This window comes from Paramisgurnus dabryanus, chromosome 23 (assembly GCF_030506205.2).
Source record: "Paramisgurnus dabryanus chromosome 23, PD_genome_1.1, whole genome shotgun sequence".
NCBI classification, from domain to species: domain Eukaryota; kingdom Metazoa; phylum Chordata; class Actinopteri; order Cypriniformes; family Cobitidae; genus Paramisgurnus; species Paramisgurnus dabryanus.
The window spans coordinates 15,940,672-16,149,443 of record NC_133359.1 but is presented as its reverse complement, the minus strand read 5'-3'; the positions used below and the strand labels follow the sequence as shown (position 1 = coordinate 16,149,443).

General features: G+C 38.7%; 5 protein-coding genes and 1 long non-coding RNA gene across 6 annotated transcripts; 2 read left to right on the top strand and 4 right to left on the bottom strand.

Annotated features, from left to right (window-relative positions):
- Nucleotides 1–2,234: 2,234 nt before the first annotated feature.
- On the bottom strand, nucleotides 2,235–29,795 carry LOC141281472 (uncharacterized). Its single transcript, XR_012335805.1, has 3 exons — nucleotides 29,705–29,795; nucleotides 16,614–16,883; nucleotides 2,235–3,767 (listed from the first exon to the last, which is right to left on the bottom strand). It is a non-coding gene; the product is annotated as an uncharacterized lncRNA (long non-coding RNA).
- map1lc3b (microtubule-associated protein 1 light chain 3 beta) lies at nucleotides 29,784–35,465 on the top strand. The gene is made up of 4 exons (XM_065271515.2): nucleotides 29,784–29,990; nucleotides 32,541–32,596; nucleotides 33,262–33,368; nucleotides 33,913–35,465. The coding sequence occupies exons 1-4, from the start codon at nucleotides 29,951–29,953 to the stop codon at nucleotides 34,076–34,078; spliced, it is 369 nt and encodes a 122-aa protein (XP_065127587.1). The 5' UTR covers nucleotides 29,784–29,950; the 3' UTR covers nucleotides 34,079–35,465.
- A 3,146-nt stretch (nucleotides 35,466–38,611) lies between these two features.
- Nucleotides 38,612–89,193, bottom strand: zcchc14 (zinc finger, CCHC domain containing 14). Its single transcript, XM_065271497.2, has 13 exons — nucleotides 87,804–89,193; nucleotides 79,612–79,738; nucleotides 57,110–57,177; nucleotides 56,869–56,940; nucleotides 56,504–56,589; nucleotides 56,152–56,246; nucleotides 54,313–54,349; nucleotides 53,301–53,592; nucleotides 51,658–51,746; nucleotides 43,631–43,749; nucleotides 41,675–41,818; nucleotides 40,477–41,601; nucleotides 38,612–40,220 (listed from the first exon to the last, which is right to left on the bottom strand). The coding sequence occupies exons 1-13, from the start codon at nucleotides 88,422–88,424 to the stop codon at nucleotides 40,165–40,167; spliced, it is 2,931 nt and encodes a 976-aa protein (XP_065127569.2). The 5' UTR covers nucleotides 88,425–89,193; the 3' UTR covers nucleotides 38,612–40,164.
- A 3,783-nt stretch (nucleotides 89,194–92,976) lies between these two features.
- Nucleotides 92,977–147,938, top strand: jph3b (junctophilin 3b). The gene is made up of 5 exons (XM_065291589.2): nucleotides 92,977–94,431; nucleotides 111,241–112,048; nucleotides 135,569–135,693; nucleotides 139,024–139,964; nucleotides 145,539–147,938. Exons 1-5 carry the CDS (start codon nucleotides 94,050–94,052, stop codon nucleotides 145,617–145,619), a joined length of 2,337 nt encoding a protein of 778 aa, XP_065147661.1. The 5' UTR covers nucleotides 92,977–94,049; the 3' UTR covers nucleotides 145,620–147,938.
- Nucleotides 147,939–171,682: 23,744 nt separating this feature from the next.
- Nucleotides 171,683–178,556, bottom strand: klhdc4 (kelch domain containing 4). The gene is made up of 12 exons (XM_065271507.2): nucleotides 178,357–178,556; nucleotides 178,157–178,248; nucleotides 178,011–178,089; nucleotides 177,833–177,931; nucleotides 177,493–177,629; nucleotides 176,914–177,006; nucleotides 175,683–175,845; nucleotides 175,263–175,341; nucleotides 174,795–175,003; nucleotides 174,155–174,563; nucleotides 173,811–173,933; nucleotides 171,683–172,295 (listed from the first exon to the last, which is right to left on the bottom strand). Exons 1-12 carry the CDS (start codon nucleotides 178,453–178,455, stop codon nucleotides 172,123–172,125), a joined length of 1,755 nt encoding a protein of 584 aa, XP_065127579.2. The 5' UTR covers nucleotides 178,456–178,556; the 3' UTR covers nucleotides 171,683–172,122.
- Nucleotides 178,557–185,525: 6,969 nt separating this feature from the next.
- On the bottom strand, nucleotides 185,526–204,234 carry slc7a5 (solute carrier family 7 member 5). The gene is made up of 10 exons (XM_065291591.2): nucleotides 203,432–204,234; nucleotides 197,914–198,039; nucleotides 193,751–193,856; nucleotides 192,069–192,113; nucleotides 191,840–191,963; nucleotides 191,651–191,754; nucleotides 191,387–191,483; nucleotides 191,146–191,295; nucleotides 188,233–188,410; nucleotides 185,526–188,084 (listed from the first exon to the last, which is right to left on the bottom strand). Exons 1-10 carry the CDS (start codon nucleotides 203,994–203,996, stop codon nucleotides 188,029–188,031), a joined length of 1,551 nt encoding a protein of 516 aa, XP_065147663.1. The 5' UTR covers nucleotides 203,997–204,234; the 3' UTR covers nucleotides 185,526–188,028.
- Between the last annotated feature and the right edge of the window lie 4,538 nt (nucleotides 204,235–208,772).

The window sequence follows — 208,772 nt, the reverse complement described above, 5'->3', positions numbered from 1 at the left end:
AAACAGTCCTGAGCCCCAGGTGACCCTTTAAAGTGGGAGACTTCCTCCGTAAATTGATTGTGAAAGTCTATTAAAGGGATAGTTCACCCAAAAATAAAAGTTCTGTCATCATTTACTCACATTCATATTGTTAAACACCTGTATACATTTATTTGTTCTGAAGAACACAAAGGAAGATATTTTGAGAAATGTTTGTAACAAATCCGTTCATGGACCCCATTTACTTACATAGGGCCATATTTTAACGATCTGAAACGCAAGTGCGAAGCGCAACGCGCAAGTGAGTTTGTGGGCGGATCTTGGGCGCTGTTTCTATTTTCCCGGCATGAGAAATAACTCATGCGCCGGGCGCAAATCAATAGGGGGTTGGTCTGAAGTAGGTTCATTATTCATAGGTGTGGTTTGTGCGTAACGTCAAATAAACCAATCAGAACGCTATCCAACATTCCCTTTAAACGCAAGGGCGCAAGTTCCATGGCGGGTTGCTATTATTATGACGGATTTACCAGGCGCACGCCAGGAGCGGTTCACAGCCGAGGAGACCGACGTTCTTGTAAATCCCAAGCTTGCCAGCATAAATCGGGCACGCCGTGTAACGGGAGGTGGATCTGCCTACACATGACCTGACGCCAGCAGAGGACATCGCTACATCCACCCTCACCGCTGAAAGGGTTTGGGGGCTTTGAAATCGGACCCAAGAAACGCAAGCAAGGTCCAACCCCAAAGTACTCTTACAAATCAAGTTCACATACATTAAGGTTTCTTGTGAAAACATTTTAATTATTATTTACATAAAATAAACGTAATACAGCCACACAATAAACTTATGAAAATATTTTAATTGTTATTTGCATGATAATTTTTTAACGCAGCCACACAATAAATAAAAACTATCACCACAATGCTCACCACTATGATTCCCCTTATCTCGTGAATTAATATTTTTAAGTGTAACAATTTATGATTTGTAAAAATAACTGTTGCATCTGTGTAGATTAGATGCAAAGTGTATGCGCGTTGTGCACGCTATACATTATGGTCAAGCATGCGCCCTTAAAATAGCATAATGAACAACGCGCAACGCGCCACTGACTTTAGACTAGTTTTTTTTGTTAGTAGCGCAATTGTTTTTTGAAACTGCAAAATAGCATAAGAGATGGTTTGCGCCGCAACACGCCTCCTTTTTGCGCTGAACCGCCCAGGGAGCGCAAGTTCATTCCCTAGTTTGCTGACGTGCGTCTGTGGAGGAAAAAACCCCGCTGTGCGCCGGTGCAAAATACGAATGATACATGCGTCACTGACAAAGTCAATTGCGCTGGGTGCAAGATAGAGCCCATAGTATTCTTTTGTCCTACTATGGAAGTGAATGAGGTCCACAAATTATTTGGTTACTCAAAATATACTTTGTGTTCTTTAGAACAAAGAAATTTATACAGGTTTGTAACAATATGAGGGTGAGTAAATTCAATTTTGGGTGAACTATCCCTTTAAGTAAAGTCTATTAAGTTGCTTAAAGGGATAGTTCACCCAAAAATGAAATTCTGTCATCATTATTTTTTTTTTTTGTCGTATGTTGTTACAAACATGTACACATTTCTTTGTTCACGAACATATTTTAAGGAATATTTGTAACCAAAATTAAACATTGTAACCCCACTCACTTCTATAGTTAGAAATAAGAATACCATGAAAGTGAATGGGGCCTCAAATCGGTTTGGTTACAAACATTCCTCAAAATATCTTCCTTCGTGTTCATCAAAACAAAGAAATTTATACAGGTTTGTAACAACATGAGAGTGTGTAAATAATGACAGAATTTTTATTTTTGGGTGAACTATCCCTTTAATAGGTCTTTCTCAGGTTGTATGCAATAACTGTTTTGTAAGCATTTTTTTTAAGGAATGCAGCTATTGTATGGATGTATCAAGACGCAAAGGTTTATTACCACTAAACTGGTAAAGAAAAGAAAAGTAATAACATTTAAATCTTCTTATAATGTCTTTTTATTATTAGAGAAAATTGTCAAAACATTTTAAAATGATAAAAGTTGGTTCATCTTCAAATATTTTTTCAAATGGTAACACCTAAAAAAATTAATTTTATTCAACTTAAATTTTTCTCCCAATGTGAAATTTTAAGTTGAATAAACGTATTTTTTTTAAGTTGTTACCAATTGAAGTAATTTTATCAATTGATCCAATTTTTCACATTTTACAGTGTAGATGTCACCGGGTGGTACTCTTTCAAAAAGTACACTTTTGCCGCTATATAGAGTGCATATAAGTACCTCAGGGGTACATATTGAAATGTATACAAGTAGGACCTTTTTAAAGGGCACAGCCCCAGTGACAACTTGGGACCATGTACTCCGCATTATTACATTACAACAGACTTTAAGGCCTTCACTGTGATATTTTTGCTTTACTGTATTGTTTAACATGTAAAGCAGCTGAGATGGCATTGTCATTTTTAAGAGGCAACTGTCATCCCACCAACAAATTGGATGTCAAATTGGCTGTTTTCCATGCATGCATTTTGACAATTACATTGTATACCAAACGCCAATTTGCGTGTATTGAGATTATTGGTTTTAATTAATTGATTGCAATCTCCATGATAAATACCCTCTTAATTTGGGCTTTATTACCCACATGTCATTTGTGTGTTGTACCAGCAAATATACAAATTAGTATTAATTACAAAGGACACAATTCATAAGGGAGTCTCCAAACACTTGTGCCTTCAGACATGCTCTTTGTTGCCATCTCAAATTGAATCCGAGCATTAAATTGTGTAGCTACAGTATTGATTACAAACCATCTCATGCATGTGTTTGTCATTGCAAATCCACGATCAGCAAAAAAGCACGCGGCTCTAAAATCTACCCCTGCCGAATGAAATAAACAATATTACAGTTTCTGTACGGTAACCTCTGTCATACAACCAGCCCTATTCCCTAAAAAGAAAAATTAAACAGTGCTGAAATACAAAGACAATCATGCAAATGTACAGTAGGATGGCACAAATGCACAAAAGGCCCCACAAAACAACATGACAAACCAAACATTTTAGTCCCAGAATATTGCACTGAACATAATAGACGGGACAAATAGCACATTTGCTCCTGAAAATACACCTCTTGTGGCTTTTTGCAAGCAAATTATGGAAATTTAAAATGGCTGTCTGCGCTTCCTTCCAGCTGGCATCTCCTAAGTGGATAAAATTCATGCTAAGATAAAAACATAATTTCCCAATTTCTTTGTTGAGCAAAGACAGCATTTTAATCCCATTTATTATTGTGAAGGAGATTCTGGCATTTAAAAGGGGTCCATCTTATGAAGCACACAAAAAGGTGCAGACTAAAACAGGAATGTGTTAAATTTAACAGGAAAAGAGCTTCATTTCCTTAGGTGGGGAAATATTATAAATGACAAGTGAAATGTTGCTTAAATAGCCAGAGAGGAAGTGCACAGCAGCATCTGTTTGGACCTATGCAATGTAACACATTTGATCAATAAGCCCTTTAGATGAACTTCCCTTGCACTTACTAGACTATAAAGTACTCAGATGTTTGTAAATAAGTATAGACCGCATTCAAATAAAGTCAAAGCAAGAACAGGGCATCTCCTCTGCGACTTATCAGTGTCCTTTCCAATTGCATAACATCTTCACTTCCTCAGCACAGATTGAGGACTCGCATCGATCTCACTTACCGTTAGGTGTCCATTTAATGAGCTCGGAAATCAGCAGCCTGGATTTATCACGACCTAAAGGAGACGAAATGTTGTGCATGATTTAAAAAATCAAAGATTCGTCTTTTTGAAAAGGAACTGAATGCTAGTTTGATCAAGGTTTTCGTTTTCATTCACATAGAAACGCATAGTTTGCGCGTGGCCTGAGGTTGAGCGATGAACCAGATTTATACTGATTTATCAAAAGCATATTTAATTGTGAGTAAAAAAAATATTACATTTTATAATTTTATTAAGTAGGCTAAAAAGTTAAGCAGATGTTATTTGCGTATCTTTTAACATCACGTGCACATTGCACAGCCCGTTTATTTTCTTGAACTTGCAATTGTATAAAAATGTCAAAATTATTTTTGTAGACTTTTTATTTTGTAAGGGTCCGATTAAACAAATATTTATATGTGTGCAAAAAGCGTATGATAAATGTTGTAAAAGCAGCAGAAAACTGAAATTAAATATTAATGACGAAATAAAAAGCACATTGCAATAAATTATTCTGGATTTTATTTCTGCATAATTGTAAACAACTAGTTGCACAAAAATCCCCTGAGGATGCTTCATATTTTCGTTGCTGTTAAATGTTTTCACAATGTGCAGCGTATTTACTTCTTCAAACATGCAAAAGAGACAAGATGAAATCATTGTGTCCTGCTGCACTGCCTATAATGAAATCGAATGGCAAACATTATTTAGGCTATATATACACAGACTATGTGCGTGCGCGCGAGAGAGAGAGCGAGCAAGAGAGAGATTGTTATAGGCCTAGCCTACAATTAATTCTATCAATTGTTTATTGTAACACTGTGGTCATGCCAAGCCCCCAAATGAAACAAACCATTAGCTTCATGCAAATTGACTAAAGTTAAAGCATTTCATATAAAACCTTAAATGCCTTTATTTTCCATCCACCATTAATTATGAGTTTCGTAACAATTCACATATGTTGTGAACATGTATATGTTCTCCTGCAATACCTCCAAACTATATGATAGCTAATCAACGACAGTGTAAATATTGATTTAAAGTGTATGTACAGAAAAAACATCACACTGTTTTTTATTCATCACAAGCCGAAGTATCCTCTGAGGTTGTGACTAGACAAATCTACAGATGCAAAAGAAAATCACGATGCCAATTAACACGCCGCGTGCATCCAAATCATGTTGTGCGTGGGTGCGCGCTTTACATTTTTAACATTAATTACATGTTTTTAATCTTCTCAGTCTTTTTCTATGTGATGATGAAGATATCATGATTAATTATTTTTTTTTTTGTGATAATCGAATCAACAAACAAACAAATAAACAGATTTATCCTACTATTTCTAATATATAAAATAATTGGATTTTTTTCTTTCTGATTTTTATTTTACAATGACTTTTATTATGAAGGTCGACGTTCTGGGTTTTCTAGCATGCGGTGACGTCATAGCGATCCAGAAAATTGACAGGCCACCTGCAGGGACGCAGCAAGGCTTTAAAGGGACAGGCATTGGATGCATGGGATGCTTTTGTTACGGCACATGGCAAGAAGACAGGCTGTCATCTTTAGAGAAGCGCTCTCCGCATCTTCACGAAAGCGCATCGGCAAAGACACGTAAGGCATTTTCATTTGACATGTTTTATGTTACGGTCGAAATAGGTTTTCGTGAGATTTAGGTGGGTGGATGATGTCAGCCAAAGATGAGGTGGTGAGAATAGAGTTATCGTATGCTTTTTTGTGTCGTATAAAAACATCTAACCGCCCTAGAAAATCAAAGCTGAGGTATAATCATCGTTAAATAATCTTTATGGGAAATTATTACAAAAACATCTTCATTCTATAGTAGCTATATACGGGTGGTAAACAATTATGAGTTAGAAATGGTTTGTATGTGTATATCAAATTCAACCTCGATGATTTCAATGTCAATGTGTATTTTTTATACCAAATTGCGCGTAAAATATATTTCGTGAAAGTTAGTGAGAGAATAAAGAGGTGTTGGTCCCGATCAACAGGTAGCGGCGTAGTCCGCGTCACTTGTATTATTTTTGATCAAATATGCATGTCAAATCTCGTTGTATGCTTTATGAAACGATTTTATTTCTTTAAAGATTTTAAACCTAAAGGTCAAGAACAGCGACGATTATTCATTCTTAACAATTCTCCTCTATGCTCTGTTCAATCCAAATAATCGCTTTGTACCGCTCAATATGCTTTTGCAAAACTTCTATTGATTATAGAAGAGACGCCCCTGCTAGATACACGAATCCCCATCTGGTGTGTTGACCGAATGACTACAATTAGATTTGAAGAGCTGTTTATTATAGTTATACTTGGCAAATCCAATATCAGAGCAGTCCTCAACATCCTCATCTGTCTGGCGTGGCTAATCATATAGAAGGGTCCTGGTGGCCTTCCCTCAACGTTTAGCTCAAATGTATTCCGATGGCAATTTAATGCAATGAAGTGACATGCTGCTTTGGCAGTACTCCAACCCCTCAGGGTGAGTTCGTGGTCGGATTCGTGCATTCAGCCTATAAGTGGGGAATATGAGAATTCACACATCTCCAGCTGGGCTTGCACAGACAGACAAGATACATTCAACACGCAAGAAAAAAAAGGGAGGTTATTTCTCACACACAAAAAAATTAACTCGCACTGTTTCTTGGTTATGGAGTATGCTGTATTTCTCGGGAAAGCTGTATGTATTGCGCATTCTTTGCACAAGTGTGCAAATCCGTGATTATATTCACATTTTAATGCATTTGGCAGACGGTTTAATCCAGTGGCGGTCCTGGCTAGATTTACGCCCTGGGCGAACCATCCCTTCGCCGCCCCCAGAAAAAAAAATTACCCCCAAATCCCGCCACCAATATGTATTATTTTATTATATATAATCTTAAATACAAAAAGGTAACAAGAACAGAGAAAAACAAGATAAATAAATGTAATACAGTATATAAACACACACACACACACACACACACACACACACACACACACACACACACACACACACACACACACACACACACACACACACACACACACACACACACACACACACACACACACACACACACACACACACACTCCTCATCAGACTACACAACCATGTCTGTTGGCCATGGCTGCTGTGGAAGTATCTGACTCCTCATTTTTGCCAGTGGGTGCTCTAACTCCAAAATATTTCAGAAGTGCCCCTGAATTTACAATTAGTATACAATATGTAAGTTAGATACACTTACATCACACATGCATCATTAAAATGACCATAACACATATTTTATAAGTTTATAGGATGTTAACAAATGCTAAGCATACACTACAAATTATTAAAAAAGTTATATCACTGTGTAGCTTACAAAATGGCATGTCAATTTATATTAGAAGTTATTTAAGTTCACATATAGCGTATATAGCAATAAAAAAGGACACAGTCAGGAAGTCTGTGTGAGTTTGCACTTGTTGTGTTGCAAACACAAACTAGACTGTGTGTTGCCTATGGGTGAATTTAGTTGCATGACATGGTGCCTCAATTCTAATAGTTGCTAGTTCAGAAAAACTAAAACCAAAAAAAACAGTCGTGTTCTGTGGCTAATAGCAACATATTAGCAAGAGGGCGAGGAGCTAATATAAATAACGTTAGCCCAGTGGCGGCGTTTCACGAAAACCTAGGGTATGGCAAAAATTCTCCATTCAAATTACGAATCTATGAAACCACATTATATCCATATGTGTACATACTCCACCAACCTGTATAAAATCATACTATGATTGCACGGATGTACACTTACTGACAACAATACGGAAGCAATACAAATGAAAAACAAAAATAGAAATCATGGTTGTTTAAAATGATTTTCAAATGTTGTCATTCTTAACTAAGTGCAACTCCAGCAACAGATCAACTAAAACAAGATAATATCAAAACATACTGTAACATCCCTTCACAAATCTTGTCATTACAGCCGCCAATAAACACTTATAAAAACACAATAAAGACTTTTAATGATGTGATAGAACACACGTAGTTAACCCAGCCAACCAACTAAGACTAAAACACTAAATAAAACTTAGTAAAACAGGGCTAAATGCAAAAACAAGTCTTACCTTTTGTCGTCGTGCAGTTTTTATTCCACAAGTCGCCATATTCAAAAACGCGCGCAAATAATTAATACAATTCACTTCGACTGCGATACAATTTCCCAGTGTAAGATAACATGTTTATTTATCCACAGAGAACAAATCATTTTACTTCTGGAATAATGTATGCAATATGCATTGCGCGAGTGTGGGGGAGAACCATGAGTCTGTTTGAATGTTAAAAAAAAGGAGTTTACTTGCGAAAATAAAGATTATAACAACAGCGGTCATTATGAGACCTCCTGCACAATTCAAGCTGCGCTGCAAGAACGACAGGTTGATGACATCAAAGTACCGCGAGGGTGAGGCGAGAAATCATCGGAAGAGTTTGCTTTCAAACCGCTCTCGCGGCACGTTGATGTCATCCACATGTCGGTTCCTATATTATAGCATGAAGTCGAGCACACGCGTAAATTATCCATATTAGTGATGTACCAATGTTCAGATATGTTCTACTGAAAATATTTAACATTATTTTTAATAAGCTTCATTATAGCCTGTTGATTTCTGGTGTTTTGTCTGAATGCGTAGATGACTCTACAGATTTTTTTTTTCACAAAATCCAATTGATAACATGTTCGTAGGTATATGGGTCTATGTTCATTTTAGGAATGAAAAATACAATTTATTTGGAAGCAGACGCAGCAGTTTGTGTTGTGTGGCCTCTGGCCTGGGATCAGTCTATACCTCGCTCGCCCCCTATAAGGCGAGCGAGCGATTTGCAGTCGCAAGTTGGCCCGCCCCTTTCTCCTGTGCCTTTTCTGACACACACACAACCTGTGTATATGACTCTCAGCACTAACTTGACATGGAAATGAGCGTTAGTCTAAAAAAACGCTTTGATGTTTTTTTTTTTTTTTTTGAATGCGCTCGTGCGCCCTCACATAGATTGCGCCCTGGGCGTTCGCCCACATTGCCCATAGCAAAAACCGGCCCTGGTTTAATCCAAATTGACTACATTTTTTGTAAATGACAATTCAGCTACATACGAATATAATGTTTTTCCTGCAAACATGCTGAAAAGTAGAGTGAAAAACAACAAGAAAGATGAATGAACTCCTAACACCCTGAAAACAACATGCCTAAAATACATACATAAAATAATATGCGAGGAAAGGGCGCGTGTAATTAGCTTCCGCCGGATATGCGCCAGGCGTTTGCGCTTCGATCAATTTTCAGCACCACGGTGGTGGACAGCACCCGACCTCGCGCACAGAAAGAGCGAGTCAATGGAAATCATTTTCAACACCACGGGATCAGCACCCGGGACCATTTAACAAATGAATGATTTATTCAGAACAAGACACATTCATTTTAAAACCTCCCTCACATCCATAAAAAATAAGTTTGCCCCCCTTGATTTCATTAGTTTAATTGGTTTAGTGCTCCTGCAGCTAAAACGGTGGAGCATTACGTTAGCAACGAGTTCACTATAAAAAAAAAATGCTGGGTTGTTTTTAACCCAAGAATTGGTGAAATATGAACAAACCCAGCTGTTGGGTTTGAATTAACCTTTGCTGGGTTCTTTCCATACAAAATGCTGGTTTATTTTAACCATCCCAGTCTTTTTAAAGTGTAGGATACTAAAGAATCACACAAAGTGATAAAATGTATATGCACTGTAAATCAGTTTTGTATAGTTATTTTACAATCATTTAGAACTTATAAGAATATGGTTAAGAGCTCTTAGTTGCTACTTTTTTCCACAAACAAACAGACGAACAAATGAAACTAAAAACACGAATTTTGTATGTATTTGTCAGCTGAACGATAAATCTTGAACAGACTGAGGTGTAGGCTGCTAAATCCAGTCATAATTAAACATTTCTTGCGTGGGGCTCAGTGACGAACCACCGAAGCGCGGAGCAGATGTTCAGAACCACCTGTTACATGCTGACCCGTTCACATTGCATATCCTGAAATCCTTAAAAAACATTGCACTGTTTTATCTCTGAGGACATGGAGAAAGCAGAAGCAAGTGGCTTTAATTGTAACTTTTTTATTTTGATTTTGGCAAGCCCATCGCATTTTCACTCTGGGCAATGTCGATAAGCACTTTTCATTAAAAACTATGTAAAGCAATCATCTGTCAGGATATTTAATTAAGTAGGCTGCAGGTACAGACCACAGACTAGAAAACATTATATATAATTTTAAATATTAAACTTTTGTATAGCTGTACTCTAATAGCCATGTTAATAAAGCGCATTGGACTTAATTTAATTAAATCGGAGTCTCTCATACATCAAATTAATAGGACTTGCACAATAACACACAATCAAAAAAAAAGAAAAAGCTTAGTTTAGAGCAGCAAGCTGCAAAATTATCGACGACTCCTCGCTGCGTCATGCACGAGTAATAATTCGTCGATCACGTGCTGTGGATGCGCTCGCGCGAGCAGGCGGAGGTGACAGGTTGTCTGTGAGCGTCGTGATGACACGTTTACACAGAAAAACACTTCCAGAAATGGCAGCCCAAATGGTCCGGTGGTCTGTACTTGCAATGAAGGGGAGGGGGACATTAAGAGCAGGTGTTCAAACAAGTGGATATGCGCGTGTGCGCAATTAATGCAATTACGCGCAGCCTGGTAACGTCAAAATGCCTCAAATACGACGTGTTGGCTTTTCACGCGAAGGTAAACAAGCCTTGTCAACGCTAAACAAAACGTAAAACCACGGTTTTGTGTCTTTATCGTTTTCAACAGATGCTTTTTAGTCGCCAGTGCTTTTATTGCTACAAAAAAGGCAAACATTATGAAATAACACCTGTGTAAAGATATAAATCTTAAGAGAGCCTGTGTTTGCTTAGTTGCCCAGGGGCATCAGGCTCCTCATAGATGGTGTTCGAGATCACTGCACGCTTCTCTGAATTGGATTTTCGGCTTCAGTGACCTTGGACGTTTCCCTTGTTAATAGATTGCATGTCATTCGTATACTGTTGATCTTTCAGAGTGATATTAGATATTAGGTTTGCCTTCTGTAATATGTGGAATCTACCCAAGCATCATCCAGACTTGAAGGGCCTTTTAACACTCACTCTCCTCCTCCCTAACCTTGAGATCTTGGCATCTGATGTATAGATGAGCATCTGATGAATGCATCAGAGCCAGAACGCACATGCGTTGCGCTGCAAATGTAGCGATGTCAAAACATGACAGAATGTGCATAAAAGCAAAGGCCATTTGGGATTGTGTTGGAAGTGTGAATAGAATCAGGCAACACCAGTGACAGACTAACAGCGAAAGATGCAGGAGATGATGTACTGTAGAGTCTTGGAGCAAGGTTTGATCTAGCCCAGCTGTCCGCTGGAGGACGGGAGAAGCTGGGAATGTTGGTAGGTCGCCAGGGAAGACAGAGTAAGGCTTCAGTCTGCATCCATTACAGAATTAATTCAGTAACTGCAGTTGCTTTTGAAAATACTTATTTTTTTATTAAAAGAAAAACAGACCAGTTTTTCTTACCCGTCCAGCCTCAGCCTGAAATGAAATATCTGAAATCCAGGTTTATGAGATAAATTTGATTTAACTGATTGATATTGCATTGATTTCAATCTTTGACATGATCAGTTAATATTGAAGATATCAAGGTTATATTTTTACAGAATGCTCTTTACGTTATGTAGAATGAGTTAAATAATGTTATCTGGGTTTTTTAAATTTCTAAATAACAATAATAATCACATCAGTAAGCATGTTTTGTATCATCTAGATTACGATGTAAATGCTTTCTGTCTAAGGTAAAATAGTTATTCATGGTCCAGCATTTCCCTCCACGGAGAACTAAGCACACGGATCCCAAGGGGCTAAGAAGCTCGGTTTTCCTCCCAGTGACAGAGTGTCTGTTAGGCCGTGCAATTGAATTACAAAGCAGGAAGTGCACAGGACTAAGATCATCCACATCGAAGAGATTGTGCATGCATGTCGTGCAAATCAGGGCATGCAGGCAGAGAAACCATGTAGAGTTATTGCTGTTTATTGCAATAGGTTTTAAACGCAAAAGAGACTAAAATGAATGTGAATCGATATGTGCGTTTATGCATTATGTAACCATTTTATTTTTTCATTTCAGGTCTTGGGTACACAATAGTTGGGCAGAACAGGTTGTGCGTAAGTATGAATTTCATTATCTTAACATCACATTTCAAAATACTTATTTTTATTTGCACTGCAGTATTAAAATCCTGACCTATGCGCCTACCTAAGCCCCACCTATTGAAACAATGCATTCAACCTTTTAGTCCCGGTTGCCCTGGTTACGGCCACTTATCAAGGAGAGGTCTTAAAGATCAAACAGGTGTGGTATCCAGTTGCCGCGATCCTCCCGTTGCTATGGACCTTTGTTCGGCGCCGTGCACAGGTGCACGCCAAAGGCACGGAGCGCCGTGAGTGTACACAAAAACAAGATGCGGGGACAAAAAGCATTTTACCTCACCGCTGGTGCTATGAACTGCCCAGCGACCTATCTGTGCCTCAGGAATCGGAATGGGGGTGGGGGGCAGGTGGATGAAGGGCAGAATAGGAGGGGGTGGGCGCAGCAAGAGGTCTTTACTCTATCTACTTCTTTCCTACCGATACGAACCACTCTGAGATACACCCAGCCAGCGGGGGTCCGACACACACTCCCCCACGCACTCCCTCCGTTCATTCGCACACAATAACACAGAGTCACATGACATGGCAACTAAATATTGTCTGATCCATCTGAAGCGTTGACAGTAGCACAGAATTGAGCGATTTTTGACAATCACTCAATTTGCATGACTGTCTCAACCAACCTTTTCTTTGTAGTGTTAGGAACCAAGTGTTTGATAACTTTAGCAAACATGACGCTGCCAGGAAAGCCATACCATGCCTCCGTGTTACATTTTTACCATTTGATTAACAGGAGATGTGGCTTAACGCTAAACACACCGCTGTGTTGTATTTAGGGCGCTGACCAAAACAGACAATCGGATTTGAGCTCAATTTGTATGAGGTCATCTGACATCATTGCGACATTGTGCTGTTTAGAAAATGGCAGAATTGATTTTTGCAGCCATAAAAACAGGCTTGGACGGTTTGCCGTGGACGTACAATAGATGTAATATGATTGTAGCAAGGGAAAACATTGCCTGAATTGCAGCTTCAAGAAGGAGGTTTCGCAACGCTGTAGCACTTTCATGAATGAGGCGTCTTTAAATAGACCAGGCAATTTTCGGTGAAGTTCTGTGAAATTTGTAAACCCATCCAGCACCGTTCGTAATTACAGCGAATGAGAACAACCGTGAGTAGAATTATGTAGAGAATTATGATAGACAAATGAAGAAACGCTACCGTAGATACCTGCACTTTTACGACTGCCAGTCAACTACAATTTTATTTTTGTCAACACACCTCGGAGAAGCAGATTGGGGGGTGCAGAACAAACACGCCACCTCCACATCTCTCTAATTTCACTGTAAAATAAAAGGGAAAAACGGTAAAAGGCCGTTCGACTGGGCTCCTGGGAGAGAACATGTTCAGGTAATTAAATGTAGCTTCACTCAGCCCCCTTGTCAAGGCAATTACCTTAAATCATATGCTCTTACCCACGTTAATTACCGGGAAATCGGTCTGTACACCACCGACTGACAACCACACTCGGGCTCGAACATATTTACAACAATAACAATTATCCTATGTACCGTTACATCATTGTTCAAAACAGATGTTGCCTGTGAATTGTAACTAAAGCTATTAAAATTGAAATTTGGGGGGTATAAAGAGCTCTGTTCCTTTAAACCATGATGTCAGATGTACAGATGTTTCTTATTTTTAAATGTAGAAATATCATCCCAAGTAATCCGGCTATTTTAGATAAAATTGATAAAATTGTTAGAGGATATTGTAATTAAAATGAAATATAGAGACAGAAGACTGTGTAAAGACTGTGTATAGAGACTGTGTAAAAATTGCAGATTTGTATTAAATTAAAGCCGCAGGTGACACTTTTTGGGTTATTGTAAGTGTAAGAAATGACCGTTATATAATTATAAATCTTATTGTCAGTGTCAAAGTCGAAGAACTGTGTAGAAATGCAATGGAGATAGATAGATAGGTTTAGTACTTAGGTTAGACAGGTTTAGACAGAAAGACAGATAGATAGATACTAATAAGTACTAAAGCAACGCTATGTTAACCTAATAGGTAGGTAGGTTAGGTGGGTGGATAGACAGATAGACGGATAGACAGATAGACGGAAAGACAGATAGATAGACAAACAGACAGACACATAGGTACTAACCAGTACTAAACCTATATTAACCGAATAGATAGGTAGGTGATGGACAGACAGATAGATAGATACTAACCAGTACTAAACCTATATTAACCTAATAGATAGGTAAGTGATGGACGGACAGATAGATAGATGTATACTAACAAGTACTAAACCAACGCTATATTAACCTAATAGGTAGGTAGGTTGATGGATAGACAGATAGACAGATCGACAGAAAGACAAATAGATAGACAGACAGACACATAGGTACTAACCAGTACTAAACCTATATTAACCTAATAGATAGGTAGGTGATGGACAGACAGATATATAGATACTAACCAGTACTAAACCTATATTAACCTAACAGATAGGTAAGTGATGGACGGACTGACAGATACATAGGCACTAACCAGTACTAAACCTATATTAACCTAATAGATAGGTAGGTGATGGACAGACAGATAGATAGATACTAACCAGTACTAAACCTATATTAACCTAATAGATAGGTAAGTGATGGACGGACAGATAGATAGATGTATACTAACAAGTACTAAACCAACGCTATATTAACCTAATAGGTAGGTAGGTAGGTTGGTGGATAGACAGATAGATGGATAGAAAGATCGACGGAAAGACAGATAGATAGACAAACAGACAGACATATAGGTACTAACCAGTACTAAACCTATATTAACTTAATAGATAGGTAGGTGATGGACAGACAGATAGATACATAGGTACTAACCAGTACTAAACCTATATTAACCTAATAGATAGGTAGGTGATGGACGGACAGATGGACGGACAGATAGATAGATATATACTAACAGGTACTAAACCAACGCTATATTAACCTAATAGGTAGGTAAGTCGGTGGAGAGATGAAAAGATAGATAGACAGATAGATAGACAGACAGACAGATACATAGGTACTAACCAGTACTAAACCTATATTAACCTAATAGGTAGGTGATGGATGGACAGATAGATAGATAGATAGATAGATAGATAGATAGATAGATAGATAGATAGATAGATAGATAGATAGATAGATAGATAGATAGATAGATAGATAGATAGATACTAACCGGTACTAAACCAACGCTATATTAACCAAATAGGTAGGTTGGTGGATAGACAGATAGACGGATAGACAGATAGATGGAAAGACAGATAGATAGACAGATAGACAGACAGACACATAGGTACTAACCAGTACTAAACCTATATTAACCTACTAGATAGGTAGGTGATGGATGGACAGACAGACAGACAGACAGACAGACAGACAGACAGACAGATAGATAGATACTAACCAGTACTAAACAAACGCTATATTACCCTAATAGGCAGGTAAGTAGGTTGATGGATAGATGGATAGAAGGAAAGATGGATAGACAGATAGATTGACAGACAGACAGACAGACAGACAGACAGACAGACAGACACATAGGTACTTACCAGGACTACACCTATATTAACCTAATAGATAGATATGTGATGGGCAGACAGATAGATAGATACTAACCAGTACTAAACCAATGCTATATTAACCTAATTGGTAGGTAGGTAGGTAGGTTGGTGGATAGACAGATAGACGGAAAGATGGATAGACAGATAGATAGATAGATAGATAGATAGATAGATAGATAGATAGATAGATAGATAGATAGATAGATAGATAGATAGATAGATAGATAGATAGATAGATAGATAGATAGATAGATAGATAGATAGATAGATAGATAGATAGAAAGACAGACAGATACATAGGTACTACTTACCAGTACTAAACCTATATTAATCTAATAGCTAGGTGATGGACGGACAGATAGATACTAACCAGTACTAAACCTATATTAACCTAATAGATAGGTAAGTAGGTGGATAGACAGACGGACGTACAGACAGATAGATACTAACCAGTACTAAACCAACGCTATATTAACCTAATAGCTAGGTGGATAGACAGACAGACAGAAAGACATATAGATAGATAGACATATACTAACTAGTACTAAACCTATATTAACCTAATGGATAATTAGGTAGGTGTATAGATAGACAGACGGACGGACAGGCAGATAGATACTAACCATTACTAAACCAACGCTATATTAACCTAATAGGTAGGTAAGTAGGTTGGTGGATAGATGGATAGACAGATAGATAGAAAGACAGACAGATACATAGGTACTACTTACCAGTACTAAACCTATATTAACCTAATAGGTAGGCGATGGACGGACAAATAGATACTAACCAGTACTAAACCTATATTAACCTAATAGATGGGTAAGTAGGTGGATAGACAGACTGACGGACGGAAGGACAGAGAGATAGATACTAACCAGTACTAAACCAATATTAACCTAATAGGTAGGTGAATAGATAGACAGAAAGACAGATAGAAAGCCAGTACTAAACAAATCTATATTAAAATCATTAAGATTTGCCACTTTACATGGAAAATGAGGCTTACTGAGTGACTCACAGTATGTCAGAATCCAGGTTATAGGAGTGTTTCTATAGGGGCTTTGTACTGTAATAGAAGAACTGTGCTGTAAAACCACAGGCACACACAGTTTGCTATCCGCACAGCAGCTTTCTCAACCCCGCCCAGCAGCGCTCAGAGAAACTCAGCGAGAGAGGGCTTCAAGCATCTCTGCTTCCTTCAATAATAGAGAGAGATGGGGAGCAAACAGGAAGTGGGAAGTCACCTTTGTCCCTGTAAGTCACCCGCCTAATCAGCTCAGATCAGGGCCTGCAGATAGAGGAAAAGAGTGAGAACGGTAATAATTTTAAGGGGTGAATGAACAGACACTTAAGGTGTTTCTGCTATGTACTGTTCACTGGATGTGAAGGGAATCAAATTAGGAGGAGGGTGACGGGGGCTGTGTGGCACGGTTAGTGTGCTTCTTTAAAGAAACATATCGATCATTGATTGCCTTTGGAGAAGATTAAAGCCGTTTTGATGTACCGTAGTCACAGATAGTCATTTTGTAACATGAAAGGTCTTTTTGTCTCGAGAATGGGAATTAATGCAATAAAATAAATTATTTATTGCACATTTCTGCAGCTCTTGGCATACTCTATAAAAACAGAAACTAATTTTAATAAACTAAGAAACAAGAACAGATATCAAATTATAAAAAGCCTGTTTTGTATTGTGTGCTTACCTACGGTATATACCTGCAAACATTATCTGAATTAATTAAAATCATTGGGATTTGTGACTTTACATGGAAAATGACGTATTCGTAGTTAATGCCTGAATAATTGCATTTATTTATTTCTTAGCAGTTAGTCATTACCGACGTAGTGCATCTGCTGTGGAACATTTCCATTTAAACATCTCAATCTGACTCAAACCCTCCCCTGACAACATTTCTCTTCACTAACCAACGTCATTATCTACCTCCTTAGCTCCATAATCGTCCGCCCTAATGCATATTTTAATTGTTTTCTTCAATACCTTTCTTAACACATGAGTTGAGAAGGATAAAAGTACCATTAAACGCAAACCTCTTCATCTGCCTGACCAGCTATTCGAGGTCTCCATTAGCGAAATACGATAAATCCGTCTGACGTCTAAACTGTCATGTTCCGGTGCCTATAAAAACCTTGCTCAACAATCCAAAAAACGAAGACAATTGATTTTCCTCTGCCAAGAATGACTGTAATAAAGTTTTACAAGCATGACGAATCTCTGAGGTTATGATCTATGCACACGCTCAAAAGAAAAGGATTTTTCTCTCTCCGTTGAATCGGCTTTAGACAAATGGCTACGACAGAATAATTGGACATTAGTCTTAATTCAGATGTTATAGAAGCTGAATTGAATGCTTGCTCCTCTTGGCTGGACACCGAGCTTTTTCTCTCCACGCGCCACATTTCATTTTTCTAATTGTACTCGGTGAAAAGCGGACATGCTAAAGTGAAAAGCATAATTTAACGGGCCCTAATAAAAGATTACTATTCAACATAGGGCCCATTATTTTCCAGCTGGACTCCCGACCGCAGACAAATAGGAATGGTACTTTCACCTTTTCCCTTTTTTCTCACTTGCTCCCACTTCTCCGGTATCTTAAGTAAACGTATAAGTGCATGCGAAAACCGGTTCGTCTACTTAAGGAAAATTGGAGGAAACCAAGAATAAAAGAAGGCTGGATTTTATTCATATGAACCGAGGAGCCTATTATAGCTAATATGGTTTTTTTTAATGGGAAAAACCATAGTTGATCCGAGCTAATTTCCCGTGTGCGGCTTGGGCTCTGAAAGTAATCCATCACCTCAGTATGAGGCAGTGCCGGAGAGTGGCCACGTCTCTAATGAAGCTCTCCTTCAGAGATCTAGAGAATCGCGCTGTCAGTCTCCGCTCAATGCCATATCAAACACAATGGTCCGCCGATTGTTGCTTTCTCTTTGTACGTGCTAACCCAAGCAGGGCCTTATACAAAATGAATGGGCCGATGTAACCCTAGATTCGCAATCCCCTCCCGTCCCAAAACACCTGTCAGTCACGCTTTTGTTGTCGGGTACAGGTGAGTTTGACTGAGTACGGTGTACATGCTATATGTATTTTTGTCCGAGCTCAGCAGAGATGGATGAGAAAAAAAACGTGCTGTTTGCTTTACGCCGCGTGTGCCGTGTCACCGGTTGAAGTGTTCCTCTGATCAAATGAGCACCTTCTTTTGGACTCCATGTCTAAGGAGGGTTTTCTACCGGATTTTTGTTGCTTTGTTGGAGCCCTCCACCCTCCGGCCTGAAAGAAAAGAGAGTGTTTCTTTGGCAGAGAGGGGGTCACACTTCACTCGCCTGTGTCGGGCGAGGAAGGTAGAACTAAATGCACTCAGGCATCCTTCTTGAAATGTCACTATCAAAGGTCTAGGATGCGCGTGCACACGTGGAGAGGTTTTTTGCTAAATTACGTGCGAGCTATAAGACAGCTTCCTTGCTGTTTCTTTATAGTGCATCGATCTGTCATCTCAAACTGATGACTTCATTATTTCCCAAAAGGCTGGCGTTAGGTGGGATTAGGTTGTGGGCTTGCTTAACCGAGTGCCGTGCAGTTTATGGCTGGCTTTTATACCCAAGGCCGTTAATGTTAATTCAGCGAATGCAAACAGATCTGGCTGGAAATATATTGCTGCTTTGTTGACCGTAATTTTAAGTCTTGACACCAAGACAAGCTATTTGTCTGTCAACGCCGAATGAGAAATTGATGCGCAGCGTGACGCAATCACAGCCTATCAGGAGATATTTGATGATGTATGATATAGTGACTTGTAAGGAGGTGCAGGATTTCCGACCAATACATTTTGGTGTGATGCTGCAGATTAAGAAACCAAGTGGTTTCTTTAATATTTACAATCATATACTTTAAATTTTAACTAACATTGTGTGCTAGTTTTTGAAGAATGCAATACGGTCTGCACATCCAGACCAGCCAAAATTGGGTTCAATGAATAATAAATCGTGCTGGGCAAAGATTAATCACGATTAATCGCATACAAAATATAGGTAAATTTTTGCATATTATGTGTGTGTGTGCTGTGTGTAATTATTATGTATATTTAAACACACTCACATACATATATACATTTCAGAATATTTTTATTTATATAAATTTTATTTATTTATTTATTTATATATAATATATAAAAATATAAATAAATATATATACACATGTAAATGTTTCTTAAATACATACATGAATGTGTGTGTATTTATATACACATAATAATTACAAACAGCACACACTTGTATATTACACTAAAAATCACTTTTATTTTGTATGCGATTAATCACGATTAATCTTTGCCCAGCACTAAAATCACAGAAAAAGCAACAAAAAAGAACGCAAACTGATTAAAATGCTCCAAATATAATTTAATAGTGAAACGTTTTGACCTACAGGTCTTCATCAGTCACATAGTTTTTTGTGCTAGTCATAAATTTAATTTAATTTACCCACCAAAGTGTGATGCTGCAGATTAAGAAACCAAGTGGTATCTTAAATATTTACAATCGTATACTTTACATTTTAACAAAAATTGTAGTTTTTGAAGAATGCGAAAAGGTCTGCACATCCAAACCAGCCAGAATTGGGTTTAATGAATAATAAATAGTGCTCGGAAAAGATTAATCGCGATTAATCGCATACAAAATAAAAGTACATTTTTGAATAATATGTGTGTGTGTGTGTGTGCGGTGTGTAATTATTATGTATATTTAAACACACTCACATACATATATACATTTCAGAACATATTTATTTATATATAATTTTTTTAAATCTATATATAATTTAGAATATATAAAAATATAAATAAATATATAAATATATACACACACACACACACACACACACACATGTAAATGTTTCTTAAATACATACATGAAAATGTGTGCATTTATATATACACATAATAATCACACAGCACACAATTGTATATTATGTTAAAAATCACTTTTATTTTGTATGCGATTAATCGCGATGAATCTTTGCCCAGCACTAAATCACAGAAAAAGCAGCAAAAAATCACGCAAACTGATTAAAATGCTCCAAATATAATTTAATTGAGCAACGTTTTGACCTACAGGTCTTCATCAGTCACAATGTTTTTTCTGTGCTAGTCATAAATTTAATTTAGCATAGTTTATGTTTTTTAATATAGGCTAGGTTAAAGTCACAATGAGAGTGAAGTAGCGATTGTCTTATTATGCCCGTCATGACGTATATGTCCGAGTGAAAAGGCTTGTAGGGCGGGACTTGAATTCGTACATCGAGAATTGATTGGATTGTTGGAAATTGGATAATTTTGCTATTTGCTAATCGCTGCAATCTTTTCCCGGGCCTCGCCCACCCAGCATACCCCATGACTTGAACTAAAGAGAGATCGTTTCGAGGAGGGGAGGAGATTAGCGTTTTTGATTAAAGACAATGAAGCTCACAGATAAGTCTAATTTAGATAATTTATTAAACATACCACAAGTTTTAATTTAAATTTCATTGTGGCTATAAAACCTAATATGCAGCTTTCATAAAATCATGTAAAGAAAAAATATATTGATGTGCATCATAAAGGCATTCACAGCCAACAGCACTATACAATAATTCCTCACAAATACATTTATTTCTACCTTTATCCATAAATCTACATTTAAAGGTTTTTCATCTTGGTCCATTCTTTATTATTCACACCCAACCAGAACCCTCCAGGCACACCTGTTATTAAAACTAGAGACTTGATGGCTGAATCATCTTTCATTTTGAGCCTCATCGCACCGGGCACGAGGACATGAGGTTGCCACAGTAGCCTTCAGACACGGGCGACATTTTGCAAGGTGTGTGAAGTCTTTTCGGTGGAAAGGGCAGGTGCGCTTCAGGTAATACCACATTATGAGCTTGCGGAGTCTGGATTTTTCTGGATTCAGCAAGCTTTGGTTTAGGTTTCTTGTGAAGCTAAAAGCACACATATGGAAGGAGAGCATCGGGTTATTCAATTCAGTCTGAGCTCCTGTGAATTATGTGCAAGACATGCTGATGGTTTTATCCCAGCAGCCCCATAGGACATATATTGGGAAAGATTATAGAAAGCCTCAAGTAAATCTTGTCTCATTCCAATAAAATGACTTTATTTAGGAGTTGCCTCTGTTTATCTCCTCAGAGTAACCACACATCACAGAGAAGATGTTTGGTCGTGGTTTGGGACGCTGTGGAAGACTAGTGATTTTGTTGTTGTTCCTTTTACTTTCTGACAACAAGTCACAGTCTACCTCAGTGCCCAGGTCGCTTGACTAATGGTCTGGTTAAGCGGAGGTCACGTGACCAGATAAGAGGCTCGTCTCCGACCAGATGCGTTTGTTTTCACCTTCATTAAACCAAGCAGGTAAGTCTAAGCAAACGCTGATAATGAACTGTGTTGCGGACACGCGGCTTTTAACAATGCATCTGATTAACTGGCTTCGGTTCAGGAATTTATCAGAAAATGTTTAATAAATTGAGTGTTAATTTTATTTCTGCTGCATGTAGCAAATATCCCTGTAGGACCAGATTGCACGAGGCTGTTTTTTCTCGACGAAGCAACTTAAGGCTGATGTGGTCTTGTGTAGGAGGGCGATATGTTTCAAGGCCTCGAGCTCTGAGCTGATCTTTTATTCATGTAAACCTTGTACAGTTCTGATGAATCAATTATCTCCGATGCAATTCGCTTTTGTGTCGTCTGTTACATGATATGCATTGAGTATTTTTTTTTTCATTTCAAACAGATTAAAAGCATCGTACACTAAAGCTTGTCTGAACTGACTCTTTTTTTATTCTTTTATTTAACAAGGCGCATGTTGCTTGCACACAAATCGAAATAACTCCTGTTGCTTTATTAATCAAATCACCCGAGGTTATTAATCTAGTCCCTCTTAATTAACAGGCCATAGATAGGTGAATTGCAGCATTTGTAATGGCATTGTGCACATGATGGATACACACAGACCAATAAAAGCCTTTGGTAATGGCTTCGCTGTGACTATGAATATGCATTAGCCCGGCGAATGATGAACAATGAGAGTGGGTGTTACCTTCAACTCTCACCAAACGGTGTAGGATGTTGCCGTGGCAACTACCATGGCAACCCCGCGCTGAATTACTAGCCTCGGCCTTGAGAGGGGCTGTTGTCGACAATACTCCCTGCCTGCTTTTATCATGCTAAAACTATGGAGTGCAGTAGGTTATTACCACTCTATTACTTTAAGAGTAATTCATTTAATAAGATATCAGTCCTCCTCCCCGAATAAACAGCCCATTCAGGGTCAGGACGAACCGCGGATTGATCCACGTGAACTAGTTCACTGTTATTCAAAGGAAAATGGTTTGGAAATTGAGAGAGACCATTTTCATTTCCAATGATGCTTCACATTATGATCAAATCTTTCCTGGGATTCGACCCTGGTGATGGGTCAAAGGATTTCAATTACTGCTGCATAAGCTCTCAACATCCAGTGGCTGGTTTAGATGAACAGAGTTCAACAGGTTCCTCGTGGCATAATTTCCAATTGCACCCATAAGACCTCAGACAAATATTTTAGAGTAAACACAGTTTTCATTTTGAAACACAAAATAAGGTTTTAACCCTTTGATTCATGAATTATTCAATTAGTATTAGAAAAATAAGAGTAATATTATTTGTTACTAATTCAGTATCCTTTATGATTTTTAACAGACTTACACTTTAGCCAATGTAAATATTACTCCGATAAATAGTGCATGGAATATGAACATGTCAGACATACCGAACTATATATATATATATATATATATATATATATATATATATATATATATATATATATATATATATATACCCATTTAAGGTAATACGATCTCGATTTATTTTGTTCAATCTTGCACAATTAAACCTTTTATAGTTTCATAGCATAATAATCAAAAATCCCAACTGCTACCAGGAAAGAAATCCTTAAGATCTGGTAGCTGTTTTTAACTGTTTCTGAAAAAAAAATGTTCAGAAACAGCCCTCATATGCTATGTTTATATGCACAAAATTGTGTCAATCCGACTGAATTTAATACGATTGAAGTTTACGACAATACAGCTTACATGCAACCTAAATATTTCAATCTGATTTACATGTTCGTTTACCAGGGGCGTGTCTAGAGGGGGGGCATGGGGTGGCACCGCCCCCCCTTGGAATATGATTGGCCCCCCCTGGTGCCCCCCCTCCAATCTCATTGGGCCAGCTAGATTTACTGTCAACCTGAAAATGCCCACCGCACCATTGGACCAGAGAGCTGTCAATCACTGTTTGATTTGAGACTCGCGCGAAGACGAAGCGAGCAGAGTAGTTGCGCGTTTTTAAAACAGGAGGAAAGAGACACCATGACACCCACCACACCATTGGACCAGTTGTCAGACACCCACCACACCATTGGACCAGTTGTCAATCACTGTTTGATTTGAGACTCGCTCGAACGCGAAGGCGAAGCGAGCACAGTAGTTGCGCGTTTTTAAAACAGGAGGAAAAAGACACCACGACACCCACCGCACAATTGGACCAGTTGTCAATCACTGTTTGATTTGAGACTCGTGCAAACGAGAAGGAGGGCGCCCCGCCACAGACTCAACAGCCGCCACAGACTCAACACTGGCACAAATCAAAAAGATTTTCCATGATTACCATTTACATTTTATTTTACTATTTAAAACGGCTTCATGTGCTTTTGCAAGCGCTCAGCAGCGCCTCTCTCTCTCTCTCTCGCGTGCACGCTTTCTCACTGCTGCGTGCGGAACCTCGACAGTGCCTCTCTGACACTGAGTGAGGGAGTTAAAAGTTGGCGGTGTTTCCACCTGGGTTCCTCTGTTGTCTTTTCACGTAAAAGTTAACAGCCAACAGATGTTACTGACAGAGAATACGGTTGATCGAGTATTATGACTTAACGAAAGGTTAGTGTTTTCCCCCCCACACACACACACACCAGTTCTCTGTGTACGAGCTCTCTCTCTCCCTCCCTATGGTGCGGTATGCGCGGGCACGCTTAACAGTATTCTCTGATATTTTTGAATTTGCGCTGAATTGCTATGCGCGATCTACAATAAAACTATCACTCGCATTTAAAATTAAAAGCGCTCATAAACACAATCAGATGAGAAGAGCAACCTTGCATGAGACACACAGGTAATCCGAAATCACCTCGTATCAGCTCTTCAATGTAAATTGTATCAGACAATGTCACATTTAAATTAGGATTTTAGCAGTATAAAGTAACAGCTGGTTGGATTAAACACGAGGTGTTATTGGGTCGTGTTAGTCACTAGCTTAAACTCTTTCTTGTTGTCTGACAACAGAACAGATAATATGTAAAAAATAGCATTCAGTTGTGTTAAAATACAATGTAGGCTAATAAACAATGAAAGTCAGATCAGACAGAGTAGAAAAACAAAATCCTGATATGTCAGAATGTTAACTAATACCAGCTACACGCAATGTACTTAAAGGAACAGTTCACTTAATTTAAATGGTCATATACATAAACTTGTTTCAAACCTGTATGAGTTTCTTTCTTCTGCTGAACACAAAAAAGAAAAGAGTTAAGAATGTCTGTAACCAAACTCAGTTGATGGATCCCATTGACTTCATAGGAACAAAATAACATGCAGTCAATGGGGTTCATCAACTTTCTGGCTACTAAGATTCTTCAAAATATTTTATTTTGTGTTCAGCAGAAGAAAAACTCATACATGTTTGAAATAAGTTTAGGATGAGTAAATTATGACAATTTATTTAAAGTGAACTATTCTGGAACAGAACTGTTGTTTAATCCATGCAAAATACAAAAAATTAATACCATCTATATTAGAGCACGTGGCATTGCACAAGAACCATGCTTAATATTTTCTAAACCAGTATTTATTTTCATTTGAATTTTTTGATTGGCCCCCCCTGACTGGTTCTTGGTCCCCCCTGTGCCCCCCCATTTATAAAATCCTGGAATCGCCCCTGTCGTTTACATGTACATTTTACATATTCCGAACCGAACGTCTGCGCAAGCGCACAGACAGGGTTGCCAGCTTCGCCTATCAAACCCATCCCCATGGACATTCAAAACTAGCCCAAAAGAATCCCAATGACTATTCACAGTTCAAATACCAATAACTAATGAACAAAATCCTTTCATCTTTAACCCGCAGGAAAAAACAACAACCCATAGAAACAGTTTAAACCCAAATCTGAACTGAAAAAAGCAGAGGACTTGCAACGTCACCCAGCGCACAGCAACTCTCGTCGAGTTTAGACTTCATTTCTGGATAAATGTACAAAGCTTGAAGAAAGCTGTTCTTAAGAAGTTTTCAGATATAGGCAATGAAAACACAATTTTCAACAGGCACGACGCTATTTTATTGCTTTATATTGCCTGATGTTATGAAAGTACACATGGACGCCGTATAACGTTCAGCGCGTGACCCCAATACCGTTGCATGTTTCTGTGACGAGAATTATGTGAGACGTAAGTTAAAGACGTGAACATGAGCACAAATGTTCTGCGCATGTGCACAAGGTATGTTTGCATCCGATTGAGAAAATACTACGATTACATTTCTCCTGATGATCGGATAACAGATGGGCGTACAACAACCCTTTCAATACGATAGAAATTTGCATCCGATCGACCTCAATGGTTTTTCATGAATGCTTTTCGATACGATTGAGCCATCAATACGTTTACAGACGTATTATTTGGTTGCATGTAAACGTACAGTCTCTTCAGTAGAATGACTGGAATCGGGCTGTGGTTGTGCAACAGCGCCCCCTGCTGCACAAAGACAGACGGTGTCTTTGGGTCAGACGGCTTCTTAAAACAAACCTGATCTTACAGTAACACTAAAAGCATTCTGTAATGACAGTTGGGATTTTTGATTATTATGCTATGAAACTATAAAAGGTTTAATTGTGCAAGATTGAACAAAATAAATCGAGATCGTATTACCTTAAAGGGGTTTATTTTTCATTTAATACTTGCCACGTGGTTAAACAACTGGACAAGAAAGGTTAATCTGAAATATTTTATTAGCCTATATGTGCAACAATTGCGAACCTTACGTAAGACGGAGCACGCGAAAAACGGCCAAGTAAGTTACCAGGATAAGCGATGTTCCATTCATTTTAACGGATTGTAATTTTAAACTCTAAATACTGTCCTATAAAGTGTTCATCCGAAGCGCTAAATATTTATTCCATGTCACAACGCCAATGCGATGTAAGGGAGAGAGATCACAGATTAACCCGAGCCAACTGCACTTCCTACAGGACAGCTGCCACGCGCGAGTGAGCGTGCCCACCATCTGATGCTGAGGACGATTACAGGAACACGGAGTGTCACCCGTACCATGCACATGCACAGATCACTCTTTACATCAGTGTCATGAGACTGACAGTCATAATTATCAATCAAATTAAGTTTGTATCTATATAAAACAATGCACGTGTAACATTTAGCCTATTACGTAGTTACAACAACTTCAACAAGCATCAAACGACATCAATCGTGCCATTTTGCATTGTTGCAAAGCAGCTTCATAGAAAATGCACTAGACAAAATTTGTAGAAATAAGGTAAATAAATTAAAGAACACAAGAAAATTATAAAATACATAGAATACAACTATGAATGCAACAAAAATGCTTATATGAATGCAACAGCTGCAAGCTATAATTAGAGCATTGAATCCAACAGCACAACAATGAATGCAAATATATGAAATCATCACTTATTAGCTAAAGGTCGCTTTTTGTTATCACTCATAATATTCTCTGAATCTATAAAAAATTGTATACAATGGCAGAGGAAAAGTAAAATCAGTTTTACACATACGCTGGAAGATTTTGAAATCTGGAGGGCTAAACGTGGAATGTGGTACATCTGGCTTTGTTGTTAATTTGAGTTTTGAGCTCCAAGAGGAATTTACTGCTGAAATACTCATGGAATATGTATGACAATGTGGTAGCCGGAATTTGTTCCATGCATGAGCATCTGCTGTTCAAATAATGGAAATATGGTGATGATAAAACGTTTATGTACTGTATGAATCTGTGGAAGTAACTACTGTATGATCATGAGTCCTATAACTTTAAAATGCACAACCGTAAGGGTTTAGAAAGCCAGAATCTATATAAATAATAAATATATGAATATTGTGTTAAAAAAACTGAACAAAGCTTTTGAAGATAATAATTTGGTTAAAGAAATGTATAGATTGTAAGACAAATGTTTCAGAGAAAAGTGATAACATTTCCTATAATGAATAAATATTTAAAAGCCCTTCATTATTCGCTATAATAACAAAATCTTGCCTCGAGTCTGCCAAATTCATCTGGCAATGCATTTCCACAAAATTCACCTATGGAGCGGAGCTCTGGAATTTATGTTCTATTCAAAGTGTTCATTGATTTCACTAATTTAGCATTGATCATTTGACAGCATGGTTTGAAAGCCTAACAATACTGCTAAAATTGCATATTAAAATTTCAGCTTTCAGTTTTTTCTTTCATCTATAGATGGTCCCTGTTAGCAAGGACACTCACTGAGTTAGCCAACAGATGAATAAGCTAATGCTTGCCAAAACCCGCCTTCCCATATTCAGTATACTGCTGGAAAAACATATGCAAATATAACGGAGTAACATGTTTACATGTCTAAGGTTTATCTTACATGATTTACATAATAGACATTTGTAGGGCACTGTGTTAGCAGTACAAAAGGTCATGGTTTGAATCCAGGAAATACACATACTGATAAAAAATTAATCCAAAGTGGCTTTGGATAAAAGCATCTGTCAAATGCATAAATGTAAATAAATGTAAATAAAAATGTATACATTTATATCTATATTTCTTCTTCTTTTAAAGGTTAAAAGTTTGTTTCTGCAAATTTCAACTCCAAAAATTCTAAAGACTAAATTATAAGGGTGGGCTCCTGTACATCAGTGGGCCCTAGTGGGCCCTTACATTGTATATGACAACAATATAGGAGCGGTTTCCCGGACAGGGATTAGCTTAAGCCAGGACTAGGCCTTGGTTAAATAAGAAAATACAACTAGTTTTAACAAACATGCATTACTAAAAACATTACTTGTCTCTTTATTAGAATACAATCAGACAATACAGGAAATGTGTATGTAGTATTAAAAACTGTATAAAGGTATAAACTGAAGTGTCAAGAATTTAGGGTAAACTCCCCTTCCACTTGAGCAATAGCAGGCAGCTGCAGGATCTCTTAAACCTAAATAAAATTCAATCCTAATTTCCATTTCTAATCAAATGACTTTAGGACTTCAGTCTCCTCAAAAAAGCTCAAGATGTGTTTCGTCTCAAGAGAGGTCACACTAACTACTGACTGATGCCTGAAGAAGACATTTATTTCTGAAAATTATTTGTTTTTAATTTTGTGTAAATATTTCCTGTATTTTTTGTTTCTATCTTAAAAAGAGTGAAAAATAAATATGGATGGACATTAAAACTTTGCTAAAACAACAAAGCTGGTGATGGTGGCCTTTTGCACAGTACTGTATATTTACTGTACCAACAACAATGTATATATATTTATTTATAAAGCAGTAAAATACAGACATGGTCTATAGTGAGTCACCTCAGATGCAACAAAGCACCAAAATACAGTATGGTATTTAAAATAGTCAGTGTCATTTATTTATTATTACTCAGACAACCAGCGCGACCATATGACTCAGTATCATCTCACCACATCTAAAACTAAACAACAGTATTATTTAACCTAAGAGTCACGTGCAGCATTAAAGCATCTGCCTGACTGTATATTTGTACTATATAAATATATCTCTCCCTATCTCTAAAAATAATTTACTAAGACATTACAAATAAGTTAGTTTCGTTTCTTGAAAACATAACAAACTGCCACAGTGAGGGGTCAGCGTGTGACTAACCAATTATGTATGTTACCTGAATTAGTAAGATCTGTTATGTGTATCCGCCTTTTATGTTTAATGTTTTTGTATTGTTTATTAAGCGTTAAATATTAATAAAAAAGGGTGACTAACCGCAACCTTCTCCCCCATGCACACGGCACATGCCCAGTGACGTCACTGGTCAGCTGACTGGTTTGTTTTGCTGGCGAAGACTAGAGGCAAACCAACGACAGGAAGCAGACATAACGCATTAGAAATAATACGATTTCGACATTTGTAAAAATACATAACAGACCAGCATCCGTCCGAAGAGAGAAAGAGGATTAGCGGATTAGGCAAATTTGCCTAAACATACGGCATCTAACTACACATTTAAACATGCCTTCGGAAAAGACCTTTAAACAAAGGAGGACATTTGGTAAGTGCATTGAGTTCATATTAAGGCGGCGCGCGACTAATATTAAAAACAGCTTAGATGGCGTTTATTTTACAACATGACACTCTTTACATTAGACGGCTTTCTTAGAAAGTTTGTCCTTTTGTGTATTTGTGCTAACTAGTGTTTACAGCAATACTCCGCACATATACCGTCAAATATGTAAAATTAAATGTATTATTTGTCATGTATTACAAAAACCGTTTGGTATCATATAAAACAGGTCGTGTCTTGTTGCTCGCAGATAAACTGGGTTAACGTTACAAGGGTGTCGCCGTCTAAAGTCGTTATCTAAACGTAAAAATAGTACATGATCTCAATGCAGAAGTAAACTGACAATATAAATAACATGAAGAATTGGTATGACGTTATTTTCGACTTACCAAAAACCCAAATATTGTGTGTGTGTGGTCTTTGTTTAAGGCAGATGTTTGTGAAAACGCAACGCTGCAGGATTGGGGGATGGGACGCGTCGTTTAAGGTTATTTCAAAGGACTCGCGTAAACAAAACAATACCGCGAAAATAGTTTGCTTATTATTTTTTAAAACTGCGACTTTTTATATAAATTGAGTCTTTTATCATTGACGTGCGCTGTTACAGGCCCACTAAAGGCCGAGCAACGTCGTTACGAGTTGCTTTCGTTTTTCTTGTATATTGTTAATTTTCTTATGATCCCTCTGTTTATAAAAGATTAGTAAAATTGGGCAAAATAACGAACATGATTGATATTCATAACATGTTTAATAATAATAAAGTCATATTTAAGATTTATTAAAGGTACTGTACGTATACTGTACACAACATTTAAAACAACAACAACAACAAACGTTTATCGGCTTATAACAAGTAGACCCGAACAAGGCAACAACATAACAAATAGGGGTAGTTTTTTTTTTTTTACAAATAGGGGTAGTAATGTTTAGCACACAAAAACTTGCCACAATTGCTCAATCTCTTCACGTGTGCTTATACGTCACCAACACGTTCTTAACCTCAGAAAGTTTACGAAACAAACATCCAAAAGATATTATGACCTATTATTCAAATACAGAACATCCATACTACTAGTGATGTTGTGTTTCGACATCTGTCTTTAGATGTTGTCTTAGGATTTTATGGTTTCTGTACATGATGTCCTGATGTCTTTGTTCAGCTGTCACGGTACACAAAACATTTCCCTGTTTCGCTTTTACCTTCTACTTTTTAACCCATTAAGTGAAGTTTATGCGAAGCAAATCTTTTATAACCAAAAAGCAGTCTATAAACGCCTATTGCTCTATTTAGCCTAAATGAAGACGTAACTTTGTTGAAAGCTTTCTTAACTTTACCAGAAAATGGCTAAATTGCAAATATATGTCAGTTTATTTTTACTACCTTTAGCTCAATTGGGGCTCATGGGTTCGAATCCCAAACAATTGTGAGGCTAGAATGCACTTTAAGATGCATTGGATTAAACTAAACGTCTGCCAAATTCATAAATGTAAATGTACAAGAGTTGCATCTGCAATAGAGCCTTCACAGTATTAGTGACCCTGGACCACAAGACCAGTCAATAAGGGTCAGGTTTTTTTTAAATTGGGATTTATTTATCATCTGAAAGCTGATTACATTCACTTTCTATTGATGTATGGTTTGTTAGGATAGGACAATATTTGCTTGATATACAACTATTTGAAAATTTGGAGCAAATCAAAGTGCAAAAATCAAAATATTGCAGAAAACACCTTTAAAGTTGTCCAAATGAAGTCCTTGGCAACATATTACTAATAATAAATAATTTCTTTATATATATTTACGGTAGGAAAGTTACTAAACATCTTCATGGAACATGACCATCACTTAATATCATAATGTTTTTTATATAAAAATTGATAATCTTGACCCATACAATCTATTTTTGGCTATTGCTACAAATATACCCATGGTCCAGGGTCACATATTTGTTTGTATTTGTTCAGTTCCCACTGGACTATAAACAAAGGTCTTAGTTAAACACGATTAAACCTGGGCATTTATATAATTTATTGATACTAGAGACTAGTATCGATTCAGATGTTCCAGATCGATTCGATTTCGATTCACAAGCTATCAAAACGATTCGATTCCGATTCTCGATAAAGTTTTCGATTCTGGTTCTCAGGTAGGTTTTTATACTTGATTCTCGATTCAACTCAATGAATATAGATTTAATACACATACTGTATTAATAAAAAAGAACAGTGAACAGCAGTTTACAAGTGGGTAATTAAAAAAAGAAATTAAAAGCCACAACACGTCTTGCTTGCGAAATCTAAAATGCTTCCATTCCTCCGTTCAATGTTTGCGAAAATAAATATGAAAAAAAAAAATCGATTCTGCTCTTTGAGAATCGATTTTTAATCGACCACGTTTTAAAAAACGATTAATCGAAAAATTGATTTTTTTGCCCAGCCCTACTAGAGACCCATATCCAATAAAATATCTGTGCTTTAATGCGTTTGTCTATTTTGATCTGTCTGTATCTAATATCCGTTTCTACTTCCTGTCTACAGAGCAGCGGGTGGAGGATGTCAGGCTGATCCGAGAACAGCATCCCAACAAGATCCCGGTAAGCAGATTATATGCGCTTGCAGAGCTGAATAAAAAGGCTAAAATTGATAAACGGCAGTAAATGCCTCCATCCTTAATGTGGGAGGTTTGTGGGTTGTAATGTTTCCGCCAGTATGGATTCATAAGACCACAGTTTTACTTTAAGCCCCAGTGTCATTCTGGTAATGGGATATTTTCAGTGGACTTCCCATTACAATATCTCAGGAAGTTACTGTGCATTGCTAATTCATCTACTGCACATTTACCATAAAACAAGAGGAAATTAAGCCGTCAAATGTGTTTCTTTCAAAGGGAAATCAGGATAATCTCATGTAAATGCAGACATTCAAGTCTATTTACATGTTTATAGCATCTTTAAGACCTGTCTTTGGTATTAGGGCCAAGGATCTCCTTTATTGACCGCCTTCCAGGGTTATCAGTATTCATTGTTATTCAAGCTGACGGATAAATTGGCAGTCAGCTTACTGTCTGCTGAATAGACACAAACCCCCACCTAAAGTATCTTCTCTCTATTGTCGATTCATCAGTGCACATTATTTCAGAGAAAAATGTAGTCATTCATCATAAAGCATTTTTTGCATCGTTTTTGGCTGACGTCATCGAGGATTTTTTTAGCTGTTCATAAAGAAACGATTTTCAAAATGTAATCAATTTTTGTTTCAGGTGATCATTGAGAGATACAAGGGAGAGAAGCAGTTGCCAATTCTGGACAAAACAAAGTTTTTAGTCCCTGACCACGTAAACATGAGCGAACTAATTAAGATAATCAGGTAAAGTTTATTTGTTTTTATCTATATTTAATTTATGCCATATTTTGCATATGAATGTATTTATCTTTAAGGTTGCCATCTTTTCTGCAATGATCTCTGTGAACAATTGTCTCCCAATTTTCTCATTTCGAAAACTTAATCTTGAATTGAGGTTATGTTTACATGACAATGATGCAGTGAAAAACCAAAAATTTACGTACACACGACAACAGTCAAAAAATCTGGGGACTTAAACATGGAAATATTTTCATGATATGTCCCCCTTTAACACATGCACATGACATCACCGTTATCACAGATTCGTCTTACGTAGTTTACACAAAGATGGGATGAGGTTTTATTATCAAAAACTTTGTAATCCGTCTTTAAGAGTTGGCATTTGCAAGACCCCAAAACACCTTTGTCGTGTAAACGAACAGCTAAACTGCACAAAAACTAATTGTAATATAAACGACCCCTTAATCTTACGTAATTTGCTTGTTACCCCATCTTGTATTATTTGACCGTTAATATATATTTGTTTTCTGGGTGTGTGTGCCAATAGGAGACGCCTCCAGCTGAACTCAAACCAGGCTTTCTTTCTGCTTGTTAACGGTCACAGCATGGTATCTGTGTCCACGGCCATTTCTGAGGTCTACGAGCGAGAGAAAGATGAAGATGGCTTCCTGTACATGGTCTACGCCTCCCAGGAGACATTCGGAAGTGTGTAAAACGGCATACGACTTGGCTTTCGTTCAAGGACAATGATACAACTAAACCCTGAGCCCTTATGACCTCTCCTGTACATTTAGCCCTGCCTCTTTACTCCCCTCCTCCCAATAGGACTATAGGAACCAGCTGAACTTTAAGTCCTTTTGGCTTGAATCCCCATCTCAACCTTTATCCAAAGCTAAATCCTAAATGTCCGTAAAATCATAAACGTCTCAGATCTTAACATTTGTGTTGAGGAGTAACGTGCTTGTCTTTTGGTTTGTAGACCAGGTTACGGTTATCCGGATAACAATCCACTTTCCGAAAATGTACTTAACATAAACGCAAGACTAGAAGGAGAGACACGACTGGGTATAGAGATGGAGTCATGTTTTCTTCTTAGTGGTTCAATTCATACACGTCTACATGAGGTATCTAGTGTAGTGTGAAGAAGTCAGACAGTTTCAGGTTACTGAACAAGTCCATTTTAGTTTGAAGGGGTCACGTTGCTGCGAGTACGCTTTCTGGTGAAGTGCAACCCCATCGTTGCTTTAAAAAGTTTTTTTTTGGAAAGCTTATGCTCTTTATGTCGACAAGCTGTGTTTTCTGCCGATAACCATGTTTCTTTTTCTGTTGGAAGCCATGTCGCCCTCTTGAGGTTTTGCTATGTGTGTACTTGGATTCACAACATGGCTAAGACTAAGCTTGATGTATTGGCCTTGTTGACGTTTTAACACAGCCCACATAAAGTAGATGTGGTCAAAGGACAAACAAAAATGTAATTAATAACAAAAAAACCCTGCTTTGATTGTAGTGTAAGCTAAATAATGCAAGTTTAAGGAGGACAATAAAAATGTCCTAGACAATGGTACATTTTAACGCTGCCTGAGCAAATGAATGTGATTTTACTGTAACGTCATACAGTAAGACGACTGTGCCCAAGGTAGTCAGGGCAGACATCACCGCAATACAGGTGGGTCTGTAGGAAACTGTACCCAATCCAAGCGCAGTTCTGAGTTTTGCTCATGAAAGCCCTGCTTCTTTATCTGCACGCTTTTAAACTTGGTAAATTTATTAGAGAATTCTTTACGCCTTTATAAATACATAAATAACCATGAGTCTGTATGTCTTATTAATTGTACAGATCTGCTTAAATGCCTTTTATCCTGAGCGTTTGTTTCCTATTTTATTCACTTGTTCTTATTTAAAGAGATGTCTTTTTGTGATACTTAGAAATTGTGCAATTTACAAAGCAACTGTTTGAACGAGGGTTTACATCACTTGATCAACCTGTTATCAAACTTAAGCTAATTTTTGCATTTGTCCTGCTCTCAGATTTATTCACAGCAATATCACACTTCTATTTCTGTTAATATTTTAAAAAATAAAAGAGAAATATGCACCCTGTTTGCCTCATTTCAAACATTCATTCGATATACTTTTTGCTGCACATATGCATTGTCTTAAATAAAAGTACTGTAAAAATTCCTTCTTGCAATTAAATTTTTAAGTTGAAACAAAAATTACAATTAATTTTTACTTTTTTGGAAACAAAGTTTAAATAACATAAGCTAATTTAACTTTATTTTTATAAAGTATAGCAACTTTTTACTAGTTGCCTTGTCAAGAAAGTTGAAATAAATTGAAAAATCTTAGGTTGATTAAACTTTAAAAAATTAATTGCATCAAGGAAATTCAAGTTGATTAAACTTAAGTCTCTGTAAAGTCAATCGTAAAAATTGTTTCTAAACAGTAACACCGCATAAATGATAGAAATGTACTGCTGAAACACGCCAAAAAGATTTAAACTATGTAGTACTAGGGGCGTGCACACCAAAGCTTTTTTACGCGGCTGAAAATGCCCAGCGGACAGCTTTATTTCAACTTTATTTTTGCTTTGTTTATCAGTCGTTGTATAATGCGCCGGTTGGTTGTTGTGATAATTGTCCCACCCCTCCTCCACTGTGATTGGACGGCAATGTGACAGCTGACATTAACTCTCAGCGCTGTCCGCGGCAAAAACAGAGCACTGGCTTTCAGCGCAGAAACAATGCCAGCTGCCGGCTTTTTTCACAAATGCCGCACTTCTATTGGAAACAACTGAAAACATGCTGGCCACTGGCATAAAAGCTGTTATGTCCATGCCCCCCTTAGATTGTTGAACAGTTTTTCACCATGTTTGTGTTCAGGATTATTTGGGCGGGGCTAAAACGGTGGCTCGCCACCGCGCATGGCCCCACCCCTAACAGAAACGCAAGCATCCATTCAGGTTGTAGCGGTATTTGAAAGTTGAGAGAGATGGCAGCTTTCCTACAAGTGGGTGTGGTTTCAGCTGTGACAGTGGACACGCCCCACTGCTTGAGAGCAGATAATGCTGCCTATTTTTCCAAGACTTTAATAACTTATTTACTTGCCATTTTTTCCAGCCTTCAAATTTGGTTGGGTGGTTAATAACACATTTTTCTGTGGTGTGACAAACTCCAAATACATTTAATATTGCACTTCACAGAGACTAAGAGGCAGATCACACCAAATTCGCTTATGGAAGTTGCCTTTTTTAATTATTTTCTATGGGCAGTGAGCGTTATGCGCGCTGTTAAAGCGCTCCGAACGCTTTGCAGTTTTTGTCGCCTGCCGCAGGTGGGCCTTCCGTTGAGGTGATTGAAGTTTACAGTTTTTACCTTAAAATAACGTTTCCAAAAAGGTCATAACTCGAAACAGGGTGAACGGCACTTTCACATTCGCTTTGCAGCCCTCTATCGGCCAAAACCGCACTAAAGAAGTTTCCAACCATCGGGTCGCAGTCCTGTAGTTTGAGTGAAAACTACCAAAACTTGCTTCACGGCAGTGGAGCATACTTCATTTTGGAGGAATGCGAAGAAAAGAAAACTAAAGAACACGATAGAGAAAGAGCTCGAACTAGAGTGAACAAAGGGCAGGCTTATACTCGTTGGCGAGAGCTGAAGGAGGCTAGGAGTTGCAAGACCGATGTTGACCTGGTTTTGCTGCTACTAGACTTGTGAGTAATAGTGGTTTACAGATACTAAACATGCAGACTTGATCTCTTTTTTTGTACAATGCATTGTAAAATTATTTACGACAGTGGTAATGGACAATTCCGCTTCCGACCTGTAGGGAAACAAAGAGCAAAAACTTTTTAGTGTTGCTTTAACAGCGAAAGAGCGCTCACCCTTCAATATTTGATTGACAGAACGGCTGCCTTGGTGGTTGCCTAGCAATATAAAAAGTTGTGTGCACTGCTCTTTTTTTTTAAGTGATAAAAAGGCAGAATGATGCGCCTTGCGTTTCCAAGTGTTAAAAACGAGTTTGGTGTTTGGCCCCTTAAAGTGCAACAATGATTTTTTTACAGTGTAAAACTTGAGACAAACAAAACAAACTGGCTTCACAGGAACTTTCTTAACAAATGTTTCTTTTAAAAGTGTCAAAGTGATACATTATACAAAAATGTAACAATCAAAAATCTTTAAAACATTCACTTCTGAATACAAAATGGCTGCTTCAGCATTGTCATTGTAGGTTTTTGTTTAACATGAGAGTACATACAGCACAAAGCCAGATAATAATAGACTCCTAGGCAGATCTGCTCCAGATTCGCCAACTTCGGTGTGGATCCACCCCGCAGTCTATTGCTATCTGGGTAGTTGTTTATAAGGCAACATGCATAGCCAGCGACTGCAAGTACAGTACAGAAACAGTCTGTATAAGGCAGCTATAGCCAAACACCTTCATGAATACTTTGAATTTTTCTATTAGTGTAGAATGACAGTACGGAATGAAATCTGTCAGGGAAATGGATGGGCCTTTGAACATTTGGTTAAGTCTTATACAGTGGCAAGAAAAAGTATGTGAACCTTTTGGATTTTCATAGTTTTCTGAATAAATTTGTCATAAAATCTTCATTGTAGACTCATGAACAGAGATGTTAGCAAGTTTCAATGATGACTTCAAATCTTTGGCTGTCATTCAGGGTTGTTTCTCTACCGTACTGATGAGTCTTCGTAGTGCTCTTGGTGTCACTTGGCAGAGTAGCAACAGTTTCAAAGCGTCTCCATTTGTAGATTGTTTGCCTAACTGTAGACTGAAATAACTTTGTAACCATTTCCAGCTTTATGTAAAGCAACAATTCTTGATCGTAGCTCCTCTGAAAGCTCTTTTTGGTGAGACATGGCTCGCATAAGCGTGGTCTTCTTGTGTAGAGCAAACTCCAAAAGTTTTAGGAGTTTTATCAGTCAAAGTAGCTGTAGTCCACACATCCAAATGTATTATCTTAACCAGACTCCAGGGGGGCTAAAACCTGACTCCAATTAACTTTTTTGACGTCATTAAAGGGACACTCCACTTTAAAAAAAATATGCTCGTTTTCCAGCTCCCCTAGAGTTAAACATTTGATTCTTACAGTTTTGGAATCCATCCAGCTGATCTCCGGGTCTGGCGCTAAAACTTTCAGCATAGCTTAGCATAATCCATAGAATCTGATTAGACCATTAGCATCGCGCTAAAAAATGCTATGATACTACGCAGCAGCCGAAAATAGTCCCTTTGGTAACTTTCAATGGCAGGGGACTATTTTCGGCTGCGTAATATCATTACACCTCCTGCAGCCATGTTACGGCAGCAAAGTCCTTGATTATTACACCAGAATAAGAGTATAGTTCCTAGCCATATCTGCCTAGAAAATCACAACTTTAAATTTTCTGTCGGTCTTAGTACACGATGTAACTACAGAAGAGTCAAGTTTTAAATAGGAAAAATATCAAAACTCTCTGGTTATTTTTTTAGGTGCGATGCTAAATGGACAAACCAGTTTTAATGGATTATGCTAAGCTATGCTAAAAGTGCTAGCGCCAGACCCGGAGATCAGCTGAATGGATTCCAAAACGGTAAAAATCAAATGTTTAACTCTAGGGGAGCTAGAAAATGAGTATATTTTCAAAAAAGTGGAGTGTCCTTTTAACTCAAGGGTTCACATACTTTTTCCACAAGCACTATGAGGTTTTTTGGTTCCCAATAGAGACCTAAGATAGTTTTTTGTGTTATTTTTAGACACATTATGCTTGTCAATACCCTTGACTTAAATGAAGATCAGATCACATTTTATGACAAATTTATTCAGAAAACCATCAAATTCCAAAAGGTTCACATACTTTTTTCCACTGTACATCTGCTGTTCGTGTTGTATAGAAGTTGTGACCTTCTTAAGGTGGCAAAAATGATTTGTTTCTTTGTGCGTTCAGTTCTCAATTCAGAATCCATAAATCTCCTGACAATGTCATTCTTTTAAGCGATTGTTTCTTCCCAGACAGCAGATGGAGCTGCTGACTTCAGCGTGAATCCAGTGCGGATCCGGCCCAGAGTCTTCTGCTGTCTGGATTGTTTGTTTTTTTTTCGGTTCAATAATTCTAGAGAAGCATAAGGTTTTACTTGGCTGTTTTGAGTATCGATATCACAATATCGATAACACAATATTTACAAAAAATAACAAAAAAGTACAAAACTTGTTTGCAAAAACGTTGACATTAAAAATATACCTTGATTACAACAAAAAAGTCACATACAGCTAACACATGATGTCTTCAAGAGAAATGTCCCTCAAGGTAGTCAAAAGTGCTAAATGTGATCTTTCGACATAAAGTTGACGGCAAAGTTGAAAGCCGTTGGTTTTGAATCTCAAGTATGCCGATATCAGTACCTCTTTCCCCAAGGCTGACTTATATCAACCAATAGAGAAAAGAGGTGGCCATCATTGCCCATTATTTGCAAGCTTGGTTTATTTCGCTTCCAAGAATCACATGTGCGCCAACATTGACCGAATCCACGGCTCTGCTTTGACTTGCCCTGACAAGTTTGAAGTGCAATGAAACGCACAGATGAACACAAAGAGAAAGTTTTTGACTTCTTTGAACATCTGTGCCTAGCGAAACATCTTGCCTCTATTATTTGGCACAAAGGTTCTGTGACAGAGCCGTAACTGATCAAATCTGATCCTTAGGCAAAGCCTTTTAATGTCTTTGCTCAGTGAAGTTTTACGTTACGTTTCTTCGAACACTGAGGAAGGTGCAGGTCCAAACCAGATCTTACATAAGATTTAATCCCCTGAGTCTTGGTTGTCAGACTGTGGAGAATATTTCAGACGAAACGTCCCTAAAAAGAAATATATATAACACTTGATTTATATATGTATACATTTTATGTAAATTAATTTGTATGAATGTAATATTAATAGTAATGCTTTCCTTAGCTAGGGTGACCACATGTGCCATTTTTCCCAGACAAATTCGGGTGCGTCTCCTGGAAGTCCCATTGGGACAAATGCACCAAAAATCCTGATTTGTCCGGGAAAACTGGCACGTATCGTCACCCTACCTTAGCAAACACTGTTATTAAACAACAGTGTTACCTTGCTGTGCAGAGTCCATTGCTGGCTGCTTACAGTCCTGTGCGCGATGCCCACTCAACCCGCAGTTATAGCAGGACACGTTCCCTGTTTTCTTATGCCCGTTTCCCATCATTCCATGGGGTTGGTATACACCGCCTCCTCCCCCGAGGAAACCCTGAACCGGGGGCAGCACGATATTCTGTTGCGAGTCATGTGATAGGCTGCTGTTGTAAATGGGCGGAGCCACCAGAGGATACGAGAAAGGGGAGCCGGTACCGCTTCCCGTAAGGAGCGGGCTAAAATGAAGCAAAGGCCCTAACGTGAACACAGACGTTCCTGAAAACGGGTGTGGGAAGTATCCGGCGTAGCTTACCGGCAACGGCCCGTACGAGCCGCAGTTACCGCTACAACCACAAGAGCTACAAACACACAATGACGAACTGGAGTTAGAGCTGTTTGCTTGCACTGAGGCATAGGCGCTGGTTTCTGTGGATGCTGGGCTGGAAGTGGGCGTGGACGCGGGCGTATTGTTCACGCAGTAGGTGTTGCCGGGTACGGCAGCCATGGGAACGCTGCTAGCTGCTGCTATGGGTACTCCGCTTACAGGTGAATAAGAGGGTCTGGTGGAGGAGTTTGATGATGGGCAGGAGGACGTGGTGGAGAAAGGGTAAGATCCTGTGCGGGGAGACGAGAAAGACACCTGTAGGTGTAAGGGGGGTTGGGAGATGTGGTGAAGGGTGTTCGATGTGGAGGTTAGAGCAGTGCTGGTCTCCACCATGAGGCCTGGAGGGGAACGAAGCACCGTGAGGGGCACCCGCGAGCCCGACACTTCTTGGTGCCCGGGAGATCCGTCTATACTCAACCCAGCGAAGACGCTCTCAAGCCGAACGCCCATGGCGACCCCGGACCCCATCGGTTTGGGCCGTTCTTCTGAACACAGTGGGGGTGGGTGGGGTTTGCGAGGAGAGTTAAGGATTCGGCCCGGGGAAAGGAGTGGCAGGGAGGGTGAGGGTAAGCTCATGTGGGAGGGGTCATTTTGGACCGGTAGGACTTGAGCGGTGGGACGGCTTGGACCAGTGGATACCGCAGGATTGAGAAGAAAACAGGAACGCTCTTTCTCGACAGTGTCCAAACCAGATTCCAAACCTAAAAGTCAAAAATATTTTGTAGGTTTTTTTGTATAAAAACCGTTTGCAATAAAATAAAATAAAATTCTTACGTCTAAGAGGGTCTTTGACCCTGTCAAAGGAAGCGTCACGTGACAGGGGAGTCATTGGACTGGTAGGTGCACTGGAATAACCTGAGGAGGAACTGCTGTCTCGTGGTATGGGCAGTGAGCTGTTCTCCACGTCTACACGTAACTCTGAACGTACATTTACAGACATGAACACAACATGTTACCACATGCACCTGATCGTAACCTTTAGATAAAGACAAATAGGTTGCAAAATAGGAACATTAGCCCATTCATTAATATGAGAAGCTTTGTTTTTGCCATTTTCACCAAAATTAAATGTCTGAAACAACTATTTGTTTCAAAAAATTTGATTTTGTAATTTGCAATTTTCTAATAGAGTGCTAGAGAGACGACGTATTTTTGTAGGTCACTCCAGAAGTTAGCGGGAGAGTGGTTAAACAGTAGGGCTGCACGATATATGAAAGATTATCATTATCGTGATAACAGTATATGCGATATCCATATATCCGGCACAACCCCTATGGCAGGAGTAGAGACAAGCAAGGAAAACTACAGTAACAAACTTGTGCCAAAAAAAGAATGATACGTCTAAAATAGTTTTTCTTACCTGAATTATATTTAATTTCATCAGAAGAATATTTCCTGGTTATTACAGTATAATAATTACATATCTAAAGAATAAAAAAAGGCTTATAAAATTAGCATTTCTCAAGGGAAATGATATACCGCAAGAAATATCTCCATGCGTAGAACCACATATCGCATATTTTCTCAATTTGTGCAGCCATATTAAAAAGCCCATTCATTTTTCCCATAGACTTTTGGATTATTGCAAAAATTAAGCTCTGTGTTTAACAACAGTTAAATACACTTACACATTTGGTCCAAGATAATCTTCACAAATAAATACAAAATTTATGAATTTAGTGTAAATGCGTTAACTAGAAATATAAAAAGCCCAATTTTTACTTTAAAATTCATAAAAGCTGTGTTCATCTGTGAAGACTAAATTGTTGGATTAAACAGGTGTCATAAACACATATCTTAATTTTTGCGATAATCAAAAAGTCTATGGGAAAAAAAATAATGGGCTTTTTTGCAAAGAAACAAGTGTCCCATTAACTTCCGGGGTTAGCCTACAAAATATGTCATCCCTGCGGCACTAATAAGCATCTATGAAATAAAAATGTACAGCTATTAAGTTTAAAACACAGTAAAATAGTTCAATCTATAATCAAAATGGCTTTACAAGTCGTTTGAACTTCTATTTACTTTTATTAACTTCTATTTTATCTTTGGACTAGTAATAGCTGGCTTATAATGCTAAGACAAAAGCCAAAAAATAGCTTTACTTAATGAATTAATATAAAAACATGAATAGCTCAAATGCAAAATCCGCTAAATTTCTACTTTCAGCCAACTACTTTCAGCACGTATTATATGTTCATCAAATTCTTTTCGCTTCAAATCCACTTAATGCTTTATGCTTCAGGCCATTCAGAAAAACCAGTTTGTTGGCAAAATTCGTTAAACACAACAATCATTTTTCAACAAAGTCCTCTAAGTGCCTGAAAGATAAATCTGATTAACAATGGCACGCGTATGTCACAGTGGAGAGTTTATTACCGGTTAAAGTATGTTTACACAGTACATCTAATTTTTGAGCCTTTTACCTTTTTTTTTTTTTTTACCAATTACAGGAAAATTTTGTTTAATACCAATGAAATGGCTAAAGTGACATTTGTGAAAAAAGACATTTTAGTTACTGACTAATAACCTTTTCATTGCTTTTAAGGTGACATTACTCAACATTAGAGCCTGAGAAAAAAAATGCTTATTTACAAGAAAACATGTCAGACGTACTTGACATTTTGATCACATTATTTCTTAAAGTGTCGTATTACATAATGTATTAATAAGTGAAATGCAGAAGCCCTTTGTGTTTTTGTGAGTGTGAAGTTTCAAACGTGGGTGTACCTGTACCAGTGCTGCCGGTGTGTGTCAGGGGTCCCATGTGACTTGAGGGGGTCACTCTGGCAACCCCTCCGCAGGAAACAGGAAACTGAGAGACAACGTATCTCTTCTCCAGCTTCTCTCTGACAACAAGACACAAAATATGACTTATTATGTATATTTATAATAAGATATCACAACTATTTACTACTCTTAAGGTAAAAATCTAGATATTTTATGTCATATTGGATTAAAGCATTTGCTAAATTAATAAATGTTATGTACTGTATGAATTATACTAAAGGTTGTTTGTCCCAGAACATTTCCCAGCAATGACCCCTAGATGGCAGTGTGCAAAAAAACATCCCAGCATTCACTGGAGCAGCTGTGCATTTTTTAGGAGCTGATGATTTTCAATTAAAACTGGATACTGAAAGCTTTGCATTAAAATTTAGACAAGAAAGACATTTACATTGAAAAGGGTAGACATTAAAGGAATTTAAATGAATTTTTTTAGCAAATTAATATGATCCAGTTTGTGAAAAGCCAGCTAAGGTCATTATTTTTATTTACTGTTTACTACATAAAATCATACTACGTAATGTAAAAGACATTCTGTAAAAATATAACCTTGATATCTTTAATATTGACTGAGTAACGTCATGTCAAAAATTGAAAAAAAGGGAAAGAACTAAATCAAACATTGAGACTTTCGCCTGGATTTCACAGACAGGGTCACAGATGTTTGTGTCGAAAAGATGATTTCAGTAAAAAAAAAAAAATGCTCTCTGGATTTCAGCTTGTGTCAAAAGTTGTGTCTAATAAAAATGAGATCAATAAACCTTTCCAGGCATGGAAAACCTCTCAAATATATATCCTGTTATCTATTTGATATCTCAGTTCCCACAGCTCCAACCTGTGCAATGGAAACTTGTCGATGTGAGAAATGGAAAAGGTACACTGTGTATTTACCAAGGCGTGAAAAGCTGCTCTACTTCCGCCCGGTTCAAACTCATTACACCAAATTCGAAGCTTATCCATTATAAAAAAACGTCTCGGTTACGTATGTAACCCTCGTTCCCTGAAGGAAGGGAACGGAGACGTCACGTCGTGACCGACGAATTGGGAACCGCTCCGCGGGTGACCTATCTACTTCGAGAAACTATAAAAACGCCAATGAACTTGGCATGCAGGTATTTGCATAATGCCGGCGCCACCCCGCCAGGTGCGTATATAAGCCGCAGGTGCACAATACCAAATTAGCTATATTATTGCTGAGAAGCCGAGCAACAGTGCCCGGCCTAAAAAACAGCAATGGAACAGCAAACTGTGGCGACGGGACGTGACGTCTCCGTTCCCTTCCTTCAGGGAACGAGGGTTACATACGTAACCGAGACGTTCCCTTTCAGTCGGTCACTACGACGTCACGTCGTGACCGACGAATTGGGAATCCCTACCAAAACGCCACTGCAGCTGAACCCTTCCAGTGTCTGTAAAAGCCCTCCGCCCTCCACGTAAGGGGCGGAACCTAAGGCGAAATGCAGAAGGCCGGTCACTACCTGTTCCTTAACCCACGATAGTGAAGCAGCGAACTGGGGAAGCGTCTAAACTGAGCGGAGCTAGAATACTGCGGAAGCCATCCCCTAAGAAGGTTGAATGGATGACATAAAATATGAAACAACCGATAGGTTGCTCATAAAAAGTCTCTGAACAAAACATAGTATGCAGAGAGATGCAGAGCAGGCTCTGCTAAGGAAAACGTGGAGGATTAGTACCCCACGGAGTATACACACAAATGAACCCCACGTAGGGGACAAATGTGGACGCCTAGCCTACACAGGTTTACAGAGAATACATCAGTGATAGGTTGACAGCGGATGCTCCGCAACACCAGCTATCAGGGCGGTGGAGGAGAGGCAAAAACAGTTTTTTAGACGTTTTTGCCCCGATGGCCTTCCATATTGGTGCAGATGTGCAGCACCAAAATAGAGGCTCCAAGCCGACACACGAGCCGACCCTCGGCATTCTTAACTAGTTAGTAGAAAGAACCCGAGTGGAAACCGGTTCGACACGAACACTATAGAATCTTGTGAACGTATTAGGTGTCGCCCAGCCTGCAGCTCTACAAATATCTGTTAGCGAGGATCCGCGAGCCAGTGCCCAAGATGATGCCACACTGCGTGTAGAGTGAGCACGTAAATTAAATGGACAAAGCACATTCTGCTTTTGATATGCAAGGGCTATAGTATCCACAATCCAATGGGACATCCTCTGCTTGGTGACAGCTTTTCCTTTCTGCTGACCACCGTAACAAACAAAGAGCTGATCTGAGGTCCTAAAACTTTGCGTCCTGTCTATATACACACGTAGTGCACGAACAGGGCATAACAAAGCCATGGCTGGGTCTGCCTCCTCCAAAGGCAGCGCTTGGAGGTTCACCACTTGATCTCTGAAAGGAGTGGTGGGAACTTTGGGCACAAAGCCGGGCCGGGGTCTCAGTGTTACGCTGGATGCAGCCGGCCCGAACTGAAGGCACGATTCGTCGACCGAAAATGCATGAATATCCCCTATCCTCTTAACAGAAGCCAAAGCAAGGAGAGTTAATGTTTTCATAGTAAGAAATTTAACACTCACACTATGCAGAGGCTCAAATGGGGCTTCCTGGAGTGATTTCAGCACCAAGGACAGGTCCCAAGGAGGAATAGAGGGAGGACGCGAAGGATTCAGTCTTCGAGCGCCTCTGAGAAATCTAATGACCAGGTCGTGCTGACCCACTGTTCTACCGTTTACGGGTGAATGGTGAGCTGATATCGCAGCGATATCGACTTTAATAGTGGATGGTGACAGCCTATTCTCCAAACGGCGCTGGAGATATAAAAGCACAACACTAATCGGGCATTCTCGGGGGTTTTCACTTTGGGAAGAACACCAGTCGACAAACAGGTTCCATTTAAGCGCGTAAGCCTGTCTCGTAGACGGCGCTCGCGCTGCAGCAATAGTGTTAGATACCTCTTGCGGTAAATCACTCAAATCCTCCGTGCCCCGTCCAGAGACCACACATGGAGGTTCCACAGGTCGGGGCGCGGGTGCCATAATGTGCCCTCTTGTTGAGAAAGAAGGTCCTTCCTCAGGGGAATCTTCCAAGGAGGGGCTGTCGCGAGGAGAGAGAGTTCTGGAAACCAACTCCTGGTTGTCCAATACGGTGCCACCAACAGCACGCTCTCCTCGTCCTCCCGGATTTTGCATAGGGTTTGCGCAATGAGGCTCACCGGAGGGAACGCGTATTTGCGCATGTTTCGCGGCCAGCTGTGTGCCAATGCATCCACGCCGAGCGAGTCGTCGGCTAGTGAATAGAACAGGCGACAATGGGTCGTCTCTGGGGAAGCAAACAGATCTATCTGCGCTTTGCCGAAACGTCTCCAAATCTGCTGAACCGCAATGGGGTGGAGTCGCCATTCGCCGGGACGCGCAGCCCGAGAGAGCGCATCCGCCTCTACATTGAGCGTGCCCGGGATGTAAATGGCACGAAGAGACCTCAAATTCTTCTGACTCCAAGTGAGGAGATGACGGGCGAGATGCGACAGGTGACGCGAGCGTAAACCGCCTTGACGATTGATGTACGCCACGGTCGCAGTGTTGTCTGTGCGAACTAATACATCTTTGCCCTGTAACTCGTTGCTGAAACGGACGAGCGCAAGATATACAGCCCACATTTCTCGGCAATTTATGTGCCAATGCAGCTGGGGTGCCGTCCAGACCCCCGAAGCCGCAAGCCCATCGTATGTGGCCCCCCACCCCGTGTCCGAAGCATCTGTGCATACTATTGCATGCCTGGAGACCTGTCTCAGAGGCACACCGGCTCGGAGAAACGCACGGTCTGACCACGGAGTGAAAGTGCGACGACACGCAGGTGTAATGATAACACGGTGAATGCCGCGCAGCCACGCTCTCCTCGGGACTCGATCGTGAAGCCAATGCTGAAGCGGTCGCATATGGAGCAGTCCGAGCGGAGTTACAGCTGCGGCTGCTGCCATATGCCCCAAAAGCTTCTGAAATTGTTTCAGCGGGACCGCGCTCTTGCTCTTGAATGTATTCAGGCAAGTCAGAATCGACTGTACACGCGCTTCTGTTAGACGAGCTGTCAAATCGATCGAGTCCAGTTCCATACCGAGAAAAGAGATTCTCTGCACGGGGCAAAGCTTGCTCTTTTCCCAGTTGACCCGAAGACCCAAACGAGCGAGGTGTTTCAGAGTTAAATCTCTGTGATCGCACAGCGTCTGACGTGTTTGAGCTATTATGAGCCAATCGTCTAAATACGCGAGAATGCGCACACCTTTCTCTCTCAGGGGTTTTAAAGCCCCCTCCACTACTTTGGTGAATACACGGGGAGACAGAGAGAGCCCGAATGGGAGGACTTTGTACTGGTATGCTCGCCCCTCGAACGCAAAGCGGAGAAACGGCCTGTGCCGGGGGAGAATCGATACGTGGAAGTACGCGTCCTTCAGGTCGATGGATGCGAACCAATCGTTTGGACGAATGCATGGAAATATGCGCTTGGGCGTCAGCATCTTGAACGGCATTCTGTGAAGTGCACGGTTCAGCGAACGCAGGTCCAGGATCGGTCGCAAGCCGCCGCTTTTCTTGGGTACAATAAAGTAAGGGCTGTAAAACCCCGACCTCATCTCGGCTGGAGGGACCGGCTCGATCGCGTCCTTCGCCAGTAGGACAGCGATCTCCGCACGGAGGACGTGCGCATCGGCAGCTCTCACCGCAGTGAAACGAACGCCGGAGAATTTGGGGGGACGCCGGGCAAATTGGATCGCGTAGCCGAGACGAATCGTGCGTAAAAGCCAACGCGACGGGCTGGGAAGCTGTTCCCACGCCCCCAGACACCGTGCGAGAGGGACTAAAGGCACGATCGGTGTACCCGCGGCGGGCGCAACGGAGGTGATCGCCGGTGTGTGCGTATTGGCCGCACCGACAGCAGTGTTGTGCATGATAACACTCACCTGAGTCCGCTGCTGGGTGGGTGAGTAAGGGAGGCTCTGCTGAAGACACCTCACGCCACTCGATGCACCCTCTGGCGAAGGGGGAGGAAGACGATGGGTTATGAGCCCGTGATTGTCTTCTTTCCCCTGAGAAGTCAGAGAGCGCGATGGGGTTATGAGCCCGTGCGTTGCTCTCGTACTCCTCTGATGAGTCGGAGAACGAGGGGGGGTTATGAGCCCGCTCGTGTCTCCGGCGCTCATCTGAAGACCTAGAGATGGAAGTGGAATTCGCTCTTTTTGTGGAATTGTGGGTGCCGACTGAAAAGTCGGCGGAACAGAAAATTGAAACAAAGGATTCCCCAACCGGCCCTCCTCCGGTGGGGGGAGTGGTGCTTTCACCATCTCCCGAAGAGCGATCCCCTCCATCTCTAGGTCGCCCGTCTCAGGGCCGCTTCGATTTTCTTTTTCCACCCTTTGAAGCGGGCTGAGCGGGCGGGGCGGGCTGCTGACGACCGGTTCCTCGCTTCTTAGAAGAGCCCCGGGGAGGAACGGAGGCGGCCGCCGCAGGACGCCCTCGGCGAGGAGCAGGCTGAGGTGCCGACGTGGACGGAGCAGGCGCAGGACGCTTCCGACGTGGCATGATCTGAGCGATGGCCTCAGTCTGCTTCTTGGCCGCGGAGAATTGCTGGGCAAACTCCTCGACCGTCTCGCCGAACAGGCCGGTCTGGGAAACCGGAGCATTCAGGAGCCGGGTCTTATCAGCATCCTTCATGTCCGCCAGACACAGCCAGAGATGGCGTTCCTGGACTACCAGGGTAGACATCGCACGCCCGACGGCGCGTGCGGTGACCTTGGTCGCACGGAGCGCCAGATCCGTAGCCGCACGCAGTTCAGAGAACTCCGCCGAGTCGTGACCTCCCGCGTGCAGGTCCCTCAGAGCCTTAGCCTGGTGGACCTGCAGCAATGCCATGGCATGCAGGGCAGAGGCTGCCTCCCCACAAGCCTTGTAAGCAGCACCGGACAGCGCCGAAGACTGCTTACAGGCCCGTGAGGGGAGAGTAGGCTGGTCCCGCCAGGAGGAAGCGACACCGGCCGGACACAACTGCATCGCGACCGGCCGCTCCACTGACGGGATACCAGTGTACCCCTTGGCATCTCCACCCTCGAGAGAGGTGAGGGGTGAAGGCTGAAACGGTCGGTTCCGGGCGGAAAACGGGGTTTTCCACGACCGCGTCAGCTCTTCATGCACCTCGGGGAAGAAAGGCACCGGGGGCGAGGACTGAGAAGCCCTGGCACCCCCGAAGAACCAATCATCGAGGCGGGACGGTTCAGGTGGGGGAGGTTTAGTCCACTCCAAGCCGACCGCCTCCGCCGCCCGGGCGAGCATGGCTGCCATCTCGGGGTCGAACGCAGAAGCCGCAACCTGGCCCGAAGGCGGGAGCGGATCCGGATCGACGTCCGAGGCTGACAACCCCCCTTCCGATGTTACGGTGGACATCGCGTCGGGTGGAGGCTCGACAGAGCGCGAGGACACCGTAGAACACGGGCTGCTCGTCTCCATCGGGACCTCCGCTGGCAACGGATCAGGGCGCTGGGAGCTGCTGGACGAACCAGCAGACCGACCCAGCACCGTTATACGGAGATCATCCTTCGCAAGTCTGGTAGCTGCGCTCTTAACAGCACCAGACTTGGAAGGCGGGCGCCGTTCCCGGAGAAACGACACCGTCTCCGCAAATCCGCCATAGTCATGCCCTCACAGATGGAGCATGAACTATCACGCAACGCTGCCTCTGCGTGCTGGAGCCCCAGACACGAAAGACAACGCTGGTGGCCATCCCGGGGGGCGATGAACACACCGCATCCAGAAACCGAACACGGACGGAAATCCATCTTTAAAAAGACGACCCCGACCGTGACACGAATGAGTGGCTGTCTTTAAAAAGACACAAAGCTCAAACGTGCTGCTCTTTTAGGGAAATCACTCTTTTGTGCGAGCTGGTGAAACACACAGGGAGAGGCAACGCACTCACTCGAACTCAAGTCCTAAATTAAAGAGACAGAGAGAGAGAGAGAAAGGGTGGAGAAAAAACACTGCGAGCCTCCGCTGAGGTGTCTTTGCCCAACCAACTTCAGCAAGCTGAGATCTTATTTTCTTCCCTTCCAGAACAGGATCTACGAAGATCAGATAGAAAGCTTCTCGAGAGCAGATGTCTGCCGGCTTCGAAGCAATAAAAGCTAATTTGGTATTGTGCACCTGCGGCTTATATACGCACCTGGCGGGGTGGCGCCGGCATTATGCAAATACCTGCATGCCAAGTTCATTGGCGTTTTTATAGTTTCTCGAAGTAGATAGGTCACCCGCGGAGCGGTTCCCAATTCGTCGGTCACGACGTGACGTCGTAGTGACCGACTGAAAGGGAACAACTGTTCACAGATCAGTGGAAAAACGTAACTAAGCTACATTTGTAACACACAGATAAAACTGCCAAAGGAAGTCTCTTGTATTTAAGAACAGCTTATCTGAAGGAAGCGATCTGCCCTGCAGTTGTTCGAGTTGACCATTGACCAACCTGACTAATTATTTGTTCGTAATTGTACAAAAAGGTAAAACACAAACACATTAACTCATAAATTTGAATTTTTATATATTCAAACCTGCAGTGCATCGTAAACGGCATGAATATTAAAGCGTGTTGAGATCCGACCGTGTAAATTTTACCATATGGTACACTGTGACAGTGTCATACGAGTCAAGACACAAATCACATGACTATAGGTATATAGGGCCGACAGAGCAAGTCTGCTTGGCAAAAGCTAATTTACTTGCATGGATCACAAGGGTGGAGTGATGCTGTATAGTCCCAGTAAAGTGCATCAGATCATGGTGGCCTGTTGCATCCTCCATAACCTTGATCTAAAAGTCAAGTTTGGGAATCATAGAATGCAAACTGTGGTTAGCGCTAAATGTTTGGATGTGTTTTTTTTTTAATGCCAAGTAAATTTCTTCTTAAAGTGCCGATCAAAGCGCGTTAATGTCGTAGTGTGAACACAAAGCAAACTCACTTCTGGAGCTCCAGTTGAGTTTTCAGTTTCTTCTTGGCGCCCTGAGTGAGGTCGTACTTGTTGAGATCTTCCTCCGTGAGAGCGAGGAACTGCGATAAGAAATACAAATATCATAATTTGGAGGCTGTCATTTAAAATGCAAGTTTGGAAATTATAAACAAGTTTGGCGATCTCTTTGTAAAAAGGGGTTGGGTCTAAAGCTATTTCATGTATTCTGACTTATTAAAGGATTAGTCCATTTTCTTAAAAAAAAATCCAGATAATTTACTCACCACCATGCCATCCAAAATGTTGATGTCTCTCTTTGTTCAGTCGCGAAGAAATTATGTTTTTTGAGGAAAACATTGCAGGATTTTTCTCATTTTAATGGACTTTAATAGAGCCCAACAATTAATACTTAACTCAACACTTGACAGTTTTTTTCAAGGGAGTTTCAAAGGATTCTAAACGATCCCAAACGAGGCATAAGGGTCTTATCTAGCGAACGATTGTCATTTTTGAGAAGAAAAATAAAAAATATGCACTTTTAAACCACAACTTCTCGTCTATGGTCACGCAATACGTCATGACGTCAAGAGGTCACAGAGGACGAACGCGAAACTACGCCCCAGTGTTTACAAGTGTGGAGAAAGAGGACGTTGTTGTATGTCGAATGATACTAATTAATGTCTTTGTGTCAGTTTATTGTTTAAAGTGGTCCGCAAATGTGCGTTTCATATATGTAACACGTGACCTCTCTACGTCACTACGCATTTACGTGAGGTCGCGCTGGTGTTTTCAGGACCGGACCTAGATGAGAAGTTGTGGTTTAAAAGTGCATATTTTTTATTTTTCTTGTCAAAAATGACAATCGTTTCACTAGATAAGACCCTATGCCTCGTTTGGGATCGTTTAGAGTCCTTTGAAACTCAGTTGAAAAAAACTTTTAAGTGTTGAGTTAAGTATTAAGTGTTGGGCTCTATTAAAGTCCATTAAAATGAGATGAAAAATCCTCAAAAAACACAATTTCTTCTCGACTGAACAAAGAAAGACATCAACATTTTGGATGACATGGTGGTGAGTAAATTATCTGGATTTTTTTTTAAGAAAATTGACTTTAACACTGTTTAAGAGTTAGATTCGTCATGCAAAGTGTCAAAAAAAGCAGTTGGATGTGTGATTGATTATTTCTGTGCCGAACGCACTTCACCAGGATTTTTACAAGTTTCTGAAAGTTTATTCCAACATAAAAGATTCATATTTAATAAACTTGCTGCATGGCCAATTTCAGTGCAGGAAGTACAGTGGAAGTCCTTATATGGGCACTTTAATAGAGCAGACACACACCAACCAAGAGCTGACACGAAATCAACGTCACCAAACAAGTGTGTTGTTGTTGTGAGGGATTTAAGCTTGTTTAGCTTCCCAAAGAATCCAGCATTATGGACACAATGGATATAGTTTGCTTATCTGGGAGAGCAGAGGAGTTGTACGTGTGTGTTTGTCTAACAGTGGATTTTGTTGAATTGGGACGGTCCCAACCAGGTCATGAGTTGCAGGTGATAAGTAAAATGTCTGTGTTTTGCAATCGATCAAAATTAAGTCACAACCACGAACTTCGAATTAGAAAATGGAATGCTGCCAAAAATCGGAGTAATACCTACCTCCTCCATGGTCAGCTGTTTAAAGACAGGGTAGTACTTGTGCAACCTCAGTTTACGAAGCCAGTCCAAAATGCCGCTCTGCTCCGGGCTTGACTGGGACTGCTGATGTTGGGGTATGTGGTTTGGGAGATGTGACTGTGGAGGGCTGCCCTCCCCCATGGGTACAGCACTGTTGGGGAGGATGGCCACTGCTGTCTGAGGTGGAAGAGGAGGCAGGTGGGCCGGGGAGTTCTGAGGGAGGGAGGTGTGGATTCCTAGGACAGGCTGTATGCTGGCAACCCCGCAAATAGGCCTATATAGTAGACAGAAGGGATTTATAGATAGAAAGAAATAAACGCAGTTGTGAATTGTATGATATTAAAACTCATTTGGTGGAGTGAAAAGATCATGAGTTTGCTTCAAGAAGAACACACATAGGCTACTGATCAGTGGCGGCCAGTGACTTCTTTTTTCGAGGGCGCATGATGCAAAGTTCATCACAACATGTATGTAGCCCGTCATGTGTGTGGTTTTGTAATTTCAAAATATTTGTTTAGCGCGTTGAGTGAACCTATGTGCATTACGTGTCTTGTCAAAATAAGTGCCTGCTGCAGACGCATCTAAAGGGTTTATGATTAAAGAGACACTCGCGTTTGCCAGATACTTGCATAATCTTATGAATCAGAGTTTACTGTTAAGGGAGTGTCTTGCGTGTATTTTGTGAACGTGAGCCTCTCTTTTATCATAAACGGTTTTGACGCGTGTGCAGCAGGCACTTATTTTGACAAAACACGTGATGCACATGGTTCACATGACGCTACAAACACATATTTGGAAAACACGAGCAACACACATGACACTCCAAACACATATTTTGAATTTGCGTCCCTCAGAGGAGCAGACACGAGCCACCACTGCTACTGATAAAAGACATGTGTTGAATGCCCTGTGTGTTGCTTTGCATAAAAGCGTCTGTCAAATGCATACATGTAAAGAAATTAACAAGGTTTATGTAAGAGGTTGTTAAGCTCACCTGTTAGCTCCTCTATATTGAAGCAGACATCCAAGATCTGCAAAACACGTATGACGTAATGTGAAAAAATGCTTGACTTTATATAGTAAAAGCAAAAATGTTTCCAGTTTATATTTTGAAAAAAGTAAAAGAATAATTTATATATTACATTAATAATAATAATGTAATATTTTATATTTTATCTACAAACACAGCCAATCCCCTTACATAGAAATCGCCATTTTGCGCCATTGCTCTACAGAGCGTGTTTTGTAACTACTTTGGTTCTGTCCAAAATGGCATGCTTCATATGGACTTTCGGTCTTTTGGCCTTAAAATGCGCATGCTTGGTTAAAGGCCGGGTATATATTTTTTCTGCGTCCGTGTCCGGCTCACACGCGCATGCACACGTCAGCACAACTTTCAAGGCATGCTCACCATGGCTACGTGTGGATGGCCGTGTTCGATACGTACGCAATACAAATGATTTCATCCTTCTGATGATGAAAATGACGTCGTGCGGATGGCGCACGTACATGAACGTCCCTAGTATACCTTCGGCTATGCACCTTTGATGCAGTCTTCGGCAAAGCCCTCACTGCTGCAGGCTCCACAATCCCTGTCCCAAATGGCGCACTTCATATGGACTTTCGGTCTCGTGGCCTTAAATTTTGCGTACTTGCTTAGTCTACAAGTCCGTAGGGTTTCCCATCTGTCATTTTTATGCTTTGAAGTGTGCTCATCAGCGCCCCCTTTGCACCCGCGATGCGGTTTTCCGCTAAGCTCACACTGCTGCAGGCTTCACGCACTTTTCCAACCCAGAAGTCCTTGCGAAAGAGCAATCAAACGACAGATGGGAGGAGTTCACACTGATGGGCAACTTCTCTTTCTATTTCCGGTGTGACGCTCTGATTGCTCAGATTGATGTCTGTCCCAAAATACAACTTCGGTGCGCCCTCATGGACTCGTGTCAAGGGTCCCTAAAGTCTGTACTACAAGAGGTCATCAAAGTGTGGACTCTGAGGAAGTCCAGGGTGTGCCATTTGTGACAGGGCCACACACTTTACCAACCCAGAAGTCCTTGAGAAAGAGTAATCAGATGATGGATGGGAGAAGTTTACACCACTTCTCTTCCTATTTCACGAGTAACGCTCGAGTCCGTCCCAAAATACGACTCTGGTGTGCCCTCGGGGACTCGAGTAAAGGGTGCCATTTGGGGCAAGTTTGTCCTGTGGCTGCTACCGTAGCTTCTATGCATTTCGAAAAGAAGGGGTGAGCGGAGGATTGGGTAGTGGCTAGAAGGGATACAGCTATGGCCAAAATCTCAATGGATGAGCTTTGATTTCATCATAATCCTACCCCCTGCTCAAATCCCAACATCTCGCGAGATTTGGCCGTAGCTTTATCCTTTCTAGCCAGAACGGTGGACTGAGCTGTTGGTTGCAATTCACAATCTCACCATTAGATGCCGCTAAAATCTACACATGGCATGTTACATTTTATCGAAGTAAAAATTTTGATACATGTGTTTTGCTGTGCTAAGAAATAGCACACAAACTAACAAGAAATAAAATGTATGTCCATATCTATGAACTGGATTTTCCGTCCCTTCCCCCACCACTATAAATATCACCATACAGACACACATCCAGGTTTCAGTGCCCTTTCCTCCTATTAATAGTATCCCAAGATGAGGTCATCACTTTTGGGACTTCCCAGCTCAAGCAGGTCAAATCAAATTCCTCTTAACTGAAATAGAAGCTACCCCTCATTTCCCCAAGAGATGGTCTGGTCTACATACAAATCTTTATGTGGTGAGCAAGGGAAAGACCATTGTACGGGGGAAATGAAAAGCCTTACTTGTGCTCGCGGGGAGCTGAGGTGCGGATGAGGTGCTGAAAAACAAACAGACTTTGTCGTGTTTCAGGACATGAGGCGGGAGGGAGGTCAAGCACCTGTGTGGGGTTAAGCAAAAAAATAGGTTTAAGCATAAATATAGTTAACACCACAACTGCATAAAACAACCAAACAGCATATCAAATATCTTTATATGTTAACACTTTATAGTAAGGATGTATTTGTCAACATTAGTTAATGTATTAACTAACATGAACTAACAATGAACAAAACTTCTACATGATAATTTTCAGCATTTATTATATCAAACTAAAGCTCTATATGTATCCATTTGTGCATTAGGATTGAGAATTACAGAGGATCTAGCTCCTGTGCCGAATCAAGTCCAGGCATCGGTGGCAAGAGTTTCTCCAGACATTCATCAGGAAAGAGTTGAGCGAGCTGAAGATAGAAAACAAAGACACAATCACACTCTTTTACAACCAGTCGGTGTTAATCAGTGAACACATTCACTGTTTTACAAGTTAACTGTGCAAACTATGAGCATACACAGATTACATTTCAACCTAATTCAAACTTGACTGTGCAGGAAAAAACACATTACACTGCTCTGTATCTGCCAATTAGACTACTTTAAGACGAGTTGATTTGTTAGGAATTTTGGACTTGACACACCAGCTCTATATTTCTCACACATGTGACTAGCTCCCCATCACTCACCTGGGAAATAAACTCCAACACTTCCTGAGAGGTTTTGCTGACGGTCGACCGAGTAGAATCAGACCACAGAGCCTTTGAAACCAAAAACAAAGTATGATGTTCAATTGTCAAAACATACACATTTTTAACATTTGATTACGGTGTAAAATAAATGCCTTTTTGATGTGATATGTGATAGGAAATAAGGATAACATGAAAATGAAATTCATTACAGAACAGTTATATTACACTGAAAACTCACCTCTAGTATGTATTCGGTTGGTTTGTCTGGTTTGGGTGTGACTCTGAGATCAATTCTTTCAACATACACTAGAAAAAGAGAAGTGACTTATTACAAAAATATTCCAAGGAAAATTTCTAATATCACTGTTGGTGCTACTTTTAGATGTTAGTTAGAAATTGGTACAGTTTAAGTCTTAGGACTAGGTGAGTATAGCAAATCCGTATTCAGTAATATTTTTAAATTTGATAGCCTCAAGAAATTGTACCAGAAACAAGCTGAAATTATTGTAGAGGCAGTTTGTGCCTACATGGCAAAATGTAGTTTGTGCTGTTTCAATATGTTACTAAATTTAAGATTTATGCTAAAATGTTGATTCTGTATGATTAGCGCATGAAAAAAACTATTATTGATGTAATGAAGAGCTCAGTTTAATTTACTGTCCAATAACTAAATATAAATGAGTTGCACTCACTCTTCAGGGGTCTTATTTATAAAAGTACTAAAAGTCTATGTACGCACTAAAAGCCAAAAATGGCAAAACCCCCAAAATATTAAAGGATTCTTTATTTTTGATAATTTACTCACCACCATGTCATCCAAAATGTTGATGGCTTTCTTTGTTTGGTCGAAAAGAAAATATGTTTTTTTGAGGAAAACATTCCAGGATTTTTCTCATTTTAATGGACTTTAATGAACCCCAACACTTAACAGTTTTAATGCAGTTTAAAATTGCAAATTCAAAGGACTCTAAACGCTCTCAAACGAGGCATAAGGATCTTATCTAGCGAAAACGATTGTCATTTTTGGCAAGAAAAATAAAAAATATGCACTATTAAACCACAACTTCTCGTTTTCCTCTGGTCCTGTGATGCCCCAGCGCGACCTCACGTAATTGCGTCATCACGTCAAAAGGTCACGGATGACGTATGCGACACTACCCCCCAGTGTTTACAAGTGTGAAGAAAGAGGACCGTTCTGACGTTGTTGTATGTCGAATGATACTTATTTATGTCTTTGTGTCAGTTTATTGTGTAAAACGGTCTGCAAATGTGTGTTTCATATATGTAACGCATGACCTTTCGACGTGCTTACGCAATTACGTGAGGTCGCGCTGGGGCATCACAGGACCGGAGGAAGACGTGAAGTTGTGGTTTAAAAGTGCTTTTTTCTTGCCAAAAATGACAATCGTTTCGCTAAATAAGACCCTTATGCCTCGTTTGTAATTGTTCAGAGTCCTTTGAATCTGCAATTTTAAACTGCATTAAAACTGTTTAGTGTTGGGCTCTATTAAAGTCCATTAAAATAAGAAAAATCCTGGAATGTTTTCCTCAAAAAACATTATTTCTTCTCGAATGAACAAAGAAAGACATCAAATTTTGAATGACATGGTGGTAAGTAAATGATCTGGATTTTTTTAAGAAAATGGACTAATCCGTTAAGACTTATAAAACAAAGCAATGTTCCCTTTATAAATCACAGATCACCTGCAAGTGTATGTACATAAATCATCCTCAGATCCCTCCCTGCAAGCCCATTCTCTCATCAACTTTGTTTTTTATAGATCACAACCTTTGTTTGAGAATTGGCATACGCACGTTTCCAGGCATGTGCATACACACGCTTTATAAATGAGGCCCCAGATCTGTATATAAATTACAGACTTTTACTCTCCAAAGTGCAGAATGATAGATTAGAAATGACTAGTAAATTATCATATTATTTATCATGGACTGTTCAGGTTCTATTTAAAAAAAATAATAATATGAGAGGAAATCCTTTAGAATTGAATTCAAGAAGTGTCTGGCAGGTCAGAACATATTTCAGCATATTTAGCTATAAGGCAAGATTTTAAGCCTTCAGGCATTTGTTTCAAAACACATGCTTTTATTGGCAAACCTGCAAATGCACCTTAGTTTGAAATGAGAAATGGAAAGTAGAATGCATCATGAGCTATCCAAGATCAATACAGAGAGTTAAAACAATGAGAGACAAATAAAGCATGAAATTCTTAAATACACTCAGGTGACTCAGGGGACTTATAATGTCTGAATTTCATTGCATTTGATTCAGATATTGAAACAAAGTGGCATTTAAACCCAATGATGCTAAAACAAAAAAATAATAAAAATCAGTTTTGTCCCACTGTTGTTAAGGATATTTTTTGTAAATCTGAAGTTGGCTCAGGGTACACATGGGCGAGCAAGCATGTTAAATATACTTTGCAGACTCAGCACTTGCTGTATTGTGTGTTGAGAAAGAGAGAAAGAGAGAGAGAAAGAGAGAGAGATAGAGAGAGAGATAGAGAGAGAGAGAAAGAGAGAGAGAGAGAGAGAGAGAGAGAGAGAGAGAGAGAGAGAGGGATCTGAATGAGTTCAACATGTCATACGGAGTATGAGCAGTAAATAGCTTTCGTAGAGTTTCATTCACAGAAATCTTTGATCTTTCTTCATAGCAGATGCATTTCTGTCTCATACTTCCTACAACAACTTTTGCACTTAAAGGTGCAGTGTGTAAAATTTTAGGAGGATTTTATAGATTCGTTTAACTGTTTTTAATGATGTAAACTTACATGAACCATTATGTTTTTATTACCTGAGAATGAGCCTTTTTTATGTACATACCACGGGTACCCTTACATAGAAGTCATGACTTTGCACTGCATGTTTCTACAGTAGTCATAAACGGACAAACTGCTTTAAAGAGTGCGATTCATCACTATGTTGTCTAAGACAATGACTTGTTTGTCCTGTTAGCATCTACCGTAGCTCCTCTAAGTGTTTCGAAAGGGAGGGGAGCTCTGGTCTCACTGCTGTTAAAAATCTACACAGCAGACCTTTAAAGGACTATCTGACCCCCCCCAAAAAAAACTATCTTGACAAAGCGAATATAATAAAAAGAGTAAACTGCGACCTTGAGAGGCTGTTTACACTTAGCATTAACATGCGTTTTCGTCGATCGGATCACAAGTGGACGACGTTAATGCCAGGTGTAAACGGTGTTCAAAACGTTTTGAGCTCGTCCACTTTCGACCACTTTCAGCCACATCCAGAGGTAGTTGAAACCACTTTTGATCGGATCGCTTTGGAATTGCGGAACGCAATGTGGTTGAATGTGTTTGAACAGCCACACGCGACCGCCTTATCTCCGCCCATTTATCTAATCTAAGGTATTAAACACAAGTTTTACGTCTTTTTTTGACTTCTGGCGTGAACATACGGTGAACAGCGCTATTTTTAGCCTTTCATTGATAAAACTAAAGCGGCTGATCTCCGTAGTTTTGTTTTGAAAGCGTGTGAAAGTTGCGCGATCCTATTTCATCAATTGCGCTGAAAATTCAGAGAAAGCTCTTACATACACACGTACAAAACACTGTGTAGCATGTATACTTTATGACTCCGACATAATATTAGTTTGCGTCCATATAAACTCATAATTACTCCTGCTCGCGTTTGAATGACAGCAGAGAGACTCGCCCACCGTCTCACAGACCACCCCCTCACAGTATTCATGACAGATGCGTTCGAAAGTGGACAAAAGAGACGGATTTAAATACCAGGTGTAAACGTAATGTGTCTCTCTCGTCCACTTGTGATCTGATCGATGAAAACACATCTTAATACCAAGTGTAAACAGCCCCTGAGATTCTCTGACCATCACATTGTTTAGCTAAACTCACAAACGTACTACTCAGTTTCGTAAATGAATCATTCAGACTAGCGGAGCAGCAAATTAATCGAAATGATTCAAGAGAAAGACTTGTTCATGAATCATTTAATGATTCACAGTCATCGCTGCTTCTTTTATAAATGTTAAGACACTACACAACTTATACAAGTTTTTTGCAGTCAAGTTGAGAGTAGTTGCCTAAAGTCTGCGCCAATCTGTAGATTTGAGCAGTTGGAGTTTTGGAGATTTCACAGAAAACCACCTAATGTATAATACAACTAGGGATGCAGCGATTAACCGGTTTCACTATTAACCGCGCTTTAAAATGTCACGGTTAAGTAACCGTAAAGCCTTTGCTACACCGCGTGTTTTTGTTTCACGCACGCACAAACCAGATCCACGAACCACCAAGAGGCACATGCGTCATGATGCATTGTATGACAAAGCTCCGAGTTCAAAAGAATATGTGCACGTGACGCGTCTCTTGGTTGTTCGTGCATCTGGTTTGTGTGTGCGTGTGCGTGGATGTGTGCGCGCGCACCTGCATCTGTACGTGAAAGAGCCACAGTCCAATCGGTCTACTCTGTACAGCATTAAAAACCTCCTGCTCGCGGATCAAACCCGGGCGGGGCTCCTGGTGGTCTGACTGCATTTCATTACGTTGAATTATTTTAACGCGTTAATGATTAATTAATGAATAGCATTAGTTAACACGTTAATCTTGCCACCCCTAATATTTATATTTGACTTTTGTGTAATATTAAGCTTCACCTGTCAAAATGACTTGCAGTACCTGGTTCAGGATGACCCTGTGTAATTATTCATTTTGAGAGGCTCTTATCATTTTTACTTCATATATTTTACTTCAATACTTCAAACAAACCAAAATAATATAACTTTATTCAGTCCAAATGTAAAGTTACATTTATTCAAAAGATCATTAAAATGAATAGCCTACAGGTTTCAAAGGCACCTATACGTTTTAAGTCAAAGCCAGCCAAGTTATTATTATTATCATTTGTCCAAGAATTGTAGAGAAAATACACAAACTGAAAATACAGAAAAATTTAGCAATTGTTCAAAAAATTTATTCATGTGATTTTATACATTAATGTTGTAAAATAAATGAATCCTTAATAACCGTAATAACCGTACAACCGTGATTATTTATCAGACTATAACCGTACCATCAAAATCTATAATCGCTGCATCCCTAAATACAACACATCATAATATGTGGCATCTATACTGACCCCGTCTACCAACCTAAGACCGCCTAAATGTGCTTGACTCATTTTTTCCTTAATAAAAAACTACTGTTGTCATCTCCTACATAACCATGTGTGTTTAATCTGTCATGAGGCAGATGTTTCTGTATGAATTGCTGTGTTTGGAATGACAGGAAATGTCGCTTTGGATAAAGCATCTGCAAAATGAATAAATGTAAATGTTACCCTTACTTGTTTAGTGTATAATGCCCAGTTTTTCCTCTGTGACCATTTACAAAGTTGGCAATCTTTCACAATCTGTTCAATGGATGCTTAGATTCAATGCCTTACACAGATCTATTGTTGGAACACTTGGAATTTGAGGTATGAAGGGGAGTAAATAATGACAGAATTAAATTTTGGGGGAAACTAATCCTTTAACAGAACGACTGGCCGAGGCTTTAAAGCTCTTCTCCTTTCCCATTCACTCCAGGCGAGTGTGAGCTCATCTGGAATGTTCTGGAGCGGAGGAAGACTTTTCCTTTCGGCAAAAGAGAGAAGACTGTCTGCTCCTCCCAAACCACTCACCAAACCCTTCATTACACTGTGTGTTTGTATATGTGTGCATGTGTGTGTGTGTGTCAAGGGGTAAAAGTGAACCACAAACCCTGAGAGTGAAGAGGCACTGAAGAAAAGAGATTTGTGAGACGACAAGTATAGACAGGGTATAGACAGATGAAGATAAATAGGAGATATAGATGGAATGAGACAAGACCTAGACGTTTGTATGTGAGGGGCAACCAATAAAACAACCCAAGAGTCTAAACAATCCTGAATTTAAACTGCAGATTTATTTAAAAAAATTGTAGTAGACCATTTTTAAAGGGGCAGCCACACTAATCGACTACAGACGTGGGTAATCAGATGAATGTGCGTTGTCGCGGTTACGCAGCTGAACCGAAGTGAACTTTTCGGTCTGTATTTATTTATCGTCTGGCTAGTGGCTAAAAGATAAGGTTTGCTAAAGATAAGGGGAGACGACGAGCATTGATCACAACTGTGCAGAGATGTTTGACAGCCAGGCAAAAATTGAAGGATCTGTAGTTATAACAGTGCTTCATTGTAAACAAAGTAAACTATTTAAATAATAGGATACACACGCACACTGTTTACTGACCTCCCCTTAATCTTTACTCACTGCCCAAGGGCATTATGGGTAACCACCTGCCATTTCTTCTGTTCTTTCATGTGAGTTTTCAGCACTGGATCCCAATGAATCATGAATCTGCACAGGTGCAACTGACCTGAACCTTTGCTCTTATTTTTCATCTTTCATCTGCCACTTTTGTTTTCTTTATTTTAAACCCTCTTGTCTGAACCATCTTTACAATAAATACAATAATATTCACACAACTCAAAAAAATAACAGTGTACTAAATAAATAATAATAATATATTTATATAATAACATTTATTTTAGATATATTAAAGAATGTTTTTAAACCAAAAATAAAAAAGACTTTTTATGTTTCCTTTGAATTACAGGATGTTGTCGTAATATAAGATGGGCAATTCCATGCAAATGTCTACCTTATCCTGAATAGTAAAGTTTTTAACCATACTGATATCTCAAATGTACATTTTGTACCTGATATCTCCGGTTTGTGACGTCACGCTGAACAGATCGTGCATCGTAGCTCCGTCGAGTTCATCATCTAAAAGCTTTTTTTTTACCATCTTATTCCTATTTATATAATATAACTTATTAGTTTTACATAGGAATACTTTACCGTGACGATTATTGAGCAGTACTACCACGTGAAACTATTTATCACTAATAAACACCCAGTGTTGTTAGCATATAGCCCGCTAGCATCCACACGGTGGAGGCTGAAGCTAGCATTTTCCGATCTAATGGCGGATTCATCTGATATATGCTTTTCTGACCTATCCTCACCTGAGCGGGAAGCTGTGGAGGAGTTGTTTCCCGGTTTTAGCAGATCCAAGGCGAGGTACAGCGCCCACTTCACCCTGCCTTCCGACGTCCACAAGCGAGCAACAAACATGCATTCCACGCGATGCAGCTTCACGGACCGTGAACGACATGAAAGCGATCGGGAAGCTGTGGAGGAACCGCTGCCCGGCCTTCGCAGATTCGGCAAGCCAAACATCACCCTGGCCCCAGACGTTCGCAGGCGACCGAGGCGTGTCTCAACCGAACACCCCACGCGATGCAGCTCCGGGGACCGCGTTCGGGTAAACGAAGACGCCATCGCCCAGCATGAAAGCGGTAAGACTCCGCTTGTTATTGTAACATGTACTACTTGCCACATGTATAGTTTAGCTTCTGCTGTTAGCATAGAGGGGTTTACATGCACTAAGTGTATTGAAGTATTAAGGTTAACTGAGAAGGTTGCTGAACTAGAATCGCGCATCCGAACGCTAGTTGAGGATAGCAAAACCGCTAATGTTACTGTCGCAAATAATCTATCGAGCGAAAAGACTAATGGCTCGGTTCCGACATCAGATGCTAATATAAATATTACAAATACTGTATCGAGCGCGCATAGTGTTTATCAAAATACACATGGCTCGGTTCCGTCATCAGAGTCAAGTCGGCGGTCAAACTGGGTGACTGTTAGGCGGCATAGTCATAAACTGCGTCCTTCTAAGACCCATAACGTAACGACAATTTCTAACAGATTCGATCCCCTAAGGAGTATACCAGCTGAAACACCTTTTAAAAGTGCCCTGGTCATTGGAGATTCTATACTCAGGAACACTAACATTGAGGCTCCAAACACCATAGTCGACTGTATACCGGGAGCCAGAACGTCTGACATTAGATCCAAACTCAAAGTGCTGGCTAATGCTAAGCGGAAGTTTTCTAAGATTGTTATTCACGCCGGCACGAATGACACAAGGCTCCGCCAGTCGGAAATCACCAAAGATAATATCAAGGAGATGTGTGAAATTGCAAAAACAATGTCAGACAATGTAATATGCTCTGGTCCCCTCCCCGCCTACCGGGGAGATGAAACACATAGTAGATTAGTGTCTCTCAATGGATGGATGTCAAAGTGGTGCCCTCAGCATAACCTAGGGTTTATAGACAATTGGAAGCATTTCTGGGGAAGACCATCTCTCCTAACCCGAGATGGCCTTCATCCGTCATCGGAAGGAAGTGCTATACTCACTAAAAATCTGATCAATAGTCTTAATTCTGATATAGTATGACTATCCAGGGCCCAGGTCAGGAAACAGACGGATCGGCTTAACCGTCCATCTGTTAGCTGCCGTGATATGTCAAGATCACACATATCCCAGCACTTCGAGTCAATCTTACCGAAATATCAGCACATTTCAACTGTATCTGTTCCCCGAACAAATAAATACAGGGCACCGCTTGTTACATCTGGTACAAATCTGATTCAAATAAAATTAGAAAACAATACATTAACAGATGAATCTCGAATCTTAAAATTCGGCCTTCTTAACATTAGATCGCTTACCAATAAAGAACCTATTGTCAATGAAATAATTACAGACCAAAACTTAGATGTACTCTGTTTAACAGAAACCTGGCTTAAAGCAGACGACTACATTAGTTTAAATGAATCCACCCCACAAGACTATTATTATAAACACGAACCTCGATTAAAGGGGAGAGGGGGTGGTGTAGCTACAATATACAACACAATGTTTAAAGTAAACCAAAAATCTGAGCTAAAATTTAAATCATTTGAAGTAATGTTGTTAAATATGGAAATAACTGATCGTAACCACAAACAGCTTTCTATTGCTTTAGCGACAATCTATAGACCACCGGGCCACCATGCAGATTTCCTTAATGAAATAGCAGATTTCCTATCTGAGCTTGTAGTCACTGTAGATAAAGCTCTTATTGTTGGTGATTTTAATGTCCATGTGGACAACCCAAAAGACGCATTAGGACGTGCGTTTATAGATCTTCTAAATTCTCTCAATATTAGACAAAACGTGACCGGGCCAACACATACTCGTAAGCACACATTAGACTTAATTCTGTCACTCGGACTCAATATTAATGACGTCGAAATATCACCTCAGAGTGATGCAGTTTCTGACCATTACCTTGTGTCATACACTGTACTTCTAGATAGGATCACTCAATCTACAACATGCTACCGACTAGCCAGAACAATAATTTCCACCACTAAAGATAGCTTTATTAGCACTCTTCCAGACCTGTCCCAAATGAAACATGTAGCAGATAACTGTGACGATCTAGATATTGAAATAGAAAACCTAAATAATGTCTGTTCCAACACATTGGATGCCGTTGCTCCCATTCGAAAAAAGAGATTCAAAGAAAAACCGCCAGCTCCATGGTATGACCATCACACAGCAGCCCTTAAAAAGGCAGCTAGAAAAATGGAAAGAAATTATAGAAGCACAAAGTTAGAAGTATGGCGCGCAGCATGGAAACAGAGTGTTAAACACTACAGACAGGCTATTAAAACCGCCAGATCTACATATCTCAGTACGCTTATTAAAGAAAATCATAATAACCCTCGTTTCCTCTTTAGCACAGTTGCGAAACTGACTAGAAACAAAGAACAAACAGAAACCAATAGTAAACTTCAACACAATAGTAACGACTTCATGAACTTCTTTTCTAACAAAATTTCGGCTATTAGGGAAAACATCGTAGCTACCCAGGCAGCCACCACTCTACCCATTAGTTCACTTAACACTAGACTACCATACGAACATCTTGATTCATTTAAACCTACTACAATAGATGAGCTCTCTAAACTAGTCACATCATCCAAATCATCGTCCTGTATATTAGACCCCGTTCCCACAAAACTACTTAAAGAAGTATTCCCTGTAGTGTCAACCCCGGTTCTAAATATCTTTAACTCATCGCTAGAAATAGGATACGTTCCGACAGCTTTCAAACTAGCAGTTATTAAACCGCTGATTAAAAAACCACAGCTTGACCATGGAGAACTTAATAACTTTAGACCAATCTCAAATCTCCCTTTTCTTTCGAAAATATTAGAAAAGGTAGTGGCAAGCCAGTTACGCACATTCTTGACAAATAATAGTACATATGAAAAGTTCCAATCAGGATTCAGGCCCCACCATAGCACAGAGACAGCGTTGCTTAGAGTTACAAATGACCTCCTATTAACATCCGATCGTGGTGAAATCTCAATTCTTATATTACTAGACCTTAGTGCAGCATTTGACACAATAGACCACAGAATCCTACTCAATAGACTAGAAAACTATGTTGGTATCAGTGGTCAGGCGCTAGCCTGGTTTAGGTCATATCTAACCAATCGCTATCACTTTGTTTATGTAAATGAGGAAAAGTCATATCACTCCCTGGTTAAATACGGTGTACCGCAGGGATCAGTTTTAGGTCCTATCCTGTTCTCGTTATACATGTTACCCCTAGGAGACATTATCAGGAAACACAACATAAGTTTTCACTGCTATGCGGATGATACCCAGCTTTACATCTCCTCGCATCCCAGCGAAACACACACGTTTTCTAAGCTAAAAGACTGCATTAGCGATGTTAGTGACTGGATGGCACATAACTTTCTTAAGCTCAACTCCAATAAGACAGAGGTACTTATTATTGAACCAAATCGCTACAAACATAATATGTCAGATTACAAATTGCACATAGATGGCTGTACTGTGGTGCCATCTTCCACGGTTAGGAACTTAGGTGTGATGTTCGACAGCAACTTATCCTTTGATAGTCATATCGCCAACGTCTGCCGCACAGCATTCTTCCATCTTAGAAATATCTCAAAAATACGCCATATACTGTCTACATCTGACGCAGAGAAGCTTATTCATGCTTTTATGACCTCTAGAATAGACTATTGTAACTCGCTACTCGGGGGATGCCATTCAAATCAGGTCAACAAGCTTCAGCTAGTTCAAAACGCTTCTGCAAGGGTACTTACTCGATCTAAGAAGTATGACCACATAAGCCCAATTCTGGCATCTTTACACTGGCTACCAGTTAAATATCGCATCCAATTTAAAATATCACTAATCACCTACAAAGCTTTAAATGGCTTAGCACCCTCATATCTTAGAGAATTACTATCAGAATACAATCCATCACGCACACTACGGTCGCTAAATTCTGGCCTATTGATTATCCCTAGACTATCAAAAGTGTCTAAAAGTGGAAGATCCTTTTCCTACTTAGCCCCTAAGCTCTGGAATGATTTACCAACCGATGTCCGAGAATCAGACACAGTCGATCATTTTAAATCTAGACTTAAAACTTTTCTCTTCAACAAAGCATTCGCATAATTTGTCTAGTAAAGGTTCTTAACTCGCAATAGTTAGTTTCACGGAACAAAGCACTCACGGTCATAACACAGACCAACCAAATAAATAAATAAAAACCTTTTCTACATGAACACTTAAAATGAATTGCATTAAATAGTTTGCCACCGTTTGCCACTGAACCTGCATTAACGACGACAGTGGGGCTTCCGGCCTTAGTCAAACGGTTTGGCACGTATGGTCGGGTTGCGATTTTGGTGCTTTCGTGTGTCTTGTGAATAGTATGCCATACAGACCCGTTTGCCACTGAACCTGCATTAACGACGACAGTGGGGCCTCCAGCCTTAGTCAAACGGGTTGGTATGTATGGTCGGGTTGCGTTTTTTCGCGCTTTCGTGTGTCTTGTGAATAGTATGCCATACATACCCGTTTGCCACTGAACCTGCATTAACGACGACAGTGGGGCCTCCAGCCTTAGTCAAACGGGTTGGCACGTATGGTCGGGTTGCGATTTTGGCGCTATTGTAAGTCTTATGAATAGTATGCCATACATACCCGTTTGCCACTGAACCTGCATTAACGACGACAGTGGGGCCTCCAGCCTTAGTCAAACGGGTTGGCACGTATGGTCGGGTTGCGATTTTGGCACTATCGTAAGTCTTATGAATAGTATGCCATACATACCCGTTTGCCACTGAACCTGCATTAACGACGACAGTGGGGCCTCCAGCCTTAGTCAAACGGGTTGGTATGTATGGTCGGGTTGCGTCTTTCGCGCTTTCGTGTGTCTTGTGAATAGTATGCCATACATACCCGTTTGCCACTGAACCTGCATTAACGACGACAGTGGGGCCTCCAGCCTTAGTCAAACGGGTTGGCACGTATGGTCGGGTTGCGATTTTGGCGCTATTGTAAGTCTTATGAATAGTATGCCATACAGACCCGTTTGCCACTGAACCTGCATTAACGACGACAGTGGGGCCTCCAGCCTTAGTCAAACGGGTTGGTATGTATGGTCGGGTTACGTTTTTCGCGCTTTCGTGTGTCTTGTGAATAGTATGCCATACAGACCCGTTTGCCACTGAACCTGCATTAACGACGACAGTGGGGCCTCCAGCCTTAGTCAAACGGGTTGGCACGTATGGTCGGGTTGCGATTTTGGCGCTATCGTAAGTCTTATGAATAGTATGCCATACAGACCCGTTTGCCACTGAACCTGCATTAACGACGACAGTGGGGCTTTAGGCCTTAGTCAAACGGGTCGTCAGGTTTCATTTTCTCTTAAAAGATCGGAAGGTGACCCTTATTTACCATATATACCCTCGCATTGGGCCCCCAATTTGCTAAATCCTCAACTGTGGATAACATAATTATGCCGCAATATTTAGTCTGTCTGGAACTAAGCTGAGTTAAACCACATCACTGTGTGACACTTCAATACATATGAACGGCCGCTACGCTAATACGATTTTGTTTTTCTCTCCCTGTCTCGTCCTCGACCCGAGGACGAGACAAACAGACCCAGTCCCGGCAGATGTGAAAGTCGGCACACCTCTGATCTACTGGCTGTCCTTCAACGTTATGCCCAGCTGATACCTGACCAACGATCACCGGCAGAACCGCTTAATCTCCGCTAAATCTCCATTTCCGTTCTCCCAAGGGTTTTTCCCTCCTAGGACTTATTTTTCCTCGGATAAAAGCCCGGGGTTTTTTTTTCTCCTAGGGGGTTTTTCACCCCGGGGAGGCAGCCTTTTTGGGCTTTACCTAGCTTCCTCTTCTATACGTTGCTTTAGTAATACGTGCAATTATAATATTGAGTCATAGCCGCAGCAAATTTAACTGCTCATGCTATCATGTATTCTGTTGTGCTATCTGTCGTTTTCTGTGCTTTTCACTGCTTCTATTTATGTAAAGCTGCTTTGAAACAATTGACTTTTGTGAAAAGCGCTATATAAATAAAATTGAATTGAAAAAATTGAATTGAATTGAATTTTTTAGCGTTTAAATACCAATGCAATATCTTGGTTAATGTTTTCGAAAAAGTATTTTGTGCAAATTTCTGAATTGTGATGTTCATAACAGAGACATGTATCATCCATAACGTTGTTTTTTCTTCATGAATCCACATAAAAAATTAAAATATATATTTTTGTTCTTTCAAAAGAGCCATTCTTTCTCCATTTGGTATTTTTGCTTCTGATCTGTGACTTTTAATTCACAGAATTCCTACAAAGTATGTTACACATCCATAACGCATGCATGTTTCCCTCATTCTATCATCGGGGGTTTAGTAAAAACCATGCACATAGGGTTTCCATGCCAATGGGTACCGTTTGTTTTAGGGATGCACCGATACCACTTTTTTTGAATACGAGTACGAGTACTTGTACTTGCATTTCAGTACTTGCCGATACCAATACCGAGTACTTAATAAAAAAACATGATTTAAATTTACAGGTAATAGCTTTAGTCATATAATTTAACAAAAAAACAAAGGACTAGTTTTCCAGTTTGTTGTAAACTCAACCTCTTTGGACAACACAAGAGGCATTAACCCCTTACACGCCGCTCAAACATAGACATTTCTCAAACCGTGGTATCGATTCCAGGTATTGGGGGACTTTAAACGAGTACGAGTACTTTAGAAAATGTGGCATCGAGGCCGATACCCGATACCAGTATCGGTATCTGTGCATCCCTAGTTTGTTTTGTAGTTTTTCTCGCTCGTCTCTACTCATATTTATTTTTCGCTCACTGCTTTGAGCCACTAGGTTCACCTTTGCACCCGAGGTCTAGCCAATAGTATAAAAGGGGGGTATTTATTAAGGCCCCTTCTGATTGATCTAATTTTGGACAATCTAAGCATGCAACACACAAATGATAGACACGTAAAATAAATGTAAGTTATCGCAACTATCTTCAATATTGTTATCGAATATACTGTACTGATAACGATCCTATTTTGGTATACCATGAAGCCCTACTTAAAATACCGACAAATCTGTCCATGCTCATGCACACATATGCACAAATCACCTCTCACTTATTAACCTACACACAAAAAACGTCCCTCTCTCTCTTCTACACAACACTTTACTGTCTATGCTTTCTATGTTCTGTATGCTGTAGGGCTTGCAGTTGGCACATACCTGAAGCTAGGCCGGCTAATCCGGGGCATTCTCTCATTCTTACAGCTCTGGTTACTCACCCAACACTATTTTACACACAGATCATACCCACAATCGCTACACAGATATCACCACATGCACATCAATGTCAATGTGAACTTCAACAAACAGTGTTTGTGCAAGAACCACTCAACACACAGCAGAAATCTTGTGAATTTTCTGAAAATGCCAGTGAAATACAGCTATGAAGAACAGCTGTCCCGACCTTTGATCCAAGACAATTTGTACGTTTAAACCTCAGAGTCTATACAAAGTCAATGTCCAATCAGAGCAGAGAATGTTAGGAAAAACCCTCTCACATTTGCATGGGAGCAAATAAGGTCTTTTGTAAAACATCAGTGATTTGTTTTGGTAAAACAGCACGTGCACATATTTGTGTATCTGTGTGCAAGGGTGTTGACAGACTCTTGCTGAAGGCATGCAGTGAAGCCTATGAGGTAATGCTGTGGAGAAGCATTAAATTACCAGCCGACAAAACAACAAGAGTCTGTCTCTAACTGTGTCGGTCTAGTCGGACAGCACTCCATTAGTATGAGTAGTGACTCCAATACACTCACTGCATGTAAAACCCTTTATTTTTTTCATTATGTTATGAATAGAAATGCAATGGACAGGGTCCTATTCGACCTCTGTTACCAGGGCTGACCATGTCTTCGTTAAATATTATGTTAAATGCTGAGCCTTACAATGTGTCCAACCAGACATGATTCCATTGACAAGTAATTTACGTTTATATATGTCTTAAGTCGCACGGGTATATTTGGATCAATTGCCAATACTACATAATTTCACTCTCAAATTCCAGATTTTATTTTTTAAGTAGTTGTATCTTGGCCAAATATTGTCAATAAACATCAATGGAAAACTTATTTATTCAACTTTGAGATGATGCATAAATTTCAATTTCAACAAATTTAACCTTGTGACTGGTTTTGTGGTCGAGGGTCACATTTATGCATTTGGCAGATGCTTTAATCCACAGTGACTTAGGGCCCTATTTTAACGATCTAAGCGCATTGTCTAAAGCGCACAGCGCAACGTCTAAATGGGCGTGTCCGAATCCACTTTTGCTAATTTAACAACGGGAAAAATTGTTTGTGCGCCGAGCGCATGGTCGAAAAGGGTTGGTCCTATTTATTTTTTTTATGAGTAATGGGAGTATTTTGGGCGTAATGTGCAATAAACCAATGAGAGTCTCAGCTCTCATTGTGAGGACTCTGCCATAATCTGGTTTAGTATTATATCTAGTTGTGTATGGCAGGGTCCTGACAGTACAATGTTTTGTGTGGGAGAACGTGGTTTTGGTATTGTCATATCAGACCACGTTTTTCCCGTGTCTTGTGACTTTTCCCCGCTCCCTTGTATTCTCTTGTCATTGTGTGTTATTTTTCCCCGCTCCCTTGCATTTTCCAGTCTTTGTTTTTATGTCTTGTTTAGTCTAGTGTTCATGCATATATATATATTTATATATGTTTATATATATATAAATATATTTATGGTTTTGTCTTGTTGGTACTGTGGTTGTCTTGTGTTTGTATGTGTTTTACATGTTCACGTGTGCTTCCCTCACAGGTGTTCCTGTTCAGTGTGATTGCCTCCTCTCGTCTTCCTCACCTGTTGCTTGTTATCCTCTCGTCTGATCTGTGTATTTAATCCCTGTGTGTCTAGTGTGTCTTTGCAAGTTCGTTTGTCAATGTCAGTACTGTGTATGTACTCGCCAGCCACTAGCTTTGCTAGTTTCTAGTCCTGTCTTGTTGTGTGCTTTTGATACGTCTAGTTTGTTCATTTATTGTTTCCCTTATTCTGTGCTCTCTGCTGCCCAGGAGTCATTCTCTAGATCAGGGGTCGGCAACAGGCGGCCCGCGGGCCAAAAGTGGCCCGCCAGTAATATTTTCTGGCCCGTCGGATTAATTTGAAATCCGTTTTTTTTTTTTTTTAATCACACTTTTTTATTTTAAAATAACAGTCTACAAAAATGGCCCCGTGTATCATTCCTTCATTCGTTTTTTCAAATCAAAACCAAAAAAAGAAAGAAAGAAAAACGACTTGTTTTTCTATTATTTATTTCCTGAACTAAAATCAAACGACTCGTTTTCTGAATGTGCGCTCAGATCAAAAATAACAAAAATGAATGAAAACGGGTTCGGACAAATTTTAATTGAACACCTTAGCAGACATATACCAATGAAATAAATTTAAAAAGATCAGGTACTAACAGATTACATTTTAATAAGGGTTTTAATAAGGGTTTGAATAGAAACCTTTCCGGTAAGTCTCATTCGCTTACAGTCCGACTTTTGAACTTTTTTCATTATTATTTATTCGCGTATAACACACTGACAAATAATATGTATTACCTGATAAAAAAATATTTGCGTTGTGGACAAGTTGCCACCGGCTCGCAAGAATGTCCTGAAAAAAATGCGTATAATAGCTAGTTTAATCTTAACCGGCCGCTCTTTCTCGTTCTCTTTCTCTACCAGCGCATCCGCGATCATAACTGTCATTAGATTTTGAACATACTTCTAAAACACAATCAATCAAATAATTGCAGAGGTTTGACTTCATGAATCATTTGCAAGTTTACCTCGTAAATCATGTCAATGCGTCACGCGTGAAGACGTTAAACTCCGTGACATTGCAAATTACTGAAAAGTAATTGCAGGCATTTAGAAACCACTACACAAAAATATGATAAAATAAACTCTTTTACTCCAGTTATATTTTAACTATTACACTTTTAACGTAGGTTTTTAAGGAATCTACTGTTCTGTTCTGTTACTTGAACTTGGGGCTCGAGCCCGACCTTAGCTTCGACAGCAAGTCAAGTTATTTACCGTTAATTATTAAGACTAAATGGGCAGGTAAATTCGTTAAAAAATGAAAGTAATCAGCCAAAATATGGTTTTACATGTCTATTAAAATAAAGCCATTATTAATTTTCCTAACGCATAGTTCTTTGATCTTTACCTCCTTTTAAAAATAAATTTGGCAAAGGAGGATTTTCAGCAATTTGTTTGAACAGCAACTCTGCAACCAATGGTTTCGGTTTGAGTGAGAGGCTTTGTCCTATTTAATTTATTATTTATATTTCATTATTTTTTCTGTGACATTTTTTCTCTGCTAACAATACAATGTTAAAATAATATTTATATTGGCACGAACACAATTTTTGTATAACATTTATAATTGTTATAGGCTACTTCATCTCTCTTTTTTCGTTAGAGACATTGAATTTGAGATTCTGGGAACGAGATCTAACGTTAAGTTTTGCGGACCCGTCAGGTCGGGAAATAAAGCGGGTGAACACAACACAGAGTGTATTTTAAGCGGTTTACTGAATAGAACCTTGTCGGAGCTGGACAAAAAGCGGAGACCTCCTTAAACCTTAGGTGTGTATGTGTGTGTCCCGGATAAATATTAATAAAAAAAGGAATACAGTTCAAAAGTCGGACTGTAAGAGTCTTTCATGAGAGCATAAATGCCTGTAATGTTACCACTAATAGTACTTGATCTGTTTAAAATGATTTCATTTATATATTATGCCTATAAAGGTGTTAAATAAAAAAATTGTCTAATCCAGTAATTATTTTTTTATCTGAGCACACAATCAGAAAACCCGTGGTGGTTAATTTTTTCATTTTTGTTTTTAATTTAAAAAACGATTGAACGAATGATACACAGACCCATAACCATGTTTTTAGCCATTTTTAATGCCGTCTTTCGTATTTTAAATAGGAAATAAAGACAATGTTTCTTGACAAAAGATCAGATAGCCTATACTAGGCTAATTCAAAATAAGACGCAAGTGTGCCAACAGCAGTTGGCCCGCCATCTACTGGCTAAAAAAAATATTGGCCCGCGGCCAAAGTTACTTGCCGACCCCTGCTCTAGATACTGTTTCGGTGATCGCTGACTGTTATAGAGACTGTTTTCTCCATCTTCCTGTTTAAGGACTGCAGTGCTATCTGCCAAGTTGTCCACTGCTCTGCTCTCCTCCTCAGCTCCGACTGCCAGTTGGCTGGGCGTTGTCCAGCGTACCCATTCAGGGTCTGCAGCCGCGGTCCAGCTTGGCTGGTGTATGCACCGCGGCATGGGTTCATCTCAGAGGATCATTTACCCCGTCAGTAAGCAGTGGAACATTTTGTGGTGTAGTGGATTTAATTAACTGTTGTACTATACTCTCTCCCACCGTTCGTTTGTCTGGCCGGAGCCCGAACGTGTGTGGCTTGTCTCCCCAGTGTCTGTGTGTGCTCCTCGCCCCAGCCGTCTGCCTCGGAGTGGCCTTTGCGCCCAGACGTGCCATTGTCTGTTTACATTCATTATCTGTTAAATAAACATTTTCTGTTATCCGCACTGGGATCCATTTGCCTGTTTTCCCCCACCATAACACTCATCCCCTTTAAAAGCCAGTTGCGCTGGCGCTATGTCTAATCCCTATTTAGATGACGGACTTTGTAAACTGAAAAACTAAGCGGAGGAAGAAGATGCCCAGTTTAAAATTAATGTTAAATAATTGTGTTGTTTTTCACTTGTATTGAAATTTATATTTTTTATTAAAACCTTTAAAACCCGTTTTCTTTTAGTCATGGAAGTAAAAAAGCAGGCTTTTAATTGCTTTAAGTGTATGGCTATCCAATATCATCAAAAAATTATTTACAAGTATGTAAGAAAAGGTTTGTACTCTAAAAATATTTTATTTGTAACAAACAGGAGATAAAGAATTTACAAACGGCTCTCCGCACGTTTCAGCACTTGGACAGCGTCACAAGTTTTTTTTAAAGCATTACTTAAAATTTTCTCATCTCATCATATCCACAGAGTCATCATATACAATAAATCTGTGAGGTAGCATTTTAAAAAAAACATTTAAAAACAAATGCATTTGTTTAAAGCAAAGCATTTATTTACTTACCAGGCTTTTTATTTACGGTACGCCTTCTAACGTCTCATAATCGGTCCTCATTTATGTCCAAGAGACTCAATAATAATCTTTTACATTCAATCCTTTAATCTTTCATATTTAAAAGCGTTTTGTGCTGCTGTGCATTCATGTATGTGATAAGCAAACTCGCGTTGTCGTCCAGTTTATAGGCGCATATTACAAATGCGCTCTTTAAATAACAAAAAACATATTGCGCCATTGACTTTAGACTTTAGACCAGGTTTTAGTTGGTCAATGGCTTAGTCTATTTTAGTTGCCTATAAATAGCAACGCGCCAACAATGCACCTGAACACACCTCGTTTTCAGACCAGAACGCCCATGGGCACAAAAGGGGGCGCAAATGCATTTGCTATTTAAACAACATGGCGCTAAAAGTGAAAATGATAATTGCGCAGGGTGGAAACTAGCAAAATACACTTGCGTCGCGCATTGCGCAGGATGTAAGATAGAGCCCTTAGAGTGCATTACAAGCTTGTTATCAATACGTGTTTTCACTGGGATCTTCTTAGAGAAAATAGCTAAGTACATAACCAAATTAATAAATTAAACAATTGAACATTAATAAAAACACACTTAGTGACTCGTGCCCAATATTTAATATTTATTGTGAGTTGCATGTCATTATGTTTTGAGTTTGAAAGTTCTTGTTTTTTATAATTTAATGATCTGAGGTAAATTGATCATTATCGATTTCATTTTAGCTGTTAAAATGTATGATGTGCAGAGCTTTTATCAAATGAGATCTTAGGGTCTGTGGAGTTGTCGACCATGAGGTCACAGAAATAGGAAATCAGGAAATAAGAAATCGTTCTTAGGATTAGATCTCCTAAAAAACAATACTTGTTTAATGATGCAATAATTCTTTAAGTTAGTAAAATCCATGTAAAGCTGCGGTCTGCAAGATATTTTTGGATCATATTCACTGAAACCGACACTATGCTACCATTAAACAACATAAATTAGACTGTTTAAAAAAAATCTGCGCTTCTACCTTCACCTAGAGCCAGTCACCAGATCTCAACCTAATAGAGCATCTTTGGGATGTGGTGGAACGGGAGCCCTGGACGTGCATCCCACAAATCTCCATCAACTGCAAGATGCTATCCTATCAATATGGGCCAACATTTCTAAAGATTGCTTTCAGCACCTTGTTGAATCAATGCAGTAATAAAATAATAAAATAAAATAATCTTTTAGGTGAGTGTATATAGTTGTGCTTGGTTAGGCAATACGATCTCTCTTGATTTAGGACTTAAGTTACCATCTAACAACACCCCAGAACATTCTAGTAATGTAGATGTAGTGAGTGCGAAATGCATCAATAAATATATTAATATAATTTAAATATATTATGCATATGAATGTATAAATATTTGAATATTTATATATAAATTATTCAAATAATACCATTTTATTTGTACTGTACTCTGGCATGCACACATTTCCAAATAAAGGCCAAACTACTCCAAGTTTGTGGATTCCCTTGTGTGCGAACATGACATCTGGTATAATCGCTGACTGAGCCAACATCAATGCAAAACAGATCCAAAAATACACATTCTGCTACACACAGTGTGTGACTCAACAACACTTGTGTGAACATGCACACATGTGTATTGTTTCTGAAAATATAGCAGGCTGTGTCCCTAATATTCCCAGAATTAAAAATAGAAAACTACAATCAACAAATGAACTCTGGAAATGTGCCTGGTCAAGAGTTTTCCTCAAATGCAAACTCGCCTTTTCTCAAATTTCTCACCGGCAAGTTAAGAATGCAAACTTTACGCAATGTCTGGCTTTGATAAGACACTAAAACCAGCCTAAAGTTTATATAAAGTGCAGAGTCCACTACTGTTAAAAGAAGGAACTCATACATCTACATTCAAAGACCCCATCAAACCATAGAGGCATACTATAATGGTGCTTTTCCATTGCATGGTACCCCACGGGTCAGGTCGTGTCAGCTCCCCTTACTTTGGCTTGGTTCGCTTTTCCATTCAGTTTAGTATCACTTCAGAGTGGGAGGGATTATAGGTGTGTCGATATATGTGCGCTGCCTATTGCTGTGACATCATCCAATGGGAGCGAGCATCATTGGAATGCATGTTTCGCATACATTCATTTATTTATTAGTTCGCCACAAAATCAAAATTGACCACCACAAATAGATGGCGTCAGTCGCAAAAATGCAGTGCATAACGTTACATGCTAATGTGCTGCCACAAACTGCAGGGAAAACACAGGTATGTTGTTCTTGTTTCTCAGCATGTGGATGTTTTTCACCGCTAAAGGGGAGTTTGGGAACTTACAACAAAGCACAGATGGCAGATGCGCAAGCACGAAGATAAAGCTAATCTTGTGCTTAGCTTTGAGGCTGGTAGTGACGATTCTCTCAGACCAATCGGTGATCTACAGTATTTTCGCGTCACGTTTTAGTATCAGCTCAGCTTGCTTGGAAGCCCAATCGGGTTGGTACTAAAAAAGGTTTAGTGTACAATGTATTGTACCCAGTGGAAAAGCCCCCAAAAGCTGACCCGACCCAACACGTGGGGTACTATGCAATGGAAAAGCGCCGTATGTGTTCTTGTAGCTCAATTGGTAGAGCATTGCATTAGCAGCACAAAGTTTGTGTGTTCAAAAATATATGGCCTGAATGCCATATAAGTGGATAAATGTAAGTCTGATTCCTCTTACAAGGTTGATTTTTAACCAAATATGCAAAAACCTCCCTTGTGCTACTTTTAGATATCACAAATGTTTCTTTTGACTGCTCATTTAAAAACAACGTCACAATTTACCATTGAAAATGTTTAGGTCAAAATCTGGCTAGCTACATCGTTTTTAGATTACCAACTCTTTCTGTTGGCAAACATCTAGTTGACTGATCTAACTGTTGCTCTGATTACTTATAACTTATCCGGTCAGTTGGAAAAGACCTACTGTAAGGGTAGGCAATATTTTCCACCAGCTGTCTCACATGAATGACACTTTGCTCGCAAAGATTTCAGCGTGTGCGCTCTTGTTTCAGCTTATGTGTTTGCATGTTGCTTTCTAAAGCTGACATGCGGTGATCTCTATTGCTCTTGCATTTTCAGCATTGTTTTTAAAAATGCTTAGCTGAAAGACCTTTGACCCTGTCCTGCATACATCCTCATAGTGTGCATACAGGGCCTGGATTTATAGGAAGCCTAAAGTTCTGAAACTCACCTTTGCTGGGTTTTCCGGGGTGCGCTTTGAGTGGCATCTCCTGGCACAAGAGCGATGGACTAGGGGGAATGATCTCAGGACCCAAACCTTCATCTGTCCGACTTCCTGATACTTCCCGTTGCACGGTCTGGAAATGAGGTCAAAGGTCAAACACAGGTCAGGATTAAACATACATAGGCGGACTGTCAAAGCTGTCCCTTGGGCTATTGATTATGCCAGGATTTAGTGTTGGTTTATTCTGTATTTTGGTAGTTGGCACATCATGTGGTGTGATGCGCTATACTATAATCCATCTAAAAGTACTTTTAACAGCCTTTTATGATTTTTTCTGTAACTCAACTGGTAGTGTTAAGGTCATGGTTCAATCCCAGGGAACGCACATAATGAGTGTGTTTACATGCACAGTATGTAAACACATAAACCAGTTTTCTTTTATCAGGGAAAGTCTATAAATGCCTTTTTTTGAAAATAGGTAAATTTTCCAGCTCCCCTAAAGTTAAACATTTGATTTTTACCATTTTGGAATCCCTTCAGCTGATCTCCGGGTCTGGCGGTACCACTTTTAGCATAGCTTAGCATAATCCATTGAATCTGATTAGACCATTAGCATGAATACCAAAGAGTTTCGATATTTTTCCTATTTAAAACTTGACTTTTCTGTAGTTACAACATGAACTAAGACTGATTCCAGCGTAATAATCAAGGACTTTGCTGCTGTACCATGGCTGCAGCAGGCACAGTGATATTACAACGGAAGTGCCTGAAAATGGTCCCTTGGTAACTTTTAATAGCAGAGGAATATTTTCAGGCACTGCACAATATTATTAATAAAATATCAAAACTCTGGTCATTTTTTGCGCAATGCTAATGGTCGGATTCAATAGATTATGCTAAACTATGCTAAAAGTGGTCCCGCCAGACCCGGAGATTGGTTGAATAAATTCCAAAACGGTAAAATCAAATGTTTAACTCTAGGGGAGCTAAAGCAAAAAAAAAAAAAAGCACAGGTTCTTTTTTGCTCATTACCCCAAATTTGCCGTTCCACGTTACTGTCTCGCTATTTTGTTAATGTGTGTGCATGTCTTTTATGTAAAAGTTAAAACGTCACAAATGGAAGTAAGCATAAGGCAACACAAAAAGTCTGCACTCTACTTATGCAGTTGGCAATGAAACTGTGACATTGAAAGCTCATGTTACATTTACAGTTTCTGCAGACATGAGAAGATATACAACAGTATAGCTTAAGACAGATTTCCCGCCAGCTCTTTGAATGACTATACGTCCTATAGGCGGTGACATCACTGCCTGCGAGAAACCTGACAAATCTCCAAATCCCATGTAAATGCAGCTTTCTCAAAAAAAAAAAACAAAACAGTTAAGAGTTGGTGTTTCAGACCCTAAATGAAAACCAGTTGTGAGTCAGTGATTTTGATCCTACAGCAAAAGACCCTAAATCAAAACCAGTGGAAAACCAATGCTGTAGATCCTAAAGCAAAACCAGTTGAGAACCAGTGCTTTAGATCAGTGGTTCTCAAACTTTTTCAGCGTGCGGCCCCCCTTGTGTACGGTGCATTCCTTCGCGGCCCCCCAAAGAAAATTTATGAAGAAAAGCAGTTCTCAAACTTAAAGGAATAGTCTACTCATTTTCAATATTAAAATATTTTATTACCTTTACTAAGAAGAGTTGATACATCCCTCTATCATCTTAGTGCGTGCACGTAAGCGCTTGGTGGTACAAAATAAAACTTAGCGCTTTTCTAAGCGGATTTAAAAGAGGAATTATATTGTATGGCGGAACAGCACTTTTGGAAGTACTTCGACTCGGCGCAGTAACACTCGCCCTTTCCCATTAAGAGAGGGAGAAGGGGAGCGGATTTTTCAGGCGAGTTGAAGTACTCCCAAAAGTGCTGTTCCGCCATACAATATAGTTCCTCTTTTAAATCCGCTTAGAAAAGCGCTACGTTTTATTTTGTACCACCAAACTTGCTCGTATAACTACTTGTCTTAAATAGGAAAAACGTTGATGTGTTTGGTCACTTCTAACTTTATCTCTGAGTGGTACCATTGAATGAATGGGGCTAAGCTAAATGCTATTGAAGTGTCGCAGCGCGCTCCAGCGCTTACGTGCACGCACTAAGATGATAGAGGGATGTATCAACTCTTCTTAGTTAAGGTAATAACATAGTTTAATATTGAAAATGAGTAGACTATTCCTTTAACATTTTAATTAAACAAAACATAAAATTATACAAAGTAGTGCTGTTGGTTAGTAGCCTTATTTTTTTGTTTAATTACACAAAATTCATGATAAATTAATGTATTTTATAAAATGTCATAAAACTGGGGCCCCCCTAGCACCATCTCGCGGCCCCCCTGGGGGCCCCGGTCCCCAGTTTGAGAACCAATGCTTTACTGTCATGGTCCTGTCAGCCATGTATGTCTTTTATTTGTTTCATGTGACAGGGTCATGGCAGCCCTCACTGTTGTCTTGTTTTGTGTGGAGAGTCACGTGACGTGTGTTATGTGTAGCACGTGCTCTCCTGTCTTTAGTCTTAACCTTACCCTCCTGTTTCCTTGTTAAGTCTTGATTAGTTAATTCCCTTCACCTGTTTGTTATTGTTCCCTAGTTTAGTTCTCCCCTATTTAATGCCATTCTGTCTGCTGTCTTGTGCTGGATCATTGTGTGTCATCGTCAGGAGTCCTTGTCTTGTTTTTGCCCTGTCTTTTATTTAATTCTTGTCTTGTTTACCCCCTCGAGGGAGTTTTTGTTATATAATAAAAGTCTTTTGGTTGAGAGCTGTCTGCACTTGGGTTCTGTCTTCCCCATCCCTGACATTTAGATTCTAAAGCAAAACCAGTTGAGAACCAGTGCTTTAGATCCTAAAGTAAAACCAGTTGAGAACAAGTGCTTTAGATCCTATAGCAAAACCAATTGAGAACCAGTGCTTTAGATCCTAAAGTAAAACCAGTTGAGAACCAGTGCTTTAGATCCTAAAGCAAAACCAGTTGAGAACCAGTGCTTTAGATCCTAAAGCAAAACCAGTTGCGAACCAGTTCTTTAGATCCTATAGAAAAAAACAGTTAAAGAACCACTGAGACAGTTGCTTTAGACTCAAACAAAAAATATGAGTCATGGACTTCCTGGTAAGACAATGATGACTGTGCTATAATTAGTCATCTTGCTAATGAGGCCAACTTCAGCACATGTGCCGTTATGTCATTTTTTTAGTTCTGTATTTCCATGTTGTTTGTCACAAGAAAATTTATTTATTAATCAAAAAAATAATATATATATATATATACACATCAACAAAGGAAAGCAGTTTCACTATATATACTATATATATATATATAAATGTGAAACTGCTTTCCTTTGTTGATTTGATCATCTAATCTGATTGCAAATCACTAAATAATTCTGACTGGTAGTTAGAAAGGTTAATGATTTCAGCCCTGCCCCTTTAATCTCTCAGGCCACACCTCCAGCTCAACGAAGCAGTGCTCTTAAAAGTAGGCCAGTACCGCATATGCTAAGCACAGCAGTTAGTAAAGCCCGACTCTGAAACCAATTAAGAGCGCTGTACAGTCGATGCTGCCACATCCACATCCCACACTGCCAAATATCCTCACTTCCTCTCTTAAAAAGCTTCTGCTGGAGTCTCAGCTGAGGCACAGATCATAGCACAAATTATCCTTGAAAGTTATAGTCAAGCAAATCTGTTCCTTACAGAAAAACAAGACCTCAAAAAGTTTTTTGTTGTAACCATTTTGATTTTTATGTCACTTTACAGTCAACATGAAACTTTACATCACAGGAAACAAAATGTTTGCTCTTAAGTCGTGTAAACGCATGTATCACATTTGCCCCCATGGTCGGCTTTACTGCACTCACGATACATTCACAACAAAAGAGTGCTTGTTTTTGTTTACGTTTTTCGTCACGGGTCTCTTAAAAGTGTCTGAAGTCAGTTCCTCCGGATGAATCACATACGAGTTACACAGAGGGCTGATTTAAGCGTGAAGAAATGTGCTGAGCTATACTACATGAAAGCCAAAACCAACAAATCACTAAATAGAACCTCCTTCTGCCCTCAGTTGGTACTTTCCGCTTCCCCCCCAAACATACATTTCGACAGCATGTGTGTATTTCACGAGCCCAGGTCTGTGCAGTCTGATTTTTTGATCTGAGAACGCAATAACATTGGGTCAAACTACAGACTATCTGACTCTTTTATTCCACTAGAGAGAGGTTTTGCCGACTGCCTGATATTCAATGAGATTCAAGTTGAATTGGTGTCTAATCTACAGTAGACGGTTTCAGAAGAAAAAGTTTTATCTTATTCATTGTGTGTGTTTTGGACTGCGCACCAATATAAACCAATATAAACAATGACTAGTACTGCCTGGATTTACAGTCACATAGACCTACTGCAAAATGACTTTTCATGTTTGCAATTACAGTTATCACGCAAGCAAAAAAAAAAAAAGGCTGGGGTGTTTTGACCACTGGTTGGGTAAAATATGGACTAACCCAACTCTTAGGTTAATTTAACATGAAAAATTTCCAAATCTGACCCAACCATGCAGAGTTAAAATTGTATTCAAAGGTTGGGTTTGTCCACATTTTACCAAGGCTTAGATAGAAAGAAACAACCCAACATTTTTAGAGTGTAACATAGCAGGTAGGGTTGTGTATTGGCAAGAATCTAACATTATGGTGCGCATCACGGTACAGGGCTTCTGATACTATAGAGCGATGCGATACATCTGGGTAATTCCTATTTTAGGAATATAGTAGAATATTCTTTTAGGATAGCTGTTACTGAACAGCTGTCACTGTTTAAGTTCAGAGATAAGAAGAATGCTATCTAGTGGTCGGGATGTAAACTTCAAACAAAACAACTATTTTTAAAATATTTATTGATACAATATAGTCAAACAAAAATATCATGGTACTCACATGTATCTATATTTGTTTGCACCCCTAATAGCAAGTATTTTAATCAGGGATGCACCAATAAATTGGCCTAAAATTGAAATCAGCTGATAATAGCATTTTTTCCCACTATCAACCATTAAACTCATCAAAAATGCACCAACAATGACAACTGAATTGCAGTTCGTATGCTATGGATTTCTTAAATTTCATGACATAATAATTTGAAACAAGGAGTAAAAAACGAAACTGTGGGTATATATCGGTATTGGTAGATGTCCTTCTAAGTAATTGTATCTCGGAATCGGTGCATCCCTAATTTTAATACTAAACTATGGTTACAAAATAACTGAATGCACAAATGGCTAGCAAGGACACATTTCCTACAGACTAAGTACATTCGGATATAGTTTAGGCCCCAGTGGTGGCCGGTGAATTCTTTTTTTGAGGGCGCTCGATGCGAAGTTCGTCACAACATGTATCTAGCCCGTCATTTGTGTGGTTCGTAATTTCAAAATATGTGTTCTGCGAGTCAAGGGAACCTATGTGCCTCACATGTCTGCTGCAGACGCGTCTAAAGGGTTTATGATAAAAAAAGACGCTCGCGTTTGCCAGATACTTACCTAATCTTATGCGTAATCAGAGTTTACTGTTAAGGGAGTGTCTTGCGTGTATTTTGTGAACGTGAGCGTCTCTTTTATCTTAAACAGTTTTGACGCATGTGCAGCAGGCACTTATTTTGACAAAACACGTGATGCACATGGTTCACATGACGCAACAAACACATATTTTGAAAACAAGAGCAACACACATCACACACGAACACTTATTTTGAATTTGCGCCCCTCAGATGAGCAGTCACGAGCTGCCACTGTTAGGCCCCTTAATCAGGTTTCTATTGCAATGTGCCATATGTTTATGTTTTTTTCTAGCTAACTATTACCTCAAAATATAAAAAAATCTAGCATGGGTCTCACACTTGCAACAGAGGCACATTGTGCTGCTTGCGTAGACATAAAGATGTGTAAAAGATATCATGAGGTCATGCAGTCATGCGGTGAATATAAATTGCACCAACATACAGCAAATTAATGTTGAAATGTTTTTGTTATTGTATGTTATCTTAAATGTAATGCTATGTCACTGTTTTCACAAGCTTGTTTGCTGACAAAATGACATTTTTTGGTTTACAGCATAATTACACATTTCTTACATTTAATTACACGTTGGGTTTGAGAAAGTGTACAGTGCCAGTCGTCGTAAAAGTCATCATTGATTCTTTTGAAGTGCTCCTGGACTTAGGACCCCCAGGAAAACAGATCCAATAAATGACAAATACTTGTAAGATCTCAGAGCTGAAATGTTTTTTTGTGCCAGCTGACCCCAGATTATTACTGTTGCCCTTGGAATCTCCCCAAAGGTGTTTTTGAATAAATCTGAACTGACCTTTATATCTTGGGGTGATGTGGGCTGATGGTTAAAAGATTTGAGCTAGTAACAAAATATTGTAGGTTCAAACTCAGCAAGGGATGAAGTAGAAAACATGATTGGTGCTTTGGATAATAATGTGTTAAATAACAAATTAGATACATTTGGTACACATTACATTTTACACACCAATAAAGTTCTATCATCTGTCATAATTTGCTCATCCTCATGTCTTGTAAGACTTTACTGTTACTGTTTATAAAAAAATCAGCAGTCACTGATTTCAATAATATTGGAGTACTGTGAAGAAATAAATCTGGTCTGAACAACAAGAAACCAAAATTTCACTTATTATTCTCTGAAAATCTTCCTCTCCACCACAGAGTGTGACTCTTATTTGCACTTTTGCAAATGTTAACTTGCAGCAACAAGATCGGTCATGTGACTTGCAAAAACATGTTGCATCACTGATCTGCCATGAGGCATCCTTGGTTCTTAGATCTTACATCGACTCTGAATTCTACATGAAATCAAAACTAAAGTTTTTTGCTTTTGGTATAAATATGTTAGCTTTAATAGTACACCCAAAAATTGTTTGTAACCAAACAGATCAGGGACACCATTCACAAGAAGATTCTTGAGGATGTGTAAACGGTGAAAGAATTTAAATTTTTCGGTAAACTAGTATCCCTTCAAAATTATCCAAAAACTAGTTCCCTTTTAAGCATTTAAATCTCACAGGGTGCGCTCAACAGTCGCAGTTTTAAAGACGTAGTGGAAGAGAGAAGGCAATGTTAAAGCAAAGCTTATCTGTGGGGATGTTGGGCAAAACAAGTTAAACTGACATCAAAAGTCATATGTAAAATTTTCATTTTAATTGACTGTCTTTGTGTTATGCGATGGACGTCATTTGGTCTCGTCTAGGAAACTGCTCAAACCATTAGTAAAAACAACTAAGCGCTGCATTTGAGATGATACAACCATTCTAAAATGTATAACATAGTAGAGTACATAGTGCAGTCCCATGGTAATGACGTTGAGAAATTACACTGTTCGCAGCAACTTGAGGAATTGTGGGTTATTTGCAGCAGCAAAGGATACATCTCATGCATTCCCGTGAAATAAGGTTGCATTCGAAGGTCGCATTCGGAGTGTCCTACTTGCTTTTCAAAATGAGACAGCATTCTAAAGTATGCAGCCTTCGGAAGTGACCTACAGAGGACGCAGCTTACCAAAACGAAACACAGCTATTACTGGCTATTTTAAAAAGGGGTGGGGCAACCAATACGTCCCACCCTCCTTTACTATTTGAGTGACAACTAGAGGTCTTCTTGGGTTCAAAAAAATGTACCCAACCCAAAATGCCCCCAAATACATTTTACCCGAACTCAACGTACATAAATCTTTTATTTTTTTAAGAAAGACCCTCTCTGCATCCCCGAACACACCCCTTAGACAGTAGGAAACCCATTTGGCCCGCTGTTCCATTATTTTCATTTGTTATCTGACACCAAGGTAATGCAGCGTGCATTCAGAACTGATTGACAGGTCTGGCTCAATGACAATTACCTGAGACCACTAATATTATACCCGACCTGTGTCCGAGGCACACCTTAAACTTTTAGACCTGAACCTGCTCAGGAAGGACCTGGGTCTCTAGTGACAACTATATCAATGTATCAAACATTTTAAGCTGCTTCAGTGGGCCTTTAATTTGACTGAAACAGCTACTCTAAAAAAGATCTTTATAATGTCTCTTTTTGTGGGGGTAAACATGAGGTGAAAGTATGACAGACTTTCTTTTTTAACCTCTCTGAATTCATCTCACCTTTGTGCAGCACGGACATCCGGTCTGGCAAGAGTTGAAGGTGGTGATGTATGAAGGAAAGGTCGAGGTCGCGAGGCCACTGGCCCCGCCTCCGTGTGACGTCGACGGCGCCTCACCAACTGTCACTTGTAGGATCTCGTGGATCTGCGTCAACTCCTGCCTCAGCACCTGCTTCTGATGAAAACTAAAGGCGGGGTGGTTGGAGGCCATGGTGAAGAGGAGCAAAAACTGCTCCCCTGTCTGTCCATCGTTAAGCTGCAGGCCGTAATTATTGATGATGGTGTCAATGTGAGTGAGCGTCCGAAACAAAACTCCCGCCGCCACGCGGTTGTCAGAGCTGAGGAGCGCGAGGGAGACAAGCAATTTGCTCCTTACGACCTCATCCGTGATGTTGGTAAGGTTGGCGAGGTCGGCCGGGTTGTTGGCTTTGATTTCAGCATCCCTCAGGGAGTGGTAGTCTTTTCGGGCCAGGTCCTCCAAACACGAACCGAGGAAGCGCAGCTCGATGGGCACGCACAGGTCCAAAAGGCCACAAAGGAATTCAGCCCTATGTGCCGAACTCAGCACCGAGAACCAGCGGTAAACATCCTCTCTTTGAACAAAACACCTATTCTCAACCATTTTAAGCAGTACTCTTTATAAGCCACATAAATAGAGGATATGAAAAAAGAATTAATACACCAAAATGTCGGAGTGATGACAAGATCGAGACTTTAAAAACTTTAAAACTATTTACAGACGTAAACATCCATAAACGTGTAAGCAGTGGTCAGCTTGAGCGTCTCAAGAAAACCGCTACAATAACAAACTCTAACTTACACAAATCCCAACGTTTCCTTCGCGATTTATACACAAACGGTTGCATTATATTATTAAAGCGGTTAGGAGTAAATGGTTTAAGGAGAAACTTATTGAAGAAATAAAGTGTGTTTACAGTAAGTTAATCCTAGACGCGCGGCGGCGCAGCCCCTCAGCAAGCCCATGTCTCTTCTTTTTCCGCCAGCCCCCCTCTGCACGATCCCACGTCAGCCAGTTATTAAATACAGTCCAGATTACAAAACATCAATAAAGACCCCTGTTTCACATCTCACAGACTCCATTGCGCCGATCTGTCCTGCTCGGCATTGCACCAGCGAAAGTCAACACTCGTTTCATGTGGAAAACTCCCCATTTGTAACAGTTTGACTGCCAGATTGGACGGCGTATTCCTACGTCGGACGTTAAAGAGTAGCGGGTTTTAATGGTTTCCAAAAGGTGACACTTTATCCACGGCTCCTATTCGCACACAAAGCGTTAGGCGCGAGTGAATTAATCAGCGGTTTCGTTACCTATCATTATCCTGTCGTGAAGTCGAGGCAAACTGACTGTTGTTCGCTATCCCGAACTTCACGTAAACCCCTCCCATGCGCAATTGTTATTGGACAAGCGGGTTGTCAGTAATCATAATCTGCGCTCTGATTGGCCAAATTGCCATTCTCATATCTTACAGTCATATTTGATGTGTACAGTATAATACTGTATGATACTGAAGCGTGCGGTACATTTACTTTACAGTTAATATTTGACCTTTACGCATATGGTGGAACTAGTTTAAGTTTTATAAAAAACGTGTAGTATTGTGGGGGTAGTAGCTGTAGGCACGAGTATGCCATTTGCTCAAGAAATCTCTGGTTTAGTCATTTCATTACGTCAACTTTCCCGATGATGGCGCCAATCGTCCCAGAGCTCTCAATCAAGGATGGAGCTGTATACATATCGTCACCCAATCTAAAGGGATGATATTTTCATGTAAACTTTCCTATTTTTCTGTCCTACTTTTCTTTATATGAAAAATTAAAGAAGCTGTTGTATTTTTTCATTGATTTTCCTCAGTACCACATGCAAGTTGTTTTATTTATTTATTTAAACCAAATGTGTTTTTTAGATTTAACTCACACACAAAAAAGACATATTCCACTAGAATCATATTTAATATGAGTTTATGACAATGGTTAAAATATATATATATATATATATATATATATATATATATATATATATATATATATAGCATTACTGTACTCTGTATCTTAAATTGACATTATAAATATAGAAAAACAACAATTATTAGGATCATACATAAGTGTGGTTGGTTGACGACTTAACGTTAGCATTTTATAATTTCTGGCTTGCTTGGCTACTGAACAGTAAATGTTAATAAATTAACACTAGAGGGAGCAATAAGCTCTCACTTTGAGCACACAGAAAATGCTTTAAAAATATCACAACAGGTTGAGGGGATTTAGATAAAAATAAAAAATAAGGTTAGTTTATCCACCAAGTTATAGAAATGCACAAAAGCTAAAAAAGTTAGGAAAAACTAATTTGTCTAAAATGTCAATAACAGCCTTTATACTTTAAAGGGATAGTTTGGCCAAAAATTATATTAAACCCATGATTTTTTCACCCAGATGCCGTCCGAGATGCATATGTCCATCATTTTTCAGACGAACACATTTTCAGTTACTTTAAAAATGTCTTACATTTCAGTTAATCAAATGTAAAATTAAGGGGTCCACATCCTTCAAGTCCAAAAAAATGTGCATTTATCCTTCACAAAATAACTCCAAACGGCTCCACGATGATAAACAAAGGTCTTCTGAGGGTAATCTGCGCCGTTTTTTTTGTTGTTGTTGAAATATTCACATTTAAAACTTTATAGACGAAAATAACTAGCTTCCGGTAGCGCCGCCATCTTAGTCGCGTCCACATTCAAGATAAGAGCGTAAGCAGTTTACGGAGGTTTCTCTGCTGCTGCTGGTGCCCCTGCCCTTCGAGTTTGTCATACGTCACTAAGAAAAGTGTGTACACTACGCTAATACTCTCTCCTGAATACAAAGGAGTTTAAGATGGCGGCGCTACCGGAAGCTAGTTATTTTCGTTTAAAAGGTTTTAAATATGGATATTTCTACAACAACACCGTGCGGATTACCCTCAGAAGACCTTTGTTTATCATCCTGGAGCCGTTTGGATTTCTTGGGGGAAGGATATGCACATTTTTGGACTTGAAGGACGTGGATCCCGTAACTTTACTGTTTAGCAGCTGGAAGATATAAAACAATTAAAAATGTGTTTGTCTGAAAAATGATGGACATATGCATCTCGGATGGCTTCGGATGATTAAATCGTGAGTTTAATATCATTTTTGGCGAACTATCCCTTTAAGTTGTGTGCAGGGTTTCGAAAATATCCACAGCCTGTTTATGGTAACAAGTCTTGAGTAACAGGAAGTGGCGGCCGGTGACTTGACTTGTCTGAGGGGTGTGAATGCAAAATATGTGTTCGGAGTGTCATGTATGGCTTGTCATGTCAAAATAAGTGTTCGGTGTGTCGTGTGAACCTATGAGCATCATGCGACATGTCAAAGTACATGCCTGCTACGTGTCGAAAGGTTTTATGATAAGGGTTTTTCACAAAGATACTAACTTAACACTAAATTCTGATTACACATGAGATTAAGCGGGTATCTGGCAAATGTGAGAGTTTCTTTTATCATAAACCCCTTCAAAATGTCTGGGGCAGGCATGTATTTTGATATGACGCGTGATACACATAAGTATGACACACCGAACACAAATTTTGAATTTGCGCCCCTCAGAGGAGAAGTCACCGGCTGCATTACTTAAACTTGTTCGCTGAACAGGCTGTCGATATTTACAAAACCCTACAGGGGTTGTACATGTTTTGATAAGCTTTGCGTCGTGCGCCCTCAAAAAAAGAAGTCACCACTTGCAACAGGCGTTTTTGAAAGAATGGTAAGGCTCCCTAGGCCTCAAACAGCTATTATGTGTCTGCATCAAATGCTCCATGGTACAGCAGATAATCGACAGTTACATTTTGGCATTACAATTAATGTTTTACAAATGGCATCTATTATCTCTCCAACAATTCTGTGGAGATAAGCTAATTGCATTTGTCAGACGCTTTTATCCAAATAAACTTACAGTGCATTCAAAGTATACATTATAAGTATATGTTCCCTGAGATCGATCCCATGATTTGTGCGTTGCTAACGCAATACTCAAATAATTGAGCTTCAGGAGCTCTGTCTCTTTTCTCTTTCTCCTCCTCTCTCACACACACTCCCACGCTCTGCCTGCCGATCTCATCTCATAAAATTCCCATCCAATGCTAATCAAGCCAACAGCAGGCTAGCAACAAACTGGCCTGATCAGCTAAACCATCAGAAGCAGTGAGCTAGCATTGCTCAGTAAAACACAGATATGGCCTAATGAGTCACATAAAAGCTAGTTTTAGTCAAATGGTAGGTGACCTTTTTACCTCAGAAAACCTGGGTGTCTGCTCCCTGCCGAGCTGAAGGAGCACACCAGACCATGCTGTTTATTTTCAGAGTTGATCCCCTATAATTGAGAGGATAAATACCCGTCCTCTTCCCAAACACACTTTTACACACAATAACAAACACAAAACGAACGGTACATTTTTGTTTATGTAAAAAATCTACACACCGTATTTTGAAGTATTTTACCATACCTCACCCTAAAGTGCACGGTGACCCTCTTGCATCCTTATATGTTCTGGAAACATCTATTGCAAAGCTGTTTGAGAAGGAGACAGGGTATACAGGGATCCCCTGAGTGTTGCTAAAGACAGAAATACAGAGTAAGCATTTAAGAACAGCGTGATACTGTACTCTCTGCGATCTGTAGCTGTGTTGTTTGTAGTGACCTCAATCACAATACACTCCAACTATGAATCATAGAAGTCACCCATAGTGAATAAGAGTAAAAAATACCCATTGTGGCTCACAAATATCATGGTATCCAATGACGAATAGTCACAATGACTGAACCAAGGTCACAGTTTTTATATTAACTAATGTACTGCATTATCTAAAGCCATATCATTAACTGACAAATGCTCTAATTATTCTATGAGGGCAGAGCAACGGAGATTTAGAGGGAGGGTAGGGGAAGGACTAAGCCGGGCAATTAGGAAATGCAATCTTTGCTCCCTGAGGTGGAAAGAGATGGAGAGAGAAAAGTGGTGTGTGTTGATACAGTGCATGTCTCTTTAAAAGAACGGTGAGCGAGAGAGAGAGCCAGAGAGCTTGTGAAAGGGGGAGGGGGGTTGGCTGCGTTGGAACAGTCCGCCTCTAATGAGCAGATTTGAGAGACACCAGTGTAAAAGAGAGAGAGAGAGAGAGAGAGAGACATACAAGCTTATGAAGGAATAAGATGACGACGGAGAAAAGACAATCCGCGACACACGAAAATCATTCCAACAATGTGCTTGAAGTCAAGGAAGACCAGGAGAAGATAAATCTGGAATAATGACTCTGGGTTTTACACTTGAAAGCAAACTGGAGCAGAGGATTTTTACCCAACCCTAAAAGAGAGCAAAGAGGATAGGAGAACGACAAAACGGTGCCCCGATAAGGAATTAATCACATCAGTTTGTTTGCGATTAAGCCGTGCGCTCATCCTGTGCTGGTGAGAGGGTGCGTACATATGCATGCGATAGACTGCATTGCTGCTAGCTGACAGAGACTGAACCTTGCAGAATCCATTTTTTCTTATTTTTCCTACACTCTGACTCCCAGCGTGGCATCAGCATGTCGGGTGAATGTGTTACAACAGTGAGCGAGCTCGTGACAGAGCGGATACATTTGTAAATGCTACCTGACTGCTTCATCTGGCGGCCGTCACAGGTTTCTAGGTGGAGCCTGGTGGTCTCAACGTCAGGGAGGGGAAGCAAAGCCGTTCAAAGCCCCAGAGAGGGTGAGCGGGTGTCAGGGTAGGTGTGTGCTGGCACTGGGGGCCTGCGTGGAGGCAGGAACAAGGAGGGGGCCGGAGTACCAGAAGTGAGAGAATTGTTGCTGCGTTAGTAACGGTAGGACAAGGCGCATGGCTGGCGTGGGCCCACTTTCATCGCTGAAAAGCAGCCGCAGGAAAGCAACCCATGAATAACAAGCTCCACTCCTGAAAGAGGATGGTCTGAGTGGGCTCACACTGCTCCTGCCTGGTTTGACAGGAGGGGACTACTGCCCTGGAGGGCTCCTCTTTCTTTCTTTTAACTTTATAAATTGTTCATCTGCCGCCATTAGCAGGAGTTTTCAGGAGTGTCTTCCTGCCTGAGCTTTATACCAACACCCTGGCCCTATTTCTAAGTCTGAGTTTGTTTGGTTCTTACTTTCTTTTCTTTTCTTTTTGAGGTTTGGAGTATTTGCCAAAACCTATTTCATGCATGTCCACTGGGGGCAGGTTCAACTTTGATGATGGGGGATCATACTGTGGAGGGTGGGAAGAGGGAAAGGCCCACGGCCATGGCATCTGCACGGGACCCAAGGGCCAAGGCGAGTATGCGGGCTCATGGAGCCACGGCTTTGAGGTGGTGGGCGTTTATACCTGGCCCAGCGGGAACACCTATCAGGGGACATGGGCGCAAGGCAAGCGCCACGGCATTGGAGTTGAAAACAAGGGCAAGTGGGTTTATAAAGGTGAGTGGACACATGGATTTAAGGGACGTTACGGTGTGCGGGAAAGCACGGGAACCAGCGGCAAGTACGAGGGTACGTGGAACAACGGACTACAGGATGGATATGGAACAGAGACATACTCGGATGGAGGTAAGACTTTAATGTACTTGTTTGCGTGATGAGATAAAGTTCGTATTAAGGGTTTACATTGAATGCTGACCTTTAAGTTATCCTCAACACACTTAAAATAGGCCAGCCAATACATACTGTTGCAGCAGAAACAGAGACTGAAGTAAGAGACTTCTAGAATACCCTGTAATTTCCATTACTTCACCACCCATCACTTTTGACTTGTAGCCTAAGTTTTTCACCCTATTCCCTTCATCATCTGGACAAGCTATTTCCTCCATTCTCCAGAAGCTGCAGAAATAAATTTGGAGGATCAAATTAAGACAGACATCTACTGTGGTGGGGGGTAGAGATTAGATCAATTTACAAGTCCTGGAAAAGTACAGGAAACCCCTATTCAAGTTGTATCGAGAAATTTCAGGCATTTTGTGCTGGGGTCAGTGTAAAAGAAGACAAAAAAAATCACGGCAGATATCATGCCTCTTGCAAACTGATGTAAAGTTTGTTACAGGATAAGTGCCATGTGGGATGAAACATAGACCAGAACAGACCATTACCTGAAAAAGCAAAGCTGCCACTGTATGGTAATTTGACATAACGCATATGCAAGGGTCTAAATGTCATCTGCTCTAGAGAAGAGAGTAAACTGTTTTCAGTCAGTGATCTGTCCAAACTCTTTGGCTGACATGTGTACTGTAAATCACTGTAGATGAAATATGGCGGTTAGGAATTCGGTTGTAGTTGCACTGTTACTAAAAAATATAAAAGTAACATAATGTGAACAAATACATTAAGAATCCATGCAAAAACCTCCAAGTGCGTGCATGTTTTTTTGGTAAATGAGCATTTTTTATCAGAGTCTTAATGGAATCTGTCAACAAACCGGTAGACTGCAAAAAGTGGAAAACCTGGATATAAAAAGATGAGAATTCATATTTGAGAATATCACAGCCACTTCAAAGTCAATATAAACACACAATAACTATGCTTTACATTTGAGGAGCTCAAATTCAAAAGACGCTAAATGCCACTTGTGTCAAAAATTAGATAATGATATTAACCAAATGCTCTCGGCACATATTACACTTTCATCAAATGCTTTCACTTCAATCTGCTTAATCCCGGCCTCAGGCCATTTAGAAATACATTGTAAAAATTGAATCAACTTAAAGGGATAGTCAAGCCAAAATGAAAATAATGTCATTAATGACTCACTCTCATGTAGTTCCAAACTCGTAAGACCTCCGTTCATCTTCGGAACACAGTTTAAGATGTTTTAGATTTAGTCCGAGAGTTTGTTGACCCTTCATTTAAAATCTACGTACGGTATTACTGTCCATGTCCCGAAAGGTAATAAAAACATCATCAAAGTAGTCCATGTGACATCAGTGGGTCAGTTAGAATGTGTTGAAGCATCTAAAATACATTTTGGTCCAGAAATAACTCAAAATTACTACTTTATTCAGTATTGTCTCCTCTTCCGCGGTAGTGTGAAGCGCATGCGTGAGACAAAAGTCACGTGACTGCAGTGACGCGGATGACGTACGACGTGGCTGATGTGTTATCTGGTGCGCCCCAGCTGTTGTTTTTTTTTTGTGCGCCCGGGCTTTGTTTACAGTCACAGTGATTTTTGTTATTTTTGGACCAAAATGTATTTTTGATGCTTCAACACATTCTAACTGACCCACTGATGTCACATGGGCTACTTTGATGACATTTTTATTACCTTTTTGGACATGGACAGTATACCATACATACATTTTCAATGGAGGGTCAGCAAGCTATCAAACTAAATATAAAACATCTTAAACTGTGTTTCGAAGATGAACCGAGGTCTTACGAGTTTGGAACGACATGAGGGTGAGTCATTAATGACATTATTTTCATTTTTGGCTGAACTATCTCTTTAAAAAAATTACTTTAATTTAACTTAACCTAAAGTTAGAAAATTAAGTTTTATTATTTAGGTGTTACCAATTAAAGTAATTTGTTTAAGTTGATCCAACTTTTTACAATGTATTTCTAAATGGCCTGAGGTCGGGATTAAGCAGATTAAAGCGGAAGTATTTGATGAACGTAAAATACGTGCCAAGGGCATTTGGTTAATATTATTATTTCAAATGTAAAGCAAAGTTATTGTGTATTTATATTGACTTTGAAGTGGCTATGATATTCTCAAATATGAATTCTCAACTCTTTACAATAGATAATCTGAATGTATACACATGAGGAACCAAATTTAATCTTGCATGTATCACCTAATGTGGGTTACCCTTAAATGTGGTTATAGAGAGAGAGTGAAAGGTAAAATCAGCACACGCTTGATCGCTTTACGTTCAGGACTGTAATAAGTTGTGTCAGTTCCAATGAATGAGCAATACACTTGTGCCAACCATCCATCTGTTACCTGCATAACCTTTCTCCTCTTTGTTTTATTTTTGCAATCTCCCTGCACTATGGAAGCATTGCCCATGTGTCTTTATAGCAAGTTGCTGTGGAAACACACACAGACTCTGGCGGCAGGTCAGCTTGCCACTGCCCATACGGAAATGTAATATATGTGAATATATGAAATATCCCTATATGAAATATATGGTAATATAAAGTAGAAACATATATGTACATATATGTACAACCATATATGACACCTATTCGAAAATGGAACAATTTCATATATTGACATATATGTCTATCCCATACAAATATATGTCTATGTGTGCAAAAAACATACATAGACATATATGTCATCTATATAATTATTTATATATGTGACATACATGACTTCACATATATGTCTAATATATGTTGCATACATATACTTATCATATATCATAAAATAATTAAATTTGAGCCGTGGTTTTTATCTATTTTTCGCATGTTTCAGATCACAGGTAGGACGTACAACCCATTCACACAACTTAACACACAAACACAATTTATTATTTGTAATGTACCTGATGAGTCCAGTCGGGCCTCGAACCCGGGTCCTCACGTTGAAAGTCGTCCGCGCTATCCACTGATCCACCCAGCAGTTGGATGGGAGGGGCTCACAACTTAAGCTATTTGTGTGTTACTGATGTAGGCGCTGTTTAGCTTGTATTTTACAGTGTTCGTTTTATTATTCCTCCTGTTTTTATTTTATGCAGGGGTACACAGTGCAAATTTAACCCTTGTGCATTGTTCAAATTTAATACATCCACTAAATTAAACATCTGTAAAAATGTATCAGATTATTTTTTCACTTTTTTTGCATAAATTTGTTAGTCAGTTCTGATCAAAACTACCAAATTTTTACAAAAATTCCATGATTTTAACTCTTTAATTGCCAAGTTCATAAGTGGATTTGGGGAAAATCTAAATGACAAATTTTCAATACAAAAAGTGATTGTAGACTGGATTTTTTTTAACCTTTTTCGCAGTCTTGGGCATGTCAAATATAAAGTAAAAACATTGGCTTTTGATTATTGTTTTCTTCCTCATTTATTGTTAGTGGCTGTTTTTGCCCCATTGACTTCCATTATAACCACATTTTTTGATTGCAGAGCAATGACACCTTGTTATCATGCATTTTTGAATGTTGGTGGTTTTTCCTTTTGCAAAGAGGTCAAATTTGTCATTTTTACTGTTGATCACCATGTGGCACCATTAACCCTTTAGTAGACCTGTGCTGTGCAGAGCTTAATTTCTAGCTTGTACATTGAGTAATATGGGGGCGGTTTCCCGGACAGGGATTATCTTAATCCAGGACTAGGCCTTAGTTTAATTAGGAAATATAACTAGTTTTAACAAACATGCCTTACTAAAAACTAGGGCCGGGACTTTAACGCGTTAATTAAGATTAATTAATTACACAAAAAATAACGCGTTAAACATTTTAACGCATTTTAATCGCACTTATTAATAGAGTCATTCGTAAATGCTGCAGACCCTGTTTTAGTTCGAGAACTCCGGGGTTGTGATGCAGTGTAAATAAAAGTAGACAGAACCTAAACGAACAGCTGATTTTAACGTGACAACGCATCAATTTCAAAGTAAAAATGATTTATTCTGGTAAATGGAGGTTTGCAACGCAGGTTTTGCCCAATAAACATCTACCAACAAACTACAGATTATTTTAACATGTATCGTAATGTCTGTTATATGTTAATGTTTGAGTATTGTTGGGTTTAAATATTGTTGTAATGTTGTTTTGTTTCAATTTAATTAGTTTATTACGAGTTTAATTTAAGTTTTGTTTGCTACTTTAAAACGAATTTCGTTTCAAATAATTTGTCTCGTAATTATAAACAATGTTTTGTTGTTAGGTTTTGTGAATATAAATTAAAAAGAACATTAAAAGCAACACCTTGCATCTCATTGATGCATATGCTACCGAATGCCAAAACATGCAGTGAGTAGCCTATATCACTTACTTTTCAAAAAATCAGCCTGGCAGTGCCCAGAAGTTAAATTTACACGCGCATTTAGAGCATACTGTAGCAGCACGTTTGATTTGCGGTGTGCTTAAGACTTTTAAAAATCAACTTCATATTAATTTTAATAGGCTACTTTGACGGAGGACACGCACAGAGAACAGCGACGGCAGGTAAAGGAAAAAAGTTAAACGAATAGAGTCAGTTTGTAAGAGCATTTTTAAATTGACTATAAGATCATCAATATGAACTCTGAACAATGAACTATTATAAACATAACAGCAAGAACAGTCGAAGAGGAACTCGCAACATTAAAGCAATAAGCATTTATGTAGGCTAAAGCTATATATCACCTCTTATTTTTTTTATTTAGTTAAGTTTCAATGGTAACACTAAAGGCGCGTACATTATGCAGCGCTTTTCACATCCGAATCTCACTTAAGAAACCTATAAACGATGTGCAACTTAAAAAATATATTATGCACATTTTTATATATTTTAATTTTAATATAGGCTATATAGTATATTATGTTTTGTTGTTTTTATACGCGAGGTGGGGCATCCGCGCACATAGGTACCAGAACACAGACAGTCAAAACCTGAGAAGTCCCGAACCCTGCAATATTAAACAAACTACTTTAAGAAATGCGGGCCAGGAAGCGGGTCGGGTATATATTTTCTTTGCGGTCCGATTTGCGGGCGGGTTGTTTATACATTGACCCGCGCATCACTGGTAAGCGTCGATAAGAGCATGGTTGTGTGTAAGATATGCAACAAGGAATTCACATATCACCGCAGCACATCGAGCCTCAAGTATCATCTCAATGCAAAACATACAGCAGCTAGCGTGGACTCCGGGTACAACGACTTGGTTGAACAAAAATAAACAATATTTTGTTAAGCTTATGTATTCAGTCATTATTCATAAAAATCCATGTAAAAATACTTCTTAATGTTCTCAGGTCAAATATTTATATGAGATTAAAATGCGATTAATTTAGATTAATTAATTACAAAGCCTCTAATTAATTAGATTAATTTTTTTAATCGAGTCCCGGCCCTACTAAAAACATTACCTGTATGCATTTTGAGGCAAAACAAAGGGCCCTGATGTATTTTAAGATATGTCAGTGCAAGTTGTTTTCAGTTTGGACAGCTCTTAAAAATGTTTTAGTCTAGGACTAGTCTATCTGTCCGGGAAACCGCCCCCATGGAGTATAACTCCATAATAAAAGTATAGTATTGTGCCAAATGCATGCAGTTTGAAACTAGGCAGGGTTATAATGTTATGACCCTAATAATTTTTAAACAATATATTTACAGACCTATATAGGCTATGTTGTTTTAGAAATCTAGACATAAAACATATTGATATCATATGGTTGGAGCATACAGTATCATGTAAAAATCCATCTTATATGGTTGTAAAATACAAACCCATATAAGAATTCATACATATACATATTTTAAATATATGTATTTAAATACATTTTAATATGAGTATTCCATATAGGTTTAAAACATATATCTTCATATATCAAGAGTATCTATATATGTGATATTAATATATGTATTTATATACATTTTAATATGAGTATTTCATATAGGTTTAAAACATATATCTTCATATATCAAGAGTATCTATATATGTGATATTAATATATGTATTTATATACATTTTAATATGAGTATTTCATATAGGTTTAAAAAATATATCTCATATATCAAGATTATTTATATATGTGATATTCATATATGTATTTATATACATTTTAATATGAGTATTTCATATAGGTTTAAAACATATATCTTCATATATCAAGAGTATCTATATATGTGATATTAATATATGTATTTATATACATTTTAATATGAGTATTTCATATATGTTTTAAACCTATATATTCATATATCCAGAGGATCTATATATGTGATATTAATATATTGCATATATATGTAACATATATGCCAAGATCGGTTTTGATATAGGGACATATATGTCATATATTACATTTCCGTATGGGTGGAGACTCGATGCTCACCATTCTGATTGGCTGGCTTACTCGCTAATGGTGTTTACTTCGGTGCTAATCTGGGCCACTTAATCACAACCACAGAAAGCGTTTAAAAAAACAGATATTGAGAAGAAATAAGACGATAGAGAAGAAGGTTGCTAGGGCCGCAGAAAGCTTATAGTGGCATTATCAGCTCTTACAATGCTGTGTCTGAGTAGACTACAGCTGAGGCACATTTAAGCATCTGTTCACGTTATGACCTGAATTCCCCCACCACACTGGCAAAGGATGGGTTTTAAGAGGTTTAATTAGTTTTCTTTAGCTTGTGTGTATGTATATTCTTGTATAGGGCACATACACTACCATTCAAAGGTTAAGGGCGCAATCACACACCCAGTACAATGCAGTGCAAAGTGCGACACAAGTGTTTTTTGCTAGTTTCAGCCCTACGTTGTTGTCATTTTCACGTTCATAGCCATGTTGTTTAAAAAGCAAATACAGTTTGCACCCATTTTTGCGCCCATGGGCATTCTTGTCTGAAAACGAGGTGTGTTCAGGCGTATTGTTGGGGCGTTGCTATTTTTAAGGCAACTTACTGTAAATAGACTACTATGCCATTGCCCATTCTAAAACCTGGTCTAAAGTCTATGGCGCAATATTGTGTTTGTTATTTAAAGAGCGTGTTAGTAATATGGGCCTATAAACGGACGACAACATTTGCTTATCACACACTACACACAAACAAACAATATGAAAATTTAAATGATTAAAATGTAAATGATTATTATTTAGTTTCTTGGACATAAATGAGGACCGATTATGAGACGTTACAAGGCGTAAAGAGCTGCTTCACCTGTAGCGTGATAAGTAACTGAATGTTTTGCTTTAAACAAATGCAAATTTTGCATCTATTTTGAAATGCTACCCCACGGATTTATTGTATATGATAGCTTTGTACCTCTGGATATGTTGAGATGAGAACCTTTATGTAACGCCCTTCAAAACACTCATGGCGCTGTTCGAGTGCTGAAACGTTTCGGCTCTCCACACGTTTGTAAATTCATTAAAGGTGCTCTTAGCGAATTCACGCGTTTTAGTCCATAAAACATTTTTTGTTTCATACAGTAAACATCTCCTCACTATCTGCTAGCTGCCTGTCCTCTGAACACACTGTAAAAAAGCGGTCTCTGTAGACAGCCCAGCCTTCACAAACTGCATCAAAAACAAAGTGGTCAAACCTACCACCACTAAACATAACAAAGTGTTCCAGCCAATAAACGACAAGAAGGATTTGGGAGTGGGGGCTGGGCGCGTTCATGAATCGTTCAGAAAGCACGGAAGGTAGGGGAGGAGTAAGCTACGCTCCGTTTGTTTGAAAACACTTCGAACGTCAACAAGAAGTGACGTCACACAGATTAGCTTAGTATTTTAGAGTAAAAACCTTTTATTGCATATTTGTAAATTAATACAGATTAAAGGAGTAGTCCACTTTATAAATGGGGCCCATTGACATTTACAGCTATTAAAAACCTGCTAATTTTACTTCCATGACTGAAAGAAAAATGACTTTTAAAGGGAACCAAAGATTTAATACAAAAAAACCTAACAATTTCCATACAAATAAAAACGACGCAATTTTTAACATTAATCTTAAACTGGTGGTCTTCTTCCTTCTTCGCTTAGTTTTTCAGTTTACAAATTCCGCCATCTGAATATGGAATCGGCATGGTGCAAGCGCAACTGGCTTTTAAAGGGGATGGGAGATAAGACTCTTATTGGTTTATTCCAAGGCCTTTTTTTGGAAATGTGAAATAAAATTCCCTAAGGGGACAATAAATATATACCCCTACTACTACTACTATTATTGCACGTTAAGCCCAAAACACACTCATTACGAGAATAGGAACAACCCTTTTAGACTGTGCACTAGGCGCACAAACCATTTTTTTCCGTCGTTAAATTCTAAATCTGAATTTCGTCGTGGATTCAGACATGCCCTTTTAGACTGTGAGCCGTACTCTTTAGACCAGGGGTGTCCAGACTTTTTTGTGTGGCGATCTACTTTTAAAATGATAGAGCCGACAAGATCTACCTACTTAAAAACACAGTTAATTATTTGTTATAGCACTTAAAATGCTTGTTAGGACTATACCTCTACATTGAATTTAGGCTTACTCTATTCTTTTTGAGAAGTTAAAAAATCATTGAGTACATGTCGAGTATTCCTTAAAGATGCGGTTTAGTCAAACAAACTAGAAAATGACAACAGTATTAGAAGCATATAAATTAGCGCTACGCTGCCTCGCCCTCTCTCTCCCGTTTGCTTGCTCGCGCGCGCACACACACCGTGCGCGTGGATCAGCTCCTGGGTGAAGGAAAGAATGTGCATCCTGGTGAATTTCCGAAGTCAGACGACTGAGCTGCAGCTGCCTGGAATAAGATTTATAAAAACACTTTTGAGAAGAAAGACGCAGCAACTAATAATTGTGAAACACGCAAGTATTTTAAGACCATAATGCCAATTTTTGCGCGTGGAGCAGCAGTTAACTTATGTGCGATCTACCGGCATTGCCTTTGCGTTCGACTGGTCGATCGCGATCGACGTATTGGAAACCCCTGCTTTAGACCATGCGCTTAGATCAATAAAATAGGGCCCTTAATGTCACTTACTTACTATTGCTTCAACACGTTATAATAATAGGCAAGTAAACTTCTCAAAACCATGGAATAACACAAATGTAACTATGGGAAATGTTGTGTTCATATTATTTCAACCCAATTTTTATAGTGTATTAAAAGAAAGAGTGTACAATGCATTTATTTGTATTTTAATAGATATTAACCTCTACAGTATTATTATCTTCCTATATGCAGTATAATATACAATATCTTGGGTTTCTGTGAATTTTTCTTTGTATGATATTTTAAAATTGACATCATATCAATAATTAGTTCAATAACATGACTTGGCATGTTGTACCTGTCAGTCAGACCCGTAGGGATTACATGAGAATCCAGGAAAATTTTTTATTTTTATAAGAGGATAGTAGATCTTTGCCTTTACTGCCTGATCTGAATTTAGTTTCTGATGTAACCCCAATGATTACTCAGAATTCAGGGAGTAAAGTACTTACATCCATCAGTGTTGAACTCTGTGTTGCCAAAGGCCAACAGCAGCGTCATGTCCACTATGAGCCTCATATACAGCAAATCCCAGCACTCCTTTATGACTAAGACACAAATGCTGATCAACATGTCCTTTAAAAAGTCATTCTGCTCAAAAACAAATAAAAATAACTGCATTTGTAGAGTGAAAGAATGATATATCAGATATATGTGGTTGAAACGGACTGTCTGGGTAATTTTATGTTGTTTATAATCCGAAAATGTTTTTCGCATTGAGAGAGGTCACCAACATAGCATTAAAAAAGTCAAACTGAAATCCCCTTAACCAGATAACAGCATTCTAGTCTATGTAGGCTTACAGAGAGATTTAGGTTTAAGCATAGCCTCATTTTGTGGGGCATTGTTGCAAAAGCTTTGCTCCACGTACACAACATACAGCATTAAAATTGTGTATATCATCAAGTCAACCTTTGATTCATCTGATCTGCTACGTACAGCACATAACAAGCCATTAGCTTCAAAGCCATGATGAATGGCCAGTTTATATTAGCTAAGAACACCATTAGTTTACAGTTGGTTATGGATGAGAGGTCCTCTGTTTAGTCCATCTATGGCTATAAACACCTGTCATATCGCACTGTCCTGGAACAGATGTGTACTCTGAATGCCTGTCCCTCTCTGGTCCCCAACCATGCACACAACAATTACTTTGTGGCGCAAATGCTGACTTGGTGAAAAAAGGCAGACATTAATAATTCATAGAAGAGCCGATCCAAAGCTTTCTGCCTGCTTTGCGAGAGCCTGCCTTTTCCTGGCAAAAATTCTCATTAGCATTGTATGTGGGATATTAAGACCACCACACTGTAAAAAATGTGCCAGTAACTTACTGTAGAAGATAAAGACTGAAAATGTTTCATTTAACTTTGAACAAACTGTTGCCAGTAAATAACATAAATCTACAGTAAGTTACTGGCAGCTAGTTCCCAGTAATACTGTAATTTCTACAGATATTTTTTACAGTGCAGGAACGTCATGAATACTGTCATTTCTTCTGACAGACCCATTACTGATCACGAAAAACAAAAATGCAGATACAAGACGCATTCGACCTTGAAACAGAACAGTGTTTATAAAAAAAAACTATTATAAATTCAGCCCGGGGGAAGGCACGTGGTTAAATCTACGCTGTGATGTTTCCGCATCTTTGATCTTTCCGCATTAACCGTTTCCGTTCTGTGTGCCCCGCACCGTCGCACAACTCATCTCACAGGCCTCCGGCTGAAACGCAAACGAATTAGTTTTGACATGTAGGTTGCAGGACTCATAGAAAGCCAATACAGGACCGCTAATCACATAACCGTGCGAGACGTCCCAAGCTCATGCAAGGCGATACTGCTATCTGCAGCGTACCTAGTACAGTTAGCAAACCAATGAGGACGTAAAGAAATCTGAGACTGTATTTTCTCTTTTGCTTGCAATAAAATAATTTTTAATATATTTCTAAAATATGAAAGTATTATGTACAAACAGCTGGTCATTATGGCAAAATAATTATGCTCCTGTATGGCTGGTTTGCGTAAGCAGCGCAAAGGTCCAGATTTTGAACCCAAGGGACAGATACCGATAAAGAAGCTAATCTTGTTGAATTAAAGCGTCTGATGATATAAATGTAAAATTATAATTACAACATCTGCTATGACACAAAAGCCTAGTGTCCTTTTAAGACATCAAACAGTGACATATATGTCTGCACACTAAAAATGTCCACTACAGTGATCAAAAATGAATAGCCGAGGCTCGAGAGCATATAAATCCCACCCGAAACTCCTACTCTAATCTTCAGAACCACGGAGAGCGCCAGCAGCGTGCCAATGTCGTGACTGATCTCTCTCTCTCTCTCTCTCTCTCTCTCACACACACTCTCTCTCTCTCGCTCGCTCTCTCGTTTAGATCTAGGAGATTAAGCTGCCTCTTAATGAGAAGTTTCTTTGGCTACCTGCAGAATTATCAAAGGACCAGGTTGTTTGTGTTTGCATCACGAGGGATTTCACTTTGACATCACTGTGAAGACATACATAAAGGACACATTGTTTAAAGCGACAGTATATATGCGACCCTGTCTGTGAAATCCAGGCTAAAGTATTGTGATCTAATTATGAGATTAGGAGCACCAAAACTTGATTCAATCATCGATTTCACATTGATTTCAATCTTTGTCATGACCTTATTCGGTCAGGAAGATTTTATAAGCAGTCTAAAGGCCAAACAAGGTCAAGTTCCCCTCCATATACCTCAAACAGGAAGTCGTAATGTTTAAAGCCACTCATTTCAGCCTGTGGGAGGGACTTGTCCTCAGACTGCCAGACTCCAAGTTGGATGCTTAGTCTTATGTCGGTACAAACACTGTGCCAATCAATCAGAGCACTACAGATGTCAGCAGTTTTATATCACTTTCATACAGCCCTTATTCTGAAGTGTCTGGGAATGCATCATAATTCTCTTTGGTTTTATAATATAGGTACTTCTATACTATTAGATTTGTCTTTTGTAGTTTTTTGTCAAATTCAAGCTTATTTGCAATAGTCTGGAGAGGTTATTGTTGACAGCCTTATTTGATTTGTGGATACTTGTAGGTAAAAGTTACATTAATGTTTAAATGTTGAAAAGATCTCAAACATTTGAGTTGGTCTGTTTTAGTTAGGCATTTCGCGATATTGACTATATTGACTTATCGCACGATACGTGAACTTGACCTCTGTGGGGTTTTTTGGGGGTTGGGCAATATATTGCCATTGTGTTTACATGTGTGTTTGTTTGCATAAAATTAATTTCATTAGCATTTTAACCAATCACGATTGTCTCTGCCATTTCTGTCTACTGTCTGCTTCGGAAAACTGGCAGGGCAGCTCATACTCTAAAAATTGCTTGGTTGTTTTTAACCCAGGGCTGGGTCACTATTGGACAGAACACATTGCTGGGTTAAAATGCCACAAATAATGGGTTGTTTTAGCCCAACCATATTAAAACAACCCAGTAGTTGGGTTAAACCAACCCATTATTTGGGGCATTTTAACCCAGCAATGCGTTCTGTCCAATAGTGACCCAGCCCTGGGTTAAAAACAACCTAGCATTTTTTTAAATGGTCCACATGTGCGTGCGTGCCCGAGCACATACACACACTAAGCGGACAGTGACAGGTGAAGAAATCATTACTCAAGCTAAAATTTCAGTTTTTTTTGGTGAATACATACAGTTTGAAAGAATAAATACTATTGGAATTGGTTTCAAAGCTACAACCCGAATCTTTTATGTGAATGAGACGTGAGGAGAGGAAATTAACGTAAACAAGCTATCATGTCTACTTGCATGTAATGGTGCATATGTGATCAGAGTAACACTTGCAATTAACCTTGTGATGCTGGGATTTACATCCATATTAGCTGTTTAAAATTTAAATGCATATTTTATCATATTTATTTTTGTTTTAAATATTTCGACTTTTATTTTTTCTTACATTCCAATTTCATATTAATATTTAATATTTTTAATTTTAATATTCTTAAAAATCTAAGTTGTGTTCTTAAACGGATGTACTTGCAATATTACTCTATTTTATTGTCATATATAGACGGTTCCAGCAGTAACAACATAAACAAGCGGCGTCCGTGGTCCACACGTAACTTCCGGTAAACTCCGCTAAGAATAAATAACAACAAAGTACTTTAAACATAGTTTATTTATATAACAAGCTAAATAAACAACACGTAGATTACCTAGGAAACCAAAACATTCGTTATTTTTGACGAGGTATTTGTTTAAGAGTTCAGTTTAGCAACTAGTCAGACCATTAAAAAAACTTAAACTGGAAGTAAAGTTCAGACCAGACGCGTATCGCGTCACTGCATGTGCGTCCGATGATACCGTCTATAATCAGTGAAATGGTTTTAAAAGACAATACTATCAACTATTGACATTATTTCTGGGGCAATTAAAGGCGGGGTGCATGATCTCTGAAAGCCAATGTTGATATTTGAAATCACTTAAACAAACACGCCCCTACCCCAACAGAATCTGGACCTTCTTTTGAAAGACCCACCCCACACATACGAAACCTCATGCAACGATGTCGGTTAGTAGACACGCCCCTTACTGCTGATTGGCTACAAGTGTGTTTTGGTAGTTGGCCACACTCCCTTTTTCAAAGTGTTTTTCAAAAATCACGCACAACACCTTTAACCAACTTATGAAAAAGCTATTGTGACAGGCCTAGTTGCAGTGTTACACTGGTAATGTTTCGGACCTTACTGTTACAATTTTTTACAACAGAATTTCCAAAACTGCAAATGCATACAAAAACCTTTAAACCACACTTAAAAGCTTTAAAAGGGTTCTTAACAGTGATGTCATATGTGACCCTGGACCACAAAATCAGTCTTAAGAGTAAAATCTTTTAATAAATAAGCTTTACATTGATGTATGGTTTGTTAGGATATGACAATATTTGTCCGAGAGACAATTAAAAAAATCTAAATATTGAGAAAATCGCCTTTAAAGTTGTCCGAATTAAATCCTTACCAACACATATTACTAATGATAAACACATTGTTATATATTTATGGTAAAATATTTACTAAATATCTTTATGAAACATAATCTTTAATATTCTAATGATTTTTGGCATAAAAATAGATAGTTTTGGCCCATACAATGTATTGTTGGCTATTGCTACAAATATGCACAGGTGTCACTTATGACTTTATGGTCCAGGGTCATATATTAGAACCAATTTTGGTCGCCCAAAAAACATTTTTACTTAGGTCCCTGATTCGAGCCTTGGCTGAGTCAGGAGTCTTCCTGTTTGGAATTTGCATATTCACCCTGTGTTAGTGTGACGTTACTCCGGGTATTCCGGTTTCCTCCCACACTCCAAAGACATGCAGGTTAGGTGAATTGAAGATGCCAGATTGTCCTTCCTCGCGTGTAAATTAACTTGTGTATGGATTAACCAGTTCTTGCCATGAATATATAATGCCCTGGATGCTGGAGTGGTTTAAATAAATAAATAAACTACAAGTAATCCACTAAAGAGATCCTTTTGTGTTCTGTGGATGTCAAAGGTTCTTTATGGAACCACAAAGGCTGACAAAACATTTTAGGATGCAGTGCATTATATCAGCGAACCTAATAAGGATGTGTATGTGAGTGTCTGTATGAAAACAATGTGATTGTTTAGGACAAACACACTGACTTTTATTTGGTGTGTGTTGGATTTTTTCGAGCTAATCCCATCAGTTTAGGCTTGTGTTTGATCTACATATCACACAGATGCTGCTTGACAATATAAAGCATGCATCAGACAGATGTTGGCCAACTGTCGTCCTCTCCGCACAACATCAGAATGACAACAGCGCAGACCTGTGAAAATGAATCAGCGTCTGTTCTCACTCCAACTTCTCGGTCTCTCTCACATGCATGCTCTCTATCTGTCTACAAGTATCGCTCTCTTGATAAAAATAATCCTTAATACACTTTTCATTCACCATTATAAATCCAAAACAATGGTACCCTTGGAAAACAAAGGGAGTTTACGGCCTTGTAATAAGTTTAGTAATAAAAAAAACCTCTAAAGCGTTGTTAAAGTTTGCAACGATAGACAGACAGACGGGTGGACAGATGGATGGTGGCAAGGCTGTTTGCAACCCAGTTTACGAGTTTACGTAAATTATAATGGGGGCTGGGAAAATCCACCAAACACAACTCCAGCCCTATCGAGCCATCCAGACATGTCAACCCACAGAGATCAATACAGTAGGAGGGGATGGGGGACGCTCACATATGGCAGAATGTGTTTGCATGTAGCTACCAAGAAGAGATGGCTGATAATGTAACGACAAAAAGGAGAAGTAAAGAGGGCGAGTATGAATAAGAGGTGGGAGAGATGGTGAGATAGCGGAAGCAGCATGGTGAGCTCTCGGTGTGTGTGGCACAGTTCTAGAACATTAGCCAGGATGAATCATTGAAGAGATAGTGGTTACATCACAGGTGACCTCACGGAGGGGGAAAAGTACAGGAGTGATCAGGTCTAGTATGACAGTCTAAAAAAGATCTTTTTTGTGTGAATACAAACCATTCAGCTCGGCTGCATGTGAAGAAAGAGAGAGAGCGCTGTCCCAGATTTCAGCACCATGGAGAGAGGCATTATAATCCTTAGTTGTAAGCATGAGAGCAGAAACCTAGAGATAGCTCATCTGAAATTAGTTTATGAGGCAATGTCTGTTAGAAGATGCTGATGTCGCTTACCTTCCTTGGGTTTATTTTGAACACAAAACACTGTAAAGAAATGTGGTTTTACCATTGACACCAGTTTGATATCAAGGCCCATCACCACTCTTATGTCCTGCAACTTTATGGTTGTTGTTGGTCAGTTGTTTCGTCTAATGAAAGATCCAAGATGGTGATCCATCAAGGGCATTGACAGAAAGATCAGGCTGCCAGGTCCATAAAGGAAATTTTACAGAACCCACCATCCCGTTATAATGTTGGCACGGTCACCGATAAATAACACTGCTGACGGCTAAATTGATGGACATTGTGATACCTCATGGACATGAAGATAGATGAGATGAATACGTAGTCCCCTGAGACTCTATCACAATAAGAGAAGTAATGGAGCCAGGATGATGGCTGCCAAAAGCACTTCTCCCATTTTTGCCATTATGGCACATCCTGTGGTTGGCGATGGATGATGATGGCTATGCTGATGGCGATCACAACTGTAATCATGGTGTACTGTACCTACAGTTATTTTTTTACTCTTGTGACTGTAAACAATATTTCTTAAACAAATTAGCAAGCTCATGTAAGAGGTTGAAAAGGCATTAAGCCTACTCTAGTAACACGAATGAGTTGATGCTGATATTTTGGCTTATTTTTTATAGTTACCTTACTACAGACACTTTAAGTTTACAAGATCTTTCTTCGCCATTTGAGACCACCTGACTTTCAGGGACCAAAATTCATCCTTATTACCTCCCTGTTTGAGCCCTATTAATGTTTCTCACAACACTGTCTGGAAGAAACAGAGCTGAATTCATGAGGCAACTCTCCAAACTCTAGAGAAACCTAAGGGCAGCAGACTCAGCAGTGTATCCCTGGGTTTTACATCTGCAGTTCTGCAAAAATCCTGCAACAGAACAGAAATCTTTATTCTTAAGTATATTGGTGATTCATGGTGTAACTGTCTACAGTAGTTTTTAACTTCTTGCCTTTTTTCGCAGGTACATACCAGGGCCAATGGGTGGGAGGCATGCGGCACGGATACGGCGTACGGCAGAGCGTTCCGTACGGCATGGCGGCCGTCATTCGTTCACCTCTCCGTACCTCCATAAACTCTCTACGCTCCGAGCACAGTAACGGCACAGCGCTGCTGACCGGAGATCGACCGCCCGTGGCTGGCGTGGGGGGTGGAGGCGTCCTAGCGGCGGGCAGCCCTGCAGTGTCCCGCGGGGGCTTCGTTCTGACGGCCCATAGTGAAGCAGAGCTTTTGAAAAACAAAAAGAAGGGCCTGTTCCGTCGCTCACTCTTGAGTGGCCTCAAACTGCGAAAATCGGAGTCCAAGAGCTCGTTGGCCAGCCAGAGAAGCAAGCAGAGTTCCTTTCGGAGCGAAGCTGGCATGAGTACGGTCAGCTCCGCCGCATCCGACATCAACTCGACCATCAGCCTCGGGGAGGGGGAGAGCGAGCTGCCAGTGGGTGACGATGACGTGGATGCCACTACCACGGAGAGTTACACAGGCGAATGGAAGAACGACAAGAGGACGGGCTGCGGGGTGAGCAGGCGATCTGATGGACTGCAATATCAGGGAGAGTGGTTGGGCAACAAGAGGCATGGGTACGGATGCACCACTTTTCCTGATGGCACTAAAGAAGAGGGAAAATACAAACAGAACGTGCTAGTTAGCGGCAAACGCAAGAACCTCATTCCTCTACGTGCCAGCAAGATTCGCGAGAAAGTGGACAGAGCAGTAGAAGCAGCAGACAAGGCCGCTGACATTGCAAAGCAAAAGGCGGAAATTGCACTTTCAAGGTAAGATTAAGGATTCTGTTATCATGATAGTCAAATTTCATTTTTTTTGCCAACAAGTGATGATGTTTTTAAAGAAAGCCTACACTCTAAAAACAAATGCTGGGTTACTTTCAAACCAGCATTGGGTAAAAAAAGGCACAGGCCCACCATGATAGGTTGTAATTTAGCCTATGCTGGGTTGTTTTAACCCATTGTTTTCTGGGTTCATTTATTTGGGCTCGTTCCCTTTCTGACCCAACGCACGCTGAGTTGAAAATAACCCAGCATTTTTTTAGAGTGTAAGATTTATCTTCTTTTAGTGGATTGGGGCAAAACAATGCTTTAAAGGGGACATTTCACAAGACTTTTTTAAGATGTCAAATAAATCTTTAGAGTACATATGTGTAGCTTTAGCTCAAAATATCATTTAGCTAATTTATTATAGCATGTAAAATTGTCACTTTGTAGGTGTGTGCAAAAATGTGCCATTTTTGGGTGTGTCCTTTAACTAAATGCCAGTGTGGTGGTTGGAAAGTGCAGATTAAGGGGCGGTATATCCCCTTCTGACATCACCAGGGGAGCCAAATTTCAATTACCTATTTTTTCACATACTTGTGGAGAATGGTTTACCAAAACTAAGTTATTGGGTTGTTTTTATTCACACTTTCTAGGTTGATTAAAGCAATTATAGCACTTAAACATGGAAAAAGTCACATTTTCATGGTATGTCCCCTTTAAAAAGATTTTATGATGTAATAATGTTTCATGTCGCAGGGGTGTGGCAAGGGTGGGTGACTGGTCTGAAATTTTTCAGCTGAAAAATACAAAAAGTTCATAAATGCCTAAGATGGTTTGCTAGCAGGTCTTCCAGACTGATTAGTTTGATTTGTTGGCAAGTATTATTGGGTTTTTCAAAGTCTGTGTAAAGTCATTTCAGAGAATTGTTTCTAAACACATTATAAATGTTAGCGTTTATTTACCATATTTTTCAGTCTATAAGCCGTGTTTTTTTTTTTTGATAACTTGGCTGGTGCTGCGTCTTACAGTCAGGTGCGCCTTGTAAGTCAGGATGAATTCATTTTGACATTTATGAGGCAAGAGACAACATTACCGTCTACAGCTGCGAGAGTCCACCATATGCTGCTTCTGTATTTATGTAATTCAATGGATTCATTAATGTGGAATGACGAGTATGCGAACTTCACGCTAGTTGGCTTGTTCGGTTAATTTAGTCTATTCAACCTTCCAGGTGAGTTCTGTATGCTATGGTTTATCGTTTAAATAACTGATAATATTACTTTAACGTACAGACATCTATTCAGCCTGCTGTTCTGTCCGCTATTGTTTATTTGAATAACTTGCCTTTCCAGATTAAATGTCTGTTCTTTGGCTTGGATTTTGTGAAAAAAAATTCTAAATAAACATGACATATAGTCCACTGTGACTTTTATATGTTATTTCATCTTAATAACGCATTTTTGAATGATGTGGCTTATACTCCGGTTATAGTCCGGAAAGTACGGTAGGTTGTAGCGGTATTTGAAAGTTGAGAGAGATATGGCAGCTTTCCTGCGAGTGGGCGTGGTTTCAGCGCTGCCAGTGGACACGCCCTCAGTGTTTGTGTGAGCAGGGAATCATAACTTATTTCATTTATTTGGCTTTTTTATCATTCAAATTTGGCTGGGTGGTAATAACACATTTTTCTGTGGTGTCACAAAATGAGAACACATTTAAAAGTCCCGTTCTTTCTGTGTTTTTGAAGCTTTGATTGTGTTTACAGTGCGCAATATAACATGTGTTCATGTTTCACATGTAAAAAAACGCAATATTTTACACACAATTTACTTATCTGTATATCGCATTTTTACCTTACTAAAAACGGGCTGATGTCTTTCTTGTTGTATGAAGTCCCTCCTTCAGAAATACGTAGCGAGTTCTGATTGTGTAGTTTGTTTAGTGTGTTGTGATTCGATAGCAGCTTAGCTTGCCGTTAGCTTAGCTGGCGACTGACGTATCCTGTGGGCGGAGTTTAGTCAAAAAACTGTTCTACTGACGTCATTAAAGCAGGAAGTAGAGGGTTGTAGTCCAAACCGGCCGTTTGCTGTAGGCTTTGAAAGGAGACTTCTGTGAAAGAAAATATATCGCCTGGCAGTGAACTTTGAGCTTTATCATTTTGCAGGTATTATTTCTGCTCTAACAGCAACATTACACACTAACTATAGTTTGACAAATGGGATCAGGAAGAACGTGACCTTTAATATTGGGCTTACACGGACTTTGAGCACTTTTCCATTGGCCAGTTTAAGTTTGATGAATAGCAAAGGTGAAAAAAAACAAAACAAAGATACTTGCATGCAAAATAATACATAGATTGTTCTCTCTACTAACATTGTCTCAAATGTTAAGTTAAAAGTATATATTTGCTAATAAGAGTTTAAACTAGATCCATATCCAAATTATTGGCTTAGCTACAGCTGCGTTTCCTCCAAATAGATGTCAATGCACTATTTCTAGCGTGTTCCTATTACCACAACAACTCGAACCTGCTTCTGTCTGAGCTAACATCATTCAACATATATCCTATCTTCCTCTCACTGAGCATCCAAACAGGGCCATATTTCTAGCGGTTGCTTGAGACTTGTTAAATAGGCTTGTGATGCTGTGCGGTGTGGTTGCTAAGGAAACATGAATGATTTGTGTTGGTCTCAGCATAGAGAGAGAATACATAAGTTCACTTAATGAGAGTTATGTAGATTCTGGGTGTATCAGCAGACAGACTGATGTCTGTATTGATGCAGAGCAACAGTGCCACAATCAATAACATGGACATGCCGGTTGACATACTCATAAATTGCACAATGCTGTTAGTGCGTGTGTGTTGGTCAGTGTTTTGTGTGTGTGTGTGTGTGTGCGTGCGTGCGTGCGTGCGTGTGTGTGTGTTTATTAACTGGATACGGTTTGGTTGAATATTGAGTGCTAATTAAAAAACAGAAACATTGTTTATATTATTGTCTGTTGTCCTGGTTTAGTGATCTGATTTTTTAATGTGCTCCACTGCAACATTTTATTTTCTCCACTTAATTATTTTTTTGCATGACATTCAAAGTTTTCTGATAGCTTTGTATGAGGAACAGATCAAATTTAAATTATTATTTGCTGATAATTTAGCTCTCCAGTCGGAAAACTTGATCTTTGAGTCAGTGAGTTGAATTAGCGAAATGAATCAGTATGACTTCTGAATAAGTCATTGTAAAATGATTCTTTTCTATAAAACAATCGGACAGGTTCGGTTCTCGACTTCAAATCATTGATAAAGTTATTGGTGTATGGTTTGTTAGGATAAGACAATATTTGGCCGAGATCATACAACTATTTGAAAATCTGGAATGAGGTTGCAAAAATCAAAATATTGAGAAAATCGCCTTTAAAGTTGTTGAAATGAAGACTTAGCAACACATATTACTAATGATAAATTCACTTTTATACATATTTACGGTAGGACATTAACAAAATATCTTTATTGAACATGATCTTTATTTAAGATACTAATGATTTTTGGCATAAAAAAAACAATAATTTTGACCCATACAATGTATTTTTGGCTGTTGCTACAAATATACCTGTGCTACTTAAATAGCACTTATTTCATTGCTAAAAAAACAATGTTATTTTATGTATTTGGTATAATTACAATGGGTTGTAATACAATACAAACATTTTTGTAGCTCCAGATTTCACTCTCTTCCTGAAACACACGGATTTGAAAGCTCTGTGTCCCTGATTGGCCAGCTAATCTGTACGTTGTGATTGGCCTGAATACCTCTGACGTCAGACAGAAATGTGACGCTCCTTACAATCTTTGAAAGATTCAGTTGCTAACAGGAGTTACCTTACAGGCTGTGAGTCCAAGCGGAGGAATAATGATAATTTTGATCTTGTCTACATCACCAATCCCAGAAAGTAAGCTGTTGCCTACAATCCGTGTGTTTGTTGTAGTCCAAGAAAAGAGATTTACATTAAAGACGATAACTCGCGTCATTGTTTACTTTGGGGTTTGTACCTTTTGCATATCGTTACCATGTACTAATACCTACACACCAAAGGAAATGTAAAAACGTGAATCAGACAATAGGTGCTCTTTAAGAAAAGTTTGTGGTGCAGGGTCACATATATGAAGTTGAGAACAAAATTATGACAGATTTGGGTGAAGTAATCCCCATCAGGTCACCATATCAATTAATCACACATCTAAAGGTTTAGATACCGTTTAGAAAATAAGCAAGAGAAAAACGAGAGTAACATAAACTTCCGCATTTTGCCAAGACTGTTGGCAAACCTCTGAATAGACGACCAGGCCGAACGGAAACTAAACCAGTTGCCTATTTTATCATGTGTAAGCACATACTGTATGTGTGTTTATACACTTAGGCCCAGGCAGTGTTGATGACTGCATGTTTGCATGCCCATACTAACGTAGGTATGCATGTGCTATATTAAGAGCACCACTTACAAATCCCACTGACCTCATTATATTCTGAGCAATGCTATCACTACAGCTTAACACACAAAACTGATACACATACAGGGCTCTAGCAACAACCAGAGATAATGCAGAGCTCGAAACTATATGATTTATAATGTATTACAATTTAAACATCTTTGTCTGGTTCTAAGGGTACATCGATTTTTTTTTACTTACAAAATAATGCAACCAAAAATAAATATTCTGGCATTATTTACTCACCTTCATGCCGGACCTGCTTTTTTCTTTTCTGTTGAACACAAAAACTCAAAGTTTGCAAAATGTTACCACTGCTAATAAAAAAAAAATGAAAGTGTACCAAAACACCAGAATAGTAGTCAAGTCTTTTATAGCTATTCAATGGCTTTTCTTACAAACAGACCTGAATTTATTCCCTGAAATATTTGTCCATCGCCATAGCGGTTAAAATTCATATTTGTTCCTAACCAAATATGGAGTTTAGGAGGTAAATTGTGGAATTTTCTAGTGAGGTTAAATATCTAATTCCAAAAATAATCTTTTATATTTCTGCACTGTAAAAATTAGTTTTTTTTTTTAAGGAAAACACCACAGTTTTTCAATATTTTACTACATTTTTACCTCAACTTAGATTAATTAATAATGCCTAACTTTTTTCAATGCGTGCACTTTTAATCTTTGTACAGCGCCTCATCATGAATGTGTTAGCATTTAGCCTAGCCCCATTCCTATGGCTCCAAACCAATGTTTTATTTGGTACCACCATTATTTGTGTAACTACTCATGTAACAGTCTTTAAATAGGGAAAACATGGAAGTGTTTGGTGGCTATTAAATTCATCCCTGTTTGGAGCCATAGGAATGAATGGGGCTAGGCTAAATGCTAACACATTCACGACACGCTGTACAAAGATTAAAAGTGCACGCATTGAAAAAAGATAGGTATGTATTAATTTGTCTAAGTTGAGGAAAGAACATAGTAAAATATGGATAAACGGTGGTGTTTTTCTTTAAGTTATATAAACTTTTCACAAGTCAAAACTTAAAAAAGTAGGTTGAATTGATTTGCATAATTAAGTTGTTTAAACTTCATTCAGCATTTATTTTAGTGTGGAGTGTTTTGTCTTTTTTCTAAGATGAGAGGAGAGATAGACAGGAAGCGATAGGAAAAGAAAGAGAAAATGTCAAAAAATGGTCCTTAGCTGTCACAGGAACGGTACCTATTCGCCTAAAGAGTTCATATTAGCACTATATTGCTACCAAAATGTGTATACTTATACCTCAAAGGTACATATTAGTGCCAAATGTATGCATATCTGTTCCTAAATGGTACATATTAGGACTTTTTTAAAAGGTACTGCCCCAGTGACAACTAGGGACCATTTTTTTAACCATTTTTTTTCGGACAGTGTAGGACCAGGAAAGGACTACAAGCCCAATGCACTGTTGCGTTATATGACCACACGGCCACAGCTGTGACTGTAATTCTTAAATTATTTTCAAAGCAGCAGAAATGTTTTACTATAAATCAGCATAGAAGAGCACCAGCTTCAGGCTTGAAATCTCTTCAAAGTTTCTCCAAGTCCTTCCAGACTTATTCCCTACAGAGCATAAGGTTTCTCCAAGTATAATTTAGAAATTTTTCATTACTCGATTCCATATTTGGTTAAACATCACATCCCCTTCTGTTCATCCAGGCATATGTGATAGAAAACAAAGTCAGCTTGATAAGAACATCCTTGGTCATTCCCATATAAGACCTTATAATACAGAAATGATGAATTTGTATCAATGCACAGATGGAGGAACTCATGATCAATTAACTGTAGCTGTCAGCTCATCGTGACCGGTTTCTCCTTTTTTTCTCTCTTTCTCTCTCTGTGTGTGTGACCATCTAGAGACACACAAAAGTCCAAAAAGTAGTTTTTTTAACCAAAGACATTTATATTTCATTATTATCCTTCAAATGTCCTTTATAAAATGCGATATGCAAAAATGGCCCCATCCTCTGTTTACGGGCTCCAGGTTTCATGGCCATATGCCAAGTTTCTGAACACCAAATAAGCTTTGACACATGGGTGGCCAAAGATCTGTAAATCACGCACTTCCGGTAGGTAATCAGATGAACGCAAGCACATGCACGAACACAAACAGGATGCAGAATAGATGAATGGAGATCTAAACTACTGAGAATATCAAATAACAGTTAATCTGTTTAACTGCTCAGGGTCATTATGTTCACAGGAGCCGATACACCTGCATTGTGGAACATATGCTTTAAGAAACTGTAGAGATTTGAGACTTGCTGTCTTTCAAAGGGCATCTCTAGAAATGTTATTTTGTCCTTGAATCATCTTGTAATAATAGTGAACATTCCTCATGTGGCAAAATCAGATGTTTCACATCACAGATTTTTATCAGGTAATTTAGTAATTCTGACTCAGACACAATTTCGGTTTTAAAGATGAAAGCATATTAATTCGTGACTTAGCATATTGCATAACTAAACAACTCAGATCTCATGCAGGGAGTGATTTCAAAGGGTTAGTTTTTTTCACTGGGGCAGTACCCTTTCAAAAAGTACAGCTTTGTACCTTAAAGTGATACTCCAGCCAAATATCAAAATCACCCAGTTGTTCCCTGATCCCCTTTACTACCATTATAAAGCTTGGACATTTACTAAAATAACTCCAAATGTGCTCGTCTGAAAGATGATGAACATATATTTTGGATTGCTTGATGGTGAGAAAATTATGGGGTATTATTTTTTTATTTGGCTGGAGTATCCATGTAAGAAGTCATATTAGTACCTCAGAAATACATATTGGTACCAAATACTGGTACATTTTAAAGCGCACTGCCCTGGTGACAGCTTGGGACCATTTCTTGGCCATTTCTTGTGACCGTGATCAAAGACAATGAGATTTTTTCTGTTGTGCTTTTGGCATTGATGTCTAAACATGATCGGCAGGCCCGGCGCCACGGGGGGGAAGGGGGCAATGCCCCCCCAGAAAGAATTTGTGCCCCCAGTTTTCTTAACGCACATAAATTATAGTGGCAAGCTAAATTTAGTCATATACTTTAACAATTTCATTAATAACATATAACTGAATTTATCCAATGACTGCAACTATCTAATCTCAGGCGAATGGCTTCATCTCGCAAATAAAAAACGAGCCTACATGAAGGCGCAGTGCAATTCAGCGTCCTAGCTAATGACGTTTCAGCCTGCAAGGTTTTAAACATTCTTAAATGCAACTTACATGAGCTAGTAATGTCACTGTATTATCCTCAGAGCAAACTGCAAAGATAAATCAGACTTTATTAATAAAGCTGAACAATGGGCTAACAACTCCAGGAGGGCAGAGAGACCAGGATAGAGTCAATTCGGTTCGCTATTTGGGGAGTCCAGTCAGAACAGGGAACAATCCAAAGATAAGAGCAGGTGAGGACAGACGGGCAGCGGAGAGATCAAAGAGTCATCCATGACCACAGACAGGGCAGAGAGTGACAAACCAGGAAGCGCCATCAATGCCGAAACAATCTGTATGCCGGGCGAGTGAAGACAAATAAATTGTACATAAAAACGACTAAATATATCACTTTCCCAACATTTATTTCATTGTTTTTAAAAGTATTGCTCATTGCTGTTCATGAAGCAACAGTTTTTTTTTTTCATGTGAGACTGCTGCTTAGCATTATAATAATCAAAATTATATTTTTCCGTACAATATAACGCCTCCCGTAATAAAAAAAACAGAGCCAGAAACATTTAATTTACCATTAAAAGAGTTGTAGCCTTCTAGATGCTGAGCTTTGGTTTATTTAATTGATTTATAGTTTTGTAGCAATTTAGTTATGTTTTTGCCATTTTATTACTTTTAACTGCGTCTATAATACTTATGTTTATTTAATATTATTTATATCAGTTATGTTTTTGTTTTTCTGTTAATTCAGTGCTTCAACTGAAACTTTTTTCAGTCACTTTGTTTTTGCAGGAGACTGGAGTCATGGTGTTCAGTTTCATTAAAAAAAAAATTGAATTTATCTTCGAAGTTCGCTTTTCCACTGATGATGATGATATGACAGCGACATTACTAGCTCGTGAGATTTAAAGAACAAATGTTTATGTATCTGGTCAAGTATTGTATCTGGGTACTAATAAAAAGTAAATTCTTAATTTTACGCAAAATCCGATATCCCCCATGTTATTTTGTCATCTTTTCTCCCTTTTTTTCTCAAAATACGATCAACGCCAGTCCTCAATAAAGTCAATTAAAGATGCAATAAATCCGCTCAACAAATCACAGCGCACCATTCCACGCATTGTAAACCACAATGGCGACAATACAATAACAATACACAGAATCCTAGTTTTCCTCATCTACTTTGTGATCAACAAACAAACAATAACAAAATAATACTTTTGATGGCATTGATAAACCTGTGGTGGTTTTCTGTGGTGAAAAAATGCCGGCTGTTGCTTGTTCTCCCGACAGCATCAAGCTTCTGTCATGCTAACACAATGACCCCAGGGACCTTATGAAAAACTTTAAATTATTTTACTTAGTCAACGCAAATCGAGCAGGACCAAAACATTTTACAGCTGATCGCTGTCAAAAAAGTTCAGCGACGACGTCCCAAGGATGACAGCGGCAATGACAGTGTTCTTAATATGACAAAGGAAATGTTTTGATTAAATGAATGTTTATTTTTTAATCAGTGTAAACCAATAGTCAACTAAATGAATATAACATGGCAAAGATTAATACACATTTATATATTGATTCAATTATAGCATTTAGAAAAAAAATATCAGTTTTTATAATAAATCTTTGAAAATCAAATTATGGATTTGAATTTTTAATGTTTTATAACCTAAAGATGCTATGTGAAAGTTTGTAACAGAAAATAGTGGTTTTCATCTTGTCTCTTTTTTTGGTAAAGAAAACACATTTTTACCCAAATTAGTCAAAATGGATTTATTGCGCTTTGGAACCAAACCTTTCATATGTAAATAAATTATTAAATAAATTTAAAGGACCAGGAAATCAGTCACAATATGGTATAGTGTGCCCCCCCAGTTATGCCATCCTGGCGCCATGCCTGGTGATCAGCCAACAAGCTTGTAGTTTTATGTCTTAACTATTAATGATTTATGAATAACCTGCAGCGGTCTGGGTGGATTAGGGAGGACTGTTTGCATTGTGAATGATAAAATGTGTACATTGTACTATGTGTTGTATGGTGTTGCCTTTCATGTGATTTTTGTGAAAATAAGTTACAGCGCAGGTTGGGATTGTGCGAGTGTGATCTTGCGAAGGAAGGGGGGTGGGAGTGTTTAATAAAGTGAAGAAAGAATGTGAATGAGAGGCAGGGCTTTGAAAAAAAAGTGTATGAAAGAGAATGAAAGCAGCGATGGGAGGTGTCGGCACGTGTTTGAGTGTTGAAAGGCAGGAACGGGAGAAACGAGAGTGTGAATCCATGTCAGAGAAGAGGGTTTGCATGTGAATGAGTGTTAATGAACGTGTTCAAGAAACAGTTTCTTTAAAAAAAAAAACACGATATTTCTGTCGTCATTTGCTCAATGTCTGATTTGAACACAAAATATGAATTTTTGAGGAATGTTATGAGCATAATATGTAGACTAAGTGAATAGGCACTGGGCTACACTTTTAGAAACAATGGTCAAAATACTGTATGTATTGAGGCTGTACTTTTTTTAAAAAGTACACCGTTGTACCTAAAGAGTTCATATTAGTACCTCATATTGGTACCAAATGTGTATATACCTGTATAAGAACCTTTTTAAACAGCTAGGTACCATTTTTTACCATTTCCGACAGTATATCAAGCTATATTTTGTGTTCAGTCATATGACAGCTTTGTGTGAGGAATTAAAATATATGAATTGTTATGTACCTATCCACTGAAGCTACATTTACACATTTGGCTGACACTTTTATCCAGTGTAAGGTGTACATTTAATCAACACATGTGGCCCTGGGGATCGAACTTATGACGCAATTGGGTTATAGAAACAGTCAAAGCTATAGAAATTTAATTTCTTTAACAAAGTTGTTTGGTTTCATTAGACAACAAAAGTCAGTTATTATTTTTTACTTTTTATAAATAAACAAATAAAAAATAATTGTGATATCTTTTATTTAAAGGCACACCATGGAACTTTTTGGCCACTAGGGGGTGCTACACATGTATTTTTCAAGTCTAGCGCCCCTAGAGGCCACAAGGGCCGCAGCACTGTCGCAAAGGAAAAGAAGACAACTCTTTAGGTCACAAAGTGTGCCTTCCAGCATGTAATGTGTTATATAGTTTCATGGTTTTTATTTTTTCAAACGCCAAAAGATTGCGTAGTTCACGTTTACCAGTTGTAATGGTGGTCGATTGGTTAAAGTTTATCTTAAAAAAATATTAATATACTTAAAGGGGAATCGAACCTGGCTCGCCCATGTTCTAGGTCCATGACGCCACCACGACGCCACGTCGTCACGTGATATAAATCTCTCTCTTAACTCTCTAAATTCACGTAAAAATAATTGTGTTCGGGCACCAGACAGGAATTATATATGCAAGCAATTTAACATTACTTACTAGTACAAAAGCATGAGGGCCAAGTCAGCATCGGGAAAATAAATAGTTGCGCTCTCACGTCCGAATGTAAGGAAGTGGAGAAAGTGACGTATGCCGTAAAGCAGATTTTTGTAGTTTTTTGTTTTGTGCTCAGGTTACCACCCGAAACCACAAGTTTAAAAGTACGAGTAAAAGCGATACAGACCCCGTCAGGTTATGGTGGACATTAGGGCTGCACGATGTGAGGAAAAGTTGCGATGTGCGATGACTTTATTTGATGTTGCGATGACGATGTGAGTTGCGATAAATATTTTATATTTTTTCGTGTTTTAGGGGCCATTCACATGTCGCACCTAAAAACGCGTGGAAAACGCTAGATACGTAGGTTATTGCGACATGACCTGCACGCTGCACTTGTGTCATTCTGAAAAGTTAAAATGTTTTTGAGATACCTGGAAATAACGAGCGCGTCGCACCACGTGCGAGTCGCGACCGCGGCGCTTTCAGAGCGCACATACATTTGAAATAATGAACTTGAGCGCGCAATAGACACAATATGTGAATCACTGCTTCCACAGTACCTGTGTTTGCGGCGTCATCTCTCCTAAATCCAAAATAATTCCATGATATAGCTGAAGTGCTGTTCCTTTTCACCACAAGGTCTTCGTCTGACAACAAAATACTCGCCATCGTTTTTGCTAACAGGCACAGCGTCGCAACTGACACCTCACAAATCATGAGCGTAGCTGACTTGGGGGTTCCCCTGATTGGCCTAATAGCATGAACGCGCAAACCATCCGTGCGTCCCAAACTGCCTACTTCCATACTATATATAGTATGCAAAGAGTAAGAGAAGTAGTGCTTTTCGCCTACTATATAGTATGGAAGTATGCGGTTTGGGACGCAGGGCATGTCTTCAGGACTAAACGTGATAGGTCAAACGTTTATTACATGCGCTTACTGTTTTCCCTTCATTCATCACGTCAAGGTTGTCTGTTGTGATGTGTTCATCGCGTGAGTTCATATCGCGATGACGATGAAAATTCGATGTATCGTTCAGCCCTAGTGGACATGTCATTCAACCTATTTTAAGTCGATGTACCATCACAACAAGGGTCTTGAAAATATATTATGAAGGTTGAAAAACTACAAAGTGTCACTTTAAAATGGAATACAAATTTTTATTAAAGAATAAATAAACAACAGTAAATAAATATGACAAGCAGTTGTTTTGTTCTCTTTATTATCAACTAATACAATAAACATGACAAATGTGACAAACGGTAAGAAAGTAGACTTTACCCACAGTACAATCAATTAAGCCACACAGGTGTAAGGGTTTATGACGAATCTCTGCAACAGCTCTCTGACGCATGGTATTTACGTCAGTGTCCGAAATCGTTCACTCATCTTCATTTGCTTTTTCCCCATATAGTTGACTCAATTGTCATTCCCTATATAGGGAATAATGAATGAGTGAATGTGGGGACAGTTTCAGACACAGCATTTCTTAACTTTTCAAGCGCCAACACAGGTGGTAGCCAATAAGATTGCCTTATGCAAATAGTGCAGATGCTAGCCAATTACATTTATGTAAGACCAGAGAACAGAGGAGCATAATAGAGGAAGGATTATTCATTGTGGTGGGTAACACTAGAGCTACACCAGCTATCGCTAGCGCAACCAAACCGCTGAATATTAGCTGTCTAAACAAAATTCGAGTTGCGATCCACTTTGATTGACTGTTGTCACTATGACAAACCTTGCTTCAGACACACCCCTCATTAAGCATAAAGTTTGACGTCCCGTCTGAACGGAGCGTTATATCACACATACAGTAAGGTTATGTGGTTTTGGCACACATTTGTAACGCAATAATACACCAATTTATAACTATTTAACTAGGTGGATAATTCATATAAATGTGTACATTTTTGGACAATCTGTCATTAAACCAGTGATATTGGGTTTAAGACCCTATTCTTGCTTTATTGGAATAATCGTACGAATTCATACAAATTAGCCACCTTGTAAAGTAGAAGGAATGCATAACGATTAATCGCAACTAATCGCTTGCAGAATAATTTTTTTGTTTACATCATATATATGTGTATTGTGTAAGGCTGGACCAGAAAATTCGAATATTCGAATATTCGTTCCGTGGGTTGACATTCGATTTTCAGTTTTGAGATTCGAATATATATATATATAAATATTTTTCAGCGTTAATGCAGAGCTTTTGCCAAGCAGGAAGTGCGCTTCACGCTCCCGCTCTGTAGGTGGCGCAGAGAGACCAACATCCATAGTCAACAGCCATCAAACAGCACCAGTGGAAGAGATCGCCTCGAACGGAAAGCGCGCTTCCTGCTTTGGCATTCACGCTAATAGTGTTGTAAATAACGTTCAGTTTCTTGCAAAAACTGATTGATTTGCTTCACAAGACGTCAATATGTCACACGGAGTTATGGGGGATTACTTTTGTATTGGATATATATGCTTTAGCTCTTAAAGTGTGCGGATAGGTTGACTATGGAATAAATTTCCCGCCAAATGTATTGAGGTCACGGTTCAAAAAATAATATGCGTGAATGAAAAAATAATAAGCGCAAATTTGATCTTTAAACAGAATTAAAATTAAATTGCACAAAACTGAAAAACAAATGCAAAGTTATCCAAATTGCATACAAAATGACATTTTCTTTGTTTATATTACTCCTTTATTTCTTCTCTCTAATATTTTCTGCTCATATTTATTTGTTTTGTATGCTTGTGCTGTTTTTATTCTCGCTCTTATTTCCACACTCTGCGCTTGCTTTTCCAAAAGTTGCCGTTAGAGTTTCATGCAAATCAGGGCGGACTTAAGCGTCACCATTGGTCCGCTAGTTGTAGATTGACAGCTCCTTTAGCCACTCAGTTGAAGAGGAAGTTGACGTCACTCCAGTGCGACTCCCGGCTGCATAGTCGTGCAGGAGAGGATGGATAACCGTCAGCTGGCAAATATTAGACAATTAAATATCATTAAACAAAATATTGTTAGTGTTTGACAGAAATACACTTATGTCTGTTGTGAGTACTCTTTGTCAGTTCTTTAAGATAATGTGTCATCCAAGTAAATGAAAGTCTGTTAACACGAATCCTTTTAGCTAGTTTAGGTTTAGGCAGTGGAGTGAGTCTTTGCAGTTTAAGGCTAAAATGAATTACATACATTGGCTTTACACATTCTATGCTCAGTACACTATAATGATAAAGTGATAATAGTTAAGTTATGTGCAAACGTATACAGTATGAAACAAAAAATATTACGACATCATAAGCATTCAGACCTTTCATAGATGGCTGTCTGCTTTTTAGGACAAATATATTTATGAAATTACCATTGGTAGACTTCAGCCAAGTTGTACATCTGAACGATCTTGACTAAAAAAAAACATGATAGCAAACGGCCTGAATATCAGTGTGGTGCTTCAGGTTTTTATTTTGAATAAATGTACAGTAGTTATAACATGTTATAAAAGGAAGCTTTGTGTTTAACACTACTGTAGGGGATTTCCCAATATTGATAAGAAATAAAGCATTTTCAAACCAATTGCTTTTGTTTTATTTTCAGACCCATTGTGTTTACTCGGGCATTACATTATTTGTATTAATACAAATAAATAATAAATAATACAACTCAACAATACAGAAAAGGCTTTGTTTATTATCTGTGCTAGGAACTGCATAACCGAGTTAAATGACACAAATTAAAATAACTGTATGCTAAATTTACATAAATTATAAACTGATGCTTTAAGCTCCAATCCAGCAAGCTGCACAAAATAAAACTAAATATATACAATCTCTGAATTGTGAATTTCCATTAATAGTCCTTTATTGAGCCAATATTCATATTCTGACAGCATACAAAGAAAATAAGTTTAAAAACACTGCATTACTTTCTTGCATATGACGTGTGTGAATAAATAGATACACATAATATACTTTAAATATTGGACATATATAAATATTGGACATAAGGAGATTGGTTTAAAGATGTTTAAAATCTCCAGCATGTCTCTTGGTGTGTCAGAGCCAGAACACAGAAATGGATCAAAGTAGCCAGATTTAGTGCAAAGGTTTATTTATCTCCACATATATTAAGATTATTAGGTGACAGGCAGGGTTGTAGAAAGGCTACATGTGTTTCAAACCGTACACGGGAAGGCACTTGTACAGTGTACAGTTTTATAGGACCTGTTGCAATAAGACCACGTAATATTGTGCCAAAACGTTTGCAATATAAACGTAAAAACAAATATATAAACATGCATTTAAATCCAGCACAAAAATGCCACTGTGAGTGTATAATGAGCACATTAAAAGCAAAAGTATTCATATAACGTCATTTAATGTCTCGTATTACAATAAATATAGCTCTCATGACTTCACATAACAGCATCAATTCATGAATAAACATAAAGAAGCAGGATTGATATGCAAACTGTACTATTATTACTTAAATAAAAGGTAATATTACTGAAGTAAACTTTGAGGTAAATACGCTAAGCGCTAACCGCTAAGTGTAAATAAGCTCAATAACAGTAGAAAAATTCAATTTTCTCTCAAAACGGACTCTATAAATGCCAATAATTATATTTAAAGAAACTGTACATGCATTCTTCACTACCTGTGAATATACAAAAAGTTATCTGAAATTATCAAAGCCCATCTGACAGTTATCCATCTTCACCTGCACGATCGCCTGCTTTGAGTCGCACCGAAGTGACGTCAACACCCTCTCTTCGACTGATTGGCTAGAGGAGGAGCTGTCAATCTAAAACTAGCGGACCAATGGCGACACTTAAAGTCTGCCCTGATTTGCATGAAACTCTAACTGCAACTTTTGGAAATGCAAGCGCAGAGTGTGGAAATAAGAGCAAGGGAAAAACAGCACAAGCATACAAAAAAAATTAATATGAGCAGAATATATTAGAGAGAAGAAAAAAATGAAAAATATAATCAAAGAAAACGTCATTTTGTATGCAATTTGGATAACTTTGCATTCGTTTTTCAGTTTTGTGCAATATAACTTTAAATCTGTTTAAAGTTCTGATTTGCGCTTATTATTATTTTATTCATGCATATTATTTTTTAATCCGTGACCTCAATACATTAGGCGGGAAATTTATTCCATAGTTGACTTGCATGACGGAGCACTGGGGTTTCTGCAAAATATCTTCTTTATTGTTCTGCTGATGAAAAAAACATATTGATGGTGTAAGTGTTATAAATAAACTTGATTTTGAAAGTATGCTACCGTTTTATTACAGTTTGTTGAACTTCGTTCATTTATTTTCGTTGTTTTATTTAAATAGCCTACCCTACGTTGTCAGTAATTACTGTGCTACTAATTTCTGATACGGGAATGTTTATTTGTTAGAAAAATGTTAGGCTACCTTATTAAAAGTATTGCTCTTGTGTTTTGTTTCACTAATGCTGTTCTCGCAGGACGCGTGACAGGCACGCCGCTTCCAGCTTGCGCTGTTCTGTAGTATTTTTAAAGTTTATTTCTTAAAGTTTATTCTAAACGTGTCACATGTACATATTGCACGAAAAAAAGGCACTACACTCCCTTGAGTCCGCAGCAACACATCCGCCACATAATAAAACTGTAGATAAACAGACACACACACACACACACACACACAGATTCCTGCCTTTATTAAAGAGAAAAATATGTTCAGCCCCTCCTTCCGAAGCTTCGAATATTCGATTTTATTTCTACTAGAGCTTCGAAGCTCAAAAAATGGTATTCGGAACAGCCCTAGTATTGTGTATAATATTATGTATATATATATATATAAATACACACACATGCATGTATATATTTAAGAAATATTTACATATGTATATACATTTTTATATTTATAATATATCAAATACTAAAAAACATTTCTTAAAATTATACATGTATGTGTGTGTATTTATATATACATATATTTATATATACATAAATGTTATAAACGATAGGGATGCTCCGATCAGGATTTGCAGCCGGTACCAATTTATTGTCTTCGTAGATAAAGAAATACCACAGATGTTGCCTTTGTTATACTTGCATAATTATGTATATTACTGTTTTAATAGAGAATCAAATAAATTAGCACAACAAATATTTCTTCTGCAAAGAGAAATTGAATATGCCTTTAAAAAGGCTTATGTCTGTTAAAAGTATTGAAAATAAAACACTTCACAGTCTTTACTGTATGAATTGAATATACACACATTCGTATAAAGTACAACAGTTCTTCAGTGAAGAGCAGAGAGTGATTTTATTGAGAGATGAATTAGGTTACTGTAGCATTAAGACGTGAGAGAGATCGCTCTGTACACATGCACTGATGACAGGCTGCTGTGTGTGCGCACGTCAAGTGTACGCAGACAAGAGGAGTGTAAGGAAAATGTAAGTTTAAACTGTCAAAACGCATGCAAGTAATCAACTTTTGCTATAGATATGTGTTGTATACGCTGCTTGATGGGGATGTGAAGACGCGTCGTGCTGTAACTGTGGGTTCACACCAGACGCGAGTTCAACGATTTGCGCGAGTAGATTACATACAAAGTCAATGCAAAGACACGATCAGACGTGTCATAGCATGGGCCGATGCGAATGGCGTGAGATGAGTTTTCCGCGAAAATGCGCGATTCGCCTCAAACGTGTCTTCAACTCAAGCGAAAAATCTAGCGCAAGTAACGCGATGCCCCACGTTTGGTGTGTATGAAGCGTTAGGACCGGAGCGCATATCTCCACATATCTTTGTAAAGGTAAAGAGAGAAATCCAAATCTGCATATCACACATGAGCAAAGGGTTATAAAAATGCTCGCACTGCTTAAAAATGGTCTCTAGTTTTAGCCGCATTCAGGAGCACCATGATGACAAAAGTAAGTCGAAAGATTGGTTCATGAAATCGGTAAATTTAGCGAATACCGATCTAGTCATTTAATGCCGTTATCAGCCGATACCGATCTGCGGCCGATCGATCGGAGCATCCCTAATACACAATATACACACACAAGATGAAACATTGGACGGGAAATATCAATGATAACGAAATATTATGTTATGCAATAAAAATGAATTATTATGCAGCCCTGTAAAATAGGTACAAATTCCTGTAAGATCATACTGTAAGTGTGTAAAACTTACACTCACATACTTGTAGTCTATTGTCATTTTTGAGCTTGACAGCTTCAGTCTTTGTCTACTTTAAGACTTTAAGTAGTCCCCGCAATGCTTTCAGCTGTGACTTACAGTATTTACGATACAGCATAGCCTTGTGTACTTTATTGCTTGAGTAAAATGGTTACCGCACAATACAAATATTAAAGCAAAAAAAAAAAAAAAATTATCAATGCAACTTTCATGAAGAATATTACCTGAAAGCTTTTCTTCAGCTGAAAAATATAGTTCATGTTAACCTTGTTTTTGAAAATTGAAACAACTCAAAGTGGAGTAAATGATGTTGAAAATAACCCAGCATTATTATGGTGTTTAAGGGAATTGGACGGAGATCTGTTCTTGTTGTCAAACACTGATTAGTCTCGGTTTCAAACAGAAGCAGTGTAGAAACATTGCGACTTTCAGCAGTACATAAAATAAAATGAAAACCAGCACAGCTCGACCCAAGCTATGCATCAGGATCCAGTGTACTGTATATGTGTGTGGCATACACATGCCACTTCAAGGCCCACTATTACTCAATGGATGATTTCTCACCTGCGGCCCTCAATCTCCGACTCTACTCTCAACACCTCCAGATGCATCCCACAATCCTCCTCTCATTCTCCTCTGTTATTTAATTGTTTGTCCTTTTTATACCCCACGCCATCTTATTCTCTCTCACTTAATCTCCTCTGCCGTTGCCAGGACAACCGGAAAGGCACGGGGTGAATGCAAACCGAAGATCTCTCCATCCGACCTTCCTCGCCGTAGCTCACCATAACACACATAGACATGTTCTCGCATCCACGCACGTCATAACCTCATTAAAAAAAATTTATGTGTTAAAACTGTTACGCAAAATCTCTCGCACGCGTGCACGTGCGCTTGTTTTGGCTGGCTGGGTGAAGATAGCCTGGGGAAAAAGAAAGGGGTGCAATCGATGATCATCGACATGCATTGCTGCACCAAGACAGCAATTGCACAAAAGATGTATAAAGTGTACAAAAAAACCTTGATCCATTAACACATCAAAGCTTTTTCTCAATCAGCATGTTTGTCATTTTGAAAATATATATTTTTTTAAATAAGATTAAATTTACTTCAGAAGGGAAGTTGTGTGAGATTTGTTTATAGAGAATATATCTCAAAGTATTTTTTCACACCTCACTGGCAGGTCGTGCAGTTTGTTTAAGCATAATCGGACAAAATTGTGCTTACATGTACATCTTAGAAAGCGATTTGCCGTTGGGTTAAGAAAAACAACTTAACATAACAAAAATAAACAAAGTGTGTTATTATCTTACGGAAGGGTGTTTTACTAAAAGACACTACAAAAAAAACACACTAGCATTGTGTATACGGTCTTATCACAAAGTATTCATGTCGTGATCATGCACAGGTAAAACAGATGGCTGTATAATGAATGGAGGAATCACACATTTAAAGAGGGAGGTTGTGAACGCCTCTCTCTCTCTCTCTCTCTCTCTCTCTCTCTCTCTCTCTCTCTGTCTCTGTCTCTCTCTCTCTCTCTCTCTCTCTCTCTCTCTCTCTCTCTCTCTCTCTCTCTCTCTCTCTCTCTCTCTCTCCACAGACCGCATTGATTTCCTCAGTGAATTATTTAGCAGCCAAAGCAAGTGCTGTTCACTGTTCTTAGAGGTGCAGATGGGAAATAGTGAACAATAGCTCTGTTTTGTACTGCATTCTGATAGAAAACACACATAAAAAAAAAATTAGGGCTTATGTTAAGCTTGAGTGCTCAAGTTGGTAATATAAGTTTGAGTCTCTTGGACAACCACAGTCTTTTACTGACCACCTGATGCATATTAATCAGTTTGAAATATATAATAGGATCCAAAAAAAAATTTTGTAACAAAATGTTATGAGACAAAAGTAATGTATAAATGTAAAAATCTGCACATTTCTAGGTCACTGATCAAACAAGGAAATTTGTGATATTATTCATGTTAACTCCTTTGTACAAAAGGTCAGATTTCTCACTTCTACCGAGGCACACAAATGCTCAGATTATGCTGTGATAACATGGATCATCAGGTTTTGTTAAAGGGTTGAGAAACCGTCTTGTTTTGATTTATTATTATTCTTTTATTTTACCTTTATTCTACACCACTGTTTGCATTCTCCTGAAACTGTGCAGTTAATTTCCTGATTCTGTGAAACCCCTCCCTCAAAAATATGCGATATGGGCCCTGTGCTAAATGGCACAGTTCATGTGGACTTTCGGTCTTGTGGCCTTAAGCCCAATTTATAGTCGTGCGTAAGCTATATGCCGTAGATACGCCGTAGGTTATCCGTAGTCTGTGCGTAGCCTGACGTGCACCTTGCAAAATTTTTAACAGCTCGTCAGTTCTATGTGGACAGCAAGTGCTGTGATTGGTCCACCAGAACCCCTCCCTTCAGGTAGAAAAACTGTGTCATAGGTATTTCCGTTTACGACGGTGAAAACAATGATAAGCCAAGTTGAGGAGTGATTTAACTCAAACTGCAACAAAAGTCGCTTTTTATTTACTTCCATCTTTGCTGGTCTTCTCAAATCATAAACAACAAGTTGCTGTTTCTTCTTCATTTGTGGGTTAACTGGCTAAGCTTCTTCTTCTTTGACGGTCGCACTGCTACTGTGGTTACATGCGTGGATACTGTCTACCAGCGGTCTGCACATGTGTTTGTGCGTCGACGCGAATGACAACGCAAAAGTATAAATGAAAACCGACGCAAACGCGGCTAATTTTTCATCAGCACCCCTTTCCACCTTTGATGCAGTCTTCGGCAAAGCCTGCAGGTTTCACGCACTTTACCAACCCAAAAGTCCTTGCGAAAGAGCAATCAATCAGTTCACACTGATGGGCAACTTCTCTTCCTATTTCCAGTGTGACCCTCAAGTCTGTCCCAAAATACGACTCCGGTGCGCCCTCTTGGACTCAAGGTCAAGGGTCCCTAAGGTCTGCACTACATGCTGTCATCAAAGTGTGGACTCCTCAAGGAAGTCCGCAAGTCCGGAGTGTGCCATTTGGGACATGGCCATGCTCGGATTAATTAGCTGGCCACGGGTGTTGCGATTTGCTAACCACCACCACACGTTGTGTGGAAACGTCACGCCCCTTACCATTACGGGTAACTTAGTTGCATGTGCTCTGGTGTACTGTAAACAGTGGTGTCAGTATGAGCCCAAATCAGGGAATATTAGTCCAGAGGATCGAGCAAGCACGGATTTTACAGGATGTTTCAGAATGGTGTGTTTATTTTTGTTTGTAATTGTCTCTTACTTTTTAGATACGCTGTTATTTGTAAGTATTATTTGATTACAAACTGCGGATCTACAGTGATCGCTACAGACTGTATAGCTGAGTGAAACTAAATATCTGTCGCCAGAACTATGAACCCATTACGAAAACAAACCATGGCTTTACTGCAGTGGCCAAACAAAACACAGAATATGTTTAGCTTGCCTGTAGCTATAGGAGCAGGTGAGTAAATATTGCATAAATAATCCAATCAAAGAATGATTTAAACTTATCTCACAAACACCAACATTTGCTGGTGGAATTATAAAGAAGTTTGCAGGTTTTTGTGCACTTTAAAAATACTTTGTTTAATCAGTTTGAAATTACAGTTAATTTCTTGACTAGTGAGAAGTTGCTATAAATTATAAAATAAAGTTGAAATAAGCTAATTCAACTTTCTAGTGAAAAAAGTTGAAAGTTGATTAAACTTAAAAATGTAAGTATAACAAGGATTTTTTTTACATTGTAGATATTTGTCAAATAAGTATGAATTAACATTTAGCTAATTGGCAAAAAGAGCCAAACAACTGTGTTTACATTCTTGCATAAGCAGCAGCAGCCTAACATGGCCTCATCCCCTTTGTTGCGTGTTCCAGGGGGCATGGTTTATGTAAATGTTGGGGATTGTGATGTCACCAAATCATGAAGAAACTCACTGTTATCAATCCATCCGTTTCTACGTTTGCATTGAACTTTGAGCATTGTAACTTTGCAGATGTTGTTTATGGGCAATCAGCAACAGTACACACTAACTGATGTTAATAAAGTAAAATCATAATCAAGGACCCCTTTAATGCGGCCATTAAAGCAACACCAAAGAGTTTTATTTACCTTAAAATAACATTTCCAAAAAAGTTTCATTCGCTCATCCACTCGAAACATGGTGAACGGCACTTTAAAATTCGCTTTGCAGCCCTCTATCGGCCAAAACTGCACTTAAGAAGTTTTCATTTCCTGTACTGGAGTTGAGTGAAAACTACAAAAACTTGCTTTACGGCAGACCTACAATCCAATCAGAGCCAGCTTTGCTGCAGTAGGCTTAATTATTTACAACAGTTTTAATGGACAATTCCGCTTCCAACCTGTAGGGGGAGCAAAAGAAAAACTCTTTAGTGTTGCGTTAAAGCAAAAGTGGGCATCCTCGAATTCATATTTTGTTCAAAAAGTAAATCATGTAATGACATCAGTTGTATTAAATAAGACAAATGCGAAACAGAAGCAGATTGTATCCTGGTTTCTGACTTTTGGATGCACCTGTATATTGATTCATTATTCAATTTGAAAAAAAATTTTTAAGATCAGCAGTAAGATTGCAAAACAGTTGCAAAACCATGCACCGCATCATTCAAAGTTACTAGTTGACGGTAGACTGTGTTTACATTACAATTATTTAAACATCAGTCAAGTCAATTTTTTTACAGATCGCAGTCTTGGCAAGTTTACGCAGTGAGAATTACAGTGTCAGGAAGGCACGACTCTGTTGGGTCCCGAGAGCGTAGTTTTGTGTGAGGGTGGGTGATTGGTGTGTAATTGTTTGCCTTCAGCCTGTATTTATCTCCAAGCCTTGGTAAATCGGAGTGTCAAGATCTTGGTGGGCGTTGAAGCCTGTTCCCTACAAATTAAATGACTAGACTGTTAAAATAGGGGAAACAAGTGCTTAAGGATGGTCACGGTTTGCTAAAATACATCCAGAAACCTTTTGAAGGAACATGTGACTCTGTCTGTGATCCAGGTACATCCTTAAGGAATTTGATGAAATAAAACTCACCTGTACCTGGTTGTGGCTCAACCAATGAGCCATGACTTTCTATTTGTCTGATCAATGATTCATAGGGGGAGTGTTTGGGAAAACCTATTTGAAAACAATCATTATTTTTGCAAGTTACCCACTTTCTAACATGGTTCCAACTCTTTATTTCTCTTCACATGTCAATCCGTCACATCCTCAGAACGGCGCACGCCAGAGGAAAAGCTGAAGCTGCGATGACGGCAGCACAGAAAGCCCAGGAAGAGTGCAGACTGGCCCGAATCACCGCCAAAGAGTTTTCTCCATCATTCCAGCACAGAGGAAACAGTGAGTTCAACCAGCCGAGTCTGGAGCTAAAAATAACTAGGACTTTAAACTGTTTGACTGTATAAAAGTTAAGGATGCTCTCCCCCATGATTTAAAAGCTGAAAATCTTACTTATTGATTCTCTCATTACCTTGGGTACGCAAATATGTGACCCTACCTGTGGAGAAAAACAGCTAGTTTGTACTGTTTTCTACATAAAATCTTCCTACCTACATAATGTAAAGAACATTCTAACCTTGATATCTTTAATACTGACTAAGATCATTTCAAAGATTTAAATCAGTGTGAAATCAACCTTTGTTGCTCCTAATATCATAACTAGACATTTTACAGACAGTATCACATAAAGATTAATAATGTTTTGCAACCACTAACTAGAAATGTGTTTAGATGAGTGCATAGCAATTGAAAACTAACAGGTAAAAGGTTCTGGATGGGTTCTCGGCTGCAGGGGTCGATACCTCTACCGTGCCGAGCGGGGGAATTGAGTGATAGGAAAGGCAATAAGAAGATGAGAGGAGGTCAGCGCTGACCTTTCCCACAAGCCCACGCAAAAATTTATGCACGGGCACACGTACACACAATACCCACACATGCAGATTCACACCACCCACATTCAGTCACATAAACACTCATACATAGTCACACAAAATCGGTCGCTGTCACACCCCCACACATACTGGCAGAGCCGAGCATGTACACAATTCATATACTCTCTCAGATCATATCGCACAACAAACCTTTACATGAAAGCTGCAAGCACACATGCTGGGCTGGATGTGTATGTGACCGCCTGGATGGGCCTGATATGTGTAAAGTTTGGGGTGCAATAATAACTAGGGCTGTGCAATTAATCATTTATATTTTTCAATTTTTGATTCAAACAATTACAAAAACAAGATAATCGAGGTCAAACAATTTTTGTGCAATTAAAATATAAATTATGTGCTGCTGCAATGATGTGTTTGTAAGGCACTTTGAAGGCACCACGCTTACTTAAAGGCAAAACTTACTTAAAAGGGACACTCCATTTTTTTAGAAAATATGCTCATTTTCCAGCTTCCCTAGAGTTTAACATTTGATTTTTACAGTTTTGGAATCCATTTAGCCGATCACTGGTCTGGCGGTACCGCTTTTAGCATAGCTTAGCATTAACCATTGAATCTGATTAGACCATTAGCATCACGCTCAAAAATAAACAAAGAGTTTTGATATTTTTCCTATTTAAAACTTGACTCTTCTGTAGTTACATCGTGTACTAAGACCGTCGGAAAATTAAAAGTTGTGATTTTCTAGGCAGATATGGCTAGGAACTATACTCTCATTCTGGCGTAATAATCAAGGACTTTGCTGCTGTAACATGGCTGTAGGCCGCGCAATGATATTACGCAGCAGCCGAAAAAAGTCTCTTTGGTAACTTTTAATAGCAGGGGACTGTTTTTGGGCACTGCGTAATATCATTAATAAAATATCAAAACTCTTTGGTAATTTTTTTGCTCGAAGCTAATGGTCCAATCGGATTCAATGGAATATGCTAAGCTATGCTAAAAGTGGTAACGCCAGACCCAAAGATCGGCTGAATGGATTCCAAAACGGTAAAAAGCAAATGTTTAACTCTAGGGTAGCTGGAAAATGAGCATATTTTCAAAAAAAGTGGTGTGTCCCTTTAGTAAAAAAGGTGAAATAAATGCATGTTTTCAAAGTCACTGAGTAATCATGACTATGATTTTTTTTTAACAAAATAACCGTGATTACCATTTTGTCCATAACCGAGCAGCCCTAATGTTAAAGGGGACAGAGAATGAAAAAACATTTTTACCTTGTCTTTGTTGAATAATGGTAGTCTACCTGCATTCATGAACATACAAAAAGTGCTAGACATGCTAAACATCTCACTCTCATAGAAATTCCTCTTTTAAAAATGTCAGTCAGAAAACGGCCCAATCTGAAAAACTGATGCTTATGACATCACAGTTATCTCACTGCCCCTCCACTTTAAAATAATTGGCTACATTTGTTGAGTGGCAGCAAAGTCAGCCAATCAGTAATAAGATTGCAAGTTAAGCCAGTAGGGGAGCCAAATAGGTGCAAAACCACTTGTTTAAAATCCCCCACCCTAATAGAGCTATCTGAGAGAGGTTTTTAGGAAGCTTCTAAGGCATTACAGACCCAAACAAAAAAAATGTTTGTCTACATGTCACATCACAGAACAAGGATAAATACCCCGTTCAATCATTTCATGTCACCTTTAACCTTAGAAATGCCAGAATTTAAACCAGGCACAGATGTGCTGACATCCAAAGGATTTGCCAGAACAAATGCTAAAAATTATGTTTACAGTTGGGGGTAAAAGATGATATTTACTTGGAGGAGGGGGTATAAGGAGGCAAGCAAACTGCTTCCAGCACAAACAGACTGGATATTTTCAGTCTCATAATAATGATGATGATAACAAGAGCCCATGGTGATGATTCTGGAAAGCTTTGATAAGTTACTATCCCCTAAACAGTCAAGGGTTTAAAAGGAAAAATATATTTTTGTCATTTGCATACACACATGTCATTTTAAAACCGTATACTGCAATGTGTCCATGAATTTTCTAATACGGTTCACCCAGGTGTTGTCCAAGGACCGTATTTTATCAAAAAAGAAGATAGGTCAAAGAACTAAACAGTAAATATACAATAAAGGCAAAATATACAATAGATAAAATACAAAATATTATAAGAATAGAGAATGCAAAACATTAAATATACAATGGAAAAAAGGTTTACAGATGTTACAGTTACAGTAAAACTGACATGGAAATGCTAAAATTGCATACGAAAAATGCACTATATTAAGTTTTCTAAAGACGAATGAGAGATTTTCGTAAAGATCAGATAAAAACCTTTTGCAGAATGTAGGATTGTCAATATATGATATATTATAATAATATTTATTTTTTGTTTTCTACATAACAACATAATGTAAGGTAAATGTAAAGAGCATTCTGTTAAAATATAACTTTTTTTAAAATAATATCTTTAATATTAACTATTAAGTAAAGTCAATGTGAAATCAAACCTTGATGCTCCAAATCTATCTAGCATGAGTCTGAATGGAGAAAATGTGCATGGAAAACTGACCTGAAATTGTCAAAAACTATGAAAGTAAAGTAACTTATGCAGTATTTTTTCATTTTCACAATCATTTCCTGCAAAAGACAGATGGATGCTTCTGCAGGTGCAGATTCCCATTCCATACACCCATTAAAGTAATTTTTAAGCATATGGTATGCCTACATGTTTTAAAATGAAAACTTAGACTCATCTCTTTGTCTCTGAGTAGGAGTGGAGTGCCAGCGACCCAAACAGCAGAACTCAAGTGAGAACGATGTGGAGGTGATCTCTAGTGGAACGGCAGATAGCACAGAGCTCTATATGAAGGGCTCCACGCCCCCGGACCTCACCCCGGACATTAGCCCTACCACCAGCCGGCCCTCCACACCTCCCCGAAGCCCGAACACCAAATCTTCCCACCGCACCAAAAACGCTCGCTTTCTGCGACAGACCGCGGTAGACGAGGAACGTGGAGGAACTCAAGAGATCCAGGTGCTGATGGAGGGTAGAGGTGGCGGGGGTTCAGGCGGAGATTACCACAGAACGAACAGTTTGAGCGAGGACAAGCGCACTTCTCGTGGGGGCAGCAGTAGAGGGGGTAGTCGGGGTAGTAGCCGCTCCACAACCCCCTCGGTGCAAGACGAGGTACGGGCTCGGACCAACGGTCACAAGCACTCCTCCTCCAATCACAAGCTCAGAGACCACAGCTCCTCCAATCACAAAGTCACACGGGACAGGAGAGCAGACGGACCCTCGGCTTCTTGGACCTCACAGCGGGTACACGGGGACAGTTTGGCCCATCCCCGGCTCCTAGAACAGGACGAGGAGAAACTGAGCAATTACGAAATGGAGATGAGGCCGTTACAGCCCATGGACTCCCATAATTCCCAGAAGCCCTATGGGCATGGGGAGGAATGGCACAGTCACCCAGAGACTCGTGCACATACGTTACAGCGACGGGGTAAAAATCGAGACTGGGAGCGGGACACTTCAGCACCCAAGGAAGAACCGGTACCGGACTCGCTTCAAAAGTTGGACAGTCTACGTGTGGGGGAAAAGCTTGAGGCTCGCCCCCTCCGTAGGGACCTCACACTCTCACCCCCACAAAAGTCCCCACCAATTGCACTAGAGCACGAGGATGAGAATCAGTCTCAGCTCAAAGTGAACTCGGTAAGTAAGGACTTGTTACACAACCAGGCAGCTTTTCACTTCCAAAAATGTAAAAAAGAATTATTTAAGCTATTCAAAGCTTACTCCAAATTAAAACTTACCTGGGTTGTATTAATGGGGATTTTACTGCACCTTGGGGAGGTTTCCCGGACAGGGCTTATCCTAGTCCCAGACTGAAATGCATGTTTGAGCTGCTTTAATTTAAAAACACCTTGTCCTGACTATTTTTAAAATATATCGGTGACATTGTTTTGTCTCAAGATGCACACCTGTAGTGTTTTTTGTAAGGTACGTTTTTAAACACTTCCTAAATTACCTAAAATAAGTAAGGCCTAGTTCTGGATTAACCTAAACCCTTTCCGGGAAACCGTCCCTGTGTGAATTATTAAAAGCTGCAATCAGTTAACGCTGCAATCAGTAAGTTTTGTTGATTACATTTTTCTTGACTAATGTTACTGAGAATGTTAACTTTAACTGTCAGCGCCTAAGCTGTGGCGTTTTTGCTAATATGCAAGGTTCCGCGTACAGTGCAAGCGACGCAAATTTCATGTACGTACACCGCCATATTTTTGTAACTGCGTATACTTCGTACGTGTAGGTCACGCATACAGGAGAATGTAGTATGTAGCCCAGAAGATGCCCAGAGCAGCGAAGAAGAGATGAGTTTCGCTTTGTAGCGTTAGCTTTAGCATAAGCTTTAACGGGCATTACTAGGTTAATTAAGAAAATGGTATCGGATCAGAACATGGGTTCAAGTACTCGCAGATTCTGATGCCAGATTTTTTTGTGGTATCGGCTGCATTTCGATACTGGTATCGGAATCGGAACAACCCTAATTCAGTCTTTCAGGTATGTTTTGTATGCTATTGTTTACTGTGGAAATAACTAATAATATTACTTTAACATACCGACACCTATTCAGCCTGCTGTTTTGTGGGCTATTGTTTAGTTGAATTACTTGCCTTTCCAGATCAAATGTCTGTTCTTCGACTTGGATTTTGTTAAATAATTTTTGTAATAAATGCGACGTATAGTCCACTGCGACTTATATATGTTATTTCGTCTTCATGACACATTTTTGAATGACGCGACTTATACTCCGTAAAATACGGTATGTAAAGTAACCTGCAATTCTATGTAGACAGAGATGGCGATAGAGAGGCAAAAGTTACAAATTGTAGTCTTTAGAAATGCAATTGACATATGATGCTGGCCCGAGAATTTTCGGTTTCTGTTGTATCACCCACTCCCTCTACAATGGCTGTATAGGTGCACTGAAACAATCCTTCCTAAAATGCATTAAACTTTCGTTTACAAAGACGTGAAACTCACCGAGTGGTCAGGGGTGTTCACTGATATGCTCACACAAAAATCGCTGCAAAAGATGCTTTCCAACAGCTGTTTTACCATTCGTTGTAAACTTGTGGACCTATTTTTCCAAACGCCTCACACCCGTATATTCTTCTGTTGAGAGCTTGAATAATAGAAACTCCAGCCCAGGTGGTGGCGCTAATCCGCCTTTGCCAATTGCAAGAATACAAACAACGTGCCCGGCGTCGGAGTAATACCGTACCTCACAGTACATCTAATACAAGTCAATGGAGTTGGACAAAAACTATGATAAAACCTGTTGGAAAGCATCTTTTGCAGCGATTTTTGTGTTAGCATATCAGTGAACACCCCTGACCACTCGGTGAGTTTCACCTCTTTGTAAACGAAAGTTTAATGCATTTTAGGAAGGATTGTTCCAGTGCACCTATACAGCCATTGTAGAGGTGGGGGGTAATACAACAAACACCCGCAAATTCTCGGGCAAGCATCATATGTCCAAATTTCAGTCAAAACCGTTCTATTTCATCATAAACAATCTGAAAACAGGGCTTTAAGTGTAAAATACCGAACTTTAAAGTGTGACCCTGCCTGTGAAAAATGTGACCCAGTCACATTTATTTTGTGATTTACTGTTCTTTACATAAATTAATCCTACATAAAGTAAAAAAACATTCTGTGATAATATAACCTTGATATCTGACGGAGTAAGGTCATTCACAAAGATTGAAATCAATGTGTGAAATCAAATTTTGATGCTCCTTATCTCATCATTTGATTATGAGACTTTAGCATGGATTCCACAGACAGAGTCACATTTATGAGAAACCAAAATTGCATATTTAAATTCACAAAATAAAACACTGCTACAGCCTTCAAAAAAGTGACTGTAACAAATATAACATAAAAATGTCAGTTTCTATTATAAAACAATCTGCGCTTTTTTATCATTTTCATATACACATGCAGTCACCTTTGGGCTTCCAGTTTTCTGTTCTTTTGAATCATAAAACCAATTAAATATTACATAATTTTAAGATGTATTAAATTAATTGCTCATCATCTGCTACCGCGGCAGGTGGTTTAGCATGCGTCGGTGCACGAGAGCACAGGGGTAGTCATAAACCTCCACAAACAATATAAGTGTGTGGAGTCCCTGGAGAGCATGTAAGCTGACGACAGCCTTGGACTCATAAACTGTCCACATATCCAAACTTCAAACCATCCCCTTCAACAGCCTAGCACCCTACGATCTCTTGCTGCATCAGGAACACCTTGGTAACAGCAAATTGGCAAAGTGGCCCCGTCCACAGCTCAGCCCTACATTGGCTGTCTCGCATTCTGTTGCTAGGGAACAGTTTATGCCTTGCTCGGTTCGCAGCCAATCAGACAGCAGGAGCAAGAACAGGGAAGGAGGGGGTTTGTGTTTGTAGCCGCAGAGAGGCAAGCAATGCAGCAAACTCCTGTAAGACAGGTTAACATGAAACAGAAACACATACGCGCAGTATCTTGTTTTCAACATTAATAATACAAATGTCAAGATGCATAAACAACCGAATACCTTCGCACCGGAGGATAAAGAACAGGGCTGAAATGTTTTGCTACCGAGGAGGAAAAAATGTGATTATGTGAGATACCGAATGCTTGTCCTAATTCGTCGTGCAACATCGACGCTCACGGCATCATCTTAACACGGCTACGTCCGGTTCGCTTGTCACAACCTAATTTCATGCCTCACATGCGTCTTGCATGTGCAGCGCGTGTTCCTCTGGCCCGACGGTTGTAAACATTGTCCACGACACGCTTACATGAGCCTATCAATTAAAAATGGGCTCGGTTCTTAAGAGATCACACAATGCAGTTAAGACGCTCTTTTTTATTGAGATAATACGGTATAATACTGTTACTCTCTGGGAACAGAATAATCATGCAGGTTCTTTTAAACATGATATGTGAGCATGCAAATCTGTTTTTTATGCCATTATGCTATGAATTTAGGACTTTATTGTGTTAAATTCTGTCATCATTTACTCAACCTAAGGTTGTTACAAACCTGTATACATTTCTGTGTTTTGCTGAACACAGAGGAAGATGTATGTAATTAAGCAGAAAACAGGAGAACCATTGACTTCTATAGTAGGAAAAAACATACTTTGGAAGTCAATGGTGCTCAAAAACGATTTGGTTATAAACATTGCTCGAAATATCTTCCTCTGTGTTCAGCAGATAAAATAAATCTATACAGGTATAGAAAAACCTGAGGGTGACAGAATTTGAATTTTTAGGTGAACTATCCCTTTAAGACATCTAAAATATTTTAGTCTGGGTCTAGACTTAAAGGAATATTCCACTTTCATAAAAAAAAATTTGATAATTTACTCACCCCCATGTCTCACAAGTTGTTTATGTCTTGCTTTGTTTAGTGGAGACAAAATAAAGTTTTTGAGAAAAAACATTTCTTTATTGGACCTCAACTGTTCACAGTTTCAGTGCAGTTTCAAAGGTCTCTAAACGATCCCAACCGGGCCATAAGGATCTTATCTAGCAAAACGATTGTCATTTTTGGAAAAAAAAGTACTTTTAAACCACAACTTCTTGTCTGGTACTAGCCGTGTGACGCGCCAGCGCGACCTTAGGTATTACGTAATTATGCCGAATATTGAAAATCTGAATATTGAGAAAACCGCCTGTCCAAATGAAGTACTTAGCAACACCTTATTTTTAATAAATAATTTTTTTATAATATCTTAGATATTATATAATATCTTCATGGAACATGATCTTTGCTTATTATCCTGATGATTTTTGGTAACCCATACATTGATTGTCAAAAACGGAGTTATCTCGTTTTGCAACGAAACTCTTCATATGTCTGTTCTACTTACAGTGCTCGGTAAGTTACTTAAAAAATTAATTAATTACTAGTTACTAATTGCATCTTCAATCATGTAATTAGATTACTGTACAAATTATTCTCTTCAAAAAGTATTTAATTACTTAGAAATAATTATTTTTTTAATCCTATTTAGTAAATGATTCAAAGATAGGCTTGAAATGACTTGAATAAATAATTTAAAAGTACATACATTTTTCTGGTCTCACTTTTAACTACTCAATATACTCCTAATTACTGCTTATTAATACTTAGTCAAGTAGTTGTTAAGTTTAAGTATTGGTAGGAATTGTATAGGGTTAAGGATGTGGAATAAGTTTTTGCAGAATCAGGCATTAATATGTGCTTTTTAAGTACTAATAAACAGCCAATATCTCAGTAATATAACCAACCAGTTAATTGCGAATACCATTATTCTTATTAACTCACCAAAGTATTTAAAGTGAGAAGGATACATTAAAACATGCATTTTAACTAGTAATGTGTATCTGCCAATTTTTGATTAATTTGAAACCATTGGCATATCGGCAATATCACAAAAAAGGCAGATACCCATTGTTTATTAATTAACTGCATGGAGGCAATTAATTGCACATAATCCAGCATTTAAAAAAAATTAAATTAATTAAATACTTCCTCAAAAAATTGGTAGAAATGATAGTTTGTCAGACGTGCAATGGGGGGAAAATAGTAAATCACATAATTAACTCATGTGAGAGATTACTCATTCATGTGAGCCATACTGTCAAATTAAGAAGTTATTCGGGAAAATGTTTGCGGTCTGGGCTTATTTCAAAATCTCGGAAAAGACCCAAAATCTGCAATATTTGATCTTACTTTGTTAAATATATCCAATCCATGTTCAGTAAAACAATTATTTGATGCAGAAATAAACTATCTATAAACTTGGCCAACTGTACAGTATTGTATACAAGTGTTTAATATCAGCATCTGTATTGGCTAATAGTTGTCTGTTTAAATCTGTATGCCCCTCCCCAAAAAAAATTATATTGTTGCATTCCTAATTTTAACCATAGACTTTAAATTTTGATGTTAAATCCACTGTTGTATTATATATAATTGATCTACAGTCCATACACAGTATTTAGTTCAATTCCATCAGAAGCAACTGTAAATAAATTACTGGAAAAATAAGAGGTAATCCCTAAATTTACTTTTCCAAGAAAAAAGTAATTAAATTACAGCAACTAATTACTTAGTTACTAGTTACACCCAACACTGGCTACTTATGACTGGTTTTGTGGTCCATGTTCACCAATGTAGATGAATACACTGTATGAATAAAAATGTGGGCAAATTCTGATGTTTTTTTTCTCTTTTTCACTCAACAGGGATCCAACTCAATTCTGGTAGTCATGGTGATTTTGCTCAACATTGGAGTCGCCATTTTGTTTGTCCATTTTTTTATTTAAACTTTGCATTGCCCTTGTTAAGCTAAGTTACCATCGCATCAATACGACTGATCTGGTCCTGACCTGATTTTTTTTAAACAACCAACTACTTCTATTGAAGTAACAGCACGTCAACATGAGAACTGAGAAAAGCGACATACAAAACCCCGCTCGGCGGATACATCTGCTTTTCTGTCTCCGAAGAGCTCTTGTTTTCATTTCTTAATTTGTTCTCTTTTTTATTTCAATAATAGATAAAAAACACCTTTTCCAACTTCTAGTTTTAACCAATGTATTCACTCATCCATGACCGCTGTTCAGAATGAATATACTTGTTTGATTCTCTTTCATTTATTTCATATATATATATATATATATATTGCCTTTTTCAATGCTGGTGACTTCTTTTTCGATTTCGTTTAAGTTTGGTTTGTATTTGGGTGTTGGACTCATATGATTGGTGGCTTTAGGGTGAAGGGCGGGGTTTACACCGTCAGCGTCGTCTGCAGTGTTACATGGCTATAATGTCAACAGGTCTCAAAGTGATGGGAAACGGCTCCTGTCTAAACCCACCTGCCTCCCTCGCGCACCACTCCCAAACATTGCATCGGTTTCTCCATGCTTTCATTTCTATTACTCATCATTTCCTTTTCATCCTGTTGGGTACGCCAAATACCCCCAGAATGTCATGGTGGGCTGAAGAAGCTTCTGCTTAATGTCAATTATCAAACTATTTTAAAATATCTCTATAATAGACCTAAAACTGAAGCTAGCAACTGTGGATCTCGCAAATTCACCTGCGAAAGAGTCGCAAATGTCAAAAAGCAATTTGGCCAACACTGCTAAAAAGCACAACAAAGTAGGTTAGTAAAAATAAAAAGCACTGCTAACATCTGAGCATCTGCAAAATTTGCACTCTGGTGGATGCGACCCACATGCATTTGGAAAAACTCCAAGATTTCTATGATCTGAAAGGGCTTCATCAATAACTCAACCGGTCCTGCATGTATACCATCTACATCATCAGGACAGCATGAGTCTAATCTCCTAAGTTTGGATGTCAGCCAGTACGTGACATTCTGCCATCACCATTCCAAACCAAGACCGACCCTCAACTTTATTTGACGACATCACGTGAACACGAGAGCTCCTGTCGACGTCACCATGCACACCTGAAAGCCACATGCTGCGTGCTGATGCTGGCATTCCCGACCAGACGTTCAGAGACTGTTAACGTTTTTCCCAACTTTGCTGCTTTCGAAACAAATATTTATTGATAAAAGTAAAAAAAGGAACTTTTTTAGCTATTTGCAAGACGTCTGAAAAATGCCGACTGCCTTGTTTTTCTAAAACTAAAAGATAAAAAAATAGTTGCATGCTAACGTAAGTTTTAGTTTTGTATAGATAACCTTATCAAAAAATGGATTTCATTTAGACCCAAAATGAATACGTTTTATCGTATTGGGTAATTCCATTATTCTCGAATGAGTGTGTTTACAGTGCATATTTTAAATCATTGGGCTTTTCTCTGGGTTTGACATCAAAACGCAGAAAAACATGGCTAATCTGAAATAGTCACCAGAAGCGAGGTAAAGGTATTTATATCAAATTTTGCATGTTGATCTGGTTTCGAATTTGACAAACGGGTTAAATGCGAAATCAGTAACAGAAACACACACACACGTTCCAAAATCTGAAACTAGACAAAACTAAAACAAAAGAAATGTGGTTTTGTTTATTTTTTTATAACCAGCTAAGAGAACGCAAGACTCTGAGATGTTTTTATAGCATGTGTGTATGGGCTTGTACTCTCTCTCTCTCCCCGAGTCTGTCCCTCCTGGCAGCGATTCATTCACAATTCGTGTGCTCTCTCTCTCTCTATCCCTCTCGCTTGCCCACCGCCCTCCCCTCCCTATTTTTCTCAGTTTCTCTATCCAGCCAAATAATGAAAAAAAATAAGACCAAAAACAAAGAAATGTGCAAATTGAGCCAAATGTATGGAGTCGTATATTTGCTCACCTCCACTTGAGTTTCTTGGTTGGTCCGAAAGGTTACTAGCTGATCACATGACTCGGCGACACCACGGCAGCGGCTGTTTGTGACAGAGAGGCTGGGATTCAGCAGGAAAGTTCTGCAGTCGACCCACGCCGCCAGCTCTTGTACCATTTGACCTGGATGTATTGTCACCCCATGCGCCTATAGCATGCCCAAGCATGCCAGTTCTTTGATTTCCTTCTCTCTCTTCTTCTATCATTCAGTTGGTTACTTCTCCTGGGGCTCTAATTCTTTTATTTTTTTTTTGAGATATATGGAAAAACTAATGAAAGTGTTTGAAAGTAAGATCCTGTGTTGTGGTTATTGAGTCTGGCGTTTTTCTTCATGCTTTGACGGACGCTTTTTTCCTACAGGGCATTCAAGCTTTAAGTTTAATTAGTATGGATCGAACCCATGACTAACACAATGTCCTTCCAAGTGCACTACAGGAACACTATAACTGTGGGTTCACACCAGACACGAGTTCAACGATTTTTGCGAGTACATTACATACAAAGTCAATGCAAAGACGCGATCAGACGCGTCCCCGCGTGGGGCGATGCGAATGATGCGATATGGGCGGCGTGTTTTCCGCGAAAACACGCGCTATTTGCCTCAAAAGCATCTTTGCCCAAGTTGAAAATATTCAACTCGAGCAAAAAAATAGCATGACACAAAGTTAAATCCCACGAGTGATCTAGAGCAAGTAACGCGATGCCCCGCGTTTGGTGTGTACGTAGCATAATGCTGGATTCACATCAAACGCGGTATAGGCGGCAAAACGCGCTATTTGCACGTAGTTGGATGCTTGGACATTTTCAGTTTATTCGCTTAACTTGCGCATTAAATTCTATTCATCGAGACATTCACGCAGAAATTCGCGTCATAGGAGGGGCTTCTGCTCTTTTCCTGTAATCACATCACCACTGGAGCAAGCTCCTGATTGGTTTACATGGCGTGATTTTCTGCCAAAGTTCAGATTTTTTAATTTGCACATTTCCCGCGGCAACGCTAAATTCGCGTCATTCGCACAAACTAGACCCGCGAATGAGGCGGATTCGCATCTACCGCGGCGCACTAAACGCCTCATTCACTTATACTCATACCTTCAGACATGCGTAAAGGCGTCTTTACATTGACTTAACATTTAAATCACTCGCGCTTGGCAACTCTAGTGCTGCATTCAGACCAGCGGCGTTAGAGACGTGAAGCGCGAGTGATTTCAATGTTAAGTTAATGTGAAGACGTGTTGACTCCCGTCTAGAGGTCTCTCTGCGCGAATGAGGTGTTTAGCGTGTCGCGTTAGACGTGATTTCGCCTTATTTGCGTGGCTAGTTCGCGTGAATGGTGCAAATTGACGCGCAAGTTGAAAAATTTTAACTTTGGCGGAAAAACGTGCCGCCTTAACCAATCAGGAGCTTGCTCTAGTAGTGACGTGATTACAGGAAACGAGCGGAGTCGCAGAAGCCCCTCCCATGACGCGAATTTCCGCATGAATGTCTAGATGCAGAAATAGATGACTAGATTTTCACACGTGAATGAAGCGAGTAAACTCAAAATGTTCAAGCGGCAAACTAGACGTGGTAGACGCGAATTTGACGCATCAAACGCGGCTGGTATGAACCCACAGTACCACGGCTGGGATGAACGCCACATTAGCATGTTTTCCAAATTAAATATATAATAGGAATTGTGGGAGTTGCCTCATGTGCATCCCATGTTATGCATATTTTTTAGGATGTCACACTTTCATCCTTGTCCTCTCCAGCAGAACCAAACCTCTCATGTCATCTCCCTGTTCGGTGGAGCATGAGGTGAGATGCTTACAAATAAGCGTATAAAGGCCACCCCTGCATCTGCCACCAGATGGTTCGCTCCTGTCCACTGAGACACCTGCTCATCCTCTCAATCTTATATCTCACAGACGGTCTGACAGAGGGAAGGCGGCGCATTGGTACATCGATGCAAGATCACGTGTGCCATTAAGCCTTTTAACATACAATACGCACACCCTACAAAGCCTTAATTCTCAACCAATGAGGGTTCGGGCAAGGCAGCGTCAATACCAGCAAGACGTTGAAATTTATAATTGTATTACATCAGGGCACTTCCTTTGACCCTATCGGTGGCATTTTTACATGACTGTCACCGTCTCCACTGTAATTGCGTCTGACTGAGTGCCTGTCAGTTGGGTGGATGTCTTTTGCACGTCTGCTAGGAAGTTAAGCCAATTTTGCCCGGGATTACTGTGAAAGACTCACTGTGTGGAGCTCAGCCTTGTTCCAGCAACAGGAAAGGATTATGGGTAATTTCTTTAAATCTATTGGTAGAAGGGAAGTTAAGAAGTGGGGCAGAGAAAAAGAGTAAGATCCTCAAAATGACCTTTAATGATTGGATAAACACATGACCGGGTCACGTTTCACCACAAAATCACATTTTGTTTTAAAAATAAGACCTGTTTGAGGACAATGAACAGGTTTTGCATTTTCGCGTTAAGACAGCAGTCGACTCCGAGCCGGATCCGCGCCAAAGTAAGCAGCTCTAGGGATCCTCCCACCCTTCAAGCCTATTCTCCTGTCAAGGTTTTTTATAGATCACAATCTTTGCGCAGGAACTGGCGTATGCACAAAATGGGTCTGGAAACGTGCATACGCCAGTTCCCGCGCAAAGGTTGGTCTATAAAAAAAACTTGACGGGAAGATGGGCTTGAAGGGTGGGATCTAAAAATGATTCATGTATGCACACTTGCAGATGATCTGTGATTTATAAAAGGAACATTGCTTTGATTTATAAGTCTTAATATTTTTTGGTGTATGCCATTTTTGGCTTTTGTGTGTACGTAGACTTTATTAAGGATCCTACAGACAGTTTTATCAATGAGACCCCTGATGCGTATCCGGTGCAGATCTGGCCCTGAGTCGTCTGCTGTCTGTATGACAATGAAACAGATTTTGCCCCCAAAATTCAGAATTGTAAATGTCAAATATTTTGCTTGACTATTTTTTGTAATTCCAATTATTTTAAATCGATTTTTTCGATTTTGATTACAAGTGTTCCTGGAGCTCAGTTGGTAATTGCATTAGCACAGCAAAGGATTGTGGGTTTGATTTTCAAAATGCATAGCTCTGATAAATACATAAATGTATATTTTTAATTGAAAATTCAAAATAATAATTTTAAATTGACATTTAGGGAGATAAAAGATTTTTACGAAAGCTACAAATGATGTCATAATAAAAAAGGCTTCTTATAGCGTCTTACTTCACCCTAAAATAAAAAAAAATCGAATTATTGGGTTTTATAAGATTTGCCGATTAGCCCTTCATTCAGAAGTTATTGTCCACACAAAAGAAATAAGTGAGGACAAACGTCCCCAAGCCTCAATTCATTACCTTGAATCAACTTTATTTTATTGGTCCAACAGATTAATGAGGTCATAATGATAGCCACTAGGTATAAAAACAAGCAACATGACCTAAAAACATCTCAGGATTTTACAAACCCGGGCCGGCTATTCTGTCCTCTTTTCTCTCTCACACACACGCTCTCCTGATGTTCCTCTGACGACAACGGTTTAATTTGCTTCCAAACGTCAGAGCTGTGGTGTAAAAATGATGACTATTTAGATATTTATAAACTCAGACTTTGTATAAAGAAATACAGCATTTTTAAAAGATGGAGGGCGAGATGAGCAGAGACGGTTGGCTGTAAAACCGTTACCTCATCCATCTCTCTATCCTGCATTTATTATTTATTAGCCTCTCTTTCTACATTCATCATTCTTCACAGCCAACAAAAAATAGGTCAATGTGGAAAAGTGCCTACCATTTGGAAACTGTGATTGGTTCTTGGACGAGGCATTTTGGTTTCCTTTGGAAACTTCTTGAAGATGTTGCACACTTCTTTGCTAACTCTTTAACTGTTGTTTTTCATTTTTATTTGTAAAATAATAATTTAATTAAAGATCGATTGAATGACAACAGTACCCATCGTAGTACCGATATAAGCTTGCAGGGGGCGGTGTTGAGAGTTTACACCTAACTTTGCATACAAATTTAAGATTCTTAATTTGATCCTCAGACAGCCGATCAGATGAGGATATTAAAGATAGATACACTGTCAGAAATAAAATAGTCCCTAACTGTCAGCGGGGCAGTACCTCTAAGCTGAAGTAAAACGGGACAAAAATAACAAAGCGATTTTCTCAAAGCCCTGAATACATTTTACATTTCAAACTATGACAATATCTTTATCAATCATTTTGCGCATCTAGGTTTAGACAGCTGTTTTCGACCATGGTAAGTAAATTCCTAAAGCGGTAATTTTTTCAATCTACAGGTTATTTAGTGCTCTAACACATCCTGAAGTTTGACTTCTCAGAGTTTTCCAAAATAAAAGTGAATTGGGTTTTAATGTCAGGAGTTCCTTTCGGGACGAAAGTAATACTCGTTACATTTGTCCTGCTGCTCATACTGTTGCATTATGTTGAACATTTATATTATTCTAGTTTATGAAAATTTTATTAAATCAGTGTTGAACAATTCAAGTTTGTACTATCGAGTTGCTTTTGAAACATTTGATGAAACTTCAATTTAAAATTAAAATGTAATTTCATTATTTTTTGCAAAGATAAATGACTAAATATGTTTGCAGTTACATACTAGATAGTAAAGTTTGAAGACAAACTTTATGTTGGCTTGAGAAAGCGTAGCCTGAACGTTTAAAACGGTTTGACATAAGTTTAGTTTAGTAGGCTATCTGGCTGTTAGTATGTTTAAGTATGAAGGTAGCATGATTTACCATGAAGCTAGCATGATGTTAGCATGATTAGCATGAAGCTAGCATGATGCTAGCATGATTAGAATGAAGCTAGCTTGATGCTAGCATGATTAGCATGAAGCTAGCATGATAAGCATGAAGCTAGCATGATGCTAGCATGATTAGCATGAAGCTAGCATGATGCTAGCATGATTAGCATGAAGCTAGCATGATTAGCATGAAGCTAGTATGATGCTAGCATGATGTTAGCATGATTAGCATGAAGCTAGCATGATTAGAATGAAGCTAGCTTGATGTTAACATGATTAGCATGAAGGTAGCATGATTAGCATGAAGATAGCACGATGTTAGCATGATTAGCATGAAGCTAGCACGATGCTAGCATGATTAGCATGAAGCTAGCATGATTAGCATGAAGCTAGCACGATGCTAGCATGATTAGCATGAAGCTAGCACGATGCTAGCATGATTAGCATGAAGCTAGCACGATGCTAGCATGATTAGCATGAAGCTAGCACGATGCTAGCATGATTAGCATGAAGCTAGCACGATGCTAGCATGATTAGCATGAAGCTAGCACGATGCTAGCATGATTAGCATGAAGCTAGCACGATGCTAGCATGATTAGCATGAAGCTAGCACGATGCTAGCATGATTAGCATGAAGCTAGCATGATGCTAGCATGATTAGCATGAAGCTAGCTTGATGCTAGCATGATTAGCATGAAGTTAGCATGATGCTAGCATGATTAGCATGAAGCTAGCATGATGCTAGCATGATTAGCATGAAGCTAGCATGATGTTAGCATGATTAGCATGAAGCTAGCATGATGCTAGCATGATTAACATGAAGTTAGCATGAAGCTAGCATGATTAGCATGAAGTTAGCATGAAGCTAGCATGATGCTAGTATGATTAGCATGAAGCTAGCATGATGCTAGCATGATTAGCATGAAGCTAGCATGATGTTAGCATGATTAGCATGAAGCTAGCATGAAGTTAGCATGATTAGCATGAAGCTAGCATGAAGTTAGCATGATTAGCATGAAGCTAGCATGATGTTAGCATGATTAGCATGAAGCTAGCATGAAGCTAGCATGATTAGCAAGAAGCTAGCATGAAGCTAACATTTATTGCGTTGCTAGGGTACTAAGTTTGGTTGCTAGGGAGAAAATTGGCATCCCATAATGATCACCCTTCAAGCCACAAGTAAAACGGTCCAACCCCCGTGTCTCTACAATGTTCTGATGCGGAGATATAAGGCTTTGTTTATTCCGTTGCTAGGGTACTAAGTTTGGTTGCTAGGGAGAAAATTGGCATCCCATAATGATCACCCTTCAAGCCACAAGTAAAACGGTCCAACCCCCGTGTCTCTATGATGTTCTGAAGCGGAGATATAAGGCTTTGTTTATTCCGTTGCTAGGGTACTAAGTTTGGTTGCTAGGGAAAAAATTGGCATCCCATAATGATTACACTTCAAGCCACAAGAAAAACGGTCCAACCCCTGTGTCTCTACGATGTTCAGATCCAGAGATATAAGGCTTTGTTTATTATGTTGCTAGGGTCTTCATATTTTGTTGCTAGGGGCGTGGCTTAATACCTCAATAAGAATCCTAAGAGACTGATTGGATGCCTGAGTAAAATGAGCCCACCCCTATGTCTCTATGACACTCTGGTGCAAAGATATCCATCTGGGCTTTTTATAATGGTAGTCTATGGGAGATGTTGCTAGGGTACCCAAAATTGTTGCTAGGGGCGTGGCTTAATAGCTCTGGGGTGATCCTAAGAGACTGATTGGATGCTTGAGTAAAATGAGCCCACCCCCATGTCTCTAAGACACTCTAAAGTGAAGATATTCCATCTGGGACGCTTTTTTTCCCTTTTATGGGCATATTTCCTGCCCCATTATAAGTCAATGGGAAAATTTGGGGGCCTCTTACACCCCAGGGGTACAGCTTACACCCCATTGTGAGGTATGTTCTTACACAGCCTGTCAGCCTCCTTAAATGTGGTAAGCCACAAGTTTCTACAAGTTTCTCACTCGCAGCTTTGACCCGTCAAAGTTTGTCTCAATGTTAAGTCAATGGAAATTTTGGGGTGTTTCAGCGCCCCGTTTAGGAATTCGGAAGGTCCCATCAGTTAGAAAAGATATAGCACACCTCGTCAGATCAGACCGAAAGTCTGTCCAAAGTTTGATGGCTGTAGCTTGAAAGCTCTAGGACGAGTTAGAGTTAGAAATTTTAGTCTCAGAAGAAAAAGAATAATAATAACTAGATATTAAAGTTTGAAGACAAACTTTATGTTGGCTTGAAAAAGCGTAGCCTGAACGTTTAAAACGGATTGACAGAAGTTTAGTTTAGTAGGCTATCTGGCAGTTAGTATGTTAAAGTATGAAGCTAACATGATTAGCATGAAGCTAGCATGAAGCTAACATGATTAGCCTGAAGCTAGCATGATGCTAGCATGATTAGCATGAAGCTAGCATGATGCTAGCATGATTAGCATGAAGTTAGCATGATGCTAGCATGATTAGCATGAAGCTAGCATGATGCTAGCATGATTAGCATGAAGCTACCACGATGCTAGCATGAAGCTATCATGATTAGCATGAAGCTAGCATGAAGCTAGCATGATTAGCATGTAGCTAGCATGATGTTAGCATGATTAGTATGTAGCTAGCATGAAGCTAGCATGATGTTAGCATGATTAGCATGTAGCTAGCATGATGTTAGCATGATTAGCATGTAGCTAGCATGATGTTAGCATGATGTTAGCATGATTAACATGTAGCTAGCATGATGTTAGCATGATTAGTATGTAGCTAGCATGAAGCTAGCATGAAGCTAGCATGATGTTAGCATGATTAGCATGAAGCTAGCATGATGCTAGCATGATTAGCATGAAGCTAGCATGATTAGCATGTAGCTAGCATGATGCTAGCATGATTAGCATGTAGCTAGCATGAAGCTAGCATGAAGCTAGCATGATGCTAGCATGATTAGCATGAAGCTAGCATGATGCTAGCATGATGCTAGCATGATTAGCATGAAGCTAGCATGATGCTAGCATGATTAGCATTAAGCTAGCATGATTAGCATGAAGCTAGCATCATGCTAGCATGATTAGCATGTAGCTAGCATGAAGCTAGCATGAAGCTAGCATGATTAGCATGAAACTAGCATGATGCTAGCATGATTAGCATGAAGCTAGCATGATGCTAGCATGATGCTAGCATGATTAGCATGAAGCTAGCATGATTAGCATGAAGCTAGCATGATGTTAGCATGATTAGCATGTAGCTAGCATGAAGCTAGCATGAAGCTAGCATGATGCTAGCATGATTAGCATGAAACTAGCATGATGCTAGCATGATTAGCATGAAACTAGCATGATGCTAGCATGATTAGCATGAAGCTAGCATGATGCTGGCATGATTAGCATGAAACTAGCATGATGCTAGCATGATTAGCATGAAGCTAGCATGATGCTAGCATGATGCTAGCATGATTAGCATGAAGCTAGCATGATTAGCATGAAGCTAGCATGATGTTAGCATGATTAGCATGTAGCTAGCATGAAGCTAGCATGAAACTAGCATGATGCTAGCATGATTAGCATGAAACTAGCATGATGCTAGCATGATTAGCATGAAGCTAGCATGATGCTAGCATGATTAGCATGAAACTAGCATGATGCTAGCATGATTAGCATGAAGCTAGCATGATGCTAGCATGATTAGCATGAAGCTAGCATGATTAGCATGAAGCTAGCATGATGTTAGCATGATAAGCATGTAGCTAGCATGAAGCTAGCATGAAACTAGCATGATTCTAGCATGATTAGCATGAAGCTAGCATGATGCTAGCATGATTAGCATGAAGCTAGCATGATGCTAGCATGATTAGCATGAAGCTAGCATGATGCTAGCATGATTAGCATGAAGCTAGCATGAAACTAGCAAGATTAGCATGAAGCTAGCATGAAGCTAGCACGAGGCTTGCATGATTAACATGAAGTTAGCATGAGAATAGCATGATTAGCACGAAGCTAGCATGATTTAACGTGAAGCTAGCATGATTAGCATGATGCTAGCATGATTAGCATTAAGCTAGCACTATTTAGCGTGCAGCTAACAAGATTTAACATGAAGTTAGCATGATTTAGCATGAAGTTAGCAAGATTTATTATGAAATTAGCATAAAGCTAGCATGAAACTAGCATGAAGCTAGTATGACTTAGCATGGAGCTAGCATGAAGCTAACATGACCCAAAGACCTAACCCCCATGTCTCTAAGATGTTCAGATCCAGAGATATAAGGCTTTGTTTATTATGTTGCTAGGGTGGTCAAATTGGTTGCTAGGGGCGTGGTTTAATACCTCAGTAGGAATCCTAAGAGACTGATTGGATGCCTGAGTAAAATGAGCCCACCCCTATGTCTCTATGACACTCTGGTGTAAAGATATCCATCTGGGCTTTTTATAATGGTAGTCTATGGGAGATGTTGCTAGGGTACCCAAAATTGTTGCTAGGGGCGTGGCTTAATAGCTCTGGGGCGATCCTAAGAGACCTATTGGATGACTGAGTAAATTGAGCCCACCCCCATGTCTCTACGACACTCTAAAGTGAAGATATTCCATCTGGGACGCTTTTACTCCCTTATATGGGCATGTTTCCTGCCCCATTATAAGTCAATGGGAAATTTTGGGGGCCTCTTACACCCCAGGGGTACAGCTTACACCTTAATGTGATGTATGTTCTTACAGAGCCTGTCAGCCTCCTTAAATGTGGTAAGCCACAAGTTTCTACAAGTTTCTCACTCGCAGCTATGGCCCATCAAAGTTTGTCTCCATGTTAAGTAAATGGGAAATTTGGGGTGTTTGAGCGCCCCGTTTAGGAATTCGGAAGGTCCCATCAGTTAGAAAAGATATAGCACACTAAGTCAGACCAGTCTGAAGGTCCGTGGAAAATTTGGTGCATGTAGCTTGAAAGCCCTAGGACGAGTTAGTGTCAGAAATTTTGGGGTGCTAAGAAGAATAATAATAATTAAAGTTTGAAGACAAACTTTATGTTGGCTTGAAAAAGCGTAGCCTGAACGTTTAAAACGGATTGACAGAAGTTTAGTTTAGTAGGCTATCTGGCAGTTAGTATGTTTAAGTATAAAGCTAACATGATTAGCATGAAGCTAGCATGAAGCTACCATGATTAGCATGAAGCTAGCATGATGCTAGCATGATTAGCATGAAGCTAGCATGATGCTAGCATGATTAGCATGAAGCTACCATGATGCTAGCATGAAGCTAGCATGATTAGCATGAAGCTAGCATGATGTTACCATGATTAGCATGAAGCTAGCATGATGCTAGCATGATTAGCATGAAGCTAGCATGATGCTAGCATGATTAGCATGAAGCTAACATGAAGCTAGCATGATTAGCATGTAGCTAGCATGATGTTAGCATGATTAGCATGTAGCTAGCATGATGCTAGCATGATGCTAGCATGATGCTAGCATGATTAGCATGAAGCTAGCATGATGCTAGCATGATTAGCATGAAGCTAGCATGATGTTAGCATGATTAGCATGAAGCTAGCATGATGTTAGCATGATGTTAGCATGATTAGCATGAAGCTAGCATGATGCTAGCATGATTAGCATGAAGCTAGCATGATTAGCATGAAGCTAGCATGATGCTAGCATGATTAGCATGTAGCTAGCATGAAGCTAGCATGAAGCTAGCATGATGCTAGCATGATTAGCATGAAGCTAGCATGATTAGCATGAAGCTAGCATGATGTTAGCATGATTAGCATGTAGCTAGCATGATGCTAGCATGATTAGCATGAAGCTAGCATGATGCTAGCATGATTAGCATGAAGCTAGCATGATGCTAGCATGATTAGCATGAAGCTAGCATGATGCTAGCATGATTAGCATGAAGCTAGCATGATGCTAGCATGATTAGCATGAAGTTAGCATGATGCTAGCATGATTAGCATGAAGCTAGCATGAAGCTAGCATGATGCTAGCATGATTAGCATGAAGCTAGCATGATGTTAGCATGATTAGCATGAAGCTAGCATGATGTTAGCATTATTAGCATGAAGCTAGCATGATTAGCATGAAGCTAGCATGATGCTAGCATGATTAGCATGAAGCTAGCATGATTAGCATGAAGCTAGCATGATGCTAGCATGATTAGCATGTAGCTAGCATGATGTTAGCATGATTAGCATGAAGCTAGCATGAAGCTAGCATGATGCTAGCATGATTAGCATGAAGCTAGTATGATGCTAGCATGATTAGCATGAAGCTAGCATGATTAGCATGAAGCTAGCATGATGCTAGCATGATTAGCATGTAGCTAGCATGAATCTAGCATGAAGCTAGCATGATGCTAGCATGATTAGCATGAAGCTAGCATGATGCTAGCATGATTAGCATGAAGCTAGCATGATTAGCATGAAGCTAGCATGATGCTAGCATGATTAACATGAAACTAGCATGATTCTAGCATGATTAGCATGAAGCTAGCATGATGCTAGCATGATTAGCATGAAGCTAGCATGATGCTAGCATGATTAGCATGAAGCTAGCATGAAACTAGCAAGATTAGCATGAAGCTAGCATGAAGCTAGCATGAGAATAGCATGATTAGCATGAAGCTAGCATGATTTAACGTGAAGCTAGCATGATTAGCATGATGCTAGCATGATTAGCATTAAGCTAGCACTATTTAGCGTGCAGCTAACAAGATTTAACATGAAGTTAGCATGATTTAGCATGAAGTTAGCAAGATTTATTATGAAATTAGCATAAAGCTAGCATGAAACTAGCATGAAGCTAGTATGACTTAGCATGGAGCTAGCATGAAGCTAACATGACCCAAAGACCCAACCCCCATGTCTCTATGATGTTCAGATCCAGAGATATAAGGCTTTGTTTATTATGTTGCTAGGGTGCTCAAATTGGTTGCTAGGGGCGTGGTTTAATACCTCAGTAGGAATCCTAAGAGACTGATTGGATGCCTGAGTAAAATGAGCCCACCCCTATGTCTCTATGACACTCTGGTGTAAAGATATCCATCTGGGCTTTTTATAATGGTAGTCTATGGGAGATGTTGCTAGGGTACCCAAAATTGTTGCTAGGGGCGTGGCTTAATAGCTCTGGGGCGATCCTAAGAGACTGATTGGATGACTGAGTAAAATGAGCCCACCCCCATGTCTATACGACACTCTAAAGTGAAGATATTCCATCTGGGACGCTTTTACTCCCTTATATGGGCATGTTTCCTGCCCCATTATAAGTCAATGGGAAATTTTGGGGGCCTCTTACACCCCAGGGGTACAGCTTACACCTTAATGTGATGTATGTTCTTACAGAGCCTGTCAGCCTCCTTAAATGTGGTAAGCCACAAGTTTCTACAAGTTTCTCACTCGCAGCTATGGCCCGTCAAAGTTTGTCTCCATGTTAAGTAAATGGGAAATTTGGGGTGTTTGAGCGCCCCGTTTAGGAATTCGGAAGGTCCCATCAGTTAGAAAAGATATAGCACACTAAGTCAGACCAGTCTGAAGGTCCGTGGAAAATTTGGTGCATGTAGCTTGAAAGCTCTAGGACGAGTTAGTGTCCAAAATTTTGGGGTGCTAAGAAGAATAATAATAATAAGTTTAAAAGCAATAACAATATGTTGGCTTTTTCAAGCCAACATAACTAGATAGAAAAGTTTGAAGACAAACTTTATGTTGGCTTGACAAAGCCTAGCCTGAACGTTTAAAACAGATTGAGAGAAATTTAAAACAAGTTTAGTTTAGGATTATAACTTTCCGTAAACATGATACCAAAAGTTACCATGTTAGCATGTTTAGCACTAAGTTAGCATGATGCTAACATGAATTAGCATGAAGCTAGCATGATGCTAACATGAATTAGCATGAAGCTAGCATGATGCTAACATGAATTAGCATGAAGCTAACATGATGCTAACATGAATTAGCATGAAGCTAACATGATGCTAACATGAATTAGCATGAAGCTAGCATGATGCTAACATAAATTAGCATGAAGCTAGCATGATGCTAACATGAATTAGCATGAAGCTAGCATGATGCTAACATGAATTAGTATGAAGCTAGCATGATGCTAACATGAATTAGCATGAAGCTAGCATGATGCTAGCATGATTAGCATGAAGCTAGCATGATGCTAACATGAATTAGCATGAAGCTAGTACGATGCTAACATGAATTAACATGAAGCTAGCACGATGCTAACATGAATTAGCATGAAGCTAGCACGATGCTAACATGAATTAGCATGAAGCTAGCACGATGCTAGCATGATTAGCATGAAGCTAGCACGATGCTAGCATGATTAGCAGGAAGCTAGCACGATGCTAACATGAATTAGCATGAAGCTAGCACGATGCTAACATGAATTAGCATGAAGCTAGCACGATGCTAACATGAATTAGCATGAAGCTAGCACGATGCTAACATGAATTAGCATGAAGCTAGCACGATGCTTACATGAATTAGCATGAAGCTAGCACGATGCTAACATGAATTAGCATGAAGCTAGCATGAAGCTAACATGAATTAGCATGAAGCTAGCATGAAGCTAACATGAATTAGCATGAAGCTAACATGATGCTAACATGAATTAGCATGAAGCTAGCATGATGCTAACATGAATTAGCATGAAGCTAGCATGATGCTAACATAAATTAGCATGAAGCTAGCATGATGCTAACATGAATTAGCATGAAGCTAGCATGATGCTAACATGAATTAGCATGAAGCTAGCATGATGCTAGCATGATTAGCATGAAGCTAGCATGATGCTAACATGAATTAGCATGAAGCTAGCATGATGCTAACATGAATTAGCATGAAGCTAGTACGATGCTAACATGAATTAGCATGAAGCTAGCACGATGCTAACATGAATTAGCATGAAGCTAGCACGATGCTAGCATGATTAGCATGAAGCTAGCACGATGCTAGCATGATTAGCAGGAAGCTAGCACGATGCTAACATGAATTAGCATGAAGCTAGCACGATGCTAACATGAATTAGCATGAAGCTAGCACGATGCTAACATGAATTAGCATGAAGCTAGCACGATGCTAACATGAATTAGCATGAAGCTAGCATGATGCTAACATGAATTAACATGAAGTTAGCATGATGCTAACATGAATTAGTATGAAGCTAGCATGATGAGCATGAAGTTAGCAAGATTTATTATGAAATTAGCATAAAGCTAGCACGAAACTAGCATGAAGCTAGTATGACTTAGCATGGAGCTAGCATAAGGCTAACATGACCAAAAGACCCAACCCCCATGTCTCTATGATGTTCGGATCCAGAGATATAAGGCTTTGTTTATTATGTTGCTAGGGTGCTCATATTTGGTTGCTAGGGGCGTGGCTTAATACCTCAATAAGAATCCTCCGAGACTGATTGGATGCCTGAGTAAAATGAGCCCACCCCCATGTCTCTATGACACTGTAAAGCGAAGATATTCCATCTGGAACGTTTTTATCCCCTTATATGGGCATGTTTCCTGTCCCGTTATAAGTCAATGGGGAATTTTGGGTGCCTCTTACACCCCAAGGGTGAAACTTACACCCCAATGTGATGTATGTTCTTACAGAGCCTGCCAGCCTCTTCAAATGTGGTAACCCAGAAGTTTCTACAAAATTCTCGCTCGCAGCTAGAACCCATCAAAGTTTGTCCAATGTTAAGTCAATGGGACTTTCGGAATTTTAATGTCCCGTTTTAGGAATTCTGTAAGTCGGATCCCTTCAAAAAGATATAGCACACTTCTTCAGACCAGTTAGAATGTCCGTGGAAAATTTGGTGAATGTAGCTTGAAAGCTGTCGGACGAGTTAGCCGCAGAAATTTCGCTCAGAAGAAGAATAATAATAACTAGATAGAAAAGTTTGAAGACAAACTTTATGTTGGCTTGACAAAGCCTAGCCTGAACGTTTAAAACAGATTGAGAGAAATTTAAAACAAGTTTAGTTTAGGATTATAACTTTCCGTAAACATGATACCAAAAGTTACCATGTTAGCATGTTTAGCACTAAGTTAGCATGATGCTAACATGAATTAGCATGAAGCTAGCATGATGCTAACATGAATTAGCATGAAGCTAGCATGAAGCTAACATAAAGTAGCATGAAGCTAGCCTGATGCTAACATGAATTAGCATGAAGCTAGCATGATGCTAACATGAATTAGCATGAAGCTAGCATGATGCTAACATGAATTAGCATGAAGCTAGCATGATGTTAACATGAATTAGCATGAAGCTAGCATGATGCTAACATGAATTAGCATGAAGCTAGCATGATGCTAACATGAATTAGCATGAAGCTAGCATGATGCTAACATGAATTAGCATGAAGCTAGCATGATGCTAACAAGAATTAGCATTAAGCTAGCATTGTGCTAACATGAATTAGCATGAAGCTAGCATGATGCTAACATGAATTAGCATGAAGCTAGCATGATGCTAACATGAATTAGCATGAAGCTAGCATGATGCTAACATGAATTAGCATGAAGCTAGCATGATGCTAACATGAATTAGCATTGTGCTAACATGAATTAACATGAAGCTAACATTGTGCTAACATGAATTAGCATGATGCTAACATGAATTAGCATGAAGCTAGCACGACGGTAACATGAATTAGCATGAAGCTAGCACGACGCTAACATGAATTAGCATGAAGCTAGCACGACGCTAACATGAATTAGCATGAAGCTAGCACGACGTTAACATGAATTAGCATGAAGCTAGCACGACGTTAACATGAATTAGCATGAAGCTAGCACGACGCTTACATGAATTAGCATGAAGCTAGCACGATGCTAACATGAATTATTATGAAACTAGCACGATGCTAACATGAATTAGCATGAAGCTAGCACGATGCTAACATGAATTAGCATGAAGCTAGCACGATGCTAACATGAATTAGCATGAAGCTAGCACGATGCTAACATGAATTAGCATGAAGCTAGCACGATGCTAGCATGATTAGCATGAAGCTAGCACGATGCTAGCATGATTAGCATGAAGCTAGCACGATGCTAGCATGATTAGCAGGAAGCTAGCACGATGTTAACATGAATTAGCATGAAGCTAGCACGATGCTAACATGAATTAGCATAAAGCTAGCACGATGATAACATGAATTAGCATGAAGCTAGCACGATGCTAACATGAATTAGCATGAAGCTAGCACGATGCTAACATGAATTAGCATGAAGCTAGCACGATGCTAACATGAATTAGCATGAAGCTAGCACGATGCTAACATGAATTAGCATGAAGCTAGCACGGTGCTAACATGAATTAGCATGAAGCTAGCATGAAGCTAACATGAATTAGCATGAAGCTAGCATGAAGCTAACATGAATTAGCATGAAGCTAGCATGATGCTAACATGAATTAACATGAAGTTAGCATGATGCTAACATGAATTAGTATGAAGCTAGCATGATGAGCATGAAGTTAGCAAGATTTATTATGAAATTAGCATAAAGCTAGCACGAAACTAGCATGAAGCTAGTATGACTTACCATGGAGCTAGCATAAGGCTAACATGACCAAAAGACCCAACCCCCATGTCTCTATCATGTTCGGATCCAGAGATATAAGGCTTTGTTTATTATGTTGCTAGGGTGCTCATATTTGGTTGCTAGGGGCGTGGCTTAATACCTCAATAAGAATCCTCCGAGACTGATTGGATGCCTGAGTAAAATGAGCCCAACCCCATGTCTCTGTGACACTGTGCTGCAAAGATATCCATCTGGGCATTTTATAATGGCAGTCTATGGGATATGTTGCTAGGGTGCCCAAAAATGGTTGCTAGGGGCGTGGCTTAATAGCTCTGGGATGATCCTGAGAGACTGATTGGATGCCTGAGTAAAATGAGTCTACCCCCATGTCTCTATGACACTGTAAAGCGAAGATATTCCATCTGGGACGCTTTTATTCCCTTATATGGGCATGTTTCCTGCCCCGTTATAAGTCAATGGGGAATTTTGGGGGCCTCTTACACCCAAGGGGTACAGCTTACACCCCAATGTGATGTATGTTCTTACAGAGCCTGCCAGTCTCTTCAAATGTGGTAACCCAGAAGTTTCTACAAAATTCTCGCTCGCAGCTAGAACCCATCAAAGTTTGTCCAATGTTAAGTCAATGGGACTTTCGGAATTTTAATGTCCCGTTTTAGGAATTCTGTAAGTCGGATCCCTTCAAAAAGATATAGCACACTTCTTCAGACCAGTTAGAATGTCCGTGGAAAATTTGGTGAATGTAGCTTGAAAGCTGTCGGACGAGTTAGCCGCAGAAATTTCGCTCAGAAGAAGAATAATAATAATAATAATAACTAGATAGAAAAGTTTGAAGACAAACTTTATGTTGGCTTGACAAAGCCTAGCCTGAACGTTTAAAACAGATTGAGAGAAATTTAAAACAAGTTTAGTTTAGGATTATAACTTTCCGTAAACATGATACCAAAAGTTACCATGTTAGCATGTTTAGCACTAAGTTAGCATGATGCTAACATGAATTAGCATGAAGCTAGCATGATGCTAACATGAATTAGCATGAAGCTAGCATGAAACTAACATAAAGTAGCATGAAGCTAGCCTGATGCTAACAAGAATTAGCATGAAGCTAGCATGATGCTAACATGAATTAGCATGAAGCTAGCATGATGCTAACATGAATTAGCATGAAGCTAGCATGATGCTAACATGAATTAGCATGAAGCTAGCATGATGCTAACATGAATTAGCATGAAGCTAGCATGATGCTAACAAGAATTAGCATTAAGCTAGCATTGTGCTAACATGAATTAGCATGAAGCTAGCATGATGCTAACATGAATTAGCATGAAGCTAGCATGATGCTAACATGAATTAGCATGAAGCTAGCATGATGCTAACATGAATTAACATGAAGCTAGCATGATGTTAACATGAATTAGCATGAAGCTAGCATGATGCTAACATGAATTAGCATGAAGCTAGCATGATGCTAACATGAATTAGCATTGTGCTAACATGAATTAACATGAAGCTAGCATGATGCTAACATGAATTAGCATGATGCTAACATGAATTAGCATGAAGCTAGCATGATGCTAACATGAATTAGCATGAAGCTAGCATGATGCTAACATGAATTAGCATGAAGCTAGCATGATGCTAACATGAATTAGCATGAAGCTAGCATGACGCTAATATGAATTAGCATGAAGCTAGCACGACGCTAACATGAATTAGCATGAAGCTAGCACGACGTTAACATGAATTAATATGAAGCTAGCACGACGCTAACATGAATTAGCATGAAGCTAGCACGATGCTAACATGAATTAGCATGAAGCTAGCACAACGTTAACATGAATTAGCATGAAGCTAGCACGATGCTAACATGAATTAGCATGAAGCTAGCACGATGCTAACATGAATTAGCATGAAGCTAGCATGAAGCTAACATGAATTAGCATTAAGCTAGCATGAAGCTAACATGAATTAGCATGAAGCTAGCATGATGCTAACATTAATTAGCATGAAGCTAACATGATGCTAACATTAATTAGCATGAAGCTAGCATGATGTTAACATTAATTAGCATGAAGCTAGCATGATGCTAACATGATTTACCATGAAGTTAGCAAGATTTATTATGAAATTAGCATAAAGCTAGCATGAAACTAGCATGAAGCTAGTATGACTTAGCATGAAGCTAGCATGAAGCTAACATGACCAAACGACCCAACCCCCATGTCTCTATGATGTTCGGATCCAGAGATATAAGGCTTTGTTTATTATGTTGCTAGGGTGCTCATATTTGGTTGCTAGGGGCGTGGCTTAATAGCTCAATAAGAATCCTAAGAGACTGATTGGATGCCTGAGTAAAATAAGCCCACCCCCATGTCTCTATGACAGTGTGATGCAAAGATATCCATCTGGGCATTTTATAATGGCAGTCTATGGGATATGTTGCTAGGGTGCCCAAAAATGGTTGCTAGGGGCGTGGCTAATTAGCTTTGGGATGATCCTGAGAGTCTGATTGGATGCCCGAGTAAAATGAGCCTACCCCCATGTCTCTATGACACTGTAAAGCGAAGATATTCCATCTGGAATGTTTTTATTCCCTTATATGGGCATGTTTCCTGTCCCGTTATAAGTCAATGGGGAATTTTGGGTGCCTCTTGCGCCCCAAGGGTGAAACTTACACCCCAATGTAATGTATGTTCTTAAAGAGCCTGCCAGCCTCTTCAAATGTGGTAACCCACAAGTTTCTACAAAATTCTCGCTCGCAGCTAGAAGCCGTCAAAGTTTGTCCAATGTTAAGTCAATGGGACTTTCGGAATTTTAATGTCCCGTTTTAGGAATTCTGTAAGTCGGATCCCTTCAAAAAGATATAGCACACTTCTTCAGACCAGTCAGAAAGTCCGTGGAAAATTTGGTGAATGTAGCTTGAAAGCTGTCAGACGAGTTAGCTGCGGAAATTTTAGTCTCAGAAGAAGAAAAAGAATAATAATAACTAGATAGAAAAGTTTGTTGACAAACTTTATGTTGGCTTGACAAAGCGTAGCCTGAACGTTTAAAACAGTTTGATAGAAGTTTAGTTTAGTAGGCTATCTGGCTGTTAGTATGTTTAAGTATGAAGCTAGGCTGATTTAGCATGATGCTAACATGATTAGCATGAAGCTAGAATGATGCTAGCATGATTAGCATGAAGCTAGCATGATTCTAGCATGAGTAACATGAAGCTAGCATGATGTTAGCAGGATTAGCATGAAGCTAGCATGATGTTAGCATGATTAGCATGAAGCTAGCATGATGCTAGCATGATTAGCATGAAGTTAACATGAAGCTAGCATGATGCTAACATGAATTAGCATGACGTTAGCATGATGCTAATATGAATTATCATGAAGCTAGCATGATGCTAACATGAATTAGCATTAAGCTAGCATGATGCTAAAATGAATTAGCATGAAGCTAGCATGATGCTAACATGAATTAGCATGAAGCTAGCATGATGCTAACATGAATTAGCATGAAGCTAGCATGATGCTAACATGAATTAGCATGAAGCTAGCATGATGCTAACATGAATTAGCATGAAGCTAGCATGATGCTAACATGAATTAGCATGAAGCTAGCATGATGCTAACATGAATTAGCATGATGGTAACATGAATTAGCATGAAGATAGCATGATGGTAACATGAATTAGCATGAAGCTAGCATGATGTTAACATGAATAAGCATGAAGCTAGCATGATGCTAACATGAATTAGCATGAAGCTAGCATGATGTTAACATGAATAAGCATGAAGCTAGCATGATGCTAACATGAATTAGCATGAAGCTAGCATGATGCTAATATGAATTAGCATGAAGCTAGCATGATGCTAACATGAATTAGCATGAAGCTAGCATGATGCTAACATGAATTAGCATGTAGCTAGCATGATGCTAACATGAATTAGCATGAAGCTAGCATGATGCTAGCATGATTAGCATGAAGCTAGCATGATGCTAGCATGATTAGCATGAAGCTAGCACGATGCTAGCATGATTAGCATGAAGCTAACATGAATTAGCATGAAGCTAGCACGACGCTAACATGAATTAGCATGAAGCTAGCACGACGCTAACATGAATTAGCATGAAGCTAGCACGACGCTAACATGAATTAGCATGAAGCTAGCACGACGCTAACATGAATTAGCATGAAGCTAGCACGACGCTAACATAAATTAGCATGAAGCTAGCACGACGCTAACATGAATTAGCATGAAGCTAGCACGACGCTAACATGAATTAGCATGAAGCTAGCACGACGTTAACATGAATTAGCATGAAGCTAGCACGACGCTAACATGAATTAGCATGAAGCTAGCACGACGCTAACATGAATTAGCATGAAGCTAGCACGATGCCAACATGAATTAGCATGAAGCTAGCACGACGCTAACATGAATTAGCATGAAGCTAGCACGATGCTAACATGAATTAGCATGAAGCTACCACGATGCTAACATGAAATAACATGAAGCTAGCACGATGCTAACATGAATTAGCATGAAGCTAGTCCGATGCTAACATGAATTAGCATGAAGCTAGCACGATGCTAACATGAATTAGCATGAAGCTAGCACGATGCTAACATGAATTAGCATGAAGCTAGCACGATGCTAACATGAATTAGCATGAAGCTAGCACGATGCTAACATGAATTAGCATGAAGCTAGCACGATGCTAACATGAATTAGCATGAAGCTAGCACGATGGTAACATGAATTAGCATGAAGCTAGCATGATTTATTATGAAATTAGCATAAAGCTAGCACTAAACTAGCATGAAGCTAGTATGACTTAGCATGGAGCTAGCATAAGGCTAACATGACCAAAAGACCCAACCCCCATGTCTCTATGATTTTCGGATCCAGAGATATAAGGCTTTGTTTATTATGTTGCTAGGGTGCTCATATTTGGTTGCTAGGGGCGTGGCTTAATACCTCAATAAGAATCCTCCGAGACTGATTGGATGCCTGAGTAAAATGAGCCCACCCACATGTCTCTGTGACACTGTAAAGCGAAGATATTCCATCTGGGACGCTTTTATTCCCTTATATGGGCATGTTTCCTGCCCCGTTATAAGTCAATGGGGAATTTTGAGGTCCTCTTACACCCAAGGGGTACAGCTTACACCCCAATGTGAGGTATGTTCTCACAGTGCCTGCCAGCCTCTTGAAAAGTGGTAACCCACAAGTTTCTACAAATTTCTCGCTTGCAGCTATGACCCGTCAAAGTTTGTCGCAATGTTAAGTAAATGGGACTTTTCCGAAGTTTAATGTCCCGTTTTAGGAATTCTGTAAGTCGGATCCCGTCAAAAAGATATAGCACACTTCTTTAGACCAGTCAGAATGTCCGTGGAAAATTTTGTGGATGTAGCTTGAAAGCTGTCGGACGAGTTAGCCGCAGAAATTTTAGTCTCAGAAGAAGAAGAAGAAGAATAATAATAATAAGTTTAAATACAATATCAGTATGTTGGCTTTGTCAAGCCAACATAATAATAATAAGTTTAAATACAATATCAGTATGTTGGCTTTGTCAAGCCAACATAATAATAATAATAATAATAAGTTTAAATACAATATCAGTATGTTGGCTTTGTCAAGCCAACATAATAATAATAAGTTTAAATACAATATCAGTATGTTGGCTTTGTCAAGCCAACATAATAATAATAATAATAATAAGTTTAAATACAATATCAGTATGTTGGCTTTGTCAAGCCAACATAAGTTTAAATACAATATCAGTATGTTGGCTTTGTCAAGCCAACATAATAATAATAATAATAATAATAATAATAAGTTTAAGTGCAACAACAGTATGTTGGCTTTCTCAAGCCAACATAATTAACAAGGTCGTAGTCATGTACATTTACTAAAAACAAGTGTACCACAAAAATCCATCTTGTTTTGTTGTGTTACTTTTGACCCACCTGTGTGTTACTCTTGTCCCTGCAGGTGGGGTCGAAAGTAACAAATCATTACTTATGTTTATAGTGAAAAGTCGTTTTACATTTGTTCAAAATTACACCTGGTATTGATAGACCACACTTGTGAGTTATTGACCACACCAAAAATATATCTCTGTCTATAACATTATCTTTTAAAATTAAATTTTTCTTAAAAATTGTACTTTCACCCCTACTCTCCCCAATACCCATTCACCCTAAGAGTTTATATGAGTACCTCAGATTTACATTTTGGTACCAAAGGTACAAATTGGTACCAAATGTATACATATTTGTACCTATATGTAAATGGTACATATTAGGACCTTTTAAAGGGTACTGCCCCAGTGACCGCCTGGGACAATTATTTCTGAAAGTGTAAAATTGTTTTGAACCTCAATAAGGTCGTAAAATTAAATGGGAATTTGGCCACTGTTAGGCCTTTAAGCCTTAAAACCATAAACAAAATCTTTTAAAAAAATTGTCATGCAAAGTGACACTTTAGGGGTTAAAAACATTTTGTTAAACCATGCTGTAAACCAGGGAAATGTTTAATTTCGTAACCCACTTAAACAGGGATTATACATCTTGTGACCCCCCCCCCCCCCCCAACATTTTTAAATGGAAATATGAGGAAACTCTTTTTTTTAAGTATTTTTTTATTTCTTTGTCATTTTATTTAGTTGGACAAAACATTTTTTGTGCCATTCACCACTGTCCCAACCCACAGTTTGAAAATCTCTGCTCTAAAACAATAATATTTTTCTTAAATGCACTGTAAGTGGCTTTGGATAAAAATGCCTGCTTAATGAAAAGTTAATTTCCTTTGGCTCAATGATTAGAAAGTCTGTTTTTACTTGATGACACATGTTAACAAAAAACTCAATATTCATTTTAAAGGGACACACCGCTTAAAAAAAATATGCTCATTTTCCAGCTCCCCTAGAGTTAAACTTTTGATTTTTAAAGTTTTGTAATCCATTCAGCTGATCTTCGGGTCTGGCGCTATAGCACTTTTAGCATAGCTTAGCATAATCCATTGAATCTGATTAGACCATTAGACCGCTAAAAAATAACCAAAGACTTTTGATATTTTTACTATTTAAAACTTGACTCTTCTGTAGTTAAATTGTGTACTAAGACCTAGGGAAAATTAAAAGTTGGCCTGAAAATAGTCCCCATTTTCGGGCACTGCGTAATATAATTTTGCCTGCTGCAGCCATGTTACGGCAGCAAAGTCCTTGATTATTACGCCAAAATGAGAGTATAGTTCGTAGTCATATCTGACTAGAAAATCACAACTTTTAATTTTCCGTCGGTCTTAGTACACAATGTAACTACAGAAGAGTCAAGTTTTAAATAGAAAAAATATCAAAACTCTTTGGTTATTTTTTAACGTGATGCTAATGGTCTAATCAGATTCAATGGATTATGCTGAGTTATGCTAAAAGTGGTAGCGCCAGACCCGGAAATCAGACGAATACATTTCAAAACGGTAAAAATCAAATGTTTAACTCTAGGGGAGCTGGAAAATGAGCATATTTTTTTTAAAAGTGGAGTGTCCCTTTAATTTTACTAAGATTTAAATTATTTGGGTTACTACATAAACATCTCACACCACCTCGATTTATCTTATGTGTAATTTTCTTTGTGCTAACAAGTAAAAGCGCACAGTTACAAAAACCACATAGACAAGATGATGAGAAACAAGGCAGTGAGATTTAGTGATAATAATGTACATTTTGAGACAATCTTTCAATATAGTCTGAAAGACACATTTGTTACTGGTTTTAAAACTTAAAGATACACTTATTCTTTCATGCACAACATACACACAGTACTGAGATTTCCTATACACTGTATAAAAAATCTTTTTGTACTTAAACTTTTAATCAACTTGGATTTTCAAGTCATATTTTAACTACTGATGAGTTGCTGTAACTTATCAAATAAAGTTGACATAACTAAAGCAAATTCAACTTGATTTATTAGGTTACAGCATCTCATCACTTGTCAAGACATTTTTAATTGCAGTGTACGTAACATCATACAATTTCCATTCTCCTTCTCACAGCTTCACACACACATTATTATAATACAGACTAACATTTCTTGAATCCAGTGACACGCATACAAAATCTCATTCCTGACTCTCAAAAAACACCTTGGCCATGGCATGGGCGACCTTTTGTACTTTCTTGTCTTTGGCGTCAGGACCCATGTTGGCCCGGGCCAGGCCCTGCCAGTACTTCTCAGTCCGGGTCTGATAATCGGCCAGAGTTTCTTCAGGCTCTGTTGGCGGGTGCTCTGGATCTGATGGATACGTAAAAAACTGTCATTTGTATTTACAGTCATGTACTTGGTAGACACTTTAATCCAAACAGTACATTTTTATAGTATATTAAAAAAAATCAACAGCAGACGACTCTGGGCCGGTTCCGCAATGGATCTGGGCCAAAGTCAGCAAGTCTGGAACAGATCCGGTGCGGATCTGGTCCGGAGTCGTCTGCTGTCAAACTTTTTTTAAATGAAGTGTTCCCTGGGTTTGAACCCATGATAATATTTTGCACTGTTTACGCAGGGCTCTACCAATGAGCTTTACCAATAACCAAAAAAAAGCAAGGTATTTGACAGTTTTGGTTTCGCCACTATTAAATGTGGGTACCTAAGCACAACCATCTAAAACTGCCTCTTTAGACAAACTTTGAATAGATTTAACACTAAACTGAAAAGTAAGAGCTTGGGGTGGTCGATACAAAATGGGAAATCAAAGCATCTTTGTTTAGTGTTCTCCCCGACCGCGAGGAAGCCAATACCTAACAAACGCTGATGTTATTACAACTGACAGGCGAAACAGGAATCCGACAATAATGAATTTAAGCAAGGAGGACCCCAAAGCGAAACGCACAGCTCTGGATGTCAAAGAGGATCAGAGAATCTTGACCTGGATCCTGGAGGCTAAACCTTGTCATCTGTCAAGATCCAGATCATAGCTTTGATCATAAACTGTCAGAGCGGTACAGGTGTGAGGATTAGTGAAATATGAGACTTACCCGACAGGTGGATTTCCTTTTATTATTTATTTTTATTATTACACAGCGCTCCAAAAAGCTTGATTCTGATTGGCCAGTCGCAACATTTCAAGGTATGTAGTTATTTCGACTAAAACTTATAACACATGGTAACCCGGATGATGCAAATCATTTGACAGGTACAGTTTAATATTACACCAAATTTTATATAAATATGTCTTTAAAGGCGGGGTGCATGATCTCTATAAGCCAATGTTGACATTTGAAATCACTTAAACAAACACGCCCCTACCCTAATAGAATTTGGACCTTCTTTTGATAGACTCGCCCCACACATACGCAACCCAGGAAACAATGTCGGATGGTAGCCCCGCCCCTAACTGCTGATTGGCTACAAGTGTGTTTTGGTACTCAGCCTGCCTCTCATGATTTTTTTTTTCAAAAATCATGCACCCCGCCTTTAATAACATATATGACATCATAATATATATATATATTTAAAAATGATTTAATCGTGACATTTGAACGTCTTGTCTCATCTTAAAACCAAAAGTAAACGTGTTTTCCTTGTGGAAGGTCTGCATTCGTTAAAAATTAGCAATTAAAATATTTAAAAATTATATTTTATGTTCCTAACCTTACTTATGAGGTAAATAGCCATGTCATAAGCGGGAAAATGTATAAGGAGCTGGTTGTTTTCACAGAAATAAGCCTCTTAAGTGTGATACAAGACTGCCAGGGCTTATTTCTGCCTTCCTTATATAAAATGAGAAGAAGGACATTACTGAAAGATTACCTTCTTCATCATTGCTTTCCTCCTCTGACTCCTCATCTTCCTCGTCTTCATCCTCTCCGCCCTTTGCCTCCTCTTCCTCATCTCCATCTTCTGATTCAGATTCTTCAAGCCACTCCTGTGTCTCTATAATTAAAGTTCATTGATCGTTTATGTCGATATAAAAACACGCTGTATAGTTTGGTAAGTTAGTTATGTTTGATTGATTTCCTTTCGCTTTGCACGGTAAACAGACAAATTGCTTGTAACCACACACCGATGAAATGAATCCCGGTTAGGATACGACACAAAAATTGTATTGATACATTTAACTTTGTTGTCATATAATATTAACATACTATACTTACTGGGATCCATTTCCACTAAAACCTCCCACCGGTCCATTTTATGCAGGTCCAGGCTGTAGAGATCGCTGAGGGTGAACTGTCGATCTCCCACCTCGAACATTCCTCCATACAAATACAACTTGCTGTGCTTCACCGTTGCCATGGCGTTGGAGCGAGGACAGGGCTCCACCATGGGAGCCATTGCAACCGCCTCCTCTTCTTCCTCCTCCTCGTCTTCCTCCTCGCTTTCCTCCACAGTTTGTGTGTCTGTAATCACTTCTTTAATGGTCATCACCGTTCCATCTTCTGCTACGATCTCTTTAATAATCTCTCTGGGACCCTGCGCTGCCTCTTTCTCTTCTTCTTCCGTCTCATCGGCCTGCGCTTCCTTCTTTCCTCGACGCCTCTTCTTTTTTTCTGACTTGCCGCCCTGCCGGGCAACAAAAGCAAATTAAAGAGCTTGTTAGTTTTGATAACAGATGAAATTTGCTCGCCTAATCGGATATTGTTTGGCACCACATTCACAACAAAGTAATTGGCTAAGTCAAACGAAGAGCAAACACTAAGCAATGGCAATAACAAAAAATAAAATTAAGGGATCAAAACTTTTATTGGAAATAAAGAAGTGCTTATGAAATGAATAGCAAAACCACACGCCAACCTTAAGCTGAGCAGGAAACCAGCGGTTTTTGTTGATGTCATAAAGGTAAAGATCATTAAAGAAATCTCCTTCCAGAGACTCTTCTTCCTCCTCATCGCAGACTCCACCGAAGAGGAGGGCGCGGCCTCCAGGTCCCACCGCCAAAGAGAAACCAGATCGGGGTGGAGGCTTTACTCCTGACGGGTTCAATCGAGTCCAGGTCCACTTCTCTGTAATACACAACCAAACGGTTAAGAATATATAGTGACTTATAGTGCATTCCCAGTGTTCCCTGGGAATCTAACCCATGACCTTCTGCGCTGCTAACGTAATGATCTACAAGAACAATATAAATCTATTATAAATGTATATGTATACTATAATTATCAATAAATGAATAAAAATAAAAAATAAATTGCAAATCCCAGTTTGGGGGAATAAGGCCAGTGTTAGAGTAATGATGAAAGGCGCTGGTTTTAATGATGGCACCTTGCTCTTCTCTGCCCTCCCTCCTCAGCATGAACATGTCAGAATGGATCGTTCCTTTATCCACATCCTTCTTCGCTCTCTGCAAGAGAAAAGCGACCATTACCACCTACGTCTATTTACTCTCGTGGGTTTACTCAAGGATAGACTCCTGGCACAATAGCTCGCTTTCTCCTGAAGACAGATGCATTTACCATTAACATGCTCACACATGATAACACTAAATGAAACACTGCTTATAAAGTTTATTAAAAGACAGGCGAGATGAAGTACATGAATACATACTTAATATTATTGCATATCTTGTTAGGTATTTAATACAAAATCTAAATCTTGTCTATATCTGTAGCTTGATTAAAGATTTAAATTAGTGGAATTATATGACAGTGACATAAATAATCACAGTTAAAAAGGGGCACGTACAGATTTGGAGTATCCACCGTAGATGATGACCCCGTTGCCGTCAGGTGTTGGGGTCATTTGACAGGCTGAACGGGGACAGGGAGCGGTTCCTGACGGCTGGAGGCGACTCCAAGTAAATGTGTCCAGATTGAAAGAGTGGACATCGTTATAATAGATATAATCCCTGCAGAACAGAAAACATAGAAATTTATTTATTAATGTATATAAGTTAAATATGTCTTTTAATAACAAATTTGACATTATATTTTCAAATGATTAAACCAAATAGTGTGTTTGTGATATTTAAACGTCTTATCTTGAAGGAAAACACCACCGTTATTCAATTATTTTACTATGTTCTTACCTCAACTTAGATAAATTAATACATACCTATCTTTTATCAATACGTACGTTAATCTTTGTACAGCACATTGTGAATGTGTTAGCATTTAGCCTAGCCCCATTTATTCATTAGGTTCCAAACAGGGATGAATTTAGAAGCCACCAAACACTTCCATGTTTTCCCTATTTAAAGACTGTTACATGAGTAGTTACATGAGTAAGTATGGTGGCACAAAATAAAACGTGGCGATTTTTTAAGCAGATAAAAATGATAACTATATTTTATGGTGGAGGAGCACTTAAGTTTGCAGCACTTCGACTTCAGCGCGCAGTAACATCATAAGTGTTGGCAACTAAGTGTTTATACTCACTATACATACTAAGTGTATTTACTCGTGTAACTACTCATGTAACAGTCTTTAAATAGGGAAAACATGGAAGTGTTTGGTGGCTTCTAAATTCATCCCTGTTTGGATCCTAAGGAATGAATGGGCTAACATGCTAACACATTCACGACGCACTGTACAAAGATTAAGTGTACACATTAAAAACAGGTATGTATTAATACGTCGTAAGTTGAGGTGAGAAAATAGTAAAACATTGAAAAATGGTGGTGTTTTCCTTTAAAACTGAAAGTAAACGGGTTTTCCTCGCAGAAGGTCTGCTTTCGTTAAAAAATAGCAAATAATATATTTTAAATCAATATTTAATGTTCCTTACCTTACTTATGACGTAAATATGTGTAATAAGCAGGATAATGTATAGACAGATGGTTGTTATCGTGAAATAAGCCCCCTTCAGTGCGATGTGTAAGACCCTCCGCATCACGTCGGTCCTGATCACACTGTCAGGGCTTATTACAGGCGGCTGTCTATATATCATCCTTTACATAACAATATTTTTTCTGTACCTTGTGCTTTCGTGAAAGCCCCCGAAAACAAGCAGTTGTCTTTTGGTCAAAACCATACGATGTCCACTCCTGCCAGATGGAGCACCAGGAGCTCTACAAGAAAACAAAGGGCAAATTTTAAAGCACACTTACAGCAAGTCAAAAGTCAATCCTGTTAACTTCTATATCTATTGCGGGGGGCCAGGACCACCATTGGCAAAAAAAAAGATCTCTTTTGGATGCACCGCACCAATCCATAACCCTAAACTTTGCACTGTTTAACTTTGTTTAACATTGCTAACAATATTTCTTTTAAACTTATTCTATGCTGTGTCCAACTTATAAATATAGGTTGTGTTTTATGCCTTTAGTTTACTCTTGTTGAGGTCAAAATATTGAAGTCGCTTTGATTTAGCATCTGCTAAATGATTATGAATGAGTTAATCATGACATGTAAGAAAAAAATAATAGTATATATGATATTTCTTTGTCTCTTAGCACATTTAAAGATCTCTTTAGATTTGATATTCCCTTTTGTTTGTAATACATCTCTTAGCATTGGTCGGTCCGCAGTGAATTCTGACAAACAAAACAACTTACTTGATTTGCTCCCATGTGCGTGTTCCCAGATGAAGCACCCACAGATCTTTATAGTGATAAAACTGCTCGCCATCAGGAGACGCAAACTCCCCTCCAAACACCCACATCTGCCCCCCACCCTGGGGAACTACTACTGCCTGCAGGGATATGACAGAAAGAGGTTAGACAATGATTGCTCTAATGTTAAGCCAGTCTGCCCCCTGGTGGTGATTTCTAAATTTAAATTTTTACACTCAGGTTAAAATACATTTTTGCATAATTATAAGGCACATCATATTTTATAATTCAATCAAAAAAATACAATAAGTAAAGATTTAGCTTTTTTAAAGAGCTGAAATACCTGGTGAGCACAGCGTCTCGGGGGAGGGTTCGGGATGTCAACCTTAACCCAAGTGTTCTTCTTGATGTTGTAGAAGAAAAGGTCATTATACAGAAATGTCTAGAAGAAAACAGATATTTAATACATTATAATCTCTGTGTTTTTTTCTTTTCTGGGGGAGAGAGAGAGAGAGAGTTACCTTTTTCCCATTAAAGAATTCCCCTCCCAATAAAATCAACTCGTCTTTTTCGGGATGTGCGCACAGCGAAGCGTGCAGCCTGCGCGAGAAAGAGCTGTCAATCAAACGTAACTGTCAGGTGATTGACAGCTGTACACATGACGTACCTGCTGGACGGAGAATCGCATGCTGTTTCCACTACTTGCGTCTTCTTGGCATCCAGGGACTGAAATTCCGCGATTAACGCCTCTAAATCCTCCTGTTTCCATGTAATACAGTAAATCGGTTTTACATTACAATGCATGTGAGTGACTTTAAGCGTTTGTGTTGGTATATTAAAGTGCATTTAGCATATAAACTCCCTCACCTCTTCTCTTTTCGATCGTTTCGAGACCTTCTTTTCCATTTTTGCGGCTGTTTTCTCCGCTCCTTTAACTTTCTTTTCTTTCTTGGCCTTTTTACCCATCTTGATCGATTTCTAACAGCACTGATTTTGACTTGGGCAAGAATTACAACCACATGGTGATTTAAATGAACTACAAGTCTGACCATAAACTTCCGCCAACAGTACCACGCCTCTCGGATGGTGTTTAACACTGTTGCGCTGTAGCGCCGCTTGCTGGTCTGGATAAAATGATAATGTATTGGAATGAGCTTTTAAAGAATAGATTCATAGTATAATTTGGCTTTGTATAGCAAATAAAATGCATGTGGTGAATGTATCTCTTAAAATATCAATTTACTGCAAGATATCTTTGTAACTAAAATTACAAAATTTCTGTCATTTGTCCAATAATAAAACGTGACAGCAGAGGGCAATATGCGCATTTCTGTCACATATACACTACGCATCTGTTAAGTACACAGCAGAATTAGCTGCTTTTTGTGAATAATTCACATTTATACGATTACAATTCTTCATATATATCAAACAAAATATATATTATACATATATAACAGTTGTATTTAATATTTAATTCGTATATTTTATAGTATATAAAATAATATAAGAAGAAAAATAAAATAATTAATTACATTTATTAAAGCAATCATAATAAATACATAAAAAATAATGCACAAAAATGTATAAATAAACAAAATTGCACAATAATAGCTTAACTATAATAATAAATAAAATATAGTATAGTAATAAACTTTTTAGTAATTTACTAAAAAAATGTAGTAAAAATCCTTCTTGTTTTGAGTTCTGTGACCAATGAAAGGTCATATAAATGTCATGTATGCAGCAGTCTCAACATTCCCCTGAACCATGGGGAATGTGTTAACAAAGTGAACTTTACATTTGGTTATCATGGAAACACTCACATGGGCCTTAACACACGTGAACCTTGGACACCATCCTAGTGAATAGTTCTGAATGGTTCAAAGCTTAATATGCTTTATAATGTGCTGACATCATTCTTAGTCTCAGAGTAACCAGATCACAGGTTCAAGTGTGTGACCAAAGGAAATGAAAGCAATCTGATACTGTGAGAAATATCCTCTTACAATATAAAGGCCGTATCTTTATCGGGTGGGCATCTTTTTTGATATGTCAGTACAGACTCATGTGTGACTTGGTGTGCAAGCATCATGCAATATGCACAATTCAGGATAGTTTAGCATTGGTAAACACCAATGTTTTTTATCTTTAAAGAACAAATAAGTATTTGACAAACACATAACTGTTTACAGCATTAGCCCAGTCACCTGACCACCATAGTGAAGGTGGGATTGTGCCCTTCGGTGAGAGATTTTTCTCATTCTGTGTGCATTTGTGTGTGTTTGTGTGTATTTGCGTGTATGTGTGCCGTCCTCCCTGCCTCCAGACTTCTCACGTCTCACCCCTAACATTTTTGACCTCCGCCTCTTCAAATCCCAGATCCTGGTTTTTCTGAGTAGTCAATGGTGTTTTCATGAAGAATGGTGGAGCAGGAGGACACAGGGCACCTTGTGGTTTCAAGCGTGAAGATTTTTCTGATTTGTTTGCTGTGTATGAGTTCCAAGCAAGCAGCATCAATATAGACAGACATGAATACAGTTCATATTTTCCATTTAATATGATTTTCCCACTATTCAGTATAGGATTCAATAAGGTTTCTTAGAAAGGAAAATATGTCTGTTGTGAAGTCAACATCACTGTGATGCCTCCCGGAGAAATCATGTTATTTGCGCTTGTGTGAGTCCACATCGCCGGAGGAATCATGCCCGCCTGATATCAGTTGCAAAAAAGTGTATTAGAGTCGTGACCAAAGGTACATCTGTGACATAAAAGACTGTGATGAGATCAGAAATTGCCTGAGTTGGGAATATTGAACGTAGTGGCAACAAATGATTTTATCATTGAAACAGAGGGAAATTACGGATGATTACCTTGTTGCCAAGATACTAAAACCATTGAGCTTATTCTCCTGAGTAAACAGATAGGCCTACACAAACAATTTCAATATTGGATACATACACCTGCTACCTTTTAATTTAAAGCTATAGATTTACATTTATGACCAAGCAACAGAAACAAATGACGTATAATAAAAAATAAAATGTTCATTGTTTGGATCTGTTCTGATTTAATGAGGCATATGAAAACATATACACATTTTGGAAGATCAAAATCTAATTGCATGCATACATTTGTGTTCAGTTTAACTGATATGTACAACTAGATTTTATTGTATAACATCTTTTGTAAATAAAGTTATATACTTTTTTTGCGATTTATGTGTATTGTTTTATTCAATAGCAGGTCCTTGATGTTATCCTTGTTTCTCAAACATCCTCTTTGACTTTGCCTCAGGCAGGCTGACGTGGCTCTGACCCTGTTGTGTGCACAGTAACTCCAACAAAAAAAAATTCTCAAGCACTTTTTTCATTTTGTTTTTCACTTTAAAAATTATTATTTTTTTTCAACTTAAAAAAGTAAGTGTTTGTGCTGCTTTATAATTTTAAGTTATTTCAAGTTCAAGTGCATTTTAGAAATAAAGCGTTTTAAAGAAGGTAGAAATTCTGTATAGAGTAAAAAAATACAATTAATAACACATTAGTAAAATATAAAATAATACATGAAAGTTTAATTAAAAGCCAAGGAGAAACGTTTTAAACTCTTTTTAAATTCTTAAAATGTGAGGGCCATTCTAATGACAGGAGGTTATTTATGGGTGGGACCTGACACATCAAAGGCTCGATTTCCTCTTGTCTTTAATCGGGTTTGGGGTATCTGACGGAGGAATTTATCCTTAGATGGAAAGCTCATATTTGAAATATAAAGATGGAATTGGTTTTTTTTTTAAAAAGGGGGGCCAGATTAATGAAAGATTTACACTCACCTAAAGAATTATTAGGAACACCATACTAATACTGTGTTTGACCCCCTTGAACTACCTTAATTCTACATGGCATTGATTCAACAAGGCGCTGAAAGCTTTTTTTAGAAAAGTTGGCCCATATTGATAGGATAGCATCTTGCAGTTGATGGGAGATTTGTGGAATGCACATCCAGGAAGCTCCCGTTCCACCACATCCCAAAGATGCTCTATTGGGTTGAGATCTGGTGACTGTGGGGACCATTTTAGTACAGTGAACTCATCGTCATGTTCAAGAAACCAATTTGAAATGATTCGAGCTTTGTGACATGACGCATTATCCTGCTGGAAGTAGCCATCAGAGAATGGGTACATGGTAAGGGATGGTCAAAAACAATGCTCAGGTAGGCCGTGGCATTTAAACGATGCCCAATTAGGCGCCTAAAATGTGCCATAAAAACATCCCCCACACCATTACACCACCACCACCAGCCTGCACAGTGGTAACAAGGCATGATGGATCCATGTTCTCATTCTGTTTACGCCAAATTCTGACTGTACCATCTGAATAAGGCAAAATTTTATAGACATCTAACCAGGGGTAAACCGAAATTTCGGTCGGCCGAAATATTCGGCCGAAAATGGCATTATCGGTTTCGGGCTGAAATAAAAAGTCCAGCCGAAAATGTCAACCGAAAATGAATGTCAACCACGCCCCTCCCATCTGTGCGCTAGCGCTTGGGTTTCACTCACGGTGATCAGTCGTCACCCACCCCTCCCCTCCGTGCTCAAGCAGGTTTCACTCACGGTCGGGCTGTTTGCATGCGTCTTTAAAGATTAAGCATGTCTTGTTGTGTAAACTTTAGAGAGAGTCGCGCTACTGTTAACATACATTTGGCGAATAAAGCATTGAAACACAACATAACGTTTTTATGTTGACTACATGGCGACTGTTGCGCTGTTTGGGATTCACCCTCAGTCTCTGTGTGTGCGCGCGTTTAAGTGCCCTCAATAGTGCACATACGAGAGAGACGCATTTAAAAAAAAACAAGCAAACATAAAATCTCTCTGTTATTGAAAGGGCACATATAAACAAAATTATCTCCACAGTATTCTTTTTCTTAAAAACATTTGTTTATGTCTTAAGTGTATGTATAGATTACAGTCAGAAACCTTAAAGATTAACTTACTTAATGTTAATCAAACAACCCATGACAAAGAGACAAATAGCTCAAAAAATAATCATATATTTAATAAATAAAATTAATAAATGCAATTGTACTAATAATTGGCATAATAATTTCTTTCGGTGTTTCGGTTTTTCGGCCTTGGTTTCCTTTTTTCGGTTTCAGTCAAGAATATTCATTTTGGTGCATCCCTACATCTAACCATAGCCCAAAACTAAAATAAATAAATGAAACCAAACACCTGTAATCACTGTGGTCTTTGCTAACATGATGGAATATCATACATCTCTTAACATCAAGCTGCAGTTTTATTTCAGTCACTTTGGGGCATTTCTCAAAACTTTCTTAAAATGTGCAAAATAATACTGATGTTAATACAAACTGCACAACATCATGGATGTCCTGCAAAGCCTGTAACTTTTTCAAAATCCTTAGTTCATCTATCAAAAGAAAATTTTTACCTCAGTAAACATGTCAGTCCCATCAAAATGGCAAGTCCTTGTGGCATTGTTCATGAAAAAACAGTGAAAATGTTTAGTGTGTTTTCAATTTATCAATTGTCAGTGTTGGGGGTAATGCATTACAAGTAACGTGCATTATGTAATAATATTACTTTTCTGAAGTAACGAGTAAAGTAACGCATTACTTTTTAAATGTACACATTAATATTGGAGTTACTTTTAAAAAAAAAAGTAATGCAAGTTACTTTTCAGTTTAATTACTTTGGTTAAAAAAATAAATGTACTGAATTAAACTGAACGTAGTCACATAGAATTATGCACTCTATGTGTGCGCACCTGTGTGGAAAATTTTGAGTCAGAAACTTTTTGTCTTATTTTGTGATGAAATAAGTGATTAAAAAACACCTGCAAGGCCTGAAAGAGATCAAGCCTCAGCCAAGAAAAAATAACGCAAAAGTAACTAAAAAGTAACGGAAGCATTACTTTCCATAGAAAGTAACTAAGTAACTCAATTAGTTACTTTTTTGGGAGTAACTTAATATTGTAATGCATTACTTTTAAAAGTAACTTCCCCAACACTGCCAAGTGTACACAATTATTAAGTGTCAGTATTTTCTGTAGGACGAATTCCCATTTTCACATTTTTTTCTGTAAACACACATTGTGTTTTTGACAAAAGAAATCATATTTTACAGTACAAATAAAAAATATAAACATAGAAAGGTTTACGGTACACTGTAGGAAATTTTTTGTTTTCTGTAACTCAAAATTTCAAGATTCCCTTAACAGCAATTTATCAATTCAGTTAATATTTACATAATGGAAACAGTGCTTACAGTAACAGATTAGGACACAAAGGTTAACCATTTTGCATGCCATGACTTGTACGATGAACTAATCCCTAAATGTTTTGAGATGCAAGACTACCGGTATTCAACAGAAAACAGTAAAATGTATTTTGATGAAAATTACATAAGCAATTTAAAATGTAGCAAATGGCAGGCACATAATCATCTGCATGATTGTACCAAAGCATTTGCAATTTGTCCAAAACAATAAGAACATTTATTTCTGATCTGAGAAATGGGACTGAAAAAACCTGTAATTTGGCAAAAATTAATCCAACCAAATTTAAGTTTATAGACTAGAAGTGGATTATTCATAGCCGGACTATATCGGGTCTATAATTAATGTAACTAGACTATGAAGTGATTGCGATTGCTTGCTGGGAATGGTTAAGGCAATGTTTTCAGCTTCTTGATTTTATCAACAAAATTTTACATTGACTTGACTTCTGATCTTTAGTTTTTCAAGTTGCACATAAATGCCATTTTGGTTACCTGTAAAGTTACCAAGACACACATGGCACAGTAGTTGTAGAACCATCATGCCAATGGCACACACACCCAGAAGCCGTTTAACCTGTTATTGTTCTTCTAGTTTGACCAACATGACTATCTATCTATCTATCTGTCTGTCTGTCTGTCTTAATTGCTGAATGAAAACTTGGTCATGAATATTTAGTTTTGTCTATCTTGCTGTCAATGAAACAGCTCATTGACTGTATAACCAAATGTGAATGAATGGGTTAAATTCCTGTCACAACAACTTTTAGGAACTCAAGTAAGATTAATCTTTTCTTTGTAGATCACATGACACAAGCACTTTCCTCAGGCCACAGCAGCTGATCCCACGTCAGATCTGTTAAAGTAACCCTTTGGGGAAAAATGTCTTCCGGCACAGTTTTCCATGAGGCAGAAACGCACAGGCCAAGATCACAAGCTCATTTTTTGGGGATCACGAGCAAGAGGAATTCATAACAGAGAATTAACTTCAGCTTATGGGAAATCTCTTCCTGTAGGCATGGAGTCACAGGTCATGTTTAATCACCTCATGCATAACAAACTCCAGCGTTGCCAAACTAAACTCTTTAAAAATTAAGATTCATTCCCAAAGGACTTTTTTTATTTTAAGAACCATTCTCCACTAAAAAAGTTGATAAAATGTTACGTAAAGGTTCTTTATGGAACCATACATCACAAAATGGTTCTTCAAATGCATCATGTTGCACCTTTATTTTTGAGAGTACTGTATAAGACCCGCCATACAGGCTGAAATAATGGTTCAAATATATTTGTGTTAATCCAGCATTTTTTATCTTCCAGTGTTATCTGCAATATGGAAAGGTTGTATTCCCATTTACCCAAGCAATTATTTTTCAATCTGTACAAATAAATATAGAGATAAACAAGTAGACACATTGATACTAATAGTAAGGTTGAATGTAGTCAAGTTTTAATTTTCTAAATATTCAATGCACAAACATTCACTTTAACATAAAGGGGCGGTTTCCCGGACAGGGATTAGACTAGTCCTAGACTTAAACACTTTTAAGAGCTCTCCAAACTGAAAATAACTTGCACTGACATATCTTAAAATACATCAGTGCCCTTTGTTTTACCTCAAAATGCACACAGGTAATGTTTTTAGTAAGGCATGTTTGTTAAAACAAGTTATATTTCCTAATTAAACTAAGGCCTAGTCCTGGATTAAGCTAATCCTGGTCCGGGAAACCGCCCCAAAATGTTTACTGTCTAAAAATAATATCAAAGATTTTTGCTGTAGACATATAGAAGAAACTATAAATTGCATTTCATAGATTTCATTCCTAAATGACAGAAAAGACAGGACAGATTGTTGAACAGTGTATGCACAGCTTACTGCAAATGAAGTTTACTGATCAGAGATCAGTGATTACACAAGAAACGTCTTATCTGTCATACCGAAGTGATTACCGTCTGAGTCTGCCCTCGGGTAATTACAGGGAATGTTGTGGTTAAAAGATTGATTATTAGTGTACGAGTCACAATCCAGTACTAGAATGCGCATGTGGAAAAATGGAATGTTGAAAAAAAAATGAATTCAAAAACATTCTGTGGGAAAAAAAACAAATGCTGTATATGTAGTTATACCACGGGACAGTTGAATGTTTCTGATTGGTTCAGAAAGGTTTGACAGGTATGCGTTATTTTTCGATAACCGCACACCTGACCTGTCAAATGTCTTAAAATAACCACCAGAGCAATGTCTGTGGTAACCGTGGTATAAGATGAATAATTTTCTCTGGTCCTTGAAATATAAAAAAAATAATAAAATAAAAATGCATTATTTTTAAATAATTAAATGGCCCGTCGTCAATTATTCATTACTTAACATATGGGCCTAGGAGTCATTAAACTAAATGAAAGCCACTTTAAGCCAAGCTGTCAGTTACTAACATATTTACAGACATTTTTTTTTAAATCGAAAAACATAAACACCAAAAAACATATAGATACAAAAAAAGAAAAAAATATCAGTAACATGCATTTTATAAATGCTCTAAAGAATTGTTAAATCAATGAATGTAACACTAGAAGTAATAAATAAATACATATAAGTAAATATTTCTACATATCTATTTAAATTAGATAAGATGAACTTGTTGGTTGGAGTGTTAGTCATACTGCTGTAGTTTACTAAATGATAGCATTATCATCTAAACACTCACTAAAATCAATAATGTATAACAACTCAAATCATGAGTCCCTTCACGCTTTTTCTGTAAAAGGATGATCTTATTTCTTCATCCCAAAGTCCCAGTTTTCTTCTTAAAAAAACTCCTCACCATCACCCAGAATACTTCTTACACTAACCATAACTCATAAACTTCCCAACCAATAAACATTTACCAGTGAATCTCATTCTCACGTGTGATTTTGGTCCAGTGTAGTATCTATAGCTAACCAACATTCAAACTGAAATCACTGCATCCTTTACAAGCGCAACCATATTAAAAAAACGAAACGCAATTGTGCACACGCACACATTTTACAGTAACATCCTTCAGATTTATCAGATTTACAAGCTGACCAGGCACTAAAATGTTAAACCTTGTACGGGAATACCTTAAAGTGCAAAAAATGAAATCCATTAACAGATGTAAGCAGCCGGTCATACAGTATGTAGTACAATGAGATTTGTTTTAAATCACGGCAGCACTACTATAATCATACAGTATATACAGTAATGCCCATCCGTTTTAGCTATTACAGTCGACTGATATGTAAAGTTACACATATATTTACTTAAAAAAATGTGTAAACCAGTCGACTGATTGTGTTTGGTGAAGTTTAAATACAGTGAAGTGAAATAAAAAGTATATTATCTCTTGACTTCTTATTGTAGGGTCCAGTGTTAATGTACATTTAATGTACATGTAAAATAATAAGTCATTCAAAATATACAGTTGTAATGTGTAATGTACTGTACGTTAAAGAGGTAAAACAAGGTAGTAACTGTTGAACTGTATTCTGATAAATGTATGAATACTGCATGTATATACCTTTCATAATAATAGTAATCATAAATAATCCGATTGGACGACAATGACAAAAAATAAAGATTTGTCGAAATTCTCAGTAACAGCGTACAAAATGTCATTGCTTTAACCTATCAAAAATAAATCTGTTGAAGTATAAAATCATATCAACAAGAATACAGTTTTACGCAAACTGACTGACAAGGCACAGCAATCCGATCGAATCTGCTGTAGAATAACGGAAAAATGTAGCGAAATTACTGAAAAAAAGAAAAATTTTGGTCAAGAGGGATCTCCGTTCCAGCTGCTAAAACAGAAAGTCGCAGGTGTTTCCAAAGCGGTGAGTTTCATCTCATTCTGAAACTAAAGTTTAAAGCACAATTCAGGAAGCTACCAACCCTTCAATACACAGCTGTGAAAGTGTGGCTCACAAGATGATCAAGTGCGTACAACTTGAGATACGACATAAGAAGACTAAAAATATACAAAATTAACTGAAAATAATACACGATGCATACAGTATGATACACTTGGGGTAGATTAAATCTACATTCAAATTGAAATGCTCCTGTAACTGTTTAGCTCCGGGGGCCTGGTTTGAGGTACTCAACGTAGATTTTGCCCATGTCAGCAGGTTAAGACTTTTTTTGTCTCACACAAGGAGAAATACAGCGAGACGGGTGTGAAGAGACTTGGAGTTTGGGCGGCGTGGGGAAATCTGCGTGGTCTTCAGGACTCCTGAGGTACAACCTCCATTACTTTCTGACACATGGCCGTGGCAGAGACTAAACAGACAGAAACAAAATAGAGAGTTATGTTACATATTTTTGATTCTTAAGGCCTTAAAATATATGTTTAAAATGTAGCTTGTAGTCAATAATTGCAATAACGTCTTTATCTTAATTATTGAAATGCACAAATGCAGACACTTACAGATTAACTGCAACAGCCACTTGGGTTTGGTCTTCCACCAAACGCCGAAGAAATACACTGGAACCCCGGTGGCGATGATGCCGAAACCGATGGCACACTCAGAAGGTGTTTTCCAGATGGACACCACGATGAGGAACATGCAGGCCAACACAAAAGTAATGGGAAGCAGAATATTCACCTAAATGCACAGAGATAGAAGTTAGTCAAATGACTTAATACAAAATTGCCAAAAATTAACAAAGTCAGTGAATAATGTCTGGCTAATACCAACGTCTGTCAAAAGTTGTAACTGTTAACATTAGTTAATGCACCATAAACTAACATGAACAATTGTATTGGCATTAACTAACATTAACACAGATTATTAAATGCTAATAAACTATATTGCTCATTGTAAGGTCATGTTAGCTAATGGATTTACTATGTTAAAGGAACACTCTTTTTTTTAAATATGCTAATTTTCCAGCTCCCCTAGAGTTAAACATTAGATTTTTACAGTTTTGGAATCCATTCAGCTGATCTCCGGGTCTGGCGCTACCACTTTTAGCATAGTTTAGCATAATCCATTGAATCAGATTAGACCATTAGCATTGCGCTCAAAAATAACCAAAGAGTTTTGATATTTTTCCTATTTAAAACTTAACTCTTTGCAACGTTTATTTTTTCGTCAGTCTTAGTACACGATGTAACTACAGAAGAGTCAAGTTTTAAATAGGAAAAATATCGAAACTCTTTGGTTATTTTTTAGCGTGATGCTAATGGTCTAATCAGATTCAATGGATTATGCTAAGCTATGCTAAAAGTGGTAGCGCCAGACCCGGAGATCGGCTGAATGGATTTCAAAACGGTAAAAATCAAATGTTTAACTCTAGGGGAACTGGAAAATTATCATATTTTCAAAAAAAAGTGGAGTGTCCCTTTAACAAATACATCCTTGTCGCAAAGTGCTACCTTTTATCCTTTATAGCAGTCAAGCACCAATGATCCGAGATCATTTAATTTTGATTCATTTACACTACCAATGATTTTCCGGAATCTGTGCGTGCATTTATACACATGCTGTAAAGACATGTGATGTATAAAGTAAGATGTTTGCTAATTATCTGTGATTTCTTTCTTGAGAAACCATGCGCATGCATTTTTGTTTATGAGGAGATCATAAAGAAGCATGTGATGCACTGTTCTATTAGGGAGTGTGTACACTAAAGCGTTTTAACGCAGCTGAAAATGCCAGGTGAACGATGACGACTTGCCAGGGTTTTTTCAGCTAATTGCTTTGGTTGGTTGTTGTGATATTTGTCCCGACCCTCCTCCACTGTGGTTGAACGGCCGTGTGAAAAGTGCTTGAGCTGAGCGTTTTACACAAAGTTGAAATTTTTTTCGCTGAGCGTGGAAAAAAATGTTAGCCGCTAGCGTTTTTGAAAAACAACTGAAACATATGCTGGCCGCCGGTGTAAACACTTCCGTACGCATGCCGCTTGTTGGTAAATGAGCTCAGCTTTATGAATGTTAATCTGCATTTTAAACCCCTGTGTCAAAAAGCTGAATTGTTGCGATTTTTATTTGATGTTTATAGACCGTTTCATCGGACGCACGTGCGGTGACGCGATTACATGTCTGGTCGGACCTTTACGGCCGGTTTCTGTTTGTTTAATGGTCTGACTAGTTGCTAAACTGAACTCTTGAACAAATACCTCGTCGAAAATAACAAATATTTTGGTTTCCTAGCTAATCTGTGTGTTGTTTATTTTGCTTGTTTAGGGCTGGGAAAAGATTAATCGCAATTAATCGCATACAACATAAAAGTTATTCTTTGCATAATTTATGTGTGTGTACTGTGTGTAATTATTGTGTATATTTAACCACACACACATACATATATTCATGTAAGATTTTTTTATTTATATATCAATTTTATTAATTTATATATAATATAGAATATATACAAATATAAATAAATATATATACACATGTAGATGTTTCTTAAATACATACATGAATGTGTGTGTATTTATATGTACATAATAATTACACACAGCACACACTCTATATTATGCCAAAACCACGTTTATTTTGTATGCGATTAATCGCGATTAATCTTTTCCCAGCCTTACTTGTTATATAAATAATTTACTTTAAAAGGTCTTTGTTGTTATTTATTCCTAGTGAAGTTTACTGGAAATTACACGTGTTCAACGAAAGCCGCATGTTTATGTTGTTACTGCTGAAACCGTCTTTAATAAGATTGTATATATATATATACTTACTACGCACGTCCATTACGGCATTGTTTCAGTTTTTTTGTGATTGTTACGTCAATGTTACTAGGTCACCTTTCCGGGAACGATCCCAGAACATTTACGTTATGTGTTTGCGTTCACACAGAAGGCTATCTGCCAATTTTAATTACATTTATCAAACTGCTTGATGAATGGGGTTTTACAATTAAATTACAATTAATATGAGCAAAACAAACAATACAAATATTTCTCAAATCAACAAACGGTCGAGATAAGACGAGCACACAATGTCACAGTCAACACTGTACAGATAACGGACTGTCCCGAATGAAAGAGAGGGAGAGAATGAGAGCGACTGCAAGACTATGAGCATTAAGCAAATGGCCTCTTTCACTTCAATGCCTTCAACCGTCCTTTGACTAACACGTCTGTGTGTCCGGCCGACGAGCTAAGGCCACTGAGTCTACTGATGAAAAGAGAGAGATAGAATGTAAATGAATGAGAGAGGGAGGGTAGGGCGTACAAAAGGGCCTGTGTGTCACTTTCTGTGCCCCCTTTCAGCCTGAAAACTCATATACTCTCTTCCTCCCTCGTGCAATCCATCTGTACCTTGAGTTCCAGATGCTCAGCCAATAGTAAGTTGTTTGTTAATGAACTCCGCCCCTCAGCTCACCTTAATTGGTCGCTCCAGCTCGGGTTTTTTATAGCGGAGCCACATCATGCCGAGAATCGCCATGGCGATGCAGAGCCAATTGAAGAAGCTGAAGAAATTGATGACGGAAAATATGTCATTGGAGAAGGCGTACATGAGAGTCATGATGCACTGTGAAAAAAAAAAAAAAAAGGTCATATTTTGACATCCTGTGAAATCTGTGAATGATAAATGATGTGAAAGGTGGGTTTCAGACACCTACAGTAAATATAAGAGAAGGAAGAGGGGTCAGCAGGTCAGGGTGGATCATCGACAGTAAACTGGGAAGATGACCTTCTCTGGAGCCCACGAAAAACAGCCTGATGGGAAAGACATACAAAGAAATGCTCAGATGAACCTGAATGTTATGAAACAATCCCATCACATATAATCTGATCAACATATGCGCTGGAAAATAAACAGCTTAAACACTAAAAAGTTATCTGATTAATGCCACTTTTTCGACACAGGAGTTTGTGTGTATTACCTGGATGAGGTAAACAGTGACCCGTTTACAGAACCGAAGCATGACAACCCTACAAACACAGGGATTATCCAAGCCATCGGACCCAGGTGGTAGTTGCCAAAGTCCTGAAGAAAACAATTTATTTATTAGACAAAATTATTTACACAGGCAGTATTTAGGATTTTTATAATCCACAATCCTGATACTTACCACTGCGACAGCCTCAGAATCGATCATGTCTTGAGGACTCAAGGTGGTGAAGTAGGCCAAGTTGGTCAACACATAGACGACAGTGACGATAGGAAGGGAGATGATAATGGCCAGAGGCAGATTTCTGTAATTATATGCATTCACACATATCCGATTAATAAATTATAATTCTTTCTTCCAAAATCTGCCAAACTTTTTTACTCTTCTTGTAGGTATTTATTTCACTTACCTGTATGGCTCAATCATCTCCTCTGTGACAAAATTCAAATAATTCCTGGTAAAAGGAGAAACTCGATTAGTGAAACTAAATTAAAGTGTAACGCTTTATTTCGCTTTATGTCCACTTAAAACATACTGCATGTCTAAGTACTCTATAAGTAACTTGTCAACTACCATTCATTAAAGTATTAGTAGACCCTCTGATTTATTCTGATGATCCCGCAATAGACAATCACTGACTTTGATGCTTAGATCTCATTGGTCGACTCATTTATTTGTCCACCAAAATGTTTATTTTGACACAGTTGTGTTATTTGCGGCACAATGTAAAGTTATTCATAGACATTAATTATTTTTGTTCTAGCGCATTATTGCGATAAACATTTGTGACGAATATACACGGTCAATGGGGAATACTCTTAAGTATCATTGCAACTACAACCATTACAACCCTAACCACTTCCTGAACCCTCCCCCTTACAGTCTATTATCGTTGCAAAGTTACTTACAATAGTTAGTATAACAAAGTGCGCTATTGAAATAAAAGTGTAACAAAATAGGGTTTATTTAATGATTTACACAATTGCATCCTGTTTTTAGTTTTTTTTTTAGGGGTGCATCGATATATCGTCCGATGATGCTTGCTATGCTTCTCAATAAATTACGCAACATCAAAAGCCAGAGGGCGCTCTCCTGCAGAAACTCAATATGCGCTGTAGACGACAAACCATACACACACAGGTATAACACGCAGCTCCAGGAAATGGCTTTAGGATATATTTATATTGCTGTTCTTCAAACCTTTTCAGGTATTTTTATAATAAAGAATATGTATAATGATTATATTTGACGAGTGTTGCTTTTTCAAATGCATGTTATAAACGACTCAAACTAAAAGTGATTTCAGATCGATAAGGACTTACTGATCAAAAGCCGTAGTACATAAAACACCTGTGAATAATATCGGCGGCACGATTCAGAATAGTTATCGGCCACGCATTATTATCATATATCGGCATTTATCGGTGCACCCATTTTTTAATGTAAACATTTTATTAAATTATATAAAACTAAATAATTAAAAAAAAGTTTTTAAATTCCATTAAATATCAATTTCATTTGTAACTGCAATTATTTACTTTATTTACTAGTGTGTGTTCTGCCTAAAGGGTCGTTCACATTTCAACGCTAACCATAACGTTAACTATATTATATTAGCGTAACTAAAATAGGCCTCAGCACGCTGCGTTTTGCGTATTTAAATAGTGATTTGTGTAATCTATCATCTTATTTATTGGCATAGTCAATGTAGTAGAATAAAAAATACGTAGGTAAGTTAACTGCAACTGCAACAGTGCAGAATACCTCAGATCATTTTATGTTATAGACGTCAGCAAAAAGCTGTGTCATATGTCATTTCAAATACGCAAGCATTCAAATTTGATTTGATTGACTGTCAATGGTTTATTGTTCATCATGAATAAAAAAATTATCCAAATATGATTCCAATGTATTTGTACCTATAATATAGATTCTATAGAATGATATTTAAAACTATATTTTATAGTTATTGTTAACGTAATAGGTTAACATACTGTTAACGTTTGTAGGGTGAAAGGCACTTAACATCTATTTTAGTATTTTAGTCTCATGAAAGAATAAAAGAAATCGAATAATAAAATGAAGCAATACCATCCTCCATAGGCAAACAATCCACTGTAAAGAGCCAATCCAATATTGCCGAAGTCCGAATTGCTCCCTTTGAACGAATTTGCAGGCAGAAGCTCAAACGTGTCACCTGTGACAAAAACATCAACAGTGAAAACGAGATTATAGACTGCATTTAAAACAAGTCCTCTCTTTAATAGCTGACTGTGAAGAACTTTATCTATTATTTAATGTAAACAACCAGCGCAAGACACATTATCCTGAGACAACTCCGTAATTCCCACAAAATTTTCCTGAAACAGGAATAAACAAGCTTAAAGGAAAAGTTTGAGGGAGTTGAAGGTCTTTCTGCTCTCATAACAATGCTTTTTTATAAAGCGCCCTTCAAGATCAACTTACAGAAACAACTAGAACATAAATACAGAATAAAACAGAATTACAGTCTTGTATGTTGCTGTATAAGTCCAACATCCAAAAAGCAATATAGAGGAATGACGAATGAATTACACTTTCTTGAACACCAGTTATGCAAATCCCACTGAAACAACAGATGAACTTTCTGTTGTTTTAAGCCGGGGGGTTTTCAAAATTCCCTGTGAGAAAGTCGGTCCATATTCAACAGGGTTTCCTAAAACTGGGGTTCAGATTCTTCATGAGTTGATTAAAAACAATAACCATGTGAACAATAATTAATTACATGGATGAATTTTTTTTGTTTTTAAACATTTACAAGCAAATGTGCTATTAAATTATTTAAATATTAACTTGAAATATCAGGGGGCACTTCAAGTAAATAATTTAGGTCACGAGATTTGACTGAAAAAAAGTTTGAAAACCACTGATATACAACATCAATCTTTCCCAAGCATAGCAGAAGAGTTTGCATGGATTCAAATGATCAACGTGAAACTTTTACAGCTTATGCCATTTTTAGGAAGAAATGTGTGCAGGTGCACGAATGCACTTGTTTTATAGAGCAACGTATCGGATTCAGCCATAAAATACTGAAACAAAAAGTGTGAAATGAATACCAGGAGAGTCAATATAAGAGAGTTTCTCCATCTTTTTTGTTAGGATGGTCATTCTTTCTTTTGTGAATGTTGGGTAATCTGTATAGCATTCCAGTGCAGAGCTTTAACACAATGACATCAACTGATTTAATGTGCTAATTTGCATATTTTCAAAGTTTAAAGCCCTAACAACCAGAAAGTTTAGACAGGACAGACCTTAAAAAAATAACTTGTGTAGATATATATCTTTGAGTAGTAATGATTGCAGACCATGTGCAATCATGTGAAAGACCGGTGCGATCGATGGAGGTCAGTGCAGCCTGATCACATGATGTGAAAGCCATGTGAGTGTGTAGGCTGTGACTATACGCCTGAGGCAGACAGACATAACACATAAGTGAAAGCCTATTGAACTTCTTTGTATAAACTTAACTTAAGTATTACAGAGACTGAGCTACAGAGGACCACGCCAGCCTGGCACTGCCCTAATCTCTGCCTGAGAGAAATGCTTAGAAAGCACATCTCAGCTTTCATAGCCTAGATTGAGTCCACAACCTAATACACACATTTGTCTCCAATAGACAAAACAAACAAATGTTCAAGTATGTGAAGCATGAATGCAAGCGGCATTAACTGGTATGGGTGTGTTCAGCTTCATGCGGCACTTTATATTATTATATTATTTACAATGCACAGCCTGGTTTTATGATTTTTTTGGGGGCAACCCTCATAGGATGGTCCTGATCCCCCTGCACCTATGTGATAAGGCGATCGGTATGCACAACTCTGCATGAAGTCGAACACACTTAATATTAAAACACTTCATAATGTGAGTCTTTGAAATATTTAATTTTTATTGGTCAATTACTGAATGTAAAACTTGTGTTAAATAAAAGTAATTTCTATGGGGTAAAAATACAGGGTTATAACTTTAGTATCACTGCTATAGTTATTCCGTATCATATCCCTACTAAATGTATCAACAAAGTTATGTTAATAATAATGTTAATAATTGGGCAGGGTCTGGCTTTGGCCCGAAAGTAGTAGGTTGACTTTCCTCTCTGTGGGCGGGGCTGTCGTCCCAGCAGAGTTAAAGATTGTAGATAAACCAACATGGTCTCATGTTGCAAGCAACATTTACGAAAAGGCTGGGCGGGTCAGGTGTGATACTGTAACGGACTACTGACATTCTCAATGCACACATACACACAGGCACAAATATACACAGTAGGACCTTTTCTGGATTTTTCAGAGAGTCTGGATATTTTATGCTGTCAAACAGAAGAGACGTTGTACGGAGGTAAAGACAAACAAAGAGTAAGCACAACAGCTCATACAGCAAAACTTAATTAGTAAAATCAATAAAGTAATTGTTGGTTAGCCATAGACATTATAATGACCATATTGTATGTCACTCTTTGTATGTTTGTTTGAGAAGGAAGTTTTAATCTCAAACTCGCAGGCATCATTCTAGAGAATATTCATCAGATACGCTGTGGTACTCACAATCTTTGTGCTTGCTTATCTACTTGAGACACAAATACACATGAAAACAGTCAGGAAATGCATAATGAAAATGAAGCCTGTGTCTGAATAAATAATCATTTCCCCCTCACTGGAAATATTTTAAGTAATGTGGAAGTTAAATACAATAATTGGTTTTCATTCGTTACTTTTTAATACATTTAAATTGCATTTAAAAGTGTTTTTTATTTGAATCTGCATAGTTTTATGATGTTTTGAGCGGGGGAGGCAACCCCCAAGGGCATGTCCTGAGCCCCCTGCAATTTCCACCTACTAATTTAAAAAAATAATTTGATATTAGGGAAAAAATTCAACCTGGACATTAATTTTGACATTTTTGTAAATGCCATGGTTTATAAATTATGGGATTTATCGTTTTAAGGTAATCTATTCTTAACACCCATTTAATGGCAAGGCCTAATTTTACCAGTCTTGACAGAATTTGGGTGAGGTGAGCCAGTTAAAAAAACACAATTCTGGCTCCAAGGTTGAGAGTTTTAGTTATCTCTCCCATTAATAAACCAATTACCATCTGTACCTACATGTCCACATCAGAGGACAGTAAGGGTGGATGGAGTGGGTGGTGGGGATATGAAAAAACAAGTAATAATCTATATTATCCTGTCCCACCCGCTGACTCACATACATTAGAGGCAATGGTACTGCCTTCAGTCCTTTGTATCCATATGTTAGATGTATCTGCATGCTTTCCCTTTCCCAATCCTTAGATGTTTTTTTAAAAAGCTAAAGCTAAGGAAAAATATGCAACAAAACATTAAAAAGCACTTATATTATTCAAAGCCCAACCCGTATCTTATGCTTGTTTCCTACAGCTTCAGACCAATACTAGTTAAACAGCCCAACACCAATTAAATTTGATTTAAATTGCTTTACTATCCCATTCAATAGCAGGTCATTTATTTTCCATAAAAGAACCCATGGTAACTTTACTATAAGTCTGTAGCTCATGTAAGGTCTATTGGTCTAAATCATCAGTGCTTTCTTCTTTCGCTCAATCTTTCTCCAGACAGCTAGTGTCTGTGTTTAAATTTCATAATGGCAAACAAACACAGCTACTGTCCTGGCTACACATTCAATTTAGACAACTTAATTACTCTGGACCTGACTGCAGCGCCACTAAACCGATCACGGTTGTGAAACAGCACACATTCCCTTTATTGGGCCTAAATCTGAACCCAGGCAACCGACACCATGACGGACTGGATGAGCTCCAACATTTTAACATCTGAAGAGTCCAGACAACTGACTGCAACACTGGAGTTCAAAACGTTCACATAAATTAACAGAAGAGGCACTGGTTTCTTCATTTAACAATTTTAAGTGAGGACGGGTGTACATTATAAGGCATTTGCCCTTTGACTGAAAAGTCACAAACAATTCAAAGATAGATAAAGAACTGAAAATCACAAATCTCTGCAAAAAAAAAAAAACAGTTTGAGCAAAATCACTATAACCACAACAGGAAGGATAGAATTAACATAACAGAAGTGATGTCACTGGTGCCAAGGCCTACTACCTAACCCCATGCAAATCATTACTTGTATATAAATAAAAACCTTGGCATTGTTAGTGGGTGAGCTATCGGAAAGCTTTGGTGTCTATGTAGGTAATGTGTTTTTCCGTGTTACGCACCTTTGCCAATCTGCACGAAGCCAATAATGATGATGAGGCCCAGGGCAAGAAGCTTAGCAGCGGCAAACGCATCTTGGACCCTTGTGGCGGCCTTCACACTGTAGCAGTTAACAGCCGTCAACAACACTGGAGAGAGAGAAAGAGAGAGAAAAAAAGAGAGAGAGATTGTTTGTTATTTTTAGTCTTTCACTATAGAGGCTCAGGAGGTTAACCTAAATACGTGGTAAACTAATTATGGCAGATTTGTCGGTCATGCTTTTACTTCCGAAGGCCTTAACTCCAAGGTGATGTTTACATTTCAGCTAAACGTGGCTGCTCGTAATACTGTGCTACTTTTTCAAAAAACAATTGTGAGTTCCATAACATGCACTTGTGTCATTTGATGCTCGCCAGAATTGTAATTGTTGGATGTGTGAGCGCTGTTTTCTAACCCACCCACTTGCGTCCACTTGGAAAGGTGTTTTGGGTGTACATATAACTGTTGTTATTAACAAAATCGTCCTACATCACGGAAATTATCCTGTTATTGATTATTTATTGTGTGGAACCCACATTGCCGACACGCAGGACTCATGACCTGCAGTGACCGAGATAAACACATCAAATGACGTTTCAGCAAAAATCGTCATCGTCAATGTATCCCATCTCTGTTGCAATACAATCTTAGCAGACAGCTGTGATTCTTTTTGAGCTCTTAGTTTAACAGTCATGTCGTAAGCAAAAAATTTTATAAAACAGATTGGTGCCTTCTCTAGCAAGTGTAAACAACTGCAGCTAGCGTTCATGGGGGTGCGTGTATTGACGACCCAAGGCTAATGTAAACAAAAATATGCGGGGGAAAGAAATGGTACAGATCTCAGTTCTGGGTCATGCACTCAAACCAAGTGTATTTTGTCTTACTTTGTTGTTGTAAATGTCCAATAGGGACAGAGATTGTGCCTATTTTAAAGACTTTATTAAACGTTCATCGTTCATGTTATTTATTTTGGTTGCATTCGTGAGTTATTGAAAATGTAACTGCTTAACAAGGCTTGTTATATAAAAGTATCGATAAATTAATAGAATCTAATCAAATTGTAATTGCATCTAAGAAATGTTTGTTGTATCGGCTACAAGATAATTGATATTGTATGGTATCACAATGAACTGTCCAATTTACACCCCTAACCGTGGGTTCACTACAGCCGCGTTTGAGGCGTCAAATTCACGTGTACCACATCTAGTTCGCTTGAACATTTTCGCTTGAGTTTACATGCTTCATTCATGCATGAAAGCCGCCTGTAAAATTCGAGACATTCATGGGAGAGGCTTCTGCGACTCCGCTCGCTTCATGTTATCACTACTAGAGCAAGCTCCTGATTGGTTAATGTGACGCGGTTTTCTAGTTCAAACATTTCAACTTGCGTGTTTCCCGCGGCAACGCTCAATTTGCACGAATGAGGCGGAATCACGTCTACCACGTCTCGCTAAATGCCTCATTCGCGCTGCGAGACCTCCTGAAGCGTCTTTACATTGACTTAACATTGAAATCACCCGCGCTTGATGCCTCTACCGGGACTGGTCTGAACGCAGCATAATGCTACGTACACACCAAACGGGGGTTGTCACGTTACTCACTTTAGATTACTCGCTGGATTTAACTTTGTGTAATGCGAAATTTTCGCTCGAGTTGAATGTTTTATATAGAATAGCGGAGAATAGCGCGTGTTTTCGCGGCAAACGCGCCGCCCATATCGCGTCATTCGCATCGCCCCACGCAAGGACGCGTCTGATCGTGTTTTTGCATTGACTTTGTATGTAATCTACTCGTGCAAATCGTTGAACTCATGTCTGGTGTGAACCAACAGTAATAGATAAATTACTTTTTAGCAGGGTAGCTAGCTACTGTATATCAGTCCCTCAAGAAAAACGCAATTATGCGATCGCATGATTCAATGCATAATCAGCCGAAGTCGGCATATTTGTGCGGGGGTCGCATAAATTGCAGATTTCTGTTTGGGGCTTGCGGGGCGTGCATGAATTCATAATACCCGCATTTTCGTAGCCAAAAGTCATATATATTTTAGCAGAAAGTTGAAAAATGTTGCATTTACTTCACGCATGCGCAACCATGTTCCCTGTTGTCATGAGAATGTTAAGAAGTGATGTAATTACGCGAAGTGAACATCAATGAAAAGCTTCCCGCAATTTTGGCAAGTTCCCGCAATTTCATCGCATAAAATTGCACAAATATCCCGCATATTCCATCGCATTTTTTAAGAAAACGTGCCGCAAGATCAAGGATTTTTTCCCACAACAATCACAAAACAAATTCGTTTTTCTGTAAGGACTGTTATATGTAAGTTTATATGTGTGTTGCACTGTGGTCCTGTGAGTCACAACATTTCATTGCTTTTGTCTCCCCATATAGCAGAATGAAAATAAAGCTCACTTAAACTTGGTCTAATCTACCTATAAAAGTTAATTGTGTTAAAAGGGCGGATATTCGGATCATTATTACTTGAATCAACACGTTTAAATGACTCAGTGATCTAATTATTTTTTCCACTTCAATTTTTATATTGTTTTGTTTGCTTAATTTAATATTAAATTTTGCAGGTATTTTACAAGTTGGCTAATTTATATGAATTCATACGAAGTGAATTGTACAAAAACGTGCGATAATCATAAAAAACTATAATGAAACCCCACCCCTGACCCCAAAGTCACAGAGGCAAAAGCAATTGTACAAAATCGTACGAGTGTGGTCGTACGAATTACCCACCTTGTAAAATATGTACGAACTGCCATGCAACTGCATTGTATTAACAAAAATTTCTGTAAGATTGTCTTATAGACAATTTGATAATAGATTTGACTTGGCCTTTACATTGGGTATGTAATAATAAAAATGACACTGCATAATAAATGTAAAAACAAAAAATAAAACAAATGATTACCCACATATACTTCAATAAAATTTTATACAGAAACTTACTGTAGACAATCTTGTTTACATTTACTTTATTAGGAAGTCTGGTTGCCATTGTAGTTCATAGATTAAATAAACAAATTCTTGAGGGAATCATACAAAAAAAACATGTTACGTCTGAGCTCAGCTCCCTATTAAAAGTGATTAACTAATGAATACTTCAAAGACGCATTAGCTGTAAATCTGCATGGGCACCAAACTGACAGGCAAAGCTCAACAGGCTTTGTGTAGCCTTGAATACAAAAGGGGGTCTGTATCGGGTAGGACAGCAGGGACAGGGTACCCTCCCGCAAAACATACGCACACACCGTTGTACTACATTGTCTGGTAGAGCAGTTCACATAATACACTGGGGATCATCAGGCAGATGTTCCTCCCTAAACTTCCCTAAGGCAGATACGCTGTACCCCTCTTGGTGTCTCTTCCATGGATACGCATGCAGAGTACTTTAATGAGACACAATCCTGGAGTGCCTTTATTCAATCATAACATCAAAATGGGTCACGGGAACAATGGCTATAGCTGCTATGCCAACAGACCCAAATCTAGTCTATGAGTGTAACACTAGGAACCTGACTATGAACTGAGTTCACCTGAGCTGAACTGTAGTAGAGCAATGCATTAGCAGAACAAAGGGTTGTGGGTTTGATTCCAAGTAAACACACACAAGTATAAACTCAGTCACGTTGGATAAAAGCGTCTGGCAAACGTGTAAATGTAATGTAAACAAACTCTCTTTGTTTTGATTCAAGTACATAACACCCATAACTTGTTGTTACTCAGCTAAAGCTAACTGTACATAGACTTTACAGTTTTTCTGTTTCGTCATGTGGTTATGTAAGGATTAGACAAGCAACTACAGGGCGAGATTACAGCAGATAGTGGGTGCCACACTTATTTCCTCCCTTACATTTAAAAACAACGCCCATTCCTTTCGATCAAGGGTTCATTTGCTATAAATGAGAAAGGTATGGGCATATAAAATTAAGTGGGAAGAAAAAATAACTATGAGAAATTGAGAAACAGGTGTTGTGTTTTATTTGTTATTCAATTGGTAATGAGGGCTTGAGCTAATTCTACTAATCCTGACTGGTTGAAACGCCGCAGGAGGGCTGCATTGCTCGAATGGCTGCCATGGTACATCAACCTCTTAACATATTGCCATGTGCGTGCATGTCAAAGATTTGTGACTGCAACACTGCAGGGTTGCGACTATTAACATTGGTCTTTATTCTCACAGCATGATACATATGATTTACGGCAAACTATAAATTAAAGGGATAGTTCACCCAAAAATAAAAATTCTGTCATCATTTACTCGCTCTTATGTTGTTACAATCCTGTATCAATTTCTTTGTTCTGATGAACACAAAGGAAGATATTTTGAGGAATATTTGTAACAGATCGTAAGCCCCATTCACTTCCATTGTAGGAAAAAGAATAGGTCTACTATGAAAGTAAATGGGATTTGGTTATCTTTCGAAGTAGTATCCTTCGTGTTCATCAGAACGAAGACATTAATATAGGTTTGTAACACCATGAGGGTGAGTAAAATAGAGAATTTTCATTTTGGGTGAACTATCCCTTTAAGCTACAAAACTATAAACTTAACACTAAAATCATTTGCATTGACTGAATATTTATGTTTTACACAGATTCTGCTATTGCCACAAGCTACATTTTTATATTTATATAGTTTAAAAGTTGTCACAACTCATGAAAGTTTTATTTGTGTATTTTATTTTTATATATCTTACGTTGGTGTTTGCTTTTATTTTTTTATTTACTTCTGCTCATTCATAAAAATTTGCATGATTTTATTATAGTATGAAAGTATTACAGTAAGGTGTGGTAAACATGTGTTGGCATATTCATTACAATTCGTAGCCTTTAACCATGATTTTACTACAAAAAAAAGAGCATTAGACTATATAGCTATACTATAAACACAATGGTATTTTTTGTAATAAAATCGTGGTTAATTTTACTAATGGTTTTTTTATTATTATTTTGAAATGTATAAAACATATTTAATTGTGTACTACAAAATTTTAAATCGCACATTAATTTTTATAGCCCGCCAATATACTACCAGTATTGTCTTCACGTGCCACTTCCTTATCCTCCTTAGTATGGTAGGATGATGAAATGTTCAGTACCTTTTCACCATGCTCTTCCACAAGCGCTCTTTCTGTATCCACGCCTCCGAACATGTTTATATTTGCACATTTTCCCCCTTTCATGTCTACCAAAGTGTTCAAAGGCTCATTTGGCCAAATTACTACAAAAATGTATATAAATACACAGCGATATTGTGAGGAGACTGGACAGCTCTCGCGTCGATGATGAGATGATGAAACTCGCGAGGCACGTGTCAGACTCAGTCAGACAGGTGGCAGAAATTTCAACGTCTTGTTAAAAGAAAAGTCCCATTATTAAGAATATTTTAGACAGTGACCTACTCAACTCCTAGCTTGTTTATAAAATAGTAATGTAAAATTTTAATTTAATGTGACCTTGTTAGTAGTGAAGTATCAGGCAACTTACGGATGCAGAGGCAGGCGACCAGTTTAGCTCCGGTTTCGGGGACCGGACAGACTGGGAAGATGGGTTTGAGCAGGTAGGTAGCGAAAACATAAGCAACGATATACTGCGAGGACGGTCTGATGATGAGAAGTTCGATCCAAAGTTTCAGGAACGCAGGTAGGGAACCGTACACTTCAAGGATGTAGGCGTAGTCACCGCCGGACTTGGTGATGGTGGTCCCCAGTTCGGCGTAACACAGCGCGCCCACAGTGGAGAAGACGCCGCATACGGTCCACACAACCAGCGACAGCCCGACAGAACCGGCTTCTTTCACCACACCGGTGGGAGACACGAAGATGCCGGAGCCGATGATGGTGCCTACAATGATGGCCACGCCGTTCAGGAGCGTTATAGTTCTTTTGAGCTCGACTGTCCCTTCTCCTTCCGCAGTGCTGATGTCTGCGTCCCCGGGTCGGCTCATGTTGCCGTTTCCACCCACGTCGGACAGCATCTTCTCCGTGACCTGCTTGTCGTCTTCATCCCGGTCCGCGGATCCATTTGAACTCCGTTTCTTCAACCCTGACATTTCTTCCTCGTGTAACAAAGCGAGACGCTTCGTTTAGCTGTGTCGATGGTGAAAACGAGGCTTTGTAGAGCACCGTAGCTCACAGAGACAGGGCTCGGTTGTTCTACGGCGGTACCTCGCGGTCCGCTGTGACTCACGGAAACGTGGTTTCTGAAGTGTGTCAGTGTGTAAATGCGTAGAAAGCATCTATAATGTCCTGCCTCTTTCCTCCTCCGACGCTTTCATTCCGCTCCAGTTTTAGGGGTGTGTATTCATCGCCCTCTACAGTCGCCTAGTTTAACAGGTTAAGCAAGTTTCTTACTGTTAGGATTGCAAAAATAGAATTCTACATTATAAAAATGGAGGTTCCTAAAAGGTTGTTTGTCAGATTCGTGCAGAATGGTTCTATAAGGAACCTTCAACATCTACTGAACCTTTCTATAAGGTTCTTTTTAATGAAAAATGGTACAGACTACAAAAAGGTAAGACAATTTTGACCAAAAGATTCTTTGGGGAACCAGAAATTGTTTTTTTATGGTATCGCTGTAAAGAATCTTTTGTAGCACCTTTTTAAAATTCAGGCAAAGTCAATGGCTAGACCAGAAAAGCCATACCTGCTGTTTCAGGTTCCACTTTATCAAAGTTCAAAAAGGTCTTATGCAGAATTTATAGTTTAGTGGGGTTTTTTTGCAAAACCACATGAAAAAAAGAGCAAAAACGAATTTCCTGTTTTCAGGTAAGAGCGCTCTAAAATCAGGCCAGATTCCCCCTGGGCTTTAAAATATTAGTTTTCAAATTAAACAAAACATCTTAAGTTTCATCTACAAGCCTTTGTGTTTCATAGACACGTAACAAGGTCAAAGTCAGACTTTGGTAGTATTATATGAAGGGGAGAATTGTGTTTTACAAATACACTGTCAAAATGATTATGTGCCTTAGTAAATGTAACTAAAAAAAGTAAATTCTATTATAAAAAAAATCAATTCTTGAATTTGAGTAAGCAAAAACATAAATGTGAGTAATTTAAGCAATTCTAAATGAACACATTATTGAGTAAATTCAACTTAATTTTATCATGTAAAATCCACTTAGATTTGTAAGAATGAAATTAACTTAATTATTTAGTTTTGACACTACTTGATTTGTTTTGTAAATATAACTTACTAGGCAGTGGACTTGTAGTCCTGTATGCTTTGCATGGGATTGCATTTGAATGGTAAAATTTTTAATTAAACGCTATTTTATGTGTTTTTAAATAAAAAGAAAGACTTGTTAGTGTTTAATGTTCATTTATCTTCAAGATTTAAAAGAGTTTCTGTTTGGTCTTTGAGTTTTGTGGTTATCATCATTCAGAGGAGTGGTGCTTTTACAAAATAACCGTGCTAATGCCAGTACTGAGACTAGTCTCTTCTTACTTGCTCAACATAATGTGGTATGGAATAATAAATATGTAAAGAAAAGAAGAAATTTTACATGATTAAATCAGGAAGATTATTAAAGAAGAAACCCTTTAAAATTACTTAACAATATAATAACAATATTATGCATAATTGTTATAAGTAAACATCACATATTTTTTTACAGTGTAATTTAACTTTACTTAGTAAACTTAAGTAAATTCTACTTTTTTGTTAATTTCAGCTTTTCTATGTAAATGCTACTTAATTTCACAAGTGTGAAATTTACTTGAAAAACGTGTGTGCAAAAACTTGCTAAAGAAAAAATTAAGTACATTTTATATTTTTATCAGTGTACTTTTGAACTTCATGTTACTCATAAGGAATATTTTGGATGTCTAAGTAAGATGTGTAACTGTTGCTACAAAACTTTTGCAGGGTTTCCGCGGGGTTGTAAAAAGTAGTAAAAGGTAGTAAATTAAATTATGCCAAATTAAGGCCAGTAAAAAGTAGTAAAAAGTAGTAAGCGTCATCTGACGAGGTAGTAAATTTTCGATTGCCTTTTGTAATGTTATGATGCCTGGAAATTAGTTCAAATCACCTACATATCTGGGCAAATAATCAAAGATCTTTCATCTCTGGGATGTGATCAAAGCCTGGAGTGGAGCCAAATCACGTTCCTCTCTCCGCTGTAAGCGTTCTGTAATCACTACGGACCGGATCCACTCCGGGTTTTCTGACTGTATCACGTTAAGCTGAGGTAAAACTTTATTTCAGCTAGCATGGTCAAACTTATAATGCAGGAAGGCTCCGATGTTTTGGAGATCGATAAAGGTGTAAAAGACGATTGACTTGGCTTAGCGAAATGATGAAGATTGGCAAGCCTTTCAGTTCGTGGGCTAAGAAAACAGGTAACTTAATTGCGTGTCTTTGCACATTATGACTAACGTAAGGGGTCCTCTATTTTGGGGGTAAATGATTTCTCACGTTACTGATCATCCGCGGCACGCTTTTTAATGCTATGCTAATATAGCCAGTGGCTGGTACAACGGGTTTGTTTAACTCGTGGGTAAACTTCATGTGGCGCCACAACAACCAAAAGGCAGATGACATCCAAATCCTGTGAGAGCGATTGACGAGGAATCATCAGAGGAGACTGCTTCCGAAATGCTCTCGCGGGACTTTGATGTCATCCACCTGTCGGTTCTTGCAGTTGCATTTGCGTGTGGGCACAAAAACATAACATTTGTACATATATTTAAGCACAGCAGTTTAAAAACAAGTGATTTAAGCCATTCAAAGTCAAACAACAGTGCGTCCGCTGTTTCTGTGTCAGAGGAGCACGCTAGCCGCGCATTCGTTTCTCACTGAGCTTGTGTTGTACGTATTTTTGCCGCTTTATTGGCCTTAAATAACACATATGCCTCAAAAATCCCGTCTTTGCAAATATCCTCATATAAACACGACCATTTAGGTCTTAGGAGAAAGTAAACAGCAGAAACATTGCGCATAAACTAGCACATCAGCGCTGCCTCTATTGTAACATAATAATTTGTTGATAAATGTACAATGTCATTCAATTAACAACTGTCACTATGGTTACAGACATCCTGTGCGATTTCTACACGAGTTTGACTCGAGTTACTCGTTCATACATAACGTATTAGAGCTGTGACTGTAAGCTGTTGTGTGAACAGAACAGACCCTGGATTATTTGTTTATGTGTACTGAATAATATGATATGTAAAAGTTGTATTTGTTCACATTAGTAAATGCATTATATAACATGAACAAACAATGAAAATATAGAGTATATAATCATTAATTAATTCTTGTTTATGTCATTACAGTAATTGACCGTGGTTCATGGTGCATTCACTAATGTTAACAGTTTCAACTTTGATTAAAAAATTATTAGTAAATGCTAAAATAAATACATTTACAATTAATAAATAATTAATAAAAGATTCATTAAAGGTGGTGATATTCATGTTTTCTTTTTATACAGTATAGTGAGTTATTTAGCTGTTTCGCCTTAATCTGAAATGCCCTGCAAACTACAGCTACCTATATGCCACAGGAGACTTTAATATAGAATTAATGTTAAAAAAAAATCTCCCCTTAAAATGCTATTGGTCTCGCCTACATAAAGTGTTAGGTAAAGGAATATGACTTGGCCTGAAAAATATTTCAGTCAGTAGATTTTTTTTCACTTTAATTCTTTTTTGTATGTTATATATGTCAAAATCTGTGTAAATAATAGAAAGGTCGCTGATTAACACTTGCAATTCAGTGTCGTGTTGTTTTAAAAAATATTCTGAAGGTAGTAAAAAAGGTAGTAAAAAGTAGTAAATTTAACTTAAGGATTTCTGTATAAACCCTGTTTTGATACACAATGTAAAAAGTGAAAGTTGGAACTTAAAAATTCCTTAAATTGGTAACACCTAAAAATAAAAAATAATAATAATTTAAGTTGAAAAAGCTTACATTTTAGGTGTTACCAAAATAAATTTTTTTCACCTTAAATCTTTCACTTAAAAGGGGACATATCATGAAAATCTGACTTTTTTCATATTTAAGTGCTATAATTGGGTCCCCATTGCTGTTATCAACTTATAAAATGTGAAAAAGATCAACCCAGTAACTTAGTTTTGGTAAATCATTCTCTGCAAGCATGAGAAAAAATGGGTTATTGAAATCTGGCTCCCCTTGTGATGTCAAAAGGGGATAATACCGCCCCTTAATCTGCACTATCCAACCACGGCACTGCCATTTAGTGCAGAGATCAACTTATTTTCATTTTAAAGGACACACCCAAAATGGCACATTTTTGCTCACACCTACAAAGTGTCAATTTAAACATGCTATAATAAATTAATGATATTTTGAGCTAAAACCTCACATATGCACACATATAAATTTCACAAGGCTTATAAAAGTCTTGTGAAATGTCCCATTTAAAGTGTTACCAATTAAAGTAATTTATTTAAGTACACTTTTACTTTTTACAGTGTAGCAGGGGCCTTTTGTTTGAAAAGTTATGTGGGTGCAGCTGTGTTGTGCCCGTAGTTCAATTTTCTTTCTCAACAGGAGAGAGGGGCGCGGGCGTTCCCTGGCACCACAAGGGCTGGTTATCATTAAAAGTAAACAACAGTGCCCTAAGCAGAAAGAAATGTTTGAAGAGGCTGGTGAGATGATCTGAGAAGATTTTGGCCACGATTCAATGTAAAAAAGATTTATATAAATATAAGCCCCATATATGTTGGTTATTAATCTTCAAATAATCCTTAACATAATGAAAAGATAGTTGACTCAAACTCTCAAAAACCTTTGTTTGATCTGAAGAGGAAAACAGCTGGATGAAACTTCTGAGAAACATCTTTAAATGGTTGGTTCCTGT

Excerpts from the sequence above, each read along its gene's own strand:
- map1lc3b (XM_065271515.2), top strand. The coding sequence starts at position 29,951 with ATGCCTTCGGAAAAGACCTTTAAACAAAGGAGGACATTTG. Across the intron at positions 29,991-32,540 it reads TAAACAAAGGAGGACATTTG|AGCAGCGGGTGGAGGATGTC; the intron begins GTAAGTGCATTG and ends TCCTGTCTACAG. Across the intron at positions 32,597-33,261 it reads AGCATCCCAACAAGATCCCG|GTGATCATTGAGAGATACAA; the intron begins GTAAGCAGATTA and ends TTTTTGTTTCAG.
- zcchc14 (XM_065271497.2), bottom strand. The coding sequence starts at position 88,424 with ATGGTTGAGAATAGGTGTTTTGTTCAAAGAGAGGATGTTTACCGCTGG. Across the intron at positions 43,750-51,657 it reads ACTCAACTGGAGCTCCAGAA|AGAGAAGCTGGAGAAGAGAT; the intron begins GTGAGTTTGCTT and ends TCTTGTTGTCAG. Across the intron at positions 41,602-41,674 it reads GGTCAAAGACCCTCTTAGAC|GTTTGGAATCTGGTTTGGAC; the intron begins GTAAGAATTTTA and ends TTTGACTTTTAG.
- jph3b (XM_065291589.2), top strand. The coding sequence starts at position 94,050 with ATGTCCACTGGGGGCAGGTTCAACTTTGATGATGGGGGATCATACTGT. Across the intron at positions 112,049-135,568 it reads GCGGAAATTGCACTTTCAAG|AACGGCGCACGCCAGAGGAA; the intron begins GTAAGATTAAGG and ends TCACATCCTCAG. Across the intron at positions 135,694-139,023 it reads ATTCCAGCACAGAGGAAACA|GAGTGGAGTGCCAGCGACCC; the intron begins GTGAGTTCAACC and ends GTCTCTGAGTAG.
- klhdc4 (XM_065271507.2), bottom strand. The coding sequence starts at position 178,455 with ATGGGTAAAAAGGCCAAGAAAGAAAAGAAAGTTAAAGGAGCGGAGAAA. Across the intron at positions 175,342-175,682 it reads ACGGTGGATACTCCAAATCT|AGAGCGAAGAAGGATGTGGA; the intron begins GTACGTGCCCCT and ends TTTCTCTTGCAG. Across the intron at positions 174,564-174,794 it reads GGTTTCCTGCTCAGCTTAAG|GGCGGCAAGTCAGAAAAAAA; the intron begins GTTGGCGTGTGG and ends GTTGCCCGGCAG.
- slc7a5 (XM_065291591.2), bottom strand. The coding sequence starts at position 203,996 with ATGTCAGGGTTGAAGAAACGGAGTTCAAATGGATCCGCGGACCGGGAT. Across the intron at positions 188,411-191,145 it reads AGCTGGAGCGACCAATTAAG|GTGAATATTCTGCTTCCCAT; the intron begins GTGAGCTGAGGG and ends CTGTGCATTTAG. Across the intron at positions 188,085-188,232 it reads GTGGCTGTTGCAGTTAATCT|TCTCTGCCACGGCCATGTGT; the intron begins GTAAGTGTCTGC and ends CTGTCTGTTTAG.